Source organism: Plecotus auritus (assembly GCF_963455305.1).
Source record: "Plecotus auritus genome assembly, chromosome: 9".
NCBI lineage: Eukaryota > Metazoa > Chordata > Mammalia > Chiroptera > Vespertilionidae > Plecotus > Plecotus auritus.
The window spans coordinates 124318755-124601400 of record NC_137783.1 but is presented as its reverse complement, the minus strand read 5'-3'; the positions used below and the strand labels follow the sequence as shown (position 1 = coordinate 124601400).

At 43.5% G+C, this 282646-nt stretch overlaps 7 protein-coding genes across 19 annotated transcripts in view; 5 read left to right on the top strand and 2 right to left on the bottom strand.

Moving 5' to 3' along the window:
• Window positions 1–5096: 5096 nt before the first annotated feature.
• LOC308234760 (serum amyloid A-2 protein-like) lies at window positions 5097–11506 on the bottom strand. Of its 2 annotated transcripts, none has more exons than XM_080643070.1 (4): window positions 11410–11458; window positions 10685–10776; window positions 8063–8201; window positions 5097–7011 (listed from the first exon to the last, which is right to left on the bottom strand). In XM_080643070.1, the coding sequence occupies exons 2-4, from the start codon at window positions 10773–10775 to the stop codon at window positions 6834–6836; spliced, it is 408 nt and encodes a 135-aa protein (XP_080499196.1). In that variant the 5' UTR covers window position 10776; window positions 11410–11458; the 3' UTR covers window positions 5097–6833. The 2 variants fall into 2 exon arrangements, with proteins under 2 accessions (XP_080499196.1, XP_080499197.1); XM_080643071.1 differs by lacking the exon at window positions 5097–7011 and adding an exon at window positions 7335–7636 and having other exon boundaries at window positions 11410–11506.
• A 12464-nt stretch (window positions 11507–23970) lies between these two features.
• Window positions 23971–30640, bottom strand: LOC308234759 (serum amyloid A-2 protein-like). Its single transcript, XM_080643069.1, has 4 exons — window positions 30411–30640; window positions 29905–29999; window positions 27984–28122; window positions 23971–27558 (listed from the first exon to the last, which is right to left on the bottom strand). The coding sequence occupies exons 2-4, from the start codon at window positions 29993–29995 to the stop codon at window positions 27396–27398; spliced, it is 393 nt and encodes a 130-aa protein (XP_080499195.1). The 5' UTR covers window positions 29996–29999; window positions 30411–30640; the 3' UTR covers window positions 23971–27395.
• Window positions 30641–58062: 27422 nt separating this feature from the next.
• On the top strand, window positions 58063–77369 carry LOC308233712 (serum amyloid A-2 protein-like). The gene is made up of 8 exons (XM_080640671.1): window positions 58063–58092; window positions 58504–58598; window positions 60380–60518; window positions 61696–61768; window positions 73927–73961; window positions 74396–74490; window positions 76503–76641; window positions 77067–77369. Exons 2-8 carry the CDS (start codon window positions 58508–58510, stop codon window positions 77227–77229), a joined length of 735 nt encoding a protein of 244 aa, XP_080496797.1. The 5' UTR covers window positions 58063–58092; window positions 58504–58507; the 3' UTR covers window positions 77230–77369.
• Window positions 77370–101979: 24610 nt separating this feature from the next.
• On the top strand, window positions 101980–105941 carry LOC308233711 (serum amyloid A-2 protein-like; the record flags this gene model as incomplete). Its single annotated transcript, XM_080640670.1, has 4 exons — window positions 101980–102083; window positions 102769–102860; window positions 105309–105428; window positions 105779–105941. Exons 3-4 carry the CDS (start codon window positions 105322–105324, stop codon window positions 105939–105941), a joined length of 270 nt encoding a protein of 89 aa, XP_080496796.1. The 5' UTR covers window positions 101980–102083; window positions 102769–102860; window positions 105309–105321.
• Window positions 105942–107819: 1878 nt separating this feature from the next.
• Window positions 107820–148255, top strand: SAAL1 (serum amyloid A like 1). Of its 6 annotated transcripts, none has more exons than XM_080688730.1 (13): window positions 107881–108042; window positions 109755–109868; window positions 113391–113474; window positions 118701–118780; window positions 120652–120711; window positions 120840–120955; window positions 121898–122078; window positions 123647–123729; window positions 123818–124006; window positions 124805–124995; window positions 127566–127658; window positions 128364–128444; window positions 148128–148255. In XM_080688730.1, the coding sequence occupies exons 1-13, from the start codon at window positions 107914–107916 to the stop codon at window positions 148182–148184; spliced, it is 1458 nt and encodes a 485-aa protein (XP_080544856.1). In that variant the 5' UTR covers window positions 107881–107913; the 3' UTR covers window positions 148185–148255. The 6 variants fall into 6 exon arrangements, with proteins under 6 accessions (XP_080544857.1, XP_080544858.1, XP_080544856.1 ...); XM_080688729.1 differs by having other exon boundaries at window positions 124802–124995; XM_080688731.1 differs by lacking the exon at window positions 148128–148255 and having other exon boundaries at window positions 107820–108042; window positions 124802–124995; window positions 128364–131036.
• A 12843-nt stretch (window positions 148256–161098) lies between these two features.
• Window positions 161099–186200, top strand: TPH1 (tryptophan hydroxylase 1; the record flags this gene model as incomplete). The annotated part of the gene is made up of 10 exons (XM_080640156.1): window positions 161099–161227; window positions 176279–176462; window positions 178446–178597; window positions 180124–180191; window positions 180323–180519; window positions 181943–182078; window positions 182719–182845; window positions 183566–183661; window positions 184410–184543; window positions 186026–186200. The coding sequence occupies exons 1-10, from the start codon at window positions 161111–161113 to the stop codon at window positions 186198–186200; spliced, it is 1386 nt and encodes a 461-aa protein (XP_080496282.1). The 5' UTR covers window positions 161099–161110.
• A 7366-nt stretch (window positions 186201–193566) lies between these two features.
• The window catches only part of SERGEF (secretion regulating guanine nucleotide exchange factor), a 201624-nt gene continuing 112544 nt past the window's right edge, over window positions 193567–282646 (top strand). For 3 of the 7 annotated variants that reach the window (XM_080640394.1, XM_080640393.1, XM_080640398.1), the window contains exons 1-9: window positions 193567–193660; window positions 198051–198186; window positions 199554–199709; window positions 201867–201961; window positions 206709–206769; window positions 209157–209270; window positions 211728–211790; window positions 218030–218188; window positions 242261–242427. In XM_080640394.1, the coding sequence (XP_080496520.1) occupies window positions 193601–193660; window positions 198051–198186; window positions 199554–199709; window positions 201867–201961; window positions 206709–206769; window positions 209157–209270; window positions 211728–211790; window positions 218030–218188; window positions 242261–242427 (1011 nt within the window). In that variant the 5' untranslated portion in view covers window positions 193567–193600. Of the gene's footprint in view, window positions 193661–195588; window positions 195694–198050; window positions 198187–199553; window positions 199710–201866; window positions 201962–206708; window positions 206770–209156; window positions 209271–211727; window positions 211791–218029; window positions 218189–242260; window positions 242428–250852; window positions 251536–282646 lie in introns of those variants that run through there. The other 4 variants (XM_080640399.1, XM_080640396.1, XM_080640395.1 and 1 more) reach the window with 4 other exon arrangements.

Genomic DNA, 282646 nt, shown 5'->3' with positions numbered 1-282646 from the left:
GCAGCACCGGTGCGGGGGTGGGACTCAGAGTCCTGCTGCCCCTGTGGGAGGTGGGACCCAGAAACCCGCCCGCTGCCCCGGTGGGACCCAGGAACCCACCTGCACCTCTGGTCAAGTCCTCCAGAGTCAAGTCCCTGCCCACGGGTGCACCTGCCGCACACGCAGCCTCCTGCTGACCGGTCATTATGGCATGATGGCGTGATGATCACAGGCTTTTTATATAATAGACTAAAGGCCCGGTGCCCAAAATTCGTGCACAGAGGAGGGGTTGTCCCTCAGCCCAGCCTGGGACCCTCTCCAATCTGGGACCCCTCGAGGGATGTCCGGCTGCCCGTTTAGGCCCGATCCCGGACATCCCTCTCACAATCCAGGACTGCTAGCTCTTAACTGCTCGCCTGCCTGCCTTCCTGATTGCCCCTAACTTCTTCTGCCTGCCAGCCTGATCACCCCCTAACCACTTCCCTGCCAGCCTGATTGATGCCTAACTGCTCCCCTGCCAGCCTGTTTGCCCCTAACTGCCCTCCCCTGCAGGCCTGGTCCCCCCCAACTGCTTTCGCCTGCAGGCCTGGGTCCCTCCCAACTGCCTTTCCCTGCAGGCCTGGTCTCCCCCAACTTCCCTCCTCTGCTGGCTTGGTCACCCCTAACTGCCCTCCCCTGCAGGCTTGATCGCCCACAACTGCCCTCCCTTGCAGGCCTGGTCCCTCTCAACTGCCCTCCCTTGCTGGCCATCTTGTGGTGGCCATCTTGTGTCCACATGGGGGCAGGATCTTTGACCACATGGGGGCAGCCATCTTGTGTGTTGGAGTGATGGTCAGTTTGCATATTACTCTTTTATTAGGTAGGATAGAGGCCTGGTGCACGGGTGGTGGCCAGCTGGTTTGCCCTGAAGGGTGTCCCGGATCAGGGTGGGGGTTCCCTTGGGGCGTGGGGCGGCCTGGGTGAGGGGCCTGTGGTGGTTTGCAGGCCGGCCACGCCCCCTGGCGACCCAAGCGGAGGCCCTGGTATCTGGGGTTTATTTATCTTCTACAATTGAAACTTTGTAGGCTGGAGCGGGGCCAAGCCTTCTGCTTCCTCAGTGGCGGCAGCCATTTTTTTGGGAATTTATGTATCTTCTATAATTGAAACTTTGTAGCCTTAAGTGGAGGCCTGGGCCGGCCAGGGTGTGCGGAAAGCTTGGCTTCCTCCATTGCCGGGGGCAACCCTAGCCTCCTGCTCTTTCCAGCTCCGTGGCTGCCGCCATTTCTGTTTGGGTTTATGTATCTTCTATCATTGAAACTTTGTAGCCTTGAGTGGAAGCCTAGGCCGGCAAGGGCAGGCGGAAAGCTTGGCTTCCTCCATTGCCGGGGAAACCCAACCCTCCCTCCTCTCCGTGGCCGTAGCCAACTTGGTTGGGTTTATTTGCATATTCGCTCCTGATTGGCTGGTGGGCGTGGCTGGTGGGCGTGGCTGGTGGGTGTAGCAGAGTGATGGTTAATTTGCATATTACTCTTATTTATATAGGATAGCTGCTAGAAAGTTGATGCAAAGTTTCAATATACATTCAGGAATGTGAATAATAGTCTTTGGTAAGTCTCCAATTATAGCTGTTAACTGAATAACTCCAGTTGTCTCTTTCTCCCCCTCTCTGGCCAGCTGTAATTTAATTTAGGTATTTCAGAATTTTTCTCTTGTCAGAGCTCAGTTTCCCAAGACTGCCCTCCACTTCGGACACCAGTTGCAAGTCCAGGTTGTTTACTGTGCTGCTGACTGACTGGCTACAAGTTAGAGGTTCCCACAATTCCCTCCTTCTGTTTGATTAATTTGCTACAGTGGCTCATAGAGCTCAGAGAAACATTTTACTTACCAGTACTAGATCACCAGTTTATTATGAAAGGATTTAACTGAGTAACAGATGGAGTTGTTGCATAGTACAAGGTGTAAGAAAAGGACAAGGAGCTTCTGTGCCCTCTCTGAGCTCCTCTCCCTGAATCTCCACATGTTCACCAAACCAGAAGCTTTGGAACCCAGTCTTTTTGAGTTTTTATGAGACTGAATTGCATAGGCACAATTGATTAAATCATTGGTCATTGGCGATTGGATTCTGTCTCTAGCCCCTCCTCCCTCCCTGAAGGTGGGGTGTGTGTGGGGGGTGAGGCTGAAAGTTACAACATTAGGTGCAGTCTTGAGTCACCTCATTAACACAAAAACGACCTCTCCCTCACTCATCACTTAGGAAATTTCTAGGGTTTTAGGACCTCAGTTTCAGAAACTGGAACCAAGACCAAATATATGCACATTTCTTCTTATAAATCACAATATCACACCCCACTAGCATCAGCTGGATTTGGGCTGTTTGGATTATATTGAATGTGAGTCTACTAAGGTAAAGAGTCAGAGATTGCCCTTCACTGTCAGCTTTTGTCACTACAACATGACTGTCCAAAAGACAACCCAGAGGAAATCTCGGAAGAAGGAGATAGCCTGACCTGGCACAATTGTGCAGTAATTTCCCAACATATATTTCTAGAGCATATTACAGCAATCCTCATTTACCAGAAGGGAACAGAGGGAAATTTCTAGCATTAAAAAACAACAACAACAACAACAAAAAGACACAATTCATTTTCCAAGGCCAACTTAAAAAAAAAAAATCCCTTTAGTTGAATATTTAAATTTTGAACAGTCATTCTGGATATTAGGCAATGTTTTCAAATGCAACTTGTATCTCTGACTTGCTAAAAATGCTACACAGGCTGTAATTCATGGTTGCCTCACTTTTACTTTTGTTTATACACTGGACTGCAGTTTAGCAGGGCTGCAGGATAGCATGGTGGTGAGAGTCTGGGTTCTGAGACTCTGGCTTTGAATGTCTGCTCTTTTTCTATCAAACCTTTGGGAAGTTATTTATGTTCCTCTAAGTTTCAGTTTCCTCATCTATAAAATGGGGGTAATATTAGCACCCACTAAGGGTACTTTGAGGAATACATGAAGTAATGAATATGAAGCACATAGCATAGTACCAGGCACATAGAAAGTTAAGGTCAGACATACCTAGTAGTGACCATTAAAAGAGTAAACTGGACTGCATAGTGCCTGTGACATGCTGTATGGGTGAAAGGTTTAGAATGTCATCATTTCACTCAGTAGTGATCAGACCCATGTAAATTATTTTACACAATTCAGAGAAAGTGGGAAGACCAAAATTGAAGTTCATAACTATCTTGCACATATTAAATTTGTCACTGCCCTGGCCACAGCTCAAAACCTTTAGTCATCCTTGCTACTTCCCCCTTCTCAACCCTCCCTGCTGTTAAAGAGAAGACCAAAGCCCAGGTCACAGAGACTGAGCAAACATCATGCCACTCCCAGGCCCAGCAGAGCTGCAGAGTGGTAGCTGAGAGTGACACTAATGCTGGATTTTTTTTTTTTTTTTTATCACATCTCTTAATTAAGCTGCGAGTCTGATCAAAAGGGGGAACTGTTAAAGAGAAAGTGGCAGGCTCAACATGGCGACACTCCTAAAAACACATGCTGCCAAATCTAGATTTTAATACTTGATCCAATTGTACTTTCAGCCTCTCCAGGAAACATAATCTTAATCAACTAGTCTGGAATTTTCTGGTTAACACCAAGGAGAAAATCTGCACTGTGGGCCCTCTCCACCCCCCACAGAAAGAAGAGGCAATCTGCATGATAAAAACCCTTTCTGGTCTCTTCCCCTAAAAAAGATGTCCTGGCCCACATCTCAGTTGATTTTTTTTCTTCTAACACTGCCAATTACTAGGTAAACCCTCTCAATTCTATGTGGTGATACTTTTCCGTTCTCTTGCCACCACCCACATTCCCATTACTTCTTGCCTAGGCAGCTGCAGCAGTCTCCTAAGACCTTTTTACACTTCTGAACACTGCCTTCCCACCACCGCCTCTCCGTCTCAGCACATGGAAATGTAAGCAACCTTAGGTATCATTTAGTCAGCTGATGGACAAAGCTACTACATCAGAATCACCACAGCAGCTTGCTAAAAAGGGATAGTGCCCAGACCTGGAACCTATAGGTCTAGGAACTAACAATCTGCCTCAACTGCCTCCCACCTCACATTGCTCTTGGATTTAGATGTAGAGTTATCCTTCTTGATAGGTAAACCAGGGCCCCCCGAGCAAGAGTGCTTGTCTTGGTGTCAGGAAGTGAACAGGAGATCCACTGGCAAAATCCTTGTCCTCTAGAGGCACAGCCTTGATCAGAAGCTCTCGGTGTCTCCCCTCTGCTTTCAGAGTGAGGTCAGAGCCACAAGCAGCTTTTCCCACCCTTTCAGGTAGAAGAAATCTGGATTCAGGAACCTCCTGAATAACAACACAGACTTACAACACAGAGCTGCCGTGCTGAGATGAGGAGCCTGGGGTTTCCACACAGCCCTGGTCTGTGGATCAAATACAGAACGCAAGTGAGGCCCGGAAAATTCCCACTTGGTAGTTCTTCCAGAGGCTAAGACAAATACTAACCGACACAGCTCTGTCCTGAAGACGGAGATTTTCCCAGATTGTGGTTGCTGTTTTGCCCAGGAATACATCATTCCAGATGGATGAGTATTCAGTTACTATATTCCCCTGGTGATCTAGGCATATTTACACCTGCTATTTGGAGGCAACGCCTGGCTCTGGTGACACAGTCTCAGTGCTCTCAGCCCCTGGCTGTGGAGCTTTTCCCAGTGAACTGCCTGTTTCACGGCCTGAGGCCTGTGCATGCGCATGCAGAGCCTCTGCTTAGCGGAGCCCTGAGCTTGGCTGAATGCCCTGATTTCACCATTTTGGAATTTTTAAGAATTAGTGAACAAAGGTCCCACGTTTTTGCTTTGCACGGTTGCCCACATGCTCTGCAAGTGGTCCTGGCTGCCTCAGGGGACCTGAGGGAGGTGGAGCCTGAGACATTGCATTTCTGACAGGACCCAGGTGGTGCTGAAGCTTCTGGTCCCTGACCCCCTCTGAGCAGCAGGGTTCAGTCTGAAGTCTGGTAGGGCAGGAACCTGGCAGGAATCTGAGAGACAGTGCAGAGCCCAGGCCCCTGGCAGGGGGATTACTCACCACAAACAGTTACGTGAAACCAATTTCTGTATTTCTTTAAGCTTCTGTATTTTCCCCAGCAATTTAGCCTTAATTAACTAAAGGCAGTGATGTGGAACAGTTACCCAGCTTGTCCTGTTCTCAGTTTATTTAGACCTGAATAATTTTGGAGAAATGGCTTTCTGTGAGGTGTGCCTGGGAACTGGGCTCCACTGGGTCAGACACCAGCTCTGTTGTCTGGTTCCCTCCTCCCAGGCTCGTAGGTGCTCAGTGGCATGGCCTTCACGCTCTGGGGATTGGAGATGGAGTTTGGGATTAGAGGAGACGACACTAATCAGACTTTCAGCCCAGACCAGGCAGTGCAGCCCGGCCTACCAGAGCTCAGCTTTGAAGTTTGGGGCCAACCCCTAGCTCACAAAAACTTTGCTGGTCATTATTATCAGAACTTATCTCCACTGGCGACCTTGTGGCTCATATTGTCCTTGAATCCCCGCATTATATGGTCATCATTTTACCCCAGCTTCTAGGAAACTACTTTTTTTTTTTTTTGGTAAGAAAACAAAAAGAAGTTATTTTAAGCCAAATATTATGTGGTGTGTAGCAGGTGTAACCTTGCTGCCAGGAATGCCACAATGTCCCTAACCCTGCCTTAGCCCCATAGCATTTCCTATGCCTCACATGGCACTGGGCTCAGGTCAGGGTCCTCTGAGGTGGCTCTGTCTGTGTGGGGTCACAGGGTTCAAGGCTGGTTCATTTCACAAATCCATGGTATTTACATTTCTCTGTTTTTCCCAGAGGTGCCTGCCTCTCTCCCCTCTTGGCTGACCAGTGCAGTTTCCTCTTCTTTTATTCTCAGCCTGAGATTCCATCAGTCCCTTCATTCCTGAGAGGATGTACCGTGTCCACACCTTGGGGAGGCGTGTGCTATTCCGCAGGCTTTAGAAAGGCACAGGGTATGTGTATCAGAGGAGGCTATGCACCCCTTCAGACCCTCTGGCCCCTTGGCGTTTCCAGCCACAGCTACAGTGGGGAGTTCCACGCGGCCTTGACCCTTCTCATGCAGGTGCAGCCTGGCAGCACCTGGCTTTCAGTCTGCTCCGTGACTCTGTACATCACACCGCAGGGAAACTCACTGGGCACTCACACGTGCACAGCAACGAAATGTAAGCAAGTGAACGTTCGAGGGCCCACCCCTGACCATGGCGATGGAAGCCAGTTGATAGGTGCTTGTATTTCACTCCTGGGGATAGTGCTGGGTCACTTTCTACTCTGTCCCTCAGAAGGTCCCGGTAGGATGAGCTCCAGCTCTGAAGCTTTACTCGTGGCTGGCTCTATAATACGTCCTCATGTTGGCCTTGCTCTTGCCCTGCGTTGCTCCCCAGTCTGTCCCTATAGCAAATGAAGCGAGGCAGTGGCCCACACTTAAGAAATTCACTGGTCTAGCCATGAACAGCTACCTCTGAGGGGATAGGGTGAGGATGATTTAACAGGTGTGAGTGAAGGGCTGAGGGAACCAGAAACTGCCCCAGGAGGTGGTGCATGGGCTACCCAGAAGGCTCTTCCAGGAGCAGAATTGATATGTGAATCTGAATTCAAAGACAGTGCGAGTGACGGTGCGATAAATTAATATGAGAGCCGTTCCTAAGGGAGAATGAAAGGGACTTCTGCAGATGTCATCAGGGTAGGAGCTGGCATTGCAGAGGCCAAGATATCACTTGCCAGACTCCTGGGATTAGGGTCCCAGAGACAACTGGAGAGGGGCCACTGAGGGACCAGGCTTGGAAGCAGAGCAAGGGTCAGGACACAGGGATGCCTGGGAAGAGCGACAAAATAATCGGAGAGGCCTCAGCATGACCCAGGAGAGAAATGGTGGGAGGCATCAGCACTGAGTCTGTGTTGCTGGGGGAGTCCTCGTGGAAGGCCTGGCATTTGGAGACCCCTTTTTCAGTCAGGAGAGAGGAAGCAGCCAGGAACCTGAGGAAGGAGGGTTAATGTAAAAATACACTAACTAGTAACTGGAGATTGATTTCTAAGGGATAACAAACACAGTGTGTGCACACTAGATGGCAGAAAAAGTTTTCTGGGTGCCACTAGCCAAAGTTGATAAACTAGAGGGTTCTGGACTGAGCTACTCTGGTTAGGGGAAGGCTTGATGCAGGGCATCTGCCCTGTGTGACACTGAGATTGTGTCCCCTAGACACACACACAGGCATAGGCTCTGCCTTCATGTGGGTGTCCATCCACACCCCTTGGTACCGAATGGGCAGTCCTTCTACTAAAGAATAACACAAAGTTTTCAACATTCAAACTCTTGAGCATTTATTACACAGATATGTGTGCCCTCTGTCAGCATCTGAGGATGTGGAACTCAATGACTCGGGGTCCCTGCCCTTAGGGGGCTCACAGCCCCGTCTCCTGAGAGCAGAGTGAAGGAGCTCAGTAGTTGTCAGGCAGGCCGGGAGGTCTGAAGCGATTGGGGTTTTTGCCACTCCGGCCCCATTCATTGGCTTCCTGGTCAGCCATTGAGTCTGCCAATCCATGGCCGCTATCTCCATGGTTAATACGGTCAGTGAGTCTTGGATAAGCCTCCCTGAAATCACTGGAATGGAGGAGGGCAGGTAGGAGGTGAACCAGGGGCTGAGGAGAAACAGCCCCACCCTCCCCTTTCCAGCGGATAAATGACTCTGAGAGGAGCCTGGAAAGAGGCTAAGCACTGACCCTGCCTGGGCACAGCCCACTCAGGCCCGGGGTGACCCCCTCCCACTGGGAGAACAGCACCGGAGGGGAGAGTGAGAATCAGCCCTTGGCCCTCAGTTTCTCTTTTGGGGGACAGGCCCACAAGCCATTCTCTGGCTCTGCTGGCCCCCCAGGCCCTGCGCTGGGCAGGGATGGAGAAGGTGGAAGGAAGAACATGAGGAGGAGCCCACAGCTCCGACAGGGTCCTTCTCTAGGGCCTCCACCCTCCACATCCCCAAAGTCAGCCAAGCTCTGCTCACCCATCCTGCATCCCCAGGAGCCAGGTTACCTGATCACTTTAGCAGCCCAGGCACCGCCAGGTCCCCTTTGGGCAGCGTCATAGTTCCCCCGGGCGTGGAAGTATTTGTCTGAGTCTTTGAAATTGGCTTTTCCCATGTCCGAGTAGGCTCTCCACATGTCTTTAATCCCTGGGAAGGAAGGAAAATGTGAGATGAAGACAATCACATCTTGGCATAATAGAAGAATAAAACATTTCCTTCTACTGATTATATAATTTCAGCGTTTGACTAAAGCCTTGGAGATTATACTGTTTTGAGATAAATATTTTTTTTCTTTTTAGTTTCTGGGTCAATGTTATTAGAATCACACTTAGTACAAGTTTTATTCTGTTTGACCCTGTTCTAATACCTGCTGCCACTTTGTTTTGGCTGTGTGATGCGTGCAAAGGAGAGGTGGGATGGTCCTGAAGGGGTGTTTGGAACCTCCACCTGGACAGATGCAGGGAACCCCCTGACAGGTGTGAGAACAAAGGTGATTCTGAGGGAGGTTCAGAAGCACAGTGCTCCCAACCTAGTCAACGGGAGACACTCATCCCTGTGGGCAAAGGGAGGACAACTCGTCCCGAGTACATCTGAACATCTGGGCACATTTGGCACCTCAACAACTGTGAGAGTTCAATCCAGGCAATAAAAGTGCTGTGTTCCTTATGAGAGCTTAAAAAAAAATGGGTTAATAGGTGTAGAACAAGGGCAACTGACCCACCAGCTCTAAAGGCCAGTGTCCTCCCAATAAAATGGGCAAGTACTGCCTCTTCCAGAAGAACTGAGAAAATCCTGTATAATGTTGAGAACATTGTAGGTGTTTAATATACCATCACTTCTCTGGTCCATAGGAAGGTGGGCGGGCGGCAGGGGGGGAGGGGGCAAAAAACAAAGGAACTAAACTGAGATGAAGGTCAGAGAGTTATGGATGGAAGGAATCTGATCAAGCTAGAATAAAAGGCAATGATTTTTAAAAATTAGCTGAATAGAAAATCGTGAAATGTAATGCACAGTTGAATTTATAGCTTATGTAACACCTCCATGAGGTAAGTTATCTTCATCTTATGCATTTCTTTTTTTTTTTTTTTTTTTTTTTTGGTGTTCAGAAAGATAGCTTTGTTGAGAGGTACAACATTTTTACTCTGAGTTACTCATTTAAACACATTCTTGGAGTCCAGACTTGCATAATAAGTATTTCACAAGTGCCCAATACATTTTGTCACTCACGGGCAGCAAACCTGGAGGGGTTTGTGCTCAGCCTTTAGTGTGCACAGCGTCAGCTGGGGTGCTCAGAAAAGGCTGGATTTCAGGCTCTGCCCAGAAATTGTAATTTACCGAGGGGTGTGCGCACCCAGGTGTCTGCATTTCATAAAGCACCCCAGAACCCAGTGATTCTCATGGTGGCTGTCCTAACATTGTAAACAGAGACAATCACAGAGAAATAACAGCAGAATAATTCTGTGAAATAAACACCTTCTTGCCACTTTACCATGGGTGTATAGCTCTTGCCATCGGTTTCTGGCCAGGTCTCAGCCCCAGCAGAATCACCATCAGGCAATTAATGGTGGGGAGAGCAGCTCTACAGAGTTGCCTTCCAAACACACCCCATCCCCACTATTTGCCATTTGCTCAGATAAAGAACAGAATATGTGTAAACAAATCCCTCACTCTTCCACGTGCAGTCTTGTCCGGGGGGGCAGTCTACTGTGTTAATAGCAAGGTCTGCGGAGCTTGACGACCTGGGCTAAGTCCTGCTCTGCCTTGGGACGATGTTAGGTATCTTATTCTCTTGGTGCTTCAGTTTCTCTATCGAGTGGTGATGCTACCTACATTGCAGGATAGGATTAATTCCTGAGGATGAAAACGTGTCCATTCATACATGGAAATCTCCTATAACAGTGCCTAGCAGGTGTTAACAGCTCATCTAACCTTGGTTGTAATTTGTAAGTGGGTGGGGTGTGGGAACACACCCTATAAGTTTGATTCACCAGCTTCATGGCTACCTGAGATATAGAAATGAGCTGTTCCTGAGTTCCCACTAGGGGGCCGTAGAGCCCCATTTGTATTTAGGGAACATGACCCCCTGAGTCTTAATCTCTTCCACACTTGTGATGAAATTTGGGGCTTAGACTTTATGTAGACTCAGACCTGGGGTCCCCATAGAAGGATGCAAAGCTACCCAGAAAAGCCTGGAGTTGGGGGCAAAGAACAGATGTTCTTTAAGGACACAAACTTATGTACAACTAGAATAAGCCCTAGAGATCTAATGCACAGTATAGTGAATATAGACGATATTGCATATAATCATAAAACTTGCTAAGAAACTAGATCTTAATTATTCCAACTAAAATGGAAGGATAATTATGTAATGTGATTGAGGTGCTAATTATCTCTACAAAGGCAATCATATTACAATATATAAATGCATCAAGAACATGTTATATACCTCAAATCGATATAATGATGTATATTAAATATATTTCAATTTAAATAAAAGTCTGAGGAAGTCCTATCATGAAAATAGTGATTCTTTTCTACTCACTGTGGCCTTTGCCCAGTGATGATGTGGCCTCTGCTCACTTAAGTCTTGGGGGAAGCCAGATGCAGCCCCTACAGCCTCTGGCTCTTACCTTGAACAGCTTCCTTGGGGAAATTTAACCATCTTTGGCTGCTGACGCCCAGGACGAGGGAGCAGAAAATGATGATCATGGAAAGCTTCATCCTGTTGCACAGTGAAGGAGACATACCAGGAATAATACGTTTAATTTTTTTTCAGGGGATAATGTATTTCTTGTATTCCAAAGATAAACCCAACACAATTATATATATATATATATAAATATATGTCGAGAATATTTTTATGTGTGTGTATATATATATGTGTGTGTGTATAGATAGCTGATATACTTAGTTAGACAGACAGATAGGATTCCAGAGGACCTAGTTCTCCATTTATCTGTGTCTCACTGGAATCCCAGTGATTTCTTGTATGAGAGACTGCAATGGGCTTTTGTATAAACCAATTTCCATTTCAGTCATCCCTGTCAGCCCTAAAATCCAACTGTACAGACCTTCCCCTAAAGACATTTGCAAATTTGTGTCCGATATACCCTTCTGTCACGTGAGATGAGTTAATCTATAAATATCGGTAGGATGTGTGTTCTACCCATCACTACCTCACACAGAAGAAGCATATGACAAAATCTCTACCCCAAAAGTATTCCCATCTGGTGAAATCTAATTGTCAGAATAGTAGATTAAGAAAAGATGCAGAGAGCTGTGGTGCAGCACAAGAAAGCTGGTGGAGAAAAGAACCCCCAAAGAGGAAAAGTGTTGGAAAGTTCTAGCACCTCACCTTGGCTGCTTGCTCCTGCTGACACCCCTGCTGAAGCTGAGCTGCCTGTGCTGCTGCCTGGGAGCTGTGCCTGGTGCTATATATACTGATGCTTTGCTAGTGGGACAAATGGCAAGAGAGGTTTGAAGCAAAACCCTGAAATGTGGGAAATTCCTCTTAGTCAGAACCCAGCATCCAGGACTCGATGGTTATTTTTCACACGCATCTAAGTTTCCCAGATTGTGCAACCTGGCAGCTTTCAGGGATGTAGCAAATTGGGGTTTTCTGCCCATTTCCAGTCTCACACCTTGTGGGGAAGGTTTATTTTCCCTATGTACTGGCATTTGCTGTGAAGGGTAATCAATATTAAAAAGAGATTTGATGGAACAATGTGAGACTACAGGGCAAGTGAAACAGCAGAATGGGCTCCATTGCAAAGAGACAGCTAGGATGAAGCTGGGACCCTAGGGTGCAGGAGGAGGGAAGGAAGGACAGACAACCCCAGAAAATAAAACTTCCAGCACCCCCGTACGGTGGACTCTGCACTGGAAAAGGGAGTCCTCCAGACTCAAGTGTGCTCTCCATCGGTTGCTATGGAAGGTCATAATGGCAGGTTATATATGGAGGTTACTGTAACCCAGGAATGTTGAACTGTAGTGTCAAAACTTGCCCAGCCGGCAGGACTCAGTGGTTGAGCATTGACCCTATGAACAAGGAGGTCATGGTTTGATTCCTGGTCAGGGCACATGCCTGGGTTACGGGCTTGATCCCTGGTGTGGGGTGTGCAGGAGGCAGCTGATCAATGATTCTCACTCATCATTGATATCTCTCTCGCTCATCCTTCCTCTCTGAAATCAATCCTATCTAATAAAGAGGGAATATGCTAATTGACCATCATGCCCTCATAAAGATGGCAGCTCCCACAGCCAATAAGGAGGGAATATGCTAATTGACTGCCACACCCTCAAAGATGGCGTTGCCCACAGCCACAAGATGGTGGCGCCCAGTCCCCTCAGCCCTTCAGCTGCCCAGGGCCAGCCCGAGGCACAGGCAAGCCTCGGATGGCAGCTGCCCAGCCGCCCAGGGCCGCCTGAGATTCAGGTAACCAGGGCTGGCCAAGGCTTGCGCTGCCAGCAGTGGCAGCAGCAGAGGTGTGATGGGGTTGTCACCTTCCCCTGATTGCCAGGTCGCCTCCCGCCCCTGAGGGCTTCTGGACTGTGAGAGGGGGCAGGCCGGGCTGAGGGACCACCCCCCCTCCAGTGCATGAATTTTCATGCACCGGGCCTCTAGTAAAAATATATATATTTTAAAAAGCCCAGCCAGTGTGGCTCAGTGGTTGAGCATTGACCTATGAACCAGGAGGTCATGGTTTGATTCCTGGTCAGGGCACATACCCGAGTTGCGGGCTCAATCCCTGATGTGGGACATGCAGGAGGCAGCCGATCAATGATTCTCTCTCATCATTAATATTTCTATCTCACCCTACCTCACTCTTCCTCTTTGAAATTAAAGTATATATATATATATATATATATATATATATATATATATACACATATATATATGTATATGTAAATCCTATATAATAACGAGGTAATATGCAAATTGACCCTCATGCCCTCATGTCACAAGATGGCCGCCCCCATGTCATCACAAGATGGCTGCCCTCATGTTGTCACAAGATGGCCACCCCCACGTTGTCACAAGATGGCCCCCTCACGTCATCACAAGATGGCCACCACAAAGATGGCCACACCCACATTGTCACAAGATGGCTGGCAGGGGAGGGCAGTTGGGAGTAACCAGGCCTGCAGGGGAGGGCAGTTGGGGGGGACCAGGCCTGCAGGGGAGGGCAGTTGGGGGCGGTCGGGCCGGCAGGGGAACAGTTAGGTGTCAATCATGCTGGCAGTCAATCAGGCCAGCAGGTGAGCGGTTAGGTGTCAATCAGGCTGGCAGGGGGGCAGTTAGGGGGTGATCAGGCTGGCAGGCAGAAGTGGTTAAAGGCAATCAGGCAGGCAGGCAGGTGAGTGGTTAGGAGCCAGTAGTCCTGGATTGTGAGAGGGATGTCTGACTGCCGGTTTAGGCCTGATCCCTGTGGAGTACGTAAGCAAACTGGCGTCAGACATCTCCTGAGAGGTCCCAGATTGGAGAGGGTGCAGGCTTGGCTGAGGGACACCACCCCCCGCCCCCCCCACAAGGCCTAAACTGGCAGTCAGACATCCCCTGAGAGGTCCCAGATTGGAGAGGGTGCAGGCTGGGCTGAAGGACACCACCCTGTAGAGGGCACCCTGGGAAGGCACATGGGCATTTCTTTAATTATTGTCAGCTGAACCCAAGGCGACAGGCAAAGCCGTGTCTTGGATACACATTTACCAAAAAGGCAGATGTGTTATCAGCACTGACTCTTACCTTTGCCCAGGTGTTGGGTAGTTGGTTTTTGATGTGTAAATCTAATCAAGCACCAGGAATGCTCGGGCCTACTCAAGAATGCAAATAATCTCCTTTGTCTTGACTTTTGGTGAAACTTCCTGGTATGTGGGGGTATAAAATAAACTCGCTGGATTGGCTCTGGGTCATTGTCTCTCCAGCAGAAGAGGACAGTGGTCCCACCCGGTTCCCAGCTTTTTCCTTCCATTTTGTGTCTTGTCTTTTTCTTTCTTTTATTTCTCAATCCCCAGCTTCTGTACTCAGGAACTGGACCTGCTTTCTAGGCGCACTGGATGCAGAAAAGAGAGAAAATAGTTACATCACCCCCCCAAGTGCACGAATTTTGTGCACCGGTCCTCTAGTAGATATATAAGAAACTTGCTGTAACGTAGCGTAGAAGTGACACACAGGACATAGTGACATTCTCTGAAGTCTGTTTTATTGTTATAAAGAGCTGTCTTGTTGGGAATAACTTTAGCAAATACAGTTTTTATTACCCTTTGTGCTATTCTTGCAGCAGCAAGAGCAGAGTGAACATTTTCTCCTTTTTATTGCGAGGAAACTGATTTCACCAGACATTAGTTGGGATTATAGTTTTCAAGACCCAGTACTGGAATCACAAGTTAACCCTCAAAGATATGCAGGCCTGAGAGGAAACAGAATCTACAGAAAAGGAAGGTTTGGATAAGATTATGAACAGAAGGGACATGGGCCATGGAAATTAGTGACATCCTTTTTCTTTGATCTTCCATTATACATTTTTATTTATTTATTTATTTATTTTAAAATATATTTTATTGATATTTTACAGAGAGAGGAAGGGAGAGGGATAGAGAGCTAGAAACATCGATGAGAGAGAAACATCGATCAGCTGCCTCCTGCACACCTCCCACTGGGGATGTGCCCGCAACCAAGGTACATGCCCTTGACCGGAATCGAACCTGGGACCCTCCAGTCCGCAGGCCGACGCTCTATCCACTGAGCCAAACCGGTTTCGGCCCATTATACATTTTTACATGTGACCTTGACCCATTTATCAAATTTTATTTCATTGTAATCTGTATTAATGTGGATGCATTGTTTATGTATATATGTATGTGTTTGCACCTTTAGTGTGTTCTGGTTTTTGTGTGTGTGAGGAGAGGGACAAAGGCACACACATGTAACTGTATTATGAATAGGCATGTGCTGTTTTTCTATATCTCAACATTGAAATAACAGTCAGGATAGTACCTGGGTTGTTGTTTTTTTTACCATTTATTATTAGTGCCTAGGAAGATGCCTAGAACATAGTCAGGCTCACTGAATGATCAAGTTCTTAGCTCAAGGCTCAGGTTTCCTGAAAAATGTAAAAAAGTATAAACAAAATGCAGTACTAATTTCACCAGTCTAGAGGGGGCAGGCGGTGGGGAGACCTTCCTGTTTGGCCTCTGATCTATTTTCTAAGTGTGTGTACATATATGAATACGTGAAGACAGAGGATATAACACCTGCCATTTTATATTCTGCCTTTCCACTTCACTTCTTGTGATCATTTGTATCGGTTACCACCCACACTGCCACAAAGTCAGCGGCAGAACTGAGATTCAAACCTGGCCCGTTAGGATTGAGCAGTGACTCCTTAGCCATCTGCTGTACAACGGCCACCTGAACTCGGCAGCAGTAGAGTATGTAAGCAAATACTAGTAAGTGTCCATTGTGATTTACTTCGATTATGTTCAACACTTAAGCTTCATTAGAACTCTCCCAGTGGAGTGTTACCTGCCTGAGAGCACTGATCCTGTCTGACTCTCTGCTGTATTTTCAGGACCTCGCACCGTTCCTCCCACATACTGGGAGTTCAGTAAGTAGGTGTCGAATAAGGGAATGGATGCATGAACACGTTTTGCAAGCATCTTTATCAGAAAGGAAAAGAGGCTGAGGTTTGAAAAGGTTCGTGTTAGACTATTTGGAGAGTAAAAGAGGATGGCAATGGGATGTGGCTCCCTCCCAGGCCAACAGATCGATCGTTCAGGAAAAAGGCTCGCTGGCTCAGCCTGCAGGTGTTTCAATGTGCCCAATTCTTTCAGCAAAGGAACAAGTGGGCCATTGACGGGAAGTTTTGCAAACATGTTTTAAATGGCATGGTTTGACAGGAGTCCATAAAAAATGAGTTTGTGTGTACACCAAGCATACTCTTCACAGAGAGGACCTGGATTTCACCCCATAATTACAAGTGAAATCTGGGAAATCAGAGTATTGTGGAAGGGCTCCTTTTTGCACCCATGTTTAAGAGGCAAGCTGTTTGTGATGCGTCTTTCCTGTAGCCTACGGCTGAGGACAAAGAGACTTCCAGTACCACATCCTAGAGAGAACATCTAAGAAACAGGGCCAGATCTCTTGAGCCAATGCTGACAAAGAGGTGGCCATTCAGGCCTTCATACCAACCATCTCATCCTCCCACTCCATTAGAACCCTACACTTTAGGGTTCAGATAGGAGGGGCCTGAGGAGAAGGATGGGGAGAGGGCAGGATGTCAGTCTTTTGAGAAGGAGAGTATTTGTGGAAATATGTGAATTCCTCAAATAGGTTCAGGATGCCAGGAAGAAGAGAAAACACCCTTTTAGCCCTGAGCTGCATGCATACTGAGCTGCAAACACTGCCAACTTCTTGAGGTGCCCCTGTTGAAGCAGAGGGGAGTGTGCTGAGGGAGTTCTGGAGAGAGTTGACATGGGTGGAACCCAGTGAACTTTCCGGTTGCTTCTCATTTAAGGGTTTTTAGAGGATGGAGTTGCACCTGCCAGTAGAGTTTGAAGAGGCCGTGGTGGAGTGTGGCTAGGAGAAGGTGGGGTGAGCTATTTCCCATCCGTCATCTCTGCAGCCCTGGCAGGAAGACAGGAGGCCCTCAGTCATTCTAGGGGGGCTATTGGAAAGAACACCGAGTTTAGAGTAAAGGCAGCGGGTGGGCCAGGTGAGGTGACAGCTTACCCTACAGAAGGGACTTGGACCTGGACCACTGTCAGGACCTGTCACGGGTAAACCTGTTTCTCAATGTGGAGGTTCCCCATGTCTGAGCGGCCTGTGTTAAGCTGAACTTGACCTCAGGAGCACCATATCATGCTTTGTGATTAGGCTCAAAGCTGATTATTTCCTTTCAATAACTATAATGGGAGAATCTTATAGATTAAATTTAAATATTATGTTTCATCACTTCTAAGACACACATGTTTTGATTATAAATTTCTGAAATTAGGACGTGTCTTACATTCACCAATGACCAGAAAATACTAATGAAATAGTTGTCATTTGCTTCAGGAAAACTTATAAATTTATTTAGGCTTTCCTTTTTGTTTATGTACACGAGAGTGATGTAAGATAAAAATCTATGTCTAAGTGGGTCCAAGAGAATTTTCTCAATAAATGTAGAATGAAAATTCTGAGTAATAAGAAACCATTGTGTCTTAATTTAATTGGCAGCAATTTTTTTCTTGGTGGCATGTAAATAATGATGCGTTTTTCAGTCTCTGGTGTCTTAGACTCAGAGAAATACAGTGTGTCTGTCCTTGTTCTCTCTCCTCTAGTTTCACAGTGTTTTGTGCTGACTCACCCCTCTGATAGTCAGCACAGTGGAAATTCCAAATATTTATTGCTTTCTCCCGAGGCTTTTCATCGCATACCATGATGACTAACACAGTACTTTATTACACTTTAGGGTCCTGATTGTTTTTTCTATGAGAGAACATGTAAAGCATTTCAAGAGAAAATAAACTTATATGATAAAATAAAATTACGTTATTTTGGTTTGTATTTTAGTAGATATTTTGATATGGATTTACATCGCTATTGTAAAGTGACTCATTACCATGTCCTCCAAATCAAAAATTGTATCAAACATGCATGCTTTCTCCGACTCCCAAATCGTCCACCCTGATCTGACAACTTCTGAGCTATACTTCTCCTACTTCATTCATTTCAACAAATATTTATTAAGTGTGTATACTACATGCGAGGTGCTATGACCGGTACTGTGCATACAGGAATAACATACAAACAGACAGACATTCCTTTTCCCTTGGGTTTCCTGCCTACGTGCCCTAAAGACGGACAAACAAATGGGCCAACGCAGTGGAGTGTGGCGAGTTCAGGGGCATCAAGTACAGCAACAGCAAGTACAGCTGGACTCCCACAGGTCTCCTGTCCTCCCTCTCAAATGGTCTCATCCCCTGACCTCACTCTCGTTATCTTTTGCCGTTTCTCAGAGCAAGAGAGGTTTCTTCTTGCTTTGGGGTTAACCATCCGCTGTGGGCTTAATCCTACTGCCTCCTGCATCCCCTTGAATCTGGTGTTCTTCCCCCTTCTTTATCTTTAGTGTCTCCCTCTTTATTAGCTCCTTATAACTATATTGACCTATTATGAAAGAAAACCATTCTATTAGTAACTAATAAATTAATCCAATCACTCATTCATTCACCTAATAAGCATTTGTTGAGATCCCATTATATGCCGGGCACTGGCATGGTACAGGATATTTATGGGTGAACAAGACAGAAGTGGTCACTTCTTTCATTGGTTTTGTACTCCAGGGAAGAAGGTGGACCAAAAGATAATCTAAACAAAAAGCAGAAGAATAACCAAAAAATTAATAAAATAATCCCACTTATAGAAATCGTTAAGAAGGAAAGACCACACAGGATAAGCCTGCCAGGGTGATCAGGGAAGGTATCTCTTAAGAAAGAGTGATTTAGGAAAGACCCACAAGACGAGAGAGGTCCAGCCATGTCAGGAGCAAGCAGAAGAGTGTCCTGGATAGAGGAAATGCCATGTGCAAGGCTCTGTGGCAAATAAGAGTTTGGTTTGCTGGTGGGATTTGAGGATTGGGAGCATGAGTGGGTGTGCCATGAGGTGATGCTGAAGGGTTTCAAGAACAGATAACACTGTGCTGTGTAGGCCAAGATAAGGACTTGGATTTTATTGTAAGGGAAATTGGAATCCACTGAAGGATTTTAAGCAAGAATTTTAAGAGATGCGATCTTGATTATTACTGTATGCTAGACTGAGAGGTAGGTTAACTACATGTTTTGTTTTGCTAGGACATTCTAGATTAACCCCTGAGGGCTTAATCTAGAATTAACTAGTTATTAATAATGCCTCCTCTTCATTCTGGAAAGGGAATTGGTTTGGATGATATATTATATAGTTAACTAGAGTATTTGGGAAACCAAGCAAATGGGGTGAGTAGTTAGACAGCTACTGCATTAAGCCTAGTGAGAAATGATGTGGCCAGTAGCATGGATGTGCATGGGATAGTGCAGATGGTTAGAGATGAATTTTGGAAGTAGAATCACAGGACTTGCCAGTGGATTGGATATGAGGGTGAAGGGAAGGGATGCATCAAGCACATTCCCTAATTTCTGGAGTGAGCAATAGAGAGAATGGTCCTGTCATTTACTGAAGTGGAGAAGCCTACTAGGTGAAAGTTCTGGAGAGAAATGAGAGTTTACTTTGGGACATGTTAAGTTTGAGATCTCTGGAAGCTGTCCAGCCGGACATGTCAAGAGGCCCGTTGGATATACAAGCATGGAGCTCAGAAAGGAGGTTCTGAGGTGGAGATATAATTTAAGAGCCGCCAGCATATAGATACTATTTACATTTGTTTGAGTGTATCCTATCGAATAAAAGAGTAATATGCAAATTAACCCTCACTCCGCTACACCCACCAGCCACGCCCACCAGCCAATCAGAGCGAATATTCAAACCCAACCAAGATGGCTATGGCCACAGAGAGCAGGAGGGAGGCTTGGGTTTCCCTGGCAATGGAGGAAGCCAAGCTTTCTGCCTGCCCTTGCCTGCCTAGGTCTCCACTCAAGGCTACAAAGTTTCAATGATAGAACATACATAAACCCAAACAGAAATGGCGGCAGCCACGGAGCTGGAAAGAGCAGGAGGCTAGGGTTGCCCCTGGTGATGGAGGAAGCCAAGCTTTCCGCACACCCTGGCCGGCCCAGGCCTCTGCTTAAGGCTACAAAGTTTCAATTATAGAAGATACATAAATCCCAATAGAAATGGCTGCCGCCACGGAGCAAGCAGAAGGCTTGGCTCCGCTCCAGGCTACAAAGTTTCAATTGTAGAAGATAAATAAACCCCAGATTCCAGGGCCTATGCTTGGGTCACCAGGGGGCGTGGCCGGCCTGCAAACCACCACAGGCCCCTCGCCCAGGCCGCCCCACGCCCCAAGGGAACCCCGACCCTGATCCAGGACATTCTTCAGGGCAAACCAGCTGGCCCCCACCCATGCACCAGGCCTCTATCCTACCTAATAAAAGAGTAATATGCAGATTGACCATCACTCCAACACACAAGATGGCTGCCCCCATGTGGTCAAAGATCCTGCCCCCATGTGGACACAAGATGGCCACCACAAGATGGCCAGCAGGGGAGGGCAGTTGAGAGGGACCAGGCCTTAAAGGGAGGGCAGTTTTGGGCGAACAGGCCAGCAGGGAAAGGCAGTTGGGAGGGACCAGGCCTGCAAGGGTGGGCAGTTGGGGGCAATCAAGCCTGCAGGGGAGAGCAGTTAGGGGTGACCAGGCTGGCAGGGGAGCAGTTAGGCATCAATCAGGCTGGCAGGGGAGTGGTTAGGGGGTGATCAGGCTGGCAGGCAGAAGCAGTTAGGAGCAATCAGGAAGGTATGCAGGCGAGCAGTTGGGAGCCAGCAGTCATGGATTGTGAGAGGAATGTCCGACTGCCCGTTTAGGCCCGATCCCACTGGGATCCCAGTGGGATCGGGCCTAAACGGGCAGTCGGACATCCCTCGAGGGGTCCCAGATTGGAGAGAGTGCAGGCTTTGCTGAGGGACACACACACCCCCATGCACAAATTTCGTGCACCAGGCCTCTAGTAGAGAAATAAAAAGTGAGAGTCCAGAACAAAGTCTGAGGACACTTAGAGTTTGGAGGAGATGAGGTAGACCCAGCTAAGGAGATAAGAATGAAAGTAGCCCTGGCCTGTGTTTCTCAGTGGTTAGAGATTAAGCCTAGGCACCTCAGGGTCTCAGGTTTGATTCCTGGTCAAGGGCATGTACCTGCGATGCAGGTTCGATCCTGGCCCCGGTCAGGGTCCGTGCGGGAGGCAACCAATAGATGTGTTTCTCTCACATTGATGTCTCTCTCTCTTAAGCCCCCATCTTCTATTCTCTCTGAAAATCTATATCTTTGGGCCTGACCAGTGTGGCTCAGTGGTTGAGTGTCAACCCATGAACTAGGAGTTCAGGGTTCAATTCCCAGTCAGGGCATATGCCTGGGTTTGGGGCTTGATACTAGTAGGGGGCATGCAGGAGGCAGCCGATTAATAATTCTCATCATTGATGTTTCTATCTTTCTCTCCCTCTCCCTTCCTCTCTGAAATCAATAAAAACATTTAAAAATATATATCCTCAGGTGAGGATTAACAAAACAAAACCAAACAAAAACAAAAACAAAAAAAGAAAAAGAAAGAAAGAAAGAAAGAAAGGAAGGAAGAAAGAAAGGAAGGAAGGAAGGAAGGAAGGAAGGAAGGAAGGAAGGAAGGAAGGAAGGAAGGGAAGGAAGGAACTAGAAACACCAGGAGAATGTGATATTATGAAACAAAAGGGAGAACCGTTCAGGAAGGAGGGAGAGGGCAACTGTTGAATGTTGGTCAGAGGCCTACTGATGAGAGGAGAAAATACATCAATTGTTTTTGGCGACATGGAGGTCAATGGTGACATGAGCTATTTAGCTGGAGTGGTGGGGGCAGAGGCCAGGCTGGAGTGGGTTCAAGCATGAGTCAGAAGTGAGGAACCAGAAAAGGCAGCTCTTTCAAGATGTTTGACTCTTAAGAAGAGGAAAGTGTGCAAGAGTGAAGAGTGATGTGGATTAAAGTCAGGGTTTTCGGTGCGGTAATTTGAAAAAGCAGATCTTGAGTGCCTGGATTTGGCATTGTGTACACAAGGATGAACGGGGTGTGCTGCCTGTCCTTTAACAAGTCAGGCGTCTCCCGGTGTAGGTGCTCTCTTGACTATTTACACCGAGTGCTGGAGATCCGGGAAGGAGGCAGTCTCCACAGCCCATCCTCTTGGCCTTGTACAGCACATTCAAGATCTGGAGTCAGACATGCCAGCCTGCAACCTAACTCTACCCCTTTTATGGCCTAAGCAGGTATCTCTAAACCTCGGTTTCTCCAACTGAGAACTGCAAAGACTTTCTCTACAGCTTAAATAACATAAGGCATGTACAGTATAGCACTGAGATGTGGAATATGGTAAACAACAGCCGGGAAAGAGGTGGGACTTGTGCTCCACTAATAACCCAGAGAAGAACAAGGTGGGAGGACTTCCAACGTTTTTACAAGACCAGAAGGATTGTAACTAGGACATAAGAAAGAGCAGTGGTGACCCAGGATGAAGCAAATCAGGCCAAGATTACACTAGTGTTTGGGAATCCTTGTTTTCAGATTTGAGCCTCCAAAATTAGAAAAGACGCCTCTTTCTGGGTCTGGGTCATTTAAAAAAAAAAAAAGTATTTTTATTGATGTCAGAGAGGAAGGGAGAGGAAGAGAGTGGTAGAAACATCAATGATGAGAGAAAATCATTCATCAGCTGCCTCCTGCATGCCCTCTCCTGGAGATCGAGCCCACAACCTGGGCATGTGCCCTTGACCAGAATTAAACTTGGGACCCCTTCAGTCCACAGGCCAATGCTCTATCCACTGAGCCAAACCAGCTAGGGCTGGGGCATCTTTTATTTTTATTTTATTTTATTTTATTTTATTTTTTTAAATATATTTTATTGATATTTCACAGAGAGGAAGGGAGATGGATAGAGAGCTAGAAACATCCATGAGAGAGAAACATCGATCAGCTGCCTCCTGCACGCCCCCCACTGGGGATGTGCCGGCAACCAAGGTACATGCCCTTGACCGGAATCGAACCTGGGACCCTTCAGTCCGCAGGCCGACGCTCTATCCACTGAGCCAAACCGGTTTCGGCAGGCTGGGGCATCTTTTAATTCTTATACGTAAAATGAGATGAAAATTATAAGGCGGATACCTGTCGAGGACTTCCCTGTGCCTTTGGTTCTTATCAAAAGCAATCTAAGCAACATTCAGGTGTTCCCTGCACAACTTCCATTCCTGGGAAAGGTAGGTTACTGAGGTCCGGGTAGTCCAGGTGCCTGAGCTGCCTTGGCTCACTTGGTCCTAGGAGTAGACATGATGGAGAAAGGGGGCAGTTGTCAACCCTGCACAGCCACTGGTCATGGGTGTGCTTGGGGGACTGTTTCCTAGAGGAGGGCATGTGGTGTCCACAGCCTCGTTCTCCCACTTTCCTCAGGGCAGAAATGCTGGGCCAGTGATTCGATCCTGTTACAATTCTTTGACTACCTTCTAATCAATGCTGGATATGCACTCCCCATTTTTTTTAAATGTAATCTACTCATTCTCTTCTTTGATAGAATCACTGGAGAGAAAGTAAGTACAATTTGTAGACACCAAGAGGAACCAAATCCTCATAGGGACTTTCACAAGTCCTTTTGCTTTGTCACTTATGTATTCTGTCTTCTGGGAAGGGCCACGCTTAGAGCAATAGACAGTAGTGGCAGCCAGCTATTTTCACTTGTTTCTGATGTAAAATAAAGCTATCCTGTCATGGTGATATAGAATCTCCAGCCCTCAAATGGATGTCCCAAGAGACTCCATGAGTCAGTGAGTCCTGGTTTTCTGCGACAGTCTCAGTGACTATTGTCCAAGCCTAACTGTTAATAGTGACACCCCTTTTTCATTCTCAAAAATGACCTTGTTTATATAGTGAGTTAGATAGTACCCCTCCACTAATAATCGTGTGTGACCAGGCTGTTGAGAGGCCCAAGAGACCTCCATTCGCCTGATACAATTGATTTAAGTGAAAGAATAGATCACCAAGGCTATTAAGAGTCAGAAAAACAAAATGAAAACAATTTTAAAGTCCCACAAGATACCATGACCAAGAATGGCACCTGAAAACTAAATTCCAGACTCGGGTACAGTAGGAAGAATGGTGAGCAGTTCCATGAATATAAAATGAGGAAAGTAATGTTACTGCTTCACAGGGTTGTGGTCAGGATGAAATAATTAATGCTGAAAGGAATTTGGATCTGTTCTGGGCACAAGTAATGTTACTACAAATTTTAGTTCTTGTGATTTAATCAAGAAAATTCATCATTTATTCTTTGCAGAAGACAGAAAGAGTAATTATGTGTTATTACAGTAACACATTATTAATACATTAATAAGTAAGATTACCAATCAGAATGACAGATTTAAAGATCAAGGTTTCATTTTATAGGACATAAAAATGTTTTATTTTACATGACATACCCCCAACATTAATGAGTACTATGTCCACCAAAGTACAAGTACACCAACATTACTGTAGACTTACCCATAACAGTCTGAATTTAAAAAGCCTAACTATCCAACCACATAGAAGGGGCTAATAAAGCATGGTATACTTATACAATGGAATATGATGCACCGATGAGCAAGAGCAAACTATTGATATAAGCAAAAATGGATGAATGAATGTAATAGATATAATGCTGAGTGGAAGACAGCCAGATACAAAAGAGAACATTCTATTTTATTTCTTTTATTTGAAGATCAAAAGCAGGCAAAACTAATCTATAGTGATGGAGGTCAGAAGAGGTCTTGCTTTTGGTGGGGGACCTTAACTGGCAGAGGGCATGAGGCATCCTCTGGTGTGCTGGAAATATAATACATCCTAATCTTATGGTGGTAACATGGGCTTTTAGACATACAAAAGTTCACTGGGCATGTAAGTTATATTTCAATGAAAACAAGTTTAAAAATAAGATTAGTGGGCCCTAGCTGGTTTGACTCAGTAGGTGGAGCATCGGCCTTTGGACTGAAGGGTTCTGGGTTCAATTCTGGCCAAGAGAACATACCTCGGTTGCAGGCTCAATCCCCTGTCCTGGTAAGGGTGGGTGCGGGAGGCAGCCGATCGATGTGTCTCTCTCACACTGATGTTTCTCTCTCTTTGTCTCTCCCCCTCCCTTCTACTCTCTCTAAAAATCAATGGAGAAAATATCTTCGGGTGAGGATAAGATTAGTGGGAAAATAGATGCTGAAAACAGTTTAAGTCAAGAAGAGCTGCCAGTGCCTAAATTGCTCAATCAATAAATACTTACTGAGTCCTGCTATGACTCACCTGTCAAGGATTTCTTTAAACTAACTCATTTGGAAAAAAGAAAGATGATGATGGATAGTTTTAATTTTTCTTTATGTGCTTTGTTCTATGGAGAATTTCCTAATAATTTCATATACTTAGTATTTGATGATTCTGTCGAATAGTCTCTCTCTGTCAGGACATAATGTCTGTTCTTTCTTTGATGCCTGCTTTACATTCATTCCATGTTTTCCTGATAGATGGGGCATTTTCTCCAAGTGCCTCACACTAGGTGGAGCAAAACCTGAGACAGCTATTCTCATTGGTATTATGCATAACATAATCTGAGGCGATTGTTGAAAGTGCTGATTCCTAGCTCTACTCCTCCTCCGAGATTCTGGCTCAGTAGCTACATGAGGAGGCTCAGGAATGCACCATTTCTATAAGCTCTCCCAGCAAATTGAAATGTGGGTGGGCCATACAACAAATTCTGACATACACTGATCCGAGGGAGGAGAAGATAGCCTTTACTGTGTGCAGAAATACTTAGCCACTGCCCCACAACCCTTTTTCGAAACTAGTACACAGAGAATATCATAAAGAGCAACAACACATGAAGTTCAAAGTGCAGAAAAATTGACTTTGTCCAATTTTGATGGAAAATTGATAAAATATTCAATTGCCAAATTAATAAGATCAACTTCAGTTCTGCATGTAAGGAGCTTGGAGGTCACCACTGCATCTAACAACAAGTAAAAAGCTGAACAGAATGAAAAATCAAATCTTCTTGGATTCATAGGAGAGGCGAGGACACAGGGCAAACCACTGCGCCTGTAATTGGAGACAGATGGATATAGGGATCCAGGCTCACTGGAATTTGGTGGGTGAAACTGCTGGGGGAACCTGAACTAGAATTGGTGAATTGCTGGAGGCTCAGTAGGGGTAACTCTGAGAGTTAAAACCTCTAGGGGGACTCAGTTATAGGGGGTTCTCTACAATATTGTGAGATTTACCTTCAGGAGCTCAACCAGGTTCTCACAAAAAAATATCTTAGAAAAAACTCCTCTGTTTTCCAGCAGGGAGTGCACTCTGTTCTTAACCAGGCCTGCCCTCAGGGGAATCTGTATGATGTGTCTAACTGACCTGGGGAAGGGAAATAACCAACTCCAGCCCACTCTAGTTATCCTGTTCCACTCCAGGGGGATAAAAAAAAACCCCTGAGAAGTACTAGTGAAGAGTTCCACACTGGTGACCTCATCTAACCTTAATTACTTCCTTAATCCAAATACAGCCACAGTGGAAGTTACGACTTCAACATATACATTTGGGGGAAGGGGGGCATAGAGGAGGCACAGCCATCATTCAATTCAGAGCACTGGCCCTTTCACAGCTAGCTTCCAGGGAGTTCAGAGGCTCTCTACCCGCTGCCCCCATGTGGTCTGTGAGTGCACCTGCAACCCTGGGCATTTTCCTGCCACTTTTCATAGGAGTTCTTGCTTATCAGCTCTGACTTCTGACACCCAGCAATCATTATCAGCCTGCCCATGTGCTACAGACATTCCAGCCTTGTGTATTCTTTAACCCCTTAGCAGCTGAATCACATTATCAGTTAATAATCCTCTTATGAAAATTTCCCTCTTCAAATGACCACCTGGTTTCTGTCTCCTAACTGGACCCTGACAGATGAGAGGTGTCTTCTCTGTCCTGCTCTCTCTTCACTACCAATTCCGCCATTTTGAACTGGTTAATATGCAGAAGCTGGGAGGAAATATTCACAAGTGAGGCGGCATTATATCTGCATTTAGGCTTGAAATGAGGCAATAAAAACACACTGGAGGAAAACTGCTATGGAGGTATTTCTTTGATGGCAAGGACAGAAATTGATTAACAATTGGATTTGCTCAGAAATGAACAGAATATAAAGGTGGCAGTTGTAGAACAGGATCCCATGGTCTAATCCTCCCATGCCTGTGTCTCACGCCCCCAGACAGAGACCACTGAGTGACTTAATTTTAAGGAGATTAACACCCTGGGGGCAGAGACAGTGACTGGACAAAATTGACAGGTAGTTCGGAGGCTTGGACATGAAAAGGCCTGAAACAGCACAAAGCAGAGGGGAGAGGGTCTGATTCGGGGAGAGTGGGTGCAGGGTGTGAGCCCTGTAAGACTTGAGATTGTGTTCCCCTACACCCAGATACACAGGCACAGGTGTGATCTTCCCATGGCTGTCCACCCATCACCCCAAGGTATCAACGACCAGTCCTTACATCGAAGGCCAAGGCACCGATTTCAACATTCAAACGCTAGAGCATTTATTACACAGATATGTGTGCCCTCTGTCAGCATCTGAGGATGTGGAACTCAATGATTCGGGGTCCCTGCCCTTAGGGGGCTCACAGCCCCGTCTCCTGAGAGCAGAGTGAAGGAGCTCAGTACTTGTCAGGCAGGCCGGGAGGTCTGAAGCGATTGGGGTTTTTGCCACTCCGGCCCCATTCATTGGCTTCCTGGTCGGCCAATGAGTCCTCCAATCCGTGGCCGCTGTCTCCATGCTTAACAAGGTCAGTGAGTCTGGGATAAGCCTCCCTGAAATCACTGGAATGGAGGAGGGCAGTAGGAGGTGAACCAGGGACTGAGGAGAAACAGCCCCACCCTCCCCTTTCCAAGGGATTAATGACTCTGAGAGGAGCCTGGAAAGAGGCTAAGCACTGACCCTGCCTGGGCACAGCCCACTCAGCCCCGGGGTGACCCCCTCCCACTGGGAGAACAGCACCGGAGGGGAGAGTGGGAATCAGTCCTTGGCCCTCAGTTTCTCTTTTGGGGGACAGGTCCACAAGCCATTCTCTGGCTCTGCTGGCCCCCCAGGCCCTGTGCTGGGCAGGGATGGAGAAGGTGGAAGGAAGAACATGAGGAGGAGCCCACAGCTCCGACAGGGTCCTTCTCTAGGGCCTCCACCCTCCACATCCCCAAAGTCAGCCAAGCTCTGCTCACCCATCCTGCATCCCCAGGAGCCAGGTTACCTGATCACTTTAGCAGCCCAGGCACCGCCAGGTCCCCTTTGGGCAGCGTCATAGTTCCCCCGGGCGTGGAAGTATTTGTCTGAGTTTTTGTAATTGGCTTCTCTCATGTCAGAGTAGGCTCTCCACATGTCTTTGGCTCCTGGGAAGGACATGGCACAGAGACATCAGGTGAAATATCCATGTACTGTGACACCCCTTAGAGAAGAATCAAAGAGTGAAAATGGACTACTGACTCAGTTTCACCCTGTGGTCACAGCACCCTGGAGACCACAAGTTGTGAAGAACATTCTACAGGCCGAGTTGGCTTCCCCGGGTGACTCTAAGGAGAGACATTTAGGTGGGGGCACAGCTGTGTTGTACCTGGTGGTCTGATGCCTGTCATGATATCTGTGGGCTCCAGTTCACTTAGGCCTCTGGGGCATATGTTTAAAGGAGACAGGGAGGCCACATTACAGAACAGGATTTCAATGTCAGCGCTGCTGAAATTTGGGGCCAGAGTTTTTTGTGTTCAGGGCCTTCCCGAGGAAGGTGGGAGGTTCCCCAGCATCCCCCCATCTCTGCCCACTAGGTTCAGCAGCCTATCCCCCTGTGACAATCAGCAGTGTTTCCCACATTGCCACATGTCCCTGGGGCACCAAGAGGCTCAGGATCAAGAACCTCTGGTATATGGAGCGAATCAACATAGGATATTGTTCAGGGGAGTCGGTGAGCCTGGTGGTGACATGGAAAGCAGATTGTGAGAAAGGCACAGGCGTACAGCACTTCTGCCTGACCCTATGAATCGGAGTCTTGCAGACAGAATGCAGAGAATCCTGACGTGAGTCCCTCTGAGTGTGAGGGGCATACGTGGCATCCTGGAATCCGCCCTCATAGACTGGACTGATGCTGTGAGCAGGCAAGCGCTAGAGCAGGGTCCTGTATCTCAGCCTTGTTTGCACCTTCTCATCGCCTGGGGATACTGTGGAAGGCCCATGCCACATCTCAGGCCCATCACCTCAGACTCTGTGGGGGTGGGTCACAGGCCTCTGTCGTTTTTAATGTCTCCAGGTGATTCCATCAGGTAGCTGGGATTGGTGACCTCTGAGCTTTAGGAAGTGGTGCTCAGACACATCTGCCTGGCAAGAGCTGTGGCCTCCTGCACAGCTGGGTTCACACTCTGCCCTGCCACCTGCTGACTGGCAGGTGGTCCCTGATCCCCTCAGTCAGCTGCTCTAAGCTTCAAAGTAGGGGAAGATGCCTGCCCACCAAGTTATTCTCCACTTAGACTGGTGACTAACTGTCCCCGGTTGACCAGAACTGTCCCTGTTTGCCTAGAACTGTCCCAGTTAGCACTGAAAGCGTCATGGAAAACTCCCCGGACCCAGGCACACCAGGAGAGTTGGTCGCCCTAAATTGCATGGAAGTGCTGAGTTCGTAGAGGAGGCTCAATGGATGTTCTCTTTGGTCAGTTAAAAAAGCTGGAAAAGGATGGGAAACAGACTAAAACAGGGACATTGTCACCAACTACTGGAAGCCCCAGCAAGACCTAAGCTGCTGGTCTCACTATACTACCCAGTTAGGAAAAGGAAGGAAGGGAGAAAGCAAGTGAAAGGGAGGGGGAGGAGGGGAAGAAAAGATGGGTAGCTTTAATCACACTTTGTGCAGTTTGGTCTGAGGGAAATAGTATACCATGTCAAGTCTTATTCTGTGCATTCTAGTCAAACTTACTTTCAGCTGATTGTTCTTTCTCTGTTAACTGATTGAAGTAAGACCTATGGTTTTTCCATCTGTTTGATGAAAAGCTCCCGAAACAGCCGGCACATTCCACCACATCGGGCAACACAAGCTAACACAGTAGCTCCAACGCTGAAGGGCACTCAGGGTGAATCCTAGTGGTCATGTGTTCCGCGCCCCCATCCCTGCCCCGCCCAAAGGACTTTACCTTCATAAGCCTGGCCCATGAATTCAAACCAGCTCTGGCTGCTGACTCCCAGGACCAAGGAGCAGAACACGAGGCCTGTGAAAAGCTTCATGGTGCTGAAATGAGAGAGGAGGGTCAGGGAGACACAGGCAGGACTGGCACCCTCCTTTTGGCTGTGCATTTCCATTTGTTCTCTTGAGACGCTGGCTGCCCATCTAGGAAACACTGCAGTAGGACCTCACTCAGAGCCACGGTCCTCAATTCTGAACCCAACAACCCTGAACCCAAGGCTGTCTAGGAGGTCACCAAGGTGGCACTGAGGGAGCAGCAAAGCAGTTAGCACCAAACCCTCCGGAACAGCCTGTAATGAGACCAAAAGCATTACCCTGTGCCCCTCGGCCAGCACAGACCTCATACAGCACAAATGCAAAAGAGAATAATTATTTTAAAATGAATGTACAGTCTTGTTGGAAAGAGAAAACAGAGTAAGGTTTGAAGAGCAAGCCCTCCTGGGAGTGGTCCCTGACCTGGTCTCTGGTGGAGCCGAGCTGCTGGTCCCTGCCTGCTGGGGACAGCTGGCTGCTATTTATTGATGCTGAGCCCTCCCTGCTGGATCCTGGGGGGTGTGGAGCGGCGGGAGAGAAGCCAGATTTGGCACCTGGGGAAAGTCCCTCTGGATCATTTCTCCTAAAAAGGTACAAAGGACACTTACTGGACAGCAGTGGTTGTCTTCATGATCAGGTCATTTCCCCGTTGTGCAACCCTGAAGAAACACTGTAGACTTGCTCTGCCCCGCAGCCATGGGTCAGGGGGTGGCTTTGCTGTCAGAGTTGAAGGGGCCAAGGCAGGGCCACCTGGATGTGGAGAGGAAGGGTGAGGGGCTCCAGGATGCGGCAACCAGGCTGTGGGAAGGTGTGCAGTTAAGGGCAGTCTCCTCCAGCCAGGACCTTGCTTTACTGGTCATCCCCTCAGGATGGTCCCTGCTGGGCCAGATGGCAGATGTGTCAGAAATGAAATCTCCTTTGGGTTCATTCTAAAGCCCTTGAGCTTCAAAACTGACAGGCTAGCTCACCAGATCTCCTGGGGGCCCTGTAAGGTGCCTCCATCACTCTGACTGTATATGCTCAGCTCTCAGCTCCAGGGCACAGAAAGGCCTGCTCAGCTGGCTCAGCCACAAGGAAGAGTATTATCCGAGCTGGCTCCTGACTGGGGGCAGTGGGTGGCGGTCCTCTGCTTTCCCTCACCCAATCCTGGAGACCCCTCACAGTGGGAGTGAGAGTGCTGTATGATAAATTTGCCGCCCACCTGGGAAGTGTCAGGCTCCCAGTCAGGGGAAAGGAGGGGGTGAGCTCTTTGTGCGCAGCATTACCCTATGAGGACTGTCTGCCCCTGGTCATTATGAGTCTGAATTGTCAGCAGGTCAGCACAGCTCCTCAGGGGCTGCTGGGGGAGCCAGGGGGTAGAGAGGGGTCAGTGCTAGAGCCCAGCAGGGGTGAGGCCAGGATAGGAACTGAGGCTGGTGAACATGTGAGCGCCTGCTGGTTCCTTCTTCCCCAACCCATCTTCACACCCCGAGGGTCAGGCGTTTACAATACCAAGAAGACATCTTGCAAAGGGGCAGGGCTAGGGAGGTGGTAAAGGAGACCAAATGGCCTAGAAACAGCCTACAAGTGTCTTCATCCTGGATACTGGTGGTATCTGCTCTCTGCCATGGTGGCCACTCACCATGGACCCCTCACCAGATACTACATCCCAACACTATATCAATGAGTTGGTCCATGCTAGAACCTGCTCTGCTCACACACTCACATACATTGCAGACTAGAGAGCTGACTTCCCCAGGAGGCATGAGCTCACAGGGCAAAGCTACCATGCATCCAAGTAGCACAGTGGCTGTGAAAGAAAGTTAACTTAAAAAATAATACTAGCCCTAGCTGGTTTGGCTCAGTGGATAGAGCGTTGGCCTGTGGACTGAAGGGTCCCAGGTTTGATTCCGATCAAGGGCACATGCCTGGGTTGTGGGCTCCATCCCCAATGGGGGGCGTGCAGGAGGCAGCTGATCAATGATTCTCTCTCATCTCTGATGTTTCTATCTCTCTCTCCCTTTCCTTTCCTCTCTGAAATCAATAAAAATATATTTTAAAAAATAATACTAAATCCCCCAGAATTAATGGGTTGGAGAGAAGCAAAGAAAATTTATAAAAAATAATAAATATCATCAAAAGGGGTAAAACACAATATGAAGTAGGAACTGTCAGTTTCGAAGAAGAATAAAATGAAAATATAATTATAAATATAATACTTAATAAAATGATTAAGTATTTATATTAAGTATTTATATTAATAAATACAATTTCTTAATAAAGAAATAAATAACAGATCAATGCAACTGAATAATAAATTATCTGGCAGGACTGCCCCAGGAACTTCCCCATGAGGCAACAGAAAGACATAGAAATGGCAATGATTTGAAATTTCCCAAAGATGTAGGAGAGCTGCAGAATTATCAATATTAGTTTCCAAGGAGAAAAAATAGAAAGGTAGAAGTAGTAGAGTTCATGACTCAAAAACAAAAGAACATGTTAATACATTTGATAACCTGAATAAAGTAAATGTATTTCTGGGAAAATATAAATTCTAAATGGGTAAATGAAGAAATAGAAAAATTAAATAGAATAATATCTATAAGTAAATTAAAATGATAGAGACTGTCCCCTCAAATTCCTCTAAAATGTAGACTCGGCTTCATAGTTTACCATTAAAACTATTAAGAGAATTCAGTGAGATTGCCATATTCAAGATAATTTAAAAAATCAAGTGTTTCTCTGCAATAATTCTAAACAGTTAAAAAAACAATATATAATAGTACCAAAAAAATTAACTACCTAAAAAATACACAAATATTTACAGAGAAAATTTGAAAGTTTGCTAAGGAATAAAAATGCATATGTATGTCCTGTTCATGGAGAGGATGTTTTACTGTGGTAATGGTTAATTATCTGCCCTGGATGATGTGGCTCAGTAGTTTCAGCATCATCCCTTACAACTAAGGATCTAGGGTTCAATTCAGGTCAAGGGCACATACCTGGGTTGCCAGTTTGATTCCCGGCCTGGTGTGTGTACAGTAGTCAACCAATCGATGTATCTTACATCAATGTTTCTCTCTCTCTCTTCTCCCTTAGCTCCCTTCTCCTCTCTCTAAAAGTCAATGGAGGAGGAAACCAAGATGGCGGCATAGGTAAACACCTGAACTGCTGCCTCGCACAACCACTTCAAAACTACAACTAAAAGATAAAATGGACATCATCCAGAACCACAGGAAGGCTGGCTAAGTGGAAATTCTACAACTAGAAAAGAAGAGAAAAGCACACTGAGTCTCACAGGAGCTGCAAAAGGCAGAAGTACGGAGGCGCGCGCAGAGAGGGCTGGCAACTGAGTACGCAGCTGGCTTTCGCAATCGGGAGGGAGACACAATCTCCCAGCTGCTCTGAACTCCAGTTCTGGGTGAGACTCTGGGGACCCAGACTCATACGGGGAGAAAATGGACTGTCTGGCAGTGGGTGAAACTCGAGGGCGGCTTTCTCTCAGAGGTGCTTGCAGCGATTACCGAGGGACACTGAGACCCAGGGGCTTCTTAGGGCAGGGCTGACAGAAAGCCATTGCTGTTTGCTCCACCCTGAGATCCCACCCCATGAAGCCATTGCTGTTTGTCCCGCCCTCAGACTGCATCCCATCCAAGCTGAGTGCAGAGGCTTTTGCGTATGAATGGCCTGGTCCTTTGAATTCTAAACTTACCTAACAAACTGCAGCTGAGTCAGTGAGACCCAGAACATCCAAAAGAAGGCCCAAAGTCCCGCAGCAGCTTGCATTGCTTCACAGCTGGGCCTCATCTGAGCACTTCCAAAACCCAAACAAAGAAGAGGAATCTTCAGATCTCTTAGCTCTTACTGGGTGGCCTCAGGCAGAGGCTAAATTAGCACCTCCTTGGAGATCCAAGAGCCAGTGTACCCAGGGGTCAGAGTAGGACCATTCAGATTACAACTCCTCAGATCCATAAGGCACACACTCAGGGGGCAGACTCAGTGAGCACCAAAGCCCCACTGAAGCAAGTCTTGTCTCATAAGGGTGTCTCCAGCACAGAAGTTCTCCCAGCGTAGACACAGCTGATCCTCACAGCCAATTGGCCTGGAGGTCAGTTCCTCCCAGTGATACCAACAACAATCAAGGCTTAACTACAACAAGACAGTGCTTACAGCCCACAAAGGGGTGCACCAAGAGTGTCCACCTCAGGTAACTGGGGAGGCCGACCCACTGGACCCTATAGGACACCTAGCACACAAAGATACTCTATGAACTCAGGGAAGCAGCCAAAATGCTAAGACAAAGAAACAGGTCACAAATGAAAGAAATGGAGGAAAGCAAACTACTGGATATAGAGTTCAAAACCACGGTTATAAGGTTTTTCAAGAATTTTCTAGAAAAGGCCGATAAATTTAGTGAGACCCTCAAGGATATGAAAAAGGACCAAGTAGAAATTAAGCATACACTGACTGAAATAAAAAATAATATACAGAAATCCAACAGCAGTCTAGAGGATTGCAAGAATCAAGTCAAAGATTTGAAATACAAAGAAGCAAAAAACACCCAACCGGAAAAGCAAAATGAAAAAAGAATCCAAAAATTTGAAGATAGTGTAAAGAGCCTCTGGGACAACTTCAAGCGTACCAACATCCAAATTATGGGGGTGCCAGAAGAAGAGCGAGAGCAAGATACTGAAAACCTATTTGAAGAAATAATGACAGAAAACTTCCCCCACCTAGTGAAAGAAATAGACTTACAAGTCCAAGAAGAGCAGAGAACCCCAAACAAAAGGAATCCAAAGAGGACCACACCAAGACACATCATAATTAAAATGCCAAGAGCAAAAGACAAAGAGAGAATATTAAGGGAAACCAAGATGGCGGCATAGGTAAACACCTAAACTGCTGCCTTGCACAACAATATCAAAACTATAACTAAAAGACAAAACGGACACCATCCAGAACCATAGGAAAGCTGGCTGAGTGGAAATTCTACAACTAGAAGAAAAGAGGAAAGCACATTGAGAATCAGAGGAGCTGCAAAAGGCTGAGGTACAGAGACACACAAGTGTGTGGAGAGGACGGGCAGCTGTGTGCACGGGCAGCTGTGTGCACGGGCGGCTGAGTGCGCGGCTGGCTTTCTTAAGCGGGAGGGAGACGGAAGCTCCCGACTGCGCTGAACTCCAGTTCAAGGCGAGTTTCTGGGAACCCAGATTCATTCGAAGAGAAACTGGACTGTCAGGAAAAGAGAAAGCACACTGAGACTCAGGGGAGCTCGGAGGCAGAGGTCCGGAGGCACATGCGAGCATTGAGGACGGGCGGCTGAGCACACAGGTGGCTGAGATCATGGCTGGCTTTCTAAAGCAGGAGGGAGACGGAAGCTCCCGACTGCGTTGAACTCCAGGTCCGGGTGAGTTACTGGGAACCCAGACTCATTTGGGTAGAAACTGGACTGTCTGGCAGCGGGTGAAACTACAGGGCAGCTTTCTCTCAGAGGTGCTTACACTGATTACCGAGGGACACTGAGACTCAGGGGTCTCATAGGGCAGGGCTGACGGGAAGCCAAGGCTGTCTGCTCTGCCCGGAGACCCCGCCCCATCCAAGCTGAGCACAGAGGCTTTTGCAATTTTGCAAGTCTTGTCTTATAAGGGTGTCTCCAGCTCAGAAGTTCTCCCAGCGTAGACACAGCTGATCCTCACAGCCAATTGGCCTGGAGGTCAGTTCCTCCCAGTGATACCAACAACAATCAAGACTTAACCACAACAAGGCTTTGCACACAGTCCTCAAAGGGGTGCACCAAGAGTGTCCACCTCAGGTAACTGGGGAGGCCGACCCACTGGGCCATATAGGACACCTAGCACACAAAGCTACTCTACCAACTTAGGGAAGCAGTGAAAATGTGGAGACAAAGAAACAGATCACAAACGAAAAAAATGGAGGAAAGCAAACGACTGGATATAGAGTTCAAAACCACGGTTATAAGGTTTTTCAAGAATTTCCTAGAAAAGGCTGATAAATTTAGCGAGACCCTCGAGGATATGAAAAAGGACCAACTAGAAATTAAACATACACTGACTGAAATAAAAAATATTATACAGAGACCTAACAGCAGACTAGAGGAACGCAAGAATCAAGTCAAAGATTTGAAATACAAAGAAGCAAAAAACACTCAACCAGAAAAGAAAAAAGAAAAAAGAATCCAAAAATTTGAAGATAGTGTAAGGAGCCTCTGGGACAACTTCAAGCATACCAACAGCAGAATTATGGGGGTGCCAGAAGAAGAGCGAGAGCAAGATACTGAAAACCTATTTGAAGAAATAATGACAGAAAACTTCCCCCACCTGGTGAAAGAAATAGACTTATAAGTCCAGGAAGCGCACAGAACCCCAAACAAAAGGAATCCAAAGAGGACCACACCAAGACACATCATAATTAAAATGCCAAAAGCAAAAGACAAAGAGAGAATATTAAAAGCAGCAAGAGAAAAACAGTTAATTACCTACAAGGGAGCACCCATATGATTGTCAGCTGATTTCTCAACAGAAACTATGCAGGCCAGACGGGACTGTCAAGAAATATTCAAAGTGATGAATAGCAAAATCTTATAACCAAGATTACTCTACCCAGCAAAGCTATCATTCAGAATTGAAGGTCAGATAAAGAACTTCACAGATAAGAAACAGCTAAAGGAGCTCATCACAGCCAAACCAGTATTATATGAAATGCTCAAATGTATTCTTTAAGAAGAGGAAAAAGAAGAAAAAGGTAAAGATAAAAATTATGAACAACAAATACATATCTATCAATAAGTGAACCTAAAAATCAAATGAATTAAAAATCTGAGGAACAGAATAAACTGGTGAATACAATAGAATCAGGGGCATAGAAAAGGAGTGGACTGACAATTCTTGGGGGAAAGGGGTGTAGGGGGTGTGGGAAGAGACTGGACAAAAATCGTACACCTATGGATGAGGACAGTGTGTGTGTGGGGGGGTTAAGGGCAGAGGGTGGTGTGGGAACCGGGTGGAGGGGAGCTATGGGGGGAAAAAAGAGGAACAATTGTAATAATCTGAACAATAAAGATTTATTTAAAAAAATAAAAGTCAATGGAAACACATATCCCTCGGTGAAGATTAACAACAACAACAAAAAAGATATTAATTCTCCCCAATGTAATTTATAAATTCAATGCAATGCTAATAAAAGATTCACAATGGAATTTGTAAAGGAATGCAACAAATTCATTCTTTTTTTAAAAAAAAAGATATATATTTTATAATTTCAGAGAGGAAGCGAGAGGGAGAGATAGGAATATCAATGATGAGAGAGAATCATTGATCACTGCCCCTGCACTCCCCACACTGGGGATAAAACCTGCAACCCAGGCATGTGCCCTGGCCAGGAATCAAACTGTGACCTCCTGGTTTATTGGTTGACGCTGACCACTTAGCAACACCGGCCAGGCAACAAATTCATTCCTGGTGGATGAATAAAGGTCCATGAATAGTTAATCAATTAAAAAAAAATAAGCGCAACGAAGGGCCATGTACTGGACTCTGAGATTCATGAACTTGGGTTTGATGATGTCTTTGGAGCAGAGGGTATCAGGGGGATAGAACTGAGATGTTTGCAGCACCAGTTATGTCCAAAATAGGCACCAGAAAAGGAGAGCCACATAGCTTTGAAGGTCCTCCTTACCCCAGGCCTGAATGAAACAATTTCAGGTAGAGCAATTGGGGCCCAGGGAGAAGTGTGTACACCCCCCGCCCCCTTTTTTTAAATCCTCACCTGAGGACATTTTCCCATTGATTTTTGAAAGAGTGGAAAAGACAGAGAGAAATATCAATATGAGAGAAAAACATTGATTGATTGTCTCCTGCATGAGCCCGGACCAGAGCCTCGGATTGGGGAGGAGCCTGCAGTCAAGGTGCGTCCCCTTACCAGAATCAAACCGGAGACCCTTCGGTCCACAGGCTGACGGTCTATCCACTGAACCAAACTGGGTAGAGAACAAACTATCTTTTCATGTCGGTCATCTCTCAACCTGTTGGCCTCACCATGTCTGAATAATAATAAAACAGAAACCTATTGTTATAAGTATTTCAAGCAGAAAAGAGAGCCCAAAATGTGGAAAATAGAAAAAAAGAAAACAACAACAGAAAACCCATACACATCATTAGTGGAAGGGAAGCATGTGTAGTCAGCCAGGCAGGAATACCAGTTGAGAGGCAGGATGAGGTGTTGGCCCTGATGCATTAAAGAAAGTCAGGAAAAAAGAAAAAAAAAGTCAGGATTTGGAGGTTACAAGTCTCATTGGAGATGGGATGGTGTTGGAGTGAAGGTCTGAGGAAACACAAAGAATTTCCTTCTCTGATGATTCTCCACCTGTCCGAGAGGGCCCGCAGGATTAGAGTTGGAAAAGCGGCAGGCCTGGAAGATGAGAAACAGATTTGGGACATGCTGTAGCCAGTTAGAGCACAAAAAGCCACAGACTCAATTCTTCCTTGACCCTGAAACATTCTCACTGGTCCAAATGCCAGGTTTCCTCACTTTTCCAAGTGTGCAGGGCCTGCAGGTAAGCACATCTATATGCCAAGAAGGGCAGTTATACCAAACAGGGACTCATGTCATCATTATCCCAGTCTTTATGAGTGGTACCTGCCCCAGCTTCCCTTCTAAGATCTGGTGGGGTCAGGTCTCCTTGCTGTGAGTTCCCCATCCCTGGGAGTAGATGTGGTGAACTGGGAGCACTTGAATCATGTTGGGGGCTTCAGAGAAGGGAGGGCCCTGATTCTGGGTAGTATGCCCACTCAGGCGGTCTGACCAGAGGGTTCAGTTTTGGGATTATGGGAAGAGAGGTGCGAGTCTCCATTGAAGCAGAGAAGCCGTTTTAATTCAAAGAAAATAGGAAGGCAAATCACTTTGACCTGAAAGGACTTTTTGTTTACTGAGCCACTATGTTGTAAGCCATGTCTCTCCGAAGGTAAGAGAAACCAGGGATTCCAAAACAGGACACAGAAAGCCAAACAAGCACTCCTCATTTTGCTAACTCGGCAGATTGAGACAGGCTCTCCGGTAAATCTCAAAATTTGACTTTGCTCAATCACAAGCGGTAAATTCCCCGTGTTAGATGATCCTGCCAATGGATGTAAAGGAAAAGGAGTCTCATTTTGACACAACATTTTATTGTCCTCCTAGGTTGAAACCCTTTTCTATTTTGTAAAATTGGAAAACATGCTTAGCAATCTAGATATCTGAGTAGCTTAACCGGTACAGAAGGTTTAATGATGATTCATAAGATGTACTTATTGTTGATGATTTGAAATTTTAATTAAAACTTAAGAGGAATTATTGGCACTTAAAAAGTATTTTCCTCTGCAAATGAGTTTTTAGTTTTACCAATACTATACAATTCAATAAGGGATTTGGGGTTTTGAGTTGTCTATAATTCACTACTCCTTTTTGCAAATATTTAAAAAGAAGAAAAACAAAATATTTTGAAACACAATGCAGAGCCTTTTTGTACATTGATAACACCAGTTCTGGACTCTAAGGGTGGCCCCGCTGTCGCTGATGGTGGGCTGGTGACTGGACCCCACCATGTCCCCCAGCATGTCCTTTTCCTTGCTTCTTCCCATCAGGTAGAGTCCAGGAGGCTTCAGAGGAGCAATGAGGCTCAGGGAGAAGAGGCAAAGAATTGAGTACAGACAGGTTTGAATCCAGGTTTCCTGATGCCTAGAGAATGCGAAATGGATGCGCCAACCTAGGAGGAAAGTATCCTCTCTTCATGAGGCGGGTATGGGCTTTATAAGAAGGGACACAGCAAACAGAATTAGGAGTCCCTATACTTACTTAAACAGTTGGTCCTTTACATTCCTGCTGATTAGCTCGTTCAGTAGGAAAACCAAGAGGGAAGTCATACCTTCTGTCCTCCCAATTCCAAGAATCATTGGAGGGAGGACAGGAAGTAAAGGTGCAGGGGACCTTCTGACAGCTGGCCATATATGATATTATTAATTTCAACGAGGACAGGCTGGGATGAGTAATGATATCAGTCCCTGGGGATAGATGTTCTCTGGGGAGTCAACAAACAATCTTAGGAGGATTAGTAACACCTTGCCTTCTCTTTCATTATACTTTTTGTACACATAATGTTTCCCATTTATTTATTGGAATCCTACTGATTTTATCATCAAATAAGTATGATATTCTTCTTTGCATGTATAATCATCTTTCTCTCCAAGTACAGGTCTCATTTTCATGAAAGCATAGCCTGGATCTGCTTATTCCCTCCACCCCCATCTCCATGTATGCCCAACATCTAGTGTAGTGGCTGCTGCATAGAAGGCACTCAATGAAGAGTTGATAAATGAATAAACATGTCATTATAGGGAATTCTGACAGCCCAGAATAACATGAACACTTCTCACTAACTGGAAACATGGATATTGTTTGATATGCAACTTCCTAGGTTGTGTTTCACTATGGGAAAATGTCTTTGAACAAAAAAGGATCAAATTCTATTGTACTCATTTTCCCTTAAGGCATCACCTACACTTTAGGTCGTTAAATGCTCTTCCACCACAGGCGTCCATGGCAGAGTGGAAGTCACACTAGATCTGTCTTAATCCAGAACTTGGCTCTTCTATGCCATGCTGCCTCCAAGTCCCGATGGCTGGGTTTTAGGATCTGTGATGGGAACTCAATGTCACAACCTCTACTGGAAATCTGGTATTTTATAAGGGGACTTGCTTTTTTTAAAAATATATTTTATTAATTTTTTACAGAGAGGAAGGGAGAGGGATAGAGTTAGAAACATCGATGAGAGAGAAACATTGATCAGCTGCCTCCTGCACACCCCCTACTAGGGATGTGCCTGCAACCAAGGTACATGCCCTTGATCGGAATTGAACTTGGGACCCTTCAGTCCACAGGCCGGCGCTCTATCCGCTGAGCCAAACCTTTAGGGCTAAGGGGACTTTCTGTTATAGATAAGCATAGAAAAATGAAATAGGGCAAAGTCTGGGTTTTTATTGCCAGAGGCAGAGAAAATTGTGTCTGATGGTCTTCTCCCAAACCAAATCACCCCACCTGGAATTACCATAAATTGCCCCTCATGTTTTCAAGGGTGTACAAGTTTCTAGAAAAGAACATCTGTCAAGGTATGGAGGCCAAGAATGGGAGAAGAAAGAGCTCTGACCAAGGTATTGTGTGTGTCATTGGTCTGGTCCTTGAGTGAGCCATTTATATTCTCTATAACTTCTCTATCAAAAAGAGCTTTGCAGATGGATGGGTCCTTTTTTTAAAAAAAAAAATTAATTTCAGAGAGGAAGGGAGAGGGAGAGAGAGGTAGAAACATCAATGATGAGAGAATCATTGATTGGCTGCCTCCTGCCTGCCCCCTACTGGGGGGTTGAGCCCACAACAGGAGCATGTGCCCTTGGCCAGAATTGAACCTGGGACCCTTATCCCAGTCCACAGGCTGATGCTCTACCCACTGAGCCAAACTGGCTAGGGCGATGGATGGTTCTTAATGAATAAAGGAGAGTCATTCCTAGGAGATCTGGGGCACATGTTAGCAAGAATGTACTGACTTGCCTCTATGAAAATTTAATTCATAGATAAACAAACACCCCTGTCCTAGGGAGAAGAGTTAGACCCTCTTTCCAGTAATTGGAGATCTCAAAAAAGAGAAAGACCTGGCCTATTAGGCTTATTACCTCCAAGTTTGAATGATGTGTGTCAGCTTGAAAAAGTAATTTCTTATTTATAAATTTTTCACGTTAAACATCTGTTCAGAGTACACCATATCTACCCTCATTCACCACTCTTTTCCCTACTCTCCTTCTTTGTCCCTCCATTCTCTCTGGAGCTCCTATTAATAGTAGACTTCAGAACCTTTGGGAGGAGATCAGAAAGGCATCTCCATTGTTCATTTGACAGCCCATTTGGACTTTGGGGAAGCAGTTCTACTGGCTCATAAGTATCAGCTTTTCACAACAGAGCATCCCACACTCAGCCCCAAAGCAATAAATAAACTCAGTCTGCTGTCACTAACCAGTATACTAAACCACTGTTTCCTTTAACCCTCCTATCCTGTCTCTGCTTTCACTTAATGTAGATCATTTCTCTCTGTGTCAGTCTCAACTCTCTCTACATCTGCCCTTCCACGACTGCCTTCCAAAGAGCCCTGGTGAGAGGCTCAGGTGGTGAGTATCCTTCTTTAACTTTGCCTATTTCCTTCCCTTGTTATAAAACTGAAACTTGCCTTTCCCCTGTTGATTCCACCTATTGTTGTCTTCTCCCATGGAGTACACCTCCTGCCATTCCTGAACAATAGAATGGGAAAAAGGGTCTACATCTTCTTTATTCCCCACCGCCATTTCCACATTCTTCTCCTCCCGCTCCCTCTGCCCGCCAATGCTCTTTGAGTGCCTTTTCCTAGGTCCCAGTCAAATTCTTTACCACCCTCTCTCCAGCCTAAGGAATGTCATCTGCACAAATGATTTCCAAACAGGGAGATTTTCAAGCATGGGCATTCCTGAAGTCCACCCCAAACTTGCTAAATTAGAGCCTTCAAGATCCTGGCCAGTAAATCTGCATTCTTACACTGCCCACCAGATGCTTCTGATATAGACAATCTGATTAGTAATGTTTGGGGACAAAGCATCTCTCTTCTAATGTTGTTGATACATTTTCCCACTCCTCTCTCACCTTCATGGAAAACTTCCACACTTCATTCACAACGCTTATTCCAACCTATTCACTGTCAACACTTTTAGTGATATTAATTATATGTCAAAGTTTACAGTATTCTAAAATCTAACATCTTGCTTCCCTCAAAGCCCTGATATGCAAAACATCTGGAGAAAAATGTTCCAGATGAAAGGAATAGCTAATTCAAGCCCCTGGGGTGAGATGTGTCTAGGGGTTTGAAGAACAGGTAGGAGAGCAGTGTGGCTGGAGAAAAAGGCGTCAGGAGAGAAGCAGGCAATGAGGGTGAGTGAGAAAGAGTTTTGTAGGCCATTGTAGGGGCTTTGGCTTCCATGATGATGAAACTGAAGTCCTCTGGAGGGTTTTGAGCACAGAGTGGCATGATATGTCTTGTGTTTTACATCTGGTTGATATATTGAAAAGAGGCTAATTAGGGCAAGGGTGGACACATGGGATTTATCATAATAATCCAGATGATGGTGCATAATAACAGTAGGAAACTGGTAGACGTGAGGATAAGTGTTTACTTTCTGGTTATGTATTTTTTGACAGTAAGTTCAACCATTCCAAGTAGGCTGATTTTACTGCTTATAAATCATGTCCATGTTCATCTGTTCATTTCTAAATGATTAATATTACACAATGCACATCATTGTTTCAAAGCGTTTCTATTTTCTTAACTTCCAAATCCACCTTCACACTACCTCTTTCAATCTATGCAGATTACTTCTCCTTCATTCACTCGATCAACAAAAATATGAGAACCTGTTTCAGGTGGCCTGCTTTGCTCTGTGCAGTGCTTAGAGATACAGCAGATTGTCAGTAAGCCAGACAAATTTCCTACCCCTGGGTTTGTGTACTGTAGAACCAAACTCAGAAATGCAAACATGTACAGAATGATGCAGAAAAGGACAGGTGTTTCTGGTTTCTCTCAGTTCTCTATCTTCTATCTCAAATTACATCTTCTTCATTCTCTCCACTTTCCTTCCTTTATCAGAGAAAAACCTGCTCCTACTACACTCTGGGCAACCTGTCCTCAGTAGTCCTGTGGGCCCTTGGGCTTTGAAATGTATGTTATGCCCTATTTTTATCTGCTGTCACTCTCTCTTTATTAACTGTCTCTCTATACCCTATAACGGGTCCTCATCTTTAAATGAATCCTCCCTTGACCTTTGCATGTATTCATTCATTTGGTAATTCAACAAGCATTTATTGAGTGGTGATATCCAATTCTCCACTTACTTCAAGTATGCACTTTAGCAGCTGAATGTGGTCAGAGAGAAATACACAACCACGGTGACTAGTCTCACTTTAAATTCATGATCATTAACCTCGAGCTGCCTTGTAGTTCTATTACACTTCCCAAGTTCATTCACTTCACCATTCTGCTAGATGCCCATTTTTCACTTCTCTCCTGGAATTTCCAACACTTTTTTATCCTTTATCCTCATATTTCGATCCCTGGTCCAGGCACATGCCCAGATTTCAGGCTGATCTGCAGTAGAGGGCATGCAGGAGGCAGCCGATCAATGTTTCTCTCTTATCATTGATGTTTCTATTTCTTCCTCCCTCTTCCTTCAATCAATAAAAACATATTATTTTTTAAAAAGTTAACTAACCCTGGTCAGGTGGTTCAATTGGTTGGAGCACTGTCCCCTACACCAAAAGGTTGCAGGTTTGATTCCTGGTCAGGGCACATACCTAGGTTGCAGGTTCGATCTCTGGTCATGGCACCTACAGGAGGCAACCAATCAGTGTTTCTCTCACATTGATGTTTCTATCTCTCTCTCCCCCTTTCTCTCTAAAAATCAATAAAAACATATCCTTGGTGAGGACTGAAAAAACAAAGTTAACCAAAACACAGTCTCATATTTATTAGGACTTGGGTAATAGAAAGTAAAGGCAACACAAACAGATATTCATTTTGCACACATGTGTTTCAATAATTACATCATCTATAGCTTCAGATCTATAGTGTTCTTAACCATCTGTATACAGTTTCCAGTGCCAAGTAGAAAAGACTGTCACCCAGCTTCTTGAATTTGAAAATCTTAGATATGTCCTTTTTCACTTTTCCTGTCACTAAAATTCCTATCTATTTGGTCATGCAAAGATTATTTGTATTCATTACTTTCTTATTTTTAAAAATTTACAGTACATATTTGTTGCAGTGCATAAAGAAAACAAAATTTGTGCCCAATTTTCTAGAGTATTATAGTGGTTTGCACGCAAAACACCCCCTAATGGGCTCATTATATTAACTAATCAGATAATTGGTGTTTTAATTGTTTTATATTGTGTAGATATTCTTGATATATTGTTAAATAGGTGTTTTAGTGGTTCTGATGATATTGGTGGAAATAATTCATTATTGAAAAGTTGCTACCCCTGACCCCCCTAAAAACAATTCCTACCTAACACACTGTCAGGAATGGATTCAATTTAGATAATGAGGGCTATTGCTATTTTTGTGTTACATACTGATTGAATGATCACTACAACATAAACACCATGAGGCTGGAGACATTCCAGCACATGGAAGAGTACGGGCACATACGAATAGCTCAGCAAGAACCTATAGAATGAATACAGTGATGAGTGAGTGCCTCTTATGTACCAGATAGTGTGGTAAACATGGCTTCTGTTGTTAATTTTAATTAGTTTAAATTAAAATTGGTTCTTGGAAGAGAGTTTTTTAAAAAATAATCTTATAAGGCAAATAGACTTCAGAAATTGTATTTTCTGTACTTTTAGTCTCAAAAAAAAAAGTCAGCTTGATTATCTTAAATAATGATTTATTGCCCTGGTAATAATGTTATAATGGATATAACTGACATCTTCTGTTCACAAATGGTATAAATACATATAAGAAATCTTTGTTAAGAAAAATCTTAGCAGCCCTAGGCAGTTTGGATCAGTTGTTAGAACACCAATCAGAAAGGATATATGCACCCCTATGTTCATAGCAGCAATATTTACAATAGCTAAGATTTGGAAACAGCCTAAGTGCCCATCAAAAGATGAGTGGATTAAAAAACTGTGTACATCTACACAATGGAATACTACGCCGCTATAAAAAAGAAGGAACTTTTACCATTTGCAACAGCATGGGTGGAACTGGAGAGCATTACGCTAAGCAAAATAAGTCAGTCAGAGAGAGATAAATATCGCACGATCTCACTCATATGTGGAATATAATGATCAACATAAACTGATGAACAAAAATAGATCCAGAGACAAATGGCAGGGGGTGGGGTTAGAGAGCAACCAAAGGACTTGTATGCATGCATATTAGCGTAACCAATGGACACAGACACTGGGACGGTGGGGGCTTGCCCAGGGTGGCAATGGCTGGTGAGGGGTCAATTCAGGGAAAAGGGAGACATATCTAAAACTTTAGACAATAAAAATAAAAGAATTTGATTGGGACCTAGGAAAAGGCACTCAAAGAGCATGGGGCGGGGGTGGTGGGGAGAAGAATGTGGAAATGGCGGTGGGGAATAAAGAAGATGTAGACCCTTTTTCCCATTCTATTGTTCAGGAATGGCAGGAGGTGTACTCCATGGGAGAAGACAACAATAGGTGGAATCAACAGGGGAAAGGCAAGTTTCAGTTTTATAACAAGGGAAGGAAATAGGCAAAGTTAAAGAAGGATACTCACCACCTGAGCCTCTCACCAGGGCTCTTTGGAAGGCAGTCGTGGAAGAGCAGATGTAGAGAGAGTTGAGACTGACACAGAGAGAAATGATCTACATTAAGTGAAAGCAGAGACAGGATAGGAGGGTTAAAGGAAACAGTGGTTTAGTATACTGGTTAGTGACAGCAGACTGAGTTTATTTATTGCTTTGGGGCTGAGTGTGGGATGCTCTGTTGTGAAAAGCTGATACTTATGAGCCAGTAGAACTGCTTCCCCAAAGTCCAAATGGGCTGTCAAATGAACAATGGAGATGCCTTTCTGATCTCCTCCCAAAGGTTCTGAAGTCTACTATTAATAGGAGCTCCAGAGAGAATGGAGGGACAAAGAAGGAGAGTAGGGAAAAGAGTGGTGAATGAGGGTAGATATGGTGTACTCTGAACAGATGTTTAACGTGAAAAATTTATAAATAAGAAATTACTTTTTCAAGCTGACACACATCATTCAAACTTGGAGGTAATAAGCCTAATAGGCCAGGTCTTTCTCTTTTTTGAGATCTCCAATTACTGGAAAGAGGGTCTAACTCTTCTCCCTAGGACAGGGGTGTTTGTTTATCTATGAATTAAATTTTCATAGAGGCAAGTCAATACATTCTTGCTAACATGTGCCCCAGATCTCCTAGGAATGACTCTCCTTTATTCATTAAGAACCATCCATCGCCCTAGCCAGTTTGGCTCAGTGGATAGAGCATCAGCCTGTGGACTGGGATAAGGGTCCCAGGTTCAATTCTGGCCAAGGGCACATGCTCCTGTTGTGGGCTCAACCCCCCAGTAGGGGGCAGGCAGGAGGCAGCCAATCAATGATTCTCTCATCATTGATGTTTCTACCTCTCTCTCCCTCTCCCTTCCTCTCTGAAATTAATTTTTTTTTTTTAAAAAAAAGGACCCATCCATCTGCAAAGCTCTTTTTGATAGAGAAGTTATAGAGAATATAAATGGCTCACTCAAGGACCAGACCAATGACACACACAATACCTTGGTCAGAGCTCTTTCTTCTCCCATTCTTGGCCTCCATACCTTGACAGATGTTCTTTTCTAGAAACTTGTACACCCTTGAAAACATGAGGGGCAATTTATGGTAATTCCAGGTGGGGTGATTTGGTTTGGGAGAAGACCATCAGACACAATTTTCTCTGCCTCTGGCAATAAAAACCCAGACTTTGCCCTATTTCATTTTTCTATGCTTATCTATAACAGAAAGTCCCCTTAGCCCTAAAGGTTTGGCTCAGCGGATAGAGCGCCGGCCTGTGGACTGAAGGGTCCCAAGTTCAATTCCGATCAAGGGCATGTACCTTGGTTGCAGGCACATCCCTAGTAGGGGGTGTGCAGGAGGCAGCTGATCAATGTTTCTCTCTCATCGATGTTTCTAACTCTATCCCTCTCCCTTCCTCTCTGTAAAAAATTAATAAAATATATTTTTAAAAAAAGCAAGTCCCCTTATAAAATACCAGATTTCCAGTAGAGGTTGTGACATTGAGTTCCCATCACAGATCCTAAAACCCAGCCATCGGGACTTGGAGGCAGCATGGCATAGAAGAGCCAAGTTCTGGATTAAGACAGATCTAGTGTGACTTCCACTCTGCCATGGACGCCTGTGGTGGAAGAGCATTTAACGACCTAAAGTGTAGGTGATGCCTTAAGGGAAAATGAGTACAATAGAATTTGATCCTTTTTTGTTCAAAGACATTTTCCCATAGTGAAACACAACCTAGGAAGTTGCATATCAAACAATATCCATGTTTCCAGTTAGTGAGAAGTGTTCATGTTATTCTGGGCTGTCAGAATTCCCTATAATGACATGTTTATTCATTTATCAACTCTTCATTGAGTGCCTTCTATGCAGCAGCCACTACACTAGATGTTGGGCATACATGGAGATGGGGGTGGAGGGAATAAGCAGATCCAGGCTATGCTTTCATGAAAATGAGACCTGTACTTGGAGAGAAAGATGATTATACATGCAAAGAAGAATATCATACTTATTTGATGATAAAATCAGTAGGATTCCAATAAATAAATGGGAAACATTATGTGTACAAAAAGTATAATGAAAGAGAAGGCAAGGTGTTACTAATCCTCCTAAGATTGTTTGTTGACTCCCCAGAGAACATCTATCCCCAGGGACTGATATCATTACTCATCCCAGCCTGTCCTCGTTGAAATTAATAATATCATATATGGCCAGCTGTCAGAAGGTCCCCTGCACCTTTACTTCCTGTCCTCCCTCCAATGATTCTTGGAATTGGGAGGACAGAAGGTATGACTTCCCTCTTGGTTTTCCTACTGAACGAGCTAATCAGCAGGAATGTAAAGGACCAACTGTTTAAGTAAGTATAGGGACTCCTAATTCTGTTTGCTGTGTCCCTTCTTATAAAGCCCATACCCGCCTCATGAAGAGAGGATACTTTCCTCCTAGGTTGGCGCATCCATTTCGCATTCTCTAGGCATCAGGAAACCTGGATTCAAACCTGTCTGTACTCAATTCTTTGCCTCTTCTCCCTGAGCCTCATTGCTCCTCTGAAGCCTCCTGGACTCTACCTGATGGGAAGAAGCAAGGAAAAGGACATGCTGGGGGACATGGTGGGGTCCAGTCACCAGCCCACCATCAGCGACAGCGGGGCCACCCTTAGAGTCCAGAACTGGTGTTATCAATGTACAAAAAGGCTCTGCATTGTGTTTCAAAATATTTTGTTTTTCTTCTTTTTAAATATTTGCAAAAAGGAGTAGTGAATTATAGACAACTCAAAACCCCAAATCCCTTATTGAATTGTATAGTATTGGTAAAACTAAAAACTCATTTGCAGAGGAAAATACTTTTTAAGTGCCAATAATTCCTCTTAAGTTTTAATTAAAATTTCAAATCATCAACAATAAGTACATCTTATGAATCATCATTAAACCTTCTGTACCGGTTAAGCTACTCAGATATCTAGATTGCTAAGCATGTTTTCCAATTTTACAAAATAGAAAAGGGTTTCAACCTAGGAGGACAATAAAATGTTGTGTCAAAATGAGACTCCTTTTCCTTTACATCCATTGGCAGGATCATCTAACACGGGGAATTTACCGCTTGTGATTGAGCAAAGTCAAATTTTGAGATTTACCGGAGAGCCTGTCTCAATCTGCCGAGTTAGCAAAATGAGGAGTGCTTGTTTGGCTTTCTGTGTCCTGTTTTGGAATCCCTGGTTTCTCTTACCTTCGGAGAGACATGGCTTACAACATAGTGGCTCAGTAAACAAAAAGTCCTTTCAGGTCAAAGTGATTTGCCTTCCTATTTTCTTTGAATTAAAACGGCTTCTCTGCTTCAATGGAGACTCGCACCTCTCTTCCCATAATCCCAAAACTGAACCCTCTGGTCAGACCGCCTGAGTGGGCATACTACCCAGAATCAGGGCCCTCCCTTCTCTGAAGCCCCCAACATGATTCAAGTGCTCCCAGTTCACCACATCTACTCCCAGGGATGGGGAACTCACAGCAAGGAGACCTGACCCCACCAGATCTTAGAAGGGAAGCTGGGGCAGGTACCACTCATAAAGACTGGGATAATGATGACATGAGTCCCTGTTTGGTATAACTGCCCTTCTTGGCATATAGATGTGCTTACCTGCAGGCCCTGCACACTTGGAAAAGTGAGGAAACCTGGCATTTGGACCAGTGAGAATGTTTCAGGGTCAAGGAAGAATTGAGTCTGTGGCTTTTTGTGCTCTAACTGGCTACAGCATGTCCCAAATCTGTTTCTCATCTTCCAGGCCTGCCGCTTTTCCAACTCTAATCCTGCGGGCCCTCTCGGACAGGTGGAGAATCATCAGAGAAGGAAATTCTTTGTGTTTCCTCAGACCTTCACTCCAACACCATCCCATCTCCAATGAGACTTGTAACCTCCAAATCCTGACTTTTTTTTTCTTTTTTCCTGACTTTCTTTAATGCATCAGGGCCAACACCTCATCCTGCCTCTCAACTGGTATTCCTGCCTGGCTGACTACACATGCTTCCCTTCCACTAATGATGTGTATGGGTTTTCTGTTGTTGTTTTCTTTTTTTCTATTTTCCACATTTTGGGCTCTCTTTTCTGCTTGAAATACTTATAACAATAGGTTTCTGTTTTATTATTATTCAGACATGGTGAGGCCAACAGGTTGAGAGATGACCGACATGAAAAGATAGTTTGTTCTCTACCCAGTTTGGCTCAGTGGATAGACCGTCAGCCTGTGGACCGAAGGGTCTCCGGTTTGATTCTGGTAAGGGGACGCACCTTGACTGCAGGCTCCTCCCCAATCCGAGGCTCTGGTCCGGGCTCATGCAGGAGACAATCAATCAATGTTTTTCTCTCATATTGATATTTCTCTCTGTCTTTTCCACTCTTTCAAAAATCAATGGGAAAATGTCCTCAGGTGAGGATTTAAAAAAAGGGGGCGGGGGGTGTACACACTTCTCCCTGGGCCCCAATTGCTCTACCTGAAATTGTTTCATTCAGGCCTGGGGTAAGGAGGACCTTCAAAGCTATGTGGCTCTCCTTTTCTGGTGCCTATTTTGGACATAACTGGTGCTGCAAACATCTCAGTTCTATCCCCCTGATACCCTCTGCTCCAAAGACATCATCAAACCCAAGTTCATGAATCTCAGAGTCCAGTACATGGCCCTTCGTTGCGCTTATTTTTTTTTAATTGATTAACTATTCATGGACCTTTATTCATCCACCAGGAATGAATTTGTTGCCTGGCCGGTGTTGCTAAGTGGTCAGCGTCAACCAATAAACCAGGAGGTCACAGTTTGATTCCTGGCCAGGGCACATGCCTGGGTTGCAGGTTTTATCCCCAGTGTGGGGAGTGCAGGGGCAGTGATCAATGATTCTCTCTCATCATTGATATTTCTATCTCTCCCTCTCGCTTCCTCTCTGAAATTATAAAATATATATCTTTTTTTTTAAAAAAAGAATGAATTTGTTGCATTCCTTTACAAATTCCATTGTGAATCTTTTATTAGCATTGCATTGAATTTATAAATTACATTGGGGAGAATTAATATCTTTTTTGTTGTTGTTGTTAATCTTCACCGAGGGATATGTGTTTCCATTGACTTTTATTTTTTTAAATAAATCTTTATTGTTCAGATTATTACAATTGTTCCTCTTTTTTCCCCCCATAGCTCCCCTCCACCCGGTTCCCACACCACCCTCTGCCCTTAACCCCCCCACACACACACTGTCCTCATCCATAGGTGTACGATTTTTGTCCAGTCTCTTCCCGCACCCCCTACACCCCTTTCCCCCAAGAATTGTCAGTCCACTCCTTTTCTATGCCCCTGATTCTATTGTATTCACCAGTTTATTCTGTTCCTCAGATTTTTAATTCATTTGATTTTTAGGTTCACTTATTGATAGATATGTATTTGTTGTTCATAATTTTTATCTTTACCTTTTTCTTCTTTTTCCTCTTCTTAAAGAATACATTTGAGCATTTCATATAATACTGGTTTGGCTGTGATGAGCTCCTTTAGCTGTTTCTTATCTGTGAAGTTCTTTATCTGACCTTCAATTCTGAATGATAGCTTTGCTGGGTAGAGTAATCTTGGTTATAAGTTTTTGCTATTCATCACTTTGAATATTTCTTGACAGTCCCGTCTGGCCTGCATAGTTTCTGTTGAGAAATCAGCTGACAATCATATGGGTGCTCCCTTGTAGGTAATTAACTGTTTTTCTCTTGCTGCTTTTAATATTCTCTCTTTGTCTTTTGCTCTTGGCATTTTAATTATGATGTGTCTTGGTGTGGTCCTCTTTGGATTCCTTTTGTCTGGGGTTCTGTGCGCTTCCTGGACTTATAAGTCTATTTCTTTCACCAGGTGGGGGAAGTTTTCTGTCATTATTTCTTCAAATAGGTTTTCAGTATCTTGCTCTCGCTCTTCTTCTGGCACCCCCATAATTCTGCTGTTGGTATGCTTGAAGTTGTCCCAGAGGCTCCTTACACTATCTTCAAATTTTTGGATTCTTTTTTCTTTTTTCTTTTCTGGTTGAGTGTTTTTTGCTTCTTTGTATTTCAAATCTTTGACTTGATTCTTGCGTTCCTCTAGTCTGCTGTTAGGTCTCTGTATAATATTTTTTATTTCAGTCAGTGTATGTTTAATTTCTAGTTGGTCCTTTTTCATATCCTCGAGGGTCTCGCTAAATTTATCAGCCTTTTCTAGGAAATTCTTGAAAAACCTTATAACCGTGGTTTTGAACTCTATATCCAGTCGTTTGCTTTCCTCCATTTTTTTCGTTTGTGATCTGTTTCTTTGTCTCCACATTTTCACTGCTTCCCTAAGTTGGTAGAGTAGCTTTGTGTGCTAGGTGTCCTATATGGCCCAGTGGGTCGGCCTCCCCAGTTACCTGAGGTGGACACTCTTGGTGCACCCCTTTGAGGACTGTGTGCAAAGCCTTGTTGTGGTTAAGTCTTGATTGTTGTTGGTATCACTGGGAGGAACTGACCTCCAGGCCAATTGGCTGTGAGGATCAGCTGTGTCTACGCTGGGAGAACTTCTGAGCTGGAGACACCCTTATAAGACAAGACTTGCAAAATTGCAAAAGCCTCTGTGCTCAGCTTGGATGGGGCGGGGTCTCCGGGCAGAGCAGACAGCCTTGGCTTCCCGTCAGCCCTGCCCTATGAGACCCCTGAGTCTCAGTGTCCCTCGGTAATCAGTGTAAGCACCTCTGAGAGAAAGCTGCCCTGTAGTTTCACCCGCTGCCAGACAGTCCAGTTTCTACCCAAATGAGTCTGGGTTCCCAGTAACTCACCCGGACCTGGAGTTCAACGCAGTCGGGAGCTTCCGTCTCCCTCCTGCTTTAGAAAGCCAGCCATGATCTCAGCCACCTGTGTGCTCAGCCGCCCGTCCTCAATGCTCGCATGTGCCTCCGGACCTCTGCCTCCGAGCTCCCCTGAGTCTCAGTGTGCTTTCTCTTTTCCTGACAGTCCAGTTTCTCTTCGAATGAATCTGGGTTCCCAGAAACTCGCCTTGAACTGGAGTTCAGCGCAGTCGGGAGCTTCCGTCTCCCTCCCGCTTAAGAAAGCCAGCCGCGCACTCAGCCGCCCGTGCACACAGCTGCCCGTGCACACAGCTGCCCGTCCTCTCCACACACTTGTGTGTCTCTGTACCTCAGCCTTTTGCAGCTCCTCTGATTCTCAATGTGCTTTCCTCTTTTCTTCTAGTTGTAGAATTTCCACTCAGCCAGCTTTCCTATGGTTCTGGATGGTGTCCGTTTTGTCTTTTAGTTATAGTTTTGATATTGTTGTGCAAGGCAGCAGTTTAGGTGTTTACCTATGCCGCCATCTTGGTTTCCCTTAATATTCTCTCTTTGTCTTTTGCTCTTGGCATTTTAATTATGATGTGTCTTGGTGTGGTCCTCTTTGGGTTCCTTTTGTTTGGGGTTCTCTGCTCTTCTTGGACTTGTAAGTCTATTTCTTTCACTAGGTGGGGGAAGTTTTCTGTCATTATTTCTTCAAATAGGTTTTCAGTATCTTGCTCTCGCTCTTCTTCTGGCACCCCCATAATTTGGATGTTGGTACGCTTGAAGTTGTCCCAGAGGCTCTTTACACTATCTTCAAATTTTTGGATTCTTTTTTCATTTTGCTTTTCCGGTTGGGTGTTTTTTGCTTCTTTGTATTTCAAATCTTTGACTTGATTCTTGCAATCCTCTAGACTGCTGTTGGATTTCTGTATATTATTTTTTATTTCAGTCAGTGTATGCTTAATTTCTACTTGGTCCTTTTTCATATCCTTGAGGGTCTCACTAAATTTATCGGCCTTTTCTAGAAAATTCTTGAAAAACCTTATAACCGTGGTTTTGAACTCTATATCCAGTAGTTTGCTTTCCTCCATTTCTTTCATTTGTGACCTGTTTCTTTGTCTTAGCATTTTGGCTGCTTCCCTGAGTTCATAGAGTATCTTTGTGTGCTAGGTGTCCTATAGGGTCCAGTGGGTCGGCCTCCCCAGTTACCTGAGGTGGACACTCTTGGTGCACCCCTTTGTGGGCTGTAAGCACTGTCTTGTTGTAGTTAAGCCTTGATTGTTGTTGGTATCACTGGGAGGAACTGACCTCCAGGCCAATTGGCTGTGAGGATCAGCTGTGTCTACGCTGGGAGAACTTCTGTGCTGGAGACACCCTTATGAGACAAGACTTGCTTCAGTGGGGCTTTGGTGCTCACTGAGTCTGCCCCCTGAGTGTGTGCCTTATGGATCTGAGGAGTTGTAATCTGAATGGTCCTACTCTGACCCCTGGGTACACTGGCTCTTGGATCTCCAAGGAGGTGCTAATTTAGCCTCTGCCTGAGGCCACCCAGTAAGAGCTAAGAGATCTGAAGATTCCTCTTCTTTGTTTGGGTTTTGGAAGTGCTCAGATGAGGCCCAGCTGTGAAGCAATGCAAGCTGCTGCGGGACTTTGGGCCTTCTTTTGGATGTTCTGGGTCTCACTGACTCAGCTGCAGTTTGTTAGGTAAGTTTAGAATTCAAAGGACCAGGCCATTCATACGCAAAAGCCTCTGCACTCAGCTTGGATGGGATGCAGTCTGAGGGCGGGACAAACAGCAATGGCTTCATGGGGTGGGATCTCAGGGTGGAGCAAACAGCAATGGCTTTCTGTCAGCCCTGCCCTAAGAGGCCCCTGGGTCTCAGTGTCCCTCGGTAATCGCTGCAAGCACCTCTGAGAGAAAGCCGCCCTCGAGTTTCACCCACTGCCAGACAGTCCATTTTCTCCCCGTATGAGTCTGGGTCCCCAGAGTCTCACCCAGAACTGGAGTTCAGAGCAGTTGGGAGATTGTGTCTCCCTCCCGATTGCGAAAGCCAGCTGCGTACTCAGTTGCCAACCCTCTCTGCGCGCGCCTCCGTACTTCTGCCTTTTGCAGCTCCTGTGAGACTCAGTGTGCTTTTCTCTTCTTTTCTAGTTGTAGAATTTCCACTTAGCCAGCCTTCCTGTGGTTCTGGATGATGTCCATTTTATCTTTTAGTTGTAGTTTTGAAGTGGTTGTGCGAGGCAGCAGTTCAGGTGTTTACCTATGCCGCCATCTTGGTTTCCTCCTCCATTGACTTTTAGAGAGAGGAGAAGGGAGCTAAGGGAGAAGAGAGAGAGAGAAACATTGATGTAAGATACATCGATTGGTTGACTACTGTACACACACCAGGCCGGGAATCAAGCTGGCAACCCAGATATGTGCCCTTGACCTGAATTGAACCCTAGATCCTTAGTTGTAAGGGATGATGCTGAAACTACTGAGCCACATCATCCAGGGCAGATAATTAATCATTACTACAGTAAAACATCCTCTCCATGAACAGGACATACATATGCATTTTTATTCCTTAGCAAACTTTCAAATTTTCTCTGTAAATATTTGTGTATTTTTTAGGTAGTTAATTTTTTTGGTACTATTATATATTGTTTTTTTAACTGTTTAGAATTATTGCAGAGAAACACTTGATTTTTTAAATTATCTTGAATATGGCAATCTCACTGAATTCTCTTAATAGTTTTAATGGTAAACTATGAAGCCGAGTCTACATTTTAGAGGAATTTGAGGGGACAGTCTCTATCATTTTAATTTACTTATAGATATTATTCTATTTAATTTTTCTATTTCTTCATTTACCCATTTAGAATTTATATTTTCCCAGAAATACATTTACTTTATTCAGGTTATCAAATGTATTAACATATGTTCTTTTGTTTTTGAGTCATGAACTCTACTACTTCTACCTTTCTATTTTTTCTCCTTGGAAACTAATATTGATAATTCTGCAGCTCTCCTACATCTTTGGGAAATTTCAAATCATTGCCATTTCTATGTCTTTCTGTTGCCTCATGGGGAAGTTCCTGGGGCAGTCCTGCCAGATAATTTATTATTCAGTTGCATTGATCTGTTATTTATTTCTTTATTAAGAAATTGTATTTATTAATATAAATACTTAATCATTTTATTAAGTATTATATTTATAATTATATTTTCATTTTATTCTTCTTCGAAACTGACAGTTCCTACTTCATATTGTGTTTTACCCCTTTTGATGATATTTATTATTTTTTATAAATTTTCTTTGCTTCTCTCCAACCCATTAATTCTGGGGGATTTAGTATTATTTTTTAAAATATATTTTTATTGATTTCAGAGAGGAAAGGAAAGGGAGAGAGAGATAGAAACATCAGAGATGAGAGAGAATCATTGATCAGCTGCCTCCTGCACGCCCCCCACCGGGGATGGAGCCCACAACCCAGGCATGTGCCCTTGATCGGAATCAAACCTGGGACCCTTCAGTCCACAGGCCAACGCTCTATCCACTGAGCCAAACCAGCTAGGGCTAGTATTATTTTTTAAGTTAACTTTCTTTCACAGCCACTGTGCTACTTGGATGCATGGTAGCTTTGCCCTGTGAGCTCATGCCTCCTGGGGAAGTCAGCTCTCTAGTCTGCAATGTATGTGAGTGTGTGAGCAGAGCAGGTTCTAGCATGGACCAACTCATTGATATAGTGTTGGGATGTAGTATCTGGTGAGGGGTCCATGGTGAGTGGCCACCATGGCAGAGAGCAGATACCACCAGTATCCAGGATGAAGACACTTGTAGGCTGTTTCTAGGCCATTTGGTCTCCTTTACCACCTCCCTAGCCCTGCCCCTTTGCAAGATGTCTTCTTGGTATTGTAAACGCCTGACCCTCGGGGTGTGAAGATGGGTTGGGGAAGAAGGAACCAGCAGGCGCTCACATGTTCACCAGCCTCAGTTCCTATCCTGGCCTCACCCCTGCTGGGCTCTAGCACTGACCCCTCTCTACCCCCTGGCTCCCCCAGCAGCCCCTGAGGAGCTGTGCTGACCTGCTGACAATTCAGACTCATAATGACCAGGGGCAGACAGGGTCCCATAGGGTAATGCTGCGCACAAAGAGCTCACCCCCTCCTTTCCCCTGACTGGGAGCCTGGCACTTCCCAGGTGGGCGGCAAATTTATCATACAGCACTCTCACTCCCACTGTGAGGGGTCTCCAGGATTGGGTGAGGGAAAGCAGAGGACCGCCACCCACTGCCCCCAGTCAGGAGCCAGCTCGGATAATACTCTTCCTTGTGGCTGAGCCAGCTGAGCAGGCCTTTCTGTGCCCTGGAGCTGAGAGCTGAGCATATACAGTCAGAGTGATGGAGGCACCTTACAGAGCCCCCAGGAGATCTGGTGAGCTAGCCTGTCAGTTTTGAAGCTCAAGGGCTTTAGAATGAACCCAAAGGAGATTTCATTTCTGACACATCTGCCATCTGGCCCAGCAGGGACCATCCTGAGGGGATGACCAGTAAAGCAAGGTCCTGGCTGGAGGAGACTGCCCTTAACTGCACACCTTCCCACAGCCTGGTTGCCGCATCCTGGAGCCCCTCACCCTTCCTCTCCACATCCAGGTGGCCCTGCCTTGGCCCCTTCAACTCTGACAGCAAAGCCACCCCCTGACCCATGGCTGCGGGGCAGAGCAAGTCTACAGTGTTTCTTCAGGGTTGCACAACGGGGAAATGACCTGATCATGAAGACAACCACTGCTGTCCAGTAAGTGTCCTTTGTACCTTTTTAGGAGAAATGATTCAGGGGGACTTTCCCCAGGTGCCAAATCTGGCTTCTCTCCCGCCGCTCCACACCCCCCAGGATCCAGCAGGGAGGGCTCAGCATCAATAAATAGCAGCCAGCTGTCCCCAGCAGGCAGGGACCAGCAGCTCGGCTCCACCAGAGACCAGGTCAGGGACCACTCCCAGGAGGGCTTGCTCTTCAAACCTTACTCTGTTTTCTCTTTCCAACAAGACTGTACATTCATTTTAAAATAATTATTCTCTTTTGCATTTGTGCTGTATGAGGTCTGTGCTGGCCGAGGGGCACAGGGTAATGCTTTTGGTCTCATTACAGGCTGCTCCGGAGGGTTTGGTGCTAACTGCTTTGCTGCTCCCTCAGTGCCACCTTGGTGACCTCCTAGACAGCCTTGGGTTCAGGGTTGTTGGGTTCAGAATTGAGGACCGTGGCTCTGAGTGAGGTCCTACTGCAGTGTTTCCTAGATGGGCAGCCAGCGTCTCAAGAGAACAAATGGAAATGCACAGCCAAAAGGAGGGTGCCAGTCCTGCCTGTGTCTCCCTGACCCTCCTCTCTCATTTCAGCACCATGAAGCTTTTCACAGGCCTCGTGTTCTGCTCCTTGGTCCTGGGAGTCAGCAGCCAGAGCTGGTTTGAATTCATGGGCCAGGCTTATGATGGTAAAGTCCTTTGGGCGGGGCAGGGATGGGGGCGCGGAACACATGACCACTAGGATTCACCCTGAGTGCCTTCAGTGTTGGAGCTACTGTGTTAGCTTGTGTTGCCCGATGTGGTGGAATGTGCCGGCTGTTTCGGGAGCTTTTCATCAAACAGATGGAAAAACCATAGGTCTTACTTCAATCAGTTAACAGAGAAAGAACAATCAGCTGAAAGTAAGTTTGACTAGAATGCACAGAATAAGACTTGACATGGTATACTATTTCCCTCAGACCAAACTGCACAAAGTGTGATTAAAGCTACCCATCTTTTCTTCCCCTCCTCCCCCTCCCTTTCACTTGCTTTCTCCCTTCCTTCCTTTTCCTAACTAGGTAGTATAGTGAGACCAGCAGCTTAGGTCTTGCTGGGGCTTCCAGTAGTTGGTGACAATGTCCCTGTTTTAGTCTGTTTCCCACCCTTTTCCAGCTTTTTTAACTGACCAAAGAGAACATCCATTGAGCCTCCTCTACGAACTCAGCACTTCCATGCAATTTAGGGCGACCAACTCTCCTGGTGTGCCTGGGTCCGGGGAGTTTTCCATGACGCTTTCAGTGCTAACTGGGACAGTTCTAGGCAAACAGGGACAGTTCTGGTCAACCGGGGACAGTTAGTCACCAGTCTAAGTGGAGAATAACTTGGTGGGCAGGCATCTTCCCCTACTTTGAAGCTTAGAGCAGCTGACTGAGGGGATCAGGGACCACCTGCCAGTCAGCAGGTGGCAGGGCAGAGTGTGAACCCAGCTGTGCAGGAGGCCACAGCTCTTGCCAGGCAGATGTGTCTGAGCACCACTTCCTAAAGCTCAGAGGTCACCAATCCCAGCTACCTGATGGAATCACCTGGAGACATTAAAAACGACAGAGGCCTGTGACCCACCCCCACAGAGTCTGAGGTGATGGGCCTGAGATGTGGCATGGGCCTTCCACAGTATCCCCAGGCGATGAGAAGGTGCAAACAAGGCTGAGATACAGGCCCCTGCTCTAGCGCTTGCCTGCTCACAGCATCAGTCCAGTCTATGAGGGCGGTTTCCAGGATGCCATGTATGCCCCTCACACTCAGAGGGACTCACGTCAGGATTCTCTGCATTCTGTCTGCAAGACTCCGATTCTTAGGATCAGGCAGAAGTGCTGTACGCCTGTGCCTTTCTCACAATCTGCTTTCCATGTCACCACCAGGCTCACCGACTCCCCTGAACAATATCCTATGTTGATTCGCTCCATATACCAGAGGTTCTTGATCCTGAGCCCCTTGGTGCCCCAGGGACATGTGGCAATGTGGGAAACACTGCTGGTTGTCACAGGGGGATAGGCTGCTGAACCTAGTGGGCAGAGATGGGGGGATGCTGGGGAACCTCCCACCTTCCTCGGGAAGGCCCTGAACACAAAAAACTCTGGCCCCAAATTTCAGCAGCGCTGACATTGAAATCCTGTTCTGTAATGTGGCCTCCCTGACTCCTTTAAACATATGCCCCAGAGGCCTAAGTGAACTGGAGCCCACAGATATCATGACAGGCATCAGACCACCAGGTACAACACAGCTGTGCCCCCACCTAAATGTCTCTCCTTAGAGTCACCCGGGGAAGCCAACTCGGCCTGTAGAATGTTCTTCACAACCTGTGGTCTCCAGGGTGCTGTGACCACAGGGTGAAACTGAGTCAGTAGTCCATTTTCACTCTTTGATTCTTCTCTAAGGGGTGTCACAGTACATGGATATTTCACCTGATGTCTCTGTGCCATGTCCTTCCCAGGGATTAAAGACATTTGGAGTGCCTACTCTGACATGAGAGAAGCCAATTACAAAAACTCAGAAAAATACTTCCACGCCCGGGGGATGTATGACGCTACCCACAGGGGACCTGGCGGTGCCTGGGTTGCTAAAGTGATCAGGTAACCTGGCTCCTGGGGATGCAGGATGGGTGAGCAGAGCTTGGCTGACATTGGGGATGTGGAGGGTGTAGGCCCTAGAGAAGGACCCTGTCGGAGCTGTGGGCTCCTCCTCATGTTATTCCTTCCACCTTCTCCATCCCTGCCCAGCACAGGGCCTGGGGGGCCAGCAGAGCCAGAGAATGGCTTGTGGACCTGTCCCCCAAAAGAGAAACTGAGGGCCAAGGACTGATTCCCACTCTCCCCTCTGGTGCTGTTCTCCCAGTGGGAGGGGGTCACCCCGGGGCTGAGTGGGCTGTGCCCAGGCAGGGTCAGTGCTTAGCCTCTTTCCAGGCTCCTCTCAGAGTCATTTATCCGCTGGAAAGGGGAGGGTGGGGCTGTTTCTCCTCAGCCCCTGGTTCACCTCAACCTGCCCTCCTCCATTCCAGTGATTTCAAGGATACTATTCACAGACGCACTGACCGTATTCCGCATGGAGACAGCGGCCACGGATTGGGGAAAAACCCCAATCGCTTCAGACCTCCCGGCCTGCCTGACAAGTACTGAGCTCCTTCACTCTGCTCTCAGGAGACGGGACTGTGAGCCCCTTAAGGGCAGGGACCCCGAATCATTGAGTTCCACATCCTCAGATGCTGACAGAGGGCACACATATCTGTGTAATAAATGCTCTAGCGTTTGAATGTTGAAATCGGTGCCTCGGCCTTCGTTGTAAGGACTGGTCATTGATACCTTGGGGTGATGGGTGGACAGCCATGGGAAGATCACACCTGTGCCTGTGTATCTGGGTGTAGGGGAACAGAATCTCAAGTCTTACAGGGCTCACACCCTGCACCCACTCTCCCCGAATCAGACCCTCTCCCCTCTGCTTTGTGCTGTTTCAGGCCTTTTCATGTCCAGGCCTCCGAACTACCTGTCAATTTTGTCCAGTCACTGTCTCTGCCCCCAGGGTGTTAATCTCCTTAAAATTAAGTCACTCAGTGGTCTCTGTCTGGGGGCGTGAGACACAGGCATGGGAGGATTAGACCATGGGATCCTGTTCTACAACTGCCACCTTTATATTCTGTTCATTTCTGAGCAAATCCAATTGTTAATCAATTTCTGTCCTTGCCATCAAAGAAATACCTCCATAGCAGTTTTCCTCCAGTGTGTTTTTATTGCCTCATTTCAAGCCTAAATGCAGATATAATGCCGCCTCACTTGTGAATATTTCCTCCCAGCTTCTGCATATTAACCAGTTCAAAATGGCGGAATTGGTAGTGAAGAGAGAGCAGGACAGAGAAGACACCTCTCATCTGTCAGGGTCCAGTTAGGAGACAGAAACCAGGTGGTCATTTGAAGAGGGAAATTTTCATAAGAGGATTATTAACTGATAATGTGATTCAGCTGCTAAGGGGTTAAAGAATACACAAGGCTGGAATGTCTGTAGCACATGGGCAGGCTGATAATGATTGCTGGGTGTCAGAAGTCAGAGCTGATAAGCAAGAACTCCTATGAAAAGTGGCAGGAAAATGCCCAGGGTTGCAGGTGCACTCACAGACCACATGGGGGCAGCGGGTAGAGAGCCTCTGAACTCCCTGGAAGCTAGCTGTGAAAGGGCCAGTGCTCTGAATTGAATGATGGCTGTGCCTCCTCTATGCCCCCCTTCCCCCAAATGTATATGTTGAAGTCGTAACTTCCACTGTGGCTGTATTTGGATTAAGGAAGTAATTAAGGTTACATGAGGTCACCAGTGTGGAACTCTTCACTAGTACTTCTCAGGGTTTTTTTTTATCCCCCTGGAGCGGAACAGGATAACTAGAGTGGGCTGGAGTTGGTTATTTCCCTTCCCCAGGTCAGTTAGACACATGGTACAGATTCCCCTGAGGGCAGGCCTGGTTAAGAACAGAGTGCACTCCCTGCTCGAAAACAGAGGAGTTTTTTCTAAGATATTTTTTTGTGAGAACCTGGTTGAGCTCCTGAAGGTAAATCTCACAATATTGTAGAGAACCCCCTATAACTGAGTCCCCCTAGAGGTTTTAACTCTCAGAGTTACCCCTACTGAGCCTCCAGCAATTCACCAATTCTAGTTCAGGTTCCCCCAGCAGTTTCACCCACCGAATTCCAGTGAGCCTAGATCCCTGTATCCATCTGTCTCCAATTACAGGCGCAGTGGTTTGCCCTGTGTCCTCGCCTCTCCTATGAATCCAAGAAGATTTGATTTTTCATTCTGTTCAGCTTTTTACTTGTTGTTAGATGCAGTGGTGACCTCCAAGCTCCTTACATGCAGAACTGAAGTTGATCTTATTAATTTGGCAATTGAATATTTTATCAATTTTCCATCAAAATTGGACAAAGTCAATTTTTCTGCACTTTGAACTTCATGTGTTGTTGCTCTTTATGATATTCTCTGTGTACTAGTTTCGAAAAAGGGTTGTGGGGCAGTGGCTAAGTATTTCTGCACACAGTAAAGGCTATCTTCTCCTCCCTCGGATCAGTGTATGTCAGAATTTGTTGTATGGCCCACCCACACTTCAATTTGCTGGGAGAGCTTATAGAAATGGTGCATTCCTGAGCCTCCTCATGTAGCTACTGAGCCAGAATCTCGGAGGAGGAGTAGAGCTAGGAATCAGCACTTTCAACAATCGCCTCAGATTATGTTATGCATAATACCAATGAGAATAGCTGTCTCAGGTTTTGCTCCACCTAGTGTGAGGCACTTGGAGAAAATGCCCCATCTATCAGGAAAACATGGAATGAATGTAAAGCAGGCATCAAAGAAAGAACAGACATTATGTCCTGACAGAGAGAGACTATTCGACAGAATCATCAAATACTAAGTATATGAAATTATTAGGAAATTCTCCATAGAACAAAGCACATAAAGAAAAATTAAAACTATCCATCATCATCTTTCTTTTTTCCAAATGAGTTAGTTTAAAGAAATCCTTGACAGGTGAGTCATAGCAGGACTCAGTAAGTATTTATTGATTGAGCAATTTAGGCACTGGCAGCTCTTCTTGACTTAAACTGTTTTCAGCATCTATTTTCCCACTAATCTTATCCTCACCCGAAGATATTTTCTCCATTGATTTTTAGAGAGAGTAGAAGGGAGGGGGAGAGACAAAGAGAGAGAAACATCAGTGTGAGAGAGACACATCGATCGGCTGCCTCCCGCACCCACCCTTACCAGGACAGGGGATTGAGCCTGCAACCGAGGTATGTTCTCTTGGCCAGAATTGAACCCAGAACCCTTCAGTCCAAAGGCCGATGCTCCACCTACTGAGTCAAACCAGCTAGGGCCCACTAATCTTATTTTTAAACTTGTTTTCATTGAAATATAACTTACATGCTCAGTGAACTTTTGTATGTCTAAAAGCCCATGTTACCACCATAAGATTAGGATGTATTATATTTCCAGCACACCAGAGGATGCCTCATGCCCTCTGCCATTTAAGGTCCCCCACCAAAAGCAAGACCTCTTCTGACCTCCATCACTATAGATTAGTTTTGCCTGCTTTTGATCTTCAAATAAAAGAAATAAAATAGAATGTTCTCTTTTGTATCTGGCTGTCTTCCACTCAGCATTATATCTATTACATTCATTCATCCATTTTTGCTTATATCAATAGTTTGCTCTTGCTCATCGGTGCATCATATTCCATTGTATAAGTATACCATGCTTTATTAGCCCCTTCTATGTGGTTGGATAGTTAGGCTTTTTAAATTCAGACTGTTATGGGTAAGTCTACAGTAATGTTGGTGTACTTGTACTTTGGTGGACATAGTACTCATTAATGTTGGGGGTATGTCATGTAAAATAAAACATTTTTATGTCCTATAAAATGAAACCTTGATCTTTGAATCTGTCATTCTGATTGGTAATCTTACTTATTAATGTATTAATAATGTGTTACTGTAATAACACATAATTACTCTTTCTGTCTTCTGCAAAGAATAAATGATGAATTTTCTTGATTAAATCACAAGAACTAAAATTTGTAGTAACATTACTTGTGCCCAGAACAGATCCAAATTCCTTTCAGCATTAATTATTTCATCCTGACCACAACCCTGTGAAGCAGTAACATTACTTTCCTCATTTTATATTCATGGAACTGCTCACCATTCTTCCTACTGTACCCGAGTCTGGAATTTAGTTTTCAGGTGCCATTCTTGGTCATGGTATCTTGTGGGACTTTAAAATTGTTTTCATTTTGTTTTTCTGACTCTTAATAGCCTTGGTGATCTATTCTTTCACTTAAATCAATTGTATCAGGCGAATGGAGGTCTCTTGGGCCTCTCAACAGCCTGGTCACACACGATTATTAGTGGAGGGGTACTATCTAACTCACTATATAAACAAGGTCATTTTTGAGAATGAAAAAGGGGTGTCACTATTAACAGTTAGGCTTGGACAATAGTCACTGAGACTGTCGCAGAAAACCAGGACTCACTGACTCATGGAGTCTCTTGGGACATCCATTTGAGGGCTGGAGATTCTATATCACCATGACAGGATAGCTTTATTTTACATCAGAAACAAGTGAAAATAGCTGGCTGCCACTACTGTCTATTGCTCTAAGCATGGCCCTTCCCAGAAGACAGAATACATAAGTGACAAAGCAAAAGGACTTGTGAAAGTCCCTATGAGGATTTGGTTCCTCTTGGTGTCTACAAATTGTACTTACTTTCTCTCCAGTGATTCTATCAAAGAAGAGAATGAGTAGATTACATTTAAAAAAAATGGGGAGTGCATATCCAGCATTGATTAGAAGGTAGTCAAAGAATTGTAACAGGATCGAATCACTGGCCCACCATTTCTGCCCTGAGGAAAGTGGGAGAACGAGGCTGTGGACACCACATGCCCTCCTCTATGAAACAGTCTCCCAAGCACACCCATGACCAGTGGCTGTGCAGGGTTGACAACTGCCCCCTTTCTCCATCATGTCTACTCCTAGGACCAAGTGAGCCAAGGCAGCTCAGGCACCTGGACTACCCGGACCTCAGTAACCTACCTTTCCCAGGAATGGAAGTTGTGCAGGGAACACCTGAATGTTGCTTAGATTGCTTTTGATAAGAACCAAAGGCACAGGGAAGTCCTCGACAGGTATCCGCCTTATAATTTTCATCTCATTTTACATATAAGAATTAAAAGATGCCCCAGCCCTAGCTGGTTTGGCTCAGTGGATAGAGCATTGGCCTGTGGACTGAAGGGGTCCCAAGTTTGATTCTGGTCAAGGGCACATGCCCAGGTTGTGGGCTCGATCTCCAGGAGAGGGCATGCAGGAGGCAGCTGATCAATGATTTTCTCTCATCATTGATGTTTCTACCACTCTCTTCCTCTCCCTTCCTCTCTGACATCAATAAAAATACTTTTTTTTTTTAAATGACCCAGACCCAGAAAGAGGCGTCTTTTCTAATTTTGGAGGCTCAAATCTGAAAACAAGGATTCCCAAACACTAGTGTAATATTGGCCTGATTTGCTTCATCCTGGGTCACCACTGCTCTTTCTTATGTCCTAGTTACAATCTTCTGGTCTTGTAAAAACGTTGGAAGTCCTCCCACCTTGTTCTTCTCTGGGTTATTAGTGGAGCACAAGTCCCACCTCTTTCCTGGCTGTTGTTTACCATATTCCACATCTCAGTGCTATACTGTACATGCCTTATGTTATTTAAGCTGTAGAGAAAGTCTTTGCAGTTCTCAGTTGGAGAAACCGAGGTTTAGAGATACCTGCTTCGGCCATAAAAGGGGTAGAGTTAGGTTGCAGGCTGGCATGTCTGACTCCAGTTCTTGAATGTGCTGTACAAGACCAAGAGGATGGGAGAAACCAAGATGGCGGCATAGGTAAGCACCTAAACTGCTGCCTCGCACAACAATTTCAAAACTACAACTAAAAGACAGAACGTCTATCACCCAGAACCATGGGAAAGCTGGCTGAGTGGAAGTTCTACAACTAGAAGGAAAGAGCAAACAGCATTGAGGGGTGCACAAGCGCTGAAAAGCTGAGGTATGGAGACGCGGGAATCGGGCTGGCGATGGGTGACTGAAAGCGCTGCTGTTTTCAACCCGAAGGGAGATAAGCTCCCGATTACTCCGAACTCGTTTCTAGGGAGACGTGGGGGACCCAAACTCCTACAGGGAGAAGCTGGACTGTCTGCCATGGGGTCGGAAAATGAGGGAGGCTTGCTTGCAGGGCTGCGCGCAGGAACAATTGTTTATTGTGCTGGGGCACGGGACGCGGGGACACGGTCGGAGACGCAGAGCCCCAGAGCCGGCTTACTGGCAGCCATCGCTGTTTGCCACGCCCTAGCCTAGTCACGCCCTGAGACTCTGCCCTGCACAATCTACGAACCCACCCAAGCTCCAAGCAGCGGCTTTAGCATATGAATGGCCTGCCCTATTGCAGCTTAACCTAGCAAACTTGCAGCCCAGGTCAGACAGCTCCAAAACCTGCAAACTCCAAGCAAAGAGGATAAAACTGTAGTTCTTGCTGTAGCTCCTGCTGGGTGGCCTCAGACAGTAGCTGACCTGCACCCCATTGGAGATCCAGAAGCCAGTGTACCTAGTGGTCAGTGTGAGACACCAGATTTCAACTCCTCACATCCATAAGTGACACATTCAAGAGGCAGACTCAGTGAGCACCAAAGCCCCACTGAAACAAGTCCTGCACCATAAGTGTGTCTCTAGCGCAGCAGTTCTTCCATTATAGACACAGCGGGTCCTCACAGCCAATTGGCCTGGAGGTCAATTCCTCCCAGTGTACCAACAGCAATCAAGGCTTAACTACACCAAGACTTTGCACTCAGCCCACAAAGGGGTGTACCAAAGGCGTCCACCTCAGGTGATTGGGGAGGCTGAGCTACTGGCCCCTATAGGTCACCTACCACACAAAGCCACTCCATCAACATAAGGAAGCAGCAAAATGCGGAGACAAAAAAACATGTCACGAATGAGAGAAATGGAGGAAAGCAAACTAATGGACGACATAGAGTTCAGAACCACATTTATAAGGTTACTCAAGAATCTTCTAAAAACCGCCGAGAAACTTGATGAGACCTCCGAGGAGCTTAGTGAGACCTTCAAGGACCTTAATGAGAATGCCAAAAAAATGGAAAAGGACCAGTCAGATATTAAGCATACACTGTCTGAAATAAAGAATATACAGAAACTAAACTGTAGATCAACGTACCCCAAGAATCAAACCAAAGATCTGAAATATGAGGAAACAAAAAACACCCAACCAGAAAAACAAAAAGAAAAAATCCAAAAATATGAAGATAGTGTAAGGAGCCTCTGGGACAACTTTAAGCGTACCAACATCCAAATTTTTGGGGTGCCAGAAGAAGAGAAAGAGCAAAATATTGAAAACCTATTAGAAGAAATAATGACAGAAAACTTTCCCTACCTGGTGAAAGAAATAGACTTACAAGTTCAGGAAGGGCACAGAACCCCATACAAGAGGAATCCAAAGAGGACCACACCAAGACACATCATAATTAAAATGCCAAGGGCAAAAGACAAAGAGAGAATCTTGAAAGCAGCAAGAGAAAAACGGTTAGTTACCTACAAGGGAGCACCCATACGACTGTCAGCTGATTTCTCGGCAGAAACTATGCAGGCCAGAAGGGAGTGGCAAGAAATATTCAAAGTGATGAACAGCAAGAACCTACAACCAAGATTACTCTACCCAGCAAAGCTATCATTCAGAGTTGAAGGTCAGATAAAGAGCTTCACAGACAAGAAAAAGCTAAAGGAGTTCATCACCACCAAACTAGGATTACATGAAATGCTGAAGGGTGTTCTTTAAGAAGAGGAAGAAGAAGAAAAAGGTAAAGATAAAAATGATGAACAACAAAATGACATCAAATACATACCTACCAACAAGTGAATCTAAAAATCAAGTGAATAAAAAATCTGAAGAACAGAATGGACTGGTGAATATAATAGAATCAGGGACATAGAAAGGGAGTGGACTGACAATTCTCAGCGGGGAGGGAGTGTGAGGGGTGCGGGAAGAGACTGGACAAAAAGCTTACACCTATGGATGAAGACAGTGGCGGGGGGTAAGGGCATGGGGTGGGGTGGGGAATCAGGTGGAGGGGAGCTAGGGGGAAAAAAAGAGGAACACCTGTAATAATCTGAACAATAAAGATTTATTTAAAAAAAAAAAAAAGACCAAGGGGATGGATGGGCTGTGGAGACTGCTTCCTTTCCGGATCTCCAGCACTCGGTGTAAATAGTCAAGAGAGCACTTACACCGGGAGACGCCTGACTTGTTAAAGGACAGGCAGCACACCCCGTTCATCCTTGTGTACACAATGCCAAATCCAGGCACTCAAGATCTGCTTTTTCAAATTACCGCACCGAAAACCCTGACTTTAATCCACATCACTCTTCACTCTTGCACACTTTCCTCTTCTTAAGAGTCAAACATCTTGAAAGAGCTGCCTTTTCTGGTTCCTCACTTCTGACTCATGCTTGAACCCACTCCAGCCTGGCCTCTGCCCCCACCACTCCAGCTAAATAGCTCATGTCACCATTGACCTCCATGTCGCCAAAAACAATTGATGTATTTTCTCCTCTCATCAGTAGGCCTCTGACCAACATTCAACAGTTGCCTTCTCCTCCTTCCTGGAAGGTTCTCTCTCTTGGTTTCATAATATCACACTCTCCTGGTGTTTCTAGTTCCTTCCTTCCTTCCTTCCTTCCTTCCTTCCTTCCTTCCTTCCTTCCTTCCTTCCTTCCTTTTTTCTTTCTTTCTTTCTTTCTTCCTTTCTTTCTTTCTTTCTTTCTTTCTTTCTTTCTTTCTTTCTTTCTTTCTTTCTTTCTTTCTTTCTTTCTTTCTTTCTTTCTTTCTTTCTTTCTTCTTTGTTAATCTTACCTGAGGATATATGTATATATTTAAATATATTTTTTATTGATTTCAGAGAGAAAGAGAGAGAGATAGAAACATCAATGATGAGAGGGAATCATTAATCGGCTTTATCCTGCATGCCCCATACTGGTATCAAGCCCCAAACCCAGGCATATGCCCTGACCGGGTATTGAACCCTAACTTCCTAGTTCATGGGTCAACACTCAACCACTGAGTCGCACCGGCCAGGGCCGAAGATATTGATTTTTAGAGAGAAAAGAAGAGGGGGGTGGTTTAAGAGAGAGAGAGAGAGAGAGAGAGAGAGAGAGAGAGGCAGAGAGAGAGACATCAATATGAGAGAGACACATCTATTGGTTGCCTCCCGCACGGACCCTGACCGGGGCCAGGATCGGACTTGCAACCCACGTACATGCCCTTGACCAGGAATCAAACCTGATACCCAGGTGCCTGGGCTGAATCTCTAAACACTGAGAAACACAGGCCAAGGGTACTTTCATTCTTATCTCCTTAGCTGGGTCTACCTCAACTCCTCAGCTGGGTCTACCTCACCTCCTCAAAACTCTAAGTGTCCTCAGACTTTGCTCAGGGCTCTCACTTTTTATTTCTCTATACACTCAAACAAATGTAAATAGTATCTATATACTGATGGCTCTTAAATTATATCTCCACTTCAGAACCTCCTTTCTGAACTCCATGCTTGTATATCCAACGGGCCGCTTGACATGTCTGGCTGGACAGCTTCCAGAGATCTCAAACTTACATGTCCCAAAGTAAACTCTCATTTCTCTCCAGAACTTTCACCTAGTAGGCTTCTCCACTTCAGTAAATGACAGGACCATTCTCTCTGTTGCTCACTCCAGAAATTAGGGAATGTGCTTGATGCATCCCTTCCCTTCACCCTCATATCCAATCCACTGGCAAGTCCTGTGATTCTACTTCCAAAATTCATCTCTAACCATCTGCACTATCCCATGCACATCCATGCTACTGGCCACATCATTTCTCACTAGGCTTAATGCAGTAGCCGTCTAACTACTCACCCCATTTGCTTGGTTTCCCAAATACTCTAGTTAACTATATAATATATCATCCAAACCAATTCCCTTTCCAGAATGAAGAGGAGGCATTATTAATAACTAGTCAATTCTAGATTAAGCCCTCAGGGGTTAATCTAGAATGTCCTAGAACAGGGGTCCTCAAACTTTTTAAACAGGGGGCCAGTTCACTATCCCTCAGACCGTTGGAGGGCCGGACTATAGTTTAAAAAAACAACTATGAACAAATTCTTATGCGCACTGACAGCCCGGGACAGGCAGGACAGGCAGCGGCAACCAGCAGGATGGATAAATGTCCTCGGCCGGCCACATGTGGCCCGCAGGCCGTAGTTTGAGGACCCCTTTCCTAGCAAAACAAAACATGTAGTTAACCTACCTCTCAGTCTAGCATATAGTAATAATCAGATCACATCTCTTAAAATTCTTGCTTAAAATCCTTCAGTGGATTCCAATTTCCCTTACAATAAAATCCAAGTCCTTATCTTGGCCTACACAGCACAGTGTTATCTGTTCTTGAAACCCTTCAGCATCACCTCATGGCACACCCACTCATGCTCCCAATCCTCAAATCCCACCAGCAAACCAAACTCTTATTTGCCACAGAGCCTTGCACATGGCATTTCCTCTATCCAGGACACTCTTCTGTTTGCTCCTGAAATGGCTGGACCTCTCTCGTCTTGTGGGTCTTTCCTAAATCACTCTTTCTTAAGAGATACCTTCTCTGATCACCCTGGCAGGCTTATCCTGTGTGGTCTTTCCTTCTTAACGATTTCTATAAGTGGGATTATTTTATTAATTTTTTGGTTATTCTTCTGCTTTTTGTTTAGATTATCTTTTGGTCCACCTTCTTCCCTGGAGTACAAAACCAATGAGAGAAGTGACCACTTCTGTCTTGTTCACCCATAAATATCCAGTACCATGCCAGTGCCCGGCATATAATGGGATCTCAATAAATGCTTATTAGGTGAATGAATGAGTGATTGGATTAATTTATTAGTTACTAATAGAATGGTTTTCTTTCATAATAGGTCAATATAGTTATAAGGAGCTAATAAAGAGGGAGACACTAAAGATAAAGAAGGGGGAAGAACACCAGATTCAAGGGGATGCAGGAGGCAGTAGGATTAAGCCCACAGCGGATGGTTAACCCCAAAGCAAGAAGCAACGTCTCTTGCTCTGAGAAATGGCAAAAGATAACGAGAGTGAGGTCAGGGGATGAGACCATTTGAGAGGGAGGACAGGAGACCTGTGGGAGTCCACTTGTACTTGCTGTTGCTGTACTTGATGCCCCTGAACTCGCCACACTCCACTGCGTTGGCCCATTTGTTTGTCCGTCTTTAGGGCACGTAGGCAGGAAACCCAAGGGAAAAGGAATGTCTGTCTGTTTGTATGTTATCCCTGTATGCACAGTACCGGTCATAGCACCTCGCATGTAGTATACACACTTAATAAATATTTGTTGAAATGAATGAAGTAGGAGAAGTATAGCTCAGAAGTTGTCAGATCAGGGTGGACGATTTGGGAGTCGGAGAAAGCATGCATGTTTGATACAATTTTTGATTTGGAGGACATGGTAATGAGTCACTTTACAATAGCGATGTAAATCCATATCAAAATATCTACTAAAATACAAACCAAAATAACGTAATTTTATTTTATCATATAAGTTTATTTTCTCTTGAAATGCTTTACATGTTCTCTCATAGAAAAAACAATTAGGACCCTAAAGTGTAATAAAGTACTGTGTTAGTCATCATGGTATGCAATGAAAAGCCTCGGGAGAAAGCAATAAATATTTGGAATTTCCACTGTGCTGACTATCAGAGGGGTAAGTTAGCACAAAACACTGTGAAACTAGAGGAGAGAGAACAAGGACAGACACACTGTATTTCTCTGAGTCTAAGACACCAGGGACTGAAAAACGCATCATTATTTACATGCCACCAAGAAAAAAATTGCTGCCAATTAAATTAAGACACAATGGTTTCTTATTACTCAGAATTTTCATTCTACATTTATTGAGAAAATTCTCTTGGACCCACTTAGACATAGATTTTTATCTTACATCACTCTCGTGTACATAAACAAAAAGGAAAGCCTAAATAAATTTATAAGTTTTCCTGAAGCAAATGACAACTATTTCATTAGTATTGCCTGGTCATTAGTGAATGTAAGACACGTCCTAATTTCAGAAATTTATAATCAAAACATGTGTGTCTTAGAAGTGATGAAACGTAATATTTAATCTATAAGATTCTCCCATTATAGTTATTGAAAGGAAATAATCAGCTTTGAGCCATTATTAATCACAAAGCGTGATGATGGTGCTCCTGAAGTCAAGTTCCGCTTCACACAGGCTGTTCAGACATGGGGAACTTCCACTGAGCCAAACCTGCTAGGGCTTGGGTAGTAATTTAGTAAAAAAGTTGCAAGGTTTGTATATACAGGCTCTCCTGTACTCTGGTGTTAAGGGTGTCTCTGTCAGACCCCTGGAGCAGGGAGGGTACCTTGCACAGGCGAGATTTATTTTTGCATACAGGGAGATAAGGCAGGGTTGACCTTTCTGCATTGGCTGCTTGTCAAGTAACTTTAATTCAAAGGAATCAATACACCATTGTGGGATATTTGGGAGCAGCCTGCCCCAGGCCCTGATAGTTCCTGGCATCTAAATGCTTCCTCTCCCATTATGAGGTGAGGTGAGCGGAAGCAGAGGCCCCACCACTTGATTGCCCACAACTAAGAAGCCAGATTATTTTTATTTATTAATGAAAGATTTTTAAAATTAAAGTATAGTTGGCTTATACTATTATATTAGTTTGAGGTGTAGAGTATAGTGATTAGACATGTATATACCTTATAATGTGATAAGTCTAGTAACCACATGTCACAGAGTTCCAGGAATAAATTAAGGGAGCCAGCTCAGATAATACACTTCCTTGTGGCTGAGCCAGCTGAGCACGCCTTTTTGTGGTGGAAGCACCTTCCAGGGCCCCCGGGAGATTTGGTGAGCTAGCCTGTCAGTTTTGAAGCTCAAGGGCTTTAGAATGAACTCAAAGGGATTTCATTTCTGACACATCTGCCATCTGGCCCAGCAGGGACCATCCTGAGGGGATGACCAGTAAAGCAAGGTCCTGGCTGAAGGAGACTGCCCTTAACTGCACACCTTCCAACAGTCCGGGTACCACATCCTGGAGCCCCTCACCCTTCCTCTCCACATCCAGGTGGCCCTGCCTTGGCCCCTTCAACTCTGACAGTAGAGCCACCCCCTGACCCATGGCTGCGGGGCAGAGCGAGTCTACCGTGTTTCTTCAGGGTTGCACAATGAGGAAATGACCTGTTCATGAAGACAACCACTGCTGTCCAGTAAGTGTCCTTTGTGCCTTTTAGGAGAAATGATCCAGAGGGACTTTCCCCAGGTGCCAAATCTACCTTCTCTTCCCTCCCCCAGGATCCAGCAGGGAGGGCTCAGCATCAATAAATAGCAGCCAGTTGTCCCCAGCAGGCAGGGACCAGCAGCTCGGCTCCACCAGAGACCAGGTCAGGGACCACTCCCAGGAGGGCTTGCTCTTCAAACCTTACTCTGTTTTCTCTTTCCAACAAGACTGTACATTCATTTTAAAATAATTATTCTCTTTTGCATTTGTGCTGTATGGGGTCTGTGCTGGCCGAGAGGCACAGGATAATGCTTTTGGTCTCATTACAGGCTGCTCCGGAGGGTTTGGTGCTAACTGCTTTGCTGCCCCCTCAGTGCCACCTTGGTGACCTCCTAGAGTCTTGGGTTCAGGGTTGATGGGTTCGGAATTGAGAACTGTGGCTCCGAGTGAAATCCTACTGCAGTGTTTCCTATATGGGCAGCCAGCGTCTCATGAGAACAAATGGGAATGCACAGCCGGCCTGTCTTTGACATAGGAATCCCAAAAGGAGGGTGCCAGTCTAGCCTGTGTCTCTCTGACCCTCCCCTTTCATTTCAGCACCATGAAGCTTTTCACCAGCCTCGTGTTCTGTGCCTGGGTCCTGGGAGTCAGCAGCCAGGGCTTCTTTGAATTCATGGGCCAGGCTTATGATGGTAAAGTCCCTTGGTGGGTGTGAGGGATGGAACCCAAGTCCGCTAGGATTTCACCTGAGAGCCCTTCAGGGTTGGAATTACTGTGTTAGTTTGTGTTGCCCCATGTGGTAGAATGTGCCGGGTGTTTCGGGAGCTTTTAATCAAACACATGGAAAAACCACAGGACTTATTCAATCAGTTACTAGAGAAAGAACAATCATCATTCCCAGCTGAAAGGTAGGTTTGACTAGAAGACAAAATAGGTATTCAAATGGTATACAATTTCCCTCAGAGCAACCGCACAAAGTATGATTAAAGCTACCCATCTTTTCTTCCCCTCCTCCCCTCGCCCTCTCTCTTGCTTTCTCCCTCCCTTCCATTTCCTAAGTGGATAGTTTAGTGAGACCTGCAGCTTAGCTCTTGCTGGAGCTTCCTATAGTCAGGTACACTGTCCCTGCTTTAGTCTGTTTCCTACGCTTTTCCAACCTTTCTTTAAAATTTTATTTTATATTTTTATTGATTTCAGAGAGGAAGGGAGAGGGAGAGAGAGATAGAAACATCAATGATGAGAATCATTGATCAGCTGTCTCCTGCATCCCCCTATTGGTGATTGAGCCTGCAACCCAGGCATGTGCCCTTAACCGGAATTGAACCTGGGACCCTTCAGTCTGCAGGCTGACGTTCTGTCCACTGAGCCAAACTGGCTAAGGCCTTTTCCAGCCTTGTAACTGACCAAAAGGGAACTAGTAACATCCATCGAGCCTCCTCTAGCAGCTCAGCACTTCCATGCAGTTTAGGGCAACCAACTCTCCTGGTGTGCCTGGGTCCGGGGAGTTTTCCATGACGCTTTCAGTGCTAACTGGGACAGTTCTAGGCAAACAGGGACAGTTCTGGTCAACCGGGGACAGTTAGTCACCAGTCTAAGTGGAGAATAACTTGGTGGGCAGGCATCTTCCCCTACTTTGAAGCTTAGAGCAGCTGACTGAGGGGACCATGGACCACCTGCCAGTCAGCAGGTGGCAGGGCAGTGTGTGAACCCAGCTGTGCAGGAGGCCACAACTCTTGCCAGGCAGATGTGTCTGAGCACCACTTCCTAAAGCTCAGAGGTCACCAATCCCAGCTACCTGATGGAATCACCTGGAGACATTAAAAACGACAGAGGCCTGTGACCCACCCCCACAGAGTCTGAGGTGATGGGCCTGAGATGTGGCATGGGCCTTCCACAGTCTCCCCAGGCGATGAGAAGGTGCCACCAAGGCTGAGACACAGGCCCCTGCTCTAGCGCTTGCCTGCTCACAGCATCAGTCCAGTCTATGAGGGCGGTTTCCAGGATGCCATGTATGCCCCTCACACTCAGAGGGACTCACGTCAGGATTCTCTGCATTCTGTCTGCAAGACTCCGATTCTTAGGGTCAGGCAGAAGTGCTGTATGCCTGGACCTTTCTCACAATCTGCTTTCCATGTCACCTCCAGGCTCAGCGAGTTCCTGAACAGTATCCTATGTAGCTTCACTCCATATACCAGAGGTTCTTGATCCTGAGCCCCTTGGTGCCCCAGGGACATGTGGCAATGTGGGAAACACTGCTGGTTGTCACAGGGGGATAGGATGTTGTACCTAGTGGACAGAGATGCAGGGATGCTGGGGAACCTCCCACCTTCCTCAGGAAGGCCCTGAACACAAAGAATTCTCTGGCAGCGCTGACATTGAAATCCTGTTCTGTAATGTGGCCTCCCTGTCTCCTTTAAACATATGCTCCAGAGGCCTAAGTGAGCTGGAGCCCACAGATATCATGACAGGTATCAGACCACCAGGTAGCACACAGCTGTGCCCCCACCTAAATGTCTCTCCTTAGAGTCACCTGGGGAAGCCAGTTTGGACTGGAGAATGTTTTTCTCAACCTGTGGTCTCCAGGGTGCTGTGACCACAGGGTGAAACTGAGTCAGTAGTCCATTTTCACTCTTTGATTCTTCTCTAAGGGGTGTCACAGTACATGGATATTTCACCTGATGTTTCTGTGCCATGTCCTTCCCAGGAACCAAAGACATGGTGAGAGCCTACTCTGACATGAGAGAAGCCAATTACAAAAACTCAGACAAATACTTCCACGCCCGGGGGAACTATGACGCTGCCCAAAGGGGACCTGGCGGTGCCTGGGCTGCTAAAGTGATCAGGTAACCTGGCTCCTGGGGATGCAGGATGGGTGAGCAGAGCTTGGCTGACTTTGGGGATGTGGAGGGTGGAGGCCCTAGAGAAGGACCCTGTCGGAGCTGTGGGCTCCTCCTCATGTTCTTCCTTCCACCTTCTCCATCCCTGCCCAGGGCAGGGCCTAGGGGGCCAGCAGAGCCAGAGAATGGCTTGTGGGCCTGTCCCCCGAAAGAGAAACTGAGGGCCAAGGACTGATTCCCACTCTCTCCTCCGGTGCTGTTCTCCCAGTGGGAGGGGGTCACCCCGGGGCTGAGTGGGCTGTGCCCAGGCAGGGTCAGTGCTTAGCCTCTTTCCAGGCTCCTCTCAGAGTCATTAATCCCTTGGAAAGGGAAGGGTGGGGCTGTTTCTCCTCAGCCCCTGATTCACCTCCTACTGCCCTCCTCCATTCCAGTGATGCCAGAGAGACTTATCCGAGACTCACTGACCTTGTTAAGCATGGAGACAGCGGCCATGGATTGGCAGACTCAATGGCCGACCAGGAAGCCAATGAATGGGGCCGGAGTGGCAAAGACCCCAATCACTTCAGACCTCCCGGCCTGCCTGCCAAGTACTGAGCTCCTTCTCTCTGCTCTCAGGAGACGGGGCTGTGAGCCCCCTAAGGGCAGGGACCCCGAGTCATTGAGTTCTACATCCCCAGATGCTGACAGAGGGCACACAATATCTGTCTAATAAATGCTCAAGAGTTTGAATGTTGAAAACTTTGTGTGATATTTTGGTATAAGGACTACTCCTTTGGTGTTGAGGGTGATGGATGGACACCCATTGGAAGATCAAGCCCGTGACTGTGTGTTTGGGTGTAGGGGACAGTCTCAGAGTCGTACAGTGCAGACACTCTGCTCGACACCCTTCCCTGAGTCAGACCTGCTCCTCTCTCTGCGTTTCTTGGTTACATTCTTGCTTCTGCTCACTACCTGTCAGTGGTGTCTATCACCATCCCAGTCCTGAGGGCCTTGTCTTAGTCGCCTGACTTTATCCCTCAGTGGTCTCTGTCTGAGGGTAGAGGACACAGCATTGGGAGGACTGGGCCATGGGATCCTGCTCCAGCATCTGCCACCATTCTCAGCAGCACCTGCAAATCCAATTATTAACAAATTTCTGCCCATGCCACCTAAGACAAGCCTCAAAGCGGTTTCCTCCACTCTGTTTTTATTTGCCTTATTTCGAGCCTCAATGCAGATGTAATGCCCTCTCATGTGTGAATATTTCCTCACAGCGTCTTCACCTTAACTACCTCAAATTGTGGAACTGATAGTGAAGAGAAATTTCAATACAGGACCATTAATTACTAATAGTATTAACTGCGAAGGAGCAAAGAATGCAAGAAGGAATAAATTTGAGAAAGGGTGCTCCACAGGGTTGAGATGTAGATCTCATTGGAAAGTCTACCGGAAGGCTGATAAAGATTGCCGGGTGTCAGAAGCCAGAGCTGACAAACAAGAACTTCCCCGTGAGGTGTCCATGAAACTTGGCAGAAACTACCCAGGATGTAGTTGAACTCCCTGGGAATGCTGCTGGGTTCCTGCCAACGCACTTGGATGCAGTACAGGTGGGGGCAGGAGGAAGAAAGCTGCTGAACTTCCTGGAACCCAGCTGTGGAAGGGGCAGTGCTATGACTGAATTATGTCCGTCTGCCCCCATCCCCCCCCCCCCAATTTATGTTCCTGTCCTAACTTCTAGGGTGGCTGTATTGTAATTAAAGTTAAATGAAGTTGTAAGGGTGGAGCCCTGGTCTGATAGGATTAGTGTCCTTATAAGAGGAGATGAACAGATTGCCAGGGCACAACTGGGGTTCCTGCCAGCCAACCCACAGCCAATATGAGGGTCAGCAAGTTCAGGGTTACAGTCTACATGTCACAAATTCAAGGAAGGGCTCAGTCACTTCCATTCATTGGCGCGTGTTCAGTCCCCCAGGCTGCAACAGTCTTACCTGTGCTCAGAGACTGTCCACTGGTGCCCCTGGGAAGGTAAACAAGACTTGAGCACCTGCTGTATGATCTATGATCCTCTCAACTACCCCGGTACCTGGGAATTACCGTCCCTTTTCAGAAGAGGGAAATGGAGGCTCGCAGAAATTAATATACTTAGGGAAGGCCACATAGTCTCGGCGTTCTGGAAGCTGGGTTTAAACCCAGTTCTCTCTGACTCTAGAATTGGGGCTCTCTCTACTGCAACACGGACCTTCTACTAACACGGGAATATCCTATAGTCATCATGCCCCCTCCCCTCCACTGAAATGTAGAATAATTATGAGGTTCTTGTTTGGTTTTGTGTCATGTATCACTATTTAAGGAATATATAATTTTATTTTAGTATTGCTTTTTAAAAATATATATTTTTATTGATTTTAGAGAGGAAAGGAGAGGGAGAGAGAGAGAGAGACAGAAACATCAATGATGAGAGAGAACCACCGATCAGCTGCCTCTCGCACGTTCCCCACTGGGGATCAAACCTGCAACCTGGGCATGTGCCCTTGACTGGAATCGAACCTGGGACCCCTCAGTTTGCAGGCCAACACTCTATCCACTGAGCCAAACCCACCAGGGCAGTATTGCATGTGGTATCTACCTTTTTAAAAGCCATAATCTACCTTTTCATTGAATTTATTGGGGTTATATTGGTTAATTAAATAGGTTTCAAGTGTAAAATTCTATAATACACTAGAAGCCCGGCTGGGGGAGGAGTGTCCCTTAGCCCGGCTTGCACCCTAAACCAGCAGTCGGACATCCTTCTCACAATCCAGGACCTCTGGCTCCTAACCGTTCGCCTGCCTGCCTGCCTGCCTGCCTGATCGCCACTAACTACTCTACCTGCCTGCTTCATTGCCCCTTACCACTCGCCTGCCTGCCTGATTGCCCCAGCCACTCTGCCTGCCCCTAACTGCCTCTTCCTGCCTGACTGATCACCCCTAACCACTCTGCCTGCCTGCCTGATTGCCCCTAACTGCTCGCCTGCCTGCCTGATCACCCCTAACCGCCTCTGTCTTGGACCCCGCCACTGCGGCTTCTTCTGGAAGGATGTCTAAAATGACGTCCGGAAGGTCGTTCGGCTGTCTGGTCTAATTAGCATATTATGCTTTTATTATTATAGATTATCTGTATATTGTATTGTGTGTCAACCACCCCTAGTCTAGTCTCCTTCCATCACCATTTATTTCCCCTTTACCCTCTTCTACCTGCTCCCACCTTCCTTCCCTCTAGTAATAACCATACTGCACTGTTTTCTGACTATCAGAGCTTTTTTTTTTTTCTTAATCCTTTCATCTTTTTTACCCAGTCCCCAATCCTCTCCCTTCAAACAGCTGTCAGTCTGTTCTCTGTATCTGTGAGTCTGTTTCTATTTCGTTTGTTAGTTTGTTTGTACATTAGCTCCCACGTATAAATAAAACCATATGATATTTGTCTTTCTTTGACTGGCTTACTTCACTTAGCATAATACCCTTTAGGTCCATCCATGCTGTCATGAAAGATAAGATTTCCTTCTTTTTTAAGGTCAAGTAGTATTCCATTGTGTAAATGTACCACAGCTTTTTTAATCACTCATCTACTGACGGACACTTGGGCTGCTTCCAAATTTGAACTATTGTAATAACACTGCAATGAACATAGGGGTGCATATATTCTTTCAAATCAGTGTTTTGGGTTTCTCAGGAAAATTTCCCAAAAGTGAAATCACTCAGTCATAAGGCAGTTCCATTTTTAATTTTTTAAATCCTTACCCAAGGATATGTTTACTGATTTTAGAAAAAGAGAGGAAAGGGGAGAGAGAGAGAGAAACATCAATCAGTTCCCACCCTAACTGGAAATCAAACCTACAATGTTTTTGGTGTACAGGATGATGCTCCAAGCAACTGAGCCACCTGGCTGGGGCCATTTTTAATTTTGTGACAAAATATACTGCTTTCCACAGTAGCTGCACCGATCTGCATTCCCACCAACAGTGCACAAGGATTCTCCTTTCTCCACATCCTCATCAACATTTATTGTTTGCTGATTTATTGATGGTAGCCATTCTGACAAGTGTGAGGTGATATCTCATTGTGGTTTTAATTTGCATTTCTCTGATGATTAATGACGTTGAGCATCTTTTCATATGTGTACTGGCCATCTGTATGTCCTCTTTGGAGAATTGTTTATTCAGGCCCTCTGCCCATTTTTTAATTGGCTTGTTTGGGTTTTTGGTGTTGAGTTGTTTGAGTTATTTATAAATTGTGGATATTAACCCTTTATCAGATGTATCATTGGCAAATATATTCTCCCATTCAGCGGGCTGTCTTCATTTTGTTGATGGCTTCTTTTGCTGTCCAAAAACTTTTTGATGTAGTCCCATTTGTTTATTTTTTCTTTTGTTTCCTTGCCCAAGGAGATATAACAGGTAAAAATACATATTGCTATGAGAAATGTCTGAGATTGTACTGCCTGTTTTCTTCAATGGTTTTTATGGTTTTGAGTGTTACATTTGAGTCTTTTATCCATTTTCAGTTAATTCTTGTATATGGTATAAGGAGGTGGCTTCCTTCCTTCCTTCCTTCCTTCCTTCCCTCCTTCCTTCCTTCCTTTCTTTTGTATATATCTGTCCAAATTTCCCAACATCATGTATTGAATAGACTGTCTTTACCCCATTGTATGTTCTGTCCTCCTTTGTCAAATATTAATTGACCATAAAGGCATGGGTTTATTTCTGAACTCTCTATTCTGTTCCACTGATCTATATGTCAATATTAACTATGTTTTGGTTAAAAAAAAATGAATTAGGGATTACTGAGATTAGCCAGAAAAATATTTGAAAATAATAAGAATAGCAAACATTTATTGATCTCAAACTATTCTTATTGTGTCACAACAACTTTACAGTGTACATAATTTTTCAGATGAGAAAACTGGGGTTCAGAGATTGAGCAACTTGCTCAAGGTCACAGAGCTAGTGAGAGGCAATGCCAGGATTTGGACGTAGGCAGTCTGGCTTGAGAGTCTTCCCTGAACCTACACTACTTCCTTAAGTAGTAAGTATTAATCTCTCTATATAAAAGGCTAATATGCAAAGTGTCCCCGCAGGAGTTTGACTGGGAGACTGGGAGTTCTATCGCTTGCTATGATGTGTGCTGACCACCAGGGGGTGGTGTGGAACAAAGGAAGGCTCTGGGTGGTAACCAGAAGGCCCGATTGGCTCTGATTGCCAGCCAGGCCTAGGGACTCTACCTCTGCATGAATTTCATGCACTGGACCTCTAGTATATAATAATTAAACTCCCTAGTCCTCTGACAGGGGCTGACGGTTAATACACCAGCGAGAGAAAAGCTTCCACTGGTGATGGAATTGTTTTGGGGAGAGATGCACCAGGCAAGACACAGCCCTGTTCTGAGGGGAGAAGCTTATTAGTGTGGACACATAGAATGCCCCAGCTTGTCACTGCTTGGACTGTCCTTGGCATTTTTTCCACCCATTCAGATGGTGCCCTGAGTCCCAACCTACCCCCTCTGGTCTTCCAGACATGCTGGGGAATCCATCCCAGCCAAGGTCTGATCCAGAAAGAGCATGATACACCATCCTGAAGAAAATGCCTGGACAGGACAGATCCGGGACACAGGAAATGGGTAGACTGGAATTGGGGTCACTTTCTTTTTATATTTCATTCTATAAGTAGGACACTTCTTTCTTTCCCCCCACTTACGTTTATGGTCTTAAGGAAGCTCAAAATGGGAGGTAGTGTCAGTTGCTGGACCCTCTGTGGACATCAGGTTGCCTGGGCCACTAGGTGGGCTATCCCTTTGATACTCCAGGCCCTTTGGGTCTCTCACTATTGGATAGGTGGGGACATTCTCCCCTGTACCCGAGGCTGTAGTTGGAGGGTTGCCTAGACATTAGAGATGGAAGATCCTTTAGTATTTTCTACATCGAGTCATGAGCTAGGTTCATCTGCAAACAGGAAGGTCAAGGGGTTCAGCACTGGGGATCTGCAGACACTCGAGTGGGGAGTGTAAGGAAGCCTTTGTGTTTGGGAGAGACAACACAGCCTTAATCTTGGATAACAGATTAAGTCTAGGTAATAAAGCCTCAAAAAAAAAAAAAAAAGAAGAAGATCCTCCCACTTTACTACATTCCCTCTCCCATCACCACCCAACAGTTCTTAGCCCAGGTTCCCAGTTATTTTATTTGGAAACCATTCCAGGGAGCAGGTGACAGACTGGGGAGTAACACAAGGCAAGAGCAAGGCCAACATGAGGACGTATTATAGAGCCAGCCACGAGTAAAGCTTCAGAGCTGGAGCTCATCCCACCGGGACCTTCTGAGGGACAGAGTAGAAAGTGACCCAGCACTATCCCCAGGAGTGAAATACAAGCACCTATCAACTGGCTTCCATCACCATGGTCAGGGGTGGGCCCTCGAACGTTCACTTGCTTACATTTCGTTGCTGTGCACGTGTGAGTGCCCAGTGAGTTTCCCTGCGGTGTGATGTACAGAGTCATGGAGCAGACTGAAAGCCAGGTGCTGCCAGTCTGCACCTGCATGAGAAGGGTCAAGGCCGCGTGGAACTCCCCACTATAGCTGTGGCTGGAAACGCCAAGGGGCCAGAGGGTCTGAAGGGGTGCATAGCCTCCTCTGATACACATACCCTGTGCCTTTCCAAAGCCTGCGGAATAGCACACACCTCCCCAAGGTGTGGACACGGTACATCCTCTCGGGAATGAAGGGACTGATGGAATCTCAGGCTGAGAATAAAAGAAGAGGAAACTGCACTGGTCAGCCAAGAGGGGAGAGAGGCAGGCGCCTCTGGGAAGGACAGAGAAATGTAAATACCATGGATTTGTGAAATGAACCAGCCTTGAACCCTGTGACCCCACACAGACAGAGCCACCTCAGAGGACCCTGACCTGAGCCCAGTGCCATGTGAGGCATAGGAAATGCTATGGGGCTATGGCAGGGTTAGGGACATTGTGGCATTCCTGGCAGCAAGGTTACACCTGCTACACACCACATAATATTTGGCTTAAAATAACTTGCTTTTGTTTTCTTACCAAAAAAAAAAAAGTCGTTTCCCTGCACAGCAGGCAGTTAAACGCTCCAAAGTTTCTAAGACCACTATTCATTTTGCTACACAGTGTAGCATTCCTGCCACTGCTGTGAAAGCTGGTACCTGATGAGCTGGTCTCCAGTAGGTCTTCCCACAGAGTGGTTCCCAGAAATAAATGCTTTGATAATGAGACGGTTCAGTTTGCCAGGAGATGTGGACAGAGCTCGACAACACGTACTACAGAGTGATGGTGTGCAGCGAACAAGCGGGTACTGCCATGAAGCAGTAAGAGAGATCAGTAAACTCTGACCATTCCCAGAGAGAGAGACGCCCTCATGCAACTCTAAGAAACTGGACTCAAGAGATAAAGACAAGTCTTCATGTTATTTCTGGCAGCAATTTTACCATACTGTGCTTAAAGGACTTTGTGGAACATAATTTGCTTCACATGCAGATAACCAAAAATCATTTTAAAAAGCCATTTCAACCTTTAAAAAAAGTAGTTTCTTAGAAGCTGGGATAAAAATGATGGCCATTATGGTGAGAGGATCCAAGGACAATATGAGCCACAAGGTCGCCAATGGAGATAAGTTCTGATAATAATGACCAGCAACTTTTTTAAAATCCTCACCTAAGAATATGTTTTTACTAGTTTTAGAGAGAGGGGAAGGGAGAAACATCCATCGAACCTGCAACCCAGGTATATGCCCTACTGGGAATCAAATCTGCAACCTTTTTGTTAACTGGATGGTGCTCCAACCAACCCAGCCACTAGGCCATGGTGATCAGCAAGTTTTTGTGAGCTAGGGGTTGGCCCCAAACTTCAAAGCTGAACTCTGGTAGGCCGGGCTGCACTGCCTGGGCTGGGCTGAAAGTCTGATTAGTGTCGTCTCCTCTAATCCCAAACTCCATCTCCAATCCCCAGAGCGTGAAGGCCATGCCATTGAGTGCCCATGAGCCTGGGAGGAGGGAACCAGACAACCGGAGCTGGTATCTGACCCAGTGGAGCCCAGTTCCCAGGCACACCTCACAGAAAGCCATTTCTCCAAAATTATTCAAGTCTAAGTAAACTGAGAACAGGACAAGCTGGGTAACTGTTCCACATCACTGCCTTTAGTTAATTAAGGCTAAATTGCTGGGGAAAATACAGAAGCTTAAGAAATACAGAAATTTGTTTCACGTAACAGTTTGTGGTGAGTAATCCCCCTGCCAGGGGCCTGGGCTCTGCACTGTCTCTCAGATTCCTGCCAGGTTCCTGCCCTACCAGACTTCAGACTGAACCCTGCTGCTCAGAGGGGGTCAGGGACCAGAAGCTTCAGCACCACCTGGGTCCTGTCAGAAATGCAATGTCTCAGGCTCCACCTCCCTCAGGTCCCTGAGGCAGCCAGGACCACTTGCAGAGCATGTGGGCAACCGTGCAAAGCAAAAACGTGGGACCTTTGTTCACAAATTCTTAAAAATTCCAAAATGGTGAAATCAGGGCATTCAGCCAAGCTCAGGGCTCAGCTAAGCAGAGGCTCTGCATGCGCATGCACAGGCCTCAGGCCGTGAAACAGGCAGTTCACTGGGAAAAGCTCCACAGCCAGGGGCTGAGAGCACTGAGACTGTGTCACCAGAGCCAGGCTTTGCCTCCAAATAGCAGGTGTAAATATGCCTAGATCACCAGGGGAATATAGTAACTGAGTACTCATCCATCTGGAATGATGTATTTCCTGGGCAAAACAGCAACCACAATCTGGGAAAATCTCCGTCTTCAGGACAGAGCTGTGCCGGTTAGTATTTGTCTTAGCCTCTGGAAGAACTACCAAGTGGGAATTTTCCGGGCCTCACTTGCGTTCTGTATTTGATCCACAGACCAGGGCTGTGTGGAAACCCCAGGCTCCTCATCTCAGCACGGCAGCTCTGTGTTGTAAGTCTGTGTTGTTATTCAGGAGGTTCCTGAATCCAGATTTCTTCTACCTGAAAGGGTGGGAAAAGCTGCTTGTGGCTCTGACCTCACTCTGAAGTTACTATTCGTGACAGGAGCAAAGATTTCAGCCCCTTGTTCTGCCACAAAATGGTTAAGATAGTATATTTTATGTTATCATTATTTTACAGTAAAAAAGACCCAACAACACAAAAAACAATTTGCAGAACTTAAAGGGACAGATCCTGGTGGAATTTCAGCAGATGGGGCACTGGGGCAAAGGGCATATCAGGGTTGATCAGGGGGGCACACTCAGAGGGCCACGTGCACAGTGGGTTCAAAAAACAGAAAACCCAGGATAAGAGGCAAACTTAGGCTCTGAAACTGAGAAGCTGAAAGCAGGTCATAGAGAGGCTTACATGCCAAGCTCAAGGACTTGGACTTTATTTTGAAAGCAGAGGGGAGCCACCGAAAGGTCCTGATTGGGAAGAAGCATGATCAAAGCTGTGCCTCAAGAGAACAAGTATTGGGACAGTGACTCTCCAGTTCACTTCCTGGCACCAAGACAAGCATTCTTTCTCAGGGGTTTTGTTTTATCTATCAGTGAGGACAACTCTACATCTAAATCCAGGAGCAATGTGAGGTGGGTGGCAGTTGAGGCAGATTAAATCAGTCCCTAGACCTACAGGTTGCAGGTCTGGGAAGTATCCCTTGCATTGTTAATTCTCACCTGAGGATATTTTTCCATTGATTTTTAGAGAGCGTGGAAGAGTGAGGGAAAGAAGAGGGAAACATCGATGCGAGAGCTACACATCGATCGGTTGCCTCCTGCACAAACCCCGACCAGGGCCTGTGCCAGGGAGGAGCCTGCAACCAAGGTAAGCGCCCTTGACTGGAATCAACCCCAGGACGCTCTATCCACTGAGCCTAACTGGCTAGGGCTGGCACCTGTATTTTTAGCAAGCTGCTGTGGTGATTCTGATGTGTAGCCAGTTTGTCAATCAGCTGACTGGATGGTCCCTAAGGTTGCTTACATTTCTTTTTTCTTTTTTTTTTAAATAGCTATTGCCTGTCATCTAATCAGAACACTGTCTGGCCTTAGCTATTCTTTTTTTTTTTTTTTTAAATATATTTTATTGATTTTTTACAGAGAGAAAGGAAGAGTGATAGATAGTCAGAAACATCGATGAGAGAGAAACATCGACCAGCTGCCTCCTGCACACCTCCCACTGGGGATGTGCTCGCAACCAAGTTACATGCCCTTGACCGGAATCGAACCTGGGACCTTTCAGTCCGCAGGCTGACGCTCTATCCACTGAGCCAAACCGGTTTTGGCTGGTTGCTTACATTTCCATGTGCTGAGATGGAGAGGTGGTGGTGGGAAGGCAGTGTTTAGAAGTGAAGAAAGATCTTAAGAGACTGCTGCAGCTGCCTAAGCAAGAGGTAATGGGAATGTGGGTTGTGGCAATAGAGAATGGAAAAATATCACCAATGGAAAACCACCACATAGAATTGAGAGGATTTACCTAGTAATTGGCAGTGTTAAAAAATATTCAGCTGAGTATGTGGGCCAGGACGTCTTTTTTAGGGGAAGAGATCAGGAAGGGTTTTTATCATACAGATTGCCTCTTCTTTCTATGGGGGGTGGAGAGGGCCCACAGTGCAGATTTTCTCCTTGGTGATAACTAGAAGCTTCCAGACTAATTGATTAAGATTATGTTTCTGGGCGAGGCTGAAAGTACAATTGGATTAAGTATTAAATCTAGGTTTGGTATCATGTGCTTCTAGCCAAGTGATGCCATTTTGAGCCTGCTGTTTTCTCTTTACAGTTCCCCCAGGCCATTCCACCCCCCTCCCCCTTTTTTTTTGTTAATCCTCACCCAAGGACATTTTCCCATTGATTTTTAGATAGATTCTAAGGAAAGGAGATTGGGGTGGGGGGGGGCGGGGGGGGGAAGAGAAGAGAGAGAAAGAGAGGGGGAGAAAAATGGCGGCGGAATAGACAGACGTGTTCCGAGCCTTGTCCCGGAGCAGAAAGAAAGAACAGCTGAGGGTCGCACTAGGAGTGTTTGTTGGCAAGTTGCGGGACAGCTGAACTCCAGAAGAAGGTGGGAGACTGCTAGACAGGGTTCCCCTGACCTGGCAGCTCCCACTGCGGCTGGGTCCCCTCCCGGAGCTGCGGGCTTGGACGCGGAGTCGCCGCCATCTGGAACCGGAAAGTGGAGCTTATCGGAAGCCTGAGAATCCACAACTGCGGCACCCACGGAACAGCTGCGAGCCCCAGAACAACGCTCCCCTATTGGCGCAAACACACGGGTTCAGAGGAGCTCTACACTCCACCACAGAAAGGTCAGATTTCGCCTAGGATAAGGTGAGGTCTCTGGTCCCAGCGCGAGAGAGGAACGCGCGTTTTGCGGGAGCTGGAGGACCAGGGAAGTCTGTGCCTAGAAAAATCGGTGGCTGCTGGGGCTGGCGTGATCTGTGAATGTGGAAGGGGGTCCTCAGAGCTGCTAACAGAAGGGCTCTCTAAAAAGCAACCCATTTTGATCTGAAGTGCAGGGACACCCTAAGAATTTCAGGGGTGTGCTAGACTTACGCGCAGCCACGGAGTGCGCACACTTGGGCTTTTTCCTCTTGAAATTCTTGCTTCTGATTACTAAGCCCAATTCATAGGTTCACCCAGTTGGGGACACCCTGGGAGACTGCAGGGGAAAGTTGTTTTTCTGGAACCTGGGGATCGGAGCGGGGAGCGACCATCGGAGAGCCAGCTCTGAGGCAGCCCACTCCCACAAACCGGTAGTGAGTGCCACAGGGAAAGAAGGCTCTAACACTCCCTAGAGAGGCCATAGATAGACCCGGAAGTCAATCCAGAAACACTGCCACCCAGGGGCTGAATCACAAATTGACTCTTGTGTAATCAAAAATAAAGGAATACGAATTAAGACACACCGCCTGCTTAAAATCAGGACTGGCTTACATCACTGAAGAGCAGTGGAACGCAGGGAACTGCAATACTGTCCGGACTGAGAAACAGGCGTGCCAAACAGAACAACAGAGGAAGTGAATGACCTTCACTACTCCACATTTTATTTTTATTTTTTATTTTTTTATTTTCATTTTTTGCATCTTTTACTCAAGAAACTAATTTTTTTCCTCACTTGATTTTACCTTTTTAATTATTACATTTTTATTTTCAATCCGTATTATTACTACTGCTATTTTATCTTTTTTTTTTTTAAGTGTCATTTTATTTTCTCTTCATTTTGTTTTGGGATTAATGTTCTACATTCTATTTTTATCTTTCCTTTAGCATCATTTTACTCTATCTCAAATCTAACTTTATGCCATCACTCTCTTCCTCACTTTTCCCTTTTCAGTGTCCTGTTTATCTTACCCCTTTCCTGCTTTAGATTTTCCCTATTCTTTCTGTTTACCCCCTTTTAAAATTTCACCCTACTTATATATCTAATCTCCAATCCCCTGCTCCAAGTCCATACACACCTCTCTCTTCGCTGTCTTAACTATCCAAAAAATTGTTTTTCTCTCTGTCCTTTTGTTGTTGTTCGCTTGAATGTAGATTATATCGAATTTTTATGCTTTTTTGTGAGATTGTTTTGCTTATTCTTCTTTTGTTTATTTTTTTGTTTGTTTAGTGCTTCTGTTTTCCCTTGCCTCACTCAATATTAGTTGGTGTTGTAGTTTGTATTAATCCCCAGGTACTTGTTGCTGGCATTTGCTGGGATAAGTGATTGTTCTATTGGAGTTTTATCCCCAATATATATAGTCTGTTTCCCTTTCTCTCTTAGTCTCTTTCTTGTCTCTCTTACTTTTTTTCCCTTTTCCCAATTTCATTTTGACACCCCTTTTTTTTTTCTTCTTCTTCTTCTTCTTTCTTTCTTTTTCCTCTTCTTCTTTCTCTCCTATCCCCTAATTTGACTTTCTCTGGTGGTCACTTTTATTGGAGGTTATTAATATCGTGAATACATTTCTGTTCAGTGCCTTGTGTGTTGTACCTGGTAGTGCTGTATTTTGTGCCTTTAAATCGACGCAGGAGAGAGAGAACTACATAACCAGACACCCAGAGAAGAGAGACCATGGGGAGACAAAGACACAGCCTGCATATGAAAGAAAAGCAGGCATCACCAGAAAAGGAAGTAAACGAAATGGAAGCAAGCAACCTTCCAGAAAAAGAATTCAGAGAAATGGTCATAAGGTGGCTGAAAAGAATGGAAGACAAATTCGACAATATGAGCAAGAACCAAGAGGAAATGAAGAAGAACCAAGAAGAAATGAAAAATGACATCGCTGCTGTAAAGAACTCAATAGAAAGCATCAAGAGTAGACTAGAAGAAGCAGAGGACCGCATCAGTGAGCTAGAAGACAAGGTGGGAAAAAATACCCAAGTAGAGCAACTTCTAGAAAAAAAAATTAAAAGGCAGGAGGGGAGCCTAAGGGAACTTTGGGACAACACGAAACAAAACAACATCCGCATAATAGGGGTTCCAGAAGGAAAGGAAGCTGAGCAAGGAATAGAAAACCTATTTGAAGAAATAATGACAGAAAATTTCCCTGATATAGAGAAGAAAAAACCCACACAAATCCAAGAAGCTCACAGAGTCCCAAGCAAAATGAACCCCAAAAGACCGACGCCAAGGCACATTATAATTAAATTGGCAAACACCAACGACAAAGTAAGAATCTTAAAAGCGGCCAGAGAGAGACAGAAAGTTACATACAAAGGAACCCCCATCAGACTAGCAACTGATTTCTCAACAGAAACTCATCAGGCCAGAAGGGAATGGAATGAAATATACAAAGTCATGCAAAGGAAGGGTCTGAATCCAAGAATACTGTACCCAGCAAGGCTGTCAATCAAAATTGAAGGTGAAATCAGGAGCTTCACAGACAAAAAAGGACTAAGGGAATTTATTACCACCAAACCAGCAATGCAAGAAATGCTAAAGGGTCTGCTGTAAAAAAAAAAAAAAAAAAAAGAAATAGGAAGCGAAGAAGGAACACAGGTGTAAAGAATAGGAATGGCGACAAATAAGTACCTATCAATAATAACTTTAAATGTAAATGGATTAAATGCCCCAATCAAAAGACATAGGGTAATGGATTGGATAAGAAAACATGACCCATATATCTGCTGTCTACAAGAAACCCACCTCAGAAAAAAAGACGCACACAGACTGAGGGTGAAGGGATGGAAAAAGGTTTTCCAGGCAAATGGAACTGAAAAAAAAGCTGGGGTAGCAATACTTATATCTGACAAATTAGATCTCAAACTGAAGGACATAACAAGAGATAAGGAAGGCCACTTCATAATACTAAAGGGAGCAATCCAACAAGAAGAAATAACTCTGGTAAACATATATGCACCCAATACAGGAGCACCCAAATACATAAAAAAACTCCTGGAGGATATCAAGGGAGAGATTGACAGCAATACAATCATAGTAGGAGACTTTAATAACCCACTATCACCATTGGACAAATCGTCTAAACAAAAAATCAGCAAAGAAACATCAATCCTAAATGACTCACTAGACCAGATGGAATTAATTGACATCTTCAGAACATTTCACCCCAAAGCCACAGAATATACATTCTTCTCAAGTGCACATGGGTCATTTTCAAAGATAGACCATATGTTGGGACATAGGCAAAGTCTCTTCAAATTCAAGAAGATAGAAATCATATCAAGCATCTTCTCAGACCACAGTGGCATAAAACTGGAAATCAACTACAATAAAAACAACCCAAAGAAATCAAACACATGGAGACTAAACAGCATGCTATTAAACCATGACTGGGTTACCAGAGAGATCAAAGAAGAAATAAAAAACATCATGACAACAAATGACAATGAAAACACTACAATCCAAAATCTATGGGACACAGCGAAAGCAGTCTTGAGAGGGAAGTTCATAGCTCTACAAGCCTACTGCAAAAAACAAGAAACAGGGGTAATAAATTACCTAACCCAACAACTCAAAGAGTTAGAAAAAGAGCAACAAGAAAAGCCCAGTGTAAGCAGAAGGAAGGAAATAATAAAGATCAGAGCACAGATAAATGACATAGAGACCAAAGAAACAATACAAAAGATCAACAAAACCAAGAGCTGGTTCTTTGAAAGGATAAACAAGATTGATGAACCTCTAGCCAGGCTCACCAAGAAGCAAAGAGAGAGGACCCAAATAAACAAAATCAGAAATGAAAGAGGTGAAATAACAACAGATCCCGCCGAAATACAAAGGATTGTTAAAAAATACTACAAACAACTCTATTCCAACAAACTGGACAACCTGGAGGAAATGGACATATTCCTAGAAAAATATAACCTTCCAAAACTCAATCAGGAAGAATCTAAACAGCTCAATATGCCAGTAACTATGGAAGAAATTGAAGCAGTCATCAAAGAGCTTCCGGCAAACAAAAGCCCGGGGCCAGACGGCTTCACAGGAGAGTTTTACCAAATATTCAAGGAAGAACTAAAACCTATCCTCCTCAGACTATTCCAAAAAATTCAAGAGGAAGGAACACTTCCAAGCTCCTTCTATGAAGCCAGCATCACCCTAATACCAAAACCAGATAAAGACAACACAATGAAAGAGAATTACAGGCCAATATCCCTCATGAATGTAGATACCAAAATCCTCAACAAAATTCTAGCAAATCGGATCCAGCAGTACATCAGAAAGATCATACACCATGACCAACTAGGGTTTATCCCAGGAATGCAAGGATGGTTCAATATCCGAAAATCAATAAATGTGATACATCACATAAACAAATTGAAAGATAAAAATCACATAGTCATATCAATTGATGCAGAAAAAGCATTTGACAAAATCCAACACCCTTTCTTGATAAAAACTCTCAACAAGGTGGGAATAGAAGGATCATACCTCAACATAATAAAAGATATATATGATAAACCCACAGCTAACATCATACTCAATGGGCAAAAACTAAAACCATTTCCCCTAAGAACAGGAACAAGACAAGGATGCCCACTCTCACCACTCCTGTTTGACATAGTACTGGAAGTATTAGCCATTGCAATTAGACAAGAAGAAATAAAAGGCATCCAAATTGGAAAAGAAGAAGTAAAGCTGTCCTTATTTGCAGATGACATGATATTGTACATAAAAAACCCGAAAGACTCTATCAAAAAACTAACAGACTTAATAAATGAATTCGGCAAGGTAGCAGGATACAAAATTAACGCCAAGAAATCTATGGCATTTCTATACACCAACAGTGAACTTACAGAAAGAGAGACTAAAAAAGCAATCCCATTTTCCATCGCACCAAAAAAATTAAGATACTTAGGAATAAACCTAACCAAGGAGGTAAAAGACCTATATGCGGAAAACTACAGGACACTGAAAAAAGAGATAGAGGAAGATGTAAACAGATGGAAGAACATACCATGTTCATGGATTGGTAGAATCAACATCATCAAAATGTCCATACTACCCAAAGCAATCTATAGATTCAATGCACTCCCCATTAAAATACCAACAGCATATTTCACAGACCTAGAAAGAACTCTCCAAAAATTCATCTGGAATAAAAAAAGACCCCGAATAGCCACAGCAATCCTGAGAAAGAAGAATAAAGTAGGAGGGATCTCAATACCAGATTTCAAGCTGTATTACAAAGCCACTGTCCTCAAAACAGCCTGGTACTGGCACAAGAACAGACATATAGATCAATGGAATAGAATAGAGAATCCAGATATCGACCCAAACCAATATGAGCAATTAATATTTGACAAAGGAGGCATGAGCATACAATGGAGTCAAGACAGTCTCTTCAATAAATGGTGTTGGGAAAATTGGACAGATACATGCAAAAAAATGAAACTAGATCACCAACTTACACCATACACAAAAGTAAACTCAAAATGGATACAGGACTTAAATATAAGACGGGAAACCATAAAAATACTAGAGGAATCCACAGGCAGCAAAATCTCAGACATATGCCAAAGAACTTTTTCAGTGATACTGCCCCTAGGGCAATGGAAGCCAAAGAGAAAATAAACAAATGGGACTACATCAAAATAAAAAGCTTTTGCACAGCAAAAGAAACCATCAACAAAACAACAAGAAACCCCACTGTATGGGAGAACATATCTGCAAATGGTATCACTGATAAAGGTTTAATTTCCAACATCTACAGGCAGCTTATACAACTTAACAAAAGGAAGATAAATGATCCAATAAAAAAATGGGCAACGGACCTAAATAGAATCTTTTCGAAAGAAGACAGAAGGAAGGCCAAGAGACACATGAAAACATGCTCAAAGTCACTTATTATCCGAGAGATGCAAATCAAAACGACAATGCGATACCATCTCACACCTGTCAGAATGGCTATCATCAACAAATCAACAAACGACAAGTGTTGGCGAGGATGCGGAGAAAAAGGAACCCTCGTGCACTGCTGGTGGGAATGCAGACTGGTGCAGCCACTGTGGAGAACAGTATGGAGTTTCCTCAAAAAACTGAAAATGGAACTCCCATTTGACCCAGTAATCCCACTCCTAGGAATATATCCTAAGAAACCAGAAACACCAATCAGAAAGGATATATGCACCCCTATGTTCATAGCAGCACAATTTACAATAGCTAAGATTTGGAAACAGCCTAGGTGCCCGTCAGCAGATGACTGGATCAGAAAACTATGGTACATCTACACAATGGAATACTATACTGCCATAAAAAAGAAGGAATTACTACCATTTGTAGACACCTGGATGGAATTAGAGAACATTATGCTAAGTGAAATAAGCCAATCAATGAAAGAAAAATACCACATGATCTCACTCATTTAGGGATAATGAAAAACATTATAAACTGATGAACCAAAAGATAGTTACAGAGGCAGTAAAGCATCAAACAGAGTGTCTAATTACAGCGGTAAGGTTAGGGAGAGGTGGGGGAAATAAGAGATCAACTGAAGGACTTGTATGCATGCATATAAGAGTAACCAACGGATGCAAAACATTGGGGGGTGAGGGCAGGTATGGGAGTGGGGTGGGGGGGGGGCAATGGTAAGATATGTACACATATAATACCTTAATAAAAATTTGAAAAAAAAAAAAGAAATTAAGATGCAATAATAGATTATGTCTATAAAACAGTTCTACAAAGAGAAAGGTTAAAATAAAAGTTGCTTTTGAATGGCAAAAAAAAAAAAGAGAGAGAAAGAGAGAGAGAGAGAAAGAGAAACATCCATGTGAGAGTCACATTGACTGGTTGCCTCCCACACATGTCCTGACTGAAGCTGGGATGGAACCTGAAACGCAGGTACATGTCCTTGATAGGGAATCAAACCATCAACCCTTCTGTGCATGGGTTGATACTCTAACCACTGAGCAACAGCAGCAAGGACCTACAATTCCCCCCTTTTGATCAGACTCTAAACTTAATTAAGAGATGTGATAAAAAAAAATTCAGGCATTAGTGTCACTCTCAGCTACCATTCTGCAGCTCTGCTGGCCCTTGGTGTGGCCCTTGGAAAATGAATTCTGATGATGTGACGTTTGTTTGTTTTTTAATGCTAGAAATTCCCCTCTGTACCCTCTGGTAAATGAGGATTGCTGTAATATGTCCTTAGAAGCATCTGTTGGGAAATTGTGCCAGGTCAGACTGTCTCCTTCTTGTGAAATTTCTCTGGGCCATGTTTTGGACAGTCACTGTGCAATGACAAAAGCTGACAGTAATGGGTTGGCTTTCACTCTTTACCTCAGTGCGGACTCACATGCAACATAAGCTATACAGCTAATAGGAAGGTATGATATTGTGATTTATAAAACATATATATTTATAAAACATATATATTTGGTCTTTGTCCAGTTTCTGGCAAAGCTGCTAAAACCCTTGGAATTTTTTAAATATATTTTATTGATATTTTTTACAGAGAGGAAGGGAGAGGGATAGAGAGCTAGAAACATCGATGAGGGAGAAACATCGATCAGCTGCCTCCTGCACACCCCCCACTGGGTATGTGCCCGCAACCAAGGTACATGCCCTTGACCGGAATCGAACCCGGGACCCTTCAGTCCGCAGGCCGACGCTCTATCCACTGAGCCAAACCGGTTTCGGCTTTTTTTTTTTTTTTTTTTTTTTTTTTTTTTTAAATATATTTTATTGATATTTCACAGAGAGGAAGGGAGAGGGATAGAGAGCTAGAAACATCTATGAGAAACATCGATCAGCTGCCTCCTGCACGCCCCCTACTGGGGATGTGCCCACAACCAAGGTACATGCCCTTGACCGGAATCGAACCTGGGACCCTTCAGTCCACAGGCCGACGCTCTATCCACTGAGCCAAACCGGTTTCGGCAAACCCTTGGAATTTTTTAACTGGTGAGAGAGAGATAGGTGTCTTGTTATGTCAATGAAGTGACTTTTGGAAAGCACTTATGGATGGGGGCTGGTTGCCAGGGGAACCAACCAGGAGATGTGAGGGTTGGAACTTTCCCAACCTGAACTCCAAAGACTGTCGAGGAGTGCAAATTGAGTTCAATCATGAATGGCCAATGATTTCACCCATCGTATTTATATTATGAAGTCTTCATTAAAATCCATTAGGACTGGGTTCAGAGAGCTTCCAGGTTGGTGAACAGGTGGAGGCTCTGTGAGAGTGGAGCTGGGGAGGATATGGAAGCTTCTGGCCCTTTCCCCATCCCTAACATATGCATCTGGCTGTTCCTGAGTTATAACTTGTTAAGCAACAAAAATTATATCGGGTAAATCTGAAGATCTAATTGGCTTTATTGAGTAATTCATGAACCCGGTAGCATGCCATCTAGCAAGTAGAGAGGTGCCTCGATAAGTTTTACAAAATGGAAGGTCTTTATAGACAGAAACTGGGAAGGACAAGGTAGTTATTACCAGAAGAAAAGAAAGGATTGTTTCAGGCAAGGACACTTTTCTTTGGGGTAAGGGCAGCAAGGGTTTCCCAGGGGTGGGGGACCTTTTTCTCTGCCAAGGGCCATTTGGATATTTATAACATCATTCTTGGATTCTACAAGATTATGGCTGCTACATTTGGTCAAAAATTTAACTAGCTCATCCCCAATACCTGATAGGGCCAGACTAAATGATTTCGTGGGCCCGATGTTGCCCACCCCTGGAGATTATCTCACCAGTGTTGACTAGGACATTTCAGACTCTCTGGTTTAAAATTACACACCTGGTAGAGGCTGCAACTGAAGTTAGGTAAGGTAATCAGTCCTGGTGGGGCTTAGCAACTCCATTTTGGGCCTATTGTTTCCTTTTAACATCCTTTCATCATAAATTAGTAACCTAGTAAATAAAATATTTTTTTCTGAGTGCTATGAGCTGCTTTAACAAATTAATCAAAACCAAGGAGGGGATCATGGGAACAAGTGATTTATTGCCAGTCAGAAGCACAGTTAACAACCTGGACTAGGGCTGGGCATCTAACGTGGAGAGTAGTCTTGTGGCTCTGAGTCTTTATCCTGTGGAAGCTGATTCCCTCTCCTGGTATATAGTGTCAGAATGGAGTTGAATTGTGGACACCCAGCTGGCAGTACATATTGCTTGACATGGGGAAACAACACACACACACACACACACACACACACACACACACACACCTTCCACACATTGGTGACCAAAATCCTTAGGTTTTCCCCAATTCCCAAAATTCTAAGAAACTTTGTGAAGCCTCCTTTCTTGGACAATATCCTCACTAATCTGGTTACATCATATCAATAACGTGGGAGTATGAAGATTAATAAATAGAAACCCCTTTTAAATTGCAGTTGGGAGGTCTTCTAAGGGGAGTGCTCATGCTCATTGTGTATTTCTCCAAATATGATACTCAAATGGCAAAGAAGAACATGAAAAGATGCGCAACATCACTAATCATTAGGAAAATGCACATAAGAACCATAATGAAATATTGCCTAATGAACACTAGGATGGCTACTATAAAAGCAAACAAACAGCCCTACCCAGTTTGGCTCAGTGGATAGAGCATCGGCTCGTGGACCGAAGGGTACTAGGTTCGATTTCGGTCAAGGGCACATACCTTGGTTCAATCCCAGGCCACAGGTCAGGGTGCGTGCAGGAGGCAATCAATAGATGTGTCTCTCTCACATTGATGTTTCTCTCTCTCTCTGTCTCTCTCCCTTCCATTTCTTAAACACACACACACACACACACACACACACACACACACACACACACAAAATAACTAATGTTGACGGGAATATAACATGGCATAGCCTCTATGGAAAACAGTATGGCAGTTACTAAAAAATTAAAAATAGAATATTGCCCAGCTGGTGTGGCTTAGAGGTTGAGCATTAGCTCATGAATCAGAAGGTCATTGGTTTGATTCCCAGTCAGGGCACATGTTTCGGGCTCAGTTCCCAGTAGGGGGCCTGTAGAAGGCAGTCAATCAATGATTCCCTTTCATCATTGATGTTTCTATCTCTTCCTCTCCCTTCCTCTCGCTAAAATAAAAAAATAAAAATAAATTTAAGAAGCTTTAAAAATAGAATTATCATACAATCTAGAAATTTTACTTCTGGGTATATACCCCAAAGAATTGAAAGCAGGGTTTCAAAGAGATATTTGTACAACCATGTTCATAACAGCATTAATCACAATAGACAAGAGGTGGAAGCAACCCAAGTATCCATTGATAAATGAATGTGTAAGCAAAATGTGGTATACACATTTTATAGAATATTACTCAGTTTTAAAAAAGGAAGGAAATTCTGACACATGCTACAACATGGATGAACCTTGAGGACATTAAGCTAAGTGAAATAAGCTAGTCACAAAAAAGACAAATACCCTATGGTTCCATGTATATGAGATACTTAGAGTAGTAATGAAACATCATAGGGACAGAAAGTAGAATGGTAGTTCCAGGGGCTGGGTGGAGGCAGAAATGAGGAGTTCTTTAATGGGTAGAGAGTTTCAGTTTTGTAAGAAAAGCTTTGGAAATTGGCTGCACACTACTGCCCACATTCCTATTCTCTCAGCAAGCACTCCAGGCAAATTCTGACTTAGTGGTCCCTGGACTGATTCTGACTCCCCTACTGCTGTCCTCTGGCTCTAGTCAGGGCCTACTCTAGCTTAGTGTAGGATGGTCCAGATCTATCCACTCTCATCTCTACCCCGTTACACATCCATCAGCCTTTCTTCTCTAGGGAAATTTAAAGGCCTTTAATATTTCCCCTTTGGATGAAGGTGTAGGGATGGGGCAGGTGAATGGACTATGGACTCCATCTCAAGGTTAGCAACTGCATGAAATTTCTTCCCAAGATTATTTTACTAAACTCCCATAGTAAACCCTGTCTGGCTTTTCTGGTTGAAACTGCCATTATCTAACTTTGCACCCTCCCAGCATTCTTATGCTGCACCCCAGCTTTCTCTTCAACCTTGCTGATTCTTCTGTTCTGACAACTTAGTGGCCAATGGACCATTTCCTGGTCATTTTAATGGTGTGTCACTTCTTCACAACATTGTAGCAAATTTCTACACTACAGTACAACAGTACCTTCTATAGCAACTGATGGTGAGCACACTTGAGTCTGGAGGACGCCCTTTTCCAGTTCAGAGTCCACCCTATGGGGGTGCTGAAAGTTTTTTGGTTTTTTAAAATAAATCTTTATTGTTCAGATTATTACAGGTGTTCCTCTTTTTTTCCCCCCATAGCTCCCCTCCACCTGATTCCCCACCCCACCCCACCCCATGCCTTTACCCCCCGCCACTGTCTTCATCCATAGGTGTAAGATTTTTGTCCAATCTCTTCCCACACCCCTCACACCCCCTTCCCCCTGAGAATTGTCAGTCCACTCCCTTTCTATGTCCCTGATTCTATTATATTCACCAGTGCATTCTGTTCTTCAGATTTTTTATTCACTTGATTTTTAGATTCACTTGTTGGTAGGTATGTATTTGATGGCATTTTGTTGTTCATAACTTTTATCTTTACCTTTTTCTTCTTCTTCCTCTTCTTAGAGAATACCCTTCAGCATTTCATGTAATCCTGGTTTGGTGGTGAGGAACTCCTTTAGCTTTTTCTTGTCTGTGAAGCTCTTTATCTGACCTTCAACTCTGAATGATAGCTTTGCTGGGTAGAGTAATCTTGGTTGTAGGTTCTTGCTGTTCATCACTTTGAATATTTCTTGCCACTCCCTTCTGGCCTGCATAGTTTCTGTTGAGAAATCAGCTGACAGTCGTATGGGTACTCCCTTGTAGGTAACTAACCGTTTTTCTCTTGCTGCTTTCAAGATTCTCTCTTTGTCTTTTGCTTTTGGCATTTTAATTATGATGTGTCTTGGTGTGGTCCTCTTTGGATTCCTCTTGTATGGGGTTCTGTGCACTTCCTGGACTTGTAAGTCTATTTCTTTCACCAGGTAGGGAAAGTTTTCTGTCATTATTTCTTCTAATAGGTTTCCAATATTTTGCTCTCTCTCTTTTTCTGGCACCCCAAAAATTCAGATGTTGGTACGCTTAAAGTTGTCCCAGAGGCTCCTTACACTATCTTCATATTTTTGGATTCTTTTTTCTTTTTGTTTTTCTGGTTGGGTGTTTTTTGTTCCCTCATATTTCAGATCTTTGGTTTGATTCTTGGGGTTCTTTGATCTACAGTTGAATTTCTGTATATTTTTTATTTCAGACAGTGTATGCTTAATTTCTGACTGGTCCTTTTCCATTTTTTTGGCATTCTCATTAATGTCTTTGAAGGTCTCACTAAGCTCCTCAGAGGTCTCATCAAGTTTCTCGGCGGTTTTTAGAAGATTCTTGAACCTTATAAATGTGGTTCTGAACTCTATGTCATCCAGTAGTTTGCTTTCCTCCATTTCTTTCATTCGTGACATGTTTCTATGTCTCTGCATTTTGCTGCTTCCCTGTGTTGATGGAGTGGCTTTGTGTGGTAGGTGACCTATAGGGGCCAGTAGCTCAGCCTTCCCAATCACCTGAGGTGGACGCTCTTGGTACACCCCTTCGTGGGCTGAGTGCAAAGTCTTGGTGTAGTTAAGCCTTGATTGCTGTTGGTACACTGGGAGGAATTGACCTCCAGGCCAATTGGCTGTGAGGACCCGCTGTATCTATAATGGAAGAACTGCTGTGCTGGAGACACGTTTATGGTGTAGGACTTGTTTCAGTGGGGCTTTGGTGCTCACTGAGTCTGCCTCTTGAATGTGTCACTTATGGATGTGAGGAGTTGAAATCTGGTGTCTCATACTGACCACTAGGTACACTGGCTTCTGGATCACCAATGGGGTGCAGGTCAGCTACTGTCTGAGGCCACCCAGCAGGCGCTACAGTGAGAACTACAGTTTTCTCCTCTTTGCTTGGGGTTTGGAGGTTTTGGAGCTGTCTGACCCGGGCTGCAAGTTTGCTAGGTTAAGCTGCAATAGGGCAGGCCATTCATATGCTAAAGCCACTGCTTGGAGCTTGGGTGGGTTTGTAGGTTGTGCAGGGTGGCGTCTCAGGGCGTCACTAGTCTAGGGCATGGCAAACAGCAATGGCTGCCAGTAAGCTGGCTCTGCATCTCCTACTGTGTCCCCGTGTCCCGTGCCCCAGCGCAGTAAACATTTATTCCTGCGCGCAGCCCTGCAAGCAAGCCACCCTCACTTTCCGACCCAATGGCCAGCTTCTGTAGGAGTTTGGGTCCTCCGCGTCTCCCCAGAAACTGGAGTTTGGAGTAATCGGGAGCTTGTCTCCCTTCGGGTTAAAAAAAGCAGCGCTCCCAGTCCCCCGTCGCCAGCCCAATTCCCGCGCCTCCATACCTCAGCTTTTCAGCGCTTGTGCATGTCTCAATGCTCTTTTCTCTTTTCTTCTAGTTGTAGAACTTCCACTCAGCCAGCTTTCCCGTGGTTCTGGGTGATAGACATTTTGTCTTTTAGTTGTAGTTTTGAAATTGTGCGAGGCAGCAGTTTAGGTGTTTACCTACGCCGCCATCTTGGATCCTCTTGGGGTGCTGGAAGTTTTATTTTCTGGGGTTGTCTGTCCTTCCTTCCCTCTTCCTGCACCCTAGGGTCCCAGCTTCATCCTAGCTGTCTCTTTGCAATGGAGCCCATTCTGCTGTTTCACTTGCCCTGTAGTCTCACATTGTTCCATCAAATCTCTTTTTAATATTGATTACCCTTCACAGCAAATGCCAATACATAGGGAAAATAAACCTTCCCCACGAGGTGTGAGACTGGAAATGGGCAGAAAACCCCAATTTGCTACATCCCTGAAAGCTGCCAGGTTGCACAATCTGGGAAACTTAGATGTGTGTGAAAAAATAACCATCGTGTCCTGGATGCTGGGTTCTGACTAAGAGGAATTTCCCACATTTCAGGGTTTTGCTTCAAACCTCTCTTGCCATTTGTCCCACTAGCAAAGCGTCAGTATATGTGGCACCAGGCACAGCTCCCAGGCGGCAGCACAGGCAGCTCAGCTTCAGCAGGGGTGTCAGCAGGAGCAAGCAGCCAAGGTGAGGTGCTAGAACTTTCCAACACTTTTCCTCTTTGGGGGTTCTTTTCTCCACCAGCTTTCTTGTGCTGCACCACAGCTCTCTGCATCTTTTCTGAATCTACTGTTCTGATGATTAGATTTCACCAGATGGGAATACTTTTGGGGTAGAGATTTTGTCATATGCTTCTTCTGTGTGAGGTAGGGATGATAAAGCAGGTACCCTACAATAATTATGGATTCTTTAACTCATCTCATGTGACAGAGAGGCAGAGCAGTCACAAAACTTCCAAATGCCTTTGGGATAGTTCCTGTCCAGTTGGGATTCAGGGCTGGCAGGGGATGATTGAAATTGAAACTGGTTTGTACAAAAAGCTCATTGTATTGTCTGATACAGGAAATCATTGTGATTTTAACGAGTCAGATGAAAATGTAGAACTGAGGGGGGTGGGGGGATAATGGGGAATAAGGACACATATGTAACACCTTAATCAATAAAGAAATTTAAAAAAAAGAAAATGTAGAACTGAAACACAACCTATCCATCTATACGATGAATATATATTCATCTATATATGCAGATAGATATTGATATAGAAATATAAGGGTGGAACTTATTTTTGGAAGGCTAGGATAGGTCAACATGACCCAAAAAAGAGGCAAAACTGCTTCATGCTTGGTTGTGTCTGCTTGACTCTCTGTCTTAGGATGAAGCTTTCCACGATCATCGTGTTCTGTTGCCTGATCCTGGGCATCAGTAGCCAAGGATGGAGAACATTCCTCAGGGAAGCTGGTCAAGGTAAGGACCCAAGTATGGGCTTGGAGGAGGCTGCATCAGACCCCACCGAGGTTTCACCTGAGCAGAGGCCACATTCCCACAAGCAAAGGACACGATTGGGTAGAAGGAGAACACTGTTTTCATGGTAGGTGTCCCCTAGGGTTTCCTGGACACAGTTTGCAGTCTTTTGTTGGGATCCCCAGGCCCGAAGGCACATAAGGGTTGGCTCCCAACTTTCCGCAAGTGTGATGAAGAGATCGCCAATTCAGAGGTGTCTCCCTAAATATAAGTGGCCCTCTACTGCCCTCTAATGGCAATCAGGGACGGCCATTTCTTTGTCTCAGCCATGAAGTGGGTGTATCAAAGGTGTGGGGAGTATTCACACTCCCCAACCACTTAATTATTGCAACCAAAATACATGGAGCATTTAATATGTGCTAGACACTGTTCTGAATGTTTTTTTCATGTACAAAAGAACTCGTTTTCATCCTCATGTTTTAATACTTTACTCCTGTGATGTGGGTACCATTATCTCTTAACAGAGAAACTGAGGCACAAAGAGAGTAAGATACCTAACAAGAAACCCAAGTAGAGCAGGATTTAATCTGGATCACTGAGATCTCCAGACCTTGCTATTAACCACGGTACTAGACTTCCTCCCAGGCAATAGTGCACGTGGAAGAGTGGGGGATTTCTGAACACACATTCTGTTCTTTATCTGAGCAAACGGGTAATTGTGGGGATGTGGTGTCTTTCAAAGGCAAATCTATAGAGCTTCTCTCCCTACAATGCGTGGTGATGTTTCTGTTGGGGCTGAGATCTGGCCAGGAAACCAATACCTAGAGATACATACCTCACTAGCCATAGTAAAGAGGCAAATATTTGTTTATTTCACAGAATTATAGTTTGCATTTTTTTTTCTTATGGTAGTTTCTGAGTAATTGTCTTAAGAGTTTGCTGGTAATTCTAAATTCTCATAAAGCCAGCTAAAAATATCTTTCCATCGCCAACATCAGTGTTTTTCAAAGGGTTATTCTAGGTCCACTTGCATGAGAATCATATGGCGTCTGGGGTGCTTGTGAAATGCAAATAACTGGGCCCACTGAACCGCAATTTCTGTGGCTGAGTGTATAATCCAGCCTTTATGAAGCACCCAGCTGATTTTGTGTACACTAAAGGCTGAGAGCCACCACCTTCACTTTGATGCTCCTCGGTGATGAAAAATGCCAGACATTTTCAAAATCTTTGTTATGCACGTCTGGACCATAAGGATCTATTTAAATTAGTAACTCCGAGTGTATAAGAACAGTGAGAATGTCATACCTCTCAACAAAACTGTGTTTTCTAATGCCCAAAAATGACATATATGAAATGAAGATCAGTTATCTCATGGGGCAATTACATAGACCATGATTATAGCTCTACATTAGATTTTCCTCTTTTCCTAAAAAGTTATTTTTTTGTCATTTAATTTTATTTGTTTAAAATGTTTTTATTGATTTTAGAAGAGAGGAAGAGAGAGAGAAAAATTGATCAGCTGCCCTCTGAGGGTTGATCCTGCAACCTGGACATGTGCCCTGACTGGGAGTCAAACTGGCGACCTTTTGGTGATGCTCCAACCAACTGAGCCACACCAGCCAGGGCATTTACCATTTAATTTTAGTTTGATCAAATTCATTCTGCCAATGACTCCCTGTTCTTCGTACTTCATTCCTTTACTTTCTTTAGCCCTGTCTTCCTAAGGACCAGAGAAGTAAAATGATAGTATATTATCTACCTACAATGTTCTTGACATTACACAGTATTTTCTCAGTCTTCTGTGTAACCACTCTGAGGGAGGCAATACTCACCCATTTTATTGAGAGGACACTGAATTTTAGAGATGGTGGTCAGTTGACCTTGCATTGCCTGTATCACCCCATTTCTTTAATGCCTTTTTTTTTTTTAAGGGAACTCACTATCACCTGATGATTGAACTCTGACAGTTGCCCAAGTGCCAAATGTGCCCAGACATTCAGATGTACTCAGGACGAGTTTTCCTCACTTTGGAATGGATATCTCCCATTGACTAGGTTGGGAGCATTGTGCTTCTGAACCTCCCTGAGAATCATCTTTGTTCTCACATCTGTCAGGGGGTTCCCTACATCTGTCCATGTGGAGGTTCCTTGTAAAAGCAGACATCCCTCCAGGACCATCCTGCCTCTCCTTTACACGCCTCACTCAGCCAAAACAAAGTAGCAACAGAACTTAGAATGGAGCCAAACAGAATAAAATTTGCATGATGTGTGATTTTCATAACATTAGTCTAAAGAAGTGAAAAATAAAGAAATATTTATTTCATGACAATATAGTTAGTCTCCAAGGGCTTTTCGATGACTGAAGTCTTGGAATCAGTGGGAAGGAAATGTTTTATTCCTCTATTATGCCAAGATGTGATTACCTTCATTTCACATTTTTCTTCCTTTCCAGGAACTAAAGACACATGAGAGAAGCCAATTACGAAAACCCAGACAAATACTTCCACGCCCGGGGGAACTATGACGCTGCACGAAGGGGACCAGGGGGTGCCTGGGCTGCTAAAGTGATCAGGTAACCGGGCTCCTGGGGATGCAGGATGGGTGAGCAGAGCTTGCACAGAAATTTCCTGTGGAGGCTGTGGTCCCTCCTCCTCTTGCCAACCTTGCCATTTTATGCACACTGTGGGCATAAATAAAGCCAGAGCAAGGCTAATGGAATGGGTGATTGCCACCCTCCCCTATGGGTGCTGTTCTCCCAGTGGGAGGGGGTCACCCCGGGCCTGAGTGGGCTGTGCCCAGGCAGGGTCAATGTTTAGCCTCTTTCCAGGCTCCTCTCAGAGTCATTAATCCCTTTGAAAGGAGAGGGTGAGGCTGTTTCTCCTCAGCCCCTGATTCACCTCCTACTGCCCTCCTCCATTCCAGTGATGTCAGAGAGGCTTATCCAAGACTCACTGACCTTGTTAAGCATGGAGACAGCGGCCATGGATTGGCGGACTCAAGGGCAGACCAGGAAGCCAATGAATGGGGCCAGAGTGGCAAAGACCCCAATCACTTCAGACCTCCCAGCCTGCCTGCCAAGTACTGAGCTCCTTCACTCTGCTCTCAGGAGACGGGGCTGTGAGCCCCCTAAGGGCAGGGACCCCGAGTCATTGAGTTCTACATCCCCAGATGCTGACAGAGGGCACATAATGGATGTCTAATAAATGCTTAAGAGATTGAACGTTAAAAACTGTGTGTTATTATTTGCTATAAGAACTACCTGTTAGTACCAAGGGGTGATGCATGAACACCCACATGAAGGCAGAGTCTGTGCTTATGTGTTTGAGTGTAGGGGACACAATCTCAGTGTCATACAGGGCAGATGCCCTGCTGAAACCATTCCCTGAGTCAGACCCGCTCCTCTCCAGGCCCCTCTGGTTACGTTGCTATTACCAGGCCTTTCAGTGTCCAGGCCTCGATGTACATTTCTGTCAGCCCCCAAATCTTTAACCTTAACAGGAAGTGCCTCCACAGCTCATGCCTTCTTGAAAATGTGTACTCATCCTTGTGAGGTAGTGCTTTATATGTTAGCCCTCGTGCTCGTTGTTTTTAAAGCTCTTTTAACACCAGCTAGTAGTAGTGGGATGTTTATGATGTAACAGTTAATAGTCAGGAAATTACCTGTGGGCCAGATATTTCTCTAAGTGTTTTCTTGTGTTATCCCAGGGGATCCTCGCATTTTATAGCTGAGGAAACTTGAGGCACACACTGAGGAAACTTGAGGCACACATTGCTGGTTTGATGTAGAACCACCATTCTTAACCATTTGCTATTACTCACATTTGTATTGACGTTTAGAGCTTATAAAACACTTTTATATATATTAGTTCACTTAGTCATTCTCTCAATGAATGTATTCCATGTACCACCCAGTTGATCCTCACAACAAGTCTATGGGGGTAAATTTATATGGGGGGGGGGCGGAGGTAATAAAGGGCTGAGAGAACAGCAAGCAGCAATTTGGAAGAAATTACATCATTGTGTCAAGGCAACTGTACAAAGAGGTAAATCACCATTTCCTTAGATAATGGCATGAGCAGAGTTCCTCCCCAAACTTGTCAGTTCCAGAGACAGAGAAAGACCGAGACCTTAGTTCTGAACAAGGACAGCATTGCACCCAGCCCCGTTCCCAATCCAGCCTTTGGATATCTCTGAGGAAATCTTTGGTTGGCACAATTATGGGGGCATTTAGTGGATGGGCATCCATTAAATCTTACAATTTTCGGGACAGTGCTGCAAACATAGAACCATCCTGCATTCTGCATGCCTTTTGCAGTGTCCTATCAGACATGCATATAGGCAGTGTCAGATTTACTGTGAAGCTGACAAAGCTTAAGCTTCAAGGGCTCTTCACTTATACGGGACCATTCCAAGACCCTGGGAGGGACTCTGAAAAAGTGTTTACATGGTCGAACACCTTTGTAAAATCTGAAAAAGTAAAATATTTTAACTTTAAGCAGTGAATGTCACAGACTCTGTCCATTCCAACATCCCACCATTACATTTCTCCTTGTGTTGAGTGACCATTGGGGTGGTCACAGACATTTTAGAGATCTAAGAAGTTGAGTTGGGATTACAATTTGTTTGCACTTACTGGTAGTGGGACATTTATGTGGTTTTCAGTCACTTCCTAGTATAATTGAGTTGTTGATCGCCACCCTGGAGTAAGAATGGCTTCTAGACTGCCTACTGTGGTGCAGAGGTCATATGGCAAAATGAACATGTCCTGTACAGTCCAGCACAGCATATTTGGGAGATGAAATACACGGTCCAGTGAGGGTGACCAATAACAATTATGACTATAACCATGCCTGATAGAGTGTGTGTGTGGCGGGGAGATGGAGTCATCTGGGCTCCTATCCCTGACGGGAATATTGGGCGGGCACTCAGCCCAGCAGGTCTCTGGGCAGCAGGGGGCGCTGTGGCGAGAGCAGCGCCGGGCCCTCTGGCGCCAGAAGGCCTCTCGCCTCCTCCGGCGGCTTCCGGCGCGGCCCCTGCAGACCTGTAGCGGCCAAATCATGGACCGTAACCCCTCGCCGCCGCCGCCGCCCAGGGACGAGGACGAGGAGGTGGCCGGGGGAGACTGCATAGGGAGCACGGTGTACAGCAAGCACTGGCTCTTCGGCGTCCTCAGCGGGCTCATCCAGGTGTGGAAACTCGCGCCTCGCGTGGGCCCTCCTCCATCCCCCACATCCGGGCCCGCGTGGGGCCGCCCCTCCTGCCGGGGCCCGCGGTCCCCATGGCGACCCCTCCCCGGGCGCGCGCGGCCCCGCGCCTCGAGCCCTGGCAGCTCCCCCGGGCCCCTCAGTACTAAAGGAGGTATAGTGACAGGAATGCCGGAGCGCGTGCGGTTAAAATATTTTACTCTCGCAAGTTTTCCAAAAATAGGTGGTCATGTAAAAGCATTGCTCGGGTTTTTGCTCCCCATTTCCACGGTCGTCTCCGAAGTCTAGGTCCTAAAAATCTATTTCATGGACTTTCGTTGTAGTAGAGTAAGTGTTGATTTTGGAGTCAGAGCTCTGATATCAAAAGCGCGGCTTCATCACCTACTTGCAGTGTGACTCTGGGCAAAGCTGCTAAGCGCTCAGAGATCGATTTCTTTTCCAGTTTCTCCACAGTAGGATGGTAGTATCTGTGTTGTTGAATATAGGGCTATTGTGTAAATATGATAATGGCCATCGGGTGCTTACCCTGGCGTTTAGCTAATAGGAGGCTGTGAACTTTTCTTTCCCTACATTTCCCCAAGTGTTACTTCTCATCTCTGCCCTTTCCAGTCCATCTCTACACAGTTGCCAGAATAATCTTCCTTTTAAACAACAAACAGCCCGGCCGGTGTTGCTCAGTGGTTGAATGTCGGCCAGGGTTGGGTTCCAGGTCAGGGCCCATGCCCGCATTTCTGGCTGGATCCCCAGTGTGGGGCGTGCAGGAGGCAGCCGATCCATGATTCTCTCTCATCATTGATGTTTCTCTCTCTCTCTCTCCTCCTCTCCCTTCCTCTCTGAAATCAATAAAAATATATTTAAGAAAAAACTCCTCATACTTCCCTTTGCCCACAGGAGAAACATGCATATATTTTAGCTCGGAATCCAGGGCTCTTTGCAATCTTTCAAAGTCTCATCTGCTCATGACACTAAACTGCTCACCATTCCCCAAACATGCTAGGCCCTTAACTCTGAACTCTCCTACTTTCCTCCTCCTTTTCTTCCTCAGAGATTTAGTTTAAATATCACCTAAGAGAACTTTTCCCTAACTTCTCCCAGGCATGGGTCATTGGTCCCTCATTTCTGCCCTCATAACTTTTTTTAATTAAAAAAATATTTTATTGATTTCAGAGAGAGGCGGAGAGCGAGAAAGAGAGATAGGAACATCAGTGGTAAGTGAGAATCATCCATCGGCTGCCTCCTGCACATCCCAGGAGTCCGCAACCCAGAATACTCCATTGAATGTATTTCAGTGGAAATCGAACTGTGACCTCCTGGTTCGTAGATGACACAACCACTGAGCCACACCAGCCAGGCTGCCCTCACAACTCTTTGTCCACAATTCAGTTGAATCACTTTGCCTTTTCTGTTGTGATGATCCGTTTACCCGTCTTTTACCCACTATACCCTAAACTTCTTGAAAGCAAGGGATTAAATCTTACTCACCTTTGTATTTCTATCCCAGTGCCTAGCAGCAGTATTTACTCCGTGAATGTTAAATGAATAGATCTATGTAAGATACTGATTTTTTAAGAGGTTTTTAAAAGAGAAAACACTTTGAGGGTAGTATCTTTGTGACTTCTAAATGATTATGGGATAATATTATTTGAGGAGTACTGTGAACAGCTTTCATTCATTTCTCTTTTGTGTTTCTGAAGATGGTTAGCCCTGAAAACACCAAATCCAGCTCAGATGACGAGGAGCAGCAGATGGAGCTTGATGAAGAAATGGAGAATGAGATTTGCAGAGTATGGGATATGTCAATGGATGAGGTACGGGGTAGGAAATGAAAGTGAAAGACCATTGGGTGATTTTTTTCTTAAAGGTTGGTCTTTAAATCTCTGGGGAAAGACTTTAGTGTCTGTAATCACTCCTGTATGTGGTACAGGGAATGAGGTTCCAGGAGCTATAAATGCTACAGGTTTGTCTTTTAGGTTTGTGCCAAACATAGGATACCCCAAAAAATGTATACACACACTTTGAGTAATTATAAAGATAGTGTTTATTAAAATATAGTTTATTTTCAAAATTGAGCTATCAGCTGTTAAAGTGTGTATACATTTTTTTTTTTGGACACACTGTATGTAGTTTTTATGAAGGCCAGAACTCTTGTAGCCAGGAAGGTTCTGATACTTATATACCTAAAGAGAACACTGACCTCGTATTTGAGAGCAGGGTAGGAGTTAGGAAACCATTGATGTGCCACGATTAAATTGGAAGAAAGGGACAAGAAGGAATTACATGTATATAATTGCAATAATATTTTAACATTTGTATTGTACTCTATAACTCAAGCATTTTCATGTATATAATTCCATCTGTTGTTCACAATAACCTTGTGATACAGGTGGTACTCTTACTTTACAGGTAAGAGAAAAGGGGAAAGAGATCAACTCACATAAGCTCTCATTTTATTACTTGGTCTTTGCAATAGATTTCTGATTAAAATCCTGTTTTAGTCTCTTTCCCTTCCCTCTGTCTTTCACTTCCCTTCACTTCCACATTGCCACCCAAGTTATCTTTTTCCTAAAACACAATCTAATTAAATTTTTCTGTCTTAAAAATTGTTAATGGCTATTCATTGTCTTTGGCCATTTTTTAAAACAGCTTTGTTGAGGTATAATTAACACAAAATATACTTGAGGCATAATTGATGAACAAAAACTGCACAGCCCTAGCTGCTGAGGCTCAGTGGTTGAGTGTTGGCCCATGAACCAAGAGGTCACTTGTTCGATTCCCAGTCAGGGCCTAGGTCAGCCGTGGGCAATCTACGGCCCGCGGGCCGGATCCGGCCCGTTCGGCTGTTCTTTCCAGCCCGCGGAGCCAAAAGAGCGGAGGGTTCTCTTGCTCTCCCCTCCGCTCCTTCACTTTGAATTTATATTAGTTCACGCAAACACTCCATCCATGCTTTTGTTCCGGCCCTCCGGTCCAGTTTAAGAACCCATTGTGGCCCTCGAGTCAAAAAGTTTGCCCACCCCTGGCCTAGGTTGTATGCTCGATGTTTATCTCTCATTGGTGTTTCTATCTATCCCTCTCCCTTCCTTTCTGAAATCAATATAAATATATATATTTTTTAAATGGTCAAATTTTTTCCCCAAAATGTTTTTTATGTTTTAAATTAACACTAGAGGCCCGATGCATGAAGATTCGTGCAAGAATGGGCCTTCCTTCCCCTGGCTGCCGGCACCGCCTTTGCTCTAGCCGGAGCTGCCTTTTCGCTTTGGCCTGGAGCTGCCTTTCCGCCTTCCCACGCTGCCCAGAGGCCCGGAGCGGCTGGGGCAGTGCACCTGTGTCGTCGCCAGGTGATGACGCAAGCGTCCCGCCCAGCTTCTTGGCTCCTGTGTATGCATATTAACCCACCATCTTTGTTGGGTTAATTTGCATGCTCCTGATTGGCTGGTGGGCGTCGTGAAGGTATGGTCAATTTGCATCTTACTCTTTCATTAGTGTAGATAAGCAGTATGTGATACTATTCCAGTTCTACTTTCTCCTCATCCAACTTGGTATGGTCAGTCTTTAATTTTAGCCATTCTAATAAGTGTGTGGTGATTCCCATTATAATTGTAACTTGGATTTCCTTAATTACTAATAATGTTGGATGTATTTTCATGTGCTTATTTGCAGTCTTATCTTTTTTGGTGCAATGCCTGTTTGAATCTTTTGCCCATTTTTAAATTGTAATGTTTTCTTATTTTTTTCTTAAAAGTGTTATAATTTTAGGTTTTATTTATAAATCTATGATCCATTTTGAGTTAATTTTTGAGTATGATGCAAGGTATGGTTGGAAGTTCTTTTTTTTTAAAGACTGTCCTTTTCCCACTGAATTGCTTTTACATCGTTGTTAAAAATTAGTTGTTTGTACATATATATGTGAATCTGTTTTTGGATTCTTTTCTGTTCCATTGATCTATTTGTCTATTTTTACGCCAATCCCACACAATTTTGATGAATAATCTTATCTAATAAAAGAGTAATATGCAAATTGACCATCACTCTAACACACAAGATGGCTGCCCCCATGTGGACACAAGATGGCCAGCAGGGGAGGGCAGTTGGGAGGGACCAGGCCTGCAAGGGAGAGCAGTTGGGGGCGATCAAGCCTGCAGGGGAGGGCAGTTAGGGGTGACCAGGCCAGCAGGGGAGGGCAGTTAGGGGCAAGCAGGCTGGCAGGGGAGCAGTTAGGCATCAATCAGGCTGGCAGGGGAGTGGTTAGGGGGTGATCAGGCTGGCAGGCAGAAGCGGTTAGGGGCAATCAGGAAGGCAGGCAGGCGAGCAGTTAGGAGCCAACAGTCCTGGATTGTGAGAGGGATGTCCGACTGCCCGTTTGGGCTCGATCCTACTGGGGCCCCAGATTGGAGAGGGTGCAGGCTGGGCTGAGGGACACCCCCGCCCCATGCACGAATTTTGTGCACCAGGCCTCTAGTATTATAATAAATCTTGAAATCAGGTAGTGTTAATCCTCCATCTTTGTTCTTTGTCAAAGTTGTTTTGGTTGTCATTGGTCCTTTGTATTTCCATATTAATTTTAGAATCTGAGATTGAGTTGCATTAATAGATCATTTAGGGGAAGAATTGGTAAATTACTGATAATGAGTTTCTTAACCATGAACAAGTTATATCTTTACATTTATTTAGGTCTTCTCTAATTTGAGCAAACTGATTTAGTTTTGGGGTCCACATTTCTAACAAAATGGGGTCACATGTTCACTCCAGGTTCCTTTACCTGTGTAGTGTATCCCGTTAGGTGCCGTGGACAGGGCAGACTCTCTAGGAAGGAAGTGTGAAGCTGCTACAGTTATACTGTGATCAGAATTTTTTTCTGTTGAAGATTTTGAAAGCACAAGTTCTGATTTTGGCCATAACCCAGTAGGAGTTTTCACCTGTTTCCCCTATTGTGTTTTTTAGCTCTTAGAAGACAGAAATTAAGAGTGTTATTTTTTCTTTATTCCCAGCTTCTAGCATGATACCTGGCAATCAGGAAATGTGTTTGAATGAATGAGAATGCCTGGTGTGTAGGAAGATCATTAATGTTAATATATCCAAGGCAGAAAAAGAGGACAACCCTCTGGAATATCACAAGTACTTTAGATTTGTTTATGGAATTGTTCCATTGCCTTGGGACCAGCTACCACAAAGACTTTCTAACATTACTTTTATCTGTTGACACAGTTCCTAACTTTTTCTTGTGCCTGAAAGTAGGTATATATGGAATTAAAATTTTTTTACGGTTGCCTAAGCTATGGGTTTAAAGAGGAACATTCAACATCCATGTTAATAATCATTTTTATTTTCAGGATGTGGCTTTATTTCTCCAAGAATTTAATGCTCCTGACATATTTATGGGTGTATTGGCCAAATCCAAATGTCCTCGATTAAGAGTAAGTATGTACATTTTTTTTAAAAAAATATATTTTATTGATATTTCACAGAGAGGAAGGGAGAGGGATAGAGAGCTAGAAACATCGATGAGAGAGAAACATCGACCAGCTGCCTCCTGCACACCTCCCACTGAGGATGTGCCCGCAACCAAGGTACATGCCCTTGACCGGAATCGAACCCGGGTCCTTTCAGTCCGCAGGCCGACGCTCTATCCACTGAGCCAAACTGGTTTCAGCTATGTACATTTTTATGGCCTCCTCTTTGGAGCAATAACAGATAATGCTGGACAGTCTTTAATTTTTCTCACTTCAATTTTCTTACTGGCTACAAATCAGTTGTAAATGCTTATTGAACATTACCAGGTACTAGGTAATGTGCTGTTTAAAATTATTAGAGTCCTAGAATTTTAGATTTGGGCTGGACCAGGGAGATCAATACTTTCAGGTAAGCATAACTGAAGTTATGCTGCTAATATGTGGCAGGACAGGGAACAGTGCCTGGACCTCCCATTTCTGTTTATTGCTCTTTTTTTATTCATAAAATCCTCCATTGCTTAAAAACCTTCATTCTAAACTCAGTCTGTTATTCAAGACTTTCCATAACCTGAATCTCATTCATCTTTCTAGCATAAAATCTACCCTTCAGATTTCCTCCTAATTTAGCAAGGCCTGTCTACTCATCTCAGCAGCTTACTGTGATCATCACCATCTCGGTGCCTCCCTTTGTATGTCTCCCATCCCCTCTCATATTCACATCTGTTATCCAAGATGATACTTTTCTGCCAACATTTCCCAACTAAGTAAGCTCTCAGTGGCCATTGCTGATAATAAACTCCCAAATAATTACCTGTACTGCTCATTTACTCTTTATGTTCTGTGCAGTGTATTTTGCTTTAGTGCCATTTGGGTTGCTATGTGTTATGCATATTGTAGGTGGCTAATGTCTATTAAGTAATTATAATTATGAATAACTGCTATTAACTGAATATTTGGTTTTACTACTCTATGTGGTAGGCATTTATCACTGCTTTATAAATAAAAGAATTAGTTCTCAGCTTAAGAAATTTGTCTAAGGTCTTACAATTAGGAAAGAATAGAGTTGGGTTTGAGCCTAGCCTGCCATTCAGTATAACCACTGTACTTATTGTCTCTCTTTCTTTCTCCCTTTGAAATTATGAAGTGGAAAATTTTATAGCAAGTTTTTACAAATTGAATGTTGAATTAAAATTTTATTTAATACAGTGCTGTACTCCTGGGGTCCCTCAGCCTGGCCTGTGCCCTCTCACAATCTGGGACCCCTTAGGGGATGTTGGACTGCCAGTTTCAGCCCTATCCCCGGGATCAGGCCGAAACTGGCAGTCCAACATCCCCCGAGGGATGTAGTAGCATGTGAAGCAGCAGGAGGCTGGGGAGGAGGAGGATCCTGAGCCTGGGCCAGGCACCAAGCTGCTCCCACTCCTGCTCACCCCGGCCCCAGAGCACCTGCCACTGCCTCTGCTTGGTAGCGCTGCTGCGGAGGCAGGAGAAGCCCACACCGCCTTAGCTGTGCTCGCCAGCTGTGAGCCCGGTGTCTGGTGCCCATTAGTCAGCTGAGTGAGCTGAGCAATGCTCCCACTGTGGGAGTGCACTGATCACCAGGGGAGAGCTTCTGCATTGAGCGTCTGACCCCTGGTGGTCAGTGCGCATTATCGTGACCCTTTAGGTGGTCAAACTGTCGACTGGTCACTTAGGGTTTTATACGTATAGATAAAGAGTTGACAGTTATATGATTTTCTCCTATATTTTTCTAACTAAATACATTGATTTATGATTAGTACTTAAAGAAAATAAACATGTCAGGAATGGCACATTTCAGGAATTAGTCATATCATTATACATGTCTAAGCCACTTGGCCACACGTTAGAATCACCGAGGATGGGGACTCTCAAACTTCAGCATAGCCCAGGATCACTGATTACTGGGCACAACCCCAAGTTTCTGATCCAGTAGGTTGGGGTAGGATCAAGGATTTTGAACAAGTTCCCAAGTGATTCTACTGCTCTGGACCAAGGCCCACATTTTAAGAAGTTTGCCCTCAGAAGCTTTTAAAAATCCTGAGCCTGCCCCTGAACTGTTTTGTTCAGTGTTTAGAGTGTCGGCCTGCAGACCAAAGGGTCACAAGTTTCATTTCCAGTCAAGGGCACATACCTGGGTAGCAGGTTCAATCTCCAGCCCCATGCAGGAGACAACCAGCTGATGTGTTTCTCTCACATCCTCTCTCCTTTTCACTCTCTAAAAAAAAAAAATCAATGGAAAAAATATCCTCCAGTGAGGATTTAAAAAAATAAAATCCTGAGTTGGGTCATACCCAGATCAGTTAAACAGAGTCTCTAAGTGTGAAGCTTCAGACAGCTTTTAAAGTTCTACCCAGGTGATTCGTTCCAATGAGCAGCCAAGACTGAGAAACTTGGTCTTTGACTGGGAGTTCAGTTATTCCCTCTTTAGTTTGTAAAGAAATGTATATCTTTCCTTTCTGTTCCAGATCTTTAGCTTTACCAACACTTGATCACCCACATTTTATTGAAATTCTTCACTCCTATGGTTTTGGTGCCACCTACTCTCCTAGTGTCTGACCTCTTTAGTCATTTCCCTGTCACTTTTATTGGCTTTTTCTTTCTTCCTACATGCTGAGTGTGAACTCCTTCTAAGATGTAGACCCAGCCCTAACCGGTTTGGCTCAGTGGATAGAGCATCGGCCTGCGGACTGAAGGGTCCAAGGTTTGATTCTGGTCAAGGGCATGTACCTTGGTTGTGGGCACATCCACAGTGGAGGGTGTACAGGAGGCAGCTGATCGATGTTTCTAACTTTCTATCCCTCTCCCTTCCTCTCTGTAAAAAAGTCAATAAAATATATTTAAAAAATAATAATGTAAGATGTAGACCCAGATCCTTCATTTTTTAAATATTGATTTCTTTAGTGAACTCATCCACTCTTTACACCTTTAGTTGCAAATCTGTGCTGTGGGACCAAAGCTGTGACCTCCCTTCTGATTTCTGGTGCTATATCTCCAACTTTTTTCAGGCATTCATTTTGTACTTGCATGCTGCATTCTCCAATTCAAAATTTCATATATCTTAACACAATGATACTTATCGTACATATCTGATCATAAAAATCACATCGTATACTTGGTAAACATTTGCTTCCCAGACCCTGCCCTAGAGATTTTGATTGAACAGTTCTGAAATGAGACTCGGAAATCTGTATTTTTAACACACTCTGTAATTTTTATATTCCAGCAAGTTTGGAAACTCTACCCTAGCTGAATTCATTGTGTCTTTTCCTACATTCTCTTTTCCAATTTTCCTGTCAATGGGTACCAATCTCTCCAACTGGAGAAATGAAGCAACTTGAAACCTAGGAGTCATGTTCAACTTCTTTCTCCCCTTGCCTCCTGTCAAATTATTTTGCTTTCACCTTGAATCGTTCTCAGCTTTATCCCTTTCCATGCCTGTTATTACCACCCTCATCTTCTTGCACCTTGATTACTGAGATGCAGTATGGTATAGTGTTCAAATGCTCAGGCTCTGGATCTCTGCTATTTTCTAATTGGAGACCTTGGCAAGTTGTTTAAATACTCTGTGCTTTAGTTTCCTCATCCAAAAAAAGGGGAGAATAATAATACCTACCTGATAAATTATTATATGAAAATAGAGGCCCAGTGCACGGATTTGTGCACCGGTGGGGTCCCTCGGCCTGGCCTGCGGGGATCAGTGGACCTCTGGGCCACCGCAGCTCAGCCTTACCCACCAGCTCGTTGGGCTCCAGCCCGCTGTCTGCATCGATCCTGCACAGCATGAAGTAGTACATGAAGCGGCAGGTGGCTGAAGAGGAGCTCGAGCCAGGGACAGGCACCTTGCCGCTCCTGCTCATCTTGGTCTTGCTGTGCCTGTGGGTAGGCTCACTCCCGCTCCACTGTGGTCTCTGCGCGCCAGTCCTAGGGCAATACTGGCATGCCCATGACTGCTCAGCCTCCGCTCGTCATTGTAGCCTTGCTCCTCATGTGGTGCTGGAGAAGTGGCTCCGGGCTTGGGCCCAGTCAGTCTGGATGCGAGTCCGATCCGGGTCCCAGTCTGGATGGGGGAGAGGCGTGCAGGGGGAGTGTCCACAGGAGAGGCTTGCGCCGCCGCCGCAGCTGCGCTCGCCAGCCATGAACCTAGCTCTGGCGCCCGTTGGTTAGCTGAGTGGCACTCCTGCTGTGGAAGCGCACTGACCACCACCAACCGGCAGCTCCTGCATTGAGCGTCTGCCCCCTAGTGGTCAGTGAGCATCATAGCTACCAGCCAGTCGTCTAGTTGCTTAGGCTTTTATATATATAGACAATACATAGAAAGTGCTTAGAGTAGTGCCTGGGCATAATAAGTGCCAAATAACATTAGTTATTATTACTGAGTTTTTTAAAGTTTTTCTCACTGTCAATATGCATTTTGCTGCCAGAGTCATCTTCCTTAGATATCGTTGCAATATGTTGTCCCCCTCCTTGAAGATTTCATGGCTTCACATAACCCCTAAATTAAATCTAAACTCTTCTTGGCATTCAGGACCCTTAATCCTGATCCTTTTTACCCACTGTATTTATCTCATGCTGTTCTCTCACTTTATGCAACAGCCAGACTGCTTTCCTTACTGTCCACTGTATTAGCCATGTACATTATTCCCTTTTTGCCTTTCCTGATACTTTGCCCCTTGTTTAAATGTCTTTCTTATTTGCATGTCTAAATCCTACCAATCGTCCAGCCGGTGTGGCCCATGAACCAAGAGGTCACTGGTTCAATTCCTGGTCAGGGCACATTCTCAGGTTGTGGGCTTGATCCCCAGTAGGAGGCAGCCAATCGATGTTCCTCTTTTATTGATGTTTCTATCTCTCTACCCCTCTCCCTTCCTCTCTCTGAAATCAATAAAAATATATTTAAAGAAAAATAAATCCTACCAATCATTTAAGATTCAGTTTATCCATAAGATTTTTTCTTCCATAACTTCTGCCTGCCTTTCATCTTTTTCTCATGTCTCCCATCCCTTCCCAGATAGTCTGAGCTTGTTAAGATTGGGGTGCAGGCAATATACTTCTATATGCTGCCTCCTGTTCTATTTCCTAAGGTTCAACGAAAGTTTTTCTTCAAGTGTTTATTCTTTTATGTGTCTGTCAACTTAGAGCTATTGTGACATGTGAAATTTGATTTGACAGGAAATCTGTGTGGGAATTTTAGGTAATATGGCCTGTTTCCAGGAGATATGTGTGTCCATCAGCAGTGATAAAAATCTTGGGTAAGTTTTACTACATAATAAGTTATGTTTAAAAAAATAGATTTGTATTTCCTATCCCTAAGGAACTCCTGATACTTAGGAGAGATAGGAAAATACTATGAAATGTAGTACTTCCTTTCTCTTGATGAACACTCCAGAAACGTCATTGTGTGTATGTTTTTTAAAATATATTTTTATTGATTTCAGAGAGGAAGGGAGAGGGAGAGAGCGTAAAGAAACATCAGTGATAAGAGAGAATCATTGATTGGTTGCCTCCTGCACGCCCCCTACCGGGAATCGAGCCCACAACCTGGGCGTGTGTCCTGACCAGGAATTGAACCGTAACCTCCTGGTTCCTAGGTTGACACTCAACCACTGAGCCACGCCGGTTGGGCTAATTGTGTTTTGATGGTAGCTAGGAGCTTTCACACTATTTATGGTCATGAGTCAAGATTTTTATCCATAGGAAAGGGACCTGTATCATCAGCAGGTGGTAAATCAAATAGGATAAGAACCAGTGAATCAGAGCTTAGACATGGGGTACCTGATCAGAGTCCAAAACAGTTTAGGCTCAGAGACCCCAAAGGCTCAGAGAGTCTGATAAACTAGACTTGTTGATAGAGTTACCATGAGAACTCTGACTTCAACAGACCGGAACACACAGGATTGCCTCTGTGATTCAAAGGCTTTTGTACTGTGCTTGGAGGCTGGTGGTTTTTTCCAGGCAGGAATGTTTGGGGTAGAGGGTTTTTTAATGGTGGAAACCCTGGTTACTTTAAGAGGTTTGAGAACATACATTTCTAGCCCTGGAAATATATGCTAAATTTTGTGAGTGAATTCATATTCTAGGCAAAGGCTTCATGGCTGTTAATCAGAATCTCAAATAAATGTGTGCCCACAATTGTTTAGAAATCTGTCTTGGGCGGTATTGCCAGTTAGGGCTGTAAGGGTTTATTATGGGATTCAAGTGATATAACGGAGGTGGTTGATTACCTCTTCTCGGTGTGGAAGGACTTTGGATCCTAGCTGTTTATTCGTCAGTAATTGATAATCATTCATGGACTAGATGACTCAGGACTGTGCTTGGTCTCTAGTGGTCCCTATAAAAGATCTGAGAATGAGGAATGTTAAGTTTTATAAATTCAATAAATGCTTATCTTAAAATTATTCTGGAACAGTTTACGTTGATGTCAGGATATGAATTTGTTCAACTACTTTGGAACAGTTGGGCATTATCTAGTCAAGTTGGTAGGTAGGCATATATTGTGACCCAGCAATGCCACTAGCAGATACATGGTAAGAGGAACCGTGCACACATACATCAGGATGCCCATATAAAAAGTATTGTAGGAGCATTGCTTGAAATAACCACAAATTGGAATTAACCCAAGTGTCCATTAGTAATAGGCTGGAAAAATACATTGTGTTATATTCATACAATGGAATGTTCTGCAGCAATGAATCAAAGAACAGTAGCTACAGGAACAACATGGGTAGATCTTAAACACATGATTAAGTATCTTATTTGCATATCTAAAACTCACAAAAATGCATGCAATATAATTTCTTTCATATAAAGTTTAAAACCAACGTATATTAAATAATAAAAATATAGAGTAAAGCAAATAAATGACTGCTGGAAAGTCAGGATAGTAGTCATTTCTAGATGGGAAAGAATTGTGATTTGGAATGGGCATGTGGGCTGTGGAGATGCAGCACTGTTCTGTTTTCTGCTTTGTATTTATTCATTAAGTGTAGATTTTATCACAGGCTATTACATTTATATGCTATATTTCACAATTAAAACGTTTAAAAAGTTAAATGAAAACTGTACTTTGATATTTAAAATGAGAGAATTAATGCATATTGGTTTAACTATTTTGTTTTTGTAGCCAGATATTATTGCAATGTTTGTATGATTCAGACCCTCCTACTTTGCTGGAAACAAGCAGGTATGTTTTCCTCTTTTTATGGATTTTATGTACTCACCCAGAAGGGAGTCTAGTAAACGCTTTATTCTTGAATTTCCTTTACTGTTTTTGAAAGATAGATATTAAGTTCACATTTATTTATCATGTAGATTGTTGCTTACATGCCTTTCCCAGACAGAAGTGGCCAGTGTCTGGGTTGAAAGAATCCAGGAACATCCAGCTATTTATGATAGCATTTGCTTCATCATGTCAAGTTCAACAAATGGTAAGTCACCAAGTAATATAGAAAAAAATTTTAAAAAACACACAAATCTTTTTGTTTTAATCCTCATCTGAGGATATTTTTTCCATGGATTTCTAGAGAGAGTGGAAGGGAGGGAGGAAGGGAAGAGAGAGAAAGAGAGATACATCGAAGTGAGAGACACATCAATTGTTTTCCTCTCACATGTACCTGTACTAGGGCGGGGGAACCTATTACCAAGGTACGAGGTACGTGCCCTTGACTAGGAATCAATCCTGCGACCCTTCAGTCCATGAGCTGATTCTCTCTCTAATCAGCGAGCCAAACCAGCCAGGGCTAGAAAAAAATTTTCATTATTTTTTGTTAGGAAACCAGGTAACTATTTCTGGAGGTCATCTAAAGACTAAGTGTTAGGTAAGAAAGTATTTCAACTCAAGGTATAAAATTTTTTATATAATGTTAGATGGGTACTAGATTTATCAGGATGGTCACTTTGTAAGATAAATATCAGTCACTATGTTGTACACCTGAAACTAGTGATTGTATGTCAACTGTAATTGAAAAAAAATATTTAAAAAAAGATACAAAATTTCTTCTTTTAAAATTTTTATTCATTGATTTTAGAGAGAGAGAAGGAAAAGGGGTGGGGCGCGCGAGAGAGATAAACATAGATTTGTTGTTCTACTTATTTATGCATTCATTGGCTGATTCTTGTATGTGCCCTGACCAGACATCAAACCCACCACCTTGGTGTATCTGGATTACACACTCTGACCAACTGAACTACCCAGTCAGGGTGTAAAATTTCTTCTTAAGCTCCTAAGCAAAGGAAGCAAACTTACTGCTCTTGGAATAAGTAATGCTTTGGCAAGATTGGCGTTGTTCAAATAGCTTTAGGAATTTTGATTAACATTAATGCTTTTAAAATTTTGTTCCTCATTTCAATATCTGTTTTTTTCTCTGCAGTTGACTTGCTGGTGAAGGTGGGGGAGGTTGTAGACAAACTCTTTGATTTGGATGAGAAGCTAATGTTGGAATGGATTAGAAACGGGGCCGTTCAGCCTCAGGACCAACCCCAGGAAGATTCTGAAGAGCAACGAGTGTTTAGAATTGTGCCCTGTGTGCTTGAAGCTGCCAAACAAGTACGGTAGGTGAGCTCTTTTGTACAAAATATTCTGGGAAAATCTAGTTGCTAGAAGTATCCTTAGATAATAAGTCATCTTAATTTCCTTCCGACAGGATGAATAGCACATAGCTGATCTTTGTCAGGCTTGATTTACTACTAGCGTTTGTGGTGGCAGTATATTTGGTCTGTGCAAGAATTATTAATGGTTACAAAGTACCTGTTCTGATACTAATTAGCTGTAGGCTATTGTCAGCATTATTTATCTTTAGTGTCTTAAAATCTTGTGCAATTTTGTGTAATATAAATCAAATAGATAAGATTTTCTTGTGCTTTATTTTCCATTGGACATTTAACAACTTCTTCAGCTAATGTCAGATATTTGTTTTCTTGCATCTTGTATATATATGCCAGTCTTGGATAAGTGGCTGGCTTTTGGAATCTTCCCAAGAGTGATTACTAGGTCTTGTAGGTTATTGAAACTGTTTATTGTTAGTGACTAGAAAATTAATTATGAATTGATCTGTTTAGTGGTCAGTTGTGCATTCTTAGTGCTTAATAACCCACATTAAAGCCTATTAATGTTATGACCTTTATCCAAATGAGAATTAAATTCATCATTTCCCCCAAATCTTCTTCAGTATTCTCAATCTCTGTAAATGGTATAATCTTTATCCCATTTGGATAACCGGGAAGAATGTGGAAGCTGTTGCCAATTCTTCCCCATCCCACTCTTTTCCCATGGCCACTCAACCTTCAAGCCTTGTTCCTGACTTTTTCTGGGATCCCATCCATGCCACCATCAGGCCACTGTCTCTCACCTGAACAACTGCAACATTCTCTTACCTGAGTTCCGTATTTCGAGGCTTGCTCCTTGCAAGCCTAGACTGTAGAGCATACTGTAGTGATCATTCCACCTTCATGCTTCAAACTCTTCAGTTGCTTTTCTTAGGAAAAGGTTCAAAGTTTTAAGAAGTTTGACTTACAAGTTCTTGCATAGTGCTTCTCCATACTTATACTTTGTACTCTGGGTTTCAACCATATGAAATTTCCTTTATTTCTTCAACTGAACCAAGCTCTCTTAACTCCAGACTTTTGCACATTATGTCTCCTCTACCTCAAACATTTCTTTGCCCCTTCAGGTGTCTGTGTCAGCAATATTTCTCTTAAGATACCTTTCCTGATTCTCCAAAGTAAATGAAGTTTTTTTGCTATGTGTTCCTCTAATACAATGGTTCTCAACCTTTCTAATGCCGCGACCCTTTAATACAGTTGTGGTGACCCCCAACCATAAAATTATTTTCGTTGCTACTTCATAACTAATTTTGCTACTGTTATGAATCGTAATGTAAATATCTGTGTTTTCCGATGGTCTTAGGCGACCCTGCTAGCAGTTCTCAACCTAATTTTCTAAAGAAATTAGAAATATTTCTTTCTAATATTTTTCAGGTATTAACAAAGGTAAGAAAGAAGTATTGATTGTTTCTTCAGCAAAAGAAAGTATGAATTCATTTGCTGAATGAATGGACGAACAATTGCAGTCCTATAGACAGTAAAGTTGTTGATTCAGTGCTTTTGCTTTTTATATTTAGTTCTGAAAATCTGGAAGGACTCGATGTTTACATGCACATCTTACAGCTACTTACTACAGTAGATGATGGAATTCAAGCAATTGGTAAGATGTTATATGGGGAAGCACTATATCTACTCATTTAATTGTTTTCTGTTTTTAAAGTACTACTTTCTTTATCATTTTTATTAAGTACAGTGTCCTGATACTGGAAAAGACACTTGGAATTTACTTTTTGACCTAGTCTGTCATGAGTTCTGCCAGTCTGATGATCCACCCATCATACTTCAAGAACAGAAAACAGTGCTGGCCTCTGTTTTTTCAGTATTGTCTGCCATCTATGCTTCACAGGTTGAACAGAAGTATCTAAAGGTAGAAAAAGGCAAGTATCATTTTAGTGCACTAAATTAAATTCTGTCTGATTTTAAAGCCCAGGTTTGTGTTGTTTGTTTGGTTTCTTCCTTTTTAAAAAAATCCTTACTCGAGGATATAGGTTTAAAAAAATTTTTTTTTATTGATTTCAGAGAGGGAGAGATAGAAACATCAGTGATGAGAGAGAATTATTGATCGGCTGCCTCCTGCACGCCCCCTACTGGGGATCGAGCACAAAACATGTGTCCTTACAGGGAATGGAACTGTGATCTCTGGTTCATAGGTCGATGCTTAACCACTGAGCACACTGGCCGGGCTTGCCCAGCTTTCTAAACTCATCTTGTGCCCTCCTTGCTCACACATTGTTAAGTCACTGGCCTTCTTTTAGTTTTTCAGACCTTCCGTGACATTTCCTGTTTGGGGCTTTTGCACTTGTTCCCTCTCCTTGAAATATTTTTCTGGGCTCTTTGCATTGATTCTTATCCTTTCGTTTCAACTGGGTGTCACCTCTTCAGAGAGCCTCCCTTGCCAGCTGCTTTATTATATTCTCCTTTAATTTTCTTCATAGAACTTAATCAACATCTGAAATGACCTGCTTTATTCATTTGCATATTTGAGAGTATAAAAATATAAGTCTCTTGAAGGCTGAGGCTTTGATGATCTTGTGTGGCACTATAACTGTAATACCTAAAGTACCATCTCTAACACTTAATAGGTATTCAGCATGAATGAATGAATGAATGAATGATGAGTGAATAACCAAACTTAACTGGCTAATCTCATGCCTCTTGATTTGTTTGTACAGTAGATCTTTCTCTAATAGACAGCCTGATCCGTGTCTTACAAAATGTGGAACACTGTCAGAAGAAACCAGTGAATTCAGAGTCTAACACAGAAGAAACTAAAAAGTCGGATTTAACCCAAGATGATTTCCACTTGGAAATCTTAAAGGATATTTCGTGTGAATTTCTTTCTAATATTTTTCAGGTATTAACAAAGGTAAGAAAGAAGTATTTATTGTTTCTTCAGCAAAAGAAAGTATGAATTGCTTAATGTTCCCAACTTTATTATTGCTGTTATTATTTTTGGCAAAATAGAGAAAGAACTTGTCACTATAAGCTTATAGTTTTAAACCAGCAGCTGATGTGGTTGGTATATTTTTATATATGTATATGTTTTTCACATATTTATAACCCATATATACAGTTTTCACTTAACATTACATTATAAGCATTTCTCCTGACTAGATCAATTCACTGAAAGACTTTTTACTGAGCCAGTTTTAATACCTAATTTGCCAAAAAATCAATTTATAAAATTGATTGTAAACTTTTTTTTAAGGAATAGTTTTCCTAAATATGTTCAGGTTTATTAGCTTATTCTTCCTTTGAGCATATTCTTATTGTCCATATATTTTAGGATAAAAATATATGAACATAACTATCAACTATATGTTCATATTCATTGAAATTTTTTCAAGAATATTTATCAAAACAAGTTTCTGTTATTCTGGTGATTTGTTTTACCCTAGCATAGGTTTTCAGAAGTTAGGTTACTAGGTTTGACATTATAAATGTGAAGATGACTGAGGCATAATGGTTACATTTTTTGAAAAGGCTTTTAACATGTGAAAATGTTGATTTTACTTGATCCTTATTATTGGGTATTATAATTTTATGTCACGTAAAATTCAAGAGGTGATTAAATTGTACCTTATTTTGATTGGCATTTTTTATTATTAGTGAGTTTGAATATCTTTACATATTTTGTATATTGGTTGTGTTTCCTGCTTTATAAATTTACTAGAGGCCCGGTGCACAAAATTCGTGCACGGGGAGGTGGGGGTTCCCTCAGCCCAGCCTGTACCCTCTCCAATCGGACATCCCTCTCACAATCCTGGACCACTGGCTCCTAATCACTCACATGCCTGCCTGCCTGATGGCCCCTAACCACTCTGCCTGCCTGCCTGATTGCCCCTAACCCCTCTGCCTGCCTGCCTGATTACCACTAACCTCTCTGCCTGCCTGCCTGATTGCCCCTAACCACCTCTGCCTGCCTGCCTGATCACCCCTAACTGCTCCACTGCCGGCCTGATTGCCCCCAACTGTTCTCCCATGCCAACCTGATCGCCCCTAAATGCTCTCCCCTGCTGGCTTGATCTTGATCCCAACTGCCCTCCCCTCCCGGCCTGGTCACCCCCAACTGCTCTCCCCTGCCAGCCTGATCTTGCCCCCAACTGCCCTCCCCTGCTGGCCTGATTGCCCCTAACCCCCTGCTGGCTTGATCTTGCCCCCAGCTGCCTTCCCCTGCCAGCCTGATCACCCCAAACTGCCTCTGCCTTGGCCCCCACCACCATGGCTTTGTCTGGAAGGAAGTTGGAAGTCTGGAAGATGGCTGGTCAACCTGGTCTAATAAGCATATTACCCTTTTATTAGTATAGATTAGTTTTATTTGCATGGAATTCCATGGGTAATACTGTATCTTCTGAATAGTCATTGCAAGTATTTTTCCCATTATTTGTTGCTCCTTTTGTGTTTTTGGAGAGGGGGACATAGATGTTTCTTAATTTTTAAGTGGTAGAAATATAGGAGGAAGGTGGGCTGAGACTAAAGCAGGATGTGACATGAAAGTTCTTACATGTCATACTTAATGGAGTTTGGACTTAATCTTGAGGAAACTGGGGAACTACTAAAGATTTTTTTTAAAAGCATCAAATGATAAGATCTGTTTAGAAAGATTACTCCAAAAGCAAGAGAGAGAAGATTAGAGACAGTTGAGGCTGGAGACCCGGAGACCAAGCAAAAGGCTTTTGTGACTGTAATCTTCAAGAATAATCTGGTACATTAGTAATTTTTATTTTTATTATTTTTAAATTTTATCTTTATTATTGAAAATATTACAGATGTTCTCCTCTGTCCCCCCTTCATTGTCCCCTCTCTACCCTCATGCCCCTACCCTAGGTCTTCACTACACTATTGTCTGTGTCCATGTGTATGTGTATATGCATATAAATTCTTTGGTTAATCTCTTTCCATGCCTACTTTCCCTCTGAGATTCATCAGTCTGTTCTATGCTTCTATAATTGGCATACAGTAAACTATACATATTTGAAGAGTGCAATTTGAAAAACTAGTCTATGTATACATCTATGATACCATTACCCAATCAAAATAATAAATATATACTCCAAAAGAAAAAAAAAAGAATCTGAGAAATGAGAGCCTATCTAAACTATGGAAGTGTGGGTGGAGAGGAGGTCTAAGATAACAGATTATTAATAGAATTAACACTCCAGGGAAGGGGTCAGCAGCAGAGGAGGAGGAAAAGTCTTGGCTGTATTCCAGGTTTTTGGTGTGTGTAGCAGGGTAGGTGGGTATGTGGTGGTAGCCTTCACTTAAATAAGGACTGCAGTGGAGCACATGTTTGGGTTACACAGAGAGGAATGATACTGGGTTCAGTTTGGGACATTTGAAATTCCTGTAGGATCAGTGGAGAATTGTGTAAATGGATTTGTATTTATTCACCAGATACAGCTTTAGAAATTTTCCTTTCTTTTTGTTTTGTTTTAGGAGACTGTGACTAAGGGACTAAAGGAGGGCCAGTTAAGCAAGCAGAAGTGTTCCTGTGCATTTCAAAACCTTCTTCCTTTCTATAGTCCTGTGGTGAGTGTGAGTGAGTCAAACACACTTGGCTCTCTGTTCTGTTCCATTAGTCTGTGTCTGTATAGGTGACTGAGTTTCAGAGGATTACTTGATTTTTGAGGCCATTGTCAAAAAAGATAATGCATACAATTCACATGACTGTACTGCCTTGCCAGACAGATGACTGCTGGATAATTCATGGGAGTATCCTGAGGAACAGTTCAGGTTTTAAGAGAAAGGAATCAACACTGAATTTATAGTATTCTTTTTTGTTAGGAAGTAGATAGTATATATATATATTAATCAAAAATAAGGTTCTTAGATAAGTACAGTCAGTAGATTTTTTTGGTTCTCTGAATTACATCACATTTGCTTGCTTTCATTAGAGGCAATTTCAAGATAGGAACTTTTTTTAGGAAAGTGAAATATGAAAATATGAGAGTGAAGGGACATGGCAGGAAGGAGGATGGAAATAAAACTTCATTAATGGACCCTAAAGGGGAATCAGTGGGAATATAAATACTAGTTTAAGAGTAAAACAAAATAGTAAGGTCTAGTCACTTCATTGATGTTTCAGGAAGTACTATTATTGTCATCTGGGAGTATATCATTTCTTTTCCTCTGGGCTATTTAAAAATCACAGGCAGAGCATTTTTATAGTCAGTAATATATTAATTCACCTTTTCCTCTATTTATGTTTATTTGATTCTTTTGTTTGACTCACAGGTGGAAGACTTTCTTAAAATCCTTTATGAAGTTGATAAGACCCTTGCTGGTGACCTAGAAGAAAGCTTCCCAAGTTTAAAGGTTCAGACTTAAAAACTGAATTGTAATTCCCTCTGCCCAAGAAGTAAACTTTATTTTTGTTACTGACAGTTGAAATTGATGTATAGGAAGTATTAGATAAAGCCTGTATAAGACCATAGTTGTCTGGTATTACACTCATGCACTTCTCCCTCCCCCAGCCTTATCTCACTTTTGTTTAGTATTGGAATCTGGAGTTTCATCACCATCAAACACCCCAGCCCCCCTTTTTTGGGGGTATTGGTTATGTGGTATTTGTTATCTTCAGGTAAAGAAAACAAAAATACAAGCTTGTCATTGAGGATTTTTTTCAAGAATATTTGAAGGGTTGGTGAGGATTTTTTTCCGTAACTCTTAATTTGATTTTTATGTGAGAATTTTATATTTGTGTCCACTACAAGCATATTCTGCTGCACCAATAGAAAACCATACTATAGTAGCTTTTTGCATTATGCCATAAGAAATCTAGAGGTAGGTAGTCAAGACCTGATATGGTGGCTTAGGGACCCTAACTCCTTTCATGTCCAGGTGTTCTGCCATGTAGACCTGTGTGTTCATGTTATTGTCTTGTGGTTAAGGGGACTATACGAGATCTCTGGTCCTTTCATCCACAATCAGGGAGGGAAAAGGAGAAAGGCAAAGGGGCTATTTTTGTTGACGATCAGTCTACTGTGTGTGGGTTTATTTCTTGGCTCTCTGTTCTGTTCCATTAGTCTGTGTCTGTTTTAAAACAATCCCATTTATAATCTGTATATATAAAAGCCTAAGCGACTGTTATGACTGAATGACCAGAACGACTGGTTGACCAGTCGCTATGACATGCACTGACCATTAGGAGGCAGACGCTCAATACAGGAGCTGCCCCCTGGTGGTCAATGCGCTCCCACCTGGCCGGCCCTCCTGACTGGTCAGCCAACCTCCCGTGGTCCTTCCCCCTGCCAGCCGGCCCCCCTTTTAGACCCCGATCGGGGGGCCAGTCGGCCAACCTCCCGGGATCCCTCCCCCTGGCTGGCCAGCCCCGCAGTGGACCTCGATCACTGACCAGCCCCCCGATGGGCCTCGATCACCTGTGCACGAATTTGTGCGCTGGGCCTCTAGCAGCTATAATAAAATGAAATGCTTACAAATAAGCTTAACCAAGGAGGTGAAAGACTTATACACTAAAAACTGCAAAACACTGACAAAGGGAATTAAGGGAGGCACAAATAAATGGAAAGACATCCCAAGATCATGAATTGGAAGAATTAATATTATTAAAATATTCATACTACCCAAAGTAATCTACAGATTCAATACAATCCTCATCAAAATCCCAGTGGCATTTAGAAAATAGAAATAGAAAGAAAACAATCCTAAAATTCATGCGGCACCATAAAAGACTCCAAGTAGCCAATGCAATTTGAACAAAAAGAACAAAGCTGGATGCATTAATTACACTTTATGATTTCAAAAAACAGGGCGGGGCAAAAATAGATTTGCAGTTGAACTATGGAAAATAATACAATAATTTATAATAATATAAGAATAAACTCTGTTTTGAGTACTCACAACTAAATCTACTTTTGCCCCACCTGTATATTACAAAGCATTTTAGGTTTCCTAGAATGAGATCTGAAAAGTCTCAATAATCTGAAAATTCTACAACCACATTTATTTTTCACGAGAAATGAATTAAATGAAGATATACCACACATGATACTTCATTGCAAATATGATTTTTACTTAGAACATGAGAGCTCTTTAGCTACAGTCTTACTGTATACCTCTTGCTGCCTCTAAATACCTTTCCTTGTGAAATGGTTTTATTTTTATTTTTTTAAAAATTTATAAGAATTTATTTGAGCCTGGCCAGAGTGGCTCAGTGGTTGAGCATTGACCTATGAACTGGGAGGTCACAGTTCAATTCCTGGTCAGGGCACATACCCAGGTTGCGGGCTCGATCCCCAGTGTGGAGTGTGCAGGAGGCAACCGATCAATTGATTCTCTCTCATCGTTGATGTTTCTATCTCTCTCTCGCTCTCCCTTCTTCTCTGAAATCAATAAAAATATGTATGGTTTTTTGTGTGTTTTTTTAAAAAAGAATTTATTTGAGCCAAACAGATGACATACTGGGAACCAAGATCACAAGCGCTCTCTCCTTATGAAATGGTTTTAGATTAACTTATAAACACCAGCTTTTTGTGTTCCACTGCTAAGGCTACAGCATATATTTATGAAAACTTTTCTGCTTACTAGGACACCTCATTAATTATACACTGAGCTTATATCAATATTGGGCTTGTTGCCCTGCAGGCTGTTTAGAAGTGAAGCCTTACCAGACCATCTGTCAATCCCTGTCATTGGAAATGCTTTTCTCTGTTACTGTAATGAAACCACTAAAATCATTTCCTGTTCCCAGTCCTTGTTCAGATCTTCTATCTATTGTCAATAAGAGGATATTAAACTCAGCAAAGTCCACATACCCTTTTCATACTGGTTCACAGTGTAGCACATGGCTTTGTGTTTTAGTGTTGGAAATAGTAAATAATGACGTCAAGCCTATTGTAATAAAAGAAGGCTGCTTATTAAACTCTAGCTGTTTTTCCTTTGACATCATGGGATCTGTTTATAATGACTGAGTTTTTCTTACAAATCAGGGTTTGTATGATTACATTAGAAATTGAACCATTTTTGGGAAACAGTCCTTTCATAGAATTGACGTCAGGACCTTTGGGCATGCAGACTCCAACAATGGGATTATGGGAAGAAAAGATGAAGAGGCTTTCTGTATTCTCCTGGAGGAGTTTGACTTCCTGAAATAAAAGCTTGCTTCCAGGAAAGAGTGAAAGCAAGGTGGATGGGTGGGTGTGGGATGTATATTTCTCATAGTCCACAATTTCAGAGAATGCATATTCTCTTTATTATAAGGCACTTAACGTGGGAGCATGTAGTTTTGCTTTGAATGGTGTTTGTTGATCCCATTCCATTTGGCATCTCTGGAAATTCACTCTTTTTGGGACTGTACTTGGGGAGGCTGGTTGCCTTTATAAATCCATGAGTGTGCTTTCTTCAAAATGCAGTTGATGTTGGACTTTTCCTACGGGTACCCAGGAGCAAGCAGTCACCTGGTCAGTCAGCAAGCATTTCTCCTGGAGGAAACCTAAGTCCTTTAACTTCCTGTCACGAAGAAGTCTGTACTCTCTGTCACCATTGGTAGAAAAATCTGATGATGTGGACCCTGGAACAAAGTCCCTAAATTGAATAATTTATTTTCATGTGTGTTTTAGGTTTGGACAAATCAGGCAGCTCTCCTGTTTGTCCTAAATAACTTCTAGAAGTTATTTCAATATTTATGATTATAGTATTCAGTATATAAAGCAATTTTTTGGGGGGAGTGGGATGAAAGGAGTAAAGCAATTTGGAAAATTCTTGCTCTAAATGCACCCATTTGCTTGTTGCCCACATCAAGTGATCTCTGGTCTTTAAAGATCCACATTTTACCTTTTTAGATGAGCCTTGAGTCATCTGAAAACCTTTGATTTTTCTCTTCCATTCTATTTGGACATACTTCTTTAGAATAAAGTTTTCTAGAACTCACAAAGCACTCAAGGATTATTTTATCTTGTAGAAATTGCCCAGATTGCACGCTGAGCACTTGTGGCCCCTAAAGAAACCTGGAGGATCGTGCTGCACAGGCCCTTGGGAGGAACGTGCCAACTGCTCCGTAATCATGAGTTGGCTCTTCTTTGATGAGAGATTAATAGTTTCCATAATCATATCATCCTGGTTGCTGTGTGCCCAGAGTTTACTCAGACTTGAAACAAATGGAAATTAATTGAAAAAAAATTTTTTTTCTTGTCTCCCCTCCAAGTCTCTCATCTGGAGAAGTGATGAGAAAAATGATTCAAGGTTTTGTTGCCAGAGGGAGCCAAAATGTTTATTTTCTTTTGCAATTCTGGATAAAAGAAAGCAGTTGGATGATGAGGAGGATGTAGGCAGGGGAAGAAGGGTACAGCTCTGCTGCCTAAATAATTCCAAATAGAACTGCAACACTGGTAAGTGGATCCAGGATACACTTGGAAGGTTGTCTGGTGAGGCCATGAGTATCTGGTCCTGGAAATAAGTACAGAGGAAACAGAAAAGGGGTTTTGTAGCTGTTATGATGGTGGTCAGACCAGTTGGATTGGTCTAGTGATTTTTATGTGTCTGCTACTATGGAGGAGCTGCCATGAGTTTATTTGCCACACCCTGGAGTTTGGGAAATACTCATCTTTGGTTAAAATCTATTCTTTTCTGGCTCTGAAATTTGAGCTCAATTTTTTTTTAATTGTTTGAAGTATTACAAATAGTAGTACATATGTCTCTTTTTTTCCCCCATTGACCTACCCCCATCCTCCCCTTCCCCCCCCCCCAGTACATGCCTTTACCTGCCCCCCGCCCCAGTGTCTTTTATCCATTGGTTATGCTTATATGCATGCGTACATACAAGTCCTTCAGTTGATCTCTTACAGCTCGCCCCCCCCCCCCAAAACCTCCTCTGCCTTCTCGCTGTAGTTTGACAGTCTGTTCAATGCTTCTTTGCTTCTGTATCTATTTTTTCCCCTTTTCTTTCCTTTAAAAAATCTTGCCTCTGCAGACTAGAAATAAACATATAATAACAAAAAATGTTTGAGTCCCAATTTCAATGTCCAACAGTTCTGAGTCCCCGTTTCAATGTCAAACAGTTCCTTATGTGTACATGTCAGCAATGATATCTGGATGGTGGGCACATGGTGGCAATGCAGGTCCGACCCTCTCTGGTTTGGTCCTAGGCACGCTGCTGCGTCGCACAGCTTCTGACTGCTAGCGTGGCAAGGCGTCGTCAGCGTCTCCCATCTCTGGACTGTTTCTCCTCTTGTCTTCGTGGTTGGAGCAGACCTGTCAATTCCTCTCTGTTGCAGGAATCCACATGGTCTTGGAGTTGTTTTCTGAAAATATACAAACATATTCTCAACCAAAAGTTAATAAAGGAATCTTTTCTATATAATTGATTTGGGATCCTTTTTATTTTTGTCCAAACGATTTTCCTTTGTCTTATTTAGACACCATGTGTGTTTTTCCTGGGTGTCTTGCTTTATCGGGGGGAATCTCTGCCCTTCCCGGCTGCAAACTGTCTCACCAGCTGCGCCTCCTTCGCCAATTCAGGCTGGATTCCACTCGTTTCAGCTGCTCCCTCTATCTGCTCCGGGACAAGGCTCAGGACACATCCGTCTATTCTGCCGCCATTTTTCTCTCTCCTCAATACATTCGAGCTCAATTCTTTTTAAGCCCCTACCATCCCTCTTGACCACTTCTCACCCTAGTGTTGATTTCTGTAATGTTGCTGTTGAGCCTTGGAGGATTTCATGAGCAGAGGGTTTGGTCTCTGAGAGAAATGGGATATGTTAATAGAACACAGGTCTCTTGTCATATCATCAATCAGATAAATTTCCAATATGCAATCACTAAGTGCTTTATTAAAGTTGACTGAACCAGTAAGAGAGAAACAATTATAGATGAACACCTATCTCATCATTCTTTCATTCATGCCACAGTATGTTGTTATTTGTTGAATTTGCCATGTGTTAAGCACAATGCTCAGTGGAAATCAGAAGGTGACAATTTAAGAGAGGAGGAAAATAGGAGTTAATAGCTGTTCATTCCATTAGTTTCTGAAAGTTAAGGTCCACATCCCTTCCTCTGACATGATGTACTTTCACTTCAGGTGACATGCTAATCAGAGATTTGGGGCTGTCTTGAGGCTTACATAGCTGTAGGAGATACGTAAGTCCTTTTGTGGGTGCCTGTCTCCCTGCACTTTATATGCAGGCCCAACAGTAAGCACCCGTCCACTATTGCCCACCCTCCTTGACAAGTAAGGACAGCAGGTAAGTGCTAGCCCTCACTTTTCTTGTGGGACCTCACAAGGAAATGACCTCTCCAGCTGCTCCCATTTCAGCCTAGGGCTTGGCTATTACGTCAGAGGGAGGCTCTGAGTTTTAGCTCTCCCAAGCTGTCTGAACATCCCATGTAATATCAGTGCTTAATTGAGAGCTGTGGACGTGCAGGAGAGCAGGGCCTGGTGATGCCACAACAGAGTCCGGAAGGGAGGCAAGGCCCTGGTCCAGGAGGCCAGAGGAATAAAGTGTTTGTAAGATACTCAAGGGTTTGCTGCCAGTGGGAGCTGAGATAAAGCCTAGTCAGTCACTCAGGGAGCACTGTGGGGAGCTGACGCAAGCCAAACAGACAAAATCCTGAATTTTACATTAGCTGTAAGACATAGTCTCCCAGTCTCAAACATTGGTGAAGCAAGCAGCAATCCAGAAGCTAAGTTGGAATGGGGAAGAACACCATTCTCTTCCATCTGCCATGAAGTCTCAGCTGCACCCCTCCTGTGCCCCTTATACCACCGTAGGAGGAAGCTGTCTGAGACACTGAACCTTCTTTATTTTTAAAATATTTTTATTGATTTCAGAGAGGGAGAGAGAGAAACATCAATGATGGAGAGAATCATTGATTGGCTGCCTCCTGCACGCCCCACACTGGGGATTGAGCTCACAACCTGGGCATGTGCCCTTGAGCGGAATTGAACCTGGACCCTGCAGTCTGCAGGTCAATGACACTCTATCCACTAAGCCAAACCAGCGAGGGTGAACCTTCTTTATTTTTTACAATTAAAGACTGCGCATTTCTCGAAGGGTCTACTTAAATTATTGGAGCAGAATAAATTTAAACTGAATTGGATCTTTGGTTTATTAAGTTTCCTGCTACTAACAGATGGGGGAGATTCCAGAGAAATACCAGATTTATTATGGTGGTAAAATGAATCTATTCACCTTTTCTTTACATATCTCAGTAATAATGTGAGTTGCATTTTGAGACCCTATACAGGGGTCCTCAAACTTTTTAAACAGGGGGCCAGTTCACTCTCCCTCAGACCGTTGGAGGGCCGGACTATAGTTTAAAAAAAAAACTATGAACAAATTCCTATGCGCACTGCGGGCCCGGGACTAGTCGGCTGCTAAGCAGGACAGGCAGCGGCACCCGCGGGCCGGATAAATGTCCTTGGCGGGCCTCATGTGGCCCGCGGGCCGTAGTTTGAGGACGCCTGCATAACATGGGAAAAGAGAGGAGATGTTGCCAGAGTTTTAGCAGATAAGTTAAAATCCTCCCAGACTTACTCAGTATTCCTTCACATAGATTCATTTCCAAGAAAACAAAGAGGAGGACAATGGATGAAAAAGACTGTGACATTTCAGGAGGCTTGCTGACTGACTTGTTTTATATCCAGAATGCATAGTGACCACCTAATGTGTATGGTGGAGCCATTAAGCATCTTTATTTTGGGGATAAACTCAGAGTGTTCCTGTGAAAGCTGACACATCTAAAAGGAAAGATAAACTAAGAATTCTAAATTCAGTTTATGTTCAGTTGCCATGTGAAATAGGAGAGACTGCCTAACTAGTGTTCATTTGTATTCAACAGGAATTTACTGATTGCCAGCTATGTGTCAGGAACAGTGCTCAGTGCTGGGGATACAGTGCTTGGAATATGGCAATTGTTCCACAAATGTTAGTTAAATGAATGAAAACTGTGTCCTCTATCTAGAACCTATGTGATGCTAATGAAGCTTACACTTAAAGCAGTGATTTCCAAACTCTGATGCACATAAGAATCTCTTAGGAACCTTTACAAAATCCTGATGCCTGGATTTTACCCCCGGACATTCTGATGTAATTGGTATGGGGTGCAAACAGGGCATCAGGATTTTTCAAGCTCCCCAAATGGTTCTAATGCACAGCAAAGTTAGGGACCCCCTGGATTAAGGGACTCTCACTTCCTAGGGCCCCTTCCAAAATCCTAGGAGGTGCCTAGCACTTTGAATTTGAAATTTCATATTCTTTTTCTTGAACAGGGCCCCCAGATTGAATAAGTTTAAGATGCCACAAAAACTGAATCTGACTTTCTCTATCCTTGAGAAAGTCTTAGTCCAACTCATTGGAATCCTTAGTCAGCCGAGCTTTTCCCAGAACTATAATTTTGCTGAAAGATGGCAATTAACAGTCCTCATTGCTGGCTACCACCATGTGAAAGCTAAACCATTACAAGTAACAGATGCCACCTTTTGTGGTCTTGTCTCTTTTTTTTTTTTTTTTTTTTGATCCATGACTGTAAAAGTGATTTTTGCAATGCTTTCAGAAGGAACTCCACGTTGGAGTGGAAGAATTGGTTGCTACAAGTGGTAAGGTACTAGATAGTTTTATTGGTTTTTGCATTATTTTGATTGATTTCATGGTCAGTACTAAGTTTATGACTTTGTAGCATTTCTGGTGTAAGAAACACACTGGTCCGCTTGAGTGTCCCTGGAGTTCGGTACAACACCATCCCTCTACCTTGCCTGGAGGAGTTGCCTGGTGATGCTTATGAGGCTGATTTAAAGCTCTATAAAATCTACTCAATGATTTTATTACAGAGGCCAACAATAACCATTTCTGCTGCACATGTGGGCCAGGTGCACACCTGGGAGTGTCTCCAGGACTCTCCATGGGGTGAGCACGAGCACAGCCTGAAGAGGAAAGAATGAGCAGCTCACAGTACAAGGAGCTGCCGAGGGGCTCTCCCGGCCTCCGCAATGGTTTGAAGTGGCTCTGAACTTGCTAAGTCGCCATGTGCTAGGTTCCCTGGCCCCTTCCATGTATCAAATAACTACTTAGCAGTTCACATCCAGGCTATTTACACATCTGGTTGTAAGTGGCTTTGTTGCCCTCTGAGGAAAAAGTTACATAATATGGTAAGCCAGAGCCCCCATTGATGACTACAGGCAGATTAAGGTCATGGCTGCTTCTCTGTAAGGAAAGGCCTGTTTGTTTTGTTTTGTTTGTTTTAATTAATTTCTGCCACAATGCACTCTGTAAAGTCTTCTAATATCGGGCATCAAAGAAAAGATACTCCAACCTCTTCTGGGAGGCGGTTCCTGGCATTGCCAGGTAGATAGGATTTTCCTGAAGATGAGGGGACAATCTTTCCATTTGGATTTCCAGGAATGGAGTTCTTTGTCTTTCCACATGGTATATTTTCTCCTCTTGATCCTCCCAGATGGTCACATTTAGATTCTTTCAGAATCTTCTGATTACTGTGAAAGCTTGGCCACCCTGCCTTGAGTACAGTTGGAGATACAAAGAAGGGAGGTTAAACATCAAGTTTGCTCCTTGTCCCTGATTTAAACTTACTGATACCCTTTCATGAAAGCTCCAGAGATAATTAATTAGACAAATAGTACTGGCTTTGCTTTCTGCAGCTTCAACAAATGCTGTTTGACTTGTAGCAAAAGTGACTAGTTGCATTGAATAAGAAGGGTGGCAATGCCTCTTTAAACAGTGCAGAACAAACAGTAAGACAGCAGACATGGGGGGGAATCAAGTGTGTCCAGGCAACAGGGCTGTTTGCTCCAGTACAATTGTCTCTCAGGCTGTGAGTCTCCCTCTTCCTCAAAATCTGAATAGCCAGCACTTCCTAATCATTCAGAACTCTCTGTATTTCCATAGTTAGTGGCATTTTCTCACAGTGTTTACTTTATTAACCTGAGCAAGAATGCTGTACTGAATAACTCCAGGGAACAAAATTTCCATTATCATTTATGTAAATCATGTGCCCTGGACTTAGAATGTCTTGGCTTACCCACATGGTACTGAGTGCTTTTGAAATTTTTTTTATTAAATTTATTGGGATGACATTGGTTAATAAAATTATATAGGTTCCAGGTATACAATTATATAGTATATCATCTGTATATTATGTGGTGTTTTCACCACCCCAATAAGTATCTCTTAGTATTGGATTAGGAGGTTTCCATATGACTTAGAACCCAAAGTCAAAGGAAGTCTAAAAACCTGAAGAAATTAAAAAAAAAAAATAAAGAAATCCTTTGGGTTCCTTAACCTATTAAAAAAAAAATGTGTGGTACATTGAGGTGAAAATTTCCTGGGATAAGTGAGGTCTTGGATTCTGGTCTCTGTCACTTACTGTCTGACTTTAGGCAAGCTACAATGCACAGCAAATAGAAGGCTTTGTCATGACTGACACTAACTGGGCTATTTTACTCAGGGTGTTCAAAATGACCACAAGCCAACATTTCCTGGAAGCAAAAATGTGCAAATGATAAACAGGGTTTCCAATCATTACTTTAAAAAATGTAATTGAGAATTGGAACAAATTTGTAGTGAAACATGCATACAGCTGTGTGTAAACAGACTCGTACACAGCTCTTCCCATACACCAAGTGTTATGGGACATGAGTGCTCACTGAAGGCATCATGGTGTAAAGATTACTGTGCTTTTGGAAAGAGATTTACTAGATTTGGATCTTGAGGACTCAAGAGATTAGGTCCTGACCTGATCTCTGCCCTTCATCCCTTTGTCTCATCAAATTACTTTCCATTTGAACATGGGTAGAATCATCTGAGGTCTTGTAAAAAAGGCCTGTTTTGTATTCAGATACATAAATGGAGCTTTGATCTTTCTGATTAAGGATTACAGAGAGCATTTTATTTTATTATCATGTCTTTAATTTCTCTCACACAGACTTGCTCATTTTTATATTCATTCATTCCTTCTCAGCAAACATGTACTCAATAATTACTTATTGAGCACCTTCTCTGTAACAGTCCCTGTGCTGGATTCTGGGCACAGGTCTACCCCCAAGCGGTTTATGGTAAATGAGAAAAACAAGGAAACACATCATTATAATGCCATGGACAGGTAAGCTCAGGGAGCATTTCCATTGCGATTGTGGTTTCTGGAGGATGGTTGTAGCTTGCTCCAGAGACCCCCTTCAATAAAATCAAAACTAAACTAAACACATATTCATTCACTGAAGTTAAAACCAAGTTTTCTCTTAAAAATGGTAGCATGACTATGACTAGAAGCCTCAGTACTATGCAACAGAGTGTGAAGGGAAGCTTTTTCCTCTGTATAATTAGCTTTCCCAGGTATGCTTCTTGAAGAATAGAAAGTCCAAGTGCTCAGGATTTGATACCTGTTCTACTTTGGCTTGGTTTGAGTGGTTTAGTTTGTTAACCTTGTAATAGCCAAGAATACTTGACTTAAGGCTCAATAATTGTAGTTGCAAATATGGATTGTCCTCAATTTTTAAGATAAAAAAAACTTGTAAATGTATTTGTCTGTAAAAATTGTATATATTTTTACAGCAAGTCTATTTCTTTGAAATGTAAAGGGACAAGAGTCAAATTTCATTAGTTTTTTCATGCCCTTTTGAAATTTGCAACTTCTATTTAGGAACCTATTTCTTACAGCTTTTCTTTTTTCTTAAAAAATTTCTTTATTCATTAAGGTATTACATATGTGTCCTCATCCTTCCATTAACCCCCTCAACCCCCCCCATTCATGCCCTCACCCCCCTGGTGTTCGTGTCCATTGGTTAGGCTTATATTCATGCATACAAGTCCTTTGGTTGGTCTCTCACCCCTTACCCCCACCCTCCCCTACCTTCCCTCTGAGGTTTGGCAGTCTGATTGATGCTTCTCTGTCTCTGGATCTGTCCCTGTTCATCAGTTTATGTTGTTCATTATATTCCACAAATGAGTGAGATCATGTGGTATTTATCTTTCTCTGACTGGCTTATTTCACTTAGCATAATGCTCTCCAGTTCCATCCATGCTGTTGCAAATGGTAAGAACTCCTTTTTTACTGCAGCGTAGTATTCCATTGTGTAGATGTACCACAGTTTTTTAATCCATTCATCTGCTGATGGGCATTTAGGCTGTTTCCAAATCTTAGCTATGGTGAATTGTGCTGCTATGAACATACGGGTGCATATATCCTTTCTGATTGGTGTTTCTAGTTTCTTCGGATATATTCCTAGAAGTGGGATCACTGGGTCAAATGGGAGTTCCATTTTTAGTTTTATGAGGAAACTCCATACTGTTCTTCACAGTGGCTGCACCAGTCTGCATTCCCACCAGCAGTGCACGAGGGTTCCTTTTTCTCTGCATCCTTGCCAACACTTGTCGTTTGTTGATTTGTTGATGATAGCCATTCTGACAGGTGTGAGATGATACCACATTGTTGTTTTGATTTGCATCTCTCAGATAATTAGTGACTTTGAGCATGTTTTCATATGTCTCTTGGCCTTCCTTCTGTCCTCCTTCGAGAAGTGTCTATTTAGCTCTGTTGCCCATTTTTTGATTGGATCGTTTATCTTCCTTTTGTTAAGTTGTATGAGTTCCCTGTAAATGTTGGAGATTAAACCCTTATTGGTGATGACATTGGCAAGTATGTTCTCCTATGCAGTGGGCTTTCTTGTTGTTTTGTTGATGGTTTCTTTTGCTGTGCAAAAGCTTTTTATTTTGATGTAGTCCCATTTGTTTATTTTCTCTTTAGTTTCCATTGCCCTAGGACAGTGGTCAGCAAACCGTGGCTCACAAGCCACATGCGGCTCTTTGGCCCCTTGAGTATGCCTCGGCGTTAGAACCAATTCTCCAAAATAGACTCGCCCAGGTCAAAAACCGACTTCTGCGTATGGGCCACGAAGTTTCAGTCGCACTGTACATGTGCACCCGCACATGGTATTTTGTGGAAGAGCCACACTCATGGGGCCAAAGAGCCGCAGTTTGCCGACCACTGCCCTAGGAGCAGTATCAGTGAAGAAGTTCCTTTGGCATATGTCTGAGATTTCGCTGCCGTGGATTCCTCTAGTATTTTTATGGTTCCCCGTCTTATGTTTAAGTCCTTTATCCATTTTGAGTTTATTTTTGTGTATGGTGTAAGTTGGTGGTCTAGTTTCATTTTTTTTACATGTATCTGTCCAATTTTCCCAACACTATTTGTTGAAGAGACTGTCTTGACTCCATTTTATGTTCATGCCTCCTTTGTCAAATATTAATTGGGCATAGTGGTTTGGGTCGATTTCTGGATTCTCTATTCTATTCCATTGATCTATATGTCTGTTCTTGTGCCAGTACCAGGCTGTTTTAAGAACAGTGGCTTTGTAACACAGCTTGATATCTGGTATTGAGATCCCACCTACTTTGTTCTTCTTTCTCAGGATTGTTGCAGCTATTCGGGGTCTTTTTTAATTCCAGATGAATTTTTGGAAAGTTTGTTGTAGGTCTGTGAAATATGCCATTGGTATTTTAATGGGGATTGCATTGAATCTGTAGATTGCTTTGGGTAGTATGGACATTTTGATGATGTTGATTCTACCAGTCCATGAACACGGTATGTTCTTCCATCTGTTTATGTCTTCCTCCATCTCTTTTTTTCAGTGACCTGTAGTTTTTCGCCTACAGGTCTTTTACCTCCTTAGTTAAATTTATTCCTAGGTATCTTAATTTTTTTGGTGCAGTGGTAAGTGGGATTGCTTTTTTAGTCTCTCTTTCTATAAGTTCAATATTGGTGTAAAGAAATGCCATAGATTTCTTGGCATTAATTTTGTATCCTGCTACATTGCCAAATTCATTTATTAAGTCTAATAATTTTTTGATGGAGTCTGTAGGGTTTTCTATGTACAGTATCATGTCATCTGCAAATAAGGGCAGTTTTACTTCTTCTTTTCCAATTTGGATGCCTTTTATTTCTTCTTCTTGTCTGATAGCAATGGCTAGTACTTCAGTACTATGTTGAACAGGAGTGGTGAGAGTGGGCATCCCTGTCTTGTTCCTGTTCTTAGGAAAAATGGTTTTAGTTTTTGTCCATTGAGTATGATGTTGGCTATGGGTTTTTCATATATGGCTTTTATTATGTTGAGGTATGATCCTTCTATTCCCACCTTGCTGAGCGTTTTTATCAAGAAGGGGTGTTGGTTTTTGTCAAATGCTTTTTCTGCATCAATTGATATGATTATGTGATTTTTATCTCTCAATTTGTTTATGTGATGTTATCACGTTTATTGATTTGTGGATATTGTACCATCCTTGCATCCCCGGGATAAATCCTACTTGGTCATGGTATGATCTTCCTGATGTAGTGCTGGATCCGATTTGCTAGAATTTTGTTGAGGATTTTGGCATCTATGTTCATGAGGGATATTGGCCTATAATTCTCTTTCATTGTGTTGTCTTTATCTGGTTTTGGTATTAGGGTGGTTCTGGCTTCATAGAATGAGTTTGGAAGTGTTCCTTCCTCTTGAATTTTTTGGGATAGTCTGAGGAGGATAGGTTTTAGTTCTTCCTTGAATGTTTGGTATAACTCCCTTGTGAAGCCATCTGGCCCCGGGCTTTTGTTTGCTGGGAGCTTTTTGATGACTGCTTCAATTTCATCCATAGTTAACGGCCTATTGAGATTTTTAGAATCTTCCTGATTGAGTTTTGGAAGGTTATATTTTTCTAGGAATATGTCCATTTCCTCCAGGTTGTCTAGTTTGTTGGAGTAGAGTTGTTCATAGTATTTTTTAACAAATCTTTGTATTTCTGTGGGGTCTGTTGTTATTTCGCCTCTCTCATTTCTGATTTTGTTTATTTGAGTCCTCTCTCTTTGCTTCTTGGTGAGCCTGGCTAGAGGTTCATCAATCTTGTTTATCCTTTCAAAGAACCAGCTCTCAGTTTCATTGATCTTTTGTATTGTTTTTTTGGTCTCTATGTCTTTTATTTCTGCTCTGATCTTTATTATCTCCTTCCTTCTGCACACTCTGGGCTTTTCTTGTTGCTCTCTAATTCTTTGAGTTGTAGAGTTAGATGATTTACTACCATTTTTTCTTGTTTTTTGAGGTAGGCCTGTAGAGCTATAAACTTCCCTCTCAGCACTGCTTTCATTGTGTCCCATAGATTTTGGATTGTTGTGTTTTTGTTGTCATTAGTTTCCAGGATGCTTTTAATTTCTTCTTTGATCTCATTGGTAACCCAGTCATTATTTAATAGTATGCTATTCAGCTTCCAAGTGTTTGAGATTTTTGGATTGTTTTTATTGTAGTTTATTTCTAATTTTATGGCATTGTGTCTGAGAAGATGCTTGATATGATTTCAATCTTCTTGAATTTGGGGAGACTTTGCTTGTGACCCAATATGTGGTCTATTTTTGAAAATGTCCCATGTGCACTTGAGAAGAACGTATATTCCGTGGCTTTGGGATGCAATGTTCTGAAGATGTCAGTTAAGTCCATCTGATCTAGTGAGTCATTTAGGATTGCTGTGTCTTTGCTGATTTTTTGTCTAGAGGATTTATCCAGTGATGTCAGTGGTTGTATTAAAGTCCCTTACTATGATTGTATTGTTGTCAATCTCTCCCTTGATATCTTCCAGGAGTTTTGTTATGTATTTGGGTGCTCCTGTGTTGGGTGCATATATGTTTATCAGGGTTATATCCTGTTGTTGTATCAATCCCTTTAGTATTATGAAGTGGCCTTCCTTATCTCTTGCTATGGCCTTCACTTTGAGGTCTATTTTGTCAGATATAAGTATTGCTACCCCAGCTTTTTTTTTTTTTTCATTTCCATTTGTCTGAAAGATAATTTTCCATCCCTTCACTTTCAATCTGTGTGAGTCCCTTGTTCTGAGGTGGATCTCTTGTAGACAGCATATATGTGGGTCGTGTTTTTTTTATCCATTCAGCCATTCGATGTCTTTTTTTTTTTTAAATATATTTTATTGATATTTTACAGAGAGGAAGGGAGAGGGATAGAGAGCCAAAAACATCGATGAGAGAGAAACATCGATCAGCTGCCTCCTGCACACCCCCCACTGGGGATGTGCCCACAACCAAGGTACATGCCCTTGACCAGAATCGAACCCGGGACCCTTCAGTCCGCAGGCCGACACTCTATCTACTGAGCCAAACCGGTTTCGGCACACTCAATGTCTTTTGATTGGAGCATTTAGTCTGTTTACGTTTAAAGTTATTACTGAAAGGTACTTGTTTGTACTCATATCTATTTTTGTGTCTGTGTTCCTTCTTACCTTTTTATTTCTTCTTTTTACAGTATTCCCTTTAGCATTTCTTGCATTGCTGGTTTGGTGGTGATAAACTCCCTTAGCCTTTTTTGTCTGCGAAGCTCCTGATTTCCCCTTCAATTTTGATTGATAGTCTTGCTGGATAGAGTATTCTTGGATTCAGTCCTTTGCTTTGCAACACTTTGTATACCTCCTTCCATTCCCTTCTAGCTTGATGTGTTTCTGTTGAGAAATCATTTGATAGTCTGATGGGGGATCCTTTGTAGGTAACTCTCTGTCTCTCTCTTGCCGCCTTTAAGATTCTCTCTTTGTCATTAATATTTGCCATTGACATTATGACGTGTCTTGGTGTGGGTCTTTTGGGATTGATCCTGCTTGGGACTCTCTGAACTTGTGTAACTTTTTTCTTCCCCATATCCGGGAAGTTTTCTGTCATTATTTCTTCAAAAAGATTTTCTAATCCTTGCTGCTCTTTTTGTCCTTCTGGCAGCCCTATTATATGTATGTTACTTCATTTCATGTTGTCCCAAAGCTCCCTTAGGCTTTCCTCCTGCTTTTTAATTTTTTTCTCCAATTGCTGTTCAGATTGAGCTTGTTTCTGTACCTGATCTTCTAACTCACTAATTCGGTCCTCTGCTTCTTCTAGTCTACTGTTGAAACTTTCCATGGTGTTTTTGATTGTAGCTATATCACTTTTCATTTCTTCCTGATTCTTGCATAGGTTGTTGATTTTCTCATCCATCCGATGTATGAATTCCACAACCATTACTCTGAATTCTTTTTCGGTTATGTTGCATGCTTCAATTTCACTAATTTCCCTTCTTGGCGACTCCTCATTTTCTTTCCTCTGGGGATTGTGTCATCTCCCCATTCTGACTATCACCAGAAGGTTCAAACTTTGAGTTGCGTGGACCTGAGCCGTGTGCCGTGGGAGCTTCGCACCACCTGAGTGTCACTGAAGTGCTCTGACACTAGAACGTGTGGCTGCCGTGCGTTGGTGGGAACCAGGCTCACCCAGGGTCAGTGTTACCAGCATTCAGTGTGGTCTCGTGTGTGCACCTAGAATCAGGGACCCCGCCTGCACCACGCTGTTGGTGTGTGCTGAAAATGAGTCCCCTAGTGCATGCCAGGAGTCAGAGTTTCCCTGTGTCTGCACCAAGAATCGACTATCAGAGTCTCTGTTGCCTCGTGTGGCTTCTCGCTGAGAATCAGGGTCCCCGTGTGCGCATGCACCAAGAATTGGAGTCACTGGCTCTTAGTGTGAATGTGCTGTGAGTCAGGGATCCCAGGCGCACACGGTAAGAAACAGAGTCAAATCAGTGGTGCTCAGTGCTGCCTCTTGCTGGGAGAATCTGGGTCCCGGTCACCATGGGGGACTGGATTTCACAGTAGCACTGTGGCGTGCCTGCGCTGCAGAAAACAGACTTCCGTGTGCACTGAGGAAAACAGACTTCCGTGTGCGCTGTGGAAAACAGACTTCCGTGTGCGCTTGCCCAGAATCGAAGTCAGGTGGCACTTCCTCCCTGCGTGGGCTTCGGGTTTGGTCGCCCGATTGCGTTGCGGGGAGCAGATTCCAGTGTAGCAGCGCTCCCAAGCTCAAATTCCCGTAGGGGCACTGCAAGGGGCGGGTCTATCAGTTACTATGGCGCTATCTGCTATCCACGGAGCCTGCGGGGAGAGGGATAGGCTCTTTGACTCACAGAAATATGCAGCCGGGAAGTCTGGATTCTTGTTGTCTGTTGGTCTGAAGCTGTGGTCACAATTCTCTGTCCCCAGTGGCTGCAGGGTCCTGGTTTGCATCTGAGATGTGACTGGGTGGTGCTGAGGCCAGGATCCTAGTCTCAAGCAGCTCTGTTTCTCAAGATGGCGTGGTCTCTGTCCTTATAGCTTTTCTATTCTAAACTTTGTCCTAGTCAATTCTATATTATATACAGAACCAGTTAATGTAATTGTATGCAACCTGCTTGTGGTGGAACAATTCTGATTCATAACTATGCAGGCTTTAATTTTCCTATCTGGTTTTGGTAAGTATTCCTTATAGGGCTTTCTTTTTTTTTTTTAAACCTGGGTTGGGAAATTGAGTCATGGAAATTAATCCTTTCACTTTGTTACCTGTATATTTTCAATAATTGAGTCAAGGTGTCATTTTAAGGGGGTTTGGAGGGGCGGGGGAGCAGGCCGATAATTTACAAATAATGAGCTCTGATTGGGCAACAACTTGTTTTGAGTTCCTTCTGTTCAACCTTACTTAACTGGTGAAATTTGTGTTCACGAGCTCATCTGCAGAGCTTTAAAAAAGATTTTTAGCTGTTCCAAATGGGACTTATTAGCAGTATGTGTATAAAAAGATCAATCACATCAGGTGGATGAGAGACGTTTGATCCCTTGTTTGCTTAATAAGTTTTAAAATGATGGCTTTGAAAAACAGGCTATAGTCTAACCATGGTGCTATTTTAGGCTGGCTTGTTAAACACAGCTCTAAGCCCAGTATATCAATAAAGCAAATACTTAATTGTTTTTTAAAAAATGGTAGCATGGTCTGTCTGGCATGGCTCAGTGGTTGAATGTCGACCTATGAACCAGGAGGGCACGGTTCAATTCCCAGGGCACATGCCTGGGTTTGGAGCTTGATCCCCAGTGTGGAGCACACAGGAGGCAGCCGATCAATGATTCTCTCTCATCATTGATATTTCTATCTCTCTATCCTTCTTCCTTCCTCTCTGAAATCAATAAAAAAAATATATTTAAAAAATGGTAGCATGATGAGTAAAATAGTACAGAGCTGCTAGAGAGAACATCTTGTTTCAAGTTCTTTTTATGGCATTTAGAAGGTTTGGACAAGTCACTGAACCATTCTGAATCTGTTACTTTAAGGATCAAAGTAAACTATAAATAAAGAACTTTGTAAAATGTAAAACACTATGTAAATGTAAGAGGGAAGAAAACCTCCCTAGTTTGCCAAATGCATATACAGACATAATGTTGAATAATAAGCACCTAACTTTTACTTTGGGCCTAATTATTTTCCTACAAGGACTTTTTCCCCACATCTTGAAAAGATTTTTTTTTTTTTTTACCCCTGAAAGGATATTTTCTTAATCACATGTATAAATCACACTGTGATATCCAAACTAATTCTTCCTTTTACCTGAGTCTCCAGTCACCAAGCAATTAGAAAGTATGCATTTTAGACCCTCAATTTGTGTTTAAATCCCTGCAGATGAGCCTCAGAATAACTGCAGAGAATGATTCTTCCTGAGATGTGCATACTGTGCAAACAGGCTACACTTCGCTTTAGTCTTTCTTCTTGTTGTTATATGATTCCATTTATAGGAAATTCTAGAAAAGGCAAATCCATAGAGATAGAAAGCAAATCAGAGGTTGCCTGAGGTTTGGAGTAGAAACTGTGATCCTAGAAGAAGTAAGTACTCAAGCATCAGCTTCTGATATCATTTAAGATTATTTACTGGATAGGTATACAACTGAATTTAAGCAATGCCCATCATGAAATCAGGGACCTCTATTGAACTTGATATGCTTTAGGCTTATTGGACACACACACACACACACACACACACACACACACACACTTCTTATCCATACTTTCTAGACAATATACACCCCACATTTCATATATTTTTAAATAACTCAACACTAAAAAATTTACATCTTTTGCTATCTTAGAAATATAACATTTTGGGACTACAATTTAAAAAATAATTGTGACGATCATGAATGCTAGTGTTACTTTTCAATCTTTTTTTAAAAATATTTTTATTTATTTCAGAGAGGAAGGAAGAAGGAGAGAGAGATAGAAACATCAATGATGAGAGGGAACCACTGATCGGCCGCCTCCTGCACACCCCCAACTGGGGATGGAGCCCACAACCCAAGAGTGCGCCCCCGACCGGAATCGAACCCGGGACCCTCCAGTCCACAGTCCAACGCTCCATCCACTGAGCCAAACCAGCCAGGCTAATTTTCAAACTTTGATGAGATATTTATATAAGGATTTGGGGTTAAAACATATTAAAATAAATGTTCCTACTCGACTGAAGAACCATAAGGAAAAGAAAGAGGAAGGAAACTTGCAGTTACTGGGTGCTTCCTGTATGCTACGACCTGATCTAGGGAATTTGCCACAATCTCACTAGGGCAATAATATCATCTTGGTTTTCTGAATGAAGAAAGGTTCAGAGAGGTTAAGAAATTTGTCATGATCACACAGATAAGTGGAAGAGTTGGAATTTGAACAGAAATTTGTCTGACTATGAAGGCCATTTTCTTACCTAAAATTGCCTTCTTTCCTATATCTATATTACATGAACATTGAGCTGCCATCATTTGAAATGCTGTATTAGTTTACTTGTTATTTTCCCAAGGAGACACATGAAATGCAAAGACAGCAAGGTTCTGGAATTGGAACACTTTATTGTTCATGAGTATTCTGAAAATAAAATATCTATGCAATCTTTCTGGAAAACGATTATTCAAGGATTTACTTCAAGAAAATAAGAAATGAATTCATGGATTGCATAGAAGAAATAGTAACTTATGGATCAGAATCCTTTGGTTTAATAAAAAAGGGAGCAAGTTTCGGGTATGGCTGGTTCCAGATATTCAGTGTCATTAAGTCCTACTTTCCCTTTATCTTTCAGTAGTGCTCTTCTCCCTGTTGGCATCACGCTCAGTAAGTCATCTCTGCGGGCTGACTTTCACTAGCTTCAGGCTTTTATCCTCCAAGGTTAAAGATAAGAGAAACTATCCTCTTCTAAATTGTAAACAAGTCTTGGGCCTGATTATCAATGGCTCAAACTGGGTCATGTGACCATCATTGAACCAATTAGTATGGCCAAAGGTTTGTAATCCTCTAATCAGCTGTCTATAGTCATGTGACAACCCTAGATGCCCCCCATTTTCCCCCTTTTTGCCCCCCATTCACTCAACCTCTGCCCCAACCCAGGTCTTCCCTACATGATTGTCTGTGTCCATGGGTTATGAATATATACACATATGTCGGTTGGTTCATATTTTCCCATCCCCTTCACCTCCTTCCATACTGAGATCTGTTATTCTGTCCCATCCCTCTGGACTACTTTGTCAGTTTATTTTGTTCATTAGATCCCACATATAAGTGAGATCATGTGTAATTTGTCTTCCTGTAACTGTCTTATTTCACTTAGCATAATAGTCTCCAGGTCTATCTATGCTGTTGCAAAGGTTATGAGCTCCTTTTTTTACAGCTGCATAGTATTCCATTGTATAAACATACTGCAGCTTTTTTATCTACTCATCTACTAATGGGCACTTGAGCTGTTCCAGATCTTAGCTATTGTAAATAATGCTTCTATGAACTTGGGGTGCATATATTCTTTCTTATTGGTGTTTTGGGATTCTTAGGATATATTCCCAGAAGTGGGATCACTGGGTCAAATGGCATTTCCATTTTTTTTTATTGTTTAAGGTATTACATATATTAGTACATATATCTCCTTTTTCTTCCCCCATTGACCTTCCCCCAGCCTCCCCTACCCCCTGTCGCATGCCCTCATCCCACCGCCCCCCAGTGTCTTTTGTCCATTGGTGTGCTTATATGCATGCATACAAGTCCTTTGGTTGATCTATTTCCCTCCCTCCCCAACACTCCCCAGCCTTCCCGCTGTAATTTGACAGTCTGTTTGGTGCTTTACTGCTTCTGTATCTATCTTTTTATTCATCAGGTTATAATGTTCTTTATTTTCCATAAATGAGTGAGATCATGTGGTATTTTTCTTTCATTGCCTGGCTTATTTCACTTAACATAATGCTCTCCAGGTCCATCCATGCTGCTGCAAATGGTAAGAATTCCTTCTTTTTTTATAGCAGCGTAGTATTCCATTGTGTAGATGTACCATAGTTTTCTAATCCACTCATCTGCTGATGGGCATTTAGGCTGTTTCCAAATCTTCGCTATGGTGAATTGTGCTGCTATGAACATAGGGGTGCATATATCCTTTCTGATTGGTGTTTCTAGTTTCTTGGGATATATTCCTAGAAGTGGGATTACTTGGTCAAATGGGAGTTCCATTTTTAGTTTTTTGAGGAAACTCCATACTGTTCTTCACAGTGGCTGCACCAGTCTGCATTCCCACCAGCAGTGCATGAGGGTTCCTTTTTCTCCACATCCACGCCAGCACTTGTCGTTTGTTGATTTGTTGATATTAGCCCTTCTGGCAGGTGTGAGATGATCCCTCATTGTCGTTTTTATTTTCATCTTTCTGATGATTAGTGACATTGAGCATTTTTTCATATATCTATTGGCCATCTGTATATCCTCTTTGGAGAAGTGTCTAATTCAGGTCATTTGCCCATTTTTTAATTGGACTGTTTGTCTTCCTGGTATTGAGTTATATGACTTCTTCATATATTTTGGAAATTAACCCCTTATCAAATGTATCACTGGTGAATAAGTTCTCCCATACAGTAGGTTCCCTTTTCATTTTGTTGATGTTTTATTTTACTGTGCAGAAGCTTTTTAGTTTGATGTAGTCCCATTTATTTATTTTTCCCTTTGTTTCTCTTGCCCTAGGAGATGTATTGGTGAAAATATTGTTATGTGAGATGTCTGAAATTTTACTGCCTATGTTTTCTTCTAGGATTTTTATGGTTTCTTGACTTACATTTAAGTTTTTTATCCATTTTGGATAAAAAATGGATAAAAAAATGGTGTAAGAAGGTGGTCTAGCTTCATTTTTTTGTACCTGTCCAATTTTCACAACACCATTTATTGAAGAGACTGTCTTTACTCCATTGTTTTCTTTTGACTTCTTTGTCAAATATTAAATGACCAAATGGTGTGAGTTGATTTCTGGGGTCTCTGTTCTGTTCCATTAGTCTATATGCCTGTTATTGTGCCAGTACCAGGCTGTTTTTATTACAATGGCTTTGTAGTATAGTTTGATATCCGGTATTGTAATCCCTCCAACTTTGTTCTTCTTTCTCAAGATTGCTGTGGCTACTTGGGGTCTTTTTTTTAGTTCTATATACATTTTTGGAATATTTGTTCTATATCTGTGAGATATACTGTTAGTATTTTAATAGGAATTGCATTGAATCTGTAGATTGCTTTGAGTAGTATGGACATTTTAATGATGTTTATTCTTCCAATCCATGAATATGGTATATGCTTCCATTTGTTTGTAACTTCCTCTATTTCCTTTTTCAATGTTCTGTAGTTTTCTGAGTATAGGTCTTTTACCTCCTTGGTGAAGTTTATTCCTAGGTATCTTATTGTTATTATTTGCAATGATAAATGGGATTTTTTTAGTTTCTCTTTCTGAGATTTCATTATTGGTATATAAAAATGCCATTGATTTCTGGATGTTAATTTTGTATCCTGCTACTTTCCCAAATTTATTTATTAAAGCTAGCAGTTTTGGGGTGGAGTCTAGGGTTTACTATGTAAAATATCATGTCATCTGCAAATAATGACAGTTTGACTTCTTTCTTTTCAATTTGGATGCCTTTTATTTCTTCTTCTTGTCTGATTACTGTGGCTAGGACTTCCAGTACTATGTTAAATAAGAGTGGTAAAAGTAGACATCTCTGTTTTGTTCCTGATCTTAATGGAAACACTTTTAGTTTTTGCCCATTGAGTATGATGTTCGTTGTAAGTTTGTCATATATGGCCTTTATTATGTTGAGGTATGATCTCTCTATTCCCACTTTGTTGAGAATTTTTATCATAAATGGGAGCTGGATTTTGTAAAAAACAAAACTCGGCATCAATTAATATGATTGTGTGATTTTTATCCTTCATTTTGTTTATATGATGTATCATGTTTATTGATTTGCGAATATTGAACCAACCTTGCATCCCCAGAATAAATCCCACTTGGTCATAGTGTATGATCATTTTAATGTATTGCTGGATCTGATTTGCTCATATTTTGTTGAGGATTTTAGCATCTATGTTCATCAGGTATATTGACCTGTAATTTTCTTTTTTTCGTAGTGTTTTTATCTGGTTTTGGAATTAGGATAATGCTAGACTCGTAAAAAGAGAACTATCCATGTGAGAGAAACCTTGATCGACTGCCTCCTGCATGCCTCCCACTGGGGATTGAGCCTCCAACCCAGGCATGTGCCCTGACTGAAAATCAAACTAGTGAGCTCTTGGTGCATGGGACTATGCTCAACCAACTGAGCCACACCAGCCAGGGCAGTGTCCTATTTCTTAATGCCTGCATGACATCTTCATTTAGATAGCTAAGAAGCATACTGAGTGCAAAACAAGACTTAATCCCCTTCTTCCATTCCTGTCTTCATCTTTACTAAGATTAATCAATCTATTCAATTGTCAAGTAAAAAGCTTAGGGATCATCCTTGAAATGCCCTTTCCGTTTCAGCCCCAGCCATCAACAGATCCTATTAACTGAATCTCCAAAGCATATGCTCAATTTGTCCTTCGTTCTCATCCTCTCCACTCTACCCATATCTATCATTATATCTCAGCTGGACTCCTTCAATAGCCTTTCAGCCAATCATCCTGCTTCCACTCTTACTCTTTGCCCTCACACCCACCACTGCAGCTCATCTCCTCTTCACCTGTCCATCTTGGAAGGAGGCAGAAGAGTGTGATTTGTGGGCCTGTTAAATTGCAGTATAAAAGATTGATTTGACTTTATAAAAACAAAGAAGTTGTGAGGTACAAGACATCTTGGATGAAGTTAAAGACAATGAAAGGCTTAGGGGATAGCAATGCATATAACAAACAGTTAATATCCATAATATCCACAGAACTCCTACTTATAAATAAGAAAAATAACCTGACTGAAAAATAAGCCATGACATAAGAAATTCACATGTGAACTAATGTCTGAAAAGATGCTCAGCTCTGCCAATAATAGAAAAATGCCAATCAAAAAGAAGATACTTGTTTTTGCTATTCAGATGATCAAAAAATAAGAAGGCCCTGGCTGGTGTCTCTCAGTGGTTAGAGCATTGGTCCATGCACTGAAGGGTCACGAGTTCGATTCCCGGTTCAGGGCACATTGCAGGTTCAGTCTCTGGCCCCTGGTCGTGGCACATGTAGGAGGCAACCAATTGATGTGTCTCTCTCACATTGATGTTTCTCTCTCTATCCCTCTCTCTCTTTCTCTCTCTCTCTTTCTCTCTCTCTCTCTCTCCTCTCCCTCTCTTTCACTGTCTCTAAGAAAGTCAATGGAAAAAGTATCCTCAGGTGAGGATTAACAACAACAATAATATCCACTGTTGGTTAAGATGAGGATGATATTTTATATTCTTGAGAGTAGGAATGTAAGTTGGTATATTTTATTTGGCAGTATTCACATCTGGGAATCAGTTCTACAGAAATGCTAGACCGAATGCATACATGCACGCATATTCGAACATAGTTCTGTCATCCCATTGTCATTAATTTAACAAATATTTATTGAGAAACTACCATGTGCCAGGCACTGGGATAGCCGATGGAAATTTTACAGAAAAAAATATTAAAGCTGTAAGCAGACATAATTCTTCCCCTGTGGGAGATATAAGTAAATTAATAGTCACACAAATAACTATATAATAACAGTTGCTACCAGTAAAGTAAAAGGGCAGGGTGTTCGAAAGTGCATTGGGGCACCTAATTTAGACTAGGGAAGAATTTTTTTTTCAGGGAAGGAAGCAATCTTTAAGTGAAAACCTGAAGAATGGCAAAAGTCAATCAGGTGGGATTGAGGTGTGTGGCAGGAGATCTAAGCATGTGGGAAGGTCCTGAGGTGGGAAGGAGCTTTGATTAGAGGACTAGAACAGCAGTGGATGGAATGCAGTGAAGAAGGGGAGAGTCATAGGTAACAGGCCAGAGAGGTGCAGTGGCCAGATGTGGGACCTTTACAGATTGTGGAAAGGGTTTCAAACCTCATCCTATGAATAATGGAAAGCCATTTTATGGTTATAATCTGAGTAGTGACATGATCATTTTTAAAGTGTGGTAAAAATTGTTGTGTAGACTCTGCACAGTAGTTTTGGGCATACTTAAAAAATGAGAATGGCTAGGAGGAGGGGCTGGAGTAGAAAAAGGAAACAGTGAGGAGTTAATTGCAGTATTTCAGAGATGTGATGATGGTGGGTTGGACTAACATAGGGGCAGAGGAGATGAGGAGGAGTGGATAAACTCAAGTATATTGAAGCTAGAAGAGACCAAATTTGCTAATTGTTGTCTGGAGAAGATAAGAGAGAAACATGTAGGAAGGCAGCAGGACTTGGAGGGCAGGGAGATCAAGTTTCCTTTTTTTAATTGAGATGAAATTCACATAACATAAATTTATCGATTTTAATGTGAACAATTCAGTGTCATTTAGTACATTCACAGGGTTGTACAACCACTACTTCTATCTAGTTCCAAATATTTCTATCATTTTAAAGTAAAACCCTGTACCACCACCTCTACCACCACCATGCCCTTAGTAACCACCACACTGTATTCTGTCTCTGTGGATTTACCTATTTTGGGTATTTTATATAAATTGAATCACACAATATGTGACCTTTGTGCTTGGCTTCTTTTATGTACCATACTGTTTTCCAGGTTCATCCCAGTTGTAGCATGTATTAATGCTTCATTCTTTCTTATGGCTAAATAGTTCCTTATGGGCATATACCAGCTTGTTTATTCATTCATCCATTGATGGACATTGGGATTGTTTCCACTTTTGACTAATTGTCATTATTGCTACTGTGAACATTTGTGCATAAGGACTTGTTTGAGTGCCTGTTTTTAGTTCTTTTGGGTATATACATAGGAGTGGAGTTGCTGGGTCATATGTCAATTCTCTGTTAAACTTTTTGAGGAACTGCCAAACTTTTCCACAGTGGCTGATCCATTTTACCAGCAATGTACAACACTTGTTACTTTCCCAAGTTCACTTTTGAATATGTTAAGAAACCAATGTGTCATGGAAGTAGAGGCATAAAGTAAGTCATTGATATAAAGGTATGAAGTTCAGAAGGGAGATTTGGGCTTGAAGTATACATTTTAAAAATATATTTTTATTGATTTCAGAGAGGAAAGGAGAGGGATAGAGAGATAGAAACATCAATGTTGAGAGAGAATCATTCATCAGCCACCTCCTGCAGGCCCCACATGGGGGAATCGAACTCGCAACCTGTACATGTGCCCTGATCGGGAATCGAACCTCTACTTCCTGGTTTATAGGTCAATGCTCAACCACTGAGTCATGCCGGCCGGGCTTGGAATATCCTTTTTTTGTTAACACAGGAGAGGGGATGACATTGACAAGGAAAAGTGTATAGACTGAGAAGAGAAGAAGGCCGCCCTAGGTCCTTGTCCAAAGAAACCCTGAATATCTGGAGGAAAGAAAAGGAGGAGCTGGCAAAGAAGATCAGGGAGGACCAATACAAAGCTACCACCAAGCTAGTTTAGCAAGAAAAACTGGAGATTGGGATGCTTCCCCTCTTAAGTATGTTCTGCTTGAGATCTGGGAAGTTCAGTGAGGAGTCCTTCTTTACCATCTATAGAACCAGCACTTTTAATATCTCAAAAACCACATCTCAGGGTCAGAAAACTCCTTTGCCATAGATTTCACAGATCAAGATGATAAGACAAACATAAGGAGAAAGTCCACATCCCATCTGGGTACCACCCAAGCTTCTAATTTTGGTGCAAAGATGTCCATATCCTAATCTCTGGAACCTGTGAATATGTTATCTTACATGGCACTTTGCAGGTATGATTAAGGATTTTGAGATGGGGAGATTATCCTGGATTATCCTATAGGCACAAAGTAATCACAAAGGTTCTTCATGTGATGAAAGAAGCAGGAGAGTCAGAGGCAGATTCAAAGATGTTATGTTGCTTGCTTTGGAGATGGACAAAGGGCCTTGAGCATGCAGGTGGCCTCTAGGAGCTGGAAAAGGCAAGAGAGCAGATTCTCCACTGGAGTTCCCAAAAGGAACACAGCCCTTCTGACTCCGTGATTGTAGATTATTGAACCCGTTTCAGGCTTCTGATCTCCAGAACTATGAGGTAATGCATTTGTTGAATTTGTGTTCTAAAACACTAAATTTGTGGCAATTTGTTACAGCAACAATGGGAAGCCAATTAAACATTTCTAATTATATATATGTTTTCTTTTTTTCCCCTCCAACTGACAGTCCTTTCTCTGAACCTTCTCAGAGTATGTGAATTTTTAAATTGTATAATTGAGTCCAGTGAAATTCTTGATTGGTGGAATTCCAGGCACAATCCTGGAGATGTTTTGGAAGGGTCAGTGTCATCTTAGAATTCTGTCAGGAAAGTGGGAAAGTCCAGATGCCTGGATTCCCCAGGTTGTGGGGTCTAGATATGTTCAGAGGGGCTCAGAGAGGGTTCCTGCTTTTCCCAGTCCTTCAAGGTGCCCTTAGATAGACTTCAGTGATATCAAGTACTTGGGCTGCTCCACCCAGGGTTGGTGCACAACCTATGCTGATCTCCTTGGGGATAGACTCATTGAATGACTTGGTCCCATCTCTCTCATTTAACATAGACCTAACTTTAAGAAAGCCATCTTTGACCTCAGACGGGTTCTGTAAAGTTTCTTCTGGCCAGTGTTTTTCATGGTATTACAGTAAGAACACCAGATTAAAGGTCAATGTTTTTGCTTGATTCTTGAGTCTCCTTACTAGCCCCTGTCAGAAGAGGGTGAGCCTCCCTGTGCCTGACTTTCCTTGCCTGTAAAATAAGGATAGTATTTACCTTATTAGACTTGTTGCTCAGATGAAAGAAAATGTGCATGTGAAAGCTGCAAGTGTCCGGAATTTTAAAGTACATCTAGACCTAGCTGGGTAGCTCAGTTGGTTAGAGTGTCATCCCAATATGCCAAGATTTTGGGTTCAATCCCCAGTCAGGGCACATACAAGAATCAACCAATGAATGCATAAATAAGTGGAATAACAAATTGATGTTTCTCTCTCTCTCTCTCTCTCTCTCTCTCTCTCTCTCTCTCTCTCTCTCATCAATAAATAAAAAATAAAGTACATCCATACTCAGCAATGAAAAGGAACAAATTACTCATGCATGCAACAAAATGAAGTTCAAGAGCATTATGTTAAGTGTCAGGAACCAAAAACCTATACATACCTTATAATTCCATTATGTATGTGACAGCCTGGAAAGGACCACACCAGAGGGACATAAATGACATCAGTGGTTTCCAGGGTCTGTGTGTTTGGGGAGAAGATTGGGATGGGGAACTGTTTTGAGGTGATGGAAATGTTCTGTGTTCTGATTGGTGGTTACACAACTATACATATTGGTCAAAACTCATAGAACTGTATGTACATCTCAGAAGGGCGAATTTTACTGTGAGTTATACATCAACAAATTGACATTTAAGAAATTGGGGAAAAAAAGTCCAACAGATAATGTGTTGCATATATTGCCCTTTGTGGCAGGATCTAATGGACTGAGCACTCAATCAGTAAATAACTAGTCCAAATGTTTGGTTTCTGGGCCGTTTTGTTCATATAGCATGTCACATGATTTTCTGCTAATATAGCATGCTTATCTGCTTGCAGCTTTAAAATGTCTCTAATTGGAAGAATACTGAGCACTTCCCTTCTAAAAAGTTCAAGGATTGCTCTGCTTCAAGGAACAAGGGAAGCCACCAAAAGAATATGAGGCAGGTCTGGACTATCAAATAACCTAGAAGCACAGAAGAAAAAGGGGGTAGGGTGTTCCTGCTTTAGTGGCCAACTGGAGAAGCAGTACAAACCTATAGGAGTCATCATGCTGATAACAGGTGTTATCTTGGTTTGGAGGGATTTTCCAACTCTAGATATTAGTGAGACTCTGTAATTCAGGATGGCCTAATAGCGTAATAAAAACGCCAGTCAAAAAATAAAAATAAAAACAATAAAAACGCCAGTCAGAAACACCTAAAGGCTAAGTAGGGCATGCAAGTCTCAGACACGGGCTGGCGCGGACAGTCAGGACTCTGCCCACGCTCTCCCCGCCCAACTCCTCTTCCCCACCAGCAGGCGAGCTCCCTTCTTCTCATTGGCCACTGCCCAGCTATCTCGAGCGCTCATTGGCCCGCTTCGACGCCGGCTTCTATAAAAAGCGGGCAGTGCTGCCCGAGGGCCGACACAGTTTACCTCTAGCGGCAGTGGAGCGGGGTGGCTCCATACTATCGGGACCAGGGGATACCTTCGCAGATTTGGGGGCGCTGGGCCTGCGTGAGTCGGAGGTAAGATTGCCCAAGAATACTTACATTTTATAAAACAACCTTTCCATGTGCTTGCTGCTATAAGAAATATCCCAAGGGTAAGAAAAAGTCTTAGCCAGAGTTGTTTAAAGCCTGGGAAGTTTGGGATTTACTACAGTTAATATTAATTGAGTACTTAGCGTAGGTCAGCAACTGTTCCGAGGGTTTTATATATATATAATCCTCTTTATTGCCTTTAGATTGGTGCTAATAATCCTTTCAATTTTGCAAATAAGGAAATTAATGCACGTTGAAATTATAGCTTGCCTAGACGGATTTGTAGATAGATTTATTACTAGCAATTTGCTCTATTATTTTACATCCCTTTTATTGTTTGCATGATATAGAACAGTCACCCATACTCTGTCTGGAAAAAAAAAAATGTCCATGGTCTTTGAGTGATAGTTAAACAAGAAATGTTTCCAAAGCTTTTCACATTTCTAAAAACAGTCTGAGACTGCATATCTGAGACCACCCCTGAATTTTTAGCCTCAGAGCACCAATTCAGAATTTCCTATGTATAATTAAGTTTATGTTAAGAAATGGTCAATTCTGTTGAAGCTGAAAATTTCTATTTGTATCTCTTGCTTCTCATCCATAATTCCTTTCTGATCAGACTTACGATGGGCCAGAGCTATCTCCAATCATCTTTAGAATCTCATGGGAGATTGGTCAAGGGTGGGGTTAAGGGGGATACGGTGTGCTCTGCAGATATCATAGTGTGCCCTACTTTCTTCTTACTATTTGTACTTATTAGAAAGTCTGTGTCTCCTCTTCCACCTCCCTCATATATAAGTCCGTGAATTCCTTGGAGGCAAATTGTCTTCTTTGTTTTTCATCTTTACCACCCTACACTGACTATGGTACTTTATACATGTGAATGAATTGAAATTTCATTTATTTTACCATTAGTAATCATTTGAATCATAGAAAAACCCACATTATTATTATTAAGTTTAACTGGTCATTTTGTTTTAAAGCATTGACACAGAGATTGTTTTAGTTGTAGAGAATAAATTGACTAATAAACTTTGCTATATTAGAAAGTTTAGCAGATCATACTGATAAACGTCAGTCCAGTGATTGGATAAGTCTGATTTCACGTTCCAGATATTTCCTCACACTGTTTTGTGGTGTGAATAGGTGGTTGAGAAGATGCCAAAGTACATATCCAGTCCATCTTCTGAGAAAACAGGTTTTAGTTAGATGCCATGAATTTTGTCCTACTTTCTGTGTTTCCAAACATATTTAGGGCAGTCCCTGTGAAATCAGATCCATATGTTAACGTTCACATGTTCAAGGACACAGTTTTAAATATGTGTTCTCACATTTGCTACCTGTGTGTCAACAGGTTAATTTCTCTAAGCTTCAGTTTTCTCATTTATAAAATTGGTATAATTCCTATCCCTCCCATTACGATTTTATGAGAATTAGATGGGATAATATTAATACATGTTATGTATTAATATTGGACAAATGTCAGTTCCCTTACCCACCTCTGAGATTGCTAAGACAGTGGAATCAGCAATATCAATTTAAGTTGTTAAAGGTTAATTCCACTGAAACCACAACATGAAATTGGGTAATTAGGAAGAATTAATAATCAAATTAAAACTATTAAGAATAAATCCTAAATATGCTGTTTCCATTTATTAATCCAAAACTTATTTCTCAAGTGTGTATTTCTCAATTGAAAGTCACCAATCCAAAGTTATTGCACCCTACTTCTATCTCCCCCAACACACATACACATACACACACACAGAGTTGAATTTATAATCATATAGCTCTTGAAGGCCAATATTGATTGAAAAGGCATTACGGGCCCATGGCCTAGGGCAGTGGTCGGCCAACTCATTAGTCAACAGAGTGGCAAGCCGCAGTTTGCCGACCACTGGTAGGGGATTCCATAGGCTGAGAGGAAAGGAGATGCTAATATGGACTCAGAATTCTCTCAGCTAGCAGTTATCCTTCTAGTCTACGTCTGTCTACAGCTTCAGAGGCTCGTAAATTTACGAAGAAAAGAAGGCCTTATCCTTGTTCTGAAGGAGCTCGCTGCCTTATTAGAGGACAAGGCATATATGAATAAAACATTTGGGGAAGCCATACAAGACCCAGTATAATAAAGTGCTGAAACTGTGGGGTTGGAGCCGGGGGAGAAAAGGTAGGCTTTCATAGGGGAATAGTTCCCAGTTCAGGCTACAAGTCAGGAAGATGGCAAGAAGCCAATGGGCTGAGTCATGCCCCAAAAGAAGGACTGGATTAAGGGAAGATAAAAAAAAGAAAACAAAAACCACTAACATGTATTATATACCTATTACATTCTAGGCATTATGTCTGACAGTGTTTTATCTTATTTTGGCCTCATTGTAGTGTTACAAAGTATATAAGCATATCCATATTTTACAGGTGAGGAAACTAAAGCTTGGTTAACATTATCAAATATTGTCTACATTGCACTTTTTTAGACCTTTCCCTGTATTTTCATACTTTATTTTTAGAGAACTATACCAAATTCATTATGATTGAAGACAATAAGGAAAACAAAGACCATTCTTTAGAAAGAGGAAGAGCAACTCTAATTTTTTCCTTAAAGAATGAAATTGGAGGACTTATAAAAGCACTGAAAATCTTCCAGGTAAGCACTCTCCATATTTTACATAAAACTCTCTAAAACGAGTCTCTAAAATTATACTTAAAATATAGAATATTGTAAATTCTTCAGAGTTGGAATACAGAAATTTCTTAAGCACTTAAATTTCTAAATCATTGCTCAATTTTAACAAATGGGCAAGAGATAAAAAAAACAGTTTACAGAAGAGGAGATACAAATAGCTAATAAAATATTTTTTATATAGCAAAATAGCAAAGATTTTTACAGTTATACTGTTTCCTATTGTCAAAGCTTCAATACATTTGGCCCTTAAATACACCTTTGGGATGAGGTCAAATCAGTCTAATGTGTAGGGAAACAATCTGGTAATATTGTGAGCCTTGAATATTCACATTTTCTTTTCTATTTATTTTATTATTTATTTATTGGATTTATTTTTTATTGACATTATTACATATGTCTCCATTCCGCCCCTTTCCCCACCTTCATCTAACTCCTTCCTCCCATAATATTCATATTTTTTGACCCAGAAATTCCACTTCCATAAATCTATGATAAGGAAATAGGGGTCAGTGAGGAAGACCATGAATATTTATTGAGTACTTACTATGTGCCAGGTGCCCGAAGGATGTGGGCCTGAATAAAGTAGACACAGTGCCTGCCCTCACAGTATATATTCTCTTTGGGATTAAGCTTGTGGGCTCTGGAGATAGACCACCTGAGTTCAAATCCTTGCTTTGTCACTTATTAGCTGGGTGATCATGGGCAAATTCATTAGCCTCTCTGTACTTCAGTCTTTATATCTATAAAACAAGAACCCTACCTACCTCATAGGATCATTGTGAGAATCAATAGAGTTAATTATATGTAAATGCTTAGGATGGTTCAAAGTACTTTATCAGTAAACGTTAGCTATTTTAAACATATTTTTATTGATTTCAGAGAGGAAGGGAGAGGGAGAGAGAAGAAACATCAATGATGATGGAGAATCGTTGATCAGCTGCCTCCTGAATGCCCCCTACTGGGGATCAAGCCTGGAACCTGGGCATGTGCCCTGACCAGGAATCCTATATAATAAAAGCCTAATATGCAAATCGACGGAACAGCGGAAAGACCAGTTGTGGCAACCCCTTTCACGTCCTGCGTGGTTCAGGGTTCGGGTTCTGAAGGAGGCTACACACAAATGAAAGAGACTAGAAAAGTATTAATTTGGGAATTGGGGGCCAGGCAGGAGCCCAACTCTAGTGGGAGGACTACACCCCGCCCTGGCCTTGCTGTCCCTTTTATTAAAACTATGGGATACACCCATAGCCTTTAGGCAGGCAATTCCAATAATAGCCAATCAGCAAGAATTTACATAAGACTAACAGGTGGAGGCTGTTTCAGCTACCAATGTCTCAACTAAACAGTGAGTGATTAGCTCTGACCTTTCAGAGCTTCCAAGGTTAACCAGCTTTCCGGGTTCCTTGTCCACACCTCTCTGCCAGTGGGGACAATAGTCGGTTTCCAACATCTCCCCCATTTCTTTTCTTTAAAAAATCTTGCATCTGCAGACTAGAAATAAACATATAAGAACAAAAAATGAGACAAGCAATAATGGTTATGCTGAGAGGCAAATGAATCAGTCTGTAGTAAGTTTCTTTCTGGGCCAACAGTTTTTTGAGTCCCAATTTCAATGTCCAACAGTTTTGAGTCCCCGTTTCAAGGTCAAACAGTTCCTTATGTGTACATGTCAGCAATGATATTTGGATGGTGGACAAATGGTGGCAATGCAGGTCGGACCTTCTCTGGTTTGGTCCTGGGCAACCTGCAGCAACGCACAGCTGCTGACTGCTAGCGTGGCAAGGCGTCGTCAGCGTCTCCCATCTCTGGACTGTTTCTCTTCTGTCTTCATGGCTGGAGCAGTCCTGTCAATTCCTCTCTGTTGTAGGAATCCACATGGTCTTGGAGTTGTTTTCTGAAAATATACAAACATATTCTCAACCAAAAGTTAATAAAGGAATCTTTTCTATAAATTTGACTTGGGATCCTTTTTATTTTTGCCCAAACGATTTTCCTTTGGCTTATTTTGACACCATGTGTGTTTTTCATGGATGTCTTACTGTTAGCATTACAAATAAAAATTAATTTTCTAAAGTAAAAATTTTCTAGATGTAATTTACTTATAGGATATTTTTCCTTACATGATATTACCCTACTATCCCCCCCTTTTTTTAATTAATGGAGGCTTTTGGAAATTTTATAATGCAGTCTTGATAACTTTAAATTTTAATATTTTGCATAAAAATATGACTGCTTTAGGTTCATTGCATGTTAAGCAATTTTACCATGAGATGAACTACCAATAGAAATTTTAGTTAATATTTAGGAACAGCATTTTGTCCAGTACAATTAAATTTTCTTGAATATTTACTTATTTCAATTAGCCTATTTAAATTAATCTGAAAACTTGATTACTATTTTACTGTCAAATTTAGTACTCTAACAACAATCTTAGTTTACCCTGTAACTATTAGTGGAAAGGATTATTTGCATTCTTGAGTAGGCTCTGAGCATTCCTGGTGCTAGGCTGGATTTAGATATAGGGCAGCTGCGGTCGGCCAAGTCTCTTTCTGTTACCTGGGTCCCGATCTGAGCTGGGCATGAGAAGTGAAGCAGCCATGGGGGCAGAAGACCTACCTCAGAAGGGGTGAGGGTTCAGGCCCCTGCAAAGTTGGGGGGGGGTAAGGGTTTGTGCCCCACCTCTGTTGACCCCCAAGTTCTCTCCTTATGGTCCCTCTGCAACTGTGCCTGTCTTAGGTTGTTCCTTCTCTGAGGAATCTTACCCATCTCTGGCTAACAAGCCATCCTCCAGGGCCAAGCAGGGTGATGTGAGGTTCAGTTCTGTCTCCTTGGTAGCCTATGCCCCCGTGGCCTCCACGCCCAGCACCTGCCTTGGGATCCCCTCGCCTGCTGGCAGGGCCCTGGTACTGATCACATATCTTGGGGAACCCAGGTTTCTTCTCCAGGGAGGGCCCAGCTCAGACAATTGGGCGAGAGACAGATCCATGGTGCCAGCCACCACGAGGCTTCAACCTCAGCATGAACAGAAAGCTCAAGCAACAGGTGTGGGCAATTGGATTGTGAGAAGAGGGTCCCTCTTGGCAAAAAGGGCAAGAGGGGCCAATATAGAATGCTCATGTGCCTTTCCAGGGGGCCCTATACATAGTGGAAGGGATTAAATCCTTTCATGTCCTTTTTAAATTGCTGCCAAACATACAAGGAATTAGTTTGTAAGTTTGTTTGAGATAATTGTGCAATATGCTATTGTAATTCTAAAATATCAAGAGTTGTCTTACCTTTGTCTCCAAGCACCAAGAAGATGATTTTTTATTGATTCCCAAAGGTGCGAGGTACTGTTATAGGTAATGGGGGTAACACAAATCTGGGAAAAATTATAATGACATTGTAGAATAATATCATCCTATCTAATAAAGAGGGAATATGCTAATTGACCATCACTCCATCACAAAGATGGCTGCACCCACAGCTGAAGTCAAGTTCCCATAAGGAGCCTTATTGAGCAATCAGCAGGGACCTGAGGCTATGTCCTCCCCCTACCCTTAGGGCTTGACAGGGGACCTCAGGCCATGCCCCCTACCAGGTGGGGCTTGACAGGGGACTTCAGGCTGCGCCCCCCACCCGGCACCAGGCCGGGGGACATCAGACGGCCCCCCCTGCCCAGCGGGGCTTGACAGGGGAACCTCAGGCTGCACCCCCCGCCCCAGCATTGGGCCAGGGGACCTCAGGCTGCGCCCCCCTGCCTGGCTTGGCTTGACAGAGGACCTCAGGCTGTGCCCCCCACCCAGCAGGGCTTGACAGAGGACCTCAAGGTGCACCCCCAGTGCTGGGTCAGGGGAACTCAGGCTGTACCCCCTGCCCCAGCACCGGGTCAGGGGACCTGAGGCTGCACCCCCCTGCCTGGCTGGGCTTGACAGGGGACCTCAGGCCATGCCTCCTGCCTTGGCACCAGGCCGGGGGACCTCAGGCCATGCCCCCCACCCGGTGGGGCTTGATGGGGGACCTCAAGGTACACCCCCAGTGCTGGGTCGGGAGAACTCAGGCCATGCCCCCTGCCCAGCGGGGCTTGATGGGGGACCTGAAGCTGCACCTCCCTGCCAGTGGGGCTTCACTGGAGACCTGAGGCTGCGCCCCCCCATCTGGCAGGGCTTGACGGGGACCTGAGGCCATGCCCCCTACCCAGAGGAGCTTGACAGGGGATCTCAGGCCATGTCCCCCGTCCTGGCGCCAGGCCAGGGGACCTGAGGCTACATCCCCTGCCCGGGGGGGGGGGGGGTGCTTGACAAGGGTGGGACTGGCCAGGCCTGGATCTAGCCCAATGGGGGCGGGGGCCAGCTGGGTCTGGGTCTCACTCGATTTTGAGGTGCATGTGGGTGGGCGGGGACTTGACTCTGGATACCGTGGTGTGCCCCAGACTCTGACAGGAGGAAGGTTTTCATATACATTTTACTAATTTTCTTTCATCTCTGACACTTCTATTATAGAGAAAGGGCAAATAGCAATATTAAATTATTTCCTCTAATTAATCCCCTTTTAATGTGCATGAATTTCGTGCACCGGGCCACTAGTGTAAGGATATTCTTTGCTCTAGGCCAGTGGTCAGCAAACTCATTAGTCAACAGAGCCAAATATCAACAGTACAATGATTGAAATTTCTTTTGAGAGCCAAATTTTTTAAACTTAAACTTCTTCAAAATAGAAGAGCCACACTCAAGGGGCCAAAGAGCTGCATGTGGCTCTCGAGCCGCAGTTTGCCAACCACAGCTCTAGGCCATGGCAATTCAATTTCAAACTGGCTGTCAATTTCTTTTTGTATAGACAAGGTCTTAGTTACATTTTCTGCACCTCTCCCAGGAGCAAGTAGTGATAGTAGACGTGTTTTTGCTTTTGCCTCCCCTCCTTTGGTGTCCACACAAGCCAGAAGCCTCTCTTTAATTTTACACACAAAGGAGCAGTGGTTTGATTTTGTGTCATACAAAAGGGAAGCTGGGTGGCGACACCTGTGTAATTATACTTCCTTGCCCTAACCATGTTCCTCCTGGATGACCAAGGTGTTTGATATTATAGGTGACTACATTAGGCGGGGGGATCAGCCCATGTAAGGGGTCTTACCCATGAAGGGTCAGGAACATAAGTCCAAAATACTTCCCCATTTGCCCCAGGTAATATTACCGTACAGCTGATTACTGCTAGCATGGCAAGAAAGACCTTCTCAGGCATTCTTGGGGTTCTGGTTACCTCACAAATTCACTCAGCTTTCTGTACCATCTTCTTTACCATGCCCCAGGTGGCCTCCAGGCTGTTGTCTGGCTCATCCTCCTCCTGCTCCTCATCTTCAGTGGATTGCTGCTCTCTGCGGCTGAGATAGTTGATTGTCTGCAGCTGCATGGTGTGGCTCCAGGCGCAAGGTCCTCATTAGTCTGGCTAGTTTCTCTCTTGGATCCCTATTGCAGTTTAATATTTCTAGCAGGAATTCACACGGGTTTGGAGAAATTCTCTGGAAATATACAAGCATACCCTCTGCCAAAGGTTAATAATGGATCGGGTCCCTTCCATAAACCAGATTTGGAATCTTTCCATTTAACTAGACCATTTTCTTTTGCTTTATTCTGACACCAATGTAGCTCCATAGGTGTCTTTCCATCAGCATCACAAGTGAAAAAATTTAAAGTAATTAAGGCTTGGTGGAGCCTACCCACAGGTGATTTCTCCATCATCCCCCCTTTTTGTTTTTCAAGTTGGGATTTTAGCCGCTGATGCTGTTGTTCAATAATGGCCTGTCCTTGGGAATTATATGGTATTCCTGTAATGTGCTGAATTTTCCACCTTTTACAAAATTCCTGGAATTGACAGCTTGTGTAAGCAGGCCCATCATCAGTTTTAATAATTTTTGGAACTCCCATGATGGCAAAAGCAGCTAGGCAATGATTAATAACCTGTTTTGCTGTTAGATGCAGTAGCCCATATTACTTTTGAAAAGGTGTCTACAGAGACATGTAATGCCCCAAGGCGTCCAAAGGAAATATAATGTGTTACATCCATTTGCCAGATATGGTCTCTTAGCAAACCTCTAGGGTTGACTCCTGTGTTAGGCCTTTGAGGTAGATGTAACATGCAAGTGGGACATTCCTTAATAATCTGTTTTGCCTGTTGTCCAGTGATTGAGAATTGTTTAGACAGCATTTTGGCAGGCTGATGTAAAAGCTGATGAGATCCTAAGGCTTCTTTTAACAAAGCAACCAATTGATCAGCATGTGCATTTCCTTTTGTTAAAGGACCAGGTAAAACACTATGAGCCCTGATGTGAGTGATATAAAAAGGATATTGTCTCTGTTGTACAATCTGCTGAACTTCTTTAAATAGTAAAAATAAACTTTGGTCATTAAGCCATTTCAACTGGGTAGTTTCAATTCTATTCACTAAGTTCGCAGCATAAAAGGAATCAGACTATATTAACAGGCTCTTGGAAATCCTGCAATGCAGCCTTAATAGCTTCTAGTTCAATTCTTTGTACAGAAGTATGACTGGTCAGTATGACTCGGTCTGAATTTATTGTATGATAGGCAGCTTTCCCATTAGATGATCCATCAGTAAAAACAGTTAAAGCTCCAGGAATAGGTTCCTGCCTACTATTTTTTGGTATAATGATGGAGGTATTATATAAAAATTGTAGTAATTATCTTTTAATAGGTGACAGCTAAGTTCCCCTGAATATCCTCTTAATCCAATTTGCCAATTTATATCAGTCTGAAATAACTTTTCTAATTGCTTCCCAGTGAGGGGGAGGTAGATACACTGGGCTCTTCCCCTCTAAGCTGTTTACAACATTTTCTAATTTGAAATATTAACTGGGCCAATAGTTCCACATATGTAACCGCAGTTTTAGAGGATTGATGCCCTAGGTGGACCCATTCAATAATGGTAGGAGAGTTTTTATTTTGAAAGATGACTCCAGTGGGACTATTTGCAGTAGGGTTAATTTGTCCCAATACAGGTAATTTGGGCTGTACCCGTGCTACTTGGGCTGAGGAAATTGCCTGCTCAATTCTTAGCAACTCATTCCTAGCTTCATCTGTTAATGTCTGGGGAGAAGAAAGATTAGAGTCATCTCTAAGTAAATTAAATAAATTTGTCATTTCTTCTGTAGAGATCTTCAGAACCAGTTAATGTCCCCTAATAATTTCTGAAAGTCATTTAAAGTTTTAAGACAATCTTTTCTTATCTCCACCTTCTGAGGCCTAATGCATTGGTTTTCAGTTATGGTTCCCAGATATTGGAAAGGCTTTCTTTCTGTACCTTTTCTGGAGCAATTTTTAAGCCCCATTTAGGGAGCTCCTCTTCTAATTGGGAAAACATGGCCAAAGTCTGCTCTTCCCGTGGGCTTGCTAAGAGCAAGTCATCCATGTAATGAATAATGTAACTTTGGGAGTATTTGTCCCTTAAAGGCTGAACAGCTTGAGCCACATATTTTTGACACAAAGTAGGGCTATTGGCTATTCCTTGAGGTAAAACCTTCCATTGATATCTTTTCATGGGTTCTATATTATTAATAGATGGCACTGAAAATGCAAATCTCTGTTTATCTTGAGGTGCCAAGGGAATGGTGAAAAAACAATCTTTAAGATCTACTACTATAAGAGACCAATCTAAAGGGATTTGTGAAGGCGCTGGGAGTCCAGTTTGTAAAGCTCCCATGGTATGCATAGTAGCATTAACTGCTCTAAGATCATGTGACAATCGCCATTTTCCTGTTGCTTTTTTAGGGACTGTAAATATAGGCATATTCCAAGGACTATTGGAAGGCTCTATGTGACCAGCTTCTATTTGTTCTTGTATTAATTCATGAATATGACTTAATTTCTCCTTGGTTAATGGCCACTGATCCACCCATACAGGTCTATCATCTTTCCCCCCCATTGTATAGGATCAGCATGAGGGTGAGGAGACTGAGCAGTGACCGCTCCTGAAAAGGTTGATATCCTAATCCTTGTCTTCCTGGGTTTCCTTTGGCTTGGATGGGCTCTTTAATTCCCTGATCATTTTTTCCCAAGCCTTGACTAGTCTGATATCCCATCTGAGTCATTAACTGCTGTCCTTTGCCGGTAATAATACATGCCTGTAAACCTTCTAATACATCCCGGCCCCATAAGTTGACTGCAATTCCAGAGATGATGTAGGGCTGAAACCATCCTGTCTGTTCTTCCTCATCTTGCCACCTTAGCACTGCAGCACTATGTTGTGTGTCATCAGGAACTCCCACCCGCCTAACTGAGCCCATAGCTTCTGCCATGGACCAACTTGGAGGCCAGAATTCTTTGCTGATAACACTAACATCCGCTCCAGTGTCCACTAGACCCCTAAATTGTTTTCCCTCTATTCTTAAACTAATCATAGGATGGGTTTTGCTAATTTCATGCATCCAATAGATGTCCGGGCTTCCAAATCCTTGCATTCCTCTTTCCCTATTTATAGCCTCACCTTTCTGAACATAAGGTAGAAGTAGTATCTGAGCAATTCTTTGTCCTGGAGTAATTTGCATAACATGATTATATTCTAGTACAACTTTAATTTCTCCTTCATAATCTGAATCAATGACTCCAGGCAGAACAGTTAGTCCTTTTAGAGTGTTTCCACTCCTCCCTAAGATTAATCCTAAAGTTCCCGGTGGCACAGGTCCCCAAATTCCTGTAGGAATAGCTTGCCGAGCAATATCAGGGGTCAAAGTGACCGCTACAGTGCTGTTAAGATCCAGGCTTGTGCTTCCTGGAGTTGCTCGGATGAGGGAATCCACCGTGGGCCTTGCAGGGCAGATTTCCCCTATTGATGATGGGGCTGGGGGGCGCCCCTCTGGCCGTTTCCTGGCGGTTGACCATGCCCTCTATCTTGATCTAGCTGCCCGTTTCTATGAAATTTCGATCTACACAGACTGGCCCAATGGTTCCCTTTCTGACATCTAGGACACTGAGAGATTTAATCTGGAGGCTGAGTGTTTACACCTCTCCCTAGAGCGCTACCTTGTGTCCTTCTCGGTTGCCTATATTCCTTTTGGAAATGTCCTGCTTTTCCACACTTATAACACCTCTTATTTCCCACTGTTACTGCAGCAGCGAGTAAATTCGCTTGAAAAGTGCCTGATCCCACATTCTGACACGCTCAAATCATCTCTGTAATGGTACTATTTCTTCTCAGAGGCGTCAGGCATTTCTTACAGTCAGCATTGGCATTTTCATAAGCTAATTGCTAAAATATCTCCTGCTGTGTCATGTTGAATCTGTCGTCTCACTGCTCGAGTGAGACGAGCCACAAAATCAGAAAATGACTTTGTAGGTCCCTGCATACATTTACTAAAAGCTCCCTCAGGTTCCCCTTTTGCTGGTAAAGCCCACCAAGCTTTCCTTCCACGAAGTCTAATTTGCTCATACGCCTGTTGCACATAATGTAGCTGATTTTGTACATCCATATACTGTCCCAGTCCTGCCAGCATTTCATAAGTTATTTGAGCATTCGGCCCTCTGTTTGCACGGGCTTGCTCTTGACATTTCTCCAAATATTCCCCCTTCCATAGTAAATAATCTCCTCCATCCAGAGTTACACGAGCCAGAGAATACCAATCATAAGGAGCTAAGAATGCTTCAGAAATATTCATAATTTCTCCTGTAAAAGGAGCCGTTGGGCCGTTTTGAACAACGCTTTCTCGCAAAGCTTTTATCATTTTAAAATCAATTTTTTCATGGCGTCTTATTATCTGATTTGGGAGCTGTGGGTCAGCTACTTGTATAACAGGAAAAGCAAGCCTTTCTTCCACCGACATGTCATTCATTCCTTCTCTGATGGCTCTCTGTATGGATGATTCTATTGGCGGCGAATTAAATGTTTCAGGATTAGGACATGGAGGTGGAGGGGGCCATAAAGGCCATTTCTCCAGTTTTTCTTCCCGCTCCTCTCTAGGAGCGGAGGGGACCAGGGATGGAGGCTCCTCCTCAGCCTCTCTAAAAGGCTCTGGCAAACACAATATTGTGTTCCCCAGGGAGAAACAGTTTTTTGAGGTAAGTTTTTTCCTGCTGCTGAGCTTTTTTCAAATTTTGACCAACTTTTTGCCAACATTCAAGAGCTCATGTACCTTCTTCAGGAAACCAAGGGTTATGTTCTATAACATTAAACAAAAACTATAAATACCTCCTGAAACTTTTTCCTTAAGCATACAAACCAAAAAGTGTATAATAGGATTTACTTTATAACCTAATTCTGCCCCATTAGCCTGGCTGAAAAAGTTGTTCCCATCCTACTTACAGATCCGGTTTCTGTAGCTGGCCATGGGCTTTGCGTGCGGTGAATTTTCCTCACCTTTTCTCGGTGTATTTTTCCTTCCTTCGCTCTTAGGCGAAAAATATCTCCTCCAGATGCCCCACGTTCGGGCGTCAGTTGTGGGAACCCCTTTTACTTCCTGCGTGGTTCAGGGTTCAGGTTCAGGGTTTGGGTTCTGAAGGAGACTGCACACAAATGAAAGAGACTAAAAAAGTATTAATTTGGGAATTGGGGGCCAGGCAGGAGCCCAACTCTAGTGGGAGGACTATACCCCGCTCTTGCCTTGCTATTCCTTTTATTAAGATTATGGGATACACCCATAAGCCTTTAGGCAGGCAATTCCAATAATAGCCAATCAGCAAGAATTTACATAAGACTAACAGGTGGAGGCTGCTTCAGCTACCAATGTCTCAACTAAACAGTGAGTGATTAGCTCTGACCTTTCAGAGCTTCCAAGGTTAACCAGCTTTCCGGGTTCCTTGTCCACACCTCTCTGCCAGTGGGGACCAGTTTTCGACAACCAGTGGCTATGACGCACACTGACCACCAAGGGGCAGAAGCTCAATGCAGGAGCTGCCCCCTGGTGGTCAGTGTGCTCCCACAAGTGGGGGAGCTGCTCAGCCAGAATCTGGGGTCACAGCTGGTGAGTGCAGCAGCGGTGGCAGGAGCCTCTCCTGTCTCTGGGGCAGCGCTAAGGAGCAGCAAACCCAGCAGTAAGGAGCAAGGGGTCCCAGAGGGCACAGGCCGGGCTGAGAGACACCCCCCACACACCCCAGTGCACGAATTTCATGCACCGGACCTCTAGTTGAACCATAACCTCCTGGTTCATAGTTTGTTGCTCAGCCACTGAGCCATACCAGCTAGGCCAGTGGTCAGCAAACTGGAGCTCGCAAGCCATATGTGGCTCACGAGCTGCGGTTTGCTGCTCTGTTGACTAATGAGTTTGCTGACCACTGGGCTAGGCAAATGTTATCTATTTTAAAAATGAAGTTTACTGGCATATTCATATGATGTACTATTATGTAGCCATTTGAAATAATATTTCAAAAAATTAAAAATTTAAGATATAGACAAATAGTCTAGAAGAGTTTGAAAAGCATTGTTTAAAACCCAACATATTATATATCCTCAGTCCCACTCTCTTAATTGTTGTTTTTAAAAAATATACTTTTATTGATTTCAGAGAATAAGGAAGAGAGAGACAGATACATCAATATGAGAGCAAATCATTTATTGGCTGCCTCCTGCACCCCCTCTCCCCCACTGGGGTTTGAGCCCACAACCTGGGCATGTGCCCTTGACTGGAATTGAATCTGGGACCCTTTAGTCTTTAGGCTTACACCCACTGAGCCAAACTGGCTAGGGCATTAATTGTTCTTTTGATGGTGCATTTATAAAATATAAATAGTGCTCTTATATCTCTTTGAGTTATCAACTTTACATAATATCTATTCACTCTCTATTGTGAATGATGCTGGTACCTCCTCCTTCTTTTTCCCTCCTACTCTTCCCAAAATTTATATAATTATTTTAAGCTAGCCTATTGCTTTTATTGGGCCTTTAAATAATATACTTATATTGCTTCTTTCATCTTTCTTTTTTTATTTTATTTTCAATCAAAGAATACTTGTGTGTTTTTTAAAAAAGATTTTGTATTGATTTTTTTAGAGAGAGAGGAAGGGTGAGGGAGAGAGAGAAACATCGATGTGAGAGTGAAACATTGATCAGCTGCCTCCTGCATGCCCCCTACCAGGGATCAAGCCTGCAACTCAGGCATGTGCCCTGACAGGGAATCCAACTGGCAACCTCTTGGTGCATGGGACAACGCTAAACCAACTGAGCCACACCAGCCAGTGCTACCTGTGCATGGATTTCAAAGTCAACCCACACTATAAAACTTGTAAAGCAAACAGCAGTCTTCTGCTTCATCTCTCTCTTCATTTCTCAGTTGCACTTAATTTTTTTGTTAATCTTAGGTGCTGAGGGTTGAGTTAATTCTACTTGTTAAATCACAGGTACACTATCCTCCCTCATTGATTTATACAGCCTCTTTTTTTATGTCATTGTTCCATTCATTCTGCATTTCTCTCTTCTGATAGACAGCTGCTCTGTTGGGTATGTATATTGAATTATTTTAATGTGTACTTCAGACTGTGTAGAGGTTTGTGTATGTATGTGTTAGTAATTTATATAAATGTTATTGTATGATACACTATTCTTTCACTCAGCACTGTGTCTTTAAGACATACCCATGCTGCTGTGTGTCCATCTCATTTGTTCATCTGCATAGTGTGAATCCACCCATTTTACTTATCCTCAGTCTACAGAAGGTAACTCTTTCAGCTATATTTTCTAGTATTTACTTCCATATTTATAAATGATTTGCCTATTCTGCTGCTATTTCTTGACTTTTTTTCAAGTGTAGGCACTATCTCTTTCCTACAATAGAAGTAAAGATTTTGCTTTCTTCTTCTTCTACTTCTTCTTCTTTTTTTTTCAGAGAGGAAGGGAGAGGGAGAGAGAGAAACACCAATGATAAGAATCATTGATTGGCTGCCTTCCGCATGGCCCCAATTGGGGATCGAGCTCGAAACCCAGGAATGTGCCCTGACCAGGAATCGAACCGTGGCTTCACAGTTCATAGGTCAATGCTCAACCACTGAGCCATGATGGCCTGGAAGATTTTGCTCTCTTGACACAACTTTCTTTTCAGTGGCCCCCTCAACTTCCCTTTGCTTCCCTTCATCTTTCCAATGTAGTCATATCTCAATTTTTGGCTGCCAGTCTTTAGTGTTTTCATTATTAAGATTATGTAAATCTTCTTCAAAGAAGATCTATATTATCCATTATCCTGACTCTTCATTTCTTGTAAAACAGGATTGCAGCATAGTATTCAAGAGCAGGGACTGTGGACCTGGCCAGCCTGGGTTGGAATTCCAGCTCTGACACTTACTGGCTGTGTGCCTTTGGGAAAACTGCTTGAACTCTCTATGCCTGTATCTGTAATTGAAATGTCTGACTTACCCTACTTTATCTGAATTTCCCTAGGTCTTCTTGCCTTAATTATTCTTCCAGATGGACTTTGAAATTATTTAGCTACATTTCCCCATCAATCTCCATCAAGGTTTTTATTTTGACAGCATTAAATTTATAGGTTAATTTAGGGAGAATTGATATTTTGCATGTTTTTCTCAAGAAACATAGTTTAGCCCTAGCCAGTTTGGCTCAGTGGATAGAGCATCAACCTGCAGACCGAAGGGTCCCAGGGTTGATTCCGGTCAAGGGCAAGTACCTCAGTTGCAGGCTTCTCCCTGGGTGGGACTCATGCAGAAGGCAACCAGTCGATGTGTTTCTCTCACATCAATATTTCTCTCTGTCTTTTCCTCTCTCTTCCACTCTCTTTAAAAATCAATGGAGAAATATCCCCGGATGAGGATTAAAAAAAGAAACAAAAAAAAAAGAAACATAGTTTAGCTTTATACTTATTCAAGTTGTTATTCAGAAAGTATTTAAGAATATATTTGTATTGTAAAAATCCATAAGAAATATATTCAATAAAACTCTTTACTCCTAATCATGCCAGTATATTTTGTAACTGGCTTTCTTCTGTTGATTCCATGATCAATTCCATGTTTCAGGATGAGCCCTGCCTATTTTAGTTTCCCAACATCCCTTACACTCACTCTTTCTTTTTGGTTCATATTCCCTGGTAATTCTCATTTCATCTCTACCTTTGCTCGTACAGTTCTCCTGTTTGGAATCCTCCTTCTTCCCTCTGCCTTCTCAGTCTATCTATTCTTTAAGACTCATGTTAGTTCCGATCTGCTCATGGAAACTTCCACTCTCTATAAGCCGTGATACTTTGTTGCTTTGCCAAACATTTCCTGCACCTGAACACTCACCACTTGTATTTTTTCTTTGTCCTTTGTGTGTTAGACAAGGAGGTATAAATTCCTTGTGTGTCTTACCCTTCATTGTATGCTTCACAGCCCTTACCTGACTACCTAGGCTGTCACTAAGTTAATTTAGATCGAAGTGGTTGGCATTGCAGATCAACTACTCCAACCTCCTCATCTTTTTAGATGAAAATCTGTTGGGTGACTGGCTCTTGTGTTTCATTACGTCACCAGTGCTTTCCCTCAGCTACCCAAATTGGTAAGAGAAGACCCCTTCCTCCCACAGGTTTGCACATATGGCACCCTCAGCTCAGAGTGTCATGAAGAGACCAGAAGAAGCAATCTGGTTTAGCTGGTTACTAAGTTTGTAGCTTAAGAGATTTGAGGTTTTAAATACTCTGTGTTCAAGCTGTTCATCTAATTTTATTGGATGCGATTTTGCAAAGGAAACTTTTCTAAGGGCTAACATTAGCATCACTGTTTGAAACTGACCTTATTGGTGAAAATTTTCAAAAGCTTCTTTTTATCTAAGAGACTTGGTATTTCCCTTTGAAGGACGATCAAGTCTGGCAATCCAAGCACTTCTGATGAGAATTATTAGTTTCGGGAGGATGTGACGAATTTCTCAAACTTTTTTGAATAGTACCTAATATTTAGGGGGAATTATTTTGCTATTGGAATCACTAAAAACAGCCTTTTCTCCCTTTTGCTGTGTGGCAAGTGTGACTTGGTTTGTAGTGGTATCGAAGGCAATCTTCTCCGAGACTGTCGACGTTTGAGGTCCTACCTAAGCTTCACCCTCTGCTTTCCACAGGAGAAGCGTGTGAATCTGTTGCACATCGAGTCCCGAAAATCCAAGAGAAGAAACTCGGAATTTGAGATTTTTGTTGACTGTGATATCAACAGAGAACAATTGAGTGATATTTTTCATCTGTTGAAGTCTAATACTAATGTTCTCTGTGTGAATCCACCTGATAATTTTACCATGAAGGAGGATGGTAAGTTTGAAAAGTGAAAATACTGCTCTGAAGATTAAGTACATAATATGTGTCCTATCTTTTTTTAAAAAGTGTGATTTTTATTTATTTATTCACTTAAATGTTTTATTTTTTAATTGCAGTTGACAATCAATATTATTTTGCATTGATTTCAGGTATATAGCAGAGTGGTTAGACAATCTATACTTGATGAAGTGTTCCCCCGGTATTTCCAGTACCCACCTGGCACCATACACAGTTATTACAATGCTAGAGGCCCAACGCATGAAATTTGTGCAAGAGTAGGCTTTCACAGCCACGGTGGCTGCCTTGATCCCACGGCTGCCTCGATCCCACAGCTGCAGCCCCGGCTTCGTTGGGAAGGTTGTCTGGAAGGTCGTCCAGAAGGATGTCCGGATGGCTGTTTGGTTGATTTGCATATTACACTTTTATTATTTAGATTATGAACTGTATTCCCTATGCTGTACCTTATGTCCTCATGACTGTTTTGTAACTACCACTTTGTACTTCTTAATCCCTTCACTTTTTTGTCAGTCTCTGTCCAATCCTATATTTATCTTGAAGAATGAAAGTAAAAACAAAACACTGTCTCTTTAAATTGCTTATAGTCTGGTAGTGAAGGGAACAAAATAGAATTGCTCAAAATTCTAAAAAAAAAATTATAAGGCAACATTTTATCAAGTATGAGAGAAGTGAAAAAGGAAACCTTAAGTTTAGGATAGAATTCAGGATAGTTAGAAATCTATTAAGTTGTCTCAGTTTCCAAATCATCAAGCATTTCTTGATTTCACAAACTTCCAATTCTGTATTCATATGGTGGTGTAAATTACTAAAATGTTTAAATACTTTGATTTTTGGCTGCCAGGTAGCTGCTTCCCTGAGTCCTGTGAGTGCTTCCCACTGTTGCTCCAGATGCTTCCCTAGGAGTCCCCTGCCTGCCACGGGGACAGGGTTGATCCCCGGTGGAGCAGGAGCCTAGGCCTCTGCTGTGTCTATTTCGAGTGATGTGATTGGTGCCCCTGTTGTATTTATTGTTAAATCTCTTGAATATCACTTCTGGGTATGTTAGAAAGAGCATTCGACTGAAGTAAGAAGGATCCAGTTCTAGTCCTCTCTCTCCTCTTAGGGAGGGATGAGTTCCCTTGGTAAATTACTTTACCTTTCTGGACTTTGATGACCTTAACTATAAAATTAAGAGTTTTATAGAAGCTTACTGGTTCAGTTGATATTAAGGGAATACCAATTTGTGTCCAATATTTCTATTAAGAAATGAGGATACAAAAATAGATAATCCCTACCCTAGAGTGTTCCCATTTTTTTCTGTAAGACAGACGTGTTACAGATACATTATACTAAAACATAAAGAAAGCTTTTAGAGAATTAGAAACAGTGTGTCACGGGAACCCAGATGACAGAGAATTAGCTCCACCTCCAGGTCAGGGAGGGCTCCTTTGATTTGGAAGGAGAAGGATAGTCTCAGGAAAACAGGAGGGTCGGGTGGAGCAGGAAGTGGGAGGGGTTAGGTGTTTCAGGCAGAAGAACAGCATATGCAAAACCCAGAATGTCTGGGGGATGGTGAGAATTTCAATGTGGCAAAGGCATAAATGACCTCTAAGATCCTTTTCATCAACAAAAATAAACATTCACATTTCTTATTAAATTTGCCCCTTGTTCTTGAAGATTCTGCCTTTTTATGGTGGTCAAATATATAGCTTAAAAAAATGTTGTTTGTTGTTGAACTTTTGGTCTACCAGCAAAGTATAGCATTTTCCCAAAATTTAGAAAATCAAGCCTTATAAATTTTAAGCTAAAATAATTTGAATATTTACTTATTAAAAATAGAGAAGTTTACTTGTACAAATTTTGCCTCAATGTACAAGCAAAAATTAAAAATCTCATCTAAATGTATGACTTTCTTAATTTCTTCTTCCTTAGTGCCTTAAGATTGTCTCTTTAGCTGTTAATGGTGTTTATATTTTTCAGGTATAGAAATGGTTCCTTGGTTTCCAAAGAAGATTTCTGACCTGGACCATTGTGCCAACAGAGTTCTGATGTATGGATCTGAACTGGATGCAGACCATCCTGTACGTATTTTTGATAAATCATTTCATGACAACAATTTAAAGCAAACTAAAAATCAAGGGCAACCTTTTCACTTTTGGAGAAAGTGCTTATTCTAGATTAAACAGCATCTTGTTTCAATTGGGATTTCAGGGAGTTTCCCTGTTGGTGGAATTGAGACCAACTGTCTGAAGAGCATCCGACTTGTTGGCTTCAAAGCATCTGTTCAGTGCCTGACATTCCTAGTATTAAGAGCTATTCAAAGAGTTATTCCAAAATAAAGACACGGCCTGCAGTCAGTTATATTAAATGGGCATGTGTTATTGGAAAGGGGAGCAAAGACAGGATGGAAAAACGTATCACCTACGCTGCCCAGCATAATTGGATTATTAGGCAGTTGATTAACCAGGATATTGTTTCCTTGGGAAATTACAAGGGGGTACAGTACAGGCATGAGTTGGAGAATTAATAAACCAGAGTGTTAGGATTGCGTATGGAGCTCTAGGATCCTGGGGGTGGGGGTGGGGTGGGGGGGGGGGGCGGGGGAAGCAGAGAGTGCAGTTGTGAAGTCGCATAGACCAGGGCTTTAATCTAGCTTCTACACTTGTTAGCTCTGTGAATGTGCCTGTGTACTGCCTTAGCCCCCAGCCAGTCCATCCATTTATTCTATAGTATCTTATTGAGTAACTATTGGAATTTATAAATGTCATACCTGCCAGGGAGTTTACAGTCAGGTTGAAAAGATAAAGCACACATACAAATAAACACATATGAGATTAAAATGTGGAAAGTGTGCTAAGTAGCATGAACAAATGTGAAGTGTGCTAAGTAGCTTTAAGATATACACAAGAGAGCAAACATCTCCAGCTAAAGAGATCAGTTGCGTGATTAAGAAAAAAACAAAAACTTATCCATAAGATAAAGCCTACATTTAATTAAATGGTGCTTTTATTTTTCAAACTATTTTATTTTTGTAGCCACTATAGCATTTTTGTATCTATAGTATCTTTTTTTTTTTTCACACACATGGGAGGATATGTGTGTTTTTTTCATTGTTGAGAGAGAGACAGAGGGAGAGTGAGAGCGAGAGAGGGGGAGAGAGAGAGAGAGAGAGAGAGAGAGAGAGAGAGAGAGAGAGAGAGAGAGAGAGAGAGAGAGAGGATAAGGGAGAGGGGGAGGGGGAAAAAGGAAGAGTGCAAAAGTGGGGGAGAGAAACATGAATGTGAGAGAGAAACATCCACCCGTTGCCTCCTGTATGCACCCAGACTGTGATTGGACCTCCAACCTGGGTATTCACCCTGACCAGGAATGGAACCCGAGACCCTTAGGTGCACAGGTTGACATTCTAACCCCTGAGCCACATCAGCCAGGGCTGTATCTATAGTATCTTTCACCTTTGTAGCCACTATGGTATAAAGCTGTCATGTAGCACTGACTTTAAAATAAAAATGATCATAACTTTCTAAACAATGCTTGTTCAAAGTAACAATTATGTAGCTCTTTAATATAATAGCTCGGGTAATAATAAAAATGTTGCCCAAATATCATTTGTCAAGTTTATTTTAGTATGAATATTTAAAACCTTTTCTTTAATTATCAGGGCTTCAAAGACAATGTCTATCGTAAAAGGCGGAAGTATTTTGCAGACTTGGCTATGAACTATAAACAGTAAGTGTATTATAAAAATAACTTACCCAACTTTAAAATAATAAAATCAATGAAGAAAGTAAATTATGCTCATTTAGTAAATAGAGAATAAGTGCTACTGTTTATTGAATGCTAATTCTTTATCTCGCTAGTGGCAACCCCATTCCTAGAGTTGAATTCACTGAAGAGGAGATTAAGACCTGGGGAACCGTGTTCCGAGAGCTCAACAAGCTTTACCCAACTCACGCCTGCAGAGAGTATCTCAGAAACTTACCTTTGCTTTCTAAATATTGCGGATATCGGGAAGATAATATCCCACAGTTGGAAGATGTTTCAAACTTTTTAAAAGGTAGTAAGCTAATTAAATTTTTTCTTAAGGGGAATGTTGAATTCTGTGTGGATCATGAGAAAATTTTAAAAAAGATTTTTATTGATTTCAAAGAGTGGAAGGGAGAGGGAGAGTTAGAAACATCAGTGATGAGAGAAAATCATCCATCAGCTGCCTCTTGCACGCCCCCTACTGGGGATCGAGCTCACAGTCCTGGGCTTGTGTGCTGATCAGAAATCAAACCATGACCTCCTGGTTCATGGGCCAGCGCTCAACCACCAAGCTGCACCGGCCAGGCATGAGAAAATTTTTAATAGAGGAATAATGTCCAGTGATTTGGGAGATGAGAATTTTTCTGTACTCTGTCCTGGAGTATTGGATCCTGTATCGGGCACCACATTAAGGAGGGACAATCAGAACAAGTGTAGAAGAGAGTGAGCAGAATCTTAAGGGGATTGGAAATGGTAGTTCCCCAGTCACACTAGCCACATTTCAAGTGCTCAGTAGTCACATATGGCCAGTGGCTACCCTATTGGGTAGCCTAGATGGAGAACATTTCCATCCTTGTGTTAAGTTCAATGGGACCATGAAGTCTGCCGGTCAGAGTGGGAGAATCCCACTGGAATACTAGAGTGTGAGGGTTTGAAATGAAGGGCAAAACCGGAGCTTGTAGAGGCCCCTGAGCCATGGCTGCCTCCTGGCAGGCACTTTTGCAGTGGGCATGCAGTTTTGGCTGTTGGGGAATGGGAGACCACAATCCAATATTGATAAAATAAAGAACCTACTTTATAAGGGGCAGTACTGACTGAAAAATGGCATAGGTTCTAAAATGGTTCTGATCTAGCCCTAGCTGGTTTGGCTCAGTGGATAGAGCATTGGCCTGCAGACTGAAGGGTCCCAGGTTTGATTCCAGTCCAGGGCTGTGGGCTCGATCCCCAGTAGGGGACATGCAGGAGGCAGTCGATCAATGATTCTCTCTTTTTATTGATGTTTCTATTTCTCTCTCTCCCTCTCCCTTCTTCTATGAAATAAGTAAAAATATAAAAAAATAAAATAAAATGGTTCTGATCTAAATTAATAGATTCTGTCTAGGGGATATTCTAACTCTTTAGGGAGCCAACAGGTGTAGACTAAGGAGACCTGGGTTCTCATCCTACCTTTACCATGCACTGTGTGTCGCTGAGCCTCAGTTTTATAGCTGTTACAATGAGGAGACTAAACTTTAACTCATGCTGGAAACCTGAAAGGAGACGTGGTATGTGACAGGTGTAATTCATTGCCTGGCCATGGTAAGTGCTTAGTAATGATTCCTTCCCCTAGGATACATTTTAGTTTTCTGTCCTCTCTCAAAGTGTAACTTGGTGCCACTGGCCGAGTTACAATGCGGCAGTGTGTGGTCTATGCTGGTGAAGACTGTCTTTCTGTGTTCTCCCTTACTTTGCAGAGCGCACAGGTTTTTCCATCCGTCCTGTGGCTGGTTACTTATCATCAAGGGATTTCTTATCAGGTTTAGCCTTTCGAGTTTTCCACTGCACACAGTATGTGAGACACAGTTCAGATCCCCTGTATACCCCGGAGCCGTAAGTACCTCTCCATCATTGTCATCGAATAGCTGCTTGTCATACTGATATCTACCTCATGAGACTGTTGTAAAGATGAAATACATGAGCACGTGTGAAATAGTGGTTCCTGGCACATAATACCTGATTTATGCTTTATATATGTTACCCATTTTTGTTGTTGTTATTATTGTTGTTATTATTTGACAACCTGTTAGGTGAAAGGTGCTGTTCTAAGCGTAGAGGATGTACAAATGTCTAAATATCAGACAAAAATTCCTGCCTCATAGAACTTCTATTCCTGTGTGTGTGTGTGTGTGTGTGTGTGTGTGTGTGTGTGTGTTATTGCTATTTTGAAAAGGGTGGTCAGGGAAGGCCTTGTAGGGAAGGCAACATTTGAGCAGAGACCTGATTTGGGGTAGAGGAGTATGTGGATGTCTATGGCCATCTGTATGTATTTATATGTGTGGTTTTGTGAGTGGTCAAGGTTTTGAACCAAAACTGTTTCTTTATTTGGTTAGTGTCCTTTGGGATCCTTTTCCAAAGTAATACCTTTTGATCAATTTGAATAAAAGTAAGACCTGATTTTAATTTAATTAATGATTGATGAATGCATTTATGTTAAGCGTCACAGTCTGACAGACTTGTACCTCTTTTTCAGAGATACCTGCCATGAACTTTTAGGTCATGTCCCCCTCTTGGCTGAACCTAGTTTTGCACAATTCTCCCAAGAAATTGGCCTGGCATCCCTTGGAGCTTCAGAGGAGGCTGTTCAAAAACTGGCAACGGTATAAAACTGGGAATAACTGTATAGATCAGTAATTCTTGACAGGGGTGGGATGTGGGTATTTGCATAGTTTAAAAGTGCATATTCAATATGACCATTAGAAAATGTGTCTTGGCTCCTCTTTAATTTAATTTAAATAACATTAAAGGAGGATGTAAAATTTTAAGGTCTATCAAAAGGAGACATGAGCTTAAAAAAAGACAGAGAAACACTAGAGTACAATAATGTTAATAGTTTCTATATCTTCTTTTTCCAGTAAAAATGATAGGTTCCCAAAAAATGATGCTAAAAACATTTTTGAGTACTAGGTACAAGACATCATGCTGCAAATACAAATATGAGGAAGGTCTGGTTCTCGCCTTCCAGGAATTTGTCACTATATAACATGTTATTTATGTCACCATAAAATGGTATGTTTTAAAATTAATTAGTAAACATTTACATATTTTCTCAGTTTTAACTTTTAATATGCTAAGTATAGGTAGCTATAACCCACATAAACAAAGTCTTTGGCGTCCTCAGTAATATTGAAGAGTGTATAGGATCTTGGGAACAAAAGTTTGAGAAGTGTTGGTTTAGAATGAGGCCGGATTGTAGAAATACTTGTGAGCTAATCTGGGGGTCTTTATCCCAGGATACTTTGGGACAGTGACAAAGAGTCGTAATTCATTTTAAATTTAGTCACTCAGGATGTGAAAGTAATATTGATGTCCTTTTGCAGTGCTACTTTTTCACTGTGGAGTTTGGTCTGTGTAAACAAGATGGGCAGCTGAGAGTTTTTGGTGCTGGCTTACTGTCTTCTATCAGTGAACTCAAAGTAAGAGTTGTGAATCTTTGCACATCAGCATATTTGCTTAATATCACTTATATGACCTGAAATAGTTTGTGGATTTGAACAAGAGCTTAGTATGGAAAATACTTAGGGTGACAGTAAACATTATTTAAGGAATAGTTTTTTCTATTTCCCAAATATTCTGGGGTGTGTGTGTGTGTGTGTGTGTGTGTGTGTGTGTATATAACTTTAAAATAAAAAAAGTATTTTAAAGCTTTTGCTTACGAAGTCTTGATGTCTCCTCACCATTTTATGTGCTAGCAAGAACTTCTGTAATTTTTAGGGAGTTCTTTGAAATTTGTTATTTAGCAAATAAAGGGATAAATTTAGGCTGTTGAAAAATGAATTTGTATGGCACAAATCCAAGGCACTGTCTTGCTCTCAAGGAGCCTGCCACCTGGTGGTATGTACAGGTCATGCATAGGAATAACTAGTGCAGGTAGAAAGTAGGTAACGTAATGCAGAAATAAATATTCTTGGGTGCCTCCTTCATGGAGAAGAGTGTTAGAACAATGGAGATGATCTAGAGGCATTTATAGAGAATGGCAAGTCATTTGTTTTGCTGGATAATATTGTGGGTTAAATAGAGCTGTAGGAAATTAGTGTGAAATTGTAGGTTGGGACTGTTGCATTAGTAATACATTCAGAGGTGCACTGATTCTGGCAGTTGTGTGTAGAATGTGATGTATGAAAATGATAGTATTCTTTGATTCACTAACTCTTTGTCTTCCAGCATGCACTTTCTGGACATGCCAAAGTGAAGCCCTTTGACCCAAAGATTACCTGTCAACAGGAATGTCTCATCACAACTTTTCAGGATGTCTACTTCATATCTGAAAGCTTTGAAGATGCAAAGGAGAAGATGAGGTAAAGTATATCTTCCTCATGCCTTAATTTTCCCCGCAGCACATAGGTCCAATAGTAACAAATCAGAAGTAAGCAACTGGATAATTAGAAGCCTACTAGGAGCCTTTTGTTTGTAAACACTTCCCTTTTGCAACAAATATTTAGGGTATGTCGTTTACAATGATAGTTGTAAATTATGAGTCAGATACATCAAGAAATTGGTTTCTTCCCATTTCTTCCAATCAGAGAGTTTATAACTTAATAGGCAAAAAAACTATACACAAATTATATATAAGAACAAAGAAAGCCTTAGAAGTGATATGTATGAAACATTGTTCTGCATTTATTCAGGAGCAATTCATTACAGCTGGGGGAAGAGAGAAAGCTAATGGCATTTTAGAAAATACATGAAGGATAGACAGGATTTAGATATGTCAAATTTTAGGCGAAGGGGCAGCATTATAAAAAAGGCAAAAAGGTGGAAAAACATCAAAGCTATTCTTAAACTATTAACTAGCTAAGTGTGTTGTTAAAAAAAGAAAGAAAGAAAAGATATTGCAGGCAGAGAAACTGCTTAGATTCTTGCAGTGCTTCAAGTGGAAATAAAAGCCTGAACTAAGATAGAGGTTGTAGGAAAGGAAAGGGCTGTAGAGGCAGAAACAACAAAACAATTTGGTGGAAGGGGTCATGAGATCATATTGTGACAATGGAGACAGATGGAGGTTGAAGACATGCTCCTTGTCTTTTAGGGATTTTCTTATAGTTGGGGATTTAAGCCATGCATAATACCAAATAACAGTATCAGAGGGCTTCCTCTAACACAGGTGGCACCTTTGCACAAAAGAGGGGTCCCCTCTGGGTAGACCAGGTCGATTGCAAGTTGGATTTCATCTTCCACTCGTGTATAATTGTTCTAAACTGTTCAAGTATCCCTAGGGATCCCCTGAGCATGATTGTTCTTGGGAGTGCCAAATGAAAGGTTCAGATTTTGGCTTGATAAAGAAGGCAGAACTTTCATGTTTGAAGAAAGGGTAGAATTTAGGTCATAGAATCAGAAAGACTGTTCTTGGCCTGTTTCAGTGTGTGTGTGTGTGTGTGTGTGTGTGTGTGTGTGTGTGTGTTTGTGTATGTGTGTGTAGTTATGTAACTATAATTGAGTGGACATACTTTGTAGCCAGGGTTATTGTTTACAGATAAAGCTACTGTAGATGGTCTCCTTACACTAGTTAAGAGATGTATAAAGCAATACATTGTTAATAAAGCCATCACAGATCTTTCCCTAGTCATGCAGGGTAGCTGTGTCCATGATGACTTCAGGTTTTCTCCCTGGGTGGCATTCCAGGGTGCCTCTGCACATGCAGTGTAGGGAAGTAGGTCAGATTGGTTGCATGAATGTCTAGATTTGTCTTTTGCCTAGTGTGTGAAATAGTAGGTTTGCTGTTATTTAGTTTTCACGGTTTCTCCCCTAGATATTAATTGCCTTTTATTTGTTTTCTTAAATAGAGAATTTACTGAAACAATTAAGCGCCCATTTGGAGTGAAGTATAATCCGTATACACAAAGTATTCAGATCTTGAAAGACACCAAGAGCATAACCAGCATCATGAATGAGCTGCAGCATGATCTCGGTGTTGTCAGTGACACCCTTGCTAAGGTCAGCCGGCCGCCGAGCATCTGACAGTCGCCAGTCCTAATCCTGAGAGCACATCTGAGCATCAATTCACAAGCCTGGGGGCCAACTCTTGCTTTTCTTGAAGACTTGGTCATGGAGGGCTAGCAGCCAAACAATATTTTCTACTCCCATTCCTTAATGGCCCATTAGTCCTTGAAAATTTGTACCTGGATATGCTAGCCACCACCTGTTTTTGGTTTTGGTGACAGTTTTAGTGAAATATTATTCACATATCATTCAATCCATGACTACCTGTTGTTTTTATAGAGAAGTTGTTTGACCCAATAGATATATCTAGTCCCAGCCTGATTCTATTTTTCCCAATACTTCTTGAGTAAAATGACTTTTATGAGCACTTAAAATACCTTCATAGGATTGTAAAAAAAATATATATATCTTTATATGTATTATGGAGCTGGTCCATGTAGTTAACCTAAATCCTCTTATTTCTAACTATCTTATGTATCACTGAATTTGTGCCAAGCTTAATCACATTCATACCCCTAAGTTTATTTTTTTTAAATTTTTTTTTAAAAATATATTTTATTGATTTTTTACAGAGAGGAAGAGAGAGGGACAGGGAGTTAGAAACATCGATGAGAGAGACATCGATCAGCTGCCTCCTGCACGCCCCCTACTGGGGATGTGCCCGCAACCCAGGTACATGCCCTTGACTGGAATCGAACCTGGGACCCTTCAGTCTGCAGGCCGACGCTCTATCCACTGAGCCAAACCGGTTAGGGCCATACCCCTAAGTTTAATAGGAGACCAGCTGCTAGCATGAACAACAATTTAGAGGGCTTTGCACATGAAGCATACCCAATAAAGAGCAAGCTGTTTAGCTTCAAGTGTGCATTCTTGTAGGGATAGGAGTAGCTAAGTCTGGAAAGGTCAACTGGGGTGTAATCTTAAGACCAGGCTAAGAATTTGGGACTTTTATTTTGTAGGCATTAGGGAGCTCCTTCCCAAATGACAACTCCCTTTGAAACGTTCTTTTCTATGGCATTGCATGACACTGGTTTTATTTTAGATGCTCTGTCTTACTCATGGGGCCAAGGGGACTTGGTGGGGGTACTACTTGCAAGGCCTGTACTCAGACATGTAGCCCCAGGTTTTGTGGTGGATTGTCCTTGGGTTAGCAGGAGACAGTGTTGGGAAAGGTAATGCATATTTTTACATTGCTTATAAATTATAATAGCTGATTAACTGCTAAATATATTTTTGATATTAAATAAATCTAGGTTAATCTAAAATCATTTAAAATACTCATTAGCTAGTTTATAGTTAGTGTGTTTGGTTGCAAGGACATCTATTGTAAGCAAACCATGATAGATGGCAAATAACAGCAAATTATGCATACTGTATCTATTTTTTAAAGTGTTTTTATTGATTTAGGGAAAGAGGAAGGGAGAGGGAGAGAGAGAGAGAGAAACTTCAATCAGCTGCTTCCTGCACACTCCTAATAGGGGTTCAAGCCCACAACCTAGGCATGTGCCCAGACTGGGAATAGAACCAGCGACCTGTTGGTACATGGAACTATGCTCAACCAGCCTGCCGGAGCTGTATCTGGTTATTTTCATACCACTTTGATTACGGTGAAGAATCATAGTTATTGAATTGTAAAATGATAGTATTTAAAATCACTCTATGACTAAAGCACACAAATAAATATTTAAAGGCAAACCATTATAATTCACAACTTCAGAATAATGGAAATATTTAAGGATAGATTTCAACTCCTCTAACCTCTGGATTTGTGATATTTGGTAAATCAGGAATCCTGGGTATTAGAGTTTTCATGCATTTACAATATATATTTTGAAAGCATCTAGGAAGAGAATTGAACCAAAAGTTTGCTTCATAATTCTTTTGTTCCCTCTGTGCTGTTGCTCTTGCTTGAAAGGGCTGCCAGTGGGGAGCGGTTGGCCCCAGTTATGCACAAGCATGTGCTCTGGCGTTGCAGCCTGAACCCTGGCGCCGTGCTCAGGTGCAGGGGTGGTTCATAATTCTTAACCAGTGGGCTGTTACTCAGACATTATGGTTTTCATTTTCCTGACTTTTTGAAGAAAGCTCCAAAAGCTGGTCCTTAAAGTGCCTACTAATCTGCCTACTTTGTCATTCGGAATTTTACAGTAGTAATGCTCCACCAAAATACACAGAATTAGAGTTAATTTTTAATTTGGCTTCCAAATTGAAAAAAGAAAAAATCCTGGAACTTTTGAAAGACATATAATAGAGTCCATATATTTAATTTCTAGGAAATATATAAAGATTCTGAGGTCTATTTCAGTGTAGTCTTTGTTTTACTATGTAATATACACTTATGATTTGTAAGTTTGTTATTCAACTGGATAATAAATGGATACAAAATTCATGTTCTCAGCAAGCATTTATTTTTTGGTCAAACATGTTAACTCATTTAAATATGTTAGCAATTGTATTAGTTTAAGAAATCTATCACATCCTTATATTTTTTTAAAAGCCCATGAATATCCTATATAATAAAAGCCCAGCGACCATCACAGCAGAACGACCAGAACGACTGCTTGACCAATCACTATGAGGTGCACTGACCACCTCTTGGTTCCTTTCCCCGGCCAGCAGGCTCCCATTGCCCGATGGTGAATGGGGATCGGGGGTGGTTGGCGAGAGATGCTCTGCCAGTCGCCCCACACACAGAGGGCGACCCACAGCGGGGGTGGGGCTGGCAAGCAGGAGAGAACAGCCAACCTCTCGGTCCCTCCCCTGGCTGTCAGGCTCCCATCACCCAATGGTGAATGGGGAACCGGGGTGGGTGGCGATGGGGGGTGGGGCCAGCTGCCAGCAGCCGGGGAAGATGGCCCTGATCTCAGGCTAGGCCTAGGGACCACCCACGCACGATTTCGTGTGCTGGGCCTCTAGTATGAGATAAGGAAAGCCAAACACACCTGGAAACCTGGAACCTAGTAATCATTTCTTGGAATTCTTGGTAAAGTCTCAGTCTCGTGATTCTTATCTGTAAAATGAGCTAAGTGTACATCACTGGGTTATTGGAGGAATTATGTTGTGAATTATGTATTACCCACATCCATATGTAAAGAATAATTAATACACTGAGTGGCCAGATTATTATGTGTTCAGAGATCATAATAATCTGGCCACTCAGTGTGTGTATGTATATGTATGTGTGTGTGTGTATGAATATATATATATATATATATATATATATATATATATATATATATATTAGAGGCCTGGTGCATGAATTTGTGCATGGGTGGGGTCCGGTCAGCCTGGCCAGGGGGAGGGGACATGGGCAGTTGGCTGGCCTGCCTGCTGGTCGAACTCCTGGTCAAGGGGACAATTTGCATATTAGCCTTTTATTATATAGGATATACACTGAGTGGCCAGATTATTATGCGTTCAGAGATCATAATAATCTGGCCACTCAGTGTATAATCACTCCCCTAATCAGACATCCTCCATAGGTTCTGGATGATTTTATCTTCCTCCAGAGGGAATTGATGTTTACTTCTAGCAGCCAGTACCTATGTCATGGCATGAAAAGATTTCTTAGCCCGGTTAGGGATTAAGCTCATTTGAAGCTGAGTTTCAGTCTGCCAGGGCTGGTCTATTTCCAGTTTGCCTCTACTCCTAGGGTGCAGCCCTTTAGGAATTCCCAAAGGAAAGTTATGGGTGTGTCTCAGAGCTCCTCCTAGGGAACCCTGGACTCCTACTTTTGTCTCTTCCTTCACTCTCATTCCCTTTGCCTCCATAAGATTATTCAAACACTGTTCAGTTTCTTAGCTTCTCAGCTGCTGCTTTCAGCCCAGTTTCTTAGCCTCCAAGTCACAATGCTACAAGCAGGAAAGTGCCAAATCTTTCAGCTTCCAGATATCGGCCCTTTAAGTTCTGGCTGCTTTGATAGTTTTCCAATGACTTGAAACAGGTTTTTAAAATATTTTCCCCAGCTTTTCTATTTTTTTTGACATCAGTATATATATATATATATATATATACACACACACACACACACACACACACACACACACACACACACATAACTGAGCCATGCCAATCGGGCTTTAGTTGTTAAGAATTGATCTGCAGCTAGCTAATCTGCCTGTATAAAAAATGGAAATCTGACCTTGGAGTAAAATCACTTAACTTCTTTGAGCCTAAGTTTTCTTACCTACAAAATAATTATGATCCCAACAATACTTATCATACCAGTAATATTCAGAGGGTCAAATAAGATAATCTATTGGCAAAAATTTCCTAACCTATATGGTGCAGAGATATAGTCTGTATGGCCCCAAATACTTTATATTTTCCTTTTGTGGGGAGACAAGACATCTGAAAGTGAAACCATTAAATAGTTTAAATCTAGCCCTGTTCAGGCACCATAACTCAATCAGGCTGGTAACAGGAAGGGCTGGTCAGTGGCATGCACTTAGTTGAAATAGTTGTAACATCTAACACGTCCAAGAAATTGTATTAAGGGATTAAACTAATTGTAAATTAGTTAAAGTATTGATGCATGTACATTCAAGAAAATAACAGCCCAGCCAGCCGTGGCTCAGTGGTTGAGCATTGACCTATGAACCAGGAGGTCATGGTTCATTCCTGGTCAGGGCACATGCCCAGGTTGTGGGCTCGATCCCTAATAGGGAACATGCAGGAGGCAGTTGATCAATGAATGATTTTCTCTCATCATTGATATTTCTCCCTCTCTCTCCCTCTCCCTTCCTCTCTGAAATCAATAAAAACATATTTTAAAAATGGCACTGAAAAAAAGAAAACAGTATTCTCCCAGGCCCTCTCCGTATTCAAACTGGCTCTGTGAGCAGTTCCTCTTTGCCCATTTGAATGAAATCTCCAGTTCTGGCCTTGAATTTTCTGCTCACTCTCAGTCTTTAGCTTCTAATACCTTCCTCTCTCTCTTTCACACACACTCTCTCTCTCACTGTCTCTCCTCATTCTCTTCAATATTTTAAAAGTCCAGTCTATGTAAAAGTCCAAAACGTTAAACTTTATCTAAGCTTAGCGTTTTCTTTTTTAGAACAGAGACAGGAAGGGCTGTGCTTAGCTTCTTTATTTTCTTGCTCCTCCTTCCTCACTCTAGGATGCCTCTGGCTCCTGCAGGTTTGGGAATGATGGTAAAAAGGAGAGGTAAGGAGTAGAATTGGTGTGTGTGTGTGTGTCTGATACTGTTGTGAGTTGGCATCAGTGCTTTGTATACTTGGTAAGTATTTAGTGCTGACTCATTCTCTGTGGGAGTTTTGGAAGCCCTTTCCACCTTCTTATTTCTTGGAATCTCTTGATGTGGGTAAATGTACCCTCTGTCTGGGCTGTTGAACTCTTCTCCCTGACCCTCTAAGAATCTAGTGGTCAAGTCTCTTGGAGTGTCTCTCCAGCCCTCCAGAATTCCCTGGGATGGGGTCTAAGACTATTGTTCACACATAGAAAACACTCACATGGCAGATACTCAGACATTCTTTCTCATGAAAAACTGGGCATGAAAGACCTCTCCAAAGCATCAATGTCTCTTTGCTTAACTATCAGATCAGTTATCTGACCATACACCTTGAATTTCTCAGCATAAATTGCACAGCAGCCTGTTTTGGGTGCCAGTCTGGAGGGATACAGACCAAGCTCTAAGTAGCTCTGCTGAGGCCTGCCTTTCTCTAGACATGAGATGAGTGTGGGCTCAGAGCACATTGACAACTATTGCCACATATTCTATCAGAATTCCTTCTCATCCTCTCCAACTCTTTCATAGACTGGATGTCATGCACTGGTTTCTGGACACCTCCTTCACAAGTTATGCTTTGGTGGTTTTGTACCTCACTTTATAATGTGGGAGTAATTAGCAATTATTGACTTGGGGGTTCAGCCAAAATAGAGACAGGAAGGGGGGTCCTATTTTTACGTCCTATTACCCATGCTTGAAAGGAATTCTCAGAACAAAAAAGGCCAATCATATAAAACAATCAGCAAACATGGTTTAGTTTTTGCACATCAAGTTCCGCTGAGGACAAAGAGCTGCTTTGCCTCTCTATAAATTATTTAAAAAAAATATTTTAATGGTGAACACACAATAGAGTATACAGATGTTATATTATAAAGTTGTACACCTAAAGTTTATGTTATTATCCAAAGTTACCCCAATAAATTTAAGAAAAAAGTATTTTAAACTGCAAGGATAACTTGCAGTTTAAAATATTAATCGGTTGCTTCCTGTACACCCCCTACTGGGGATCAAGCCCACAACCCAAGCCTGTGCCCTTGACCAGAATCGAACCCAGGACCCTTCAGTCCACAGGCCAATGTTCTATCCACTAAGCCAAACTGGCTAGGGCATAACTTGCAGTTTAAATCTTGGTGCACAGCTCTGATTATTTTCTTGTGATAAATTATCAGATGTGGAATTACTGGGTAAATATCTATCTTCATATTCCTAATATGCATTGCCAGATTTCCTTCAGGAAATTTGTGCTTATTTAGCTCCCACCAAAAGTGTATGAGCATGTCTGATAAAAGCCATTTTATATGAAAATCTTTATTGGGGGAAAATTACCCAGTATTGATGATCAGAATCAGGGCAGGACCATGCTTAGAGCACTGAGAGTCAGAAGGCTGCCCCAGCAGGAGTCACCAAACCAGTCTCCTCATTGTAAGTTCCCGAGCCCTACCAGGCGCTGAGGTCGACACCAACGATATAAGACACTACCCTCATCTACCCCTCCCTTAAATTTTGCAAATGCACCCCTGAGGCAGGACTCTTTCCACTGCTTCCCAGGCTCACTTTCTTCCCCATCAAATGGTGATACCATGTCAGCCACTCTGGGCTGTCGCGGGACTCCAAGGGGATAAAAATGTGAAGGAGCGGGGTGCAGTCATACAGAATTATTACTAAAAATAAAGGCAAAGCCTTGGCTGGTTTGGCTCAGTGGGTAGAGCGCCAGGGTCGCCTGCGGACTGAAGGGTCCCAGGTTCCATTCCGGTCAAGGACATATGCCGGGTTTGTGGGCTCGATCCCCAGTAGGGGGCGTGCAGGAGGCAGCCAATCAATGATTCTCTCTCATCATTGGTGTTTCTCTCTCTCCTCTCTCTCCCTTCCTCTCTGAAATCAATAAAATACATATATATATAAATAAAGGCAAAGAGAGACCCTGCAAAACTGGAGGCCGGGGGCGGAGACGCTCAGAGCGCGTTGCGGCTGGCCACTGGGAGGCAGCTTGGGAGGCTGTTGCCAGGCTCTCGCCCGCTCTTCATTTCCGGCGACACTAGGGTGCAGCCTGCCGCCCCCCCGAGCCGGCCCCGCCCCCGCCCTCCGCGCCGGCCCCGCCCCCGCCCCGCCCCGCTCCACTCCGCCCCGCCCTCCGCGCCGGCCCCGCCCGGAAGCGTCGGTGGAGCGTCCCCCCATGGAGCTCGAGCCCAGCTCGTCAGATGCTACCTCGGCTCCCGCCGCGCTCTTCGCCTGGGTGCGTGACTCCGCCCCCGCGCCGGGGCGGCTGGGACTGAGGGGCGCGCGGAGGCTGGGGGCTCCCGGCCTCAGCGTGGGCGGTCCTGGGCTGGGCGGCGGAGATCCGAGCCCGGCTCTGGCTCGGTTGGAGGATCCTGGGCCGGGGGCGGAAGAGGAGAGGGCGGAGGGAAGGGTCTTCGCGGCGTGGTGGGGTCCGGGCCGGAGGGGCTGCGACTCAGTGGGAAGAACCTGCCTCCAGGGCAGAGCATTTGGTTCTGCCTGAGCTCCAGGAAAGACAGCGTGGATGGCTCCGAAGAGAGAGGATCACCTGTCTCGGAACCCTGTGGGTCACCTGGGCTCCGCACCCTGCCATTGCCCGGAGGATGGGGCCTTTCCCCAGTCCCGCCCCAGTCTGGCGGGAGCCTCCTTCGAAGTGAGGCCTGCGGTGTTTGGCGCAGAGACCCTGCACCATTGCTGCTGTTCACAAAGGCAGAGACCCTGCACCATTGCTGCTGTTCTGCTGTGGCCGACTCTTGCCTGTATTGGGGGAGTGGGAGTCCGCGCCGGTATTGGTTTGACTGGTGCCCTGAGAGACAGGGTCATCTTTTTATGTCCTGGCTGGGAGAGAGGCGTGTGTGGCAGGTTCTCGACCAGATGCATCGGAACAAGCAGACGTTGTGTCTTAATTCTTCATAACATGTATCCCAATGTTAATGAAATGTATAATTTGTTAATGTCAGTTTCCTTGGCTAGAATGTAAGCATCATCACGGTGGGTACTGTGCCTGTCTTGTTCACGGTGCCTGGCACATGACATGGTAAGGTGCTCAGTAAATACTTGTTGACTAATACCTGTTGTATGTGACCTATGTGCTGGTCTTTTGGGGAAAAACACGAGTGAGAGACTTACAGCTTGGGGTAGGGGTGGGTGGGGAGATACCTATATTGCTGTGAAAACCAGTATATGTTCACTCATTTAAAAACGGTAATTATCAGTACAAGGAAGCACTTGTTGAATGTCAGCTGCAGACTCGCAGAAGGGAGAGTGTGGTGTGGCTTGAGGTAGTCTGGCTGTCTGAGTATCTTTGAGGTGAAACTTGAACTGGTGGTGGAGTTGGGGGTTGAATGTGTGCCTGGGGTGGGTGGTGTCTCTGGCTTTTCCCAGGCCAGAGACTGGGGTCCGTGTGGACAGAGGAAACATCTGACAGAGGAAGCCTTTCAGATGTGGCCTTGTCTGTACTGAAACAAAAAGACTGTTGCACCTAACCCCACCGCTATGCTTGGAGACCTGATGGTGTGTTCTTCCAGCTGCAGTCACTGTGTATTAGTTTGCTAAGGCTGCCATAACAAAATACCACAGATTGGGGCGGGCGGGGGCGGGGGGGGAGGTGGGCTTAAACAAGGGACATTTATTTTCTCACAGTTCTGGAGGGCAGAAGTCTAAGATCAAGGTGTGAACAGGTTTATGTTATTGTGAGGCCTGTCTCTTGCCTAGAGATGGCAGCCTTCTTGCTGTCTCCTCAGATGGATTTTTCTCTGTGCAAGAGCATCCCTGTGTTTCTTATAAGAAGACCAGTCATACTGGTGTAGGGCCACATCAGTTTTAAATCACTTTTGCTCATTTAACCTTAATTACCTTTGAAAAGCCCTGTCTCCAAGTATATAGTCCCATTCTGAGCTACTGGCCGTTAGGGTTTCAACAAATGAATTTTAGGGGAACACAAGTCAGTCCCTTATTATTTCTTTTCTTAGCCATCTCAGGGACTATTTACCTCCTTGGAGTTGTGTGTGTGTGTGGTGCCTGGAGGCAAATAGAGCTGTAATAGGTTGTATTAACATTTCCTTTTGTTTTGCTTTATCATGGATTTAGGGCCTCCTGTTGCATTACAAAAATTTGGTATCGTAATTTGAATTCCATAATGCTAGTGTCTGACTTTCTGTTCGGCAGCCTGTAACCTGGGTAATGGGACAGCCGCGAGATCTCAGGGCTAATGGAGAAATCCTGTGCATACGCCCTCCACGTCACCCTGGGCAAGCATTTGATCTTTCTTAGGTAGGGACTCAGAGGGTCTTATATTTATTCACTATAAAATATATGCACACCTTTTCTGGGCCGGCATAGATTCAGATGCAGGGGAAATAGCAGTGAGCAAAATAAAGTTCCTACCTTCACGGAGTTTACTTTTTAGGTGGTAGACAGTAAACACATAAACAGATATAATGTTATGTCAGGCAGTGCTGTGAAGAAAAAGAAAGCATGAAAAAGTGATGGGGATACTATGTTAGATAGGGTCATACAGTCAGCCAGGTAAGCCCTGAGCAGGTTCATCATATATATACAGTATATATATATATATATATATATATATATATACACAGTATATATATATATATATATATATATATATATATATATATATATATGTGTGTGTGTGTGAGTGTGTGTGTGTGTGTGTGTGTGTGTGTGTGTATATACTAGAGGCCTGATGCATGAAATTCGTGCATGCGTAGGGTCCCTAGGCCTTGCCAGTGATCAGAGCCAATCTGTGGGGCGACCAGCAGGGTGATCAGGGCCCCTGCTGGCACCTGCCTTGGCCAGCCTGGCGCTGCCCGCTCACCAGCCCTGCCCCTGCTGCTGCTGCCAGTTGTCTCCTGCAGAGGGATGTGACTGGCAGGGCGATTTGGCGGGGGGGCGGGGGGGCTGCTGGCACCCACCTTGGCTGGCCTGGGGCCTGCATGCTGGGGGCAGCTCCTTCATTGAGCGTCTGCCCCCTGGTGGTCAGTGTGTGTCATAGCAACCGTTCTGCTGGTCGGTCAATTTGCATATTAGGCTTTTATTATATAGGATTTTTTTCTTTATTCTTAGAGACAAAGTTGCCTACCCAGCTATGTGACTATGGAAAATTTCTTAACCTCTCTGAGCCTTAGTTTCTTCATCTGTACAATGAGAATGACAATGCCCATCTCCTCTGTTGTGAGAGTTAAAGGTGATTGCCCAGCACAGGGAGACGCACTCAGTAATCCATAGCTAATATTGCTCCTGAGGGCCTCTGGGACCTGTGTCCCTGCCATGGCTTGCTTTTCCAGCATGGAGTCCTTGCACCCCAGGATGTCTGGGGAAGAGATCACATGGGGGAGGAGTTCGTTTTTATATATGTATGTATTTTTTGTAGTTTTATTTTTTTAAAAAGATTTTTATTGATTTCAGAGAGGAAGGGAGAGGGAGAGAGAGATAGAAATATCAATGATGAGAGAGAACCATCAATGGGCTGCCTCCTGCATACCGCCTACTGGGGATCTTGCCCTTGACCAGAATCGAACCCGGGACTCTCCAGTCTGCAGGCCGACATTCTATCTACTGAGCCAAACTGGCTAGGGCTTTTGTAGTTGTTTTAAATCACTTTTGCTCATTCAGGCATTTAAAAAACAAACACATTTTAAAGATTTTATTCCTCATCTCTAGGAAGAACCAACCAGAAGCAGATACCTGGAGAAATTATAAAGATTTCTGAAATCTTAATTATTAGATTCTCTCAGCAGGTCCACAATCCCTTCTCTTCAATTTTGAAAACAAAAAGCTCTGAACACCCCAAACTGACCTGACATAGGTTGTTGATAGTCTCTGTCTACTTACTCTGAGTATGTGTACCATTTACTGCAGGAATAATACTGTTGTTTATGGGGTGCTGCTCCTGTACCTTGCAGAAGTGTATATGATTTATGTAGTCTATTACTTTTCTACAGTCCGTAAATTCTGATCTGAAACGTATCTGGCTGCAAGGGTTTCAGATTAGGGATTGTGGACCTTTACTATATAATAATGATAGACATATTGTCCCCTTACAGGGATCTCACCATGGGAATCTTAGAGTCACAAAGCATAGTACTTGGAAAGGCCCTTAGAGGTCATTGCTACCCTCTTTCACGTACAGATGAAATAACAATGATGTGCCCTGCTTGAGGGCACAACATTCTTAGCTAACTTTGATTACAGAAAGTCATTACTGGTGGGACATGGGGAGAAGGGACAAGAGCTAGTCCTAGCACTTTGTTTCTATTTCCCTTCATTATTTCTTTTCTTAGCCATCCCAGGTAATTCGATTTTATCAGAAGGAACTCCCATGTTGTCCTCAAAAGCAACATTGGGGAGCTGGGGCATTGGAAGGGGAAGGTGAGGAGTGTCATTGGATAAGCTGGGGATGCTAAGGGCTCCTCTCACCTGGCAAGCGTGGTGTTCTGGGGATGGAGCCACCTTCTAAGTGTGGGTTGCATATAATAGCCTCTTGAGAATGAGCTTATGAAATCTCATTTGTATATGGACTCTGAGATATTGTCAGGGTGAGAAAGGTAGAGCCGGGTAAATAAAGGGATTCCCATACTTTTTTCATCCTCGGTTTATTTTATTTCTAGGGTGCAAATAGCTATGGGCAACTTGGCCTTGGCCATAAGGTGGACGTGTTTTTGCCCCAACAACTGAATGACTTCTGTAAACCTGTGTGTGTCAGGAGGATCATGGGAGGAGGGGGCCACTCTGCTGTTGTCACAGGTAACTTTCTTTCAAGAGTACATAGCCCCTTGTTTTCTTCTTTAGACATTTCCCCATAGGATGTCCTATTACCATCTTTCAGCCTTTTGTATTTTGCAGAGGAAAACATTTTTGTAGAAGAGTCAAGTTGTTAGCAGAGAATCCTAGATTGTCAGAGCTGAAAGCACTTCAGAGATCTTCTGGGCTCTCCAGAAACCTCCCACCTCCCTCCCCCTCTTCCCATCTCATTACACAAGTGAGGCTCAAAGAACAAAATTGATTGCTTAAGATTATAAGACATATTAGTGGCAGAGTTGCAAAATATATCACATTTTATACCATATATTGCTATTTAACTTTCGCGTATGAGTTAGAAGTCTGCAATTAGCTTGACTATTCCTTGAGAGCAAGAACTTTATATTTTCCTTAATTTCCCTCGCAGTACCTAGGATAGAACTTAACAAGTACTACAAGTGCTACAATATTGTGAAAGAGGGCATAGTGCATCCTGGTGAAGAACACAAACTCTGGGTTCAAGTCCTGGTTCTGTTATTTATTATCTGTATGGCCTTAGACAAATTACTTAATTCCTCTGTGTCAGTTTCTTCTCTATTTCATGGGGATACTACTGGTGGATAAAAAGAATCAATGAATTAACGGCTGCATTTTATGGGTCCTTGGCACTTTTGGACCCATGAAGAAATATTAAAAATGATATTTTACAACTGTATTGATGTAAAGATTAATATAATCCAGGCTAGATTTAGTATTATATACTCATTATTATTACATTTATTTTTCTGATTTTATTTTTTAAAATATATTTTTAGTGATTTCAGAGAGGAAGAGAAAGACAGAAACATCAAAAATGAGAGGGAATCATTTATTAGCTGCCTCTTGCATGGCCCCCACTGGGGATCAAGCCTGCTACCCAGGTGTGTGCCCTGACTGGGAATCACACTCTGATCTCCTGGTTCATAGGCCATTGCTCAACCATTGAGCCACACCAGCTGCGGTTTTTCTGATTTTAAAAGAATTTAAAATTGACACATTTTTGCGGGCCTCTAAAAGTATTGTGGGCCCTAGGCACTGTGCTTAAAGGATAAGTTGGCCCCACACAGAAACCTCTTAGAACAGTACTTGGCACTTTCCAAGTGCAGAATAGATTTGGCTTTATTGTTACAATAGGTGCTCAATTTGGTGATTAGTTGGCCGCTACTGTAGCACTTGGAGTTTCCATTTAGATATTAGAGTTGAGTCCCTTGGCCTAGTGCCATTTGGTTCAGTGCACATTAACATACATGGCTTATCAATGTGGGTGGGAAAAGATCTTTGGCAGTTGTAATTTCCCCTGTGCACACTATCACCAAAGCCTTTGTATTTTACAGATGGAGGAAGCCTTTTTGTTTGTGGCCTGAACAAAGATGGGCAGTTGGGGCTTGGTCACACGGAGGATGTTCTGTATTTTACACCCTGCAAATCCCTCATTGGCTGTCCCATCCAACAGGTGGCCTGTGGCTGGGACTTTACCATTATTCTCACAGGTGAGTTCACGCCTAGGGGAATCTTTGTCACCACAAAGGCTTTGAGTGAGAAGAGCACGATGGTGGTGATGCTGATGAAATGAAAGCCTTTTGGGTTTAAAACATACACACAAATGTTCTCTATGGTTGTCAAAGAAAGTTATGAGGAGTCTTTTGCAAGGAGAGTTTAAACAGTAAAACTTTGGGCAGGAAAACTTTTTTTAAGAAAAAATATTTTCATTGATTTCAGAGAGGAAGGGAGAGGGGAAGAGAGCTAGAAACATCAATGATAAGAGAGAATCATTGATTGGCTGCCTCCTGCACCCCCCTACTGGGGATCGAGCCTGCAATCCAGGCATGTGCCCTTGACCAGAATTGAATCCGGGACCCTTCAGTTCACATGCTGACGCTCTATCCACTGAGCCAAACCGGCTAGGGCTGGGCTGGAAAACTATTGCCGGAGACTGGGGAATGAACTAGATCACCTTTGGTGGCCACTTCCTGTCCCAGAAGTTCATGATAGCTGCACGGCTGGGCTAGGTGGATAGTAGTGCCAGCTATGGTTACTCACAGGAGAACTTTGTAGGTGTGTGAGGAAATCAGAAGTTGCCACAACAGTGATGGTAGCTTTCCCCTTCCAAAATATGAATATGATTGGACAGAACTGTTCTGTTTCTGTGAAGCCAGATAGCAGAATAGGATGTAGAGGGAAATGGGCAAAGAGTTAATAGAATACAGTTGCTCCTCTGTCTCCGCAGGTTTCACATCTGTGGATTCAACCAACTGCTGATCAAAAACAGTAGTATATACAGTCAGTGTTTTCAATCAGTGGTTGGAAATTCAAGAATGCAGACGGCCAACTGTATGCATTGTCCCGTGCTATTTTATATAAGGGCTGTGAGTATCCTCGGATTTTGGTATCTGCAGGGGGTCCTGGAACCGATCCCCTGCAAATACTGAGGGACCACTATCCTGCTCTTGGCAATCAGTTGACAATAAATACTTCGTCAGCTGACTTCTCCCTGGAAGTATTTTTGCCCAATCTAGCTGGCCATTCTGGATTCAAAGGACCATCTATAATTTCTGACTAAAGTCCCTCATTGTCACAGTCCTCTGGCAAGAGCATCTTCTGACCATGTAACCCCACCGACCCCAGCCCTGCCTCAAACCCCTGTGGATTCTCACATGCATAGCTCACACCCCAAGCGTTTTAGCACATGGCCTTCGATTACTGTTCCCCACCTACTCCTGTTGTTGCCTTGGCTCTTATTCTCCTCACTCCCTTTACTTTTCTTTCTGATAATACCGAATAGTACATGTTGTTCTTTGCCTGGAACAGCCCCTCTCTTGTCTCTCTGGTGAACTGTCCCGTCATTAGAGCCCGGCTAGGGTGTCTCCATCTCTCTTCTATGGAGGGGTTCCGTACTGTGTATTGATTATGGTAGTAATTATTAGAATCTAAATAATAGCTATCATTTATAAAGTGCTCATTGTGGGCCTGTGTTGGGGTTTTAGGGAGTCATAGATAACACTCTGTTTCCTGTTCATATTTGGAACCAATTGTGAGAAAGGTGTAGAGACAGGTGGAGATCAAACTGTTGGCTTTTTACTGATAAAGGCTAATTTGGAGGACAAGTTTCATTGTCAGGCCAAGTGGTTCTTTAGTCCAAACTTATCCCCAAAACTCTAGGGCTTTCCCACAGTGGAAACCCTTTCTATGTGTCAGCCCAGAGTGCCTGAGAGGAAGGTGCCAAGCCACACATGTTCTTTCCTTCTCCCAAACTCACCAACTGGCTAGGTTACCCCTCCTTTGCTAGAAAGCGTTGAGAGTGGGAAAGGCAAAGAGAAAGGTCTGAAGTGTAAAATAATGGAAATTGTGTTACATGGAAACATGAAAAGTGGGGAATAAGTATCCTTCTATCCCAACAGTGGGCCCTGGGCTGTGTTCCACACAGCTAACCTGTCACAGTTGGCAGTGTAAGGGATAGTCTGTGTAAGACAGCTGTGCCCAGGGTTTTTATTCCTAGAGCAACAATGAAAGCAGGGACCGTGGTTTGAATGTGCTGAAGCACAGGGGCCTCACTCCTTCCTCTCATTCCCTTTACTCCTTCAGTATTTACCCATTGGTCACAGATCACTTACTACATAGATTGTGACTTAAGTATTTGTATTTTGCAGAAAATGGTCAGGTTCTATCGTGTGGATCCAACTTCTTTGGCCAATTAGGAGTTCCTCAGGGGCCTCGAAGATGTGTGGTTCCCCAGGCCATTGAGGTAAGGACATCACCTAATATGCACCTTGCCTGTGTCCTGTTAAAGAATTTCCAGGGTATTACAGTTATTCCTCTGCAGACTGGCTATGTCCCTGAAAGCTGAAAAACAGTTTTTTTCTGAGAAAATTATTTTGGGGGCATGAAGGTTGTGAGTGGAAAAAAACAAACCCCTCTGTTAGTCCTCATACACTTTGTAAATTTTTGTGAAATAAAACAATAAAGGTTATATGTCTTATAAAGACTTTAATGACTTTTTATAATTCTAAAATTAATAATAATGGGAACTATGTTAGAAATTGGTCCAGATAGAAGTGACTTACCTATCTATAGACACTAAACTAGGCAAATGGTATAAGCCAGTGTTGTCTAATAGAAATATAATGTGCATCGCTTCTCAGCCTTTTGGCTAAGATCAAGTGTAGAAATATAATGTGAACCATATACTAGATGCACCGGTTAATAATGCGGATTTTTTTCAATGGATGGAGTTAGACATATGTTGATATCTATATGCGATTTGATATGTATGCTATTTTGTTGTATTGCTCCTTAAGATAATGTATGATTTGGTGTTTTTTAGTATTTTCACAGAGATATGCAGCCTTCACCACTTGTTCCGATCGATGGCACACGCACTTTCTGAGCAGCACTCCAAAACGTACAAAGAAGTGGAAAATTGGGTCTCTGAATGATCTGCCTCAAAACAAGAAAAGTTCTATTGGGACGGTATCCACAAACCTGAAGGTGGGGAAAATGTGTAGCTAGCGATAGACATTACTTTGAATAAAGCACTTTTGATGTTTCTCTTGAAGTTATTGTGTTTTCTTTGATTACAAAATCCGCATTATTATGGTTAATAATGCCAATTTACTATTAACCGGTTAATGGTGCGGATTAACTATTAACTGGTTAATAATGCAGATTAACTATTAACTCATTAATAATGCGGATTTTGTAATCCAAATAAAACACGATAATTTCAAGAGAAACATCAAAAGTGCTTTATTCAAAGTAATGTCCATCACTAGCTACACATTTCCCCATCTTTCAGGTAATTTGTGGAAACCGTCCCAATAGAACTTTTCTTGTTTTGAGACACACAATTCAGAGACCCAATTTTCCACTTCTTTGTACGTTTTGAAGTGCTGCTCAGAAAGTGCGAGTGCCATCGATTGGAACAAGTGGTAATCTGAAGGAGCAAGGTCTGGTGAATATGGCGGGTGGGTTAATACTTCCCAGGCAAGATCTTTTAATGTGTCTTTAACTGGTTTTGAAGTGTGTGATGGTGTGTCATCATGAAGCAAAATTACTTTGCTGTGTCTTCTGGCACATTCTGGTCGTTTCCCGATCAAAGTGTGGTTCAAATTGATTATTTGTTGTCGGTAGCGATCAGTATTAACTGTTTTACCTGGTTTTAGAAGCTCATAATATACCACCTTCCTGATCCCACCGAACGCAGAGCATTGTCTTCTTTCCAAAGTGATTTGGCCTTGCAGTCGATGTTGATGGTTGACCTGGATCAACCCATGATTTTGTGCGTTTGGGATTCTCAAAATAAGTCCACTTTTCATTGCCAGTCACAATTCGATGCAGAAAAGACTTTCATGCCATTGAAGCAACATTTTACTGATGACTTTTCGGTTTTCCATTTGTCTTTCGTTCAGTTGATGTGGCACCCATTTTCCTTCCTTTAAAATCTTTCCCATTGCTTGTAAACAATCGGAAATTGTTTGCTGAGCAATGTTTAATGTTTCTGCAAGTTGTTTTTGAGTTTGACACGCATCTTCATCCAATAATGCTTGTAATTGTTGGTCTTCAAACTTTTTCGGTTGACCTGGACGTTCTTTGTCTTTCACATCGAAATCATCACTTTTAAAGCATTTAAACCAGCGTTCACAAGTATCTTGAGATGGAGCATGTTCACCATAAGCCTCCTGAAGTATACGATAACTTTGAGCAGCAATTTTCTTCAAAATAAAGCAATGAATTAAAACTTCCCGCAAATGCTCTTTTTTTGGCACGAAATTCGACATTTTTAAGCATAAAAATATCTATGATATTAACACCTTCAGAAAATTTGACATATGAAGTTTTGAAGCTTGCTGTCAATACAACAAAATAGCATACATATCAAATTGCATATGTATCAACATATGTGCAACTCCATCTATTGAAAAAAATCCGCATTAACTGGTGCACCTAGTATGTAATTTAAACATTTCTAATAGCACCATTTAAAAAAATAAAGAGAAATGGGTGAGATTAATTTTTAAAATAACTTTATTGAGATGTAATTTACATACCATAACATTTACCCTCAAAAAATGTATGATTTGGTGTTTTTTAGTATTTTCACAGAGATATGCAGCCTTCACCATGATCTAATTTTAGAACATATTCATTACCAGGAAAGGAAAGAAACTGTACCCAATAGCAATCACTTCTTATTTTCCTCTCCCCTCAGCTCTTGACAACTACTAATCTATCTCTATGGATTTGCCTATGCTAGGCGTTTCATACAAATGAAATTACACAATATATGTCTTTTTTTTTTAATATGTGGCTTTTTATATCACTTCACGTGATGTTTTTTTTTAATATGTGGCTTGTTTCTTTCACTTCACGTGATGTTTTCAAGTTTTATTCATGTTGTGGTATGTAGGCAAAATTAATTTGAATAACTTTTAAATTAACCCAATGTATCCAAACTATTATCATTTCATTTTATATGTCATTAATATATACATTTATTCACGAGATATTTTGTATTCTTTATTTTATGCTAAGTTGAACTCTGGTGTACATTTTTTACTTACAATATGTCTATATTCAATCTGGTCACATTTCAGTTGTTCAGTAGTCACACGTAGCTAGAGGCTACCATATTGAACAGCTTGAGTAGAGAACAGGACTCCTGGCCCTAGTTCAGAACTCTTCACTGCATCATATTTAAGATAAGATGTACCAATTTTGGAGACGTTTATAGTGTAAGTGATCATAATAGGACTGTGGAATATTTAAAAAGAAATATGCTGGGTTCCAAAATGAGTTTTGCCACCTAAGCTGCTCCACTCCTATCTAATTTCCTAAAACTCTGACTCAGAGTGGGAGATCTATTTTCGAGGGAGAGAGCTTGTTCTGCTTCTGTCATCTTGCTGAATTACAATTGCTGGTCTGTGGGGTATTACTTGGGTCATGGTTTCCATGGTGCTTTAGTCTGTTTGGGCTGCTATAACAACATACCATAGACTGGGTGGCTTAAACAACAAGCATTTATTTCTCATGGTTCTGAAGGCCGGGAAGATCAAGGCACCAGCAGATTGGGTATTTGGTGAGGGCGCACCTCCTGGTTCACAGACAACCGTTTTCCTGCTGTGTCCTTTCATGGCAGGAGAGGCAAAGGAGCTCTCTCGGATCTTTTGTTTTTTTTAATCCTCATCTGAGGATATTTTTCCATTGATTTTCAGAGAGAGTGGAAGGGAGGGGGAGAGACAGAGAGAGAGAAAAACATCGAAGTGAGAGAGACACACTGATTGGTTGCCTGCCACATGTACCCCGACTGGGGCTGGGGATTGAGCCTGCAACCAAGGTACGTGTGCCCTTGGCCAGAATCAAACCTGGGACCCTCCGTCTGAGGGCCAGTGCTCCTACCCCTGAGCCAAACCAGCTAGGGCTGAGAACCTATTTTTAAAACTACCACAAGACATCTTGGAGAGGACATTCTACACATATTTGGAAAGCATCGTCAGAAGCTACAGCAGATAGGTTTGGCTTCACCTAAGGAGATAAATAGAACAGTACAAAGATGGAACAGTTGCCTGGGGAGGTGGTGAGCCCATGTGTCTAGAAGTAGGTGTTTGGCAGGGGTTGGATGGCCACTTGGTGGGGTGTTGTGCTTCGGCTCCTAGTGTTGGATGGGGATTGGATTAGATCCAAGGTCTGCAAACTAGACCCTTGGTAAATAAAGTTTTATTGGAACACAGCCACGCCCATTTATTTATGGCTTTTATGTTACAGTGGCAGAGGAGAGTAGTGTGACAGAAACCATATGGCCTGCAAAGTCTAAAATATTTACGCCCTAGCTGGTTTGGCTCAGGGTGGGAGCACTGGCCCTCGGACTGGTCAAGGGCACGCGTACATTGGTTGCAAGCTCAACCCCTGGCCCCAGTTATGGCACGTGTGGCAGGCAACCAATCAATGTGTGTTTGTCACATCGATGTTTCTCTCTCTGTGTCTCTCCCCCTCCCCTCCACTCCCTGAAAATCAATAGAAAAGTATCCTCGGATGAGGATTAAAAAAAAAAAAGATCCCAGAGAGTTCTTTTGGGTTTCGGGTTCAATCCCCAGTAGGGGGCGTGCAGGAGGCAGCTGATCAATGTTTCTGTCTCATCATTGATGTTTCTATCTCTCTCCCTCTCACTTCCTCTCTGAAATCAATAAAAATATATTTAAAAATACATATTTATAAAAAAATAAAATATTTACTATCTGGCCCTTTATAGAAAATGTTTGCCAACCATTGTACTGGATGAACTTGAAGGTCCCTCCCATCTGTGAGAGGCATTGTGACATGGCATTTTAAAAAGATTTTTGTCTTTTAGGGATGCATGTGGAGGTGTTTATGAATGGGGGCTCTCAACCGATCAGACACATAATGCGGGCCATGCTGCATTGCATTTGGGCATCAATTACATAACAGTTTAGAGATGGATGATTCTGAGGTCTCAATCCTTTTCTCTGTTTTGACAGCTCCTGAGAGAGGAGGTTGTTAGTATTGCTGCTGGACTGAGGCATGCATTAGCTGCTACAGGTGATCATTTTGCTTTTATTTTCTAAATAGATGTGTAATAAGGAGAAACAGAATTTTAGAAGAAGTCAACTATAATGAGTAACTCAGTGTCCTCCTCCGCCCACTTGTGATTAAAGGGAGGAGCATAAGGCCAAAGTCATGTGGGAAAGCCTTTAGCAGGTAGGGAGGAAGGAAATAAAGTTTTCCAGCTCTTTATTATGTTCTAGGCATGGGGCTAGGCTCTCTTGATTTATTCAGTACCTCATTTAATCCTCACAACCGTGCGGTGATGTGAATTAAATTTTTTTATGAAGAAACTGAGGTCCAGAGAGGCTAATGTGCTTGCCTAAGGTTCCACAGGGATTAAGGTAGTAAAAGGTGGAGCTGGGGTCAGAGGCTCGGATTCCAAGGCCCACTTTCTTGGCTGTGACGGCACTAGAAGGATTTTAATGTTTATTGATTTCAAAGCTTCAAATGAGCTTGTCTCCTGAACCATGAGAGGGCGATGGATATAGGGCTGATTGTGTGTGAGGTTGAGGGTGATGAATCGAGAGGGTCGATGGCAGGTGGAAGAGCGGTGATTCTTTTCTCTCTCCCTTGCTCATTTTTCTGCTCCCACTCCTGGGCTGAAGGACAGCCCTGACCAGCTGTGGCAGCTGAGGCTCAAGCGTTTGGTGAGTCCAGTTGTAGAGTGGGGAGAGGAGAGGAAGAGGCTGGTGTTGCACTGTGCTGATGGTAGTCTGGGGCTTGGTGTTGATTGTACATAAAAATAATTTAAGTGTTTCTTTTGAGATAATTGTAGATTCACCCACAGTTGTAAGAAATAAGATAGGTCTCATGCACTCTTTTCCTGGCTTCTCCCAATAGTAACATCTTTTGTAACTGTGGTGCAGCAGCACAACCCGGATGTTTGGGTTCAGTCAGGATGCAGAACAGATGCATCACCACAAGGACCGCTTGTCACCCTTTATAGCGACACTTACTTCCTACTTGCCCCACTCCTGTCTTAGCTCTTGACAACCATTCTTCTGTTTTCCATGTCTATAATATTGTCACTTCAAGAATATTATATAAATGGTATCATAGGGTATACAGCTTTCTCGGGTTGGATTTCTTTTGCTCAACGAAATTCCCTGGAGATTCATCTAAATTTTGAGCATCAAATACTACTGCTGAGTAGTATTCCATAGAGGTACCACCGTATTAGCTCAGGCTGCCACAACAAAATCCCACAGCCTGGGTGGCTCACACAATAGGAATGTATTTTCTTACAGCTATGGAGGCGAGAAGTCCAAGATCAAGGTGCTGTGAGAATTGGTTTCTGGTGAGGCCTCTGTTCCTGACTTGGAGAGTCTGCCTTCTCCCTGTGTCCTCACATGACCTTTCCTTTATACATACATGGTCAGAGAGACACCACTGGTATCTCTCCTCTGCTTACCAGGACACCAGTTTTACCAGATTAAGGTCTCACTTTTATGACTCATTTAACCTTTATTGCCTCCTTATAGGCCCTATTTCCAAATACAGTCACATTGCAGGCTAGGGCTCCCACATGAGTTTGCGGGGGACATAATTCAGTCCATAACAACCACAGTTTGCTTAACCAGTCACCCATTGCAGAACATCTGGTTGCTTCTAGAGTTTGGCTATTAAGAATAAAGCTGTAAACATTTGTGGACAAGTTTTTATGTGACCATAAATTTTCATTTCTCTGGGATAAATGCCCAGGAGTGTGATTGCTGAGTTGTATGGTAGTAATTACACTTTTATAAGCAGTAGCTTCTCTTAGAAATTAGCAGGGTGGAGAATTGCCTATCATGGGTTTACTCCCCCCTTTTCTACCAACTTTCTGTAATTGCTAGCTTTATGTATACATTTCTATCCAGTTACAAAGCAGCATAGCTTCTATTATGTGTTGATTAATTTAATTGTAAGTCATCCCCTCCCCCACTCATTTTGTAAATATTTCTGCATGCATTTTTAAAAGATAAGGACTTTCTGAAAACATTATTAAAATATTTTTATTGATTTCAGAGAGGAAGGGAGAGGGAGAGATAGAAACATCAAGGATGAGAGAGAATTATTGATCAGCTGCCTCCTGAAAACCCCTTACTGGGGATCGAGCCTACAACCTGGGCATGTGCCCTTGACCAGAATTGAACCTGGGTCCCTTCAGTCCGAAGACCAATGCTCTAGCCACTGAGCCAGAACAGCTAGGGCTGAAGATTAGATTTTGATTGGCTTGGTGGTAATGCCTGTGACCAGTCATAAGACCCTTGAAGAAATAAGCTTCTCCATAATGCATGAGTTAACTGAGAATGAATTAGGAATCTTCCATAGCAGTGAAGTTCAAAGAACATCTGGTCTTATCCAAATAAGCATTTTTTTTCTTCTGTTCAATTGGGAAGCAAGTGGCATCGTGTTCCAGTGGGGAACTGGTTTGGCATCATCTGGACGGCGGTTGTGCCCTGGGCAGACCCTCCCACTGTTTTTGACAGCAAAGGAACCAAGCCGAGTGACAGGTAAGGCCCTTATTTCTCCTGAGTCCTGTATTGATTCTTTGTCAAGAAGTAGAGCCACAGGCATGCAGAAAATGGGTGAATGGAGTTTTGCTTTTGGTATTTCTTGGTCTCTGTGTTTTAACTCTCTCTGTTGGTTGGTCTGTTAGTCTTGTTGGGATTTTTGTGGACTCAGTAAAAGCATCTCTCTTCACTGACATAGTTTGGAACTCATTGAGAGGTAGATGCAAATCAGGTATGTGGAGATCAAAACGGTAGCTCTAGAACTATTCAAAGGTAGGTTGGAAGACATGGCTTAGGTGTTAAGGAATAGTGTGTAGCAATAGTAAACCTCTAAATTCTGAATCCCAGGTCGAATTTACCTACCAGGCACTAGAGCAGCTGCATAGGGTCAGGCCCACTAAGCTGACAGCACAGCTGAGAACATATGAGGAGGCACCTTCTCTGCAGGCAGCACATCCAAAGGGGAGCACCCAGAAGGACTTTCCCAATTCCTTCTCCCAAAGGAAAGCAGGAGCCAGTGAGGATGTAGAGAGGGAGGCAGTTGTATTCCCCGAGGGAAATCTTTCTACATGGGCACATGAGGAGTAGTCAGTAAATATTCTGCCCACAGGTCTGTTGGTCCGTGTTTTGTTAGCCAGTTGTCTGTAGGACTTTCTCCTTTTCTCTCTTTCATGCTGGGACATTCTTTTCTCTTCATTTCTCCCTCCCTTTCCTCTGCTCTTCACTCACTTTGTGGGCCTTTCTCTCTCTGTATATAACACCATGTCGTCTTCTTCCTCTTCCTGTCTCACTCTCTTACTTTGTGACCCAGTCTACTGATGGTTGGCTGTAATGAAACCTTTACAGGAAACCTCTAACTACTCTCCTCTAGGTCGGAACAAAGAGGGATTTTAGAAGGTGGTAGGAAGGGGGGAAAGAAAAGGGAAGGATACAGTGGGGACGATGTACAAGATGTTGGGTTCATTCTGATTTTCCCAAGTCCTACAGGCTCTCCCCTTCCTCTGGAGTGAGGTTAGCCACCTGAAGGGTTGAGTTGGGGAGGGTACTCCTAGAGGAGAAGGAGGCACTGGATGGTGGACAGGCGAGGCGGTCTACTCCCATGACATTGAAACATTCAGAACATGAACTCAAACTTCCCTAACATTTTTCCTGCCTCACCAAGGTATTTACTGCTCCCTAGGCACATCCTGCTTTCTCATTCTTCTGTGCCTGTGGTCAAACTTTTACATCTGTCTTTTCCTTTCTGTTCCCCCAGGAAAATCCTGATAATTTTTAAGGCCTAGCTCAGGTACAGCTTTCTAAGTAAAGACTTCCCCTCTTCTTGCCTCTGTCATATTTTCTCATGTGTGGATAGCACTGTATATTGTATTCTTATGAGTTGTTCGGACAGTCTTTCCCACACGCCAAAGATTCTGCTTTCTATTTTGGCAGAGAACTGTCACTAGAAGGAATTAGAAATGTTGTTCTTGGATTTGATTTGAACAACCTGTTTGAGATCTGCTTGGGGCCCAGCTTAGATTCAGAGTTGAGTTGGGGGAGCTTTCTGATGAGACATTATAACAGGTCATCAGCTTACTGCCCTTAAAGTCTTTCATTTTTTATTCCCCCACTTTACTTCACCACCAGCAGTTCTGGAGCTGGGACGCTGGATGTCCCTCCTCACCTGGCCACCAGGGGCCCAGCGCTTCTTTTCTGGTGAATGTGGCAGAAATGCCTGCCATGTTCCTTTCTCATTCCACAGGATACTTTAAGGTTGAGGGGCATTTTATTAAGACCCTAATTAATTAAGCAGAAGTGTCAGAAAAAAAGAGCTATAGAATGACTGAATTTCTCTAGACCAGGTAACCACAACTTCTAGCAGTGGTGATTGGAATTATACCTTGTCAGTAAAGGCAGTGTGATTGAGGGAGGGAAGTGTTGAGTTTGGAGATGGAAGGCAGGTTGAATTCTAATTTTCCTGTGTGTTGTTAGGAAGCCTGGGTGTGTATTTTAGTGCCTGCATATGATAGTAGCTGAATGTATGAGATGCCATTTTTCTAGGCCCCCTTAGTGGACAGAGCTAGGAAATACACATATTTATACATGCGCACACCTATATCACTTTATCTGTCTCTACTAGAAACCATGAGTCTACACTGGTTTCTCCAATGGCAGTCCAGTATCGCATGGTCAATGCTAGCCTTGCCTTCCATCTTTTCACATGTGTGTCTTTCATCTCCTCTCTGATAGTGAGAAATCTGGCTCCTTTATCCTCAATATATTTACTTATTTGTTCAACCCACTGGTAGGTAACTAGTTTCCCTACCACGTTAGCCATCTTCTTGGCAGTGCTCTGACTTAGACCTGCCTGCACTGGCTGGGAGGTTCTCCCAGGCCCTGCTGGTGTTGCTCAGCCCCTTCTCTTCCCCGTTTGTTCTATTATAAATGTAATTTCACAATATTTTTTTTTTTTTGTAGGCCTAGAGAATTCTAAAGCAATATGTGTTGTTGCTGGGTCAGATCACTCAGCTTCATTGACAGGTAGGTACCAGCTCTTTCAGTTTAATGTGCCATCACAGTTCTGTATGTTTCTTCTTCACGTGGTGATATTGGGGAAGAGCACAGACTCTGGAGGCAGAATTCTGTTGTCACCACTCGTATGACCTTAGGCAAGTCACTTTACCCTTGCGGGACCATTTCCTTGTCTATGAAATAGTTCATGGGTAGTTCTGAGAACTAAATATGACAGAACATGTAAAACACCCTTATGGGCTTACTTCCTTTTCTCTGATTTTATTTTCTCAATTGTACAATAGGGATAAGAATACCTTCCTTTCAGAGTAATGGTGATTGTCAAATCATTAACCAGCAGTAAATTTATATGCGACATATTGTTATCTTATCCATTTAATCTATTTATTTATTAATTTATTAATTTCTTTTTCCTTTTTCCCATCGAATCTATTTAAATGTCTAATATAACTATGGAAACTCTCCAGCTATCCTCTCTGTTTAATCTCAAACTAACCTTTCAAATCCATTTATCTCCCTGTTTGTTCTTCCTATATTTATCTATTTTATTTAACTATATATCTCTATTTTTATTGATATTTTATCTTTCTATCTAATCTATGTATCATATCTATCTGAATCTAGTTATGTATGTTTTTCTAATCTACTTTGTATTTTTATTTCTCTATTCCATATCTTTGATATGTTCCTTTATCTAACCTTTCTCTCTCTCACATATATCTGTCTAGCTATACATTCATCCATACATTTGACACACCCAGTCAATACAGTATTTTCTGGAAAGTGAAGGTTATCTCTTCAAAAGGTTATCTTGTTTAAAGCCCAGATTCCTCTGCCCCCTGCTGGTAGACTGGAGACTATAGCTCTGAGAAATTTATTTTGGTTAAGACCTCACAGAGTTAAATGTGTTGCATTTTTAAGCAAAGGGAAACGACTTTCATGCATAGTGTTTTATGTGGAAGTTAAGGTATGTACATAGTATATGTAAATTAATTTCTTCAACATCACATTTGCAATGCAGCCCCACTGAGAAGCTGTTATTGTTTCTAAAGTACAGAGACATAATGAAAGAGCTTAAATACTTTACAAACTCTGAACTACATATAGTTTGTTACATAATGAATTTAAAACAGCCAAGAAAAGAAATACCTACTTTTAGCCCATGTTTTATATTAGCTAGATCTATACATATATGTTGAAAGAGTTGAGTTGAAATGAATGCCACTTATAAAGGAAGGACTGGAGGCCCCAGCGCAGGAAGTGACTAGTTCGTGTTCCACAGTCAATGAGGTTGGGGAAGGCATTCTTTTCTGAGAACAAGAGTAGGCTAAGAAATGTTTCTTTCTACTCTGTTCTAATTAATTTGAAATGGCTGGCATTATATAAATCTAGAGATTCTCTAATTGCTTATAATATCAATTTCTTAAAAAAATCATGTAATTTGTAAAGTTACTTATTCCATATGTGGAGCACTTTTATTTTGGTGTTTTTAAAATAGATGTTGAATTTTTATTTATTGAGATGTAATTCATGTGTAAAATTCCCCTTTTTAAATTGTACAATCTAGTGATTTTAGTATATTCACAAAGTGAATTGTTTTTGGATATTTTAAAAAAAGATTTTTAAATTGATTTTTAGAGAGAGAGGAAGGAAGAGGATAGAAAGAAACATAGATGTGAGAGAGAAACATCGATCAGCTGCCTCCTGTACCCCCTACCAGGAATTGAGCCCGCAACCTGTGATTGTGTCCTGACCGGTAATTGAACCGGCAACCTTTTGGTGCACAGGAAGATGGCCAACCAACTGGAAAAATCAGCCAGGCGTGTTTTTGGATATTTTTAATGTCAGTTAAAAGTTGTCAAGATTAATATCCCTCTTTCCTCGTCTGGCTCAAGCTTTTAACACATTGGGTCTTGTTCAGTGCTCTTGAGACCTTTTTTTTGGAGTTGTAGGTTATGTAACTATTTGACATTGCAGCAGACTTTAATTTTGCAACAGTGTAATGATCTGCATGTGGAAGGCTGTGTTTGCAAAGAGATGGTTTAGACTTACTAAGATAAATAGAAACTTATTAGAGACACAGGCTCATGGCCAATGGCATCTTGGTAGCTAACCAGGCCATTTAATGACTTGAGACTTATCTGAAGGTCTCCTGCCTTCTTGCAAAGTATCATATTTTGCAAACCCTGGTGAAGCCCAGAGAGGCTGCATAAAAGTGCAGAATGTCATTGCTGCAAGGTCACCGGGGTGACAAAGAAGCTCCACCTATTTACTCCCTCATTTTAGACTTGATGGAATAGAGGCCCAGGATGTGAAGTGGTGTGCCCAATGTCAGAGTGATAGAGCAGCAGATCTGGGCCTTGAATCCTGAATCTTGGTCTAATGCCCGTTACTGATATTGTTTGGCTTTTGATCAGTTTTTGAGACTATACCAGAGTGCCCTAGGGCAAGCAGTACTGTAATGCTTTATTGGAAGGTCACAAAATACCGTGGAAGCAGAAGACCTGGCTTCTTTGTTCTGCTGACTCCTCATTATCCATGTGATCTTGAAAGTCGTTTAACATCTTGGAGCCTTGGTTAATTTATTTTCTAGAAGAGTGCTGTCTAGTAGAAATACAATGTGAACCACCTTTCAAAAAGTAAAAAGAAACAGGTGAAATAATTTTAATAATACATTGTACTTAACCCCACATATCCAAAATATTATTTCAATGTGTAATCAATATGGAAGTTATTAATGAGCTACCATTTATTTATTTATTTATTTATTGTAGTAAGTCTTTGCAATCCATTGTGCTTTTTTGTCTTACAACACATTTCAGTTTGTATTACCCACATTTCAAGTGCTCAGTAGCCACATGTGAGGAACCTTATAGAACCTTGGAACATTAGGGTTGGAAAAGCCCTTAAAGATCAGCAAAGGAGTCACAAATTGTAGATTCATGATCCAATTATAGCCCATGGCCCCATTTTGTTTGGCTTCCAGTTAAGTTTTCCCTCCCACTGTTTAAAAAACTTTATTGTTGAGAGTATTACAGATGTCCCCCTCTTGTCTCCCTCCATTGCCCTCCTCCACCCAGATCCTGCCCTGCCCCAGGCCTTCACCACCCTATTGTCTGTGTCCATGGGTAATGCATATCCTATCTAATAAAGAGGGAATATGCTAATTGACCATCACTCCTTCACAAAGATGGCTGCACCCACAGCTGAGGCCAAGTTTCCTTAAGGAGCCTAACCGAGCAATCAGCAGGGACCTGAGGCTATGCCCTCCCCCACCCCCGTGGGGCTTGATGGGGACCTCAGGCCTCGCCCCCCACCCCGGCACCAGGCCGGGGGCCCTCAGGCTGCACCCCCCACCCCAGCACCGGGCCACGGGACCTGAGGCTGCACCCTCCTGCCTGGCAGGGCTTGACAGGAGACCTCAGGCCATGTCCCCCACCCAGCAGGGCTTGACAGGAGACCTCAGGCTGCGCCCCCCACCTGGCAGGGCTTGACCGGGGATCTCAAGGTGGGCTTCCCATCCTGGTGCTGGGCTAGGGGACCTCAGGCTGCACCCCCCTGCCTGGCAGGGCTTGACAGGGGACCTCAGGCCGTGTCCCCCACCCAGCAGGGCTTGACAGGGGACCTCAGGCCATGCCCCTCACCCAGCAGGGCTTGACAGGGGACTTCAAGGTGCACTTCCCGTCCTGGTGCCAGGCCGGGGGACCTCAGGCTGCTCCCCCCGCCCCAGCGCCAGGCCAGGGGACCTCAGGCCGTGTCCCCCACCCGGCAGGGCTTGACAGGGGACCTCAGGCCATGCCCCCCATCCAGCAGGGCTTGACGGGGGACCTCAAGGTGCGTTTCCTGTCCTGGTGCCAGGCCGGGGGACCTCAAGCCGCGCCCCACCACCTGGTGGGGCTTGACAGGGGACTTCAGGCCGCACTCCCCATCCCGGCACCAGGCTGGGGGACCTCAGACCGCACCCATCACCCAGTGGGGCTTGACAGGGGACCTCAGGCCGTGCCCCTCACCCAGCAGGGCTTGACGGGTGACCTCAAGGTGCACCCCCAGTGCTGGGTCGGGGGAACTTAGGCCGCGCCTCCACCCAGTGGGGCTTGACGGGGGACCTGAGGCTGTGCCCCCCTGCCAGTGGGGCTTGATGGGGGACCTGAGGCTGCGCCCCCCTCCCGGTGCTGGGCCGGGGGACCTGAGGCTGTGCCCCCCCCACCTGGCGGGGCTTGACGGGGGACCTCAGGCCATGGCCCCCACCCAGCAGGGCTTGACAGGGGATCTCAGGCCGTGTCCCCCTGTCCTGGCGCCGGGCCAGGGGGCTTGAGGCGACACCCCCTGCCCAGCGGGGCTTGATAAGGGTGGGACTGGCCAGGTCTAGATCTAGCCCAATGGGGGCAGGGGGCTGGCTGGGCCTGGGTCTCACGCAATTTTGAGGCACATGTGGGTGGGCGGGGACTTGACTCTGGGTCCCGTGGTGAGCCCCAGACTCTGAATGGAGGAAGGTTTTCATATACATCTTACTAATTTTTTTTCATCTCTGACACTTCTATTATAGAGAAAGGGCAAATAGCAATATTAAATTATTTCCTCTAATTAATCCCCTTTTAATGTGCACGAATTTCATGCACCAGGCTACTAGTCTATAGTAATAAAAGCGTAATATGCTAATTAGACTGGACATCCTTCTGGACGAAGCCAGGGCTGGGAGGAAAGCCTGGGTCCCGGGTGCCAGAGGGAAGCCGGTGCCGGCAGCCAGGAGAAGGAAGGCCTACTCTTGCACGAATTTTGTGCAACGGGCCTCTAGTATGCATATAAGTTCTTTGGTTAATCTCAAAAATTTTTTTGAACCTGAATGCCTTTTAGATAGGCATGTGCCTTCTGGTTTGCCATAATTACCCGCCAATCTCTCTTGTTACTGGTGTCATCAGTCATATTGTTTGTCCTTCTAGACTAACCTCCCGTGTTCAGCTGGTGAAACTAAGGCTTAGGGAGGAAGTGATTGTCCAAGGTCAATAGCTAGTTAGCAGATCCAAGAATAGAAGCCACTTGACTCTGAATGTGCTCTTTGTCTATTAAATCACAAAGTCAGTTATATTCCTGCTTATATCACAGGATTATTGTGAGGTTCAAGTGAGCTGAAGTGCCACACAGACGTGATGTGGTAGCATTATACAGTATATTTTCTGCTGGACAGGGCATATAGTGAAATCTTATGTTTAAAAAGTTTAAGCTTAAAAAGTAAACAAGCAAAGACAAATACTACATGATTTCACTTATATGTGGAATCTAAAACACAAAATAAACAAAACAGAAACAGATTCATAGATACAGAGAACAAACTGATGGTTGCCAGATGGGAGGGGGGGTTGGAGGCTGGGTAAAAAGGTGAAGGGATTAAGAAGCACAAATTGGTAGTTATGGAAACAGTCACTGGGATGTAAAGTACAGCATAGGGAATGTAGTCAGTAACTCTGTATGGTGCCAGATGGGTACTAGACGTATCGGGGGATCACTTAGTAAGTTACATAAATGTCTAACCACTAAGTGGTACCCTTGCAACTAATTAAACAATGAAGGTCAACTGTAATTGGAAAGAAATTTAAAACAAAACAAAAGTTTAAAGCTTAAATAATATTTTTAATGTGTTACTTTAAAAAGTTAATATATTTTTTCTAACAAAAGGTAATGTAAGCATATATTTTATTTATTTATAATTATTACTTTAATATGTTTTTATTGATCGTTTTGAGAGAGAGGAAGGTAGACGTATAGAAAGATAGAAACATCAATGAGAGAGGAACATCATTGATTGGCTGCCTCCTGCATGCCCCCCAAGCCCACAACTTAGGCATGTGCCCTGACCGGGATTCGAACCTGGGTTGAGGCTGAATTGCTGAACCACATCGGCTGGGCTACAAGCATATATTTTAAAAGCTATAGAATATAGAGAAACATACCTTTCACATGGTAGATGTTGAATAAATATTTGTTGAGTGAATTAATGGAAAAATAAGCTCACACATTCCCATTCCTTGACAAACTACTGCTAGTATTTGGCTTTGTTTCCTATTTATAGAATTAAAAAAAATCCTATATTATGCTGTATATGAAATTTTTATCTTGCTTTGCTCAACATTGTAGCATAAAAGTAATACAACTTCTTCGAACCACTTTTTTTTTTTTTAGTCTTGTGTTCTTTTCCATCATTTTGGACTAATGTTCCTTCACCTCTTTTGTCCCTCTTCTGCTTGTTTAAGGTTCAGGAGAGCTGTATGTTTGGGGAAGCAACAAGCACGGGCAACTGGCTTCCCAGGCTGCTTTCCTTCCTGTGCCCCAGAAAATAGAAGCACATTGTTTTCAGAATGAAAAGGTCACTGCTGTCTGGAGTGGGTGGACACACCTGGTTGCTCAGACAGGTAAGAGAGCAGCAGAGAATTTGTGGTCAGTAAGAGTAGCTGTGCTGGACAGCTGTCTACACAGCTATGAAAATTCAGGATTAAGTAGGTTGGTTTTTACTGATGAAAAGCTTTTAGGATTGGGGAGGGGAGATACCAAGAATTTGGTTCTACAGTCAGCCAGGTATGTGACTTTTGCTCCCTGATTCACAGGTTTGCACCACAAAAAGCAAGGCTGGATTAGGTTATTACCTTCTCTGGCCCTAAGAGTGTATGAGGTTTTGAGAAGGAACCCATTGCAGCAAGCATCACCCAGAAATTTGTGCAGGCTGTCGGGGTGTCTGCCTTGTCATAGCTAAAGAGATGACTATCTACAGTTGTTTGTATGGAAAATATAAAAATGAATAAATAGTAATACAAGAATAAAATCTGTGTTTTGCATACTCACCACTGTAAACCTACTTTTGCCAACCACTGTCACTTCATGATTGAGGCAGGAGCATTATTTTGAATGCTATCTGGCACGGTATTTTGATTTAAAATTTTATTAACCCTAATAAACTATGTACATTGATTCAGACATCCCATATACTCCATCAGATGTTATCTTCTCATGTCATGCCATCCAGCTGTTGACATTTAAAAAATATATTTTAAAATACATTTTTAATTGATTTTAGAGAGGAAGGGAGAAGGAGAGATAGAAACATCAATGATGAGAGAGAATCATTGATTGGCTGCCTCCTACACGCCCCCCCCCCAGTGGGGATGGAGCCTGCAACCCAGGCATGTGCCCTGACCGGAAATCCAATGGTGACCACCTGGTTCATAGGTAGACGCCAAACCATTGAGTCACACTGGCCGGGCCAGCTTTTGGCATTTTTATCTTTTCTTTGAGTCTTCATTTATTTCTCATCCTTCCCTTAGGGCAGTTCTCCTTTTCGGGTCTTTATATTTCTGACTTTGTTCTTGAGGTTTTTTGTTTGTTTGTTTTTTTCCGTGGCCTTTCCTCTTTCCTGCCTTCCTAGAGCTCCTGCAGGTGGGTAATTTGTAATTCTTAAGATTCATTATCATGTCAAGGCCTCTGAACTTCAGGGGTTCTCAGGAGTCTCCTGGCCTGCTCTTCCCCTGCTTATGAGCTACATGGCTCTCTAGACTCCCAAATATCTGGTGACTTTTATTCCAGTACTTTCCGGCTTTTATAGGTTTTCAGGTCAGCTTCGGTTATCCTTGGGAAGTCACACATACCACACATTGGAACACACAGACATAGACTTCGGAGCATTCATAGATGTGATGCTTTTAATTGGTCTTTTAAAAAAATGACAATCACTGTGGAACAGAGGCCTATATGACTGAGGTGTATAATAAACTTTCCATGTAATAAACTTCAGAGGACACTCTCAGGAAAGCATGTTATTTATTTGGAGGAAAAATCATGATTCTCCTTAAAAAGGTTCAGACTACTTAAAAATTGGCAACATCTACATTTTTCTTAAAAAGACTCACTGAGCATAATAGCTGCTTATTATGCTCAGTCCTGGCGGTTGTATAATTGTTAATATCTGTCTTTTTCCTGCAGACAGTGAGCTCTGTGAGGGAAGGCGCCCTATTAGTCCTGCTCATGTCTGTATCTCTACTGCTTAGTAAAGAATGTATTCGGTTCCTGCATCTAACTGTGTCTCGTTAAAAGAGACAAAACACATTCAAATATGAATGCAGCAGGGTGGACAGACAGCTGGGATTTCTGACCTCTTTCCTTGGACTCACGGTTCATGAACAGAAGGCCTAAGTTTGTCTCTTTGGATTCAAGAGGCCAAGCAAGTCAGGCATTGTTTCACTGGAACCTATTGAGCAATGTCCTTTATAAACCTTAGAGAAACGGGAGAGAAGACATGGGCCATGTCCTCCCACTAGAATGTGTAGACAGGCTTAAGTCTAAGAATATAGAGATGGAAAATTTTACCATCCACGAACCCATCATACAAACGGTGAGGATCTGTTTACATACCATGCCTTGTACTAGATATGAACCCTGCCCTCAAGGAGCCCACTGCCCACTGGGGGAGACAGACCTGTTATGAAATTTTAGTACATTGCAGTATGAGACGTGCGACAGTGGAGCCGAGTAAAGCGTGCAGAAGCAGCATAGAAACTAGCAGTCCTATGAGTAATAGGTGGGTGTTTTGTGGTTAGTCAGTCTGCAAAGAATTGCAGTGTAGTGAAATACACTTACTACCAAATGGCAATGAGTTTGGCTGAGTCTGTCAGTAAACCCTTTAACTAGTTAGGTAGCTGACTAAGGAAAGACATAAAGATGCCGCTTCTTTGATTCCAGCTGTGGCACATTGCAACTGATGCTGGTTTCCACCTCTGGGCCAACAGCCCGACCCTCCCTCGGGGTGGGAGGTTGGAACCCACGCTGTGACACTGTTGAGTCACCTAGCTTCAGGTCCTCGCCTCCTCTGGAGAGCGTGATTTTTTGGTCATGTTTCAGCTGTTTAATTAACTTGTTAACTCAGATCGCTTGTTTATGTACTTTGTCACTTTCCCCTTTCTCCTAAGTCCAGAATGGTTAGAAGCTGGGATGTGTGCGTGTCCTGGCGGTTGTGCTGAGTTTTGGGTAAATGAGAGTCTGCTGCTGTCTGACTTGCCAGTGCTGCGCTCCATCTGGCAGCAGTGGAAGCTTTGCCCGGGCCCAGTGTCATTGAGAGGAAACACCCAGGGCTTCCAATTTCATCAGACTCGGCTGTTGATGGTAACGGGAACAAGATTGGCTCACTTGGTCAGAAGCAGCTCATTAGTGGAACAAGGAGTTATTTGACTGTAGTTGTTTTCACAAGCTTCAATGGCAAATTGTTCCCAGGACCCACCTGCAGGCCAAATTAGCTCCCAGGCTCCTTCGGGAAGGCACTGGTTGTGTGATATTGATTAAAGAAGAGTTTGTGCTGTATCTGTCCAGTAAGATGGGATGGGTTAGGATGAGAGGAAGGGAATGGACTCTGCTTTTCCCCTTCCTCATAGGGCCTAGACCAGTGATTCTCAACCACGGGTGATTTTGTCCCCAGGGGACATTTACCATGTCTGAAGACATACTTGGTTGTCACAAATAGAGGTGCCATGGGCATCCAGTGGGTGGAGGTCAGAGATGCTGCTAAACGTTCTACGATGCAAGGGCAGCCCCCCTCAACAAAGAAATACCCAGCCCCAAATGTTGTTTGTGCCACGATCGAGAAACACTGCCCAGGACTGGCATCCCCAGGGGTAGGTGCTTAGCGAGGCGGCTCACATGGTATCAGGATGACTACAGTTTGTCTCCACAGGAATCGGGATGCAGTCTCTGCCCTGCCCCCTCAGGAGTCTGGTGCCTGCCTGCAGTGTTTGCGATGGAAAAATACTTTTCTCTGTTAGTCAGAGGCACTTGGAAAGAGTCCCAGCGAACCTGTTCTAATCTGGGAAAGTTGGCTAGGGTACCTGTGTCTCAGGCTGGCGGAGCTGCATTCTAGAAACCTTTTCCAGGCTGCGTGACGTCCCTGATCATTGTTCTCAGGAACTTCACAGGACCCCTGGGTGATTTTAGCCAGGCTCAGGGACCTGCAGCCATCTTATCCAGATTCATGATTTCCTGGCCTGAGGTGCTGCTAGTGAGAACTGGATGGCAGATCTGGGTGCCTGCCTAGTTTGGTGACTTTGGTTAAATCACTTCACCTGTCTAAGCTTCAATTTCCTCATTTCGCAAGCAGGATATGTAAACCTGCCTGCATCCTACATAAGGGGCTACCATGAGGGTCAAGTGAACAAATCTGCGTGAAAGATCACTAATTGTAAAATACTGTGTGTGCACCTAAGTGAGCGGTGCCTGAGGTTGGGATATGTGAGTATATTGAGGAGGTAGCAGTTAGACCTCTGTTTCAACAAGGTCTCTGCAGAACTAGAGATACCAGCTTCTCCCCGAGGACTCCTGAGCTGGCCAGGGCTGCTGATGCTCCATCCCAGCTCTGACAGGCAGTTTCCCAAAGCCTTTTGTTACATGCAGCCGGCAAGTGGCCCTTTTATATCATCAAGTTTGGAAGAGCTTTGTGGCCTTATAGGTAATTTTCCGTGTTAAAATCTCTGATCACACTGTTGTTCCTTTCGCATCCTGGTTGTAATGGTATATACATTTATTTGTATTCTTATTTGTCATGACTGTAAATTCCAGGAGAGCAGTGTCTGTTTTATTCATGGCTGTGTCCTCAGCACCTGGCACAGGCCTGGCACTTAGTAGATGATTAGTAACTAATTGCTGAGTGAGTGAATAAATGGCAAGGTGGAGAGAAACACGGACTTTGTCGTCAGACAGGCCTGTGTTTGACTCTCAGCTCTGAGTGGCTGTGGGCAGTGCCACCGCTCTGCATCTCTGCTGCCACCATAAAGCAGGCCACTGTCACCTCCGGCCTGGATCCGCAGAGGCCTCTGACGGGTGTCCTCATCTCCCCACACTCACTCCCTCTGCCCTTCAGTCTGTTCTCTGTACCTCAGTTGGAAGATCCTTTCAGAACGATTGTGTCACATTCCAATGGCTTCCCGTTGCTCTTATGATAAAAAGAGAATCCTTAGTTGCCCTACAAGGCCTTCTGTGGTCTGCCCTCTGCTTCCCTTTCCAGCTCCATTTCTTACTGTGCCAGCTCTTGATCTCTGGCTGATCTCCACTCTGGCCTTTGCTTCGTACCTTGAGTGCATCATGCATGTCCCACCGTAGTGCCTTTGCACCTGGTGTTCCCTCTGTTTGGCACACTTATCCCCGCACCCCTTCATGTTGACTTAGTTACGTCCTTTTTTTTCAGACTTCAGCTTAGTCATCACCTCCTCAGGGAGGACTTTCCTTGACATCTCTGACTAATCACTTTTCCCGTTTCTCTATTCTCAGAGCACTACAACCTCTCCTTTGTGCTGTGTTTTGTAGTATTCTATGACTAATTCTCCCTCCCACTAGACTGTTAGCTCCATGAGGGCAGGGGCCACAGTTGTTTTGCTCAGCATTGTATTCTCAGTGTGTAGGAAAATATTTGGCACATACGAGGTAGGTACTCAGTATATGTCAGACAAATGAATAAGCCTAACTTCTCTGAGCTCATTTTTTTTTTTTTTTTCCATTGGGAAAATGGAGAGGTATTGCTGACCTCGTCTGAGCACTAACTGAGATGCTTCCAGCATCCAGCTCAGGATTGGGCTCATGTGCCAGTTCAGTACAAATGTCCTTCCTCTGTCCTTTGAAACCCTGGAGCCCTGTGGGGGTCAGATGCCCATATCTTCTCTCTTCGGCAGAGGGCTCTGAGCATATGAATGTCTCTGCATAGGTAGCAGGTTATTCAGAACTCTCCTGGAGGGTGCAGAGAGATGAGCACTTAAAAATGCTAAGTGCTGGTTGCTGGTGATTAATTAGAATTTCAAGAGCAATGACTTACACAAGCTCAGAACCTAAATGTGGTGTTGGTGGGCATGTCGAATCCGGTTGCTTTTGGGATGCTGAAGCTTTCCTTGAACCACGCAGAATCCCAAAGTAGTCTTGTGGTCTCGCAAAGGCTGTAGATTGAAAAAGTGCAAATACAGAGTACTTGACATTCTTTGGTTTCTTCAGTGTCACCTGAAAAAGTCCTAGAATCTTAGACGTTTTAGAGAATCAGAGATGGAATAAGAAACTTCCTCACTTTGCAAATGAAAAGACTGAAAACAAGAGGAGAAAAAGTGACTTTATGGCAGCATTTAAGCTAGAATCCCATTCTGTCTTTCAGTAAAACTTTTCCTTCCCATCACTGTCCTCCTGGTTCTTGGTTATATTCTTTAATTAAGATATTTTTTATTCTTTTCTCTAACGTGGGGAATTGCATGACATATGTGGAAGGGACCAGTCTCCTTTCTTCAGGTGTCACAGACCGAGAAATATTTTATTGCATTTGATGTCTAAGCTCTAGTGAAATTCAAGCTTAGCCATTGATTCACACTAATCCAAGTTTATAAATATACATCTAATGCTGATTTTTCTGTGTGTTTTTTTTTCTTTCACCAAGATCCTTTCTAGAATGGGGTGACAGTGGATATCACTCCTTCTTCTTTAGGGCCATATGTCATGAAACCTCAGCCGAGCTTAGGGAGATTCTGACCTCATGGGCTCTATTTAAAGCAGGTGGTTTGGAATTCATGATGTTTGTGCTTTAGAACTTTGAAAACCCAATGGTTGAAAACCAAACCAAGCCCAAAGGACTCTTTTGAAATGGGTAGTTTTTACTTGTTGAAGTCATTCGTTTTTATCCTAGAATCCCTAGAATGTCATGAATGGATAGGAACTTAGAGCTCAGTGGCCTGACTCCTAAGTTTAGAGATGGGGAAACTGAGGACCGAAGAGGGGGAAGCACAGGGAGTGAGGGAAGGAGCCAGGACAGAACACAGGTCTCGTGGCTCTTGGTCCAGTGCCCTGTCCATCTTGTCACCTTCTCTCTAGAGATGATGAGGAAGTGAGGCTGACTTAATCAATCACACCCAGGGCCCTGAACAGGAATAATAGTTCCTTCTGTACATGAAGTTCTGCTTCAAGAAAACACTGAATCTTACCTGAAATGCATAGCCATGGAGTCCCTTAATGGATATGTGCGTGGAGTAGAAACCAGGAGATGGTGCCCCAGGAATGAGGGTCAGAAGGCCATCCAGGATTCACAGCAGCAGCTGCATTTCCATTTATAATACCTAGCAAGTCAGAGCTCTCGTGGACCACTTTTATCACTAGCAAGTGCTTTCACATCCATTTCCTCATGTGAAGTTGGCAAGATTATCCTTGCTGCACAGACAAGGCCCGATTGGTTAGCTGCATTGCCCTGGTTCACATAAATGGGCAGAGCTAAAACTTGAACCTGGTCTTTTGTCCCCAAGCCTGCTGCTCTGATTCCAAGTTGTGTGTGTCTCAGAAAGTTCTAACTCTTTAACCGAACATCTTTTACTCTTCCAAGAAGCGTCTTTCTCCAGCTTTTGCTAGTGACTTTCCCAAGCAATAAGGAAGATAATTCTTAGTTACCCTTGATTCTTCAGCCCGGGTTTGTAGAATGCTCACTTACATGTCTATAGAACTATGCTACAGAATACAAGGGAATATAAAATCCAGAACTACCTTCCTTATAGTTGGGTGAACATATTAAATATTTAGTGGCAGAATAAAAAAGAATGTGACAAAGAGCGAGAGGAGTGGCCCCGACACTGAAAGTACTAGGGTTTCAGAGGAAGGAGAGGTCAGTGTGGGTGAGGGTGCTCAGGGAAGGGTGTGAAATCCTTCTGGAAGGTCACATTTGAATGGGTGGACAGTTTGGGACTTGGTTCTGTTGCTCTCTTTTTGTCCTTTGGCAATACATAAAAGTCTGGTCTCCCTTTCCCCATTTGGGCAATAGGAGGTTGTAGACATACTAATTTCTAAGGGCCATTCCAGCTCTGAAATTCTGTCATTCACATATATATATATATAAGTATACATAAAACTGGCCTAAGGAAATAATTATGGGTGTTAAAATATTAAGAATATTGCCATTCATTGTAACTTAACTTATAATGACAAAAACAAATGCATGGAAACAAATGAGACTGTAGGGGGATTAGTTAAGTAAACTATGGTACAACCACATGTTGGAACATACAGCTATTAACTAGAATGTTTTAGAGGGACATTCAATGACAGAAATATGCTCATGCTATAGTAAGTGAAAAGAGTATATTACAATAACTTACCACACCATAACTTCCATTTTTCAAAAAAGGATGTTTGCATAGAAAAGACTAGAAAAAATATGCCAGAATATTATCTCTGATTGGTGGGATTATGAATGGATTTTCTTTTCTTTTATATATTTCTATGCAGACCATGTAATTTTCAGTTGATTACATCCCCCATAAATGTTAAAGTTAATGAATAAAATTGCCCCTCAGTACACGGATGGCCTCTTTGCCACCCATTTCTGTGTATGAGTCCTTGACAGGTCACTTCCACTGGCCTCAGACGGGAGGTTGCATGGAAAAGAGGCAAGAGCTTGTAGATGGAGGCAGGGAAGCGGGCATCTATTTTTGGCCCAGTTGTGAGTCAGCTTTGTGACCTCAGGCAAGTCCCTTCTGAATGTCCCTGAGCCTTGGTTTCCTCATCTGAAGAGAGGAGATAGAGGTCACAAAAGGTCCGTTGGGCTCCAAGATATACTTGTTTATAAAGATGAAGAATTTCTCCACTGGCATGGAACCTGCTCATAGGCCTCATTGGTTCCTGGAGCCTGGTGTCCTTGCTTTCTCTCCTGCTCCTTTGCACCCGGGCAAGCCGATTTCTGTTCAGAATTCAGGGTGGGGTTAAATAGAGTTTAGTGGTTGGGCTCAGAGCTGTGGGAGTGTAGTGACAGCATTAAACCACTAGAGGGAAGCATTGTTTGATTACGTTCTCCTTTCTCATCTGCCCTGCAGGTGAAGAGTAGCCTTGATTGGCCTTGATTTGGTTTCAAATTCTAGAATTTTAGAATTAAAAGGACGTTTAAGATCATCCAGTAGAACCCAGTTATGCTGCATATGTGAGATAATAGAGGCCAGAAAAGACAAGTGACATGCTGCATATGTGAGATAATAGAGGCCAGAAAAGACAAGTGACCTATAGTATTTTTTTTTCAGGATCTGCATTATGGGGTTCAGGAGAAGGCTGCAGGCAGAGCCAAGAGTGGTCAGTTGAGTCCACAAAGGGTGCACAGTTCCCATGATTGCATAAGGGATCTGCCTGTGTAGACCTTTACTGAGCTCCTCTGGCCAAGTGCTGAGAGGCCTGGAGGTGGAGAAGACAAGCTATAGCTCTATCCTGAGGAGCTCAGGTGGTGGCAGAAGCACATGCAGACTCATGCTGCCACCCCAGTGTGTCTTTCTTGTCCTCTGGGGAGCTGCCTAGCCTAGGATTCAGGCTGCGGTGGTGGCTTGGAGGCTGGCTTATGGAAGACCTGCAGGTGTCCTTATGATCGAGGCTCTCCAAGGTAAGGAGATAACTGGGCGCTGCCAGTTTGTTATTTCCAGTGAATTTCCGCAAGCATTGCTCACATGTTCACATACCCTATCTTACCACTTCTTGAGGTTTGCAAGGAATCCTGATAGTTTGTTTCCCACCTTTCAAAGGCTTTGTTTCCTTGGCTGTGGACTGACTTTATTTTCTGGTTTCCAGGGTGCCCACCAGCCCTAAGCATTCTGGTAAAGTGGAATTGTGAGCTGGTCTGGGAGCCAGGCAGCTGTGCGACCTTGGGCAGGTCACTTCCTCCCTTTGAGTAGGGAGGTCAGACTCTCAGCTGCAGTGTGTCATCTCTCCTCGAGAGATAAAGTTCTGGCGTTATTTTTGGTTTTTGAGTTTGGCAGTGAATACCAATTGATCTGTGGTTTGGAGAAGTGCAGTGTGTGTCAAGCTGAAGCAGGAGCAGGATTCACTCTTAGAAATAGTTGCATTTGAATAAGGGGGCTTGTCAGGGGCCTGTTAAAGCCAAGGGCAGTTGACCCTGGAGGGCCACCAGATGGCAGCAGTGGGCAGGCAGACAGCCTTGGGGGGGTTGGGCCAGCTTCCGGAGTCAGAATTAGCAAGGTCAGAGCTGCAAGGACCCCAGAGGTCACCCAGGCCCTCTTCTCCTTTTATGGGTGGGAGAACTCAGGCCCAGAGAGGGAAGGGGGCTACCTAAGGTCTCACCATAAGGTAATAATACCCAGTTATCTCCTTGCTTGTGATCAGAACTGCAGTTGGTTTGGCCTCTAGCTGGCTGCCCTATGGGTGAGTCAGGAGACAAGGGCCTGGGCCCTGAGCCAGTGACAGAAGTAAGAAGGGAAGGAGACAAGAGTTAACTCTCTGCCTTGATCCAGGTGTCTCAAGCGTCTGGTCCTAATGATGTCCACCTCCCACCTGCAGTGAGGGCAGTGTCCATTGCCTTATCTGCTCTCCTGTCTGCCCCGTTCTCCTCTAGGCTAAGGCCCTCCCATCAGGCTGTGCTGTGCCAGAACCTTTGCCAAGGGTCATCTCACAGTTTTTATACCCAACAGATGGGCAGGCCCAGGGCCTTGTCAGAGGCACGCTGCAATAAGACACGAGTTAGCACAATTTGTTTAACGAATTAAAAAAAAATATATATCCAAGAGGGTCAGAGGAGGGCAGGGAACCAGTCTTTGCCAAGAACTTGCCATGGACTAGGTGCTCTGCCAGATGCTGCCAATTACATACTCCTCAACCCTGCAAGGTCGGGTTTATGTCTGAGAAGAGGCCTTTCCTCTGGTGGTCCCCTCTGCTGGGAGTGCTCACTTGTGATTCCCACCAGCTATTGCCACACCCCGAGGGCTTTCTGCCCAAATGTCACCCTATTGCAAATAGCCACCAACCAGTCTGTCCCAGCCACAGTCTACTCCCACCTGCTTTATTTTTCATGAGATCAGTTCTCACTGCCTGAAACCACAGTGTCGTTCTTGTTTACTTGTCTCTCTCTTCTCACCAAACACGAGCCCCTCGGATTAGGAACTTGGTCTGTTGTATGCATCCCTGGCTCTCCCCTGGCACAGAGGAGAGGCTCAGTGGGGGCTAGTTCCATGGGATGGCTTTAACTTTTCATGTGGAAGCTGTGCATTTTCAGTGGCTGTGCTTAGGAGAACCAGCTGCGGGCCTGCCCTCTTCCCCATCTCAGAGAAGCCCAGGCTGAGAGCCTCAGTTCACTGAGGCTGACAGTGGGCCCGGTGCCCCAGAGCTTGGGGCCAGCTTTGCCCCTGCATGTCTGCAAGGCCTTGCTGTGGGTCCTCAGCTTCCCTATCTGTCCACAGTGGGTGGGGGCAGCAGGATGCTGCGAGCTCACCAGATGGTCTGGGAAGGGCTCGGAGGTCCCTGGTACTTCCATTCAAGGAGTCCTCTTCCTCTTTCCTGAACGGGTTGATTTGGTCCAGGAACCCTCTGAAAGTGAGCTCTGAGTGATCAGCCTGTAATTTCACCATCATTTTAGGTTCCTGACAGATGACACTGTGCTTGCCCTTTCTCAGGGGACCTGCCTGTCTCATGGGAACGCTCAATAATCAGAGTGCCAGCCAGTGCCTTAAAGTGCTCTCGGGTGTGTGCCAAGGTGAAAGTGGCCCATTTTGAGGAATCTTGGATCAGCTTTTTCTTAATATGAGAGTGACTTTTTACCTTAGGAGGAAGCCTGACGTGGCCAAAGTAGTCCTGAAGAGCCAGGTTCAAATTAGAATTTGGCTGCTTGTTGGCTCTGTGATCTTGGGCAAGTCATTTAGCCTCTCTGGGCCTGAATATCCTCATCTGTTAAATGAGAATCATAATCCTTAATTTGTCTGCCTCACAGGTATATATTACACTATTCACTCAATTACACCTTCCTTCCTTCACCTTATTATTTAATAAGCATTTATTGCATAGGCAGAGGTGAGGGGGGGGACCTCCCAGGTAGAAGGAAATACTGAAGACAAAGGCATAGAAGTGGGAAGTACACCTGGGCAACTTTTTAAAAAATATATTTTTATTGATTTCAGAGAGGAAGGGAGAGAGAGATAGAAACAGCAGTGATGAGAGAGAATCATTGATCAGCTGCCCAATGCACGCCACACACTGGGGATCGAGCCCACAACCCAGGAATTGAACTGTGACCTTTTGGTTCATAGGTCGATGCTCAACCACTGAGCACACCGAACCGACCAGGCACTCCTGGTGCACTTTGCTCAACATGGGACCAGACAGAAGGAGAAGGGACTGGAAACATTCGAGTATCATAGGCATGGGTCCTCATTCAGGCTTTCTTCTGTGAGCAATGGAAGGGGCAGTGAAGTAGAGGTGTGGGAGGGTGGCTGATACACAGGAGTAGTGGAGGAGTGGCTCTCCTGTTGAGGCCTCATGCTTGTTTTTTGCCTCATTTCTTATCTCTGGCTGATTTTGAGGTATTCTGGATTCTTAGGGGAGCCCTATCCCCTATGAGCTGGGGTGATTATTAGAATCCATGCGATCAGTAGGGACTGGAGTTATCTGACGCATTGGTTGGCCTCCTGGGAAGGTGTCTCGAGCCACAGGGAAGGTCACACAGGGAGCTGCCATGTTCCTTCCAGCTTGAGCATTTCCTAAGGGCCTGAAGATGAGCCACTGTGGGGCTGCCCCCACCCGCCCTGAGGAGACGGAGGTGTGTAGGAAAGGGTTACTCGCATTTATCAAGGACGTGCTTTGTGCCAGGCATTGCGGCAGGGCTTTAAAAAATCATCTGCTTCATCCTTACACAGTTTGCCGAGGAAGGCTCACTCCCATTTCACATGCAAGGAGACTGAAGAGCGGTTAAGAGCCGTGGACCCACCTTGTCCAGGTCTTAGCCTTACTTTGCCCAATGGGAAATGGAGGCCAGCAGCGTCACCTTGTCAGCTTTGAGGGTGTTGTGAGGCTCCAGGAAGGTCCTGCTTAGGAAAGCACTCTGTAAACTGGAAACTACCGCGTGCACAGGCAGGGGCTCACTAACAGCACTGCTTCCCAGTGAAATCATTGGAGGTTTGCTTGGGCCTTTCCTGCCTGCGCTGACAGAGGTTTCAACCTTCGGTTTCTCCTCTGTTCACGTCCTCCAGCCAGCCCCAGCGTTCATGGCTCAATTTACCACTTCTCCCTTTTAAGCCCACACATATGAAGGCACTGCTCTTTTTATTACAAAACTAATATCAGCGTAAGCCTACTTTTTTTGCCATTTTGGTGAAAAAAATCCTAAGTCATGGAATTATGCTGGAAAGGACCATTTCATCCTTATTTGAAATTTGAGAAAACAGAAGCTCGGGGAGATGGCCCCACAGCTAACGGATGCAGAGCCAGGATTTGGGCCCCATGGGTCCCTTTCTCTGTGCCCCTCCATTGCCCCACATGGCCCCTCCTAAGAGAGATTTCAAGGGCTTCGTCTAGAGGAAGAATCCAACTTAATAAATTTCATTACACCAGCCCCTTTATGTAACAGAGCTGTTTCCGGGTCCTGACAGATGGTCCATAGTAACAGTGCTCTGCTGATTTGGTTGGAGCTGATCCTATGAAATGAAAAATCCTGTGTAACAGATGCCTTTCCCAGTCCTTGGCCGCGGAGGAGTCAGCCTCTCCAAGGAAGACTCTGTGGCTTTGGTCCTTACTGTGTCTGGTGTGACTAAAGGTGAAGGCCCTGAGAGGGAATCTCAACCATGTTAAATTTTTACAGGAGGTGGGTGCTGATAAAAGGTGCTTCTTCTGGGGCCTGAGGGACAGATGGGAGCAGAGAGCCTAGTGGGAGGAAAATTAGCAGATGTGGAAGTAAACAGTCTGTCCCACCATGCATCTGGACTGGGGGCCCTTCAAACCGCAAGGCCCTGCACCTTCAGATGAACAATTTGAATATAAGTTCAGTGCTTGTCACACAGCCCACCAACTTTGACAGTGGATTCTGATCCCAAGTGTCCCCCTTCCCTGATTGAAGTTACTGGGGCTTCCGTCTCCGGATTATCTTTCTTTACCTGGTGGGTGCTTGGTCACTCTGGTTCTTCTTAGTGGTTCTGCTTGAAACAAGTGGCAAATCCCAAGCCATTGACAGTGGAGTTGACATCGTCACTTCCATGAACTCTTCTGACCTTGTCCTGCTGCTCAGTTCTCTCCCTTGAAGTGTCCTGACGTTTGGGGGTAGGAAACAGCTCCCCTACTCATGAGTGCAGCTTTGTTAGGCCTCCACTAGGTCTCTTATACCCGTGTCTCAGGAGGACCCTGGGAGAGTTCCCAAGGGTGGGGCTAGGAGAAATTTGAGAGGCGCCATCCAAAGTCCTGTCCGGAAACGTTATCACTAGTTGACCGTGAACTGACATCCCAGGATAGGCTCCCTCCCCTCCTTGCTCCTGCCCTTGGGTGAATTATTTGCCCCAAAAGGTTGGGGCCAGCCTTTGTCTCCCCAGCTTGAAGTTCTTAATCTGGGTCTCCCATGCACCAAAACCCATTTTCTCTTTGGAAGCTGAGGATGCAAATAATATTTCTGGGGGGTTGTAGGATCTCCTGGCTTGCCAACATAACAGCTTCGATATCTTGGTGGGCTTAGCAGGATGGCTGCCCCCAGTTTATGGTTTGTCTCTGGTCCTGCTGCTGCGGGGCCTCATGGTGGTCTGCAGGGGGCGCTGTGCTCCCACAGCCAGGTCTTGGGGTTTTACTGAAGGAACTCAAGCATTCCTCTACAGGCCCAGGCGTGCTTGTGAATTGCGGCTTTCCCTTGCTAAGTCTCATTTCCAGCTCCTGCCACCAGCTCCGGCGCTGTGAGTCATCTTCATCAGTGGAAAACTCGGCCTCACCAACAGCTGGGTGCAGTGCGTGGCCTTTTTTTTTTTTTTTTTTTTTTTTTTTTTACTTGTTTTGTAACTTCACAGAGATGGAAACTGCTGATGATCTTTGGCAATGGGCAGTAACTGAAGTCCGGGTCAGGGACAGCAGTTCTAGGTAGGGAGAGGAGAACCCTGTGAAGTTGGGGGTATTTTTCTGAGAAGCTGTGGACAGGATGTACTAGAAGTCAGGGTGGCCTGGGATCTATTCTTGCTTTCCCTCTCACTCACTATGTGACCTTGGATAAATCGGTCACTTTCCTCACTGGGCCTCACTTTTCCCTTCTAGAAGCAGATGGTTGGGTTAGGGTGCCATGAAGTCCCTTCTTTCTGTGACAGTCTGTGAATCTAAGTTGAACGTAAAGAACTTTGAACCCTGTTCCCATAATCCCCTTGAACATCTGAAACCTATGGCTGTTTCTCCAGGTGAACAGTGCTCACTGCATAAGGAGAGTCACATAGGTAAGATTCCTACCCTCCGAGAACTCACAGTCTGTCTTCCTCCTCTCCTCTCCCCATGAGGCAGAAGTCAGAGTCTACTGGGAAGCAGGAAACTGGGATTGTGGTTCTGGCTTTGCCAAAATACACGTGTGTCCTCAGGTAAATCATTTCCCTCCTTCAGCCTCATTTTCATTTTCTCTAAAATTAAGGAATTAGCCTCACTTCTTGGCTTGAACTCTCCCCACTGCCTCCCCTCCTCGAGCCTCCTACTAGCTTTTCTGCAGGGTGTGATTCTTCGCTGCAGAAGCCCTGGGGTACAGTTTCCTTTCTTGCTGGGAGGGAGAGAAGCAAGATTATATATTTTTTAATTACGCAGCTAAGATTAGGCAGCAATCTGCATTTTAAAGTGTTATTAATACGAGTTTAAAAGTATGCGAAGAAGCTTTGGCGTTTGAATGTGAAATGACTTGGGAAACATCTGCAGAGGCGCTGGCCTCAATCAGGAAGTTTTCTCTGGTGTCAAGTGGCTGCTGGGTGTGAGTGGCAGCTGATGTGCTGCTGGGCCCTTGCAGGGGCAGGAAGCCCTGCACTCAGCCAGGGCAGGCCCCTCGGGACCGGGAATCGTGTTCCAGCCTCGCATGATGGTTCTTTGTAAACTGACTTTAGAGAAAGAGTGATAGTCATCATATATTACCAGCACCTCCATTTAGAGTTTACGAAGTGCATTCATGTGTATTGTCTCCCTTTTCATCACAGCCCTGAGAGGTAGTTAGCATTGGCTGAGGTCTCTTAAATTTAAGATTCTTCCTTTCAGAAAGATCGGATGCTATAGAGGAAAAGCTCCAGACAGGGAGTGGGGAGCTGGGTGCAGGTCCCGGGCTTCCGCCTCCCTCCCCAGCTCTACCTATCTCCTTTCCCTACTTTACATTCCTCTCTAACACCCAAGTCATATGCCAGGGGATCTGTTCTGTGTGTGTGTGTGTGTGTGTGTGTGTGTGTGTGTGTGTATGTGTGTTTGTCCATTGTCTGTCTTCCCTGCACTGGAAATGTAAGTTCTGTGAAGGGAATTTTGTCTGTTTGTTCAGTGTTGTGGCCCCTAGCACCTGGGACAGCACCTGGCAGTGAGGAAGCGCTCAGGAATGATTTGTTGCAAATTGTGAATGCTTGGCTTTGCTTTGAGTAGTCTGTGTGACTTGGAAAAGTTATTTATTGTTCTCTGTTTTATTTTCTCTTCAGGGAGTTGGGTGGGATGGTGTGTGATGTCCTTGGTGGCATGGTAAGAGCGATGCCCATAGCTCCTTTTCCTTTTAGCAAACACTGAGCACCTGCTCTGCGTCAGGCCCTGTACTAGGTGCTGTGAGGACACAGAGAGAAAGGTTCACTGTTCTTCACTCCTTAGTGGATGTGATGGTTGGTTTTACGTGTCAACTTGACTGGGCCACAGGATGCCCAGATATTTGGTAAACATTATTCTGAGTGTTTCTATGAGGGTGTTTTTGGATGAGATTAACATTTACATGGTGGACTGAGTAAAGCAGATTGCCCTCCCTAGTGTGGTGGGCCTTACCCAATCAATTGAAGGCCTGGATATGGCAGACGGCTGACCCTTCCCTGAGTAAGGGAGAGTTCACTTGCTTTCCAAGTGGAACATCAGCTCTTCCTGAAGGAGAGCCTTTGGACTGAGACATCGGCTCTGCAGATTTTCGACTTGCCAGCCCCCATAATCTCGTGAGTCAGTTCCTTATAAACCTCTCTCTCTATCCCATTGGTTCTGTTTCTCTGGAGAACCTTGATGAATATAGAGGGCAACATAAGACATGTCAAATAATCTTACATTTGGTGGCATAGAATAGTTGTTGGAACAGAGATACAAGCACCATGCCAGTGGCTTCTAACGGCAGGGTTGGCTTATTCTGACAAAGGGATGATGGGACGCGTTAGGGAGGCAGTGGCGTCTGAATCAGGCGCGTAGGTGGAACAAGCAAGCCCACCAGCATTACAGGCTGACCATCTCGAGCTGGGGCACAGCATGACCCTAAGGCCGGGAGGGAGGAAGTGAATGTGCCCTTGACAAAGGGGCAACCCCTCAGCATTGAAGAACATAGGTATTTGGAAGGAGGCACTGTGTGGAAAGCAAGGGGGTTGCTAAACAAACTAGGATTGGGGCTTCCTGAGATGCTCTCGCCTGGTGTGGGAGCAGAAAGCATCCATTTTTTTTCTGGGAAGCCCCGAACCTGTGTGGTATAGATAGTCCTACAGCTGCCGGGAGCTCCTCAGGGTGCAGTCTGTCTTGACTTTTGTCACTGGTGCTCTGATTTGACAGCTACTAAAGTCAGTGGTGAAAATGGAACAGCCGTATTAGTATTATCATTATTATTGCAGCTTTGCCACTTACTAGCTTTGTGATCTTGAGCAAGTCATTTAACTTCTGTGATCTGTTTCTTTTCCTAGTCACACCAATCGTGAAGGTTGATTAAATTATACAACCTTAATGGCAGTGCCAGAAGCAGAGTGTTAGAATCAGTCAGCTCTCAATAAATAAATTCTCCCCTGTTCCTTACCTTTTTATTCACTCTCCCTTTGCAGGCTGCTGCCTCTTCTCCCCTTTTTAACTGGGCAGCCCATGATTGGAGATTTTAGTTTTTTAAAAAAATTCCAAACTTTTTATTATGTGATATTGCTCATGAGGTGACTTTGGGGACTAGGGAAATTTTACTTAAAAAAATAGGATATGCAGTCCAGTCCCAATTTTTCTTTAAATTGTGAACTAAGTGAGTGGTCTTTGATATTAAAGTAGATGTTTTATTTTAGGACATGGGCAGACTAAAATTTCCAAAGGCGCCAGTAACATTATGTTATACACTGCTCATTTTGACCCTGAAGAGTTTTAGACATCATTTATTGAGGTTTAGATCGGGAGGATGTCTCAGGGGTCTGCTATTCCAGCCCTCTTATTTTACAGACGGGGCAGTCTAAGTCCCTGGAGGAGAAGGGACCTGTTCAAGGTCATGTAGCCTAGCAGAGAGGCCAGGATTAGGATCCAGGCCTGAGTCTTCAATGGAAGCTTCCTCCCTTTCCCGTCTCCCCTTGCTTCATCTCTCTTCTCCACTGCTGTCCTCTTTGCGTTTTTCTTTTTTCCTAGCTGTAATTCATTTGTGTCATGTAGTACTTCAGAGGCCTCTGATGTGCCAGAGACTGTGCTTGAATCTGAACAGAAACCCAGAATTTCATGACAGAGCCTTTAGTGCTCCTTCGTTCTTCAATTATTGGTAGAGACATTGAATTGACCCTGAGACATTGGTAGATGGGAGTTGGCTGAGAAGATTTGACAAATTGGTAGAAACTGTAGGCGGAACTATAGAAATCCTTGGTAACCAGGCTGGGATGTTCAGTCTGAGGGAATAATAGAATAGTGGCTAACATTTACTATTATGGGCCATGCACTTCATGCAAAAGTGACCTTGCGACAACCCTATAGGGTTGCTGTTACTCGTCCCATTTGCAGACATGGGGTAGTGTGCTCAAGAAGGAGCCAGCGAGTGATACAGTTCCACAGTGGTGAGCAAGAGGCAGGTAGAGTCATTTGTTCATTCAGGCCACAGATATTTAGTGAGCACCTACTTTGTGCTGGGCATTATTCTTGGATATAGGGATGAGCAAAAGCAGAGAGCCTCTGCTATCATAGAGCTGACTTTGTGGTGCGGGAGACACACATTAATCAAACAGTCCTTCTAATGTATAAACTTACACCAGTACGACCAAGGTGAGGAATGTGGTTCTCTGAGATTTTTGTTTCTTTTTTTTAAATTTTATTTTTCGATTACAGTTGACATTCAATATTATTTTATATTAGTGTCAGATGTATGGTATAGTGGCTAGACAATTATTTAGTTTACAAAGTAATTCCCGCTAATTCAAGTACCCACCTGGCACCATACAGAGTTATTACAGTACTAGAGGTCCAGTGCACAGATTCATGCACATTGAAAGTAAACTAATTAGAAGGTGGCCAGCGGGGCGGGAATGGGCAAGAAGGGCTGGACAACCCCTGGAGCCAACCTCCCGTGGTCCCTCCCCGGCCTGCATCTGGGGCAGCGCTGGGACTCGAAGGGCATCTGTAGAGTGAGTAGGGGTCCCTCCAACAGGTAGGGTCCTTTGCCCTGGCCTGCAGGGATAGGGCCGAAACTGGCAGTCCGACATCCCCTGAGGGGTCCCAGAGTGCCAGAGGGCACTCTGCAAAGTTGCTGTCGCTCACTCCTGCATTGAGTGTCTGCCCCCTGGTGGTCAGTGTGAGTGATACCTACCGGCCAGTTGGCTGGTCACTTAGCCTTTTATATATATGGATTATTGACTGTAGTCCCTATGCTGACTCTACCCTCTTGTCACCTTCAGGACCCCTTTCCCTGGAGCAGGGTAGAAATTCCTCTTCACTGAAGAGCTCAGATTCTCACTGTGCCTGTAGCTGTGGCTTCTCACCTGCCTTTACCACCATTCCAGGCAGCCCTGTGATGGAGAGTAAAGGAAGCTACCCACTCGAATAGTTACCATCCACCCACCCTTCTAAGTATCCTCTAACCTCAGAGCACCACCCCTCCCCTCCTCCAGGGCTGTGCACCTAGTTGTCTTCTTCCTCGTTTACTTCTTTATTTGTGTTGACTATTTGATACGGTGTTTGCCAAAGGTCCCAGAAGAATTCAGTTATTTGGTAATGAAATAACATTTTATGAATTTCATTGCTGGGAACCCTGGTCTAGCATCTCTGCCCCTTGGTCTGTTTCTTTTAGTGGTACCACCGCCTTCCCACTAAGCTGGAAATCCTGGTCTCAGAGTGCTATTTATCTCCTCTTGTTCTCTCACATCTAACTGGGTACCAAGCCTCGCAAATTTTAACTCCTCCCCACCACCTGATTCCAACCCTCCTTTCAGCCCTGATGCATCTTAGACTGTGTTATTGTGTGTGTGTATAGGCTTCTTTCCTTCCTGCCTCCCCTCCCCTCTCTGCCTGTCCCCTCCCCTTTTACTACCACTGGGAGCAAGGTAAGTGCCCTGTTCCCTGTCAGTAAATGGGGCAGGTAAGTGTGTCTGTCTTATGGGGTTGTTGGGAGAAATAAACTGGATACTATACAGAGAATGCTTAGAGTAGTGCCTGGCACATAGTAGGTGCTATGGAAGTGTTAGTATGAATATCATTATTACTGGAGCTCTCTGGTCCTTTGCCAGATGTACCATCCCCAAACATTCCTTTCATCAGGCCCTATCCCTGCTCAAAGTCTGCAGTCTCCCCATGGTCTGTCTGTCTAGCAGTGGTCCCTAAAGTGAGCATGCAAAAGCAATTGCCAGGGTGTGGGAAGAGAAAATTGACTTCTTTTATGTGTGTTTCTTTTTTTAAATCTAATTCTCTTAAATTTTCTATATTTGACTATGCTTTACACTGTATATTTTTGAGTAAGAGTACATTTATAATTTATAAATGTATGCAGTACAAGTGCATACTTTTTTTTTTTGGTTAATCCTCACCTGAGGATATTTTCCCATTAATTTTTAGAGAGAGTGGAAGGGAGGAGGAGAGACACAGAGAGAGAAACATTGATATGGGAAAAACACATCAATTGGTTGCCTGCTGCATGGACCCCTGACTGGGGCTGGAGATTGAGCCTACAATCGAGGTCCATTCCCTTGACCGGAATCAAACCCGGACCCTTTGGTCCAAGGGCCGACGCTCTATCACTGAACGAAACTGGCTAGGGCCAAATGCATACTTTAATAAATAAATGAATACACACACATTGGTGGTATGTTAAAAATATTTCACTGATAGGGGAAAATATTTCAAGACTCTCACTCTCCACCTGCCCTACCTTGTGTCTTTCAATTTCTGTCATTGCTAATCTTCCTAGGATTCTCTCTTATTTTTTCTATCGAGAAGTTCACCTTAAATGCCACTTGTTCCATCAGGCCTGCCAGGATCATTGTAGCTTGAAATGTTTCCTTCAAGCTCCCCGGGCATTCATTGTGGATACTACTCATTTGGCCCCTGCTGTTTTCCACTTGGAGTTGGGATCTTTTGCCATGTACATTTCTTGGCTCCACAGTTCTGTTAATTCTCACATGGATATACCTTTGAATTAGGTTTTGCTTGCTGACTTTATTTTGAGCTGTTTGTCATTTATCATTTATCTGGAGACACATGCCTACATTTTTTGAGTGATATTAATGTTTCTCTATTATATGGTAGTAATATGTAATTCTTTACTCTAAGGAAAAGATTCCATTTGCTACATTTTTTATCTGAATCTCCTTAGATTTGATGGTGTGCTTCAGCCTGAGGCAGACATTTATCTGCAGTGCAGTAATGAACATCTTCTGTGTGTGGATTTATTATTTTCTTTTACTCCAGGTGACCTAAAATCATAATCCTTATATTTAATGCCTGGATTTTAGTACTCAGAGTCCGGAGTTCTGCATGTCCGCCTGGGAAGTGAGGAAAGCTGGATGGTACACAGAACATATCCATTTAATCAGGGTTTTCCCCCTCCTCAAACACTGTAAGAACGATGTTTCTCAGCCAGGGTTTGTCAGGTTGTGACAGCAGCTGTGCAATCATTAGAGATTCTGTTGGTCCTGGAGTCTGAGGGACAAGTTAAATCTCATTTCTGCCACTTGCTGGTTGTTTCGACTTGACCAAGTCATTTCCTCTCTCAAGTCATTTCACCTCATCTTCAAGTCATTTCACCTCATCTGTAAAATAAGCGTAATGATCCGTACATCACAGAATTACTAGGATTAATTGAGAGAGTGTCTATGAATCTGCCAGCACCTAGGAGGTGGTCCATAAGTGTCTGTTTAAAAGAAAAAAGAAAAGTGTCTCCTATGTCCTTTGTGAGTTTTCTGATGCAGAGTATATTTTGGGGGAAGCAGCTTCAGAGAGTGTGCCTGCCTGTCTGTGCAAACAGGCTGGAGACTGAAGGCTAGGCACCGAGTTGGCCTGGCTTCTGGGCTTGTCTCTAATAGAATGTCTGTGGCCTCCCCAGGGGCATGAGGATTAATTAGTTAATCTTTGTAAAGTACTCTGAAGGTGAAAAGTGCTCTGTAAGTGCAATGGTTGAATTGCTATTGGAGACGTCATAATGGCGGCACCATATCCTGGCAGTCTTGTCTGTCTTGGACATCAGTAATCAATAGCAGAGAAGGTTCTATGATGTTTTACTTGATAAGAAGGGATTCATTATGGGGTTTGTGATAACACAGTTCTTCTGTAGAATTGCAGATAGCAACCTGCCAGTTTTTCCCAGCAGAGGGATGCTAGGGTCACTTACATTATGGTCTCCTCCTCTGGCTGCTTGGGAATCTCCCCGCTAAGGCAGTCTGGTTGTAAATATCAGCCAGCTTAGGTAGAGGGACAGTTTGCCAGTTTTGGATGCTTTCTGGGTGTGGGGCACATAGGGTTTTTTTTTTTTTTTTTTTTTTTTTGGTCTAATCCTACAGAAGAGAAGGAAGAGTGTTGAGTGGTTATCCAGGGATGTGGACCAGTATGAATAATCAATGTAGAGGGGTACCATGGGCTTGTAGAAGGAGAGGTGGCCCAGGGCTGGTCACTTCCCCTAACCTTAATTTTCTCGGCTGTTAAATGGGAGCATAGTAGTTGATGAGTATGGTCATAAAGATGGCTCATGGGAGGGTGGGTTTCACCCTTTCTGTGGAGAACTGAGGGGTCAGGAAAGGTTTCACTGAACTGGTGGTACATGAACTGGACTGTAAAGTTTGAGCCATTGTTTATCAGGTGAGGCCATCCATGGCAAAAGGAACAGCATAGCGGAGGCCTCTAGGTGCTACCCCATGGGCTGCCCAGACGTTGCTTCCTTTTTGAAGAAGCTCAGAAGTTAGGTTCCTGTGCACTTGTTGATATCTGTCGGAGTCTAAGAGCAGACGGATCCTGAGAACCGTATTCCTGCAGAGCCCTGCATCCCTGCGATATTCTGACATTTCCCCCGCGAGTCTGTGGTTGTTTTTTAGCTGACACTATAAGCCATATGTTGAGTGTGGGGCCAGATGAAGCTTTGATACTAAACACAGAGTATGTAGTAGATTTGTCTAGAATTTAATATGCATTACTTGGTGTTTTGTCTCATAAGCAAAGTTTTTCTTTGTTAAAATAAACATGTATAAAGTATTTATACAGCGCACATGGCTATGCATATTTATTGCAGAGAATCTGTTAATAATCTATGCCTCATCGGATTTTGCATTTCTGTTGAAATAACAAATGCGCCACTTGGTACAACTGAATGAATTTGGTGAATTTTCTCTTATCTGGGAGAAGAGAGGCCATTTCTCTTTTTCCAAACTTCATTTTCTTCAATCATCTCCAGCACTGGCCAGCTTCCCAGGTGGTGCATCTGGGGAACGGAATGCTTTTCTGGCTCTAAATGATTTTGTGTTTTTTTTTTTCCCTTCTCCACTCCCTTCTCTAGCACACATAGACACTTGCCTGGGGACTTAGAATTGCTCCTTTGAGTAAGAGCTTAGACTCCAAAAGGCCCTTTTATGTCACATGGAGGGAAACCACCCGAAACTGGCCATTAATTGAGCTCAGAGTAAGACCCTAAGAGATTGTAACACAGGGCAAGTCAGGAGCCTGGGAACTTAAGGGTGGCCGATGGGGACCCTGGATTGGGTGAGAGAGAAAGGAGATCCTGAGAACAGACATCTGGGCAACATGCAGGGAGGCTGTGGGGAGAGGAGAGGGTGTGTAGGCTATGAAGCGAGGGTGGGTGTTCTCTGTAGTCATGTCCATGTCTGTTAAGATGCAGGAGGGTAGGTTTTAGAATCAGCCTGTTGGAATCCATCTCCGGTGCTCACCACTGATTGGATCTTGAGCAAGTTACTAGTATTTCATCTCTTCAAACCTCAGTTTCCCACATATGTAAAACGTGGATACCCATTCCCTGGCTGATGTGGTTCATCGGTTGGGCATCATCCCATGCACCAAAGGGTTGCCGGTTTGATTTCCAGTTAGGGCACTTGCCCATGTTGAAAGCTCAGTTCCTGGTGAGGGATGTGAAAGAAGCAGCTGATGGATGTTTCTCTCTCTCTCTCTCTCCCTCTTCTTTCCTCTCTCTCTAAAAATCAACTAAAAAATCTTAAAAAGAAAAGTGAATACCCGTGCTTTCTTTACAGGTAGATAGGAAAGCTCCTGGTACATAGTAGTTGGTATTCAAACAAATGTTCACGCTTTCTCTTATAATTTAGTGCATACCCATGAGAGCTGTGGAATGTAGTGTTAACTCAAATAATGTTTGTTTTTAGAAACCGGCAAGGTGTTTACCTGGGGCCGAGCAGACTATGGTCAACTAGGGAGGAAATTGGAGTCTGAGGAAGGCTGGAGACCAGAAAAGCAGGGTTCGCCCCTCCCCTGCTCGAGACCATGGGAGAGCACGCCTTCGTCTCTGCACTGCTTAACTGGAGCAACTGAGGTAGGAGTGACCCTGCAAAGATGCAGTGCATCTCTTTTCCTTGTCTTTCAGCGAAGCGTTTACTGAGGGCCTACTGTGGGCGCATATTCCAGACATTATGGCAGGTTCCACGCAGGAATCTGGAAGGGTCCTTGCCTCAAGTTGCTTATGGTTTAATGTGGTAGGAAGGCAGTTATACAGCTAACGCCACTGCAAGGCAGACTATGTATAACTCCTTTGGAGAGGTTCCAGGGACTCTGGGTCCACTTCAAGAGTGAGAAATGGCATCAGGGTGCAGGGGTTGGGTCAGGCTTCCAGGAGGACGTGCCTCCGAGCCCTGCCGTGAGGATGGGTCAGACGTGAGCAAGCATCTGCAGGAGAGGAGGACTTTCAGGTGGGCACACCGGCTTGAACAGCCATGGGGTAGGAAGGTGAAGAAAGTGTTTGGGGGGACCCCTGGAGCAAATGGGGTGTCTGTGGGCCGAATGTGAGATAATATCAGGAAGATGGGGTAGAACCTGACCAGGGGGCCTTTAATTCTGAGCTAAGTATTTCTGCACTTCTGTCTATATTTCCCAGTGTAGAAAGCATTGCAGTTCATTTGCTCATTCAAGCCCTTGTAGTTCCCTGAAATGTCTTGAATTTCTACATTTGAGGCAGGAGTCTTAATTTCTCCAGGGTGTGTTTCTGTTACTAAATTTTACTTTTCTGCTGCCCTTAAAAAAAAAAAAAGAAAAGAAAAGGTTTGGTTTTTGAGAAGAATGAGGATGGCCACATAGGAAATGTGCCTCTGAACCCAAGCTGGCTTGATAAAGGAATTCAGTCTTCATTCAGAGTCTGTCAAAAAATTAATAAGCTAGTGAGACTTCTGTAATTAGCATCAGACTAATTACAACCCTCTCCATACCTAGAGGGCTTCCCTTCCCCCAGGGCCTGCCTGGCCTCCTCCTTCCGGGTATGTAGGACGCTCTCCATTCCTGCTTCACATCCCAGCCCTGGTCCTCCTGGGCCTTTCCTCAGTGCTGCATGGTGGAGTCTGTCTGTCTTTCTCTGTCTCTCTTTATCTTTAATTGAAAAGGCACCAAACAACACCACAAAGGCAATTTGGACATGGTAATAATACTTAATAAAACCAACCATAATCGTACCACTCTAACACAACTACACACAACTACATTTCTTTTTGCATCTACACATGTACATCCTTTACAAAATTACTTACAATGTTTTGTATTGTCTTATTTATTTTATCACATGCTTTGCTTTTTTTGGTTTGTAAGATCATTTTAAATGGCTTTTATGTGGTTGGAAGATTCTTGGATTTTCCAAATCATTCTTTGAATGTTGGACATGGAGATAATATCCTCTTTTTTTTTTTTTTTTAACATGTCTTTATTAATTTCAGAGAGAGGAAGGGAGAGGATAGAGATAGAAACATCAATGATAGAGAGAATCATTGATCGGCTGCCTCCTGCACGCCCCCTGTTGGGGATAGAGCCCACAACCCAGGCATGTGCCCTGACCTGGAATTGAACCATGACCTCCTGGTTCAACCACTGAGCCAGGCCGGCAGGGTAAGGTCATATCCTTTTTTTTTGTGGGGGGTGGGGGTGGGGGGTGGCACTGTGGTGGACTCTGCACTGAATACTCGAATTGTTTCTTGAAGACACAGAAATTGCAGGGGCAAAGGCCATGAGCATCCTTATGACTTTCGCTATATTTCTCTGCATTCTGTTTGAAAGAAGTTGCCTCCACTGGTAGTGAGTGAGGGAATGCAGCATTCAAGCTGGTTTTGTCTGCTTAGCTTGTTCAGGGGCTGAGACTTGGTATATAGGCTTTGGGCTCTTTCTCCAAGACTTTGTGGTCAGGTCGCAGAGCAGAGGCACAGAGGCCTCATGGAACTTTTTTTAAAAAATATATTTTTATTGATTTCAGAGAAGAAGGGAGAGGGAGAGAGAGATAGAAACATCAATGGTGAGAGAATCATTGATCGGCTGCCTCCTGCACGTACCCTGCTAGGGATCCAGCCCATGACCCGGGCATGTGCCCTTACTAGAATCGAAGCCAGTACCCTTCAGTCCACAGGCTGACGCTCCATCCACTGAGCCAAACAAGCTAGGGCTTCATGAAGCTTTTTGAGTCTCTGGTTTTATTGGCAAGATGAGGATGATAACTCCTACCACAGAAGGTCGTTAATGAGGATTACTTGCAAAGTTCTTGGCACATGGCAGGAACTCAGTTATTGTTGGGCCCTTTCTTTTCTCCCCCTTTGAAGCCTTTAATACCTGTGGTGGCCACGATGGGCAGCACTGTGACAGACGTATAGCCTGAGAGCCTGACATTGATGTGACTTATTTAGCTTCTTCGCAGGGCAGTCTGAGGAGTCGGCTCGAGCCCGTGGCAGCTCCGTTTAGTGCTCCTGTCCATCTCTGCTCCAATCTTTGGTGGCTGGTGTGTGTACTCCCTGGCTTCACTACAGGTTCGGACGCCAGGCTCTTTTCTGTTGGTAAATTGGGGCTTGGAATGATCTCCACTGTTGATGTCCAGGTCTGACCTACAAGATCCCTCTTTGCCTGAGGCCCAGATCCAAGCCAGTGTGGGCAGCTATAAACTGCGAGGAGGAAATGTCAAGCCCAAATGCCATTCCAAGCCCCGTTCACCTTGGAAAAGGCAAAGTGTTACCCTGGCAGAGGCTTAGCCGGGGAGGTTCAGGGACACCTGGGGAGACAAGAACAGCTTCGAACTAAGTTGATGATTCCAGATCTTCAAGGACCTGATTGTGGCCCATAGCTGACCAGTTGCCTTCTTTATGTCCAAAGGATAAGCTGAGGGAGGTGGAAGCCGTCTGGGCTGGAGCCTCAGGTAGGATGTCTGTCCAGATAGGTCCAGAGGGATAGCCTGGCAGGAGGGGAAAGCACAGGTAGATAAAGCTGCACTGTGCTATAAACATCCCTCCCTGTGAGCAGAAGAAAGCAAATAAACACAATGTTATCAATGTGCCAGTGGTTGTTATGGGCCAGGCCGTGTGCTAAATGCTTTATATGTACTATTTCATCTTCACAGTAAACCTGGCACAGCTTATAATCACTGCTTTACGAGTAAGGAGACAAAGGCTCAGAGTGGGGAGTCACTGGCCTGGGATCACACTGTAGCTAAACAATGGGGTGGGGACTTAGACTTGAAGTACTTGGAGCTCACATAGATGTATAGATGAAGTGAAATTGCATATGCCCTTTTACATGTATATCCTCCCCTGGGTCAAAGTTCTGGAAGTCTGAGCTTCAGGGTTTCTGATTCCCTGAGAGTCTCATTTATTTTTATTTTTTATTTTTCCTTCTGAGCTGTGTCTCATTTCTGGACTGAGAAAGACTTTGAGATTTTAGACCTGGTGGGCCTTCCTTTAATGCTCTTCCAGTGGTGACGACTGTGTGTTTCATGCACTGTCAGCTTTGCCTTAGATCCTGGGCCTCTCTAGCCACTCTTGGAAAATTCCAGGGGTAGCACAGCGATTGAGGTTAATCCCCCCTGCACGTGTTAGGGCAGAGTGTGTGTGGACAGGTTTGCTTCTTGACAGCAAGCACGCACCACACAGCCTTTTGCTTTCCAAGCCCTACGTGGGGCTGCTACCTGCACATTCCCTGTGGAATATTGGCTCTAAGTCCCGTCCGCAGGTGGAAGCCTGCGTTTTATAGTTGGGCAGAAGTGTTTGTGCTCACTTAGTGAGCATGGCAGGGCTCTGGGTTCTGAAGCAGGTAGAGCTGGGCACCTGGTGTGCTAGTGGACCCATCAGGAGACCAGCTTGACTGAAGGTGAACTGCCAGCCTCTGAGGGACAAGGTCTAAATCGGAGTCAGAAGACCTGAGTTCTAGGTCTGGTTTTGTCCTGACTTAATGACGTTGGGCAAGGCTCCTTTCATCCTGCACCCCTAGTTCCCCCCATGTAGGTGGGGAAGTTAGACCATGTGATTCCCCATGTTTCTTACAGATCTAAGAGTCCCTTCCATCTGTGACTCTTATTTCATATAAATGATCGCTGTTTAAATTTGTAACTTGCCTCTGGAGTCCCTCAATGTCACAGCCAAGATCACTTAACCCCTAGCTGCTGGCTCCACTGTGTTAACCAGTGTTAACATTTGGGCATGTCAACCAATCGAGACGTTATAGGCTTCAGTGCCACTTGAGCTTTGCTCTGCCTCTTTACCCTGGTTCTGTTCTCTGCCCTTGTTCCTTGTCCCCAGGGCCTCCTGTTCCAGTTTAGGTCATTGGGACTCAGTATGATGCTCCCAACTGGTCCTCCCAGGACTAGCAGTGTGGTTTTTGACTCATCTCTGTGGCTCTGCCCTTATTGCCAGGGGCAGGCAGGTCTTGGTGACACTCTCTTCCTGGCCTTCCCGCCTGCCACCCGCTCCGGCTCTGTGTGCGCTGACCTCCTGCTCACCCGCGCTGGCCACACAGTGGTGGTGGGTGGAGAGGCAGATATGAAGATAAAGAGCCCATATCTCTGACCTGTAGGAACTTCCAGGAACATAAATAACTCCTTACTGCACAGAGTGAAAGTGCTCTCAGAGGTGTGTTAGGCCAGGGGAGCAGTGATGACGGGATGACTTGTTCTGAAGACACTAACAAAGACACTAACAAAAGGAAGTATTATTTGAACTGGGTTCTTAAAATGAGTAGGAGTTAGAAAAGGTAGAAGGACATTCCAGCAGAGGGACAACATGAACTGAATCTGCTTGAACTCCTGGCACAATCGGGATCCTGCCCATGGTCCAGCCTAGTTTTGCAGCCCGGCTGCCTGTCCAGCCTGCCCCTCCACTGCCACCCATCCTTCTGCTAGGACTACTCTCTGAAGGAAACGAACTTCCACATATGTGATCTCGGTTGATCCAGTGCAGTGCTGTGAAAGAGGCCAGAACAGGTTATTCTCCTTTCATAACTGAGGAAACTGAGGCCCGGAGAGGCCTGCTGGGCATTAGGAGAAGACCCAAGGCAAGCAGCCTGATTCAGTGTTTCTGAGGGCCTTGTTCTGGGCTCAGTCTGCAGCCATGGCCCTGAGTCGTGTTGCTGGTTTAAATTCTGCCCACGTTTGGGTGAGGAGCACCAAGTGCACGTGCACATGTGCACACACAGCCATTGGAGCAAGAGCAGGAAATGCGGAAACAAACAAGAGGTGAACCAGGGATTAGGTAATTGTCAAGCCCAGATGCCATCAGCCCTCATTTTGCTGCAGGACTAAAACTGTTTGTTGGAGGATCAACCTGTGCACAGGTTCTAAGTGAAATCTGTCAGAACGAGTGGGAAAGGAGCTATTTTTAGTTTGCAGAGTCACTCACTCAGCTGTGTTAGCTGAGGTTTGAGCCAGTCCCCTACGCTTTCCACAGTGTTATTTCTGAAGGAGAAATACCACTTGAATGCTGTGTAAAACCCATTAATGAACCTGGAAGTTTCCAGGGCGTCTTTGTCCTGCAGCTCCTTCGGAAGGCTGCCTTTCCTGAATGACCTTCCTCCTCCCCTATATTTAATGCATTTCTAATTTTAAGTTTGTGTCAAGACTGTGGGACTTCGGTGCCCTAAATAACACAGAAACCTACCACCAGCAATCAGCTGAGTTCGGAGTGCTCTGCGGCATTGAACGCAGACTAGATGCTGTCTGGTACATAATCTGCTGTTCTTAGAGGAGCAGGAGGTCTCTGAGGCCACAGTCCCGGGCAGCCCAAACCTCCCAGGTGCAGCAGGTTTTGGGGCCTCCCCAAATGGGGAGGCATTGTTTACCCAAAGCCTGTTTCATTGGAGATTAGAAAAGCTTACACATCTGTGCTGTCACTCCTGACCTAATAGGAGAAATAACCCAAAACAAACCTCAAAGCAGTGGCCTGGATTTGTCTGTGTGAACACTCAGGAGAGAAAGGTCTGTGTTGTTCGAAAGAGATGGTAAAAGGATATGATACAGAAGCACGTGTTTACCACCTGCTATTTTCTCATTTACTTATATTTATCACCTTTTCTCACTGAAACACAAACTGCAGGAGGGCAAGGGCCTATCTGTCTTGTTCAAGGCTGGGTTCCCAGTGTCTAGAATGATTCCCAGCACCTCAGAGATGCGTAGTGGGTGTTCCCTGACAATAACTGAAAGTGAACGAAAGAAGTGGTTTTGGAGCCATGTGGCCCTCCCTCTTCTGCTCCTCTTCTCTCTCTCCCTACCGTCTGTAGTCCTCAATGCCAGGCCAGCTCAGGAACAGGCATTTCTGGGTTTTCAGGCATTTGGGCATCAGACGTCCTGCAGAGCCAGAGAGCAGACCCTGGAATGTGCTCAGACAACCCAGACATTTCATACCATCTCTTAATGGCAAGGCTTTTATGGTCCGCCTTTGAGCACTTCACAATTTACCAAGCGCTTTCACACATCATCTTTGGTTTTTCTTCTTTTATTCAACAGATGCTTACGTATGCCTGTCTGTCTGGACACTCCATGAGCAGAATGGGGGAAGCAGAGGAGAGTGGAATGGTTCCTGGCTTAGGGACTTGTGAGCTAGTAGTCGGGCTCAGGCAAGTTCATGGCAGGACAAACAGAGTGTGACAGAGGCTGAAGGGAGAGTCTGACAATGAAGCTATGTTGATCCCATCCCTTCCCTGTGCCCTTGGGGACTTTTTCTTTCTTGCACTTTCAGTCCTTCTGGTTCTGTTGGATTCTGCAGGGGTGGGGTGGGGGTGGTGACTGGAAAGGCTTTTGAATTGGAAGCATTGACATGAAATTAGGTCTCAAGGGAGCTAATGTAAAGTAGCAGGGGAGCGTTGGCAAGGACTGTGCTAAGAGGAAAGCAGAAGAAGAGCAAGAGAGAGAGAGAGAGAGAGAGAGAGAGAGAGAGAGAGAGAGAGAGAGACTGACTGTATTGACAAGAGATGGAGCAAGCCAGCCAGGAACTGCAGCGTCTCAGAGCCAAGTCGATTTCAACAGGGAGGTCAGGGAGGCTGAGGACTGACCATGGGGTTTGGTGATGAGAGGTGTGGTGTCACCTCTGAGAGAAGCTGAATCAGGGGCATAGGGAATGAAAGGATCATAGGAAAGACAGGCTGCAGGTGTGAACGACTCTTTCAGGAGATTCATGGTCAAAGGAGGATGAGAACAAACTCAGGAACTTGAAAGGAGAGCCTGGTTTGAGTCAGTTTTGTCAGCTTGAGGGGCTGGAGTGTGTCAGAGGCTGCAGTCAAGGATTAGAGAGAGAAAGAGAGAAAAAGCCCGAGTAAAGATGCAAAAGGGAGGGGGGAGGCAGCCTGAGCAGGGCCCCCAAGGAGATGAGAGGTAGGGTTGAAATCACTGGGAATGGGCTAGTTCTGACAAGAAGGAAGGGCACTTCTTCTCTCCGCACAGGAGTAAAATAAAAAGAGGACATGTGAAGTCAGAAGTTTGCGTGGAGGAGAGAAATGCTTTCATTGAAGTGTGTGTATTCTTTGTCATTGGGTTATATCTTAGCTTTATTTATTTAATAAATGTTTAATGCATCCTACTATGGGCCATGCACAGTTTAAGGTGCCAAGAATTCACAAAGAAAAGACTAAGTTCCTGCCCACTACAGTATCTCAGTATTATTAGTAATATAGTAATTATTAATATGTGCATCTCTAAATCAAACGTTGAGCTCTTTGGGAGCAGAAGCTGTCTCATATATCTTTGAATCATTAGGGCAGGCGTGGTAAAGTAAATAATCAGTAGAGGTAGGCTGAAAAAGTGTGAAAGCTCCTGTTAGGTGGCTTAAACCTTCCTGGTTAGGTTGAAAGCCAAAGTGTTTGCTGGTGTGATGAGGTCAGTTTGGGGAGGCCTCCTGGGAGGGACTAGTTTGCTTTGTCATGGTGCACCCAGCACCGTCTGGTAACTCACTGGAACAGAAGAAGACATGGTTACTGGCTCTGATCCCTGAGTGGTGGGTAGGACAGATGTTGCCTCCATCACTCTAGGGTTAAGGAAACTGATGCTCAAAGAGAAAGCTGTCAGGAGCTCAGTGCTACATAGTACATGGCAGAGCAAGGCCTTGAACCTGGCTCTCAGAGCCCTCATTTTCCTCATTGCTAGCCCAGTACACCAACAGCTTCCTCTCTGGACAGTTGTGATCAGAATGTGGGCCTGGGCTCTGGCTCTGGCTATCACTAGGGGGTAGTTGGGTCTGATGGAGCCCTGGGAGCCCTCTCTAGACTCAGTCTGGGTCAGTATCTTATGAAGAAAAGCAGGAGGAAAGGAATAGCCTCCGTGAGGTTAATTCATGATTGTTATAACATAGAGCTTGCCAGAATTGAAGGTCTGATGGAGAGACTCTTGAATGTGGAGTGAGACCTGGGTTGGATTTCTGCTCTGTCATCTACAGTCCACATGACTGGGCCAATGAAAACCTTCCAAGTCTTACTTTTCACACCTCCCAAGTGTGAGTAATAATACCTGCTTTTCCTTGCACCAGAGCCGCTCTTCTGTCTCAATCACTGGACATCTTAGGAGCTATACAGAACCGTATTGGATCTTGTGGCAACACTTCTGAGAATCAACACCAGTGAAAATAGTGGAGCCCAGATGCTTGACAATCCACAGCCAGTCTCTACGCAGTGCTGGAGAGCGTGGATTCCTATCGAGGCAGCCCAGGCACTGGCAGCAAGGATGTCTCTGGCTTGCTCTCTCTCAGCAGCAGAGGAGATTCATCAGCACTGATTTAAAGTCCCAGTGATCTAATGTGTCATCACCACCCTCTGCAGCATTATGACTGCCCCAGGCTGCGCCCAGGGTCACCCAGGAGCTGTCCAGCTGTCTTGTTGCAATTGACCTTGAAAACTGGGCGTTCCAGGGTGAAAGTAAATCGTGCAGAGGTTTAGAGGGAACAGAAGTCAATGAGGGTTAAAGGAGGCTGCAGTGGTTTGATGAGAGAAACGCAAGGTCTGTGAAGGCTGAGTGAGTTGTGCCTGAATCGGTGGCTGGGGAACTGACATTACCTCCATCACTACCCCTGTTCCCCTGGCTTGGACCCCCATAGCTGCTGCCTAATTACAGTGACAGCCCCTTTGTTGAAGACTCCCTGTCTCTCGTCTGGCCTCTTCCCAGTTGTCCCAATCAGCTGCCAAAATGATGTACTAAAATATAAATCTGATCGTGCTAGGCTCTTACTTTTTTTTTTTTTTTTTTTACGATTCTTAGAAAATACAGAAAATATTCGTTCCCACAGCAAACACTATTGGAAACCTACTATAGGGAAGAAACTTAACCAAGCCTTTAGGATATAATGGGGAATAGGGCCCAGCCTCTGCCCTCAAGGGATAGGTGAAACACACAACCTGTAATCCCCACAACCAGTGTGCAAAGAATGGCATTAGTGTAAGTTCCAGGATTATTGTTGGTCTTGTTCACCACTGTATCCCTATCACCTTGATTAGTGTCCAGCACATAGTAGGTGCTCAGTAAATAAATGTTGTAGGGTTGAATGTATGCCCTTACTTTTTAATGGCCTCCCATCCAGGATGAAGTCCAAAATCTCTAGCTTGTCATAAGAAGCTCTTCCTGCTCCTGCTCCTGTCATGATATCAGCCTCATTCTCTCTTGCACTGGGCAGTTTGTCTGTACCAAACCAATGAAATCATAGCGTTGTTGGATGCTTCTGGGTATTTGCAGGTGCTGGTTCTTCTGTTTTCCTTTGTCCGTGGCTCCTTGGACAACTACTACCCGTCCCCCAATGGATAGCAAGGATGATGTCTTATATTCATGTCAGTGTTTCTACCACTTGGCCTGACAAACCTGCCTCTTCTTTCTCTTTCTTTTGAGTTTTTCTTGGCTTGATGCGGTTACCCACCATCCTTGGTTCTGTTGAGCTGCTGTCCCTGAAGCCCTTTTCCACATTCCCTCTCTTCTCCTTTCCCTTAGCCTCCTGAGAGTCCAGATCTGGACTTCGTTGGGCTGCTAGAGGCCTGGCTCCTTGGCTGTGATGAACCCTGGCCTTCCTTTTGCCTTTCTTAAACATCTCCCTCCTGCATTGGCCCCATCCAGACAGCTGACCTCTCTGCCAGTTTCACATGCTCAAGAACCTTACCCTGAGCAGGGCATGGATTTTGCCACTCCCTTTGCCTGAGGACTGGACTATCTGTCCTGGACCTCCGGTTACTGTTTGGGATCTTTTTCTGAATGGCTGATTCCCCAGTGGAACACATCTGCTTGATTCTCAGGGTTGTTGCTGCTTAGACTTCCCGCTCAGAGGCCCTCTGGCCTGAATCTGACCAGGCCCCTTTGAGTATTTTGTAGTAAATGGCTGCCTTAGGAGCCAGCCCTGTGGTCACTCCTCTTCCCCAATGGTTATTTCCATCTAGTTCTAGCCTTTTTTTTGGCCTGTAATGTACTGAGCCACTGAGCACCGAGGCCTTGCTGGCAGGCATCCCTTGAGACAGATAAAGAGAAAACATTGCTCTTGTCATTTCTAAAGAAGCAAAACCAGACCATTTTGTTGGGATGCAGCTTCCAGAATCCCAAGACCCCAGTCCAGTTGGTAGAGGGACCACCGAATTATGACTAGAAGAAGTGAGTTTTTGTGTGATTACATAATTCCCTTCTGTGATGCAGTGGTTCTCTCTGTGGGAACACTGCAGGTTGCTGTTTGGAAGGGAGCACTTTTTACTGGGTGCCTGGTATCATCCAAGATCAGGGGCGACTTGCTATGTGGAGCAGAAATGGAAGGAATCAGAAATGTCTTTGCAAAAAGAGCAGCTGCCATGACGGTCGTGAAACTTCTGGCTTTTCAGAAAGCCAGAATGCAGGGAGAGAAGAAAGCAGCGGGCATGGTGGGAGCCCAGCATGGGTGCTGGGAGTCTGCTTGAAGCTCCCAGAAGACATTCCCATGGGCCACTGCAGGAAACCCAGCTGGCTGGGAGCAGTTGCTCACGGCTGCTGAATGAAGTGCATGTGTCATTGTAGCCAGTACTCCCAGGACTGATGAGGACAGTTCCTCACTCCAGAAAGGTAATTTAGTTATTCTGGAGTATCTTCTCTGTGGTTTCATTTCTATGTGGCCCCTTTTGGGTAAGATTTATTAATAGCCTGGAACATGCACATTATTCGAGGATAGAGTCTACATGAAGGAGCAACAAATAGGAGAAGGACTTGGAAGAATCAAAAGACTTTACATCGTGGCTTGATTTTTGGACAATCTGCTTTACTTCCCGAGGCCTCAGATTTTGCATCTGTCATATAATACTTATTAGGCCTTCCTCTCCAAGTGGTTGTCAAAATGATGTTATGGATGTGAAAGCACTTTATAAACTATGAAGCAATAAACAAATGTAAGTTATGTTAGTAGGTTTATTTGTCATATCTTACCTATGGGTTTTCAGGTCTGGTAGCTCTTTGGAAATTGTTGTCAGTTATCATGGAGCTGGAGTTTGATATGAATCATTTTTATGATTTCTGTGTTCCTCTTTATCCATTAGTACTTACCAAGTATTGAGGGTGCATTCAAGCTGTGGACTTGGAATGTGACAACAGGGAGGACACAGAGTCCTCCAGCTTTCTAAATGGGATGTGAGTGATAGTATAAATCTCCTACAGGTAAGAGCTGAGGACTTGTGAGCAGAGAGATCTAGAAGCAGTGTCGAGAAGAGCGTTGTTGGCCAGCTCTCTTGAGTCATTGGGAGATCTTAGTGGAGATGAAATTTGAAGGCTGGGGAGATTGAATTCAGTGGTCGAGAAGATCAAGCCTCTTTAGGCTTCTGAAGGATCTATGTGGGAGGATGCTGGTTCCTTCTGAGGCAGTAAACCTGGGGACAGTTGTCAGGCTTTGGTTTGAGCACAGAGGTTGGCAGTTAAGAATGACTTGATTTGGAACAATAGGATATTTTAAAGATATAATGATAGCTACTATCTGTTGAACACTGACTCTGTACCACATATTGTGTTAAGCACTGTATGAACATCACTTTCAGTTCTTACCACGTTCCTATGAAGCAGTATACTATTTTTTCGCCATTTTGTAGAGGAGGAAACCAAAACTTGAGGTAGTAACTCATCTAAGGACACAACTAGGAAATAGCAGAGCTTACACACAGTGACAGTGTTGTAGACTGGAGGATATAGACTAACATATAGGCAGCAAGGATGAGTTTCTGAATGTCTCAACCCCAGCCTCCTTACCCGCAAATCCAGCTTATGCCACTTCATAAGTCTCAGATGAGAGGTTACCATTGGAATATCTTTTGGACAATTCCAGTTGCCATTTCAAGTATGAGCTACCTGAGGATAGGTAGCATGTCTTGGTTGTGTAAGTATCTTTAATAGCTGGCACAGTGCCTTTCAGAAAGCAAGCGGTTGGGATTTCTTATGGAACTGAATGGAAACCTCCTGTCACTGAGAGTCTGAGTCACCTGTTACAGTTTGATTTCACTCTAACATCTGATCATCTCACGGGTGGTGGTCTTTCAGAAAAGAGCATATGGTGTTGCAGAATGGGCATTGCATTTTAGGATTTTAAAAAATTTCATACCCCGGCCCTGGTTGGTGTGGCTCAGTTGGTTGGAACATTGTCCCGTGCACCAGAAGGGCGTGGATTTGATTCCCAATCAGGGCACATAAGTAGGTTGTGGGTTTGGTCCCTGGCCGGGGCAATTATGGGAGGCAACTGATTGATGTATCTCTCTCACATCGCTGTTTCTCTCTCTTTCTCTCTGATTCTCTCGCTCTCTCTCTGATTCTCTCTCTCTCCCCCTTCTTCCTTCTCTAAAATCAGTAAAAATCTCAAATCCTGTTGAGCAGGGGGCGCGGGGCTAGGTCACATAGCAGCCACTTGTAGAAGCCTTAGGGGCTTGAGCTCCACCCACTGTGAAGCAAGCAGGCTTGGAGAGGTCTGCGGTGGGATAGCTGCGGACAGAACTGTGACATATGAGTTTGGAGGGAGAGGAACAAAAATAGAATGCTGACTCCTCCAGTGTCTCAGCATGAGGATCATGGAAACACAAGCATGTTTCTCAGTCTGCAGTGCTTCATTCCTCAGATGCCTGTTTAAGGGTAAGGGCACAGAGGCATGCAAATGGTACCTTTCCCTTGGCACTTCTCAAGGTGAAATTTCTGCTGCTGCATGGGGACTTGTGGGAGCACTTCCGTAGTTACTGTTGTACAATGCATTTATCATTCTGCTCCCCTGGCACATTTTGCCAAGCTGCATCATTTCCCTGTTCCTTCCTTCCCTGCGTGATGATGATGCATCTGGTGGCTGCAGCCTCCCTGATCAGAGTTTTTCGTGTAATGGAAAGAGCAATGTACTAGCTAATAATGACAGCAGGTAGCTGTCCTGATCTGGTGCCTGGTTCTCTGCTGAGGACTTTCTAGACATCATTTCTTTAATCCTCATGACAACCCAGCAGAGTTCAGGTTATTATTCCTATTTTCAGATGAGGTGCGTGAGGCTCAGGGGTGGTCACATGACTAGTAATTGACAGAGTTGTGATTAAAACCCAGAGCCTGCTGCACAGCCTGTGCTATGAAATATCAGATTTCCATTTCAAGCTCTAATGTTAATTCTCTATGTAACTCGGGGCCAGAGGCTCTGCTTCCTGGGGCCTCAGCTTTCTAATCCATGTCATGAGAAGCTGTTCCGAGGGTTCTTCCAAACCTTTAACACCAACACCATTCCACTTACCTATTTGGAGGCTGATTTCTTTTTAGCTCTGAGATTTTTTTTGTTTTTGTTTTATAGTGGCAGGCTAGCTGCTATGTCTTAATTCTGTAGTAACACATTAATACAGGCAATTAAGACTATATGTGTAAAAAAGTGTGGATCATTATTGTCTAGTAGAACTTTTTATGATGATCGAAATGGTCTGTATCAGTCCAGTATAGTAGCTGAAAACCACATGTGACTACAGAGCACTTGAAATGTGGCTAATATGACAGAGGAACTGAATTTTAAATTTTATTTTATTTTAATTAATTGATATATAAATAGCCACATGTAGCTAGTAGCTCCTATGTTGGACAGTGAGGGTATAGATGGTATAAAAATATAAAACCAAGAGTATAGATTTTTCCATTCCTATCTCATCTTTGTCTTCTATATCCCAACCAATGCTTCTGATTTCCATGTTTATTTTTCCAGAGGTCTAATACTTGACATGTTATTACATTATATTTTGCTTGCAATTTTCAACACAATCAAACATACATTATTGCATTATTCCTCAGATAAGGAAACTGAGGCACAGAAGAGTTAAATATACTACTAGGAGCTGAGTAAATACTTTTTGCATACATAATTTTTTAGAGAGAACCAGGACTGGCAACTTAGGTTTTTTTTTTATTCCTGGCCAGTTTCCTTATCATTGGCATGCCAATCATAGAATAAAGAGACTCTGGACTCATTACAGATAATTCTTTTAATGTTAGGTGGGGGATTTTTTTCTTTTCATTTGATACCTTTCTGTACTATTTGATTTTTTAAACTCTATATAGGCATTATCTTAATTATAATAATAATGTAGATATTTGGAGAAATTGTAGGAAATGCTATGAGACCGCATAATGGAGCTGTTTCTATTTGGAGATGTAAGTTGAACACTGTTATGCTAGTCAAATAGAGAGAGGTAGGGTTTTCAGGTAGGATCTGTCGTCAGAAGAGAATTGAATTCCATCTTGATTTCTGGTAATGGTGCAGTAATTCTTTCAGACCAACAGTCCCACAAAAAACGACTGTAAACTCAGACAAAATGTAAAAAAAACCAAAATAAACAAAAAAACAACTACTAGAAGGAACTGGAGAGTAATTGAAGGCAGGCGTATCTTCACAAGTGTCAAGATCCTGATGGTCAAGGAAAGACTGAGGAACTATTCTAAATTGAAGGATTCCAAAGAGACATGGCAACTCAATGAAATGTACAGTTGTGAGCTAGATCCTTTTTTGTAAAGAACATTACTAGAACAACTGATGAAACCTAAAGGAGTCTGAAGTTTTGTTGGTAGTTACAGTGTTAATTTTTTAGTTTTGATGGTCAAGTTGTCGTTATGTAGAGAGTGTTGTTGGTTTTGATGACTAAAATTTTGGAGTGGCATCAGTTTGGCAACTTGCTCAGAAGTAGTTCAGAAGAAAATGGAGAAAGAGAGGGAATGGAATTCAGGGAAAATATGGTTAAATGTTAATATTTGGGGAATATGATTGAAGGGTGAACAGGAGCTCTTTGTATAGTTCTTGCAAGTTTTTTCTAACTTTGAATTCATTTCAAAATAAAAAGATTTTAAAAACATAAGTCCTGAGCAACAATAATGAAAATAGAACACATCAACATTTGGGGCATGCAGCTAAAGCAGTGCTTTGAGAGAAATTTATATCTTTAAGTGCATATATTAAAAAAGAAGGAAAGACTAGATTCAGTGACATAAGGCTCCACCTTTAAAAGCCAGAGAAAGAAAAGTTAAGTAGAAAGAGGGAAATAATAAAAGTAAGAACAGAAATTAATGAAATAGAAAATAGACAAAAGTAGAGAAAAATAATAAAGCCAAAAGAAATTCTCTGAAAGTATCAATAAAATTGATAAATCCTAGCTGGACTCATCAAGAAGAAGAGAAATCACACAATACCAATATCAGGAATGAAAGTAGGCGTGTCACTATAGAGTCTACAGTTGCACACACTCACACACAGAGAACATTATTTAGCCTTAAAAAAGAAGGAAGTCTTGCCATTTGTAACAAGATGAATATATAACCTAGAGGGCAGTATGCTAAGTGATATAAACTAGACACAAAAAGACAAATGCTGTATGAGCTCACTTATATGTGGAGTCTAAAAAATTGAACTCATGAAAGCAGAGAGTAGAATGGCAGTTGCCAACGGCTGGGGTGTGGAGCAAATGGGGAGATGTTGGTCAAAGGTGCAGTTATGGGAGATGAATAAGCCTGGAGATTAATGTACAGTATGGTTACTGTAGTTAATTATTTTGTATACTTGAAATTTGCTAAGAGAGTAGATTTTAAGTGTTGTTACTATACACACACACACACACACACACACACACACACACACAGTAACTGTGTGAGGTGATGGATGTGTTAGTTAGATTGATTATGGCAATCACTTCACAATGTATATATCCAATTATATTTTATATCTTAAATATATACTATTTTTATCTGTCAGTTATACAGAAAAGCTGGAAAAAATTTAACATCCATTTGTGAAAAAAACTCTTGGCAAATTAGATATAGAAGGGAACTTCTGCATTCTGATAGAGGGCATTTATAAAAAGCAAATGTCATAATTAAGGTAAAAAATTGTGTTCCTCCTAAGATCAGAATAAAGCACATGTGTCCACTGTAGTCATTAATTGGATGGAGATTCTAGCTAGTGTCATAAAGTAAGAAAAAGCAATAAACGGCTTAAAAATCAGAAAGGAGTAAGTAAACCTGTTTTGATTCACAGATAGCATGATTGTCAACAAAGAAAATCTTTGTCAACAAAGAATCTATAAAATAACTATTACAACCCAGAAGTGAATTTAGCAGAGTACAAAGTCAACATTCAGAAATTGATTATATTTTTTCTATAGAAGCAGCAAAGAATTGGAAGATCTTTAAAAAGCAATTTCTTTTTCAATTACATCAAAAAGCCAAAACTATTTAGGTATAAACTTAACAAAAAATGTGAAAGACCTGTCATAAAAACTACAAGATAGTGCCGAGAGAAGTTAAAGACCTAAATAAATGGAGAGATATCTCACATTCATGGATTGGGAGACTCAATGTTGTTGTCAGTTCTCTCTAAATTGATTTGTAGATTTGAAGTAATCTCAATCAAAATCCCAGGAGGCTTAGGGGTAGAAATTGACAAACTGAATCTAACATTTATATGGAAACATGAAGGACCTTGAATATTTAAAGCAATTTTGAAGAAGAAGAAGAAGAAAGTTGAAGGATTCACTTTAAGGTTTTCTATAAAACTACAGTATGTCAATAACAAAAATACAAATAACTTAATTTTTAAAATGGGCAAAGGACTTGAATAGACATTTCTCCAAAGAGAAATGATCAATAAGCACATAAAAATATGCTCAACATCACTAATTAGGGAAATGCAAATCAAAACCACATGAGATTACACTGTACACCCATTAGGATGGCATATATATATATATCTCAACCAAAAAACTGTTGGCCAGGATATGGAGAAATTGGAATCCTTGTGCACTGTTGGTGGAAATGAAAAATGGTGCAGCCACTATGGAAAACAGTGTGATGGTTCCTCAAAATATTAAAAATAGAATTATAAGATCCATCAATTCTACTTTTGCATATGTGTTCAAAGAATTGAAAGCAGGATCTTGAAGGGTGTTCGTAGCAGCGTTATTCACAATAGCCAAAAAAGGTGAAAGCAGCCCAGTGTCCATCAGATGAATGGATAAGCAAAATGTGGTATGTACGTACCATGGAATATTATTCAGCCTTAAGAATGAAGGAAATTCTGACACATTCTGTAACATGGATGAACATTGAGGACATTATGCTGAATGCAATAAGCCAATCACAAAAAGACAAATATTGTATGATTCCACTTATATAAAGTACCTAGAGGAGTCAAATTCATAAAGATAGCAAGTAGAATCTTTATTCATAGTAGCCCCAAACAGGGAACATCCCAAGTATTCATCTGTGGAGAATGAATAAAAAACTGGGGTGTATTCATGGGATTCCAAAGGAGTGAAGGGATATATCCAACAACATGGATGAAATCTCAGAATTATTATTCTGAGTGAAAGATGCCTTACACAAGAGTACACACTGCATGATTCCATATATATGAAATTCTAACAGGTAAAACTGAAACCAGTAGTATTATTTTTTTAAAATTGAGTCCAGAGAGGAAGAGAGAGGGAGAAAGACACAGAAACATTAATGATGAGAGAGAATCATTGATCGGCTGCTTCCTGCATGCTCCACACTGGGGATTGAGCCCTTAACCCAGGCATGCACCCCGACCAGGAATTGAACCATGACCTTCTGATTCATAGGTTGATGCTCAACCACTGAACCACGCCAGCTGGGCTGAAACCAGTAGTATTAAATTAGGTACACATTATCATCTCTATTTTACAGATGGGGACACTGGCACTCAAAGAGGCTAAGCAACAGGCCTAAGACTGCACAGCAGGTCAGTGGCAGAGCTGGGTCTGCTACCCATATGTCTTGACTGCAGTGCTCTGTCCTTTCCACTGTCCCAGGTGGCCTTTTTAGTATTTTGGGATCTTAGTACATTGTCCATGAGGAGAGCAGTGCTGAGGGTGCAGGTGGCTTGGGATTCCTTTTGGTCTGAAAAGTGCCCTTCCAGCTTCCGTGTAGAGCCTATTAGAATGGATTCCAGTGGTTTGCTAGGCCCCTGTAGCTTTCCTCTTCTTTCTTTGCTAGACTGGAAGAGGAAAGGAGCAGCCAGGCTGGAGAGCACACTGACTGTGTTAATTTAGAGGTTTTTTTCTGGGGCTCTTTCTTCTGCAGAAAACACCTTTAAATAAAAATAAAACAAGCACCAGCTGGTGTGGCTCAGTGGTTGAGCATGAACCTAATAATCAGAAGGTCATGGTTCGATTCCTGGTCAGGGCACATGCCTGGGTTGGGGGCTCGATCCCCAGTGTGAGGTGTGCAGGAGGCAGCCAATCAATGATTCTCTCTCTCATTGACATTTCTATCTCTCTCTCCCTCTCCCTTCCCCTCTGAAATAAATAAAAACATATTAAAAAATAATAAAACAAGCAAGTAACTATTCCTTCTTTTCAAATATTGCTGAGAATCTTTGTGGCATTTTTCTTGGTTGCATGTCCTGGTGATGTCTGAGCATTAAGTGCAAATTGAGAAAGGGACTGTGACAACACCCTTACCAAAGAGGGTTCTCAAGGGAATGACCAAGTCTTGACTAGAACCATTATCTGCTGCCAGATGGACAGGGTTCCACTGAGCTCTGAATTTGACCCACACATTGGCCTTTTCTGAATAGAGTTTGCACTTTCAGAATACCCCTTGTATCTTTGCTCGCTGCTGGCTCATTGACTCCCCCACCCCTGCCCCAGGCTGCCCTGTCTCTGGGGAGTCACACTGCCTGTGAAGATCCAGAAGAAGCCAGCAGCACACTGCATTCATGCAGCGAGGTGGCACCTTAGCCTCTCTGCAGTGAAACGCCCAAATTAACTTACCGTTGTTAGCAGCCCTGCCAGCTGAGAAGACTCAGGGCAGCTCAGCGTGTTCCAGTGCAAGAGGTGGCCTGAGGACAGGTGGAGTTTCATGTCCACACTTAAGTGCTTTTGGCTGATCTACCTTGATATTTCATTACCTTGAAAGCCATTGGGCTATGGAGGGAAGTGAAGATAGGCGGGCAGGTAGAAATCAGAATAGTTAAGACCATCTTTCTTTTTAAGTTAGAAAGAAAAAAACTCTTCTTTCCTGACTTGTCATCTAACTTGCTTACTGTGAAAGCATGCCTTTTCTATACTTAACTTCTTTCCTCTGCCCTAATCTCTCATTCTCTTTCTCCTTGTCCTGCACACTCTCTCTTCCTCCTGTCCCTGCCCCACCTTCTATTCTTTTGTCATTTGTTTTCTGAGTATATGAAAGTATGGAGTGGTAGGAAAAAATACAGTACATCACCAGATTTCTGCCCCTTTCCCAGGTAATGGAGTCACTACCTTTTTTTAAACTTTATGTTTATTGTTGACACTGTTACAGATGTCCCCCTTTTCCCCTGCTTTGCCCACCTCCTCTCAGCCCCTGCCCCCCCTTCCCTCTGGCCATCACCACACTGTTGTCTGTGTCCATGGACTGTGTATATATGTTCTTTGGCTACTCTCTTCACCTTCTTGCATCCAGTCTACCCCCTTCCCCTCTGACACCTGTCAGTATGTTCAATGTATCCATGCCTCTGGTTCTATTTTGTTCGTCAGTATATATCTCCTAGGGGGCAAGGGAAACCAAGGGAAAAATAAACAAATGGGACTACATCAAACTAAAAAGCTTCTGCACAACAAAAGAAACCATCAACAGCCCTGGCTGGTTTTGCTCGGTGGTTAGAGCATTGACCCTCGGACCATAGGATCTGAGTCCGATTCCCGGTCCTGGGTTGCAGACCTGATTCCAGCCTGGGTCGGGGCATGTGCAGGAGGCAACCGATCAATGTGTATCACCTCTCTCTCTCTCTCTCTCTCTCTCTCTCTCTCTCTCTCTCTCTCTCTCTCTCTCTCTTCTCTCTTTCTCTCTCGCTCTCTCTCTCCCTTTTCCCTCCCTTATACTCTCTCTAAAAATCAATGGAAAAAATATCCTCGGGTGAAAATTAACCAAAAAAAGAATCATTAACAAAATGAAAAGGGGGAACCCACTGTATGGGAGAACATATTTCCCAATGATACATCTGATAGGGGGTTAAATTTCCAAAACATATAAGGAACTCATACAACTCAACACCATGAAGACAAATGGTTCAATTAGACATTTCTCCAAAGAGGACATATAGATAGCCATTAGACATATGGAAAAATGCGTGAAGTCTAATATTAGAGAGATGAAAATTAAAACCGCAATGAGATATCACCTCATACCTGCCAGAATGGCTGTCATCAATAAATTAACAAACAAGTGCTGGTGAGGGTGAAGAGAAAAGGGAACCCTCATGCACTGTTTATGGGAATGCAGATTGGTGCAGCCACAGTGGAAAACAATATGGAGCTTCTTGAAAAAATAAAAAATGGAACTACCTTTTGACCCAGTGATCCCACTTCTGGGAATATATCGCAAGAATCCTGAAACACCAATAGAAAGAATATATGCACCCCAAGTTCATAGTAGTGTTATTTACAATAGCCAAGATTTGGAAACAGCCCAAGTGCCCATCAGTAGATGAGTGGATAAAAAAGCTGTGGTACATTTACACACTGGAATAATACTTGGCCATAAAAAAAAAAAAAGGAACTCTCACCTTTTGGGACAGCATGGATGGACCTAGAGTCACTATCTTAAAGAGGGTATCCCGAATATAACATTTGCGTATTCAGAGTTTATCACATTTGTTTTGTTCTATCCCACATAGTTCATTGTCTGATGCAAGCAAGGCTAGAGCCAAGCTAAGGAGGACCAAGACATCAAGGCAGAAATGGATTGTCTTTCCCTAACACTCTTTTGTTCTATCAATTTGATACCTAAGAGCATCCCTGCCTGTCTCCTCTGGTGAGCAGTATGGGTCATTACAGCTTGTTCATGCATCTATTTGTTCACTTTTTAAACTTGGATTTCTGCCACCCATCCTGAGGAAGCTGGGGTTCTCCTGTGACCCGGAACAAAGAGACCACAGGAGGGGAAAAGGCAAGGGGCCCTCCTGATAGCAGGTCTCTGGACAGCCAGCGATTCTGCAATGTAATACATTGAACTGGAAGTCAGGACACCCAGTTTGCCAATAACTTCCGGCATGGCCTTGAACAAATCACTGTCCTTTGAGTCTCAGTTTTCCCATCTAAGCTCTGGTGCCTGTAGGGGCATAGATGTAAGTTAAGCTGCATATACTATGTTGTGACCAAGCCAAACACCTACTCAGGTATATTGTCTTTGAAAATGCTTGGTGGGGCCAGGCCAATGTGGCTCAGTGGTTGAGCGTCGACCTATGAGCCGGGAGGTCACGGTTCGATTCCTAGTCAGGGCATATACCCGGGTTGTGGGCTCAGTCCCCAGTGTGGGGAGTGCAGGAAGCAGCAGATCAATTATTCTCTCTCATCAATGATGTTTCTATCTCTTTCTCCCTCTCTCTGTATCAATAAACATATATTTAGAAAATAAAAAATAAATAAAATGCTTGGTGGGCCAAACTAATGATGGGACAAACAAAACGGAGCCTTCAGACCAGGGTAGGTCCTCAGGGAAGCACCATGAATGCTGCTTCTGGTAGCAGAGGTCCTAGCAACATGTTTGCTGGGCAGAAGGGCCTTTACCACTCGGCGTGTTGGAAGCCAGTAAGGGCACAGTGGCATTGTCTGCTAGGGCTGGTCCCCAGAGGTTCTCCCTTTCTTGACCATGGACTGCTTGCACTACCCTTCCTAGAGCATACCACTGACCATCAGGGCACTCGCTGGGCAGGAAGGGTGGGGCCCACGTACCCAGCTCTGCCTTGCCAACAATGCAGGAAATCCCCTGTGTATGGAGGGATTTCACAGAGGCTGCTAGAATCCCAGGTGTTTAAGGTCTGACCTAGTGAAGGGCCATGTAGTCACACAATGGTGCTTGAACCCGCTCCCTGGGGATTCTTGTTAGGATGGTTCTTATTGTTAGAAAGCTCATCCTTTGTATTAATTTTTATCACTACTCTGGAAGATAGGTAGGACAGGCATTTAAAAATAATTTTTAATTTCTGTTATAAAAATAGCGCATGATCATTGTAGAATTATAGAACACCAAAATCATCCATAATTTCACAACCTGGAGAAAACTACTTGTTTTTTTTTTTGTTGTTGTTGTTAATCCTCACCTGAGGATCTTTTTTCATTGATTTTAGGGAGCTTGGAAGAGAGAGGAAAAAACAGAGAGAAACATCAATGTGAGAGAAACATATCGATTGGTTGCCTCCTGCACTAGCCTGGGCCAGGAAGGAGCCTGCAACCAAGGTATGTGCCCTTGACCGGAATTGAACCCAGGACCCTTTGGTCTGCAGGCCAACGCTTTATCCACTGATCCAAAGCCGCTAGGGCTGGAGAAAACCACTTGTAACATTCTAATGCTTTTTCCTATGTTTGTTTTTTTTTAAACCTGAGATATTTTATGTAATATGTTTGTTTTATATCAGATTATCTACCTGTAATTATATTGGGAACATTTCCTCCATATTATTGAATAGTCTTTAAAATAAGTATTTAACATTAAAATAATATTCCATCATTTGCATATGCCACAATTTACATAATAATTTTTGGAAATTTAGGTTGTTTCAAGATTTTGCTACTATAATTATGCCATGGCCCCTGGAGTGGGGTGGGGTGGGGATTGGATGGAAGCAGGAAGTGGGAGGGAAATAGGGGACATCTGTAATAATGTCAACAATAAAAAATAAACTTAGAAAATTATACTGTGATTAACACCTTTGTACCTAAACCTTTGGTCAAATCTATGATTATTTTCTTAGGAAGGATTTTTAGAAGTAGGATTCCTAGATCAAAGGATGTAGATTTTTTTAACGGCTCTTGACACCTCTCTAATATGCCAAGAATTATTAAAGTTTGTATTTTGGTCCTTGACCCCTGGTATAATGGCACTGATCACTGGCAGATGCCTAAGTGTCTGAAGTGTCTCATTTGAAAATTCCCTTAATTCTCAAATGGTACACGAATTTAAAGGTGCCTCACATTCTCTTGCTATCCTCAATCTTATTAAATGACACCCCCTAACTCTTCGAGTCTCTTTGAGGGGCTTGCTGGTGTCCTTGGCCAGAGCCACACCTGGACTGGAGTGTAGGCCCTGGAGAGCAGGGGCTTTATGTTACCCTGGATTGACTGAGGGGCCAGGCCAGCCTTCCTTACTAGAAAATGAAAAATAAAAAACAACAAGAAAAAGAAAGCTGTTTTATTACCTATCAGATGAGAATAATGCATGGAAAATACATTGAAAACTATGAAGAAGTCTATAAATGTAATGTGTTATTAGAGTTACTTTGGATTCAAATAATAATGCTGATATGACTACTAAGATATTATATAATGCTTTTGGCACATTAGAAGGCATTCATACTTGAATGATTGCATGGAACTTGAGAGAGTTTTTTTTTCTGGCCCCCTTCTTTTACAGATAAGGAAACTGAGGCTCAGAGAACTTAATCATGTTATTCAATGTCACACAGCAGAATAAGCCTGGCTGCCAGATCTCCTCACTTGTCACTTCCCCCCACCACACACACACATTTTTGGCTTCTTTTGGAACCAAGTGCAACAATTAATATCTTGCTCCTGTGTGCTTCTAAAACCTTGCTTTTTGTATTATACTTATTTACTTTGTGTTCCATTAAAAAACATAGACAGACTTACCATTAGATTATTTCCTTTTCTGAATTAGTGAGCCTGAATTAATGAGAGTTACAGCCCAAATGCACATATTTTTATTAGGTACAGAGAGACCTAATGGTGATGATCTTTGAGGAAATTCACCAGTTACAACCTCTACCCTTACACCCTGGTGTCCCCACTCCCTTCTTTGCTTTATCACCTCCTAATATACTATGTACTTGACTCATTTGTTGTGTTTACTATCTGTCTTCCTCTACTAAACTGTAGGTGCCACGAGGACAAGGTTTTTTTTGCTTGTTTGTTTGTTTTTTTTTGGGGTTCCTTTTAACTTCTCAGTGGTTAAACAGTGCCTGACACAGTAGCACTTGATAAATATTAATTGAAATAGTGAATGAATAGTTCCTGAATTAGGAATAGGATCCTCGAGTTGGAGATTGAGACCTGGAATCTAATTCTAGTTCATAGTTGCCCGTGTGAATTTGGGCAGGCCTTTCTTCTCTTTGGGTCTCCTGTTAGCCTCTGTAAAATAAAAGCATTGGATCTCTAAGGTTCTAGAAAAATAAAATCAGAAAAATTATTTGGTTATGTGATTTTATTAGAAACTCTTTGGTTGAGGTTACTCAGTGATCTTGGTCTCTATGTCCTTTTTCTTCCATGGCTACAAATGACATGTAGCATGAGGCCCAACGATCTCTGTTTGTTTTGGAATTGCCAGAGGATTAAGGGTCTTTATGAAGTTCTTACATTAAGATTGCTCCATCTCTGGCTGGGTGGCTTAGTTGGTTGTAGCTCATCATTCCATATCCCAAGAGGTTGCGTCCTGGTCAGGGCATATACAGGAGGCAACCGATTATTTGTCTCCCACACTGATGTTTCTCTCTCTCTCTCTCTCTCTCTCTCTCTCTCTCTCTCTCTCTCTCGTCCCCTTTCTCTCTCTCTAAAATCAATAAAAAATATCCTTGAGTGAGGATTAAAAAAAAAAAGATTGCCCAGTCATGGCCCTACCACTAGTCCCATCATATTGAAGTGAACCATTGTTAGTTAATAGTGGAACGAATATCTCAGCCATGGGTCTTACCTGGAGGAGAGCTGTTAGATATGTGGGTTCAATAGGACAGTGAATTAAAGGTAAATGACACAGGCAGTTTCTTTTCTCCTGTATCAGTAACTGGATTAAACTCTATCTGGGCTACCAGCTGGGAGGCAAGCTAAGCTAATATTTGTCTAGCTCTGTGATCTGAATTGTTTGAGGGATGGTTTGGCTTGTTTGAATTTGGGTATCCACTAATAGATTGTTTTATTGAATACATATTTCCCATGTATTATGTTACCTTTTATTAATATAGCAGCTAAAGAAACATTCAGAGTAAATTGTCTATAGACTAATTTGATTGATATTTCTTCCTGGATAATTACAGTGATATATATACCCAGATAATACCTTTCACTCAAGGATCTCAACACTTTAAAAAAACCTAGTATTTTTCATTATTCAATTTATTCTGAGAATCACTTGAATCTTGGTAATTCCATGAGCAATTTGAATGTATAAACATATAGGTATATCTTTCGTGGAAACTTTCTTGTGGCTGTAATCATAGGAAAAGCAGAGTCACTTGTTGATGGCTGTTATTTTTTCACATTAAAAATATATTATTGGATTCATTCCTAAAATATGACAAAAATTAAGATGAAAGTTCAAATCATATTGGAGAATACACAGGTGGGCAAAAGTAGGTTAAATTACATAAAAGATAAATTATAAGTAAGTCTGCATGTCAAGAAAGAATAGGCAAAGCAGTAAAGGGAAGCTACTGTCATGGTGGATCAAGGGAATATGGGATCAGATATAGGCTCTAGGGACTAGGAGTTGGGATTTGAAGACACACTCAGGAATACAGGGTCACATGGGACACAGCCCCATATTACAGGGATACAGTAGTCCATGGACATACCAATCACAGGGACATAGCATCTCTGTGCTTTAGTATTCCATTGTATAATTTCACCGAAACTCATCAGTTTTCCAATTCATAGATATATGGCTTATGTCTGGTCTTCATGAATACAGGTATTGCCGGTATGAAAGTCTTATACAAGGCTTGGTGCACAAAAACAAGTATTTCTTCAGGGTCTATGTCTAGGAGCGGAATTGCTGGGTCTTTAGGTATTACAAGATGTTTATGAGGAGAAACCAAGATGGCGGCATAGGTAAGCACCTAAACTGCTGCCTCGCACAACAATTTCAAAACTACAACTAAAAGACAGAACGGACACCATCCAGAACCACAGGAAAGCTGGCTGAGTGAAAATTCTACAACTAGAAGGAAAGAGAAAAGCTCACAGAGAATTGGAGGTACGGCAAAGGGTCTTTGTGCGCACAGAGAGGAAGGGCGGCTGAGAGCCTGGCTGCCTTTCTCTGGCGGAAGGGGGAAGGAAGCCCCCGACCGCACTGAACCCCAGTTCTGACTGCACTGAACCCCAGTTCTGGGCAAGCCCCTGGGGACCCACGCTCTTACTGGGGGAGTCTGGACTCTCGGGCAGAGACTCGGGAGCTGGGGAAGGCAGAAGTCTGAAGGCGCACGCATGCCAGTGCGCACAAAGGCTGCGGAGGTTGCCACAGGCTTTCCCTAGTGGAAAGGAGTTGGAGGCTCCTGACTTCACTGGACCCCAGTTCCAGGCGAGCCCCTGGGGACCCACGCTCTTGTGGGGGGATTCTGGACTCTCGGGCGGAGTCTCTGGAGCCGGGGAAGGCGGAGGACTGAAGGCGCACGCGCGTGCCAGTGCGCACAAAGGCTGCGGAGGTTGCCACAGGCTTTCCCTAGTGGAAGGGAGTCAGAGGCTCCTGACTGCACTGGGCCCCAGTTCTGACTGCACTGAACCCCGGTTCCAGGCGAGCCCGTGGGGACCTACGCTCTTGTGGGGGGAGTCTGGACTCTCGGGTGGAGACTCGGGAGCAGGGGAAGGCAGAGCTCTGAAGGCACGCATGTGCGCGCAAGGGCAAGGCTGATGGGAAGCCAAGACTGAGACTCCACCCCATCCAAGCTGAGCACAGAGGCTATTGCAATTTGGCAAGTCTAATCCTACAAGGCTGTCTCCAGCACCGAACTTCTCCCAGCATAGACACAGCTGATCCTTACAGCCAACTGGCCTGGAGGTCAATTCTTCCCAGTGATACCAACAATCAAGACTTAATTACAACAAGGCTGTACACACAGTCCACAGAGGGGTGCACCAAGAGTGTCCACCTCAGGTTAACTGGGAAGGCAGACCCACTGGGCCATATTGGAAACCTAGCACACAAATCTACTGTACCAACTCAGGGAAGCAGTGAAAATGCGGCGTCAAAGAATCAGATCACAAACGAAAGAAATGGAGGAAAACAAATGACTGGATATAGAATTCAAAACCACGGTTATAAGGCTTTTCAAGAATATCCTATAAAAGGCCGATAAATATAACGAGACCCTCAAAGATATGAAAAAGGACCAACTAGAAATTAAACATACACTGACTGAAATAAAAAATATTATACAGAGACCCAAAAACAGACTAGAGGAACACAAAAATCAAGTCAAAGAATTGAAATACAAAGAAGCAAAAAACACTCAACCAAAAAAGCAAAAAGCAAAAAAAAAACATCCAAAAAGTCGAAGATGGTGTAAGAAGACTCTGGGACAACTTCAAGCGTACCAACATCAGAATTGTGGGGGTGCCAGAAGAAGAGAGAGAGCAAGATACTGAAAACATATTTGAAGAAATAATGACCGAAAATTTCCCCCACCTGGTGAAAGAAATAGACTTACAAGTCCAGGAAGCGCACAGAACCCCAAACAAAAGGAATCCAAAGAGGACCACACCAAGACACATCATAATTAAAATGCCAAGAGCAAAAGACAAAGAGAGAATATTAAAAGCAGCAAGAGAAAAACAGTTAGTTACCTACAAGGGAGCACCCATACGACTGTCAGCTGATTTCTCAACAGAAACTATGCAGGCCAGACGGGAGTGGCAAGAAATTTTCAATGTGATGAATAGCAAGAACCTACAACCAAGATTACTCTACCCAGCAAAGCTATCATTCAGAATTGAAGGTCAGATAAAGAGCTTCACAGATAAGAAAAAGCTAAAGGAGTGCATCACCACCAAACCAGTATTATATGAAATGCTGAAAGGTACTCTTTAAGAAGAGGAAGAAGAAGAAAAAGGTAAAGATAAAAATTATGAACAACAAATACATATCTATCAACAAGTGAACCTAAAAATCAAGTGAATTAAAAACCTGAGGAACAGAATAATCTGGTGAATATAATAGAATCAGGGGCATAGAAAGGGAGTGGACTGATAATTCTCAGGGGGAAAGGGGCATGGGGGGTTCAGGAAGAGACTGGACAAAAATCATACACCTATGGATGAGGACAGTGTGGGGGAGGTAAGGGCAGAAGGTGGGGTGGGAACTGGGTGGAGGGGAGCTATGGGGGGAAAAAGGAGAAACAATTGTAATAATCTGAATAAAGATTTATTTAAAAAAAAAGATGTTTACAAAATGTGATATTTTTAGATGTTTTAATTTTTACCAACTGATGGGTATGGAATACTATTTCATTGGGGTGGCTTTTTTTTTTTTTTTTTTTGCAATTGTTTAATTACTGGTGAAGTTGATCATTTTTATACTCTTAGGCCATTTCAGATTCCTCTTCTGTGATATATCAGTTTATTCTTTTGTCCAATTTTTTCATTGAGTTTTTGAGGAGAATTATTTATACATTCTAGATACGAATTCTTTGTCAAGAACATGTGTTGCAAATCTTTTCTTTCATTTTTTGGGTGTTTTTTACTCTATGGCAGTTACAAATTGTTAATTTTGCTGTCAAATGTAACAACTGAGTTATACATTAATATTTTACTGCAACTAATTTTAAGATAAAACATTTGATTTTAAAATACCTTATTTTCCTGGTATTTGTAGTTAGAATTTTTGCCACCATTTTAAGAAATCATTTCCTACCCCAAAAGTAGGTTTACAGTTGTATGTGAGTTTCTTCTTGTATTATTATTAGTTAACTAGAGGCCTGGTGCACGAAATTTGTGCACGGGGGTGCGGTGTCCCTCAGCCCAGCATGCACCCTCTCCAATCTGGGACCGGGATCGGGCCTAAACGGGCAGTCGGACATCCCTCTCACAATCCAGGACTGCTGGCTCCCAACTGCTTGCCTGCCTGCCTTCCTGATTGCCCCTAACCGCTTCTGCCTGCCAGCCTGATCACCCCCTAACTACTCCCTGCCAGCCTGATTGATGCCTAACTGCTCTCCTGCCAGCCTGATTGCCCCTAACTTCCCTCTCCTGCAGGCCTGGTCCCTCCCAACTGCCCTCCCCTGCTGGCCATCTTGTGGTGGCCATCTTGTGTCCACATGGGGGCAGCCATCTTTGACCACATGGGGGCAGCCATCTTGTGTGTTGGAGTGATGGTCAATTTGCATATTACTCTTTTATTAGATAGGATAGAGGCCTGGTGCATGGGTGGGGGCCAGCTGGTTTGCCCTGAAGCGTGTCCTGGATCAGGGTGGGGGTTCCCTTGGGGCGTGGGGCGGTCTGGGCAAGGGGCCTGTAGTGGTTTGCAGGCCGGCCACACCCCCCGGCAACCCAAGCAGAGGACCTGGTATCTGGGATTTATTTATCTTCTATAATTGAAACTTTGTAGCCTTGAGCAGAGCCAAGCCTCCTGCTCGCTCTGTGGCCGCAGCCATTTTTGTTGGGATTTATTTATCTTCTATAATTGAAACTTTGTAGCCTTGAGTGAAGACCAGGGCAGGCCAGGGCTGCAGAAGCTTGGCTTCCTCCATCGCTGGGGGCAACTCAAGCCTCATGCTCTCTCCAGCTCCGTGGCTGCCACCATTTTTGTTGGGATTTATTTATCTTCTATAATTGAAACTTTGTAGCCTTGAGTGGAGGCCTGGGCCCACCAGGGTGTGCGGAAAGCTTGGCTTCCTCCGTTGCTGGGGAAACCCAAGCCTCCTGCTTGCTCCTTGGCTGTAGCTATCTGGGTTGGGTTAATTTGCATACTCACTCCTGATTGGCTGGTGGGCGTGGCTTGTGGGTGTAGCAGAGGTATTGTTAATTTGCATATTACTCTTTATTAGATAGGATTATTGTATTATTTATTTGTATTATTTGTCTTATCATTATTGTCACTACTTCATATCCTTATGATTGATGGCTGTTATTGATTGCTCCAACTGAATGCTGCCATGTGTTGCTATGGTAACTCTAGCATCATTTGGGGGTATTCAGACTTGAATTTTCCAAAGACACTTATTTTGATTATAAAAAATTTGAGGACCCAACAGCACAGAAAAACTATTTTCTAGTTTTCCTCCCTTTCCACCTTGATATTTGTGATCCTTAAAGCAGCATAGTATTTTTCTTTACCTAATTTTAAAAGCTTTTAAAACTAGTTTGTTCTTCAGTCAAGGGGTTGTTTACTTATTTAACTTGAATTTAGGCAAACCTAAATACTGTTTCATAATAACTTCTTATTTTCTCATCTGTTTATTGTAACAATTTGGTGAGTTATGGTAAAGATTATTGTGTCATTTTATATATGAGGAACCTGAAGCCTAGAGTGATGAAATGACTTTCCCCGGGTGACAGCTAGTAGTGGCTGAGGAAGGACTGGAACCCAGGTCTCTTGGTTCCCACTTTAGTGCTCTTCCCAATAGGGGGCCAACTCAACGCATATAATTTTCTTCTTCAGTTTGCCATTTGAATGTCACAAGATGACATTAATCAATCAATATAGATTAAAAAGAGAGAAAATCAATGGGAAGTAGTAGTGAGTTGGAATATTATTAAATTTTCAACCTTTCAAGCCCAGAGAATTGTTTAAGGTTCCATTAAAAATGAGAAATGATAGAAATGAACTATCTTTAGATGGATTTATGATTAACCATGTGTGTCTTTTCCTCTGTGACTTGTAGAACCCCAGATCATCTCTTCAGGAAGTGTACTGTTACAGTACAGCTGACTTCTCATTATTACTGTCTTCCTCAGTATTTAACATTTTGTGGTGTGCTGGAGGAAATTGCATTTGGACCATGACATGAGACCTAACTTGATACTGAGTTTTATTCCAGGAAAATAGGTATTTTGAAATCAAATGTATTATCTTAAAAACTTAGTTGCAGTAAAATATCCTATGTAATAAAAGAGTAATATGCAAATTGACCATCACTCCAACACACAAGATGGCTGCCCCCATGTGGACACAAGATGGCTGCTACAAGATGGCCAGCAGGGCAGGGCAGTTGGGAGGGACCAGGTCTGCAAGGGAGGGCAGTTGTGGGTGATTAGGCCAGCAGGGGAGGGCAGTTGGGAGGGACAAGGCCTGCAAGGAAGGGCATTTGGGGGCGATCAAGCCTGGAGGGGAGGGCAGTTAGGGGTGACCAGGCTGGCAGAGGAGGGAAGTTGGGGGCGACCGGGCCTGCAGGGAAGGGCAGTTGAGGGGGACCCAGGCCTGCAGGGGAGAGCAGTTGAGGGGGTACCAGGCCTGCAGGGGAGGGCAGTTAGGGGTAATCAGGCTGGCAGGGGAGTATATAGGCATCAATCAGGCTGGCAGGGGAGTGGTTAGGGTGTGATCAGGCTGGCAGGCAGAAACGGTTAGGGGCAATCAGGAAGGCAGGCAGGCAAGCAGTTGGGAGCCAGCAGTCCTGGATTGTGAGAGTGATGTCTGACTGCCCGTTTAGGCCTGATCAAGGGGTCCCAGATTGGAGAGGGTGCAGGCTGGGCTGAGGGACACCGCCCCCCCCCCCCCCCGCACGAATTTCTTGCACCGGGCCTCTAGTTAATGTATAACTCAGTACAGCCTGTATCATGAAGGGCACTTTTTGTTACATGGTTGTTCCCACATTGTAAACTATAACGATATTCCTTAATTAAGGTTGCTGACTGAATTAACATGCATAAAACCAATCTGTTGCTCAGTGTGCTCTCCTTGGCCCCAGCCACCCTACTTGAAATTGCTCTGCATCTCCATCCCCCCCCCCCGCTCCCCTCAAAAAAACACACACAAAACAACAACAATAACAAAACCAGAAAGGACAATTCAATACAAAAGCTTTTGGACAGTAACTAAGCTGTGCTGGGTTGATTTCACCACCTGGTGGCAGAGGCCAAGGACTGGCTCCATATTCCTTCTTCTTTTCTCCTTCTTGGGTTATCCTACCCTCCTCTTCTTTTTTATTTTTTTATAAGAGAACATTTATTTGGTAAATCATAGACGTAGAAGTAATTCCTAGAAAAAATGGGCTTAGGAAACAAATTAAAGAGGTAAAGGAAGGGCCCTTGGAGCTTGGGAGGAGGAAGCTAATGGTAAAGTGCCTGGGGCGGGGAAGGGGAAGGAAGAGGGAAAGGCAGGGGCATGATCCCCGGAGAGAGTGCACTGGGTCCTCCCTCCTAAGGGTTTTAAGAGTGGAGATTTTAGGAGAGGTCCCAGGGGAAGATCTCAGTAGAATATTCAGCAGCTTTCCAGGTATGTCCTTTCAAGGTTGTGGTCTCCACTGATTGATTGTAGGGCTTCAGGGCAGGGGGTCATTATTCAATGTTGCTGGTCCTGAGGTCATTGGTGGCTGGTTTTCCTACCCTCCTCTTCTTTCTTTTGTTATGCAGCTTTGCAAATCCTACTTCAGACAATCTCATTCTCATATGTACTCACTTATTTCTTTCTCCCTCTCACTTTTAATTCTCCCTTTATTTTTAAATTTAGTGACCTCACAGCATTTATTGCTCCTTCCTTTTTAACTTTCCATCCTCCTTCTATTTATGAGTAAAAAAAGAATTTTTTAAATGACCTTAATTGTGGTTGCTGAGTCTGAGAGCCCTGCTACTGAATGTGTGGGAACACCCTCTGAAGTGATGAGCTCTTAGCTGAGGAGACAGAAAAGGCCTATATTTGGAAATGAAGTACCACACAGGGAAAGGCCTGGGGCCTTAAGCTTCAGAGGCTCCTCTCTATGCAGACATTTCCTTTTGCATCACAACCAGCATTTCTGTCTCTTCCTTCCTCCTCTAATAAACCTGCTTTTCCCCAAATACCAAAATTTAAGATAATTTAAACCTATTAAAAAATATTTGTATTGATTTCAGAGAGGAAGGGAGAGGGAGAGAAAGAAACGTCAATGATGAGAGAGAATCATTGATTGGCTGCCTCCTGCATGCCCCCGACTGGGGATCAAGCCCCCAACCTGGGTGTGTGCCCTTGACTGGAATCGAACCCGGGACCCTTCAGTCCACAGGCTGACGCTCTATCCACTGAGCCAAACCAGCTAGGGCTAAACCTACTTCTTACCCCATTTTCTTGTGTTCCCCCCCCCCCCCCCGCCCCCCGCCTTAGGTTTAATGGGCAGCTTAGTTTTCCACCATTTTTACTGCAAGTATGCAGCAGTTGGGATGCTCTAAGGCAGTGGTCGGCAAACCGCGGCTCGCAAGCCACATGCCGCTCTTTGGCCCCTTGAGTGTGGCTCTTCCACAAGATACCACGGCCTGGGCGAGTCTATTTTGAAGAAGTGGCTTTAGAAGGAGTTTAAGTTTAAAAAATTTGGCTCTCAAAAGAAATTTCAATCGTTGTACTGTTGATATTTGGCTCTGTTGACTAATGAGTTTGCCGACCACTGCTCTAAGGCAGTGATTCTCAAACCTAAGGACGTATCAGAATCACCCAAAGGGCTTGTTAAAACACAGATGGCTGGGCCCCACTCCAGGAGTTTCTGCTTCAGTAGGTGTGGGGCAGAGCCTGAGAATTTGATTTCTCACAAGTTCCCAGGAGGTGTTGATGCTGATGGCGTGGGACCACACTGTGAAAACTGCTGCCCCAGGATTATGTGGCTCTTATGGTGTGGATTTTGGGCAGTGTTTTGCAATTCATTCTTTGGCCTGCATGCTTGCAGAGACCATTTTCTGGCGTGTGGACTGGTTCCAGTCTGCCACTTTTTCTTCCACAGCTGGGACCACTTGACTTGTGGCCTCAGACTTTAAGGACAGAAATTGTGTCTTATCACTCTGCTTCCCCAGCCATTTGCAGAATGGCAAGGATACATTAAAGTTACTTAGTTGGGTATATGTTTGGGGGTGAGGTGGATATTGTCAAAAGGCAATAAATCAGATAAATTGAGTATTATTTATAGTATTGTTTCCTTAAGAAAAAGGCTCTGGGTTATGAATGGGTTACAGTACTCTCTCACTTGTTTGTGAAGTAGGTTATTACGTATTTGTCCCCATGTCCCTTCTAGTAGTTATCTGATTATCAGTGCAGGCCAGCAATTCATTAAAGGTATTTTTATTATTAATGGAAACAAAGAAAGGAGAAAGTCAAATTCTGGGAAAATTTTGTTTGGCAATTTTATTGATTAGTCTTCATGATACTCTCTTTATTCTTAAAAAAAGAAGACCTGAAATACCAAAGCAAGTGATAAATGATAGCTGTATAAGGGAGTGGCCTGTGATGATATTATCTAGTAAATTGCAAATGCAGAAGAACAGGTGCAGTGTTGAATTGGGAGATTAAATAGGATCAGGAAATACCATATTAGCTCTTCCTTTTGACCATTTCATCACTTTGTAATTGAGAGTACAGGTGAATGTCAGCTGGTGTGTATGATTGAAGTCTCCCTTTGCCCACTGATTACAGCCGGGTGACATGCATCTTTAGTGTTTTACGGGCCCTTAGACACTAGTCCAATTCCTTCCATTTGCAGATGGTGAAATGAGGCATAGGTAAGGGAAAGATTTGCCCCCAAAGCATACATCTAATAGGTGACAAAGTTTGACCTTGAGCCTTGCCCTCTGAGTCAGGCCTACAGTGCCCCACCTTTCCCCTCTCTGGTCTTCTTCAGCGACTATAACCAACTTGTAGACCTTTTGGTTACCTTTAGTTACCTTTGAACAGCATAGTTGGGTAAGAGATATGCACTTTTGTCTGAAGGCTTCAAGGCCATTTTCTGGCATGAGGTATAGGCTTAGTCTCTGCCATCTTCTCCCATAGCTGCAGCCATTTGATCTGCAACTGGGCCCAGTGTTGCACCTTAGTCAGGTAGATTGAAGAAGCTCAAGTGCAGAGCCTGGGAGTCAATCAGATGTCTTTGGGCTGCTACCCCTGCCCTTACCTGCCCCCATTTCTGTGCCTGATTCCCGTCTTGATATGTTCCTATAGTGTTGGGGCTGTGCCTTACTGTCATCAATTATTTCTTCACTGTAGAAGATATGGAGGGTGAGGGGTAATATTTCTTGAGAATCTATTGTGTACCATTTAATTCACATCATATTACTTAATCTTCCCATCTGTAAGTATCATCTCTATTTTACAGATGAGGAAACTGAGGCTCAGAGAAATCATGGGACTTGCTTAAGGTGATATAGGTAAGGAGTAGTGAAACTAGGGTTCAAGTTGGAGTCTATTGAGCTCCAAATCCCACACTTTTCCTACATACATTTCAGGACCTGTAGTTTGCCCTTAAACCCTAGTTCATTCATTTGTTCAGTGATTATTTGAGTCCTGTTATACTCCAGTCACTCAAGAGGTAGTCCCTGCCCACATGGAGCTTGCCATCTATTGGGGAAGACAAAGTAATGATGATTATGGAGAGCCTAAAAAGAAGATACTGTGGGAAAATATAACAGGCAAGCCTAATCTAGTCCAGGACGGGCTGAGGGTACAAATCAGGAAAGAACTCCTGGAAGAAGAAACATTTAAGCTGAGACTTGTGCTGAAGCATGAAAGGAACTTGTACAAAGACCCGAAGGAAGGCTAGTGTGGCAGGAACATAGTGAGCAGTTGTGAACTGATGTTCTGCTACTTACTAGAATCCTCATTCTTCCTGCCTGCCTAGCACCGTGCCTGGCATATAATGGGCACCCAGTGAATGTTTGCTGAATGAACGCATGAATGGATGAAACAATAAATGGATGACAATTCTGAAATCTCCCTTTGTTTCTTATATAATAACATAATAAATTACCTTGGAATGATTCATAATTACAAACAACTCTTTTTTCCAGCTCCTCCTTTTGTTGTTTTGGGTTTCCTCGCTATATTTTGAATGTCCTCACATGTGTCCTGCCTTTCCTTTACAGCCATGGGGTGTCTTCCTGTCTCAAAGAGAGCAAAAGCTGAGCTGCCCTATTATCCTCTTAGTGGCTGCCTTGAGCATGAAGTTTGAAATAGCGTCAGTGATTTGATTTTTTCCTCTGGGGATCTGGCAATTGAAAATAAATGTAGAAAGAGCCCCAAAGGAGGTTTTTCTTGGGGGCATGAGAGATGACAGCACCAGTTATTGGTGCACTTAGACAATGCAGAGTTATATAAGTGGATGAAAAATAGAGGCTATTCTACCAAAGTTAGTTTGCCTTATTTAAGTTCTTTTATATTTACAAAAGTGGGTGGCCCAGAGTGGTTCTGTAACTCTGTTATTTGCAAATTCGTACTTTATGACATAGAGAAATAGAATTCTATAGATTGAGGTTTAACAGATGCTCATTTAAACAATGAATGTGTGCTGGGTACTTTCACATTGCATTTAATAACTAAACTATAAACAGCATTCAGTTTCTAAAGAATAAATTTCTGACCTAACAGTTCTGGTAAGAGGAATACAACATTACAGAACCTAAAGTAGGTGAGAACAGCCTACTTGTTAGTATACCTTGGTCCAGAGAAAATTCCAAGCCAATTTGAATTCCATTTTTTTCCAGATTTAATCTCCTGGATCTTCTCTTTCTGTTCTAGCTTCTGGGCTAAGGAGTAGGCCTAACGCACAAAGAGTTTGAAGGGCGGTCTTGACCGACAATAGTAACATAGTAAATGATCTCTTTGACTCTTGTTTGTTCATTTTTCATTCGTTGGTCCATTCATTTATTCACTCATAAAACATCTGTTGAATGACTCCTATGTGTAGGCCACCATACATACAGAGACAGGTTTTCCAGTCCTGTCCTCACAAAGCTTACAAGGCTTCGGTGAGACAGATGCCATATAAGATGAAGGAGGGAGTGTTGGGATGGGCACATTGGGCAACATTGATGATCAGCGAAGGCATCCTAGGAGAAGGCACATCTTAGAGGTCCACCAGTGGTCAGCTCTCAGTGAGGACTCACAAAGGCAAGCCCTCATCCCTCCCTACGAGAGGACTGAGGCTGGCCATAGTCCATTTAGTAAGTACTCAGACGAATGTTGCCTATGAACCCCACCACAGTAATAGTAGGATTATTTAAGAAGGATAATTAGGAGGAAATCAGAAGTCCTGTCACCTTGCTTCTTTAGGTTCTGTATAGGGTTTGGAAGTCTTGAAGATTGATTTTAGGAGACTGAATATAGCTATATCTAATGGTTTACAGAGAATTTTATAGTCGGATCTGCACTTGAAATTTATCCCTTTGTATGCCATAAGCGTCTATGGCGTGTGGGGATGGTTTCCGTTTTGGATGCGTGGCAGTTAAACTGGTTATATCAGAGTTGGTTGGGGCAATCTGGTGGTCAGAAATCCTGTCGAGGTGTGTAGTTATTGTGTGATCCTGAAACCATAGGGTGGAAGAGGAGCCTTTGGCAGGCTCATTGAGGAGTTTTGGAGCTGGGCTGTGAGGGTTATTTTTTCACAGTGTGCTCGGGATGAAAAATGGGCACTGTGACACAGAGAGTGCCTCAAGAAAGGGCTTCCTTCCCAACTTGCTGATGCCCTGCAAAGTCATCAAGTCCAAGCTCCCCTTCCCGTCTTCCTTCCTCCCTCCTCTTGCCCCCTCCATTGCTAGGGAAACAGGCAGTTGAGATATAGCCCTTGCAGCGTTGGTGATGTGACTTTGCAAACAAAGGTGAATAATTCTACAGTGTGTAGAGCTTCCCAAATCAGAGAAGCAAGTGGTAACTTCATCTGGAAGGGAGAGGAAAAGGCAGGAGGCTGCCTCCCAAGGGCACATATCTTGTAGAGCAAGGACTAGAATCCAGGGCTCAGGATGGTCTCTCTGCTTGTCTCACAGCCTCATTGGCTGAATGAGACTTTCTCAGCTGGGTGGTCATCATGCCAGAAGCTGGTATTCTCCCTGCATTTGGAAGTAAGGACAAAATTTGTTTAGTCTGTGCTGCTTTCAGTCTGTGCTTCTCCTGTTTCTCCATTTCTGACTCTGAGGGTCGGTGACCTCAGCGGTTGTGGCCATCTCCCACCTCTGCCCTGCTGTGTAGGTCTAGGTGGCATTCCTTTAAGTGTGGTCTTGTCTGTGGGATGCCAACTGAGACTGAAGTTCCGGTTGGCCAGGGCCAGTCAGGAGACAGGCGGGGCTGGGAGAAGTGCTGTGGTTTCAGAGGTGACCTCGCTGCTGATGTGAGAGCGCTGTTCAGGGCTGCGGGCAGCACGCCAGTGCAGGAGTGCGGCCTTCACTAATGCTTGGTTCATGGTTAGACTTCCGTGCATAATTTGTATTTTTAAGTCGTTTTATCTAAAGACTTCAAATTTAGAAGGTTCTAATCTAAGCAGTTGAGAGATATGTTATGGATCACAGCTGAGTTTAAAAGGCTCCTACAGCATTTCTCCCTGGCTCTTACTATTGGCCAGCTGCTTCTAGTCACATTCAGTCAAGTCCTGTGACAGACTCATCCTTCTCCCAGCTTCTTGCTGAAGATGTGCTCCAGGTCGGCCTGGGCCTTTCTGAGGAACTGTGGAACAGTGTTTCTCAAATGTCAGTGTGCATGCAAATCACTTTGGGATCTTGGTCAAATGCAGATTTGGATTCTGTATGTTGGACTCAGTAGGTCCTCTCTCTCTGCATTTCTCCTCTGGTCTGAGAAACACACTTTGAGTAGCAAGGGGATTGCTGAATGTCAGGCATAGGAAGGTCCTTAGAAATGGATCACCAAATCTAAGCCTGTGTCTGTGCAAAGGAAGAGACTGAGACCCAGGTAAGGAGAGTGGCTTGCCTGAGGTCATGCAGCCAATTAGTGGAAGAGACCAGGACTAAATTTTAGGTCATCACTCTCCCTTGGTGTTATATGTACTTTTCATCTGCTGATCTGGAGAGAAATAGAAATAAAGCAGTAGAAATAAAGTTTCCTATGATGAGGTTTAGAGTGACATCATAAAGCTAAAATCTGATATGTTGTAGTCTAGACTCACCCAGAGCCCTTCTTTCTCAGGCTATAGAAAGACATTTTCTTTAAAAATATATTTTATTGATTTTTTACAGAGAGGAAGGGAGAGGGATAGAGAGTTAGAAACATCGATGAGAGAGAAACATCGATCAGCTGCCTCCTGCACATCCCCTAACTGGGGATGTGCCCACAACCAAGGTACATTCTCTTGACCGAAATCGAACCTGGGACCCTTCAGTCTGCAGGCCGACACTCTATCCACTGAGCCAAACCAGTTAGGGCGAGAGACATTTTCTGTGTCAGCCTCGGCATCTTCAGCAGAGCCTCCCTCTCACCACGCTCGGAGTTCAGCAATGCTGTTGAACAGAACTCATGGAGCCAGATGGCTCGAACTGAGTCTTCAGACTCTTAGATTCTAGGAGTGAAAGGGTTTGGGATGCTGTGTCTGCCACCAGACTTCATAACTTGCTTACCACATTGGCTCTTGGAATGCACTAAATGACAAAGGGGAGATACTAGGAATGGGGTAGGTAGGTTTGACCCAGAGACCATGCCTGGGTCCTGGGGTTGTGGGGATAGCACAGCAGCCAGAGAACATGGCATCAAGGAGGTCCTGGGAGTGGGGGTTGTGGGGGGTGGCATAGGAGCAGGCACTGCAGTCATCTAGGCAAGTGGGCAATCCTTGCATTCTATAAATATGTATTGTGGGCCTACTACATGCCAGATGCTGAGATATACACTGTGGGGAGGGGGTGTGTAGAGATGAATTCCTAGGAGCTCGGGTCTCAGGAGGTTCTTGGGTAGATTCTGCATCGAGGCAACCTCTTAGAGTAGGAGTAAGGACTCTGGTCTTGGTGGAGCAGTTCACTAGGGGATTCAGATAGAGGAAACAACTCAGGGTTATACTTGCTGGACTTCTGGTATAAAGCAGGGTGTGGTTTCTGGAATAAGGTAGATGCTTAGTGATGAAAACCAAGGAACAAGGTCAGGGCAGGAATGGTAGCACACCAAGCTTGCTTCTGAGCTGCTAACCTCAGATGCTTTAAACCTTTCCCAACTGAGGACAGGACTGACCTGCAGGTAAAGGTCACCTGGTGAGGACAAGGAG

Bases quoted from the DNA above. Each gene is read 5' to 3' on its own strand.
- LOC308234760 (XM_080643070.1), bottom strand. From the start codon at position 10,775: ATGAAGCTTTCCATGATCATCATTTTCTGCTCCCTCGTCCTGGGCGTC. The intron at 8,202-10,684 runs GTAAGAGCCAGA...CTTCCTTCCCAG, and splicing joins CCCCAAGGAAGCTGTTCAAG to GGATTAAAGACATGTGGAGA. The intron at 7,012-8,062 runs GTAACCTGGCTC...CTCCTTCCTCAG, and splicing joins TGGGCTGCTAAAGTGATCAG to GTTCCTGGCTGCTTCCTCTC.
- LOC308234759 (XM_080643069.1), bottom strand. From the start codon at position 29,995: ATGAAGCTTTTCACAGGCCTCGTGTTCTGCTCCTTGGTCCTGGGAGTC. The intron at 28,123-29,904 runs GTAAAGTCCTTT...TGTCCTTCCCAG, and splicing joins CATGGGCCAGGCTTATGAAG to GAGCCAAAGACATGTGGAGA. The intron at 27,559-27,983 runs GTAACCTGGCTC...CCTCCATTCCAG, and splicing joins TGGGCTGCTAAAGTGATCAG to TGATTTCAGGGAGGCTTATC.
- LOC308233712 (XM_080640671.1), top strand. From the start codon at position 58,508: ATGAAGCTTTTCACAGGCCTCGTGTTCTGCTCCTTGGTCCTGGGAGTC. The intron at 61,769-73,926 runs GTAGTGAAGAGA...TGTCCCCAGCAG, and splicing joins AGTTCAAAATGGCGGAATTG to GCAGGGACCAGCAGCTCGGC. The intron at 73,962-74,395 runs GTCAGGGACCAC...CTTTCATTTCAG, and splicing joins TCGGCTCCACCAGAGACCAG to CACCATGAAGCTTTTCACCA.
- SAAL1 (XM_080688729.1), top strand. From the start codon at position 107,914: ATGGACCGTAACCCCTCGCCGCCGCCGCCGCCCAGGGACGAGGACGAG. The intron at 113,475-118,700 runs GTAAGTATGTAC...TTGATTTGACAG, and splicing joins CCAAATGTCCTCGATTAAGA to GAAATCTGTGTGGGAATTTT. The intron at 120,956-121,897 runs GTAAGTCACCAA...TTTTCTCTGCAG, and splicing joins CATGTCAAGTTCAACAAATG to TTGACTTGCTGGTGAAGGTG.